Source organism: Poecile atricapillus, chromosome 18 (genome assembly GCF_030490865.1).
Source record: "Poecile atricapillus isolate bPoeAtr1 chromosome 18, bPoeAtr1.hap1, whole genome shotgun sequence".
Lineage (NCBI taxonomy): Eukaryota > Metazoa > Chordata > Aves > Passeriformes > Paridae > Poecile > Poecile atricapillus.
In genome coordinates this window covers 4,615,031-4,871,642 of record NC_081266.1, presented here as the reverse complement: position 1 = coordinate 4,871,642, position 256,612 = coordinate 4,615,031, and the positions used below count along the sequence as shown (strand labels likewise).

Genomic DNA, 256,612 nt, shown 5'->3' with positions numbered 1-256,612 from the left:
ATCCCCCTGTACCAGCCCTGTTTTGTGGAGCTGGCAGATGAACAGGCTCTCTGTGAGTACCACCTAAAGAGGACAGTGCTGTTGTGGGAATTTCTCTTGTTTCATATTCCCCAAATCCACTTTTGGCACCTCTGGAGTTGAAGGCATAAAGGCAGCTTGCTCAGGGCCTTATCCAAACCCCATGGATCTCACTGAGAGTTTGTGCCAGCAATGGTTGAGTTTAGTTATGAGCCTTTATCTTTTCTTCTCATGGATGAAACTACTGGTGAGCAGTGAGTCCAGGTGAGTCTCACTACCTGCTCCTTCTCCATGGGGTGGCTCAAAGCCCTGAGTTTCACCTTCCCCTCTCTCATAAAGCCTCATCCTTTGTTTCTCTCTACATCCATTAGCCAAAAAGACGCAATCTCAAAGTGAAAACGCTTTCCACTGTTGTAGTTTTGCTCCTTGGAATGTTATGACACATCCCTCAAATATCAGCTTTGTTAACTGTGTCCTTTCACTCCCAGCCTGAGCACTCACAGCTCCTCTTGGCTCCTGCCCTTACAGACAGCACTACCAAGGCTGCAGTCCAGGGAATGCTCCCTCTCCTGATTTTCTGTCCCAAAATTCACCTTCTCACCAGCTGAGCAGCAGGACAGCATCCCATCAGCTAGGAAAGCTTCTCTAGCTCCAGAAGAAAATGGCTGGCACTGAATTTATTCACTGTTGCCAGCAGAACTTGAGGGAAAAGCTGCTGGGCCCAACCCTGAACCAGCTTGGTTATCCCTCCCATCCAGATTTATTTTATATCCTCATTAAAGCAAATAAAAGCCTTGAACAACACCACTTGGATGGTACTTGCAGCAAAAAAGCTTATCTGGGTGCCTGACCCAGCAGAGAAACTGGTGCTAATGGGGGAAGGAAAACAAAACCCCAGCTTGTCTGTGTTTTATCTCTAACCTCTTTCACTTAGCTGGAGAAGAGAGAACTCCCTGGTGAGTTTTCTGCACCATCCCAGTAAGTTATGGTGGGACAAAGGCCTGAGCTTGTTTTGCTCGAGCAGATGAGCCACAGGAACATCTTCTGCCCCTGTCAGTGGTCCAGAGGTTCCCTTAGGAGCCCTGGTGCCATCCCAGGCAGAGCAGCTGTGCTGGGAAAGGCTGAGGGTGGCTGTGCTGCTCTGGATCTCGGGCTTTAAATCAACGTGAGAGATGCCAGGATGTGGCTCCTTGTGATCTGGGAATTATAAACCAGTCATTTCAATCCCATGATGGGAACTGAGATAAACAGGCAGGGAGTAACCAAGGCATGTCCCCCAGTGCAGTGTCAGACACACCATGTAAGGGAAATGAGAGGGAAAGAGCTTTGTTCCAGCCCAAGGCTTATCCTAAAGCTGTTCCAGCCCTCAGCTTGAGGCACTGGCAGGAGGAAGCTCAGCCTTGCAGGCTGTTTCACTCCATTCTGCCTGCAAAATAATCCTGCAGCTCCACTGCCCTACCAGAGTGTGCCAGGCCTTTGGGAGATGCCAAGGTAGCTTTGTGAAGCAGCTCCCATGTATGCCCAAGCTCAATAAATATTCCTCTTAACTGTGCACTGGATCTGTACTTTCTGCTTTGCCCTGAAGAGGGTAAACAGCTGAACCAGACTGAAAAAAACAAAACAAAAACAAAACACTCTGAATTTTCTTGCTTAGAGATCTGAATTTTAGAAGCAGATGTACCATATCTGAATTATATCTGAATTTCTGGGGGGTCTCCAAGCAATCAGACCATGACTACCACAGAGCAAGTGAAGGGGAACTGAGCATGCTTGTCAGTCAGCTCTGCTTTATTCACCCTCACTCTGATTATCCATCCTGCCTTTTCTCCTCTTTTAAAGGACAAAAGGTAAATTTAGGGTGAATTAAGGTATGGAGAAAATGCTGTTGGGTTGTGGTGTTTTTTTCTATTTTTTTTTTTTTTTTTTTTTTTTTTAATTTTAATGCCAGTCTTGCTTTTAAAGTATAGAAAATGCTTTGTGGCCTCCTGTGAAGTCAGTTTACACTAAAGTGAATATTGCAAATATTCAATTAGGAGACCAGTCAAGTATGTGGGATTAGGTTGTTTATATAAATGTTTGCAGAACCAGAGTGTGAGTTCACAGGGAGCTTTGGTTTCCCAGATGATCCATAAAAAGGGTCAAACACAGTATACTGATAAATGTAGTATACTTGCAAAAAAAAAAAAAAAGCCAGCCAGCCTCAATCCAGTCCTGACTGGAGCTTCCAGTACCAATTCCCAGTTGTTTATCATTGTTAAGCTGGAGGCTGATGAGTTTGCAGGATGTGTAATTTAAAAACAATTTCAGGCCCTTCCCTGGGCACCACTGCACATCTCCACACGTCCATGTGCAGTTGGGAGCTAAAAGCAGATTCTGCTTTAAATAAACAAAGAGCTCCCACTGATTACCCAAAAGCAGCTCTGGTGTGAGCAAGGGTGGAAGAGGCCCCCTGGAATGAGGTTTGAAGATACAGGGTAGCATCATTCCCTGGAATTTTCTGCATTTGCTCCTCTTTGTTTCTGCTTCTGGTACCAAATTCCTGAGAGAAGCTAAAGAAAAGTCCTGGTGTTCCAACCCAGGGTAGAGAGAGGAGAAAATTAACTCCTGTTTTGACAAGGAGTAAATGCTTTCTCAGCTTCAGCTTGAATTTTGGTGAGCCCTGGCAGGACTGGCTAAAACTGGGTAAAAGCCAAAAAGAGGAGATATTTCATGCAATTCTATTTCTAAAATATCAATTCCTAAAATATAAAATAAAATATAGTGGTGTCATTTTCTGCAATGAATTTTTACAGGCTCTCAGGAAATAGAGAAGGAAGGACTCCAGTGTTCCAGGAGTGCTGGGTGCCTGGTTCCCTGCTTTCTGTGCTGATCAGCACAGGGAGACATCAGCAAGAAATCAGCAATTCACCCAACCCCAGTGGGCCAGAAGCAGGAGTGACTGTATTAAAACTGTTTTATTTTCCCCTGTGATTAACTGGCATGAAGTCAGGAAATCCCCTACACCTTTGTATTTTTTTTAGGGTGGTTTCTTTTGACAGGTTTTGCTATAACTGGGTGTCTTGGGATGAAAAGTGCTGTGTCAGTGCAATATCTTGTTTTCATTTATTTTTTTTTTCCCTTAAATTTGTTTTTTAATACTGATATCTGTACTGGAGTTATTACTAGACCAAATTTATTAATTAGATATTTAGACATATAGATATATAGATATATAGAGATATAGATATATAGAGATATAGAGATATAGATATATAGATATATAGATATATAGATATATAGATATATAGATATATAGAGATATAGATATATAGATATATAGAGATATAGAGATATAGAGATATAGAGATATAGATATATAGATATATAGATATATAGATATATAGATATATAGAGATATAGATATATAGATATATAGATATATAGATACAGATATAGATATATTTATATTTATATAGATATATAGATATATTTAGATATATAGATACACTAGACTGAATTAATTAATTAACTAAACTGATTTATTAATAGACTGAACTGTCCAAATAGGGATTCTTCATCGCTTCTGCTGCAAAATACAGACTGTGTTCCTGTTGCCACAGCATATACTGCTGAGTTACATCTAGTACAGTCTGTTTTTCACTAAATGCATCAGTGAACAGTTTAAACAAAGTTAAACAAAAAAAAAAAAAGAAGTACTGGCAACAAAGAGATGACTTATCATTTGCAACTTTAAAAAGGAGCCTGCAGCTATACGGATCTGGAAATAATATAAACTTAACCCACAGGACTGTTGCATTGGTTTTAGAAGAGCTCACTTTAAAGCTGGTATGTGGGCTTACTAAGAGGCTGAGTGGTTGGCAGGGATGCTAACCATTTATGGAATGTGTCTTTGGAAAGGATTAAAGCAAAAAACATGTTGCTTCTTACCAGCCCTTAACTGGGAATATAGCTCTAAGGGGCGAGAGTTAGATTTTAAGCATCCAGTATGTAAAGCTTTTAGAGAACAAACTTTTTTTTTTTTTTTTTTTTTCCTTGCCCTGGTGCTTGGGATCAAATTCAGTCCAGACCGGATAGATTAAAAATCATTCCCATCTGACATCCAGGAAAAGGTCAGGAGTTCCAGCAGTGGTGGAGCAGCTCCCAGCTTGCGTAAGTCCTATTTGTGAGCTGCCCAAGATAACAGTCAGCATTTCAGCTCCCAGTGTTCCAAGCCTCACATAGCTCTGACTATTCATTTCGTCCCTCTAAGCTGGTTTTTGGAAACTGCTCCGTGCCAAGGAAAAGCACAATTAAAAATGAAGCCTGAGAGCCTGAGTTCAAATACAAAATCCCTGTGACTCGGCTGGGAAATCTTTCCTTTTTTACTTTCATTGGCTCTGTTATGACTCTTTCTCTGCCTTGGCTACTCGTGGTCCAGCCCCTCTCTGTGCTGCCTCCTTCCTCTGCCCCATTTTCCTCCGGCAGAGATTCCCTGTGGCTGATGGAGCAGCTCCTGCTCTCCTGTGTTTGTGCTGCTCCATCTGGGTGTGTTTACAGAAGGCACCAAGAGAGGAATTGCTGCCAAAGCCAGTTTTGTCCCCAGTGTGGAGAGGAGAAGCATGCTGCTGTTCTTAGCTCTGACATCCATCAGCAGGAGCAGAGTTCATCTGCTGCTGGAAAGGGGATGGAGAGACCTAAAAGGTGCTGGAAATCCCTTCCAGGGGGGACAGTGTCTCTTTTCCTGCAAGCATGTGTTGGAATCAATGAAATAAAATCCTCTCTGAATCCCTCAGAGAGAGAAAGGAATACAGGGGTTGAACCAGAGCCTTTAAAGAAACTAAAATAGACATCAGAGTGTAAGTTTTGGTTTTAAGTGAGTAGAAATATCTCTTAAGTGCCTTAAGAAGCTGTGTTAGCCAGTAAAAAGCCCTAAAACCTAAAGTTCAGTCGTGTTACTTTCTACAAAATTAACTCCAGACATAACAAAAACACGGTAGAACTTTACTTGCATTTCCAAGTAGAACTATTTGTGTAAACAAATAGAAATATGTAGGTAGATTTTAAGTAAGAACTAACACTACTTTTGCACATTAGAATTAAGCTCAGACTAGTGTAGGAAGACTGTTTTAGAATCGTGTTTTTAGCTGATTAGGTAATTTATAAATAAACAAATAAATAATAAGTGCTATATTATGGTACATATTATATATTAAATATTCTATATTCTATATTACTTATTATGTATTATGCATTATATACTATATCATACATATACTATATATATTACTATATATTACATATTATATATGAATATATATTGCATATTATATATTAAATATTCTGTATTCTATATTATATATGATTTTATACATCATATAACATTATAATATTATATATAATATAATATATATTAAAATTACATCTAATGTATAATATTAGATATGATATTATTATATATTATATATTATGTATGAGAGATGAGATATGAGATATGATATTATATGTTATATTATGTATAATATATAGATAATATGATAGATATTATATACATGATATATATTATATTACTATTATATTATTTATAAATAAATTGCTAAATAATAAAATCCCCCTGTATTAAGGTGAAGAGAGAGAAGAAGAGAATGAAGAAGAAAAGAAAGAAGAAGAAGAAGAAATAATGTGTAGGAGCTGCTACTCAGAACATCAGGACTCTATGATGTGTGTTTCTTTTAGCACAAACTTTAACACTCAGAACTCTTTGCCTTCAAGACTGATGTGTTCATGCAATAAACAACTTTGAGATCCTTGCTGAAGCCTTCCTCTAGAATTTGCACTGAATGCCTGGGATGTGTTTGTAGCCTCACTTTGACATCTTTGATGTCTTGCTGCAGAAACTGGCTGTGAAGGGATTTGTGATTTATCAGTCAATAGTGTGACATGCTTCATTTGACAATGAATGTGTACCTCAGTGTCATAAAATCATGATATCACATATTATGAAGCTCTCAGAAAGAAAAACATGGCTAACACGGGGAGGTGAGCACCTCTTTCTTCTTTAAAGTGAAAATCCTAAAGCTATGTCTTAATTGTTGAGAATAAGTGAATTTCCTTCCAAATGAATTGGATGCTCACCTTTATTTTACCATTGTGGACATGATTTTCTGAACCTGAGAGAGTTTCAGGCTCTCAGTAGCTGATCTTTTTCCCAAGGGAAAGTCTTTTGGGAAACTTTCCTCTCTCAAGGACTGTTGTGTAAGATTTTAGTTCTCAAAATGATGACACAGATGTTCTGAGGGTGTTTTTGTCTTGTCCCACCAATGGGATGAGAGAGGTGCTGCTCCTTGTACCAATTGGGTTAACCTGTATTGGAACACCGTATAAAAAGGGTTGAAAACCCTGAAATAAAGGCTTTTCCTCCTGAGAAATAAAACCTTGGCTGCTGTGATATGAACCCTCAGTTCATACTTTGTGTCCACTAGTGACACACCACCTTGCTTTTGCTGTTGAAGTTCCAGAAGAGGAGAGAGCAGCTGCTCAGATGTCTCTGATCACCTTCCCTGAGTCCTGCATCCCTCCCATGGGCACAGGAGCCCTGGTAAAGCTCAGTCCCAGTAAGGGACTGGTGTGGCCAGCCCTGCTCTTGGCTGTCCCTCCTGAAATGATGTTGAATGTGTGGTTTTGGTGGCTGTCCTGCACATTTCCAGCTCTCTGGCTCTTGAGAGGATCCCTGGATGGATCCTGGGCTTGCTTTGCTGCTTGCTGGGCCCTCGAGGCTGCCTGACCTGTGTCCTGCCTCCCCTGCATTGCCCTCAGTGGCAAAATTTGGGAAATTTTGTGCTCAAGTGCTTGGCAAAGTTAAGAGGAAAATCTGTAGCTTGAAATTAACTGGTAATGATAGAATCAGCAAAGCCTGATTGTATTTTTTCCCCCTCCCCTAATGATAATAATGACTATATAATAATAAAAATACAACAACAACAACAACAATAACAATAGCAACAACATCAACAACAACAACAACAACAACAACAACAACAACAACAATAATAATAATAATAATATCTATCTATTATTATTATTATTATTATTATTATTATTATTATTATTATTATTATTATTATTATTATTATTATTATTATTATTATTATGGTGTTTTGGAGATGTTTCCCATTTCCTTCTAGCATGCAGAATATCTGCACGCCTGCCTTTGTGCATCCCTCAGTTACTGGCTGAGTGAAAGACAATAATATGTCTGGTTTTAAATTGTGTGTGTGCTCTCAGCTGCCTAAAAGGTCAAGCAGCAGCAGATAACCTGTTTTGCATTCTTGCTCTTGGGATGGGTGTGGGTAACTTGCAGAAATCATCATAATTACAGGGTGTTAGGAGAAAAAAGGAAAGGTTTGGGATGAAGTTCTTCCAGAAAGATTTGCATCAGAGCAGCCTCAAGAGTTCAGTGAGATGAGTCTTAAAGTGTCTTAAAAAATACTGAAGTATTTAAAATACCTTAAAAAATACTGAATATGGGCCTGTGGCAAAGAAAGGAGCTTTAAGGCAGATGGAGCTGAGGATGGTGCAAAGCATTTGTGGTCCCTGCAGTGTTCCAGGTGCACCCTACAGCCTCTCACAGCAGTGCTCCTGGACTCCTGAGATCTCCTGGGCTTCTGCAGGAGGAATTTCACTTGCTGGATGTGCAGCCAATGCAATCCCATCTTTGTGGCCCTTTAGAACAGGGCAGTGTAGGAAGGCTGAGCTGGTTCGTGTAGAGTTATGGGCTCAAGGACCAAGCTGCTCCTACTCTTTTTCTTCTGTGGCTTTACTGCACTTCTGACCCCTAGTAAACTTTCTGGAAAAGAACCTGAAGCTAATTAAGAGGGTCATTTTTGTGGCATTGGCTAAATGGGAAATGGAATTTCTTCCCATTTGCATAAACAGAGGTCTGGCAGCAGTTGGAGCCCACTGCTGGAAAATAAAGGGGAAGAGGTCTGAAATAGGTTTCAGAAGAAACACATTTGTTTAAAATGAGGGTTTACAGATCTGTGTGCCTAGATAAGAAATATGTGCCTTCACAAATTCTGTTCTGGCCCTTAGGTCTTCAGGCATCTGATCCTGTGGGGAATTTTCAAAGCTGTGGAAGGACACTTAATATTTAATGCCCCAATACTCTGCCTCTCCTATTGCTGCACAGCTAATAATGTGAATTTAAATTGATTAGATGCCATCATTGCCCCAGGAAAGGGATACTTAGGTTGCCTTTTGTGCTATGATGTAACTATTCTGGTTTATTTTGGCAATGGTTTGGACTTGAAACAACCCTGGTTAATTTGAAATGAAAACAATTGGGTCCTTTGTGCTGTTTATAATGGGTTTTGCAGTAGTTGCATACTTATAAAGGTGATTTCATTGTCCATTGGGGGTGGTTCATAACTGCATGCTTGACATGATTAAATTTGATCATTGATGGATTTCTGGGTTCAAACCCCAAATCTAGCTCTGAGCTTAGTTCAGTTGTCCAGGCTGAGATGTAGAAAGGGTCGGTGTGACAGTGAGTTTATTCAATATTGACAACACTGAACATTCCAGTATAATGAGTCAGACTCCTCCCAAATTCTGTACTTGGTTTAAATTAATGAGACTTAGGAAAAATATCAAGTTATCCGTTTTTTCCCCTCTGCAACAGTAAGACCATCGTTTCCAATGAAGCCTGAAATTCTCCCGTGGGCTTTTGTCTCCAGGTGCTCTCAAAATATTGCCAATTATTGAAAAACTTGAAGTAAAATGTTATTAGGCCTTCTGTCTTTAAGACAGAACAATGGACCTGTTAAAATATTTATAGCTCATGTTAGGGCAGCCTGTGGGAATTGGGTTTGAGAGTTTCATTCAGACTTTTTTATTTCATACATATATTTATGTTCTTACTGAGTAAGCAGTGGTTGCTGCAGAGCTGGGAGATGGGTTAGGCCTGATACCTCTGCATTTTATTGTCTTAATTTTGAGCTGTGGCTTTGGACAGTAAAGAACATTTAAATATTTTCTTGGGATAGTGTAGACCTGATGGCTGGGAAGTGTTTCCCTGCTGGTTTCTCCAGGCAGGGTTTATGCCATGCTGCTTTCTGCCCTCCACAATTCCGCACTCCTGCTGCCCCTGTGATGAAAACATGAACATTTCCCCACTGCTTGGTGCCCTGTGAGGACAGGAGATGCTGATTTCACCTAAAGAGAGAACCCAGAAGCCTCAGAGGGCCAGGATGTGCAGTAAGGTGTTGGTTTGTTGTTTTAATGGCAGGTGTAAATTGTGACTTGCGAGGTTCATTTGCACTGGGAACACTTTCCCACCCTGAAATGCCACAGGAATTGGTGAAGTCTTCCCTCAGCTGTTTGTATTGTAGAAGAGGATGACTTTTTCCTAAGCACACACTGGATCTTCCCAAGAATTAGCAAAAATTTGGCAGGACCTAATCAGAAAATAAGTAATTCTACCTGAACCAACCAACTTTTGTGAAACCACGCTAAAAACCAGTTTCTATTCCTCCTCTACAGGAGAATGTGTCCTCACAGCAAGAAGATGCTGCTGTTTTCAGTTTATCATAGAGTGTGTTCAGATGCTGGTATTTTATTTTTTTTAAGACATGAGTTTTATTTCAGAAGACTTTGCTAATTCTTCAGTCTCTTTCTTTTCAAACTAGACAAACCCACGTAATCAATCTCAGATCCAGTGTTCTGCTTACCTGCTGTTGCCCAAACCCATGGGCTCTGTTTGCCCTCAAGCTTCTTTTGTCTTTTGGCAGCTGCTCCCATTCCAATTACAAAATATCCCTGGAAATCAAATACCTCATTTTTCTATTATTTAAATGATGGCTCACATTGTAGTCCGATGAATTTAATTAAAGCATTTCCTTACACACATGGTGTCCATGTGGCTTGGGAATAAGAACTTTTTATCTTAAAAGTGGGGCATGTGTAATAGTTACAGCACAAGAGATTTTTCCCTCTTATTCAGGTAAGATAAATGTTCATGTTGCCTGGAGGAAGACATAATCTGTATGAGCTGGATTTAAATCCTTAGGTAGCAGAGGGAATAACCTGTTTTAAATAAGCATTTTGTGAGATGTTGTTGGAGTCTGGAATCCAGAGTGTGTGCCCTTGTTTCTGATACTTAGTTATAAGATCTAGAAAAACACTGAATTTCATATAACATGAAATTCATGAGCATGTTTTCATGGTGATACATGAAAACAAATGTTAAAGTTAGATAGAAAGAGATGTAAGTGTATAAATTAGAGAGTTTTTTTAAATCACTGGGTGAAAAAGTTAGTTTAGAGAACAGGAGACAAGATGGAGGATTTAGGGTGTTGTCCCTTTTCCCTTCTTCTTTCTTCTTCATGTTCCTCTCCTAGAGGTTTTTGGGTGATAGTGAATGGTTAGAAAATGCCACAGTGCAGCACAGAGGTGATGGGTCATTGGGTCATTAAGAAAAATAATATACATGTCTATTGTTAATTGGGTAAAAATAGGTATAAAGATAAAAGAACTGCGTATTTTGGTGCCATTTTGTGCATCAGACACGAAGTGTGCCACAAGGCCTTGTTTGTACCATCAGAAGAAAGAAATGTACCAAATTGCAAAGATTAACCTTGTGTATCCAGCCTGGAGAGAGCTGTTAAGTTTTGTGATCACCTGTTAATAAACAAGAGAAACAAGATTCTAATGAGCTCGGGAGTTTTCTTCCAATCACAAGAACTGAGATAAGCAGAGCTCCCCACGAGGGAAGATCCCAAAAGAATTCAGTCCAAAGGAGGCTGAGAAATCCAAGAATAAAAAGAAAAATACAGAAGAGATGCAGCAGAAACAAAGAAACAGAAAATAGACTTTTTAAATAAAAGTTACAGATGTGACCTAGATCTTTGTGGGGCACTGGAGGGATGGACCAGGACCTGCAGATCTGGGGGTCACCCAGTGGGGTTGAGGCTGATGCTGGCCCAGCCCTGGGGCTCTCACCAGGCTGCTGGAAGGGGATTGTGACCAAAATGTGTCATCACAAGGAAGGTTTGGAGATCTGAGTGTTAATTTAGTCTTCAGAATATCCAAAGCTGGCTTGTAAGCTTTCTTTTTTTTTGTTAAATTCCCTTTCTGATGCACTGAGGAGGATGCTCAGCTGGTACCAATCCCTCTCTTTCTCCACCATCCTGCAGGCCTGTTAAAATTGGTTAAATTTGATTAAACTTCCAATCTTTGGCCAGCTTCAATAGTCTTAAAAAAAAAAAAAAAAGAAAAAGAGAACAATTCCAAGAGAAAACCAGAATTTGTGTGTAAGACAAATGCAGGCAACATTAGCAGCATGGACTTGATATGTATTTGGTTTGTCCCAGCAGCTGAATATATCATTAAAATTATATTATATTATATATAGATATATATTATACTATAATATATATAATAAATATACTATACTATACTATACTATACTATACTATAATATAATATAATATAATATAATATAATATATACAATTATATATTATACAATTATTATCATTAATATATCATAAAAATAATGATACATAATATATATGCATCATATATGTATCATGATATTGTGACTCTACAGTGGAATCTCCTTATTCTCTTGTCAAGCCTGGAGTGATTAACTTTTTTTCCTCTGCTCACCATTCCATGTGTTTTCTTAGAAAAATTACAACCAGCTACTACATATTTAAGATAACAGAAGTAAACACATGCAACAAATTAATTGGTAGTTGTATTTGGTCCACAGTCAAGTCTGCTAAAGGCAGGAAACTTGAAAATTGGGAAATATGCAATTTCCAAACCATGTCCTTTACTGTTTTTTCATGCTTTTGCAAAGCAGTTTTCTCAATCCCTATCTCAATGTCAGTGATTTTATTTCACCATCATCATGCTGCTGTGTGGAGCTGACCTAACAATTCAGCATTCTAGTGAGATGATTAATTCCAAATGCAACCAGCTGCTTGCATTAAAAACCCCTTTAATTCACCAGGTTCTTCCCTTCCCTTGTTCGTAGATCCAAGTGTGGATATGGAGACTGCTTGCCTCTTCTACTTGAAAAAACTGGCATTTGATTTGTATTAACTTGGAGAGTAGCTCAGCAGCTTCTTTTTGGGCAGGTGCTGCTAAATGAGAGAAATTATTTCCTTATATCAAGTTCTCAGTAATTGCGGCGATTCTGATACCGTGCTGGCCACACTCTTGGATGCAGGGAAGCAAAAGGCATATTCAGGATGCAAATGGTGTCATTTGTGTTCTTAAACAAGGGAAGTGCAGTAAATAAGGTTATAACACCATAAAGGCAGCACAGTCTGACTCTGTGCTATCATCTGCACTCGACAGCTTGTGATAACACTGAGTTAAACCACTGCATGAATGACAGAAAAGCAATTTTTAATGATAAACTAATTATGCACACAACTACAGCACCTCTGAACCTTGGAAATGAGTTAATTATAACATTCTTCTTTGCTGAAATATCCTAACAAGGAAGATACTTTAAGCTGAATGTAATCCATGCTTAGCTTGTAGCTGGTTGCTTGTTTTCCCAAAGTGTCAATTTTTTGTAGCTCTTCCATCCAAAATTATTTAAAAATATGTCTCAACACAGTAACTGTGTTTTCAGCTACCAAGGTGCTGTCATCTCTGAATGAGGGATGGTGCCAGAGTGCCTTTGCCATGTTTTCATTTTCCTCTTTGCCTTTCCATGATATCAGTGAGAACAAATGTGTTACCAGCTGCACTGGGCACAGATTCCAGCTTCATCTGGCAAGAATTTGGGGGAAATCTACTTTGAAGCACAAATTGGAAGAGCTTGTCCTGCTTTAACAGCAACAACCTTCCAAAACATGGGTTTCCTGAACCCCTTGGATGTGAAAAACCACCAGAAATGAGTGATTTTCAGTCAGCCTTGCAGGATATCCTAAGCAACAAAAGCATGTGCAGCGTGCTCTGTTTATAACTCACAAAGCAAAAGCAGTGCCAGTGGCTTTGGCCACTTTTATTGTGTTTGCAGAGCAGTTACTAAGATGTTCTGTTTTGGAAGAGCTAAAAAAGCTGGGCAATCTCCTCCCAAGCTCCTAAATTTCAGCAGCCAAAGGCTGAAAGGATGTGTGTGTGAAAAACAAGAGCCCTGCTCAGCTGACTCATTCCAAGGGAAAGCAGATCCTAGGAAGAGTTTCCTTCCACTCCCCATGTATGGAAGGAATGGCTTGGGAAGCTTGGAGTGGCTTCTTGATTCTTGAGGAATGTGTGGCAACCAGCTGAAGGGAAACCCAAATCCTTTCAGTTGCTTATTTGTAAATGGAATGCCAAAATTGCCTTTTTTTTTTTTTTCTCTTTACTGTTCAGGTAAACTCCATTATTGCCTTTTCCAGTCTTGTAGGAATATGGCAAGAGAGGCTGAAGTTTGCCTAAAAATTGATTTTAGGTTTTTTTATGTCTGGCAAATGGGAAGACTTGTTCTGTGCAGCTTGAGATTCTCAGTGACAAGTATGTGCACAAGGAAGGTTAGGAAAGAGGCATGAATGAAACATTTATGTAAATATAAATCACAGAGGGAGACCGTGTATGGTTTACATCACTGTGTTTTAACATCAGTCCAGTATCTCATATTTCTGATTTTAGTCAGAATGAAAGGCTTTTTTAAACCTCCAATTAAATCACTCAGTAGAGGGATTACCTCATGCTGCTTTTATTCCTAAATACCCAGACTGAGGCATGACCCAATAGATACCTCTGCACAAAAAAAAAAAAAAAAAAAAGAAAAGAGATGGCAATAACTTCTGCCCACTATTTTTCCTGTAGTTTTGCAGAAATAAATACAGAAATAGATACAGAAAGAAAATACTTTGGCAAGGATTGAATTAGTCTTGGGGAGATCTTCTGAAGGCATTTAGGATCCCACCCCAGCTCTCTGTGACAGTCTGTAATCCTTGCAATGCTGTACAGCAGCTCTGCCACTAAATCAGTCAAGGGAGCAATTTCTCCATGTGAAAATTTGTTTCCTTTCTTTGGGAAGAAGGGGTGACCCCTGGAAACTGTTTGATCTTGACACAGAGAGGTGTTCAGGTTCCATTTTGATGAGTGCTGAAGCCTTTTAAATGGCAATTCTTTCCATCTGTGGCTTGAACTTCTACAAATAGGCTGCTTTGCTGAGCTTAGGCACCAAACATTTAATTTGGAAACCACATTTTATTTATTTGTTTTTTAATTTTTTTTTTTTTTTGTGGATCTGCAGCAACAGGATTTTGCAGCACATCTTTATTAAAACTACCTTTTCTTAGGATCCCATATGTTTCTTTACTCCCTGTGTCCCTGGTTGGTTCCAGCAGGTAGCTTGGGCATTACCCATGGTTTTCTGTTTTGGAAATCAACCTATTTGTGATGCACTGCCTATTTGTAGGTATGAGATTATATATATATATATTTAGGTTCTATATCTATTGCCTTTGAATAAAAATTCCTGGTGTTCCAGATGGTTTGCTCCCAGCTTTGCAACGATTTTTATGAAAAGCAATTCAAACAACTTGAGGAAAACCAGTACAGACAGTAATCAAAGTCTGGACTGATCCCCAGGATCTGGATTTCAGCATAATTATAAAGAATGCAATCTGCATTTGATGTTAATTTTGGGGATCGTTCTAGCTTGGGAACTGTAAGCCATTGCTTTATAGCAGCTTGTACATTTTGGAGAGCAGAGCTGTACTGAGATTTCCAGCCTCAAGTTCTTTGCCACTCTTGGAGTTCAGGCTAGTTTATTAGAGAACATGCTCAGAGTTATTTAGTGTTTATTTCCACAAACTTTGCTCAGAGCTGTGGCTACATGAGGCTTGGGTTTGATGGATGGGCTGCTTAGTGAATAAAGAATTGCCTGGCTGGTCTCACTCAGAGCTGTGGTCGATGTTTGGATGAGCAAGTGGAGGGCTCAGGTTATACTAAAGAGTATAAAGATAAAGAGGGCCTGCAAGAAAGCTGGAAAGGGACTTTTCACAAGGACTTTTCACTAGGACAAGGGGGAATGGCCTTAAACTGAAAGAGGGAAGGTTTAGATTGGGTATCAGGATGAAATTCCTCAGCTGAGACATGGAAATTCATTGTGGATGCCCCATCTCTGGAAGTGCCCAAGGCCAGGCTGGATGGGGCATTGAGGAACCTGGTCTGGTGGGATATGTCCTGCCCATGGCAGGGAGGTTTGGAATAAAAGGATTTTTAAGGTTCTTTTCAACCTAAACCAATCTATGATTCTATGTATATAGATATTTTTTGGTTAGCATTGCCTGGTAACTCTGAGCATTATTAATCTGTTAAGACATTTTAAAGTTGCTGATCCTGTGGAATTTGCTTGATGTTCTTTGACTGCTGCATCCTTAGGAGATCAAACATGATTGAAGGTATTTGAGATATTATGAACCAAATGTTCCCCACTTACCCTGAAACTGCTGCACTGCACAAGCTGCCAGGACCCAAAAGGAGAATTTGACCTTTGTATGTGTTGAACCACAGTAACTGGGGAGATCCAAAGAACTCTGCTGGACCAGAACTCACCCCAGTCTCTTTAGGGGGGATCATACAATATCCTGAGTTTAAAGGGACCCACAAACATCAGTTCAGCTGGTCCCATACAGGACAGCCCAAGAATGTCACCACGTGCTTGAGAGCGTTGCCCAAATGCTTTTTTTGCACTGGCATTTTTAGTTCCAGGACCATTCCTTTGGGGAGCCTTTTCCAGTGCCTTTTCCACCCTGGGAAGAACCTTTTCCTAATATCCAACCTGAACTTCCCCTGCCACAGCTCTGTGGCATTTCCCTGAGGTCTGTCCTCTTGGAGCCCTGGGCACAGAGAATCTCAGGTTTTCTGTGCTGACCTGCAGGAGAACACTGTGTTTGACCTGAGGCCATGGAAAAGGCTTCCAAAATTGAGATTGTGGGTGTGTAGTTTGAATAGAAGTGTGTTATATCACATGGTGGAAAATTTAGAGTTTATGGTTTTGGGATATAGTAATATATATGTAGCCAGATGGAGGTTTTAGGGCTTGTCTTGCTTTTTCACCTTCTCCTTTGAGGGTTTGGGAGATATTGTGTGGTTGGGTGGAAAGGCCCACAGTGAGGGACACAAGAGTTTGGTTATTGGGTTAAATGTAAAAATAAATTAGTTGTCATTTCATAATTGGGTAGTTTACACTTAAAAATCTTTGTAGAGAGAGGGACCTGGGGCTCATTTTTAGTCTGTTAGCTTGGTGTGCTGAAGAACTCACGGTCTGTGAGGCTGTAATAGAGATAAGAAATAATAAATATCTGAGTCTGAACAAGAATACTGTCTCTTGTTCATGAATCCCAGCCCTGAGGAGAAGAAGCAGATAAACCACGAGACATTTTACACTGTCTCTGCTTGACGGAGAAGAGATCAGCACCTGCCCATCCTGGAAATTGTAAATGCAGTGGGGTCTCCCCTCAGTTTCCTCTTCTCTGGGCTGAACAGACCCAGTGAACTCAGCTGTTCCTTGCATTCTTCCCATCCAGACACTTCACCACCTTTGTTTCCCTCCTTTGGACACTTTTTAATGGCTCAGTGCCTTTTTTCCCACTGTGGAGCCCCAAATACTCAAGGTGAGGCCGCCCCAGCCCAGAGCAGAGCAGGACAATCCCTTCCCTTGGCTGATGCTGCTCCTGCTGCCCCCAGGACAGGGCTGGCCCTCCTTTAATTCATCTTTAAAGAGCACCAGACTAAACTGGAGCCCTGCAGTTCCCCTCTGGTGACTGCTTGTGATGGGAATGTGCCTGGGATGTGATGCTGGAGATTCCCAGGGAGTCTGGCATGGCTGAGCTCTCGTGGTCCCTCTCATGATTTGCTCCAAGAAATAAATCATTTCACATTTTTGGAAGGGAGTTTTGTCTCTAAAAATGGATGGTTTCTGAATACTTGCCATTCTAATGAGGTTTTAAAAGCTTACAAGGAGAAGATATTAGGTTCATTGCTAGCCAAGCATCCCTTGCTTGTGTGACAAGTAAAACTGGTTCAGCTGGCCCGAGCTGAATGAAAGATGGAATAACACTTGCAAATATCTCCTGAAGTCAATATGGAAATTTGTCCTGGTGTTCTGAGGTGTGGACCCCAAGTTCAGTGCTCCCCAAATTTCAGATTCTGGTCTCACAGGTGCACACAACTTTTTCTAAGTCAGTGGTAGCTGTATTTATATATTTATATATATATATATATATTTATATATTTATATATATGTATTTTGTTGGATCCTTCCCAGAGTGAGTAGATTGCTGGAGATGTACCTGACCCCCCTGAAGCACCAGAGTTGCATAAAATGCTCCTTGTGTAACCCATTCTGGATTTCATTTACCATAATTCTATTAAATAGGTTTTTTTTAAAAAACTTTGCACCAGAGAAATAGATATGATTTATTTGTGGACCGAGGAAAGCATGAAATCTGCTGTTAGAAGCCTGGCTCTTTCAGGAGTGGTGAGAAATAAAGAAGTAAACATTGCCACTTTCTCATTAATACAATTACCATAGCCCATCAAACATGTGCTGACAAATTTGAGAGGCTTATACTATTCATTAGGCTTATACATTCATTAGTGTAGCCATCATAAAATAACGAGGGGAGTGTCCAGCTTGGGGAAAAATTCAGAGAACAAGAGCTCACATTATGCAGACCTATGATGATAAATGTCTCCTGTGGCATAATTTTAACTCTTACCATCTGTTATGCCCTGTTGTCATAACAACCTAAAATAAATATTCAAAATAATCTGAAAGTGGGAAAAGCACAGCAGGGAATGTCTGTCCTGAAAGAAAACAAACCCTCAACGTGACCAGGAAATAGCAGGGAAAGGGACTGATGACAACTTCAGGAGATTTAGCTGGGAGAATTTTCAATATGCAGGGGTGGGTGAGAGAAGGATCCCAAACCAGGGTTTATAAGCAGTTGTAGCTGGGCTACCAAAGCACTCTCAGATGCTCAGTGCTCTACTTCCCATCTCTTTTCATCTTTGAGCTTGAGAAATAATTTTACTTTAACTGTTGGAAGGTTTGTGTATATATACACAAATATGATTTTACATTTTTGAGAGATGCTTTGTTTTTTAATTTTTTTTTTTAAGCTGAACTAGAGGACCATGAGGAGCTGGAACATCTGGAACAGCAGGAATTGTTATTCAAAGGCAATAGATACAGAACCTAAATATATATATATATATATAAAATCTCATACCTACAAAAGACAGTGCATGAGGAGCTGTTCTGATGCACTTTTTGTAAGCTGTGTGCATTACACTGGTGTTGATCAAATGATGCCATTCAAATATTATTAGAACTGAGTGTTTAGGCCAAAGGCAAGGCTTAAAAAGAGAGCTGCACTTTCATGCCAGGCCAGCACAGGAACTGTTTCCAGAGGCTTCTTTCTGGAAAATACAAGAGCAAGAAAACCTGGGAAAAGAAAGGCTGAAAGACTGCATTTAGTGTCAGGGGCATGAAGAGTTGTTTAAATAATTGCAAGTGTTGTGAAATAACAGAGCAGTTCAAGAGCCCAGGAACTTTACTCTTCCTGGCAGGAGTTAAATTATTTGGGGATGCCCTATCTAAAAAAATCCTTGGCTGAAAAATGCTTGGGAAGAGGGAATTCTTGGGAAGAGCAGCCCTGCTTAGGGGAATTGCTAACTTCTTCTGGGTGGGTCCTTGCTTTAATCCAATTCTAAAGAAGATTTGTTTGGCTTCCTTGCTGAGTGTTCCTGTCTTTTAGCATTCCCTTTCATTCCTTTGACAGTCACTTCAAGAGTCATTTCTGACAAGAGATGAGAAAACAAACTGAGATTTGATGTTAGGCAGTAGCCAGGGAATTTAGATTTATCTAAATTATTAGATATGATTTAGATGATTTAGATATTCATTGCTGTGCTGTTCTGTGAGCAGGGTGTGGACCATGGTGGGCTCAATAAGATCTCTGAGCTCACAAACCAGGACAGACTGGATCTCCAAAGCAGCCTGGGCATCCAGCTGCCATCAGTGCAAATGAAGGTTCTGTGCCTGGCCTCAAGTGCACGAGACCTGAGGGACACAAATCAGAAATTTTGTTTGGCCCTGTTGTGGCTGATGATAGGCAGATTTTTATCTGCAGCCTTGTGGTTTGCTCTGTAACAAGAACAAATGCAAATTCTTACAAGGCAGCCAAACCTAGATGCTTTGATTTGCAGGGAAGCTCTGAGCCACCAGAACTGTAACTTCCAGGGATAAAAGTCACTTGAGGGCCAGTTACAGCCACTGTATATCTGACTTTTCCTAAACACATCTTTTCTTCCCCTCTTCTGTTCTCTGCCATCTCAGAAACCTCGGTGGAACGTGAGAATTTCCTATATTTGGCCAGAGCAGTGGATCAGGGCTGCCCTCAGCCTGCTCTGTGTCTGGGAGCTGTGGACACTTCCATGGCACAGCACCAGAGCTTCTGTGCACTGAGTCAGCAGCTTTGGCAGCTTCCAGAGCTGCTGGCAGTGCTCAAAACGTGTGGATGTCATCAGCCTGAAGCACCTCCAAAGCCTCAGGTTCACCCCCAAACCAGCCTGAGGTTTCTCACAAGGCTTCGTGTTCTTCCTGATAAGTTAATGATGAGAGAAATGAGGCATCTCGTGGGGTGATGTGATCCTATGGTAAAATCTTTCCTGATCTTGCTGTGATATGGGAGAGACCTGCTCCACTTTGTTCTCACTCAGCTTTTCTCTGGCTCACTGTCCTAGAGTGAGGAAGGAGTGGGGAAACCCAGGAGGCTTCCTCTGAGAGCTGCTTGAGGTGATTAATTATTAATCAAATAATTAATCTAAAGCTCCACTCACTTCATCTGTGCTTCAAGTATTATTAATTCTGCAAAAGGGTTTCTGTGGAGCCCTTAGAAAAAAAACTTTGTGCAGTCTTCTGAACTTGACTCTTAATTCTTTCTCCTTGTGCTCCATTCCTGTCTGCTTATTTTTGTGGGGAATCCGTGCTCATACCAAAGTGCCTTCTGGAAGGAAAGGATTTCCCAGGAGTTCTGGGAACAAGGCAATTACTTGGAAGTCCTGCCAGAAACGCTGCTTGGAAAACACATAGAAAATAATAAAACTTTCCTGCATTCTGCTCAAAGCAGGCTATTATTCAGCAGTATATCTAGCTAGATATGGTGGGGATGTGTGTGTATGTGTGCTCAGTGTGCACATTATTTAACACAGACCGTGTGCTTGGCGCTCTCTTCTTACTACTGAAGATAAAATGTTTCCTGCTTTGAGGAATTTACAGCCTAGATGGACACTCCAGGAAGACTGAAAATCCAACAGCAGCAGCTCAAGATGGAATAGCTCATTTTAGGAAGTTTATCTCTATTTCATGATGGTGATGACATAATTTTTACTTGGAGGAGTAGGATTTATGCTGATGTACTTTCAGCTTTTATGCCAATCTCCTTATGTATTGCATTAGACAGTCCCTGCTGCAAAGGTTTGAAATCTCAGCTAGATTAAGATATCTGATCTCTGCTTCCCAAAAAAATTCCACTGTGTTGTCAAGTGAAAGCAGAAAGCTGATGGAAGACATAAAGTGTGCTAAAGGCCTGCCATATTTCACCAGGATTTACTCTGACATCTATATGTAGCTAGTGGATTTTTTTTCTTTTGACCCGAGCAGCAGTGTGAGCTCAGCAGCCAGCAGCGTGCATCCTCCAGTGCATCTAGAGAATTCAAATTATTGTTTTATGGGTGAGGTGATAGCCATGCAATTAGGATTTCCATCTGTGCAATCCTCTGCTTGGCTATGGTGGCAAACACATAGCACGAAATAAGCTCATTACAGCCGTGGGAGGAGAGCTGAGGTTGAGCTTCCCTGTTTACGCTTTTCCTGCAGAATTTTACTTTTTAAGGAACTTTGCAGATGTTTACAAGACTTCCAAATAGCTGCTTCCTGAAGTTATGCCTTGCCTTTAATCAAAACTGAATGCTTAGATGGCTCAGAACTCCCTGTCTGAGCAGAAACCTCGCTCCAGTGAGCTCTGAGCTTGCTCCATCCCCTTAATGAAATTGCTGTGACTTCTTGTAGTCCAGTCTTTCACAGCACAGCTTATCTATGTTTTCAAGCAAACCTGAGCCTTGTTTTCCATGGAGTATAGTTTGGATCAGGTTAAAACCTCTGTGTTGCTTTTCATTTATAAGGGATATGTGGGTTTGTATTTATTGGAGAAATACGAAGTTTAAAGCTGGATTTTTTTGACTGAATGCTATTTTGCATTTAGCAGCCATGTTATGCTGTCTGTCTTCTGAGCTGGAGATGTAGCATCAAACTGTGAATAGCTTCCAAGGTGCAGAAGGCATTTCCTTCCTTATTTCATCCCCTTAAATTTCTTTTTTTTGTGCAGGTAGCAAGAGTTTCCACGCTCGCTGTTCAAGATCCCATGGATCTGGAGAGCTCATGGTGACTATCATTTTATTCTGCTGAGTACTTTAAAAGTTGTAATGAGACTGTGTGGTAAAGTTAATAGAGCCTCCTGGTTATTCTCACAGTACTTGTATAAAATTACTTGGTGTCATGACTTCATATCCAGATGACTGTATAAAATTAGGAATACTCTTAACGCTTGTTCTCCGAGATATATATATTTTTTAATTTATTGGTGCCATGGAAATGCAATCATTTTATCAGGGAGATAACCTGGAACTTTCCCCACACTGATGAATAGCATGCCAAATCTTTTCAGTGTTCAATAATAAAGTTCAAGGCATAACACATTGGACACATGGGAAAAGTTCCCTTTTGCAGATGATTGATGTGCCAGCCCTTCATTCTGCTTCCAGCCTTCTTGTGCTTTCAGATGCAGAATTTTTTTTTTTTTACAGGTCTTTCACAATTTTTTCTTATTTATACTATTTTGAAACTTAATGTTTTAACCATTGAGTTGGATGAAAATTAAGTTTCGTGCTGTCTCCTGCAGGATAATCTTTAGGGCTTTGTGGAGTAAATGATTGTGCTCAGAAAATATCATCCAGGTCGTTACCCTGAGGTCAGGAATAATTAGATTTGTGTATAAGCAGCTTTCCTGTGGCATTGTATTTTTTATTAATCAAGTGAGAGGTGGAAATGAAATGCTAGCATGGTTTTCATCAAGAATGGTCTTTATTCTTACAGATATTTACTGCTTACAGAACTTCATGCTATTAAACAGTTTTGTCAGCCCATTTCAGGAAAGTTGTCATGACTAAAAAAATGATGGGCAAACCATTCACATTTATTTGTGAACTACAGTGCTGAAGTGTGCACCCATAAAAAATGGTCCCTTCCTTTTTTATAATCTCTCCTGCAAGGCCTCTCTAGCTCTTCCTTTGCCATCAGCCTTCTTTTATTTTTTTATTTTTTTTCCTCCTCTGAGAAACTAAAATGGGAAAAACTGCATTGAATGTGGCTTACTGTGCTGAGATGACCATGCTGCAAAAGTCAGCCTTTCCCTGCAGCTGGATTGAAAGTCCCACACTGAGGATGACACAGTCTGTCCCTCCAGAACAGCAGGATATTCCTGTGTGCCAGCAGGGGAAGGGATGGTTCTGCTGCCTGATGTCCAGGAGGTTTGGATGGAACCCCTCAGATATGGATTTTCTGGCAATGATTTATTGGGAAATGCCAGAAAAACACTTTTTCTTGTGAACTCCTCTGCCAAATGAGAAGAGTGGTTCTTTCAGATGCTGGGGCAGTGCTGGTGAGGTGTGGGGCACAGAAGCCAGGTACCACGTGTGTCTTCTTAGAGTGCCAAATGCAGGGTTTTGTGGAGATGTTCACTGGAGAGGGTCTGGGGTTGAGCAGTGTGGGGTGGGCAAGGCTCCAGGAAATGAGGGTGGACTTACTGGACCTGGTATTCTCTGATTTCCAAGTCTCTTGGTGGAATTAATAAAAAATTATTCATGTTATTCTGAGATTAGCTCAGTTGATTAGAGCATGGTGGTGATAATGAATTCCAAGACCAAGGGCTGGATCCCCACATGGGCTTGAGAGTTGAACTGGATAATCCTGGTGGGTGCCTTCCAACCTGGAATACTCTGCAATTCCTCATTAGCTAAAGCACAGGAGATGCATGCATGGCATGAAACCACAAGCAAGTTTAATTCATGCTTTGAATAATGTGCTGCTCTGCTTTAGCTCAGTCCTAAGAGGCTACTGAGGCTGATGGGGATGTTTTGCAAATTTGGGGTTCTTCCCAGGGTGGCTCTTTGGCCCTGTGGCATTATCAGAGGCCTCATGGCATGTTCTTGTTATCCTTAGAAGTGATTTCCTTGTGTTCTTTGCTCATGGAAGATCCATGGCTGTGAGCCAGAGGTCTGTGCCCGGGCAGTGTGGGCTCCTCCCAGCATCAGGAGAAGACATGAAGGGACTGAGTGTCCATCCACAGATCTACAGGATGGCATTTTGTCACAGAAATCTTTAGCCTGGACACTCAGGGGGTCGCTGATCAGTGTGAGAACAACACTTCATCCCTCCCAGAGCAGAGAGATACCAATCCCTGAAAACTCTGACTTGGTTCTGCTGCCAGCACGAGAAACCTGGGCGGGTTTTGGGATGGAAATTGCTGTTCCTTGAGGATGCTTTAACTGTTGGTGTCTCTCCATGGCTGGGTTGCCATGGAACAGTGTTGGCAGTGCCTGCCTGAGCTGTTTCAGGGGGAGATGCTGCATCCTCTGGATCCTCTGGCTCCATCCTCTGTGTAATTAACAACTGTGAATTACTTGGCACCTTGACTGCCTAGAGAAGCCAGGATGCTTGTTTGGCCTTTTCCCTCCCAAAAAAGGAATAATTTTGCAGTAAACAGGATAGGCTGGGCATTTCTGCAATTTATTAATTGTCATGTCAATAATCTCTAAAGAGAAAAAGCACCCCTAGATTTTTAGATGTTAGCCACTTGTGATCGTGTAACTGAGGCCGAGTAGTTTTGTAAAGAGTAATAAGAATAAACTTTTAAAGGCTAGTAGTCATATTTCACTATAATCTTTGGTTGATATTAATGATGCTGAAGAATTACTGAAAAAAAAAATAAATGCCTGGGGAAAAAAAAGTCCTTAAGGCAAAGAGTACAAATGGCACCTATAAATGTCTGATACTTCTTTATCTGGAAATCTAGACTGAGTACTCAATCAAATGTTCTTTTCTAGAGATGCAAAACCATGTAGCTTCTGGCTCATCAGCCTAAAATACAGGGCTGAGAGCTATTTTGCAAGGTTCATGTTTCTGCTAATTGTTAATTTGGCGAGCTGGTGATGATTATCAAAAGCATGAGAAGTGACAAGGCTCATCCTTGACCCACACAAGTGCCTAGACTCAAGAATTCTCTCAAAACACCTCCATGATTTTGTATTTAAATTCGACTCTCAGAGGTGTGTGAGAGCTGCAGAGTGTTTTGCCACTGATATGATGTGCCTGTAAGTTGTAGTCTATGCCAAATTAAGCAGCAATATTCCTGTATGGCACATACTGTAATTAAATATGGAACCCAAGCCTAATGTTTGACCTTAGGGAATTTATTTCAGTTGATTGTGGTGTTGGTGGGAAAATGAATTCCATAATTGAGGCTGAGATCTGATGTCCCCCCATGGTATTTGAGTATTCAAATACAAAGTTTTGGGAGAAGTCAATTCCTAATATCCACGCTAATTTATCATTTGAACTGACATATTTGGATTCCAGAACAATTGTAGGTTAAACAAAAGGAAAACAGGATATTAAAGGATCTGATGGGTCCCATCCAAGATTTGTGTGAGTCTCTCTCTGCTGGCTTTAATGGAATGTGGCCCACTCTGTAGAAATAGTTCTTGAATTCTTTTCACTGGAAACACTGACAAAAATTAATAAACCCCTAAAGTGAAACAGACCTGGGAAAGAAAATCAAACTCAGCTCTTGAAATTGTTCAAACCAGAGGAAGTGCAGAAGAGGAACAAATACCATGAGAATGCAAGAAAAAAAATTTATTCTTTCAGTTTTAATATTTAAAGTATGAATAACAAAGATAAGGTAAATGGTGGGCTATCTGCTAATTAGAATGGTGCTACAGATATAGTGAAAATGGAAATTTTAAATGTCCAGAGCCTTGCTGGGATTGAGAGAGTGGGTATTTGAAAGACGTGATTTTTAGGATGGTGCTGGAATGATGAAACTCTTATTGACATAACAGCCTTAAATAACCAAAAGTGTGAAAAATTAAATATGAAGCAGTTTTTTTTTTTAAATCTCAATGCACCCTCCTTTCACTGGGAGGAAAGGGTTCCTTGGTGAATGGCATTTTAATTTGTTATTTTAATTTGTATGGAATTGTTTCCACCGTGGGGTGACTTTTTTTGTAGTGATGCTTTTGGCTTTGCAGAGTCATGCAAGTGACAATTGTCAGGATATAAAAATTGGAACCTGGAAACCATCCCAAAAAGCATAAAGACAAATATTTTGTCTTTTTTTCTACGCATTAACTGCAATGAATCAGATGATGCAGGATCCCTTTAGGGTTGATTTTTTTTCCTTTTTCTGTTTTTTATTTTTGATTTTGTTTTTTTTTTTTTGAGTTGAAATTATTCTGTGTGGAGTGCTATTGTGGGAAATCCCCACTCTTCAAGCTGAGAGTAGATTTACTGTGACTTAAATGGTGCCAGTCAATTTAGATTTAAATGCAGTGGGCTTTAATCCTGCAGGAAGACAGAGAGGATGTGAAAATTCAGTTTTTCTATGGGTAAAAAAAGTACTAGTGGGCTGTGATAATATTGAAATAAATATTGGAAGAGCATATTTATCTATTTAGGGAGCAAAGAAGCTTCTAGAAGCCTGCTTGTCAGAACGCAACAAGATTTACAGATTTATATATAAATTTATAGAAATTTACAGATTTATATATATTTAATATAGAAATTTATTAATTTAAATTATTAAATATATTAAATTAAATTAATAATGACTTAAATGAATAATGTTACTTTAATGTACAATTTTTTGAATGGATGGTTTCAAGTTATTTGTTTGGAGTTTGTGGGTTTTTTTTTTTACTTGAATTTTGGCTTCTGGTTTCCAATCCTGAAGAAAGAAAATGTGTTTGCTTTGAATTCTCCTCAGTTGTGATTTGCAGCACAAGGTACAAAAAATCCAGAACTTTACACAGGTGGAAGCTTTTTGTGCCTGTTCAGCACGAAATGAGCACTCATGGTACCATTGGAACTGTGCTCTGAATACTTTCTGGACAAACACCAAAAATCCTGGGGGTTTAAGTCAAGGAAAATCCCTTTCACCTTGCAGGAGTAAATGCAAAGTGAAATCTGCATTAGATCATTTATTGCAGCAGGCTCTGGCTAGGAAAAGGAAGATGTGAGCTGCTCCTCCACTGTAAACATTCCAGAAAAATGTATTTATTGAGTTTATTTATGGGCAGTGCTCACCACTGCAATATCATTTCATTGCCCTCATGCCTTTAATGGAAAAATAAAAACGTTTTTTGTCTTCAGAGTTTTGCAAGTGAGGGCACATCGGTGCAATTAATCTCAGGCCTAAATTGTTGATAGAACTAAAATAATGGGGTTTTCTTCTGGAGAATGCTACTGTTTTTGGCAGGTTTTATTTACAGAAGTGAAGTAATGAATGTACTCTTCATGTTTGCTTATTGTGTATTAAATGTGAAATTAAATTTTAAAAAAATCTATTATGCATGTTTTTTCTGACTTGCAGCAGTTTTTATCTGGATTTTGCTTATTCTGGTAAAGGGCACGTGCCACAGGGAGTACAGCTCCTTGGGAAATATTAATATTAATATTAATATTAATATTAATATTAATATTAATATAAATATTAATATTAATATTAATATTAATATTAATATTAATATAAATATTAATCCCATCAGTGGCCTCCTTCTGTCTCAATCCCCCAAATTCTGATGAAAAATTTCACTCTTAACAAGAAAATTCCATGGAAGGTTTAATTTGGGGGAAACGAAAAAAACGTAACCATAATTTCTCTAAGTGAAATAAAAACATTGTGTCCAGTGAAGTTCTCACAATTTGGCCACTGCCCTCTGTCTCTGCAGTCCCTCACAAACCCAGGGAATAATTCAGATTTTTTGTTAGCTGGGCCACCTTGAAGAAGATCAGGAGAAGCCAAAGTCAGCTGAAAGACCAGACCTCAAAAAAGAGATGTTTAAAGGCATTAGTCCTAGAAATCTTGAGAGGCTGTGTCTTAGCACTTCTGAAAGTAAGGGTTTGGGTTTTTTTTCTAGATAAAACAAAAAGCCCATTTTATTTTTGAGATTGCTTTGGTCCTAAAATTTAGCAGTTCTCAAAGGAAAACATTGTTTTTATAGGGAGGAAAAATATCTGGCAAAATACTTGGCATTTTATATCAATTTTTCTGACTGGAATTTTTTTTTTTTGTTATCCTAAAAAGAAAATGAAGCAGCTTGAAATCTGAATCCTACTTCTGCTGCTGATGTGAAACCTAAAAATCAATTTATTTCTTCTGATTTTTGGGTATTACTACGAGGCCACTGACTGGAGGAAAAATCTTCTATAAAGATTTAACTCTGATGGACCTTTGCAGACCTCAAAGATGGAAAATTAGTTTTAATATTATCTCTGCCAGATTTGCAAAAAAAATTACAATTATTGCAAATGTATTATTTTATATATTATAAGTATATTTTTATATACTTATATATTATATATAATATGTATAACATATATTATATGTATAATATTATATATATATATATACTTTGTGATATTGCAAATTCTCTTTGCAATATCATTCAAAACGAGAACAGAAAGATAATTTAGAGAAAAATGCTGTAACCATCAAGGCTTTAATCTGCATTATTAGAGCATCCTGTGTGGTTTCCCTGACAAACAAAAGCAAGCTGAAAGCTTTGACTCCAGGAACTCCTGTGCACAGTGAGAAAATGTCTTCTGGTAGATGTTTTGTGAGGTTTTTCCCAGTCTTGAAAATGTTGAAACTTGCAAAGGAGCCTGAGGCTGGAAAGAGTGTTCTAAGTGGAGAACAAATGGAAATTCAGAGGAAGGGAAGCAACCTGATCCTGGAGAGCTTTCTGGAAATGCAGAAAATCTGAGGAGGAAGAAGTGTCTGCCTCTTCAAAGCCACACTTGTTAGAAATGAACTATTCAAAGTGAAATTCCACTGAGCAAAAGGAGCAGGAAGAGAACTGATGTGAGGGAAGAGAAAGGATTTATTTTCTTTTTTAAGGGACAGAGCTTGTGCTGGTCCTGCAGAGCCTCTTGTGGAGATCCTTTCTATGATCAAGGAAGTGAAAAAGTTGCAGGGATAGGTGGTTCTCCAAGAGCAAGGGATGGGAGGTCCTTATCAGTGTAATGTGCACACTATTGGCTCACAACAGGAACAAACTTCATTTATCCCTCTTGAAAATACACTTTTTATAGCTGGGTGACCAAATGGCAGCATCTGTCACTTATCCCAAGCTTTGGAATTTTGATGTATTGGAATACAGATGTAGTGGAAGATTATTTTCCCTTCCACATGCTTCCTGTCCTGATGCACGAGGGAGAAACCCCTTTTAAAACAGGGATTCTGTCCCAAAGGTATGAGGAGTTTTTCTTATTGTTTAGTTATAGGGGGAAAAAGGAAAAAAGCTCATTGATGATAGAAGCAGGAGCTTGAGTTAGCAGCGTTGCAAGCACAAAAGACAAATATGGTAGAGTTAGAAAGCTCTCTGTAAAATCATAATATGGGATATAAAGCTCAGACCTAAGAGCCAGCTGGTGGTGACTGGTGCTCAGACATTGGGGCTGGGTGGGTGGCTCTAAGGATTGAGTCTGGTGAACCCAAAGCCATGGAACTCGAAGTTCAGTGGAGCCAAAATTTCCTTACTGTTGTATGAGAAAATTGGCAGCCTGAGGATGGTTTCATTTCTATCCCGTGGGATGCTCCAGAACCAGGGGAAAACCTACTGACACTGTTCCTCCTGCATGGAAACAGCAGAGCAAGGGTGAAACCATAGTCCCACAGCAGATCTCCATCTGTTCATCTCCTGACCTGTGAGATACTGTGAGTCACAGTTCCCAGATCTTCAGAAACTCACCAGAAATTCCCCGTGGATGTGGGACATCACAGCTGCTGGAAGTGCTCTGGGCCAGTGGGTGCCACACTGGTTTCCAACACAGAACGTGAACACAGCGATGTTTGTTGTGTTTGTTGTGTTTGGTTTGTTGTGTTTGTTGTGTTGGTTGTGTTTGTTGTGTTTGTTGTGTTTGGTTTGTTGTGTTTGTTGTGTTTGTTGTGTTTGTTGTGTTTGTTGTGTTTGTTGTGTTTGTTGTGTTTGTTGTGTTTGGTTTGTTGTGTTTGTTGTGTTTGTTGTGTTTGTTGTGTTTGGTTTGTTTGGTTTGTTGTGTTTGTTGTGTTTGTTGTGTTTGTTGTGTTTGGTTTGTTGTGTTTGGTTTGTTGTGTTTGTTGTGTTTGTTGTGTTTGTTGTGTTTGTTGTGTTGTGTTTGTTGTGTTTGTTGTGTTTGTTGTGTTTGTTGTGTTTGTTGTGTTTGTTGTGTTTGGTTTGTTGTGTTTGTTGTGTTTGTTGTGTTTGGTTTGTTGTGTTTGTTGTGTTTGTTGTGTTTGTTGTGTTTGGTTTGTTTGGTTTGTTGTGTTTGTTGTGTTTGTTGTGTTTGTTGTGTTTGTTGTGTTTGGTTTGTTGTGTTTGTTGTGTTTGTTGTGTTTGTTGTGTTTGTTGTGTTTGGTTTGTTTGGTTTGTTGTGTTTGGTTTGTTGTGTTTGTTGTGTTTGTTGTGTTTGTTGTGTTTGTTGTGTTTGTTGTGTTTGGTTTGTTTGGTTTGTTTGGTTTGTTGTGTTTGTTGTGTTTGTTGTGTTTGCTGTGTTTGTTGTGTTTGGTTTGTGGTGTTTGTTGTGTTTGTTGTGTTTGTTGTGTTTGTTGTGTTTGGTTTGTGGTGTTTGTTGTGTTTGTTGTGTTTGTTGTGTTTGTTGTGTTTGTTGTGTTTGTTGTGTTTGTTGTGTTTGTTGTGTTTGTTGTGTTTGTTGTGTTTGTTGTGTTTGTTGTGTTTGTTGTGTTTGTTGTGTTTGCTGTATTTGTTGAAGGACAGACCAAATCAGACTTGCTGCTGGAGGAGCTGAGTTTTAACACTGAGTTTGTGACATTTTTATCTGGCACAGTGGTGTAATGACTTGATGGAGAGAACTTTACTCACTTATGTCCTACCTAGCTAAAACTGTTCATTTTCCTCCTCCCTGTGCTTGTTGGACCCCGTTGTTTGGTGCTGTCTTGCTGAACAATTCCTTCCTTTTGCTCTGAGCTGCATCTGCTTCAATGGTGACTGATCCAATTCATCTGTGTCTCCCAAAAACCTTGACTTTCCCCACAGTGAGAGGTAATGCATAATGCAAGATCTCTTTAGATGTGTTTATGTGCACTTCCAGCTCAACAAGGTAACTTCTCCATTGCAAAAATCCCACCAGTTCAGATTTGAACAGCTGGTTTTGTTCCTTGCCACCCCAAAAAAGCCCTTCATGTACCTTACACTTAGATGTCAGTGATTATTTCCTTTTGGAGTACTTTCAGAGGCCTCAAACAAGAAAATCGACTGTACTGCAGACATGTGCCTAGCAGGAGTTTTACTGAGACCACCAGCTCATTTCACATGGGCCATCAAATGGTTTTCCCAGCATGTGCTGACTTGGACTGGTTGTGAACCATTGACTTAGAGTGGAAATATTTCATATCCCTTGCTAATCCCCTGAGCCTCCTGGCCTCCCACCCCTGTGGCCATTATTTTTAAGGAGAATCAATTAAGTGCAGAAATTCAGCTTTGTGCTCTTTCACTTAGGTCTCCAGCATTCTGTGCTATGTCAGGGGACTTTTATGAAGTCTGGGGGATAAAAAAATGTCAGACCAGGAGATTGCAAAGGAGTGAAGCTTGCTTTTCTTTCTAAATGGTAACAAAACAAGTATACTTAACTATAAAAAGGTGTCAAATAACCTTGAGTGCTAACTACGAGTTTCTCAGCACAGTTTGAATCCTGGTGCTCCTCTTTGGACAAGCTGGGTTACTTGATTTCAAGGAGTTTGATGATTTTGGTTTTTCATTCTTTGCAGGGACAAGCAGATCTGATAAACAATGCACACATGCTTGGCTGGAGTCTCCCTAAATGCTATTTCTGCATTTTCTTCCCAATAAAGATTGTGAAGCTGGCACTTCTAGTCACCACAGTATTATTTCAGGGAGATGCATCCTTGAATATGAAAGTAGAGGAGGAGCTGCAAAAATGTGTAGAACAAAATTATGGGAACTTGACATACTGTCTGGAAAATATGTCTGGAAAGCTGTGGGTTTCCTTTTTACTCATAGGCCTCTAAGTGGATTTGCTTTATTGCAATGCCAATAAATAATTTAAGCCATTTATTAGACAGCTTGTGATCCTGTCCATTAGGCTAGTGTGTTTTTGTTAGGAGGGTAGAAATTTCCTTGGGTCTCTATTTTTTCCTGCTGGTTCTGTCATGGATAGCATGGAGAGATCTGCAGCTTTTTTTACTCTTAATTGCACGAGTGTCTCTTGCCTTACCAATGCTATTGTAACCTCTGCTGAGTAGAGCACTGATAAAAGTCTGTCAGAATCTGTAAAAAAAGAGATGAATAAGCCCATTGTTGTGTTACACAAGTTAGGAAAGTGACAGCTTGTTTCCAGCTCTGTGCAAGACCTCAGGAGTAATCCTCAAGGATTTGAAACTCTTTAATTGCAAAATGGATGTGGGGTCTTTACTTTCTAGAAAGTTTAGAAAACCTTTCCAGAGACAGGTTAGGAAACTCTTCCAGAATGCTTGCTCTGGAAATTCCTCATTGTGAAATAAGATACTTTTCAAAATTGTTATTGCTAGATGTAGACCTTCCCACATTTGTGTGTTTGACTGTATTTTTTGCCTTTTCTCCCCACTTGGTAACTTCTCTGGGATCAAGGGTTAACAGTATCACCCCTGGTGTCTACTTTTTTTGGTAGTTCTGTTTGGTGACAGATCAAAAACATTTCCCTGCCACCATCCTTCAGCAGTGGCTGGTGGCTCTACCAATTTCTAAATGTAGCAATAAAAACCTAAGCAAGATTTGTGGTCAGCTAATTAAAGTCAGTACAGCAGAAAGTGCTGAAAACATTCCAGGGCCAGGGGAAAGAAAGATCTCAGTACTTGCAGAGTTCCTTGGTGCTCCTTTCTCCTGGTAACTCTTAATGGCTGTAATTAGGGAATTGTTTGAACTCTGAAGGTTCCTGAAATCCAAAGGTCAGTCACAACTCAAAATAACCAGTTGCCAGTTCAACAATTAGTTCAGCAAGTTGTGAAAGGCCATTTCTCTGCTTTTCTGATGTAAAAGCTGTTTGGTGTTTGTTACTGTCTTACAGAATATTCCTTTGTCTGTTTTACCTTCCAGACAAGATACAACTACGTTTTCCCTTCCAGTACACTCCTGTTTGGAATACTTTCTCTAAGTTATGGTTTAGTTCTCTTCTTTGGCTTTTAGCTGAGCAGGGGAGTAGCAGAAGTGTGATCAGATCTCTTGGTGAATTCTGTGCATTTGGGTTTGAAGGGAGGGATATGAACACTGTTGTGATCCCACAGAGTCTGTTCCAAAGCTCAGTGAAGACAAAGACTTTGAATTTTTAAACAGCTCTGTCAAGATCAATGAGAAAAAAATTAAATCTACTTTCTCCTGTAAGAGCAAGAGCTTTTTTGACTTTATTTCTAAACTTTTCCCTGATTTTTGTGATTAAATGCACTAAGATACCCTTAAGGTGCCTACAATTTTATTTTTTTGTGGGGGAATTTGGATGGTTGCTCAAGTAATAGAAAGCCAGAGTATATCAGTATATCCAGACAACACACAACTAAAAGAGTGAGTGTTGTAGGAAGGAAAGGTTGTACATTTATATACATCAGCTTTGGTCTCCATGTTTCATTTCCATGGAAAAATCATCCTTTGCACTTTGGGTTTTTCTCACGTGCAGTCAGAGTGAGATCAAACTGTCAGAGGCAGTGGGAAAAGCTCCAGCCTGGCCTTAGGAAAGCATTTTGTGGATGTGTCAGTTGTCAGCAGCTCCCTTCCCTCTGACACTCTACCCCCTCTCTCCTGGACATCATTTTCCCAAGTGAGCGGTGGTGTCTGCTCTCAAAGCAAGTGCAAATCTCAGAAGTGCTGGAAGGGAGATGATCCTGTCTGCTGCCCTGATGAGCTGCTGGGATAAGTGGAAGGAGTTCCTCTGGAGTCACTGTGGCTTTGCTGATTTACATGCAAATAATTTGTTGACATATTTTTATAGACTTGTTTCCGCGTCGTGTCTGGAAATGAGAAGGATTAATGTGTGTCTCGTACTTCCTGCTGATAATTACTGACTTGACCTCTTCTGCCCCAGTTAAGCTGATCTTCTCCCTGCAAAACTAACTTATCATAACAACTTCTTTTCCCTCTTCACTCTTCTGAGTTTAAATGATCATTTACAATAAGGGCATTAACTTTCTGTTAGTCCTAACAAGTATTCCACCCTCTGTATTTTATCTTTCTTCCAGAAAAAATCCAGATTTGTGTTCTTACCCTGTTGCCTCTTCCCCTCCTGGTTTATGCCTGCTGAATCCCACTTTTCATCACATGGAACACTGGAAGTTGTGCCATGGAAGTTCTCAAAATCATCAGTGTTGTCCTTTTTCACGGCACATTCCACAACACCGTAACAAAAGGTGGGAATCTGTCAGCTGATGTTTCACTTCTCTCCATAGGGCCCATTGCTTGCTCTGATGCTCATCTTGCTGAACTTCTGGAGCCCAAATAAATATCTGGATTGGCTTTCCTGCTCCAGCAATTCCTCTGCAGTCAGTAATCTTTGCAGAGGGAGTTGTTATCACAGAGCAGGATTAATAATCAACAAGAGGTGTCTACCTGAAATCCAGGACAGCTCTTGGGAGAGAGGTGGCACAAAGGACATTTCTGGGATTTCACAGGGCAGGAAAATCTGGTGGCAGACACATTCCAGCCACTTCTCCTGTACTGAGGCACCAAGGTGAGGCACTTTATTGTCTTGGGAAAGGTGTTTTCCATGAGCATGAGAGGTTTATACTGCTCTGCTTGAAGCCTTGTGCATAATAAAGATAAAAATGCAGGGAGGAATCACTGATTGTAAACTCTGGAGATGTAAGTGTTGAGCACTCTCTGCTCCCTGTGACATGGAAGCACTGCTGGTGTTCCTGGGTTTGGGCAGAGTGTGAATAATAGTGGGAAATTGGGAACAAAGAGCATTTGAACTTCTGATCAGCAGTTCAGCTATGCACCAAAATGTAAACATTTGGCAAAACTGTCTGGCACACATGTTTCGTATTTCAAAAGATGAGTTAAAGATTTCTAAAAGCTTCAGGGCTTTGATGTTCTCCAGTTCCTTCAAAATGAATTCCTCTCAAATGAATCTGTGAGGAATAGATTCTCTCTTCTAAGAATTTATGAAATGTTTTGGAATTTTTACTTTTGTCTTTACTAATGGAAAGCGTGGGGATGCATGAAATGAAAAAATATAAATACAGAGACACTATGCAGGTTAAGGCTTACAAAAAGTTCCAGAATTGTTGGCTGAAGACAGCTTCCACACACCAAAAAGAAATTGAAATTTAGAGTGAGAATATTAACTCTCCAGGATCAGTGTCCTGGTTCAAGTAAAACCACATGTACAACAGTTTTGCAGAACGAGCTATGCATGCATTGAGTCCTACAGAGAAAGACCTACACAACCTTCCTGAGGAAAAACAATCACAGAAATATTTCATATTTTTGCCATTTTGGAGAAGAACTTTGACTAAAGCAGAACAACGTGTAACTAATGTCGAGGAATTAGGAAAGACTTTGTGTCCAGGAAAAGCATGGCATGTGAAAGTGCCAGCAGCACCAGGGATCCTCCCCTTTCCCACTCAAATTCTTACAGAATTTTCTTACAGCTCAGCCTGAGCTCCTTCCTCCACCTTTCCATTTGAAAATGGAAATTTCCATCCTCAGGATGACAGAACCCTGGGAAGGAAATTTTCAGTACAATCTCTTTGTGCTGATTCTTCCCTTCAATGTGCTTCCAAATGATGAGGGAAATTGGGATGTTGGATTTGGGATACTGATGTTTTCCCCAAATCCCCAAAGCTGAATAAATGCAGAGCAAAGTGGAAAATATTTTGCCACTTTTTTTTTTTTTTTTTTTTTTTTTTTGGTGTGGGTTGTGTCATGAAATTAAGGGTAAATTGATAATTTGTTAATATGTTCCAGAAACAGGCAGTAAAGATGCATAGCACCCTTATGTTTTACCACCAACCTGCAGATGGGTGTCAGACAAAAGCTCAGGGGGCTGCAGCCTGGATTTTGAGTTGGCTGAGGTTTAAAAGACTAGGCATGCTCAAAAGTTGAGCCAGAGGCACAGAGTGTGTGCCCTCATCTCTGATACCTGGCTCTGACATCCAAGAAAACACTGAATTTCATATAACACCATGAAAACAACTGTTAAATAAAGAAACTAGGAGTGTGAGTGTGTAGATTAGAAAGTTTCCTTAAATCACTGAATGAAAAAGTTGAAGTTTAAACTAGTTTAGAAAACAGAAGACAAGATGGAGGATTTAGGGTGTTGTCTCTTGTCCTTCTTCTTTCTTCATCTTCTTCTTCTTCCAGAGGTTTTTGGGTAGTAATGAGTGATTGGATAGAAAATGCCTCAGTGCAGCTCACAGGTGTTGGGTCATTGGGTCACTAAGAAAAATAATTAACTTGGCATTTGTTAATTGGGTAAATGGACATATAAAATACCTTGAAGAAGATCTTTGTTGGCCATTTTGCACCTTTCTATCTTAGTGCATGTAGCTCCTTGTGCCTTGTATATATTTTATATAGATAAAAGAAGAATTAACAATCAAACCCAAACAAGAGAAAACTGCCTCTCTCTCATCAATCTCAGTCCAAGGAGAAAAAGAACTCAACCACGAATATCTTATTGAGACACCCAATGTGCCTCTTCCTTTGGCAGAAACTTTGGCTCCTCTCCTGCCTACAGATCCTCTGCTACAGACTTTACCTGTTCTAGTGCTTTCCATCACTACTTGGACATAAATAACTGGCAAAAAAATGACTCAGCTGCCTCTGCAGCTTGGAAATGATGCTAGTTCTGAGAGCAGGGATTGAGTGAGGATTTCCTTGGAGAGGAGCCACAAAGGAGTGCGTGTTCAGAGAGTACTGCCCAGGACAGACTAAATATCCTCTCCCTTTTCTCTTGAAAATGTCAGAGATCATTTAAACCTCACAAGAACCCCAAATCTGCAAGAATTCTGTTTGGCACCACGTGGTGAGAACTGTAGCTCAGGATCAAAATGGATTTTAAAGTTTTTTTTACTGGTGCTGAAGGCTATGAAGAATCTGCCCAGAGTAAAGGAGACAGGGACCAGGATAGCCACATATTTTTAACAGGTGTTAAAAATGCTGTTTGGTATTTTTTCCTAATAGGCATGGATTTCTTATTCTGCCACAGGCTTGGCTTTATAGCTAGGGGAAATGTAAAAGAAAAGTACAGAGCTGCTCTTGTACAGGTCATTATGTCCAAAAAAAACCCACCTCCTCTAATTTAGATTGTTCTTTTGCTTGGGCATTAAGCAATTAATAATAAAAATAAAAATACAAATAAAAATAAAAATAAGAATAAGAATAAAAATAAAAATAAAAATAAAAATAAAAATAAAAATACAAATAAAAATAAAAATAAAAATAAAAATAAAAATAAAAATAAGAATAAAAATAAAAATAAAAATAAAAATAAAAATAAAAATAAAAATAAAAATAAAAATAAAAATAAAAATAAAAATAAAAATAAAATGATAATAATGATAATAATGATAATAATGATAATAATGATACTACTACTATTATTATTATTATTATTAATAATAATAATAATAATAATAGTAATATAAAAATAATAACTCACTATTTGTGATCAGAAAACTTAATATTTAGTCAGCCTCAACTCATCAGCTCAGCACCAGCATCCTCTGAGTGCAGCCCAGGCTCGTTCTGCAGGCCTGGCTGCAGAAGCAGATTCCAGAAAATTAGTTTAGCATGTCAGGCCAGCACAGAGCTCCAGGCTTTGTGAGGAGGAATGAATGGAGGCACAGTTCTTGTGCAGCCCACATGGATTGGAGGCTGCCCTCTGATTTACACACATGCTGAGCTCGGGGGAGTGCACAGGTGTGTGTGGAGGCAGAAAAAGGCACATTTGTGTTTGTTTGTTTTTTGTTTTTTTTTTAAAAATAAGCAGTGCAGACCTGTCCCAGTCTGGCACATGTTTTGTGTCCATCCAGTAGCTAACTTCATACCTGAGGCTAGATTACAGAATCTGCTGTTAGCTCAAAGTGACTTTGTACTGCTGCCAAACAAGGAACAGGCTCCTTGCTTATTCTCCAAATCAAAAAATACATTGTAAAAAGCAACAGAACACAGAATTAGGGTTGCATGGTTTAAACATTAAACAGCCAGCAGAACCAAAGGGAAAGATTTCTTTGTCTGCATTAGCCAGGTTATTTCTATTACTATTTTTCCAGCTAGACACACAGCTTATGGCCAGTGCTTGCTCTTGATGAAAGCAGTGATATTTTTGTAGTGTGGGAGGCAAATGGAGCCTCTAAATGGGCTGGTATGAAGAAATGACAATTGGATATAAACCTCCCCAAGTGCATCTGGGCTAATTTTCAGCTTGGACTGACCCAAAAGCATTTCACAGAATGAGGGATGCCTTGAGATGGTGTTTGAGATGGCTGGACACAGAGGCCATGGCCTGGCTCCCTCAGGTAGATAATTGGTTAATTGGTCTGGTTAATTGAGCCCAAAGGATGAGTGCAAGCTACAGAAACCTTTTCCCCCCTGTTCAAACAGACATAAATTGGAGATATTGAACCACAGTCAGTGTGGCTCTCTGGTTATGACATCTTCCTCCCACCCTGCTCTTTTACAGCAGAGCCTGGCAAGGAGGCTGAGTCTATCAAAACTCCAAAAATTGAGTGATCTGCTTGATCACCCAAGAAAGACCAAACCTGCAGGGTTTTTAGTGAATTGAATTGCTTTTACATGTGTTAACACAGCTTGTGACACTGACAGTTCTGAAGTATTTCAGGGTTTTATCAGCCAACCTTGCCCATGAGCTATTTGACATGCTTCTGGGCTGTAAATTGGTTTAAGAAGCTTGAGCCACAGATTGTCAGTATCTCTCCCCAGCCACTGTAAATGCCTGTTGAAGTATGCAATCTATAGATTTGCAGCCCTGTACTTGCAGCTGAAACTGTTGTGAAAGCTGGTCAAGAAAAGCTGGGGCACATGGCTGCGTTTGGCAAAGCCAAAGGTTCCACTTCACTGTTATTTTTGCAGATCTTATTCCAGGTTCAGGCTCCATGGGTTTGACAAGCTCATAGTTTAAGATTCCTGACTAATGGTCCAAGAAATAAAGCTTGTGGGTTATTTTTTTTTCTCAGTGTTCTGTTCCACACTGCCTAATTTTCATTTGGAGCAGGTATTTTTCCTCTTGGGAGGGCAGAGAAGTCCCTGGAAAAGCGATGGCTGCTGAAGCTTTTGTGGTTGCTGATGGATCTAGGGGCTGATCCTGCAGGACTGCAGTGTTGTGGGGAATGCAAATCCCTCCAGGATTTGCAGGCAGCATTAGCAAGACACAGAGGCTGTCTTCCTATCAAATCTGAAGTTTCTGTGCTCCAAAGCCTGGAAGCTCTCTGTGAAACAGCTATAAGAACATTATTTTTATGTTGTCCAATATTTAACTTCTTTAAACACCCAGAAAAAAAACCCCAAAAACCCTTAACCAGCAAACCCCCCCCCAAACTGTCATCAGGTAACGTGACACAAATGCAGAGCATGGAAACTTCTATTCAAACACTTAGCAATGAGCAAAGTTATGAGCTACTGCAAAGGGGGTGTCCTGTAATGGAAAATGTTATGCAAGATGAGCTAGAGGAGAAGCTGCCACTGGTATGTGAAAGTGCAAAGCCATGGCTGGTTTCTCTCCTGCCTTCCCACCTAATTTGTATAAGCAGCATCTGCCACCAAGGTTATTTTTGCATTAAATTTCATACTTGAAGTAGAATTTATAAGCTAGTTTATGGTTGTGTGTTAGAGATTTTTTAAAAAAAAATTATAAATGCACATGCCTTCAAGTAGGATCTTTCAAATTTAATGGTGGGGGAATAATTCACACTCAGATTCTGAAAATTAATATTTGGTTTTTTTTTTCTCTGAACCAGTGCGTAAAATGTCAGCTTAGATTCCCTGACTTTGCCAAATCAGGAATTACTCTCAAAGGATGGTCTCACCTTTTTTTTTTTTTACCTCCAGGAAGATGAAAGAGTGAGGGAGACTTTGTAGCCATTTTTTCTGGCCTAGCAGTTTCAGCCTCTTCAGCTCTTGACTGTGAATCCTGACAAACTGAACAGCCCAGGGCTTAGGGATGCCCTGATCCTTTCTGCCTCTCCTTTCACCACTGGAACATCTGCCTCTGGAGAAAGCAGTGCAGGAGCAGCTGTTGAGGGAAAAGAGGTCCTGGAGTAGAGTGGAGGGGCTGTTTTATCTGCCAGAGAACCTGATCAGACTCTCAGATGTTCTTTTTATATTCCTTTTTCTTTTCTATTTTGTTTTCCTTTTTATTTTCTTTTTTTTTTTCCTTTTTCTTTTTTGTTTTCCTTTTTATTTTCTTTTTTCCTTTTTATTTTCTTTTTTATTTTCCTTTTCTTCTTTATTATTTTCCTTTTCCTTTTCCTTTTCCTTTTATTTTCTTTTTCTTTTCTTTTTCTTTTCTATTTTCTTTTCCTTTTTATTTTCTTATTTTTTTTCCTTTTACTTTTTTCTTTTCCTTTTTATTTTCTTTTTTATTTTTCTTTTCTTTTTTTTTTCCTTTTTTCTTTTCCTTTTCCTTTTCTTTTTTCTCTTCCCTTTTCTTCTTTCTTTTCCTTTTTCTTTTCTTTTTCTTTTCCTTTTTTCCTTTTTTATTTTCCTCTCCTCTCCCTCTCTCTCTCTCCCCCCCTCTCTTTCTCTCTCTCTTCCTCTTCTCTCTCTCTCCCTTTCCTTCCCCTCTCCACCACAGAAGATGACATAATTTCTCTACAAAATGCCACACTGGCCATTTTTCCAGCCCAGCTCCTTCTGGGAATTTTTAGACCTAGCTTGAAGACTCATAAAGGTCCCATTACTCTTCTAATTAGGAAATAAAGAAGGCTCGTTATTTTGAGAGGGGCAAAGGACTTAAACCTTTTAAGCAATTATTTCCACGGTGAAATACTACCCAGAATTGTGAAATCAAAATGGAAGCCAAAGAGATTAAGACCCAACAACTGGTTTGACATGAGAAAGAAGCAGGGGAAACCCCCCAGGATTTGATTTGCAGCAATCCTTCTTGCCAGAATGCAAAAACTCCCAAACATCTGGCAGAGTTGGGTTAGCAGGAGCGAAAGGAAAGAATTCAGGCACACACAAAGGGTTACAACAACAAGCAGAAGATTATTTGTAGAAACTGGATGTGCAAAATCCCCTGTGCCTACAAGCTGGGAAGGAGAGGAGTAAGAAAACAATGACCCAATTTTGCCACGATCTTCACATTTGAGGAGTTGAGGAGAACAGATCTTGCTTAACATCCAAACTTTCCCAGTTGATTTCTACCACTGCACCAGGTAAGTCTGGCTTTCTCTTGCTGCATCTGAGCCCAGTGACTTGTGCAGAACCACAGTGACCCTTCCTTGTTTGAAGGGCGCAGGAGAATTTAGGAAGGGGTACAAAATTTGCAGGATGTCTCCAAGCCCAGCTGTCAGCTTGCTTCTTGATTTTATTGGTTTTTTTTACACAATTTCCAGTTAAAAAAGGAGCAGATTCAAAATTAGCACAACAAACTGGTATATCACTGACAATCTGTTTCAAGAACAAGTCTTCCCAGTTTCCTGTCTAATAAATATGAGTTTGGGGGTGAAAATGGTTTTTCTCTCCAGCCACTTCACAGTGGAAGCTGCACAAAACCCTTGTGTATCTCCCTAAGAGAACATGGTGTAGCTTTCCACAAGAGCTAAATGAGGTTTCAGTCCTGCTGTCTTGATTGAAGGCCATCTGAAAAGCCCTATAAATCACAGCTACTCATCAAGGTGAGTTTTAAAATACATCACCTTCAGGACCTGGATTTGCTGTTGGTTTAATAGGAGGAGGATACTGTAAGCAGAGAATTTGAATTAGTGCTCTCAGCAGTGCTTATGTTTGTGTGAATATTTCATAACATTTTATAAGGAGGGAGTTCTATCTGAAAATATTCTCAGAGGACTCCAAGCACAGAGGCAGGGGAAGATAAAAATCTAGCTTTCCATTTTCTTTGGAATATTTGACATGTTCAGAGAAGTGTCTTAAAACAACAAGGAGAGTTCAGTTCCTCAGAGTTTTAAAATCCTTCATCACTCACTACTGTCCCACTTGATTTACGCTGCCTAAGGTGGGCCAGCCACACTCGAGCACTACAATAGCCAAATACATAATAAAAAGCTAAAAAAGTCGTAAAAGTTTTACACAGGGGATGTGACCAGCATAAACAGCTCACAACATGTGTCTAATGCACAGCATAGGTGTCTGTGGAGCAAGAAAACAGTCATTGTTTAAAAAAAAGAGAAAGAAATCTTGTGTTACTCTAGACAGTCTAAATGCAAAATAACTCTGACCCTGGTGCCTCCCTCTGGTTATGTGCTGGGATCTAGGAGAACAAAAGCATTTTGCACCAAAATGTTGGAATGTTTTCATTTTGGCAAAAAATAAAACGCTGTTTGGAGGAGACAAGCAGCACTGCTAAGGTACAGGGGTGTGGGAGAGACCCATCCAAATCTTTGCTCCCTTCCTTCAGGTCCCAGTTTTCCTTCCCAAATTTCTCCTGACTAATTAGGGCAGGGACTGGTGTAGGCTCTGGGTCAGGGTTAGTGGTTTATTTCTGCTGCAGCACAGAGGAAACCCAACGACATTAAATGGAAATAAAAACGTAAGCTTCAATGAATGAAGTGATAATTCACCCGAGAATTTCCCCTTTGTGCTCATTCCCACTGAAATTTATTGTACAATCAGGTCTTCACCCCTTGCTTTCAACACCCCCTGTGGAAGATGAACTCAGTGTTTGTGTGTCTGGGCAGCACAAAAGCTTTTCTAGGGGAGTGACCCCCACTCTCCAGAGTTATCTCTTTGCTCATCTGAGCAAAGCCTGCTGGCTTGTGGGATCTGCTGCTGTTCTCTAGGAAATATTGGCTGGGTGGGCTTGGTTTTGGAGCAAAATCTTTGGTGAGGTGTGAGGTCTGGAGTGCCTGACACCTCATTAAGGACCTCAGTGATCCCAGGCATGGTGCTTTCTGTGTCTGTCTGTACACAAAATATCCTCAGCCTGGGCTGAGATTTGGCCTGCAGAGGTCTCTGTGGAGAAGGAGATAAAGTGGTTGAGTGCTGATGACAGCAGGAATAAAGTTCTGCGGTTTTTTCTACACTTTATCGAGTAAAGCTTGGCTATAAAAAAAAAAGAAGGGCTTGGAAATTGCCTGACTTGAGTGATTTATTCTCGTTGTGTATGAGGCCTTAAGGCTATGTCTGTAAACACTGCCTTGTACCCATCAGAGATGCTGCCAACACCACCCTTTACAGCTAATTAGTTCTCAGTAATTGACCTACAGTCCTACACATCCCGCTGCCACCTTGAGCTTCAGTAGCCCACGGACCTTTAAACTACTCATTTCTGGGTGATATTCCAATTTCTTGGGTCATGTGTGACCTTTCAGGAAGTTTCTGGGGTTCAGGGTGTGTCTCCAGTGCCTTTTGGGGGAGCTGTGGCTGTGACATGGAGTTTTTGTACACACTCACCTCTTTTCTTTGTGCTATCTCCAGATTTGTTCTCTGGGCTGCTGTTTTGTCCTGTTGGGCCTGTGTGATGAAATCAAAGACCATGGCAATTTTGCAAAGGCACTCTCAAACCTCATGGGCACAGCTCGTGACAGATGCACAACTACAGGAAAAAGCAAACACTGCTTTGCAAGCCTGGGCTCATTTTCCTCCTGCCACTTGACAGGCTCGAGTGCATCCACCTCCTTTCTCTTCCTTCGTTATCCTGGTTTCTGGTGGTGGTTTCTCTGTTAACAGCTCTAAGGCCTTTTCCCCTCATCTCTTCTGAGGGTTGATCATGTTCAGCCTGCTCCTCCTCCCTGGAGTTTTGCCAATGTTGAGTCGAGGGCTGCAGACCAGCAGATTCTTTGGGCTTTTTTTAAAAAAAAATTTAAAATTTTTTTTAGATTTTTTGAGCTTTTGACAACTGCTGTTGCTCTCTAAAGTCTTCAATACCTGGACCATCTTCACCTTTCCACAAAATCCTGGGGAGTGCAGGAATTCCTGTGCCCTGGAGGAATTCCTGCTCACATGGTGGAAGCAGTGTGATGGACAGGAGGACATTTAATATCAACAGCCCAGGAGATTTCTCCTGCAGACTTAGTAGGTGTTAAGGTTTTGTAAATGTCTTTTCCTACCCATGAGCTCCTGATTGTATTGTATATATATAAATTTAATACCTTTCATTGCCAGTTAAGCTATAAAAGATTAGGAGTTGTCCTTCCTTGTTGGTGGGAACCCTGAAGATCCTGTTTGGATCTGAGCTTGTGATCTGAGTGTGGTGGGAATAAATATCCAACTTTAAACAGGTGTGATCCATGGGAGCACATAAAATATAGCTAAAATGAGCAGTCCTAAAATAACAGAAACTTCAGCACTGCAGGAGAGTAAAACAAATTATACAGGAGAATTTTAAAGTGGCTTGATGGCTGAACTACCTAATACTTGGATTAGTGGAGCAAACCATTTACTTTTTGTATTTGTGCATTCCTTAAACTGATATTTATATCTCAGAGAAAAACAGGCAAAGTCTGGAGAGAGATCTTGTAAGGCTGGGTTTGTTTTGGGGGTGGGTTTTGAGAATTTCCATAGCATTAACGTCAGTTTGCTTAGGGGAAATGGAAGGAAAGCATGATTTTTATTAAAAGAATTAAAAAATATCTGACCTTTTCAAAATGGAAATGCTTCTGGGTGAGTCAAGGCCTCTGTGGTGGCATTGCCTTGCAGCTGAGGGAAGCACAGCCATCTGATTGTTGTTGTTTTGTTTGTCAAACCCATCTCTCATGTGATACTTGCTGAAAGCTGCCAAATCCTCTCAAATCTTGGGTGGCCTGGGCCTGAAACAAGAAGTGGTCCAATTTCCCATACTTCTGCAGTATGTAACCACCAATGTATTTTTATTCCTGATTAAATTTGGATGGTGTTTATAGAAAATACCCTTCCCCTTGGAGAAAATGAATCAAAATGCCTTTTACTAATCCCTTTGAGCATATGAAATTAAAGTTCATAAGACAGAATTTGTACTGTAGGAATTTCCTAATCAATCATAACTAATCTAGAAGATAAGATGAAAATGCAATAGGGAAATTGATCACTGTGTCAAAAAGCTTAAGCTAAATATTTTTCTGGATATTTCTCTGTGCTTCTTCTCACATCCTTAATGGCTGGCAAGAGATCATAATAGAAAACAATGAATGAATAATATAATTCCAGGAGCTGAAATTTATTCTGTTGGAGTCTTCATTTACAGATTTGCTGAATATCACTGGACTGCATTTCAGAAGAGTTATTTTTTGGTGGTTTTTTTTTGTTAAATGTTATTGAAGGGGTGGCTTCTGAGATCAGTTGCTGCACATTATTGGAGCATTCATTTCTATTTCTGCTACTTTATTATAAGGTTCAGTGGAGAAATAGAAAGGAAGTCACTTGACATTGGCAAGAGGAGGTGTACATGAAACTTGACTGGATTTTATTTTTTTTTTCCCCATTCCAGCTAAAAATGAACTCGAGGAGAGTTCAGAATGCTGGAATTTCCCACCAGACAGACATTTGGGACTCTGACCACCCCAGCGAACGGCTTGAATAGAATTCTGCCTGTCCACAGCATTGTGCAAACTCTGTTTGGCTCTCAGGGTGCCTCTGGCACAGGTGGGGACGGAGCTGTGGGAGGAAGAAGAGGATTTTCCTGCATGGCTTGGATTTCCCAACAGCTCCGCGTGGCTTCGGGCGGACGCCGAGCGCCGGTGGGATTCCTCTGCTGAGCACAGAGCAAACTGAGGAGTAATCCCTGCTTATGTGGGCTGAGGGGAACCAGCAAATCCTCTGACTGCGGGTTTTATGAGCTCCTGACACGCACTGGAGGCGGGATGACAATGGTTTGAAATATGGAGCTATGCATTCCCGCTATCCCACTCAGCAGCTCGGGGGTTTTATGGTGTGGCTCAGAGCCCGTCAGAAACGGGGCTGGTGTCTCCCTGAAGGATGGAGAAATTTATCCATGAGCTAATCAGAAGTGGGAAGTGTTGTCAGTCGGGCCAGGCAGGGATTTAAGCGAGCTGTTTCTCTGATATTTGATTTGCGTGCATCTGCGTATGAAAACTCGTAGTGATTTTGAGGAAGCATTCAATCGTGTTTGACTGCTCAGAAGCCAAATTAAATAAGCTGAGTGGCATTTTTTTACATCAAATATGGAACAGTTAAGGCTTGTTTTGAACACTCAAAGTTGGCAACTAAATGCAGGAGTGTGTTTCTGACCCAATATAAGCTGAAAGACTCTTTAAATGCTAAGGACACTTCTTAGAAAACCTATCAAATACGACTTTTTTTCTTCTTTGCTTTGCTATGTGGTGTCACAGCGTGCTAAACTCTACAAATAGTCAAATTCATGATATTTCTTCTAATGAATCCAAACAATAGCTATTAGCTAGGAATTCAACATGCATTCTGACACTCAGAAGCAGCTCTGACTCAAGGCATGTGTATGTTTATCCTGATGGTTATAATATCACATGTGGTAGATGCTGGCAAGGACATCCCTTCCCTTTACACCAAAACATTTAGCAGTGGTGAAAAGACTTTTGTCAAGGCAGGCAGAATTCTTTCCATATTTGTGCTTTTAAAAAAAAAAAGGTTCACTGATTATATTTTATTTATGAAAGTTGTCTCTGTGGCTGAAAAGAATAAAGATGTTAACCATGAGCCACTGGTGACTGGTTTATATCACCAGTATCTAAACTTGCAGCACTGGGAATTGCTCCTGATGACTTGTGAGACTGAGTGCTGGAAGGGAGATGAGTGTGCTAGTGGGGGCACCTTAATAAGGGGTAGCATGTGGTAATCTAGAGAGTTTCACGGGAGGAGAAGTTATTTTCTTTATAGGAAAATGTCATGAATCCTCAACCAAATGTTCTTAAAGATGTCTTTTCGATGTTTCGTGGGGGGAAAAAATGCAACCCTTCAGCAACTGCTTCTTTTATTTGAGCTTTGTATGCCGAGACTCTTATCAAGCCAACTCTGAGATCTGTTTTGTGAGGGATGCTCTGAACAGGTGTCACAGACACACGTTCATTTTTTGTGGTAACTCACAAATCAGGACCACCATGCCAGTGAACACCCATGGAAAGCTGTGACCTTGTCTAGGTTCCCCCTGGTACTGCTAAAGCAGACAAGCAGTGATTCCTCACAGGGATTATCCAAAGTATCTGGGAGCATTTCTTGTATCCATTGGCACCAATGCAAAAAGATGCAGGAGCACTGCAGCATTTCCTGCTGATAAATGAGTAAGTGGCATCTGAGGAGATTCCCTGTCTTACAAAGAATAATTCCAGACAGCCAGCTGGGAGCACTAGGATTGTATTCCCATTCCTCTAGAAACAGAACTGGAGCAAGGCTGCTAAAATCACTTAAAAAAAAGCATTTCAAATATAAATTCAAAGGACTGACTGCAAATGGGATGGAATCATTTCCCCAGCATTGTACATTGTTAATTTGTTAATTGATGTGAGTGTGCTTCATACAGCTGGCACTTGGTGCTGAATTGCTGTGAAATATTCTCGGAGGGACGAGAGAAAGTTTGATTTTGTGATATTCATCTGTCTCGAAGAACAGGAAAAAGATAGGATATTTGCACTCTGTCTGCAAATACCAGTACACTGAAGGTTATACTAAACTCCAGGGGTTAAGAGCTTGGCACAGAATGGGAACATGTGTCATTTTGGTAAGGGAAGGGACAAACAGAGATTGGAGCCATTCAGAAGATCAGATATTTCATGGGTATTTGATGAGCACTGATCACGGGAGAGCTGGAAGGTCATAAAGTATTTATTCAAGTGTGATCCCTACGTAGAGAATTTAATTCTAATACTTTCATTTTTACTGTCTGACCAAAGGGCAGGCCAAAGTAGGTTTGATGTAAAGTGCAAACCCCAAATGTGCCATAAACTATGGGTACACCTCTTGCACAGCAAAGCACAGGGATTAAATCTCTTGGAAGTGAAGTAATTCAGAAGTGCAGAGGAGCTGCAGACTGGAACTGTGAGAAACAGATGAGCTGTTACTCCTGTTTTCTGTATCCTTCTGTTACCTCATCATGTGTCATGCCAGGGATGTAGCTTATACAGAGAAACAGCAAAACTGTCTGCAGTTCACACCCCCAGCTGCCCCCTGAGAAATTCTGTCATGCTACTTCATCAATAGTAACCACTGAGATGGTCTGGGGGTATGGGCAGATTGCAGCACAGAGTGAAATGTAATGTAAAAATTTACAGCATGGAGGCTTGGTCTTATGCAGTAAAAAGTTCTTATTACTCTGAACTAAATTATACATGCTGCAGGTTCAGTATTTTAATTTTACTAAACTATGCACATTTCAAAAGGGAAAAAAAAAAAAAAAAGGAACCCGTGAGAATAAAGGGATTTGTTCATTTGATTCTTTGAAATTATTCAAGTGAGAAAGTGTTGTTTGTTTCCTTGCTTCCCCCTACCCTTGCTTCTCTCCTACAGTGCTTTGAGCTGCACTGGTGTCATCTGCGGCTCCAGATTTGCAGCCACAGGTCTGGAGACTGCAAAATTAACCTCATCATGTTTGCCTTATTCTTATGGCCTTCCCTGATTTTCTCCTCCTGGCTCCTGTCAGGAGGACACTCGCTCAGACGGCACTTGGAGATGACAAAATGGGCAAATCTTACACGACCTTCTCGATGCCACACATACTTTTATGGAGCGGACAAATCTCTCTGCAGCTGGTAATTGTTCAGATTGGAGAGCCCTAGGTTACTCAGCCATTGCCTGAAAATGAACATTTAGTCGTTCTTGTCACCAGCCATAAAAGCTTTCCAGGTTCTTCCATGTGCTCCATGTCAATGTCTATTGCATTTTTAGGCCCATCCCATTCCTGAATGCCAAGTGGTGCTGGTGTGTTCTCTAATTCCTCTTCTAACAACTCTTAGCACTAGATTTGTTTTTCCTTCCATCATTGCTTCAGCATTCATGGAGCTAGCTGTCATAATCCCAAAATATTTCTAGCAAACTACAACAATTCTCTCCTTGGATGTGAAATTAGGTGTCTTTGTCACCATTCAGTGCTTTGTGTTTATGCCCATGCAATTACCAGACACTTTATTGCCAGTCATGCTGTTTTATAAGATCTTCATGCAATGTTTCATCCTCTGCCCTGTCTTCACATTTCCAGCTAATTCAGTATCATCACCAAATTATCTTTCTTCACTGTTCCTCTCCTTCTCCAGGTAATTTATTAAAAGTATAAAACTCTTCCGGTGCAGGGCTCTGCAGAACTCAGATGACCTCTCTCTGCTGAAAGAACTGCTTGTTTCTCCCTGCACTTTGTTTGTCACTCCCCCATGAATGGCAAGGACTGTGCTTTGTTTCTACCTGAAAAGCATTATGATTCTTCAGACTGATCAGTGAAACAATCAGTGAAAAAACAATGGATCCTGTCCAAGGAGTAGGAATCAAAAAAACATGCAATTTTATTTCCATGAAAAAAAAAAAACCAAGCAAGAAATGCAGAGCAGAACATGGTACCAGTTTTCAGCTTGCCTAAATGTGTTGGGAAAGAAATGCCCCCAGGATACAGGGAAGAGACTTGCCTAGCACTCTGAGAGTTGGATTTAGTCAAGCATTTCCATGAGCAGCACTTCCTCACCTTAAATTAAAGTAATTTAAAGGTCGGCATATAATTATGCCTCTTTTTCATTCATTTTGGTGTGGTGTATCTACCCATTTCTACTAGGTGAGGGATTTTATTTCTCTGAGTTTAGACAATGAAACAGGTGCAAAGCACATATTTAAAAGATCAAAAAAGATCAAAAACTAACAAGACATCAAAAAACCCACTGGAAAAAGATATTTTACCCACAAGAAGAAAGAATTAATTGTGGACACAGTGACTTTACCTTTCTGAAGGCAAAACAAACATAGTGGCCCATATTCCAAGGAAAACAGAATACCTGCACTTTTCCACTACAAAACCAAGCCTAGCTATTAGTACACAGTGCCCCCCAAAGAACAGAGACAGCGCCTTCACTCACTGGCAGGAAAGTGAAAAGAAGTGCTCTTCCTCATTGCTTCCAAAAGTGGGAATTTCACCCACTTTTTCCGCAGGTGAACACAGGGTAAGGGAACTCTGCTCTCAGGAATCCCTTTTTTAAAGAACATGCCCACTTCCCACCCAAACTATGATCAGCAGATGTGTATCATCTTCCAAACACCTCCATTTTGCACTGCCAGTCATGAAAAATTACACCCAATGCAAGCAGCGGCGCTCAATAATTTACACACTGTGTCTATTTGCCTTATTTTGAGAAAAATCAGTGTGTTGGCCCCTAACAATTGCACAGTACACACTCCTCCTTGTAAATTTGGCTTAATTCGAGTATTTTCCAGGCAGAAAAGGAGGGGAGGGGGAAGGGGAAGGGGAGGGGAGGGAGGGGAGGGGACGGGAGGGGAGGAAGGAGAAGAAAGAAAGAAAAAAAATGAGAAAATGAGAAAATATGAAAAGGAAAGGAAAGGAAAGGAAAGGAAAGGAAAGGAAAGGAAAGGAAAGGAAAGGAAAGGAAAGGAAAGGAAAGGAAAGGAAAGGAAAGGAAAGGAAAGGAAAGGAAAGGAAAGGAAAGGAAAGGAAAGGAAAGGAAAGGAAAGGAAAGGAAAGGAAAGGAAAGGAAAGGAAAGGAAAGGAAAGGAAAGGAAAGGAAAGGAAAGGAAAGGAAAGGAAAGGAAGGGAAAGGAAAGGAAAGGAAAGGAAAGGAAAGGAAAGGAAAGGGGAAAGGAAAGGAAAGGGGAAAGGAAAGGAAAGGGGGAAAGGAAAGGAAAGGGGAAAGGAAAGGAAAGGGGAAAGGAAAGGAAAGGGGAAAGGAAAGGAAAGGGGAAAGGAAAGGAAAGGGGAAAGGAAAGGAAAGGGGAAAGGAAAGGAAAGGGAAAGGAAAGGAAAGGGGAAAGGAAAGGAAAGGGGAAAGGAAAGGAAAAAAGGGGAAAGGAAAGGAAAGGGGAAAGGAAAGGAAAGGGGAAAGGAAAGGAAAGGAGAAAGGAAAGGAGAGGAGAAAGGAAAGGAGAGGAGAAAGGAAAGGAGAGGAGAAAGGAAAGGAGAGGAGAAAGGAAAGGAGAGGAGAAAGGAAAGGAGAGGAGAAAGGAAAGGAGAGGAGAGGAGAGGAGAGGAGAGGAGAGGAGAGGAGAGGAGAGGAGAGGAGAGGAGAGGAGAGGAGAGGAGAGGAGAGGAGAGGAGAGGAGAGGAGAGGAGAGGAGAGGAGAGGAGAGGAGAGGAGAGGAGAGGAGAGGAGAGGAGAGGAGAGGAGAGGAGAGGAGAGGAGAGGAGAGGAGAGGAGAGGAGAGGAAAGGGAAGCCTTGCCTGCCGTCCTTTGGTCCCTGGACACCGCCGCTCTCCTGGGGCTGAGCCGGGCCCCGCTCGCCCTTTATATACCCCGCAGCCGGGGTGGGGCCCTGCCATGTCACAATGGGCTTTGGGCACCGCAAGCTCCCGCGTCACCGCGGGCCCCGCGCACCGTGCCTGTGTCACAAAGGCCACCCCGGCAACCCTTCTGTGACGACATGCCTCAGGGACACAAAGAGTTACACTGTCCCACCCCAAACCCCTTGTGAAGGGCGGCCCAGGGGTTCTGATTGGGTTTGGGTCCCTGGGGGTTCTCCCTTGTGTGTTTCTAATGGTCCCTCAAGGGTGGAGACCCTCAAGAGTTGTGTCCCTCAAAAACCCCTGCTCGGCCTCTGCTCGGGGCTCTCTGTTCTGGATCTGAGTTTGTTCCCATGCTGAATAAATGGTTTCATGAACCCAGAGCCCGTCTCGTTGGTGTCCCGTGCTGGTCCCCAGCATCCTGCAGCTTCCCTGGATGAGCTCCTGAAGGTGCGGACTGCAACAGCCTCCCCCAGCCCGAGGCACCGGGAGCGGCCCGGAGCAGCCCCGGCCTTGGGGGATTGCTGCCCCTTCCCCTGAGCCGCTCTTCAAATGAGCAGCAGCGGCTGGGGCCGAGTGAAGCTGCAAAGGAGACCCGATGGCAAAGCCACTTGTGGGCTTTTACTGAACTGTTCATGGCACGGACAAGGGGAGAGAGAAACAGACAGAAAAGAAAAGAAAGATGGGGATGTTCAGTTCCTACTGGCTCTGGGCTGATTCATCCTTACTGGAAGTGAAAGTGTAACAAGTGGAATTGATTCGTGCTAACTAAATTGTAACTGTTTGGAAAGTTCTTATTAGAAGCCATCAAAAGAATCGGTGTTACAAAGCAGATGCACCCCTTTACAGATGTTCCATGTCAAAATTGAGGTACAGGATGTAGTTTAGAAGATAAGTGATGTCTCAAGACTAAAACGGCCTTGAGATGGACAAAATTAGAAGGACCTTAGGCATTGGGCCTAAAAACCAGTAAATATCAGACTAATTAGTAGCCTTACATAACACAATGCTTACTACACACGTGCAAACCTGCAAGGTTGTCCAAAGGACAAGGAGGAAGAGGAGAAGCCTTCGCCAAAAGACCCTCAAAGGAAGGCTGCAGACCCCCTAACAACAAGTGAGACATGCACCATGAAGAAAAGTGACATAAAGTTAGCAAAATCGGAAAGAGGAGGAAACTTCCGAGAAACAGTAATGGATATGTATAGGCATGGAATGTCTAAGTTTAGCTCGAAGGGATTTGTTTTGTACGTGAGGCAGGGTGGGAAGCCTCCGTACCCCGGTCGGTTTTGGACGTGAGGTGGGGTGATAAGCCCTCCCCGTACCCCGGTCGGTTTTGCTTATGCTTTTAATCCTACTTCATTACTAGCAGATTGTATATATAAATTGGAATTTTTTGCTAAATTATACTCTTTTACTAAACTGTATTCTTTCACATCAAATTACTATTCAATTTACTAAATTGCATTCATTTTCAACTGAACTGCCATTAACCCAAGGGACCTAGTTGCCAAAATTCTAATTTCATTTATAACAAAAGAGAAGAAATTTCATTGTGCAGCTAATTTTAGGACATGCCCCTACACTATCCAAGCAGCACTGTGAAGAAAATATACTATTTGGAAAACCCATATCTAGATCTTCTTGATACAGCATTGCTGTTTCTGTCACATGTTTTGAAAGCTTCAGTTTGAAAAGCTTGAAAAGTTTTGAAATTTGCTTTATTTCTACTGATGTTGTTAAGGAAGAGTATAAAACCATAATTTTGTGCGGTTTTTGTGTCTAGATCACTCAACTATATCTCTCTATTGCACCAGTAACTGTGAAGACCTTAACGTGGAATATATTTCCAGTTTTGGGTGCTGCCCTCAGGAATGAGGTGAAACCAGCTTCTGAAAGTTTGGAAGGAACAAAGGAAAGGATTAGACTCCTGAAAAAGGAATTTTGGGATAAGGTGTAGGTGAGACGTAGCGAATTTCACACCTGTCAGAAGGAGGAGAAAGAAATGTTTCATGTCCCTGGTAAGACAGGGAGCAGGAAGTGTGACTTGGAGAAGAAGAGTTTCATACAGATATTAAAAAGAATAGTGAAAACCTGCAGCAGACTGATTAGGAAACATTGTTTATGTTTCAGTTCCAAAGGTCTTTAATTCCACCTTATGCTGAGCAAGAACTGAGTGTGGTGTTGCACAGAGCCAGTTGTTTGTTTGCCCTGAAGTGTTTTTTCCCTGTTGCTCCCCGCTGGGTGTGTGGTGTTGGATGCCTCCCCTCACCCCAGCCCTTCCATCTCATTGAAGTTGTGGTCCTGCTTTCCCCCTCCCTTCCTGCTCCCGGCCCCCCCCAGTTTAAAAATCCCTGTCATTTCTCCCTCTGTCTCTTTTTTCCCTGGAATTCGTTCCAAGAATAAACTGCACAGCATCCTGGAGAAAAGAGCCTCCTCTGTCTTTTATCTTGTCCTTTTTGCACCTCCTTCTCCCCCGGGGCTGGACTGGGAGCTGGCCGGGTGACCCCCGGGGCTGGGGATGGAAGTTTGCAGCAGCTGGTGCTCCGGCACAGGGGGGGCTTTCCATGAGGACAGCAGACCCCAGGCAGCAGCTGGAAACCCACACGTGGATTGTAAAAGATTTGCATTGTCAGTTACCTCGTAGCAGAGTCTCTTTTTGTGCAGACACACCTATGAGGATGGAATCAGCAGCTTTTCCTAAGCCCAGGAAAGCTGGTTCCAGAATTAAGGGCTTCCTACACAGCCCTGAGCCAGCCCAGGTCCCAGGAAGGGGTGAGTACCCCCAGTTAGTGGAGTCTTGGACACGACACGGTGCCGCGTTTTTCCGGCTCAGGAATTATCTGCTTGATAGAGTCTATTTGGATTTCCAAGAAGACTTTACACAGAGCCCCTGATGGTCTCGTTAAGGACTTTTGGGTTTGGGTTCTTTTTCCCTTTGAACTGAAGACTGACGAGAGGGAGGCAGTTTTCTCTTGTTTGGTCTCAGTTGTTTATTCTTTTCTTATCAGCATTACAAGGTACAAGGAGCTACGTGCACTATGATAGAAAAGGGGTAAAATGGCTAACAAAGATCCTCTTCAAGGTCTTTTATATGTCCATTTACCCAATTAACAGATGCCAACTAAATTATTTTTCTTAGTGACCCAATGACCCAACACCTGTGTGCTGCACTCCAGTATTTTCTATCCAATCACCTACTACTACCCAAAAACCCCGAGGAGAAGAACATGAAGAAGAAAGAAGAAGGACAAGAGGCAACACCCTAAATCCTCCATCTTGTCTCCTGTTCTCTAAACTACTTTTTCACCCAGTGATTTAAGAAACTTTCTAATCTACACACTTACAGTTTTCCTATCCAGCTTTAACATTTGTTTTCATGTATCACCATGAAAACATGCTCATGAATTTCATGTCATATGAAATTCAGTGTTTTTTTGAATCCTAGAACTAAGTATTAGAAACAAGGGCGCACACTCTGTATCTCAGACTCCAACACCTGATCAAAGACTTTAGGCAAACTAAGAAGCCTCGGTGTAAAAAAGGAGGTCCATGAATAGATGGGTTGTCATGGAGTTACTTTGCCTTTAAGAAAGTTAAATTTGCTGGGGACTGCCTGAAGTCTTTTCTCCTGACCAATTATCGGTCATTGCTGAGAAATGATAGCAGTTTTAGCCATTGAAAAGTGGAATCAACTTGTGAACCCCACCTTAAAGTGTACAACCAGAGCTCTCTTGTTCGCTTTGTTTTCTGGCTGTGAAAGGTGGCAGAGCTTCGGCCTCTCGCTCTCTGCCCAGGCCACGCAGCTGGGGCGGGGGCTGGGCTGGGCCTGCCGTTCTCCCGGCCGGGAGATGGGGCCTGCGGGGGCTTGCCCCGAGCCAAGCCGGGCCAGGCCGGTTCCTGGCTTGGCTGCAGGTTTTGCTGTGATGGAATTTACCAGAAAACTGTTGAGTGAAGAAGAAGAGCTCTAAGCCTGCTGCAAGCAGAGACGGTGACCATGCTCTCCAGAGCAGCTATGAGGAACTTTCCATCGCAGACAGCTCCAGCTCCTGTTCAGCAGAGATCACCGAACCATCTACAAAAGCTTGGGCAAGGTTTTAACTCTTTCTTATCCAGATGAGACTTGCGGATTAATCTTTTTATCCAGAGAGAGAAAAAGAGAGTGATCAACATGAAAAGAGACTTTATAAACTACTAGTGGCAAGAAAAAAAAAAGAAGCTTCAAGAAAGGTAGAGAATTAAGAAGATGCTTTAATTAAGCTGAAATATCTTTCTGTTAAAACTATGGGGATGGACAATGAAGTCCTGAAAAGAACTCCTTTAATTCATGAGGAGGAATAGAGTGTTCAAAGTGTAAATTTGAGTAAAAAGTAGAGTAATTGTGGTATAGTGAAGTGCTGGGAGATTTGAAGCCTTGAGAGGCCATGAGAAAACTGTTTTCTAGTGAAGCTCACAGAAACAGATGAAGAATACTTTTTGCCTTTGAATAACTTATCCTTAAAAATGCTATCCCAAACTAATGACCCATAACACATTTCAGAGTGATGTGGAATGGGAGGGGTGGGCTTTGATAACAGCAGCTCTGGGCAGCTGATATCAAAGAAACGGAAAACTATAACAAAAATAGTTTTCTTGTGAGAAACTCCATAAATTAACAGAAAGGAACTTCTGTTTCTCTACAGAAACTGAGGAAAAGACTATAGAAGGAATTGGGACTGTTTAAACCATCAAAATTATAAAGTTTTTGTCTCTGTTGTCATGTGAACAACAGAATGGTAGGCAGTAAGAAATGAAAAGGTTTTTTCTGGAAGTTTATTCTGGTGGTCTTATTATTGTAGTTTGTCAATAAACTTCCTTTATTCCTTTTAATTTTATGCCTGGTTTGCTCTTGTTTTAATCCATATCTCACAGCAAGAAATAAGTAATTCTTTTTCCCCCTTTTTGTTAATTACTAGTTTAAAACCACAACATGGGTAAATGCTAAAAAGGTAAGAAACAAAGTGCAGGGAGAAACAAGCAGTTCTTTCAGCAGAGAGAGGTCATCTGAGTTCTGCAGAGCCCTGCACCGGAAGAGTTTTATACTTTTAATAAATTACCTGGAGAAGGAGAGGAGCAGTGAAGAAAGATAATTTGGTGATGATACTGAATTAGCTGGAAATGTGAAGACAGGGCAGAGGATGAAACGTTGCATGAAGATCTTATAAAACAGCATGACTGGCAATAAAGTGTCTGGTAATTGCATGGGCATAAACACAAAGCACTGAATGGTGACAAAGACACCTAATTTCACATCCAAGGAGAGAATTGTTGTAGTTTGGTAGCAATATTTTGGGATTATGACAGCTAGCTCCATGAATGCTGAAGCAATGATGGAAGGAAAAACAAATCTAGTGCTAAGAGTTGTTAGAAGAGGAATTAGAGAACACACCAGCACCACTTGGCATTCAGGAATGGGATGGGCCTAAAAATGCAATAGACATTGACATGGAGCACATGGAAGAACCTGGAAAGCTTTTATGGCTGGTGACAAGAACGACTAAATGTTCATTTTCAGGCAATGGCTGAGTAACCTAGGGCTCTCCAATCTGAACAATTACCAGCTGCAGAGAGATTTGTCCGCTCCATAAAAGTCTGTGTGGCATCGAGAAGGTCGTGTAAGATTTGCCCATTTTGTCATCTCCAAGTGCCGTCTGAGCGAGTGTCCTCCTGACAGGAGCCAGGAGGAGAAAATCAGGGAAGGCCATAAGAATAAGGCAAACATGATGAGGTTAATTTTGCAGTCTCCAGACCTGTGGCTGCAAATCTGGAGCCGCAGATGACACCAGTGCAGCTCAAAGCACTGTAGGAGAGAAGCAAGGGTAGGGGGAAGCAAGGAAACAAACAACACTTTCTCACTTGTATAATTTCAAAGAATCAAATGAACAAATCCCTTTATTCTCACGGGTTCCTTTTTTTTTTTTTTTCCTTTTGAAATGTGCATAGTTTAGTAAAATTAAAATACTGAACCTGCAGCATGTATAATTTAGTTCAGAGTAATAAGAACTTTTTACTGCATAGACCAAGTCTCCATGCTGTAAATTTTTACATTACATTTCACTCTGTGCTGCAATCTGCCCATACCCCCAGACCATCTCAGTGGTTACTATTGATGAAGTAGCATGACAGAATTTCTCAGGGGGCAGCTGGGGGTGTGAACTGCAGACAGTTTTGCTGTTTCTCTGTATAAGCTACATCCCTGGCATGACACATGATGAGGTAACAGAAGGATACAGAAAACAGGAGTAACAGCTCATCTGTTTCTCACAGTTCCAGTCTCCAGCTCCTCTGCACTTCTGAATTACTTCACTTCCAAGAGATTTAATCCCTGTGCTTTGCTGTGCAAGAGGTGTACCCATAGTTTATGGCACATTTGGGGTTTGCACTTTACATCAAACCTACTTTGGCCTGCCCTTTGGTCAGACAGTAAAAATGAAAGTATTAGAATTAAATTCTCTACGTAGGGATCACACTTGAATAAATATTTTATGACCTTCCAGCTCTCCCGTGATCAGTGCTCATCAAATACCCATGAAATATCTGATCTTCTGAATGGCTCCAATCTCTGTTTGTCCCTTCCCTTACCAAAATGACACATGTTCCCATTCTGTGCCAAGCTCTTAACCCCTGGAGTTTAGTATAACCTTCAGTGTACTGGTATTTGCAGACAGAGTGCAAATATCCTATCTTTTTCCTGTTCTTCGAGACAGATGAATATCACAAAATCAAATTTTCTCTCGTCCCTCTGAGAATATTTCACAGCAATTCAGCACCAAGTGCCAGCTGTATGAAGCACACTCACATCAATTAACAAATTAACAATGTACAATGCTGGGGAAATGATTCCATCCCATTTGCAGTCAGTCCTTTGAATTTATATTTGAAATGCTTTTTTTTAAGTGATTTTAGCAGCCTTGCTCCAGTTCTGTTTTTCTAGAGGAATGGGAATGCAATCCTAGTGCTCCCAGCTGGCTGTCTGGAATTCTTCTTTGTAAGACAGGGAGTCTCCTCAGATGCCACTTACTCATTTATCAGCAGGAAATGCTGCAGTGCTCCTGCATCTTTTTGCATTGGTGCCAATGGATACAAGAAATGCTCCCAGATACTTTGGATAATCCCTGTGAGGAATCATTGCTTGTCTGCTTTAGCAGTACCAGGGGGAACCTAGACAAGGTCCCAGCTTTCCATGGGTGTTCACTGGCATGGTGGTCCTGATTTGTGAGTTACCACAAAAAATGAACGTGTGTCTGTGACACCTGTTCAGAGCATCCCTCACAAAACAGATCTCAGAGTTGGCTTGATAAGAGTCTCGGCATACAAAGCTCAAATAAAAGAAGCAGTTGCTGAAGGGTTGCATTTTTTCCCCCCACGAAACATCGAAAAGACATCTTTAAGAACATTTGGTTGAGGATTCATGACATTTTCCTATAAGAAAATAACTTCTCCTCCCGTGAAACTCTCTAGATTACCACATGCTACCCCTTCTTAAGGTGGCCCCACTAGCACACTCATCTCCCTTCCAGCACTCAGTCTCACAAGTCATCAGGAGCAATTCCCAGTGCTGCAAGTTTAGATACTGGTGATATAAACCAGTCACCAGTGGCTCATGGTTAACATCTTTATTCTTTTCAGCCACAGAGACGACTTTCATAAATAAAATATAATCAGTGAACCTTTTTTTTTTAAAAGCACAAATATGGAAAGATTCTGCCTGCCTTGACAAAAGTCTTTTTCACCACTGCTAAATGTTTTGGTGTAAAGGGAAGGGATGTCCTTGCCAGCATCTACCACATGTGATATTATAACCATCAGGATAAACATACACATGCCTTGAGTCAGAGCTGCTTCTGAGTGTCAGAATGCATGTTGAATTCCTAGCTAATAGCTATTGTTTGGATTCATTAGAAGAAATATCATGAATTTGACTATTTGTAGAGTTTAGCACGCTGTGACACCACATAGCAAAGCAAAGAAGAAAAAAAGTCGTATTTGATAGGTTTTCTAAGAAGTGTCCTTAGCATTTAAAGAGTCTTTCAGCTTATATTGGGTCAGAAACACACTCCTGCATTTAGTTGCCAACTTTGAGTGTTCAAAACAAGCCTTAACTGTTCCATATTTGATGTAAAAAAAATGCCACTCAGCTTATTTAATTTGGCTTCTGAGCAGTCAAACACGATTGAATGCTTCCTCAAAATCACTACGAGTTTTCATACGCAGATGCACGCAAATCAAATATCAGAGAAACAGCTCGCTTAAATCCCTGCCTGGCCCGACTGACAACACTTCCCACTTCTGATTAGCTCATGGATAAATTTCTCCATCCTTCAGGAGACACCAGCCCCGTTTCTGACGGGCTCTGAGCCACACCATAAAACCCCCGAGCTGCTGAGTGGGATAGCGGGAATGCATAGCTCCATATTTCAAACCATTGTCATCCCGCCTCCAGTGCGTGTCAGGAGCTCATAAAACCCGCAGTCAGAGGATTTGCTGGTTCCCCTCAGCCCACATAAGCAGGGATTACTCCTCAGTTTGCTCTGTGCTCAGCAGAGGAATCCCACCGGCGCTCGGCGTCCGCCCGATAAGATGGAGGATTTAGGGTGTTGCCTCTTGTCCTTCTTCTTTCTTCTTCATGTTCTTCTCCTAGGGGTTTTTGGGTAGGAGTAGTCATTGGATAGAAAATACTGGAGTGCAGCACACAGGTGTTGGGTCATTTGGTCACTAAGAAAAATAATTTAGTTGGCATCTGTTAATTGGGTAAATGGACATATAAAAGACCTTGAAGAGGATCTTTGTTAACCATTTTACCCCTTTTCTATCATAGTGCACATAGCTCCTTGTACCTTGTAATGCTGATAAGAAAAGAATAAACAACTGTGACCGAACAAGAGAAAACTGCCTCCCTCTCGTCAGTCTTCAGTTCAAAGGGAAAAAGAACCCAAACCCAAAAGTCCTTAACGAGACCATCAGGGGCTCTGTGTAAAGTCTTTTTGGAAATCCAAATAGACTCTATCAAGCAGATAATTCCTGAGCCGGAAAAACGCGGCACCGTGTCATGTCCAAGACTCCACTAACTGGGGGTACTCACCCCTTCCTGGGACCTGGGCTGGCTCAGGGCTGTGTAGGAAGCCCTTAATCTGGAACCAGCTTTCTGGGCTTAGGAAAAGCTGCTGATTCCATCCTCATAGGTGTGTCTGCACAAAAAGAGACTCTGCTACGAGGTAACTGACAATGCAAATCTTTTACAATCCACGTGTGGGTTTCCAGCTGCTGCCTGGGGTCTGCTGTGCTCATGGAAAGCCCCCCTGTGCCGGAGCACCAGCTGCTGCAAACTTCCATCCCAGCCCCGGGGGTCACCCGGCCCAGCTCCCAGTCCAGCCCCGGGGGAGAAGGAGGTGCAAAAAGGACAAGATAAAAGACAGAGGAGGCTCTTTTCTCCAGGATGCTGTGCAGTTTATTCTTGGAACGAATTCCAGGGAAAAAAGAGACAGAGGGAGAAATGACAGGGATTTTTAAACTGGGGGGGGTGGGAGCAGGAAGGGAGGGGGGAAAGCAGGACCACAACTTCAATGAGATGGAAGGGCTGGGGCGAGGGAGGCATCCAACACCACACACCCAGCGGGGAGCAACAGGGAAAAAACACTTCAGGGCAAACAAACAACTGGCTCTGTGCAACACCACACTCAGTTCTTGCTCAGCATAAGGTGGAATTAAAGACCTTTGGAACTGAAACATAAACAATGTTTCCTAATCAGTCTGCTGCAGGTTTTCACTATTCTTTCTAATATCTGTATGAAACTCTTCTTTCTCCAAGTCACACTTCCTGCTCCCTGTCTTACCAGGGACATGAAACATTTCTTTCTCCTCCTTCTGACAGGTGTGAAATTCGCTACGTCTCACCTACACCTTATCCCAAAATTCCTTTTTCAGGAGTCTAATCCTTTCCTTTGTTCCTTCCAAACTTTCAGAAGCTGGTTTCACCCCATTCCTGAGGGCAGCACCCAAAACTGGAAATATATTCCACGTTACGGTCTTCACAGTTACTGGTGCAATAGAGAGATATAGTTGAGTGATCTAGACACAAAAACCGCACAAAATTATGGTTTTATACTCTTCCTTAATAACATCAGTAGAAATAAAGCAAATTTCAAAACTTTTCAAGCTTTTCAAACTGAAGCTTTCAAAACATGTGACAGAAACAGCAATGCTGTATCAAGAAGATCTAGATATGGGTTTTCCAAATAGTATATTTTCTCCACAGTGCTGCTTGGATAGTGTAGGGGCATGTCCTAAAATTAGCTGCACAATGAAATTTCTTCTCTTTTGTTATAAATGAAATTAGAATTTTGGCAACTAGGTCCCTTAGGTTAATGGCAGTTCAGTTGAAAATGAATGCAATTTAGTAAATTGAATAGTAATTTGATGTGAAAGAATACAGTTTAGTAAAAGAGTATAATTTAGCAAAGAATTCCAATTTATATATACAATCTGCTAGTAATGAAGTAGGATTAAAAGCATAAGCAAAACCGACCGGGGTACGGGGAGGGCTTATCACCCCACCTCACGTCCAAAACCGACCGGGGTACGGAGGCTTCCCACCCTGCCTCACGTACAAAACAAATCCCTTCGAGCTAAACTTATACATTCCATGCCTATACATATCCATTACTGTTTCTCGGAAGTTTCCTCCTCTTTCCGATTTTGCTGACTTTATGTCACTTTTCTTCATGGTGCATGTCTCACTTGTTGTTAGGGGGTCTGCAGCCTTCCTTTGTGGTCTTTTGGTGAAGGCTTCTCCTCTTCCTCCTTGTCCTTTGGATAACCTTGCAGGTTTGCACGTGTGTAGTAAGCATTGCGTTATGTAAGGCTACTAATTAGTCTGATATTTACTGGTTTTTAGGCCCAATGCCTAAGGTCCTTCTAATTTTGTCCATCTCAAGGCCGTTTTAGTCTTGAGACATCACTTATCTTCTAAACTACATCCTGTACCTCAATTTTGACATGGAACATCTGTAAAGGGGTGCATCTGCTTTGTAACACCGATTCTTTTGATGGCTTCTAATAAGAACTTTCCAAACAGTTACAATTTAGTTAGCACGAATCAATTCCACTTGTTACACTTTCACTTCCAGTAAGGATGAGTCAGCCCAGAGCCAGTAGGAACTGAACAGCCTCATCTTTCTTTTCTTTTCTGTCTGTTTCTCTCTCCCCTTGTCCGTGCCATGAACAGTTCAGTAAAAGCCCACAAGTGGCTTTGCCATGGGGTCTCCTTTGCAGCTTCACTCGGCCCCAGCCGCTGCTGCTCATTTGAAGAGCGGCTCAGGGGAAGGGGCAGCAATCCCCCAAGGCCGGGGCCTGCTCCGGGCCGCTCCCGGTGCCTCGGGCTGGGGGAGGCTGTTGCAGTCCGCACCTTCAGGAGCTCATCCAGGGAAGCTGCAGGATGCTGGGGACCAGCACGGGACACCAACGAGACGGGCTCTGGCTTCATGAAACCATTTATTCAGCATGGGAACAAACTCAGATCCAGAACAGAGAGCCCCGAGCAGAGGCCGAGCAGGGGTTTTTGAGGGACACAACTCTTGAGGGTCTCCACCCTTGAGGGACCATTAGAAACACACAAGGGAGAACCCCCAGGGACCCAAACCCAATCAGAACCCCTGGGCCGCCCTTCACAAGGGGTTTGGGGTGGGGCAGTGTAACTCTTTGTCTCCCTGAGGCATGTCGTCACAGAAGGGTTGCCGGGGTGGCCTTTGTGACACAGGCACGGTGCGCGGGGCCCGCGGTGACGCGGGAGCTTGCGGTGCCCAAAGCCCATTGTGACATGGCAGGGCCCCACCCCGGCTGCGGGGTATATAAAGGGCGAGCGGGGCCCGGCTCAGCCCCAGGAGAGCGGCGGTGTCCAGGGACCAAAGGACGGCAGGCAAGGCTTCCCTCTCCTCTCCTCTCCTCTCCTCTCCTCTCCTCTCCTCTCCTCTCCTCTCCTCTCCTCTCCTCTCCTCTCCTCTCCTCTCCTCTCCTCTCCTCTCCTCTCCTTTCCTTTCCTTTCCTCTCCTTTCCTTTCTCTCTTCCTTTCCTTTCTCTCTTCCTTTCCTTTCTCTCTTCCTTTCCTTTCTCTCTTCCTTTCCTTCTCTCTTCCTTTCCTTTCTCTCTTCCTTTCCTTTCTCTCTTCCTTTCCTTTCTCTCTTCCTTTCCTTTCTCTCTTCCTTTCCTTTCTCTCTTCCTTTCCTTTCTCTCTTCCTTTCCTTTCTCTCTTCCTTTCCTTTCTCTCTTCCTTTCCTTTCTCTCTTCCTTTCCTTTCTCTCTTCCTTTCCTTTCTCTCTTCCTTTCCTTTCTCTCTTCCTTTCCTTTCTCTCTTCCTTTCCTTTCTCTCTTCCTTTCCTTTCTCTCTTCCTTTCCTTTCTCTCTTCCTTTCCTTTCTCTCTTCCTTTCCTTTCTCTCTTCCTTTCCTTTCTCTCTTCCTTTCCTTTCTCTCTTCCTTTCCTTTCTCTCTTCCTTTCCTTTCTCTCTTCCTTTCCTTTCTCTCTTCCTTTCCTTTCTCTCTTCCTTTCCTTTCCTTTCCTTTCCTTTCCTTTCCTTTCCTTTCCTTTCCTTTCCTTTCCTTTCCTTTCCTTTCCTTTCCTTTCCTTTCCTTTCCTTTCCTTTCCTTTCCTTTCCTTTCCTTTCCTTTCCTTTCCTTTCCTTTCCTTTCCTTTCCTTTCCTTTCCTTATTTTCTTATTTTCTCATTTTATTTTATTTTCTTTCTTTCTTCTCCCCCCTCCCCTCTCCTCCCCTCCCCTCTCCTCCCCTCCCCTCCCCTCCCCTCCCCTCCCCTCCCCTCCCCTCCCCTCCCCTCCCCTCCCCTCCCCTCCCCTCCCCTCCCCTCCCCTCCCCTCCCCTCCCCTCCCCTCCCCTCCCCTCCCCTCCCCTCCCCTCCCCTCCCCTCCCCTCCCCTCCCCTCCCCTCCCCTCCCCTCCCCTCCCCTCCCCTCCCCTCCCCTCCTTTTCTGCCTGGAAAATACTCGAATTAAAGCCAAATTTACAAGGAGGAGTGTGTACTGTGCAATTGTTAGGGGCCAACACACTGATTTTTCTCAAAATAAGGCAAATAGACACAGTGTGTAAATTACTGAGCGCCGCTGCTTGCATTGGGTGTAATTTTTCATGACTGGCAGTGCAAAATGGAGGTGTTTGGAAGATGATACACATCTGCTGATCATAGTTTGGGAGGGAAGTGGGCATGTTCTTTAAAAAAGGGATTCCTGAGAGCAGAGTTCCCTTACCCTGTGTTCACCTGCGGAAAAAGTGGGTGAAATTCCCACTTTTGGAAGCAATGAGGAAGAGCACTTCTTTTCACTTTCCTGCCAGTGAGTGAAGGCGCTGTCTCTGTTCTTTGGGGGGCACTGTGTACTAATAGCTAGGCTTGGTTTTGTAGTGGAAAAGTGCAGGTATTCTGTTTTCCTTGGAATATGGGCCACTATGTTTGTTTTGCCTTCAGAAAGGTAAAGTCACTGTGTCCACAATTAATTCTTTCTTCTTGTGGGTAAAATATCTTTTTCCAGTGGGTTTTTTGATGTCTTGTTAGTTTTTGATCTTTTTTTGATCTTTTAAATATGTGCTTTGCACGTGTTTCATTGTCTAAACTCAGAGAAATAAAATCCCTCACCTAGTAGAAATGGGTAGATACACCACACCAAAATGAATGAAAAAGAGGCATAATTATATGCCAACCTTTAAATTACTTTAATTTAAGGTGAGGAAGTGCTGCTCATGGAAATGCTTGACTAAATCCAACTCTCAGAGTGCTAGGCAAGTCTCTTCCCTGTATCCTGGGGGCATTTCTTTCCCAACACATTTAGGCAAGCTGAAAACTGGTACCATGTTCTGCTCTGCATTTCTTGCTTGGTTTTGTTTTTTTTTTTCATGGAAATAAAATTGCATGTTTTTTTGATTCCTACTCCTTGGACAGGATCCATTGTTTTTTCACTGATTGTTTCACTGATCAGTCTGAAGAATCATAATGCTTTTCAGGTAGAAACAAAGCACAGTCCTTGCCATTCATGGAGGGTTTGTGGCACTTGGAGTGAGAGGCTTAGTGCTAAAAGTCCATGATGGGAATAGCTCCTTGCAGGGCTTTTCCACTGGATATGAACGAGTCCTTGGCAGACTGAGGCTGGAATTTGTGTTAGGAAGTGCACCCTTCCCAGTACTTACATTCTAGCCCTTGTTATTGTGTCTGAGCAGCATTAAGGTTTTTTTTTGTTTTTAGCTGACTGACACTGCCCCACGTTTGAAGAGATGCTCATATTTCTCTGCTCTCTTTTGTGGTAGTTTTAACACCCTCTTTGAGCATGCTGGTGGCTTTGAAGTCCTATGGATTGTGCTGTTTCAGGCCAAAAGATATTGCCTGAAGCAGAATGTGTAAAATTTTCCTAAAAAGTTACCTCTGCCTGTCTAGCATAGAAGCAGCTTGTCTGTGCCCAGGAGGCAATTATGAGGATGATCAAATCCTCTCATGGTGTGTGGGCTTCTCCCTGCTGCCCTGAGCAGCAATCCCCCAGCCAGAGCTGGGTGGCTGGATCACAAACCTCAGCTTACTCACCTTGGTGTCACATCTGGGCTGGAGCCTCACTGTGTGACATGAGGCAGATTTTGGATGAGCTGTGGAAATGGCACAGCCATAGCATCACTCAGAAAGCATCTGCTGGGCTGAGGGATACCCACACTGTGCTCTCTTTATGCTGTGAGGAGGCAGGAGAAAATCTGCAGAGTCCAAACGTGCTCTCTGCGCTGGCCTGGAGCGAGAGAGGAGGTGGGAGCCAGGGGTGCAGGGCACATTTCCTGCCTGCTGCTCCTCAAAGGAGGAAAAAAGCAAAGTCTGCTGCAGAGCCCAAGTGTGAGCTGGTGAACCATCTCAGCTGCTCCTGGGTGTGCTCCTCATCCAACCCAGTTCCTGGGCTAATTGTGTCCCCTGGGGGCCAGAGAAGGTTTATCTTTCCTCCCTCCCCTCCCCTCCCCTCCCCTCCCCTCCCCTCTCCTCTCCCCTCCCCTCTCCTCTCCCCTCTCCTCTCTCCTCTCCTCTCCCCTCTCCTCTCCCCTCTCCTCTCTCCTCTCCTCTCCTCTCCCCTCTCCTCTCCCCTCTCCTCTCCCCTCTCCTCTCCCCTCTCCTCTCCCCTCTCCTCTCTCCCCTCCTTTCCCTCCTGCAAGTTCTGGTTAGTCTGGACACGTTACTTTTTGTCATCTCAGAAAAGTCACTCTCATCTTTGATGGTGAAGTTCCACTCAGCACTTACATCCTGGAAGGGCTGAAAGTGAAGGATGGTGGAGCTGTGCCTGTTTTTTGGGGGGTTGAATACTCCAGTGCACAGTGAGGATGAGAAGAGGAGTTTGTTTAATGTTGCAGGGAAGGGAATCCTATCTCTCCTCTCAAAACACAGCCCTCTTTTAGCTCCCTAGAGGCTCTACAGGGTAGGAGCAAGGCTCTGCCCCACCCTGTGACCCTCCAGGACCGTATTTTGTCACTGGAAATGTTCAGGCTCCTTACCATCCCTGTCGTTCTCAGAGGATGGCAGAGTTTTCACAGTAAAATGTTGCACTGCACAGGTGTGAAGGGTGCTGTGAAGGGAACCCAAACCTGTCAGGTAAGAGCGCTGCTGGCTGGGTCTGAGGGCATTTGCTGGGGTGAGAGTTCATCTCCTGCCTCTCTGTGTCACTTGAGCTTTGGTCTCCCAACCTAAACATGGAATATCTGTGCTAATTGCAGGACAGAAGCTCCTTTCTAAAGATTTCCCTCTCTCTGCTGTGAGCATTAGGACAGTTCCACCTATTGTTAGCTGTGGAGACAACAAAGAAATGACAATTTGGGGGTGAGAGGCAGGAACCAGTTTGGTACAGATGGGAAGAATGGCCTTCCCCGTGGTGAATTTGATGCTCTTGCTGTGTTGTGGGAATGTGGGAATGGTTCAGGATGTGTCTCTGTTAGCATTCAGGAACACATAATCAAAGAATGATTATATAAAAGTGCTTTATTAAAGAGCTCTGGGTGTCAGGGGTACACTGACCCAAATCTGACCCAACTTGGTTTTGAGCTGAACGTGTTTTTATACTCTATCATTATATTACTTACATATTAATTATTAAAATTCTATTGTATACATTGATTTTACCCAAGCATGGATTTCTCGTGATCTCCCCAAACCCCTAACCTAGTTTCTCATGAGTCTTTAAACATTATTGAAACATTTATTCATGATTCTTTAAACAATAATTATATCTAATCCCATCTAACAGTTATATCATTTATTATATACTGACCACACAGGTGCAGTTTCACATGATCTTAGCAAGCACAAAGCCTAACATTTCCCAGGGCCTACCTTTAACACTTTTCCCAGGGCTTTCCAAGCCTAACTTTCTTTCTAACTCCCAAATTTTCTATGATTTTAAAATCTTTTACTGTCATGTCTGGAGTGGCAGCTGAGGACACTGCAATGACAGTGGTGGGACAGTGCTGCTCGGCAGTGAGCACCTGCACCACGTCAAATAAAAAGAAAGTTAATTTTGGGAAGCTCAATAATAGAAATGGCTTCCTTTTGAAAAGCAAAATATAAAATAAATAGCCCAAAGGCTTTTTCCAGGTGGGGATCACAGCTCTGCCATCACAGCTGCTTTGGGACAAAGGCACTCTGAGGTTGGACCAGCAATAATCCAAGTGGCCACCACTGTCTGCTGAGCCCCAAGGGCTTTGTGGTGCCCAAATGCAAATGCTCAGAGTGTCTGAGCAGAGCAACCAGGGCTGCCCCCTCCCCAGGGGGATGATTTATACTGTGTTTCTAGAGCACAGACTTAGCTTTAGACTGTACATTTTGCAGGAAAAAATAATTGCTAAACCTGCCAGAGCCCCAGTCTCAACAGAGACTTCCAGGTTCGTCTAACGTGATTCTTCTGAGGGAGAGACTGCAGGCTGAGGTCTCCAAGAATGCACTAACAACCCAAAATATAAAAATGCTTTGACTCTTATCACAAGCAGTCCCACCCTTGCCCTGCGTTATCAAACTTTAGAGCTTGGCAAAGAGCACTTGCAGGGCCTTTCCTCGCTGTGATAAGATATTGGTATTAAAATTGTGCTTGATTTAGGGATTTTATTTCTGCATGTATTATTTTTTTTTTTTTTCCTGATGTCTTATATATGCAGTCATAAACCAGGATTTGGGTTATTCCAGTCCTGGAAATATTTTTAGGTCTGGCACAAAGGGTCTGTCATTGTTAAAGCAAAAGTGAGGTTGTGGCTGGAGTGGCAGTCCTGGTGGTGAGGGCAAGGACTACCATGGGAGTTCCCTAAATTGTTACAACTGTGGATTTAGGCATATTATAACTATATTTACATAAATATAACATTTACAGGCATTTACAGGTGGCTCCTGTTGAAAGATGCAGAGGGGCACCCAGCACAATTTGACTCTGCATTCTTCAAAGCTCAGGTTTCCAGCAGGAAATCCCAGGAAAACTCTGGGATCTCTGACAATTTATTGGATTCTAAGCCTCGAGTGATGGAATTCCAAAGTTCCTCTCAGTGAAACTCAGCTGAGCAAGAAGAACACAAACTTTACTTTTCACAATGTAATTTCCCCAAAGAAAAATTGGGTGGCTTTTTTGTGGAATTTTGATGGAAAGGTGACTTGGAACACAGAGTTTGGGATGCTTTGGCAAGGGAGTATCAAAGTCATGGTAAAAAAAAAAGGAAAAAAAGCTAAAATATCACAAGAACCCCCAGCTGCTTTCAGCTTTAGGTGGTTCATCCCTCCTACCTTTTTTCTTAGCCTGGATTCTTCAATGTTTTCCATCCCAAAAACCTCGGGGATGCTAAGATCCAGTGGAGATTTGTAATTCCTTCCTGAATAACGTCACTACCTCTTTTTATTTGGTCGTGGATACATAGGCTAATAATTCCTGTAGCTAATGGAATGACTGAGAACAAGAATTTTGTTCTCTCTTGTCTAATAAATCCTGCAAAACAAAGTTACATATATGCTGTAGGTATTACTTTTAATATTTAAAACTGTTGTAGCCACATCGTGGGAGCTGTCTGGCATTAGAAGAATTTTCCAAAGGGCTGTTAAAATGAAGGAAAAAAGTGCCTTCAAAAAACAAACACCACTTTTTGCTTCATATAATAAAGCAGTGAAATTTAAAATGGCACTAGAATAATTATGATGTCTTGCTGTAAATCTGCATAGATTTGGCTCTCTTTGAATATTTTTTTTTTATGCTATAAGGATTAGTTTACTGTCTGTGGACTGGATCCTTCTTGCATTACACGTGATTAAATCTGTGGGGCCCAGTGGCCAGAAAAAAGGACCCAGAAAAGCATTAAAAAAGTTCAGCCCATTCAGCTGCAAAGTCATCTTACATATTGTTTCCCCCTAACTGTTTTTGTGTATTTTATTGTCAAATGTGAATCTGCAGGACATCTCCTGGTCTGGAATCTCATTCCCTTAGAGCAGTCAGCTGTTCTGCAGCCTTTCTTAGTGGCTGGTACATGTGGAAGTTGGGATCTCTGCCCCATATCTCTATTGTAGGCAATAATTTCCATCTTTATTTTATGTGCTTTATGTGTTTCCACAATCAGTCTTTATCTGTCTGTCCATTTTTTAAGATACCTGCATAATTTGCAATTATCAGCAGTGTGAGATCACTAAAGCACGAAACAGAAAATAGTTTAATTTATTGATAATGTTCAAAGACAGTGCAGATATTGGTCATATTAAGGAGATGTGGGGCTGTTCTCATAGTAAATGACCCAGGTTTAATGTTGTGATGAGTAGTTGTAGAACAATAAACTAAACCTGTGTGTCCAACCAGTCCAGCTTGCCAAGGATCATCATCAAAGTTTTGAGTCTCTTTAAAAGTTATTTTTCAGAACATGGCTATTCTATCTGTAACTTCTATTGTACTGTTTGAAATGGAATCAGGCTGTGAAGCCTGCCAACTCATCCTTCATGTGCCTTTCCCACTGGTGTCTCTCTGCAGAACCAAGCTTGCACAGCAGAGTGTTTCTGTTGCCTTTTACATGTGGTCCTCGTTAAAAAAAAAAAAAAAAAAAAATACAATGAATTTTTGCTGCGGCACAATTATTTATCTGATTTAAAAAAAAAAAAAAAGGCGCAAAGAGTAAATATGTTTACAGTATCCCTTTCCACCCAGCGCATTTCCTTTTTTTAAGCTCCGTTTGTGCTCAACAAGACAGCCTCTTTCTCCAAGATTAACATTTCTTATGATTGTTCCTGACAGAGGATTTACTTTCAGAGGCCCCGCTAAGGATAACCAAAAAAGGGCATGTAGCAAGACACTTTTGGCAGCTCGCACGAATTTTCGGAGCTTTTTTAGCTCTTGGTTTTCTGATGAGTGGCTTCCTGAGCATGCCTGGGGAATGACAGGCATCTCTGCAGGCAGGCTGGACCCACCTTGGCTTGAGCGCATCGGAATAAAGCCAGGACAATGCATTCCTGCCAATTGTAAACATCGGGGATATGTATCCACTTAGCATTGACTTTTTGGGAGGGGCCAAGGGAAAGCTGTGCTTTTATTGAATAGGGCTGTGTGTGTGTGTGAGGCTGCTGCCGTGCCTTTCTCCTGCCCGAGCCAGCCGGGCTTTATTCATTTCCTTCCTCCGAGCTGGGAACTTCGCAGCCCGAGGTAAGGAAGGGCTTGCGGGATGTGTTTGCTCGGGAGGCAGCCCCTGGAGCAGCATGCGGGACAGAACGAGCTGTCGGAGACTTTTTGCTCTCCTCCTTTCTCTCCTTGCCCCTCTCTTCCCCTTTCCAGATGTTCCTGGTGAGCTACGGGACATCTCGGCTGGAGGGGGGGATGCAGGGCTGGTCCCACCGCTTCATCCTTGGATGGGTTTCTTAGTGAGGCAACAACCTACCTATCCTTTCTTTATTTTATTTCTTCTCCCCTCCCTTTATTTTCATTTTATTTTATTTCTTTAAGGACTCGCTCTGAGAAAATTTTTAAGGTCTGTTGAATTGCTTTTAATTTTGCAATTTAATATGTGGATTTGCAGGGCAGCCTGACTGCAAGGGCAGTGCCGGGGTGTAAGTGATACAGATACAGCCAAGCTCTGGTTAATGTAAGCGATCTGATGCTCGCTGAAGCAGATGTCCCTCGTGACAGCCTTTCACAGAAGTATTGTTGACAATAGATGGCATCAGTATTTTTATTTTTTGTGTTGTTTTCTGCCCTCCAACACACACGCTGGTGGGGTTTTTCTTGTGGAGTTGCCTTCCCTGTTAAAAGAGGGGATGAGGAAAAGCTCCTGGGTGGGACTGGAGCTCTTGGAAGCCTGTGTTTGTCAGAGCTGGCTAGCAGGCTCTCCTTCCCAGCCCTTTGACATGTTGGGACACTGGCATTGTGCTGATAGCATGATATTCTGCCCTAGCAGGGAAACTTCTCAGGGAAAGGGCTGGGAAAATGAAGGGAGGGAGGAAATTGCTGCAGATGAATTCTTGGTAGCTGCAGATGAATTCTTGGTAGCTGCAGACACTGACCAAGCTGCCAGACCTGCAGGGATAGAGTAGATTTGTCTCACATGTCAAATGTTGTTTGGAAGAATGAAAACACAACTGTTTTAAAATTACTTTTTTTTTATTATTATTATGGGCTATTTGTTTTCCAAGGAGAATTTTTTTTCAGAGTATGCAGTTTTTGTACAGTTTTGCCTGAGAAAGGCTTCCCCTGCTAAAGGGCAGACAGGAGAACAATTTGGGAAAATAACACATTCCCTCCTTGGCAGCAGCTCAAAGAAAATAAGGAGGCAGAGTGGGATTTTTTGTAAGAACCATGTATTTATTGTAATTTGTCTATTTTAGATACCATACTGTGAATGATTGTGTTTGTATGATTTGCCAATGGAGAACCCTTGGGCTCTGTCTGATTAAATGTAGCAGTACATTCTCATCTTCAGCAAGTCTCATCTTTTTCTCCTGCCATTTAGACAGGATGGGAACCCTAAAGCCACACACACCAAAATCAATGGAAAATACTCTTTTAACATTAATTGCAAATGGAGCAAAACTTTTAGTCCATTTGTTTTATTAAATTAGCCTGTAAGGTAAAGCAGGGCAGAACTTTTCTCAATGTATTTGAAGAACTGCTAGGTCTGCCTTTTTATGGGGAAGCTGCTTTGGTAGGCAATCTTAATAAAACCTGCAGATGTTAATGGAGACTCTAAATCATGATGGCAGGGAAGAAACACCAGATGAGCTGTCTGCAAACGAGGCTCAATCGAAATAATTTGTTTTTCCTGAAAACTCCTCTTTGTTGCCACTTGCAATGACAAGAGGATAAATTCCACAGCCTTCATTCACAGGATTAGTCCTGGTGAAATCAACACCATCATTAATGGATTCAGGCTCTGATGAGAGAGGAGTCCTGTGTACTCTGAGTACACTTTGACAGTGAGTGATGTAAACACGTTTTAGGAGCATGGGGGATTTTCTACAACTGCTTCTTCACACACTCACAGTGATATTCTGACATGGAGCAGCCTGAGAAAGGGGTCACTTCCCCTGTGCTTTTAATTCTTGTCCAACAACACACAATGGAATAATGGCACTGAAAGATAGGTGAAAAGCAAAGTGGGGGTCTAAGTTCCCCTGGCTGGCTTTAGGGGGAAAACTGAAGTGCATTTAGATGGGAAGGTGTTTTTATTGGTCTCATTCAGGGGGCCACGTGTGACACAGAGCATCTGTTCAATCCCACCCAGGATTAGGGTGTCCAGGTGGGGAGACCACAAAGGCAAGGCTTTTCTCTTGGCTGCCTGCTAGGACGTGGCTTCTGTCCTGTGAAGATGCCAGGGAGGCTCCATCAGGAGCCTGACTGGAAGTCCTCCTTGTTTCACACTTCCCTTTGCACAGCTGGAGCAGCCCTGCCTGTGGGGGTGATCTTTTCATTGTAGAAAAGTGAGAGCCCGCAGGACTTCCTTCCTGCAGGACAAACGGGACTTGAATGTTCTGGGACTGTGGAAAACACTCTGATTTCTCAGTAGTGTTGCTTACATGAGACCTATTCTTGCAGGCTGCCTGAGTTTTAATTTGTATTAAAGATCAGTGGAGTTCTTAACCCCTGTCTGCCAAGGGTGCAGCTGGGAACATTTGATCGCAGTGTGTGAGCAGAGAGGGACAGGAAACCATATATGCCTAGGAATGAGAGGGCCAAGAGATCATAACTGTCCATCTGCAGGGCTCCTCTGGACTCTCCTGGCTGTGGGAGAAAGCACCAAAAAAGGTAACAGGGCAGAAGGGGAAGTGCAGTCCTTGGTTGCCTTTGAGAGGAGCTTTCTAGGGAGTTTGCAGGATTGGGCTCCAGGTGTGCAAAGCCTGAGGCACGCAGTGACTGCAAAGAGTGGGAGCCTGCCTTCAAAGAGAGCTTTCATTCTTGAAAAATTGTCTCCTCTCACTAACTACCCCCTGGCAGCTTGTAATGGGAAAGGTGCTGCCTGACTGCTGTGGGAAAGGTGCATGTGCAAGGGATGGTTTGCTGGCTTTGTGGTTAAATGAGTGAGATTTGGGGATTTGGATTTGGGGAATGAGTTCCCTACTGGAATGAATTCACCTACCCCGTGTGTAGGCACCTCCTCTTGGGGTGCTGCTCTTGCTTGGAAGGTGTGGCTGCTGCTTGTCAAGGGTTTGGCTGAGGCTGAAATTTGACTCAGAGGCATTTAAAGGTCATGTTAGATCTGACCTCTCTGGATGAAACACCGAGGTCACAGGACAGTTGAACTATATAACATTTTTTTTTCCTCTTTCCTGATGCTTTTGTACATTCAACCAGCCCAGCGGGGAAGGACGCTCAGTACTCTGTAATTTGGGGTCCCTCCCACCCCCGGGGGAGCTTTCTCCTACATTTCTTGAAACAGATTTGACCCAAGGAAAAACGTTAGGAAATTTTACAGAGCTGGTATTTTAGCTGTATGGTTCCCATCCTGCATTAAGGAAATGCTCCTTCCCATGTTTCCACCACAAACTGATGTCTCTCCCTCTTCCTGCCCCTCAAGAGGGGAAAACTCTGTCCACGAAGCATTGGGGCTCCTCCTGACCAGAAAATTTTGGGTTGAAGGCAAGAAGAATTGCTTGTGGGGACTGTCCTGCTGGCTTGCAGTGAGGGCAGGACCAAACAGCTGAGGAAGCAGGTGAAAGAAAGGGAAAAAAGCAGCAATATCTTAGGCCACTGGAGTAATTTCTCCTTTGAATTTTTTCCTGTGGTCATAAATACCTGGTGAGTCACTTAATGGCCATGTGTCTGTTTCTCTATCTCCAAGTAAAGGATAATCTGTGCCTTTCTGTATTTAGCCCATGGGTCTGCTGGGGCTTAGTTCATTAGTGTTTAGAAAGAATTTACAAGACCAAAATGCCAAGTTTAGGCACTGGCTACAACCTTATTTTTGACTGATTGCCCAGATCACCTTAGACTTTTTTTTTTTTTTCTCAGTGTATTCACACAGATATATATTTGACTTGTAGATTATGGGTATAAAACCACTGGAGCCCAGGGAATGAGGTGAACCAGGCTGAGTGGTGACACTGCTGTCACGTCTAGAGGGCATTTCCTGTGTGCTCCAAGATGGAATTGTTTGTGCTGCATCTGGACCCATCTTCCTGTGAATTTGTCATGTTCCAAAAAATGCATGAAGGCAGATTTTGCTTACAGATCCACCACAGTGTCATGAGCTTGGAAGGAAAACTGCTGGGCAAGCTGCTGGACCTTATCTGCTTGCTCAGTCTCATGTTGATGAGAGCAGCTGAAATTGTAACCCCTGGGGCCAGGCCAAGCTGCAGTGGGGAAAATATTAGGGAAAGATTTCAGGCAATGGAAACATGACATGTTTCCACACCCTCTTGTGTACAGAATACAAATAAAGAGCATTTTCCCTTGGGACTTGCTGTGGAGGGTGTGAAGCAAAGTGGAACCCACCCCGTTTGCACATTTTCTGGTTTGTGTCCTTAAATGGCAAAAAAAAAAACCCAACAAAACAAAAAACTTTGGAATTTAGCTCATAGAAGGGTTATAAATAGATTTGTGGAGATAAAGTTTTGCTGTAAATGCTCTGGTCTGGGATCTATTCAGAAGGGTAAGTTTGAAGGCCAACAATTATGAAGATTTTTGCTAAATTATAATTATTGCTAAATGCAGAAAGACAGAGTGACTGTCACACCTACGTGTGACCTTCCCAATCTTTCCTCAAGCATGTGGGGACCTAAGGAGCATGGAAATCCCCTCTAAAAATTAAATTACTTGGGGTGAGGAAGAACGAGTGCTCACGATTGGTCTGAACCTGTGACAAGCTGTGCAAACAAGGGGACTGAGATTTGTTGTTCTGTGTCCTTGTCCAAAGGAGCTGACTTTGCCTAGGGAGAAGCAGAGCAGGGCTGGACAAACCCTCATCCAGGAGCAGCAGTTCCTGAGCTCCTTCAGAAGCCAAGGTTCCATCCTGCAGGCTTGTGCCCATTGGATTCCAGTCATCTTCAAAGGGAGCTCTGCCCAGATGAAGCAGTCTGTGATCAGGCCATTGTTTGTTTCTTATTTGCAAGGCTTTGATGTTCTCTCTTGTCTTTCTGACTGCCACAGGGCATGTTAGTACCCTTTTCCCACTTAATTCTTTTCTCTGACAGTCAGCTCTCTAATGGTGAAATGGCCCTCACTTGATTTTTCTTTTTTTCCCCCCCCTTGAGCCACAACGTTCTCCCTGGTAAAATCGTTCATCCCACAAGCACAGAGGCATGACCTTTTATAATTCTTCTCAATTTCAGAGGACCTAGCAGTGCTAATGTGATAGCCTAGATCATTGCTATCTAATATTGAGGACAATTTCTGCTCAGTCTGAGTAACTTCAGATGGAGGAGGAAAAGGACTTTATCTTCCTCATGACCTCGTGACAACCTCATTTCTCTCAGCAGTTCCAACATTGAGCTGGGGAGAATTTGGCTTTGCTCTGGCCTAGTTAAATCTCATTTTCTTGGAAAAGAAATTCCAAGAGCTTGGCTAGAGTGTGTGGAAATAGGAGTGGGTTGGAGAAGTGTTTGGTCAGCTCTCATTTACCTGCCCAGCCTAACCTGCAGGATGCCTCTAGTCAGCATCACTTTGGAGGGCTGCAGCCCTGGGTCTGCAGGGAGGAGAGAGGTTTTTGCTGCTTTGTTTGGCTTTGGGAACAGCATATCCCCATGTGCAGAGCCACACCCCTGCTATGAAAATGAGGAGTTTCATTCAGATGTCTGATAAGCCACAGCTGTTGCTTTACCACTTCAAACAGAACTTGGATTATAAAGACTGAAGTGCAGCATTTTAATTGCTGTAAATATGAACAAGAGGGTTTAAGCAATCCAGATGATACAGAGCCAAGCATTTCTGTGGCTAATGTATATTATACTGACAAAAGCAGGCCAGCTGAGAATTTCCCTACTGCTGTCCCAGTAATTTAAAACATCACTAATCTGTTTCCTGCTGCCCTGGTAAAAATGAGGGAGAACCTGGGCATTAGCTGGCCTGAATCTGAACTTCATTTCAGTAGCTGCTCTGGGATACATTTAACGATAGAAATGATATAGAGGGTTTTTAAAATATTCATTGGACCTAGTCTGTGTGATTTCCTTGAGGTAGAGGAATTCAGAATTCCCTGTGAGCTGCTTGCTATCAAGAAGCTGGCCCTTTTTGTTTGATTTTCTACACATCCCCTGAAGGACAATGACAGCAGGAAATTGGGTCAAAATCCCAGTAAGGAGCATTCACTGGGAAATGATATTTCGTACAAGAGAGGGCACTGCAAACCCAGAAAGCCAGGAAAATTCCATTGCTCCTCGCTCCCTGGTGATTAAAAGGCCCTGCTGTATATGGGAAAGGTCTGAGCTTCATTCACTCCAACCACAATAGTAAATGGCTTATTCACTGGACACAGTATGCAATCAGGGAGCATATTGACAATAAAAAGGAAAAGCAGAAACTTTTGTGTGTAGTCTGCTTGCAGTTTTCTCTGCTGTGTGTTATTAGAAGCTCTGTGAGCAGCTTTTTTTCTCCTTGCTCCTTTATTTAGATCCCTGTAAACTTCAGTCGGTTTTGTTTGCCACTTAACCCTCCTTCTAAAACCAGACACACCAGCCTATTTCCTCTCCTCCCCCCTATATAACCCAAACAAGAAAAGAACATTTCCTTTACCAGTGCATATATAAACGCAGTTCCTTGGTCTTCAGTGCATCTAGTGTGCGTTTATGTGACTAAAAACTGGGATTAGTGGACAAAATCTCATTCTCACCCAGCTATAAAGCACTAAATTTAAGAAAATCAATGATTAAATGCCAGTTTTTGAGGGGTTGGACCACAGGAGTGAAGCAAATACGTGTGTGTGTATAAATAGGGATGAGTTTTGGGGGGAGGAAGGGAGCAATGTGCTTTGGGAGTTGCAGAAGGGGTCCCCAGTGCAGCTCTCAGGGATTTTCTTTCCACCACATCAGTTTCTAGGTAGTGAAACCCTACCCAGACAACACCGAGATGCAAAGTCACTGGAGCACAGTCGTGTTTACATTCTTGCTTTTCAGTTTATTTTGTTTGGGGGGTTGGTGCTCTCTGCCATCAAAATCAAGGGGAAAAAGTAGTTGGTGTCGCTGGATTTTATTTCACATGGTTTAAGTGCAATAATGGAGTGGCAAGATGTTCTTTGCTTGATGGAGTTTTTGTTGTTTGTTTTGCATTGAGCATCTTAGAAATAGTCTAAAACCTCACAAACCTTAATAGTTTGTGTCATGTTGGTAAGTTTAGAGATTCCCTGATATCTCCTCTATAATTTTGCTGCAAAGCCACATCTTTGTGGCGAGGGATCAACTGGATTTCCCAGACTGCTCCTCACTCCACGTGTTTTGAGGCCACATTTAACATGAGTGTTATAGCCAGCCACAGGACAGGCTGCCTGGGTTTGAAACCAGCAAATTCTTTTCATCTCTGGCCAGCAGCACTTCTGAGGAGGTGGCATTTGACCATTATCACAAAGTCAGGCTAAGACATGCCCATTGAGGAGCTCTCATGTGGCCAAAAGAAGCACGGTCAAGTTGTGACTGTTGGGTAATGTAATAGAAACACGTGAATAATTCTGTTTTCCAGCTCTTGGAAGGATCAGGGGTAGCCAATTTGGAGACCAAAATAACCACTTATCTAATCTCATTCATATTTTTTTCATTCAGGATTTGGGTTGTGAGAAAGTCTGCATTATATCAGCTTTTTTAATGGCATCTGGAGCCTTTGGAAAGAGTCCTTGAGTAATAATCACATTGAATGCAATAAGTATTATTGCATGGTCAAAAATGTTTTTCATTTCTTCTATTTTTTACTGTCTCCATCATTCCAAAGGGAGGCAGGAGACTGCTTTATTTTTCTTTTACCTCTTAAAAGAGGAAAGTGTAAACAATACAGGTTTTGGAGTAATTTTTCCTTTGGTTTCCCCCTCCCCTAACTGGTTTGTGACCCAGCTCAGTCTCATTCTGGCTGCTTGTAGAGAAGCTTTGCAGGAGCTCATGGGTTGAACTCTGCTGCTCTACACTGTCCCCATGGTCAGTAAAGATGTTTTTTATTGCTTCACTTGTCAAACCAAACTTTGTCATTCTTGTGCCATCTGCCATAGTGACCTAATTGCTTTTCTAAAATATGCAGTTTATTTTGCTTTGTTTTGCCTTTTTTCCCCCTTCCCCTTGTGTTCTATCTGTGAATAGATGGGAGCTCCTTTCTTGGAGTATCCAAACTTAATATTAATTGGAGAGGGAATAATGGTGTGTTTGCCTTCTGTGTCAGAATATCTGATAAAGATCAGTTCATCCCCGTGAAAAATGAAAGGAATTTACTGTATGTGTAGGAAATATGTTTTGTCATAAATGAAGGGATTGAAGTGGTGACAGGCTATGAATCTGACTTATATGGCAAAATACAGTTTTACACTTCTGAAAGCCTGGAGACTGGTGTGATGAACTGGAAAAAACATTATAATCTGAGCACGTTATTTCTGTCTCTCCTGCGACCCTCCAAGGCAATGGAAAGTCAGTGATGGAAAGGCTGCTGGCATTAGCAGGCACAGAACATTGATCCTGGTTCCATGCTTACAGATCTCTGAGGCTGAAGAGAAATAGGTACACTCAGTGTTTCCCAATTTAGAATTAAATACCAGGAGCTATGGGTGTAAAAAAACCCCATAAGCAGCACCAATCAGCCCCCAAAAACCAAAAAGCTGGGAAAGCCAGCTTTTATATATATATATATATATATATATAGGTCATCTTGTCCCTGTCCTGTAGGCAGTGTAGGATAATTCCCAAAAGCACATTCACACGTGTTTTGTCCATAAACACCTCTGTTTATTAACAAAATACAATAAACTGTCATTTTTTTTTCAGTCAGGATTGGGATAGTTTGCTGCACTCTCTAGATTTTTAGCAAGGGGAAATAGCTATCATTCTAAAATGTGTTTCTTGGCCCATGGATATTGCTCATGTGAACTGTTGCAAAAAAAACCCCAACCCTAATGAATGGAAACTTGTAGAAGAGTTACCGGCAGCTGGTTTTATTACGGAGCACGGCTCTGACATGATCTCACACACGTTTAAGACAAGTGTTACCTCACTGCCTTCAGTGGAACTGCTTCTCATTTGAGAGGGAGCAAACCAAGCCAAAATCAGACAGAGACCTAGGCAGACTCTCTGGGAGAGGGTTTTAGTCTGGGAAATGTGCTTTATATACGTATAAAATATATGGGCATATCTGCACGCTGCAGTAAATGTGTCAGGCCACCTGAGAGAAAGAGGCCAAATTCTGCTTTGAGTAGCACCTGTGTAAATCCAAAGCTGACTGCAGGGAAAATGTGCCAGGGAGGACCGAAGAAGCATCTAATTTGAATGCTGGAGTGCATTTTTCTTATTGGATTTCTCAGGTTTCCTTGATTAGATGGCTAGAAAATAGAGGAAAATTAGGCTGTTCTCTGGGAGCTTCATGTTTCTGGCTCCTTATTTTCAACGAAACGAAGTTGTGTTGATTGTGAAACCAGTTCAGACAAAAGCAACACATGTAGAGTTATTCTGCCTTGAAAGTACAGAAGGAAGCAGGGAAATGAGAACTGTGCATTTCTCGAATCAACTCTTGAGAACTGTGTAATATTACATCTTCTTTCAAGCTCAGCCTTCAGCGCTCAGCTAAACCTTGCAAAATTGCAGGAAGGTGCCTGTGCTCTATTGAAAATGCAGCTGTGGCCTCAAAAAGGCAGAAGAACTTTAAAACTTCTCCAGGTCCTGTAGAGGTGATAATTGAGAGGGATATTTGGATGCTTCAGCAGCACTCTGCAGCTGTGAGATGGGCTTTGCTGCTTTTCTGGGTGTGAGGAAATGCAGTTGAAGATGTGACAGGTGTTAGTTATGAGTGAATAAAGGACACAGGAGAGAGATTTTGCTGTCTTGGTTTGTTGCTCTCCTTGTGTTTTGGTCACTTGGTTGCTCTCCTGTGCAGCAGCACCTGCGGTGCAGGGCACACCTGGAATTAGAGCCCACAGCCTCTTCAAGCTTTGAAATGTCGTGTTTTAGGTGCAGAGATTAACCTGGCTCCCTTGAATTTACCAGGATTTCCCAGCAGTGTAGACAGTGCTTTCAGATGATTTTTGCTTTACCCAGGGTTTGAAACAGTGATGTTTGCAGGTGAGTGGTGTGGAGTTTCCTTGTAATGTGGTTTGCAGCTGATGCTCTGCGCTCCCGGTGATGGAGGGAAAAATGTTTTAAGACTATGGAATTCAGTAGTGTTAACTTTCATTTTTACTTTCCTTGAGGACTTGAAGGAAAGCAGAATGATGGTAATTAAGCTTGATCTGTAGCCCAGAATTGAGGGGGGGGGAAGGCAATAAAGTGTAGGGAATGTTTTAAATGGCCCTATCTGCTTATTTAAAGCGAGCTCTTAGAGAGGGGTTACAAGCCTCTTCTCAGCCTGTTACAGGTTTCTAAGTGTTCACTGTCTGAGCCAAAGCTAATTATATTGTCCACAGAAAAAGCACAGCAGTAGCTGGTGTCCCTGTGGTTCACACAACTGCTAATTATTTCCAGTGGTGGTGCAGAAATACGTTCTCACATAATTGGTCTGAGATCACCAAGTCTTTTCACGTAGATGCTGTTCTGCCATCAGGCAGAAATGACTTCTGCCAGCCCTGCCAGGTTTGCAATGGTGGGCATGAAGTAGAGAGCCTAATGCTGAGAGCATTTGAGATGAGATTTTTTTTAGTTCTCCCTAGATCTTCTCCCTGAGAAAATTAGATGTTGCTGAGAGAGAAACTCCAGTGGGGAGAATTCATGTCTGAAATCCTTTTCTTCTGCTTGCTTCCAGCATTCTTCTGTCTTAAAAACCACTCCATATTTCTGTTTTAATATTGTCTTTAGCTGAACAGTGCTTACCAAATTCAGTCTAGCTTGTATGTGTTAACAACACTGTGCATGTTGCAGGTCCCTTTACTGAGACAAAAATGCCCAAGGTCATGTGGAAAGTCAATGAGAGAGGGAGGCAGAGGCTGGGACTTCTCCTACAGCAAGATACACAGGTCTGAAAAATGCTGTCATCCCTGGGAATAATATCCAGAGATGTCCTAGTCTTGGCCAGGACAGGATTAATTTTTGGCAGCAGGGTGCTGGTGGAGGACAGGCTGTTCATGAGCTGGCAGGGTGACCTTGCAGCCCAGAACTCCAGGTGTGTCCTGGGCAGCAGGGGAGGGAGGCAATTCTGCCACTCAGCTCTGGGGAGACCCCACCCATGAGTGCTGCAGCCAGTTCTGGGGTCCCCAACACAAAGAAAAAGGACATCAACCTGTTGGAGAGAATCCAGAGGAGGTCACCCAGTTGATCAAAGGGCTGGAGAATCTCTGCCATGGCAAAAGGCTGAGACAATTGGGTTTGTTCAGCCTGGAGAGGAGAAGGCCTGAGGGTGACTCAGTGCTGGAATGCAGTGGAGGATGGAGAGGTCAGACAGATCCATTTCTGCCCCACCCCAAAGCGATGCAGGAGTTGAAACAAGTGTGTCAGAAATGAGCAGCAGGAATTCAATGCCAGAATTTTCTGTGGCAGAAAGACAGGAGGGTTCATAGGAACAGCTGCTTCTCATACAACTTTGGTGCTGCCTGCTGCACAAAGGAGCACAAAAGTATTTCTCTGAAGTACCAGAAAGAAAATCTTGATGTACTGCATGTGACTTTCCATTTATACAGGTGCAACTGGCTTCAACTGAAGGGCCATTTTGATGAGATGGAATGTCTCATTTATATCTTAGATATAAATTACATTTTGACATTTCCACGAGTAGTAGAAAACAAACACACTCCACTTGTGTTGGTGTTCCTGTGTGCATGAAAGATGACCTGTCCTCCTTCCCCACTTGCATTTTCTGTCTGGACATAATGCCCCCATTCAGTATTCATAAAGACAGTAGTGGCTACCCAACTTGGCTGCTTGATGAGGAGAGGCATTTGCAGAATTCCACCCAGCTGAAATCACTGATTCTGCGAATGGAATTTGTTTATACATTTTTCCTTCATTAAAAAAAAAAAAAAAATTAAAAAAATGCAATTAGGGGTTTACAATGTTTATATGGATAGCACCAGCTGAATCTTGTTCCAGTCCACTGTGTGCTATTTTAAGGTGATCTGCAATAAGCATTGTGCAAAAAAATATTCTGACTGGGATGTCTAATTTTAAGTTCAAATTCCCAGTGTAAGTAAGAAGCTTTGTCAGGCTTAATTAATCTCCTTAGGTGATATCAGGCATGGTTTTATTTAGTTTTGTTTTTCCAAAGGATAGAAATAAATGAGACTGAATAGAAGTAAGCTGCTATCCTGCTTATTTATTTAATATTTATTTGAAATTTTAAGGGATTTATTTTATTATTTATTTAAATATTATTATTTAAATTTTATTTAAAATTTAAGGGATTAGATCTTGAACTGTTGCATTATATTGAAGAATTAAGTCAATTCACCACCAAATTTTTACCTTTTCAATTCAGCAATCCCTAGAAATCTCTTTTGGGGAGCCAGCTGTGCTCACATCCAATTTATCCCTATCAGGGCAAGGGGGCCAGTTCAAAACTTTGGGGTGTGCCAGCCACACTAAGAGGGCATAGTGTCAACAATGCTGTTTTGTATGAAACTGAGTCACAGGCTGCCCCAGACTGCTTCCTCTTTTACCTGATTGCTTCATTTTGTACGGCTTTTGCTTTTTTATTGATCACATACTGCCTCTGGGTTAATAGCACAGCAACAGGACAATTTATTGGACATTTATTTTAGTAGCTTTTAGGCAATTACATCGTAGCACTGTACTGCTTATTGCATGGAAACCTGAGCAGTCTATGGCTGTTTCTAAATCTATGTAGATTTACCTCAGGTGAAATTAATTTCTAAGCACTTGTCATTCTACAGAATATATCTCAAAGTGGTGCAAAAAAAAGCAATTGTTTCCCCCCCTCTCACGAAGACTGAAAAAAGCTTCTGTGTTCATTAGTGTGCTAAATAAGGGGTTTTAGAGAAAAATGTCTGCTTTGAAAATCCCCAGGCACTCTCCTGTTTAAACTCTCTGGCATGGTGTTTCCAGCAGCTTTTGAAACTAATTCCCCTTTTTGGCTGTCCCATGACACGTGCACAATATAATCTGGATTTCCCCAAAACAGTGCTTTTAGGAACTTTTAATTGTCATCATTTGGATGGGGAGTTACTCTCCTAAAAGAGCAACTCTGGCTGTTGGGGGGATTTTCTGTCAATTTTGCCTGTTCAATATTATTTTAGCATTTCTTCTCCTAGTAACAGCTGATGCTGACTGCCCAAAGAAATGTGACATTTATCCATTTGAATCCATTCAGTGGCTTCACATTTCTTAGCTTCTAGCTGTGCTAACTGAGGGGAATTTCAGGAAAACCTGAAATTTTATTTTGAATGCTGCTTTGTCTTCAAACAGCTCAGTCACTGCTCCATGGCCAGAAGGACCAGATTTTGTTAGGACCTTCAGCTATTGACATCAACCTCAGAATAACATCATTTCTTGTGCATAAATTTATGTAATTGAGAAAGGCTTCATTTGACAAAGATTTTAACGTTTAGGTAATTGCTGTCTAATTATCATAGCCATGGTAATGTGATAATGTCACAGGGAAAAAGAGAAAGGGATATAAACCACTCTGAGGCATCAGATGAGAAATATAGATCCTGTAGCACATGTTAGCTGCAGAATTTCAGTTCTTAAACTGTGTGTATGGTTAGCAGCTTTAGGCACTTGGTGCTGTCTTTGATTATAACAGTGCTGAACTTTAGCTGCAAAATTGAAAGTTCTGATTTTCTAGTACATCAGTAAGTGAAACCTAAAGCCATGTAATCTGTAAAAATAAATGTAATTACTTTAGCAAATGTGTTACAGCTGGCCAGGTTTAGCATGAAGGTACCTGTTTCTGACTAGTGTCAGGAGACAGAGGTGATGGCTTGAGCTGTGCTCTGCAGACAGAATGGAGGAGGAAAAATTATTGCTTTGCATTCTTCTGTGTGAACATTAAAGTGAATTAAACAGATCTGCCCTCTGACACTTTTTCCCACTATTTTCTTCTGTTTAAAGCATCTCAGTGAGAGTAGCTTTTGTTTTTCATTTCAAAATCCCTGGTAGAACTGTAGTTAAGTGGGCAGCTTCAAAATTGAACACTTGATAAAAAAAATGTTCAGAAAACTTAAAAAATCTTCAAAAACACCTACAAAATCTTCAAGAACACCTGAGGCATCTGAAGCTGTGAGTGATCTCTTTCAAGGTGGCTATCTGCTGGTGTTAGCGTTCAGGAACACACATAATCACAGAATTATTATATAAAAGTGCTTTATTAAAGAGCTCTGGGTGTCAGGGGTACACTGACCCAAATCTGACCCAACTTGGTTTCAAGTTGAACATGTTTTTATACTCTTATCACTATATAACTTACATATTAATTATGAAACTTACATTGTTCTATTGTATACGTTGATTTTACCCAAGCATGGATTTCTTGTGATCTCCCCAAACCCCTAACATAGCTTCTCATGATTCTTTAAACATTATTGAAACATTTATTCATGATTCTTTAAACAATAATTATATCTAATCCCATCTAACAATTGTATCATTTATCATATACTGACCACACAGGTGCAGTTTCACCTGATCTTAGCAAGCACAAGGCCTAACATTTCCCATTTTACCTTTAACACTTTTCCCAGGGCTTTCCAAGGCTAACTTTCTTGAAAAGGGAGAAAACTCCCTGAATTTTCTATGATTTTAAAACCTTTTACTATCACTGGAGCAGGTGATGGGACTCTTGCACTCCATCACTGCTGCTTTGGTCTTGCTTTAGCAGAATTTTACCCTTTTTTATTCTTGTTTACTCGTCTAGCAAACACATTTGAGGTTTCTGCAGTAGCACAGATGTCGAGGGCTGACTGCAGCAAATCCCTTCAGGTCTGGTCAGTGATTGCTGTGGTGAAAATAAGATCATGAGAAGCTGCACAAGAGCTCTGGCACAAAGCTCTGCTTGCTCTGCTGTGGCTCTGTTTAATATTCTCCTCTTGTGGATAGAACCTTATTAATAAGGTAAATAATAAACCTTATTCATCTGCTCTAAGAGCACATTTGTTTCCTGACCTTTTGGAAATCTCAACAGCTATTTTTCATGGGAATGCTGTGGCTTGAGGCTTCATTAGGGCCTACAAAGTGCTTAGAGGTCCTTTAATGAAAGGTGCCCTGGAAGTGATAAGTGCATTGTGATGTAACTGAGGTGATGCCCACCAAGAATTAGTGGTAGATGAGGCTATCATCAACTTTCTGCTCTTTGATCTCACAGGTTTCTAGTTCTTCCACCTCAGCAGTTTTGAATTCCTCCTCACAAAGAATGCCTATTGTAGTAACGTGGGCCCAACTGATTTCTGGATCATTAATTCAAGCAACTGGAGCAAATTATTAGGTTTACAGTTTCAGCCTCGATTTAGGGCATTGGGGTTTTTAGAATTGCTTTCTGGAAGGCTTAAAATTCAGGAACAACTGTCTGGAGTGGCCAGGGTACACTACAGGACAAGAGAACATGTGGGGTGTTCCTGAGAGGGGCCTCATTCTTGTTCTCACATTCTGCTCTTCCCAAGAGTCATTTTTCTCCTGTGAGATGTTCCTGGGAGTGTTTTTGTGGCATCAGTAACACCTCTGTATCTTGATTTTAACCATCCTGGGCCTCATGCAGCATCTGCAAAGAAAAGCTGCAGTGAAGGCCTAAACTCTGTGGGATTTTTTATTTATTTATTTATTTATTTATTTATTTATTTATTTTTTGCTTTGGGTTGCCCTTTTTTTTTTTTTTTTAAGAAGCAAAATTGTAGTCTCTGAATGACCTGCAGACGTTATGTGAACAAAATTCCTGCATTGAATGGTTCCCAGGATAACTCTGCCTTGTGTATGTCCCAAGCAATTTGTAGCTGGGATTTGTTTTGTTTGCTTGCAAAAGAAAATTAATATATCATGATGGGCAATGCATGGCACATAAGTCAAATTACACAAACAACTGAGGATTTTTGTGTTCTTATATCTGTCCATGGATAATATTTAGAAAACAAAGTCATTTAAAAACCTTAAAGAATTTTGGCTGCCTTTCAGAAATGGCGGAGTTAAGTCAATAAAATGCTCAGTAGAGATTGTATGTCCCCAAACATATTTTATCTTGACAGGTTATATACTATTGAGAGCTGCAGCCATGACTTGAAGCCAAGTTGGGAAAAGAACACTTCTGTTACAAGGGCTGCATTTGATGGGAATCTGAGGAGGGGAAGGGAGAGAATTTGTGTGTGCTCTGAGAATGCCAAACGCAGAAAGCTTCGCTAAGCTGAACTCCTGGGTTCCATAAATCACTGTAACATCAGTAGGTCTTTACTGATTTACATCTCTTGGGCATCTGTTTTGGTTTTTATTTTACACAAACCTAATTTCTCTGGATGCATGAAAGCAGAGGGTTTTAATAGAAGTTACACTGATGGGCAGCAGCTTGGAGTCTGTGGATTAAAGTTTGTAGTCGGTATCGCTGGCTTAAAAATAAAATAAAATAAGCAAAATGGGAAAGTGTGGTAATGTCCAGTCTCCACGACCTGGATCAAATCAATCCATGATTTCTCTGCACTGATGTGGCTCCTCTGAAGTTTGCTCATCACACATCTTGCTTCTATGCCAGGGTGTGACTGCAAAAAATAGACTTTCCGTGTAAGAGACTGGAAATTACGAGTTTGGTGACATTAGAACAGATACTTTGCTGCCCTTTGGGTTCTCCCATGTGAAAAGAATGTGAAAAATACATTTAAAGAGCAAGGAGGATAAGATTGACAGGATAAAATCTGTCTCTGTGGTGTCAGTTGAAGGAAGATCAGTGGTCACACTCTTGCAGGATTGTAACTCTGGGTTTATGGAGACAGAAAAGTGGTGCTGTGGGGTAGCAAAGTGCCTTATCCCTGTGTTTTAGGCAGGTGAATAATGTGGAATCCTGCTCTTTTATCCCAGTGAGAGCCTCCATGTAAAGGCTGAGGTCTGACCCAGGTGTTTGTTCATCCCTCTTTTTGGGAAGATAAATTCTTTCTTTTAGTACTTTCCAGGTACTAAAGGAAACTTAAATTCAGGAGGTACAGAATGGATGTGGGCTGCAACAGCTGCTCTCGAGGGCAGGGAAGAGGAACTTTGAAGTGAACTTGGATGGTGCTTTTGGCCCATTTAATTAGCAGAAGTTGGAATGGTTTGGGGTTAAAGTTGTGAAAGAATTAGAGAGGATTTAAATTTGCTTCTCGGTCATCCTGCATGAGCATTGGCAAGACCTTTAAGGAGGGGGTTTAGAAACCCTAATTTTGTGAGTCTGTTCTCCTGAAACCTTTGCTTTGGGGAATCTTTAGTATGATGTAGATACTGTAAAAAGGAACAGTGGACTACTGGTGGTTGGTGACTTCCCCTTTTTCCTGTCCCCTCAGAAACCTGACTTCTAAAAGACCCTAAACACTCTTAAATTGAGGAGGAGCTGCAACAGGAATATCTGTCAGGCTGAGTGTCTTAAAAATAAGTATCACCATAGGTCACACAGCAGTGTGCACTGCCTAGTAGGCTTATGTAGTGTGTTAAAAAGTTAAACAAATGATATTTAGACTTTTTTAATTGTTTTTCCTTCATAGAAATACCTTGAGAAGATATTTTGCTGTGTTGCTACTATTAAAATATATATTTTGGACTGTATACTTCAATAGATTGAAAAAAAACCAAGCAAAAGAACTTGGAGGAATATTTATATTTTCCCTCCTTAAATGTTCCATCCTTGAGTCAATGAACAGTGGCCTGAAGCTGATAAGGGATGCAAAATGCAGCACTGGACTGCAGTGTGGAGGCAGCTGCTGGGGATTAAAAACCTCAGAGGATCACCATGGCTGGGTGTGTTGACCTGGCAGGTTTCATCTGTCCCTGGAAGTCTTTCTTGATCCACATTGTCAGACAGTTCTGCTGGGGTGGTGCTGTTTGCACACACAGATTGAGGTTGACCACTGTGGAATTATTTCTCTGATGTGAGAGGAGAAAGCGATTCCTCTGGGGAATATATTTGAATTAAACACAAGACATTCACCCATTCATTGCCTCAGGGGTGGGAGGCATGGAAAGCTGGTGGTGAAAGGATTTACAGGGAGAATTTAACAGGATGTCAGGGGTAGCTTTCTCCAGCCTCCCTGAGCTCTGCATGGCATGGTGTGCCCTTCTCTGCCATGAGGTGAGGACCAGAAAACCTTTTCTTTCTCACTCTTTGCACAGTGAGGGTGAAACTGGAGCCATTTCACAAGGACAGGGGCAATTGTCTTGTCCTGTATTTTACTGACTTCAGCTAAAGCAGGAGCAAATCCTGATCTTTTGATCAATCTTGATCGTTTTCAAGATTGACTTAATTGAATTTTTTTTCCTTCTGATGGCTCTCAATCTTGAAAAAGATCAAGCCTCAGTAAATAAAATATATTAAAACACACCAGGAGCTTAGATACTTAATTGGATTCTCATTTAATTTCCTTTACTTGATGACTCATTTTTAGAGGGACACCTACTAAATGAGACTACATGAAGTTGTGGGCACTGGAAGGCACAGTGTGATGCAGAATGGTAAGGTCAGATCTGGCTGAAGTCAGAATTACTGGGAGCTGTTGCTGTCTGACAGCTCCATGGTGATTTAAGGCACACAAAGCAATATATTCCAGCAATGTTCAGGAAATGCTCTTCAGTTCAGCTCTGAAGACATATTTTTCCACTACACCTGTGTATAGTCATTCTAATCTTTAGTAGATCATTGCTCAGGACTTAGTGGTGTCTTTAGGGAAGCGTAATGAAATCTGTGTTGCTTAGTGTGTGCTGCAGCTTTTTTTAGGCAGAGGATTTCATACCCAGCATCTTTCACCAGCCCTGGGTTCACTCAGTTTGTCATGCTGCAGTGACCTCTCACACTCATGTTCAGTGTTTGCAACTTCTGCTGAAAGAGTGAACTCTGTGGTGCTGTGGAACAGTGACATGAACTCAAGAGGTCCCTCAGAGAGAAAAGAGAAAAGAGATTTTATTATCATGCACACACTTAGACATGACTGTGGTTGTATAGGACATGTCTGGCTTCTTTACCTTTGAAGCAAATTACTGTTTCTTGTTTTCATAGTGCCACTTGGAATAACTCCTCTGAATGCTGAACCTGCCCTGGTTGGACAAATTTTGGCTAAAAATAATCAAATATTATCTGATGCTTTCGTTCCTTCACGTGTGTCTTCTCCCTGGGTGTTGAGAAATTGCACGATGGTGGCTGGCAGGGTGAAGCAAATGTAAAGCAGAAAGGCTGCAGTGAATGATTGATGCGTGATTGGTACAGATTTTTAAATGTGAAAGTGTCACAATGAGCTAACTGGAGTTTCAATACTGTTATTCCTGAAAGTACCACCAAAAAGCATCAGCCAGTTAAAGTGAAGTGGCATTTTGGAAGTGAAGTCAGGGTTTTTCAGAGCTCACACTTCAGCAAAAGCAGACATTCTTTATTTAGCTTTCACTGGTAGAAATCCAGATGCATGCTTTAAAACTCAGTTTACTCTGGCTGTAGTCAAATAAGTAAAGACAGAATATTGGTCCAGATGGGGATGCTGAAATCACCAACCCATATCTTAATTTCTCTTCTTTTCTTTCAGTTTATCTTCCCTTTGAAATCTGGTCACCTAAGAATTTTCCTGAATGCTGTGATCTAGAATAATTCCTTAAAACTGCTGATTTATTTTAGATTGCTGATTTACTTCTGTCCTTCCTATGACTTTTTAGGTTTTCAATTCTTCCTGCAATGATTCTCTGCTACTGTCAAGCCTAGGGCAGTAATAAAAAGAAGCCTCTAGACTTGCATTCAGTTAATGGCTGTCCCATATCCTCTGATTTCTGTCATGACAAAATGTGCTAATTGTGAGCTACCCCAGTACTTGGCGTGATCTTTCACGTTGTGTTTCTCGAAAAATATAATTTATTGGAAGCTGGCTTGTCAGAAGTACTGGATGAGCACTGTTGAGATGAAATTAATTTGCTTTCTAGAAGAAATAGCCCAAACAGAAGCTTTTATCAGACTTGTCTCCTGCCCTGAAAGAGCCCAGCTGTTAGGAAGTGGGAAGGGATTTGTGCAGGCTTCAAACTCACACGGTGGTTGGCCTTTTTTATGCAGGCTGTTGGTAGGGCTGCTCATTTATAACAACTGTGGTTGTTTGTGTGATCAAGTGAAAAACTGTCAGGGTCATGTCTAAGGAAATTGTGTTCCATTGGTGCAAAGCATCATCAGGTGTCAGGAGGTAGATTAGTAAAAATAAATTTTCAATTTTTTTCCAGCCATGCAGCCCTGGACTGTTATTGTAAAATGAGTAAAGATACTCGAAATACACATTCCTTTGGGTTTTCTTTCCAAATCTGAAAAAACAAATAGTCTATCCAAAGCCTCTTTAATGGAAAATGATTCCCAGGGGGTTGGAGAGCTCCTGTTTTTTTTCCCAGTAACTAAAAAGTTCGCCCTGAAACAGGAAGTGCATATAAACATCTACTCAGCAAACACACGACACATTTATATAGTGGAGAGTTTAGAGGTTAAGAGTGTCCAGTTGGTACTGGGAATGCTCCAAGTTCTCCAGGCTTCCAGTTTCATTGCTGTGTTTGAAACCTTAGGGAAAAATAGAAGTACTTATCAAATATTTGCATTTATCCACATTCTTGCAAATTACATGCAGGAATGATATTTTAGAGATTGCTTGAACTTACTCAGTGGTTGTGGAAATTCTGTGGTCTGCCCTGTCCCATACCTAAAAATTTTGCCGTTTGTCTAGCTGGTACTTTTCAGATTTCCAAAACAATTAATTAGAAAAAAGAAGAAAAAAATGGAGAAGAAAAAAAAGGAGAGAGAGAGAGAAAAAAAAATATTTACCCACTTCCCCTAGCTAAAAAGGCTTTTAGAGAGTGGAGGTGGTGGGAGAAGCAGGGCCTGGGAGCTTTGTACATAAAATCAATGGTGGGATAATTTCCAAGGTCAACAGAATATAGCGTGGCTGTACTGCTGTAACCCGTAACTCCCATAAACTTGCCTTTCCAGGGTGAAAAGCAGCCCAGCTCCTCTGGGATTATCCCACAGGGATGGGTCAGCAGGGGAGGCCTGGCCCTCTCTCTGAGTTTGGCGATCCTCGAGCTGATGGTCCCCGTGGAATTCCGCCGTGATTTTGGGAAACGTGTACCGGGTGCGCCGCTCTCTTTGGACTGTTGTTATCACAACTCCAGAAATGGAAAATTCTGTGGGGCTGGGGGGGAAAAAAAATAATGAAGTGAGGTGCAAAAGTGAAGGAGAGTCGCTACTGGGTGATACTACAGCTGCTGCTACTTAGAATTCAGATTAAAAAGCCCAGATGATAGCAGGATCAGGAGGGTGGGGGGATAGTGAGCAGTGATGAAGATAAGGCAGCTGGAGAGTGCAATCTGTGCCATTCAATAAAGTGGCTCTGTTCAGATAAATTGTTGTAATGCAGCCAAAACCAAAATCATGTATTAAGGAGCAAGAAAAATGGAATGAGGGGCTGTATCTTGTGTGTATGAACAATATAGAGGACTCTAATAAAAATCAAATCTTGGAACCTCCTCGGGGACGGATGTTGGCTACTAAGGGGCTCTGTGATTCTAGCGGAGAAAATCCTATGGAAAAGCTGGAATCTGAAACCAGACTAGTAAATTAGACACACATTTTTCTGCTCAGGGTGATGAACCTCTGGAAGAACAATGTTTGGTTGATTCCTGGCGGTGGTGGTAAGAAAATGTGACACCTGCCTCATGTCGCAGAGCCCACAGTTATTTTTTTTACTTCCTTCTTGTAGTTCAGAAGTCCCCTTGAGTTCTAATTGATTTGGGGAATTTGTGTGCATGGGGTCACAAGTGCTGCTAGACAAAGCTGGACCCTTTCTGATCACCCTTGAAGTGCAAATGTTTTGCAGCAGAATACTGAGCTTGTTTAATTAAAACCCCAAGAGGAATAACTTTGTTACAATGGTTAATAAACTGTGCTGTGGAGCCTGTCTGGAGCTGTCACAGAAAAGTGATCTAGAGATGTCTGGAAAGACAAGAAACAAAATAAAATAAAAATTATGAAATTATAAAAATGAAATATATAAAAAATAATAATAAAATGCATGGAAAGTGAGCATATGGGCTGTTGTTGGACTATTGCAAAATGGTTTTTTAGGTCCCATGTATTAAGGAACCAGAAACTGGGGGTACCCAGCAAGGCAAACACTCTAGAGGCTTTTCTGGATGGGTTCTTTCATGGGAGACTTTCAGGCTGGGATTTATTGTGGCTTCAACTTCACCTTAATGACTCACATCCATTGGAGAAAAATGAGATTAAATAAGGGAGGTGTACTGCTCTGCTGCATCTCCAGAATGAGAGCAAGCTGATAACTAATCATGATCTCGTTGCTAAATGAGTTCTCGAGTCACTAAACGTGTCAGTAGACAGCAGGCACCTCAGTGACATAACAGAAAATGTGATTTAATGCTTGCTTTATATATATCTTATGCAGAATGGAATGGATTTACTTTGAGCTACCTGTGCCTTCCATGTTAGTTTTGTTTTTAGAGTTTTGGGAATAAAGAAATCCTGTCTTCCAATGGGCATTTATCAATAGATCAAATTAGTGACAGCTGATCAACACTTTTACAGGACCTTAGAAACCCCATTCCTTTTAGATTGTTTACATGCTTGCTTTCCTGCAGAAGCCAGGGAAGATGAGTTTTTTGGTATTTTTTTTCACAGAAATGGATGTGGGTGGGAAAGAAGACTGCTGTGGCATTTATAAACCCAAGTAACTGTGAAGGTTGCAAAGTAAAGCAGGTTTTACAAAGAAAAAGAAAATTTTGTGAGTTCTGTGGTTTAGGGTATTTTTATTATTATTATTTTTGTGTAGCTCTTTTCATTTTCAGGTTTGCATTAATAGTCCTAAGGAGGACTAAGAGAAAAGAATGATGAGAAATGACAGTAAAATTTAGCAAGAGACTTGAAACTGGGAGGAAATGCGAGGGAAAGAAATGAAGATTGAATTGGATCTGCAAGTCTGAGATGAGAGAGAGGAAGGTTTTTGAAGAACCAGTCTGAAATAATGCAGTGAAAAAGAGGGTAGGAAGGGATGAACAGAAGATTTACAGGTGATTGGAATGATACAGTCATAGAATTGAAATCAGAAATACCAGCTCTGGGCATTGTTGGAGGTTATAAACTGGATAACACAGATTTAAAATGCTGTTGTATTTCCATTTAGGTGTGATGTTATTCAGTATAATTTAGACTATTTGTTAATTGTGGCACTGCTCCATCTGGTGGAAAATATTTTTTTCCTGTTGAGCATGGACACTTCACATATCTGATGGTAAAAAGTGATTGGAAAATCCCACCCTATGTATGCACCAAAAGCAAATAACTACACTTTAAAGTCCTGAGGGGAGAAAAAGTAGTGCAAGACATATATTTTTATATTTATATTTTATTTTATATATAATTATATTTTTATATTTTAATCTATTTTTCTATTTTAATTTATTTTTAAAAATTTAATTTATATTTTAATTTATTTTAATCATATATTTTTATATAATTCTCTGCTCTCCAGAAGTTTTTGGTGGTTATCCATACTATCTTCCCACTCATCATCAGTGTTTGGGAACAAAGGTTTCTCTTGTATTTTTCTGTAAGTTGTATGTAGGCACCATTGATTTGCTGTGTTCTGTGACAGGTCTGGTTGTGGTTCCATGTTTGTTTGGATTTTTTTTTTTATTTGGTTTTTTGGGGGGGTAAGCACAGAAGAAAAAAAAATTGTTGATAACATTGTTTTTTGTGCTTTTTAAAAGAAAATATTATTTATTTGTTTTTAATTGAAAAGCACTGAAATGTGCACAGGGTAAGATGTTTAATCTGTTTCTATGAGTCTGGCCTCAGGTCGGTGTTGCAGAGTTGATGTCCTGGGTAGGACACATCATGGCAGAGGATTAAACTTCTGCTCTGCCTGGGATTAACTGGCTCAGTGTGAACCTGCTGGAAGGAAACAGAAGGTGCATCTGCCATCACATGAGCCCTTAGAAGTAAATTTTCACCTGAATTCTTGGGTCAGCTGGAGACAGACCCCAGGTTTAATGTAGAATTTGTCAGGTCTTTTGTGCAGCCAGGCCTTCTGCTTCCATTTTCTCTGCCCCTGAGTTGGATGAGCCTTGACTTCTCAGCAGGTTTCCAGGACACATTTTTAACTTGCTCTTTTGTGGCTCAAAGTTCTATTTCCACGTGAGTGCTCGCATAGGCTGCTCTGTTGCACCTTTCATCACCATTTTTAGATGTCTCCCTGTAAATGTCAGGCACTTCATCGCTTCCATGACTTCATGTACCTTCGTGCTGGGCTGGTGGCCTGGGATATTCTACAAGTGTGTTTATCTTGTCATCACCAGTTGTGCTTTGGGCTGGACCTGCTCCTGAGCAATGTAGAGAGATGGCTGAGTGATTGCAGCCCTCGTTCTGTGCTATCCCACTGCCTGAACTTGCCCTCCTTACCTGCTTTTGGATCTGACCCTGTCCCAGGATAAAGGACGAGGGGAATATTATCTCCCCATGCTGTGAGAACGTGTTTCTAGAGAAGTTCCTGGCTGCGTGAAGTGTGAGACCATCTCAGCATTTTAACAGCAGCTAAAATGTCACCCAGCTGAAACTGCAGCGTGTTCTTGTGGCTCTCTTTGGTCATCTTGCTGTAAACTGTTTATGAGGATCTTCAACCCACAGTGTGTTGCCTTCTTTGTGATTTCAGAAGGGCATTGCACAATCCTTGGCAGGGCTCCCTGATTGATGAGTCTGATAAGATCCATCTGATCAGCATGACTGGGGTTTGTGGCCACTCTTCACGGGAAGCTTTGGTGCCTGTGTGCTCTGCTGGAGTCTCAGGTAGCTGCATGGCTTTAAGCAGCTATTACCCAGCTGTGCTCTTAAATTCCCCTTGTTCTCTTCATGTATTGCCAAGCAATACATGCAATTTTATTGCCACCTTCCATTTTATGTAATATGTCTGGGTCTATGTATTATATTGCATTGTAGCATATATTATAACACACACACATATATCCATATATCCATATATATATATATGCACACACCTTTCCAGGCTTTGTAGTCTGGCCAAAACAGTATTGCAGCATGGATTGGTTGATGGTTTCTAGGCTGGAAGCAGTGAATTGAAACTGACCCTGTGAAGCAGTGCTCTTCCCTATAGGTTCAATCTGCCTTGCCAGTGCTGTCTCAAGTTGAAATAGCAGGCAAATATTTGCTGGACTTGGAGTTAAGTGACTGCCACGGTGCTATCTGTTGTTTTTAATGAGCATTTCACTGTTAGGTGTGAAATGGAGAAAGCAGGAAGTGTTAAAGATATGATTTCCCTCTGCTGCAGTGGTTTGCAGTTCGCATAACAGTAGTTGGTACTGACTGGAATTAAATCTGGATTAAAATTTGGACACTAGCTGCAGAGACCCCATGCAAGAAAGAAAATAGAGAAATAAATTCCTTCATGATAGCTGATTTTTTCAGAAATGCCTTTTGGTTGAAGTACTCCATGCATTTTCCAGAGTTCATGTACCTCTGCAGTTTATTTTTAAGAGATCTGAATTTATTTGGTGTAGATTTATTTCAATTATCTAATCAGAAGCAGACACATAACTTCTTAGGCTGTCAAAGGTATTCAGGAATGTATGACAAACTTCAAAGGAATGTATAAGATCTTGCTACACATCTTACTATGCATTTTTATAGAGAAGAGTTAATTAAATTTTCCCTTTCTGCCCAGAAATTACTTTTAGGCTAAATTAAGTATGTGGAGTTGTAAGGCTTTTCAATGTTCTCTCTTTTTAGCTTTGTGACTGATTAAAAAACCAAATGCTTATCTGGATCAGAGAAATAATAAGCAGAGGGGGCATCCTTAGGCCAGTTATCAGTTGAAAACAATTTAACTGCCAGGTATCCAAGTTCCAAGGCACAGAGGGATTAAGCAACAGGGACTGTGTACAATAATGTTTACTTGCAGAGGAGAAACTTCCAGGAGGAAAGCAGCTGTGTTTCCCAGCTCATGTTTCTCCATGGGGGGGTTGCTGGGGAATAAAAGGACTCGTGCCACCCTTGGGAGTCCTACCTGGTACAGGACAGCATCCTTCCCTGCCTCCAAACTGGGAATTTTTATTCTTGGGTTAACTCCTGTGGAGGCTTAATTTATGTTCACTTTCTGGGAGGGAAGGGGAGAAGGAGGAAGAAAAAAAAAAGCTCTGGTTATCTGAATATACACCATTCAAGTATGTTTGCAGGGACAATATTTCAAGTTATTAGTCTCAACAATTTAGATAAGAGCATGTACTTTCCTACGGAAGACAAGGCACTGTGTCTTAATATTAATACCTGCCACAGAGCAACCCTGTGTGATAAAGTGCTTAGATAGCACAACAAGGGGTGAATTAGAAATGCCTGGGAAGATATATGATGCCATTAGTAAAACATGAAGATTTATGTGTGACATTAACATCTCTAAGACAGCAGAAGCAGAATTGTACTACTAAAGCTGCCTAAATGTTTGTTTTTTGTGGTTTTTTTCCCTTTCCCCCAGATGCAATAACAAAGAGATCTGAGAGAAAGGGTTATCTAACTAGTAAAGTACTGCCTACATTTTGGCAGACCCACCATTCCCTTCAGATTTTCCTCTGTATCCTCTGGCAGATGACTGGGACTCAAATTTTCGAAATCCGTGGCTGATGGCAGTAACGATAGCGGCGTTTGGGGTGTGATAGAGCACCAGAGTTGGGTTGCCTTTTCTTGGCACTGAGGTATCTTTCTGCCTGCTGGGAATGCCTGTGTCCATCACAGGGGAGAGTTAAGGATGGCCCTGCAGGAGCAGGACTGGCCAGCAGCAACCACCAAGCATGGAGTCCACTTCTTGAGCTCTTGGACACCAGCGCCAGGAAATTTTAAAATCAGGTGGATTTTAACTCTGCTGGCCAGCTTGTGCGACATATTTCATCTTCCAGCGCTGCAGGCTCAGGGGAGTGAGGGATTGGCTTCATCCTCTCTGGCTGAGTGTGCCCTTTGCTGTTTTGCACTGCCAATTGCTGCTGTGAATGACTCGTGTTGTTCCTGTCACGCCCAGTCGGGCTCTGTTTCGTAGAGCTGGGACAGCAGCGATGCATCCTCATCCAGCCATGGGCTAATCCTGTCCCTCCTGCCAAGGGGGAGATTCCATTGTCTTGGGTTCATTATAACACAGTGAGGTGGAGCCACGATTATAATCTTTCACTGCCCTGGAATTTGAAAATGTTCTGTAGCCTGTTGGGAGTTTCTTGCTGTACAAAGTAAATTTGGTTAAGCAAGAACTCATTCTTCAGGAGAGACTTTTTTTACAGTGCAGGAAGTTCTCCCTTGTGGAGAATCAGTGTGAAAATCTGCAGCCTACATTGTCTTAAAAGCAGAGAAGAAAGAAAAACTGTCATTGTACCCTGAGGATGGAAAATTTAAGGGATAGCTCAGTCTGCAAGTAGAGAATGCAAGTTTCTGTTGAACAGACCATCACTGTGTAGCAAACTGAGGTATGATTGCCTCCTGAATATTGAATTATATTTATAATTATCTATTGAAATTGTGCTTTCCTTCTCTGAACTGTTAGCATTTATACATAAATAGAAACTGTGCTGGTTTTGAGGTAAGGCAGTTCAATATTGACATTGTTATTGGTCATGTGGGGAAAGCCCTCCGGTGCTCTGGTGGGTGCACAATGTAATGAAGAGTTTTGTTATGACTCTTGGTAAATATCCTCAGAAATCTGGGAATCAGAAGTTAAAGCTGATCCTGCTCTCTCAAGCACATGGTTAGTTTGGTGATTGGGGAAAAAACCAGGTCACTTATAACTAAGAATAATCTCGTGTTCAAATGTGGAGCCTTTTTATATTTGGGGAAGTGTCATTAATAACAGCACATCACGTGTGAAAACGCTTCATCTGAAAGGTCTCCAAGATCTTTCCAAAGGTGAATTTCGTGCCAAAGCTCATAGAAAGCACCACTTGGATCACCAAGACTGCAGCACAGTGAGCCTGAAGATTTGGTCTTAATTTACACTTGAAATGGGAGAGGGCAAATTAGAAACCTGATTCATGACTAGTGGGCTAGTTACCTGACAAGCTTTTGGGATCTTTTCCTGTCAGCTGGAAAACAACCCTAACATATCCAACTGCTGCATACAGAGAGGTTTACAAATGTCAGAGATGCTGAATTTGTTCTTTTTGATGCCTTTTTTCACTTTGATGGGAGAAGTTGACCAGAAGCAGCTCCATAGCGCATAACCTTTTATTGTTTAGGGGGTTTGTAAGTTTCATTTTGTTTTTCAAAGCATAATTTTTTTAATCTCGTCATCTAAAATGAAACAAAACCTCACTTTTATGATGTGTGAGCATATATTTTACATTTATTTTCATAACTTCCAATGGAAAGAAGTCCTCCAAGGAGCTGTAGTAAGGTTAATAAAGCTGGAGTCTGAGGCTCCACAGAGCAGGGAAGTCCCTGAGCTTCATTCTGTGACATGGATGCTCCTGGCTGCTTTTCACAAACAAAAATATCAGGGTGTGATTTAGCAGCACTTGTTTCCAGTAGTCAGACAATGAAGAGTCTTGAGTGAGTTTTGGATCAGGTCATGAAACAGTTTGCCTATGAAACACCACAGAATTTGGATTTAAGAATAGGTTTTTATTTGAGACTAGGCTCTTTATATAATTATAAAAATACTTAGAAAATATGGTTGGAATAAGTGTTTGGGGTTCCTTTAAAATGAAGAAATGAAGGCCATTCTAGTGATTTCTAAGAAAACTGGAAGTTAGCATGTAAGAAACGGATGCTGAGTTTTTGGCCCTGCTGAAGCTGATGATGAAGCTTCTGTCCAGTTGCAATCCTCAGATTTGGCAAACTGGCTGGTTTTCTGGCTCTTGACTGTTTCTAGCAATAACCTCTGGCCATAATACATTGCTGGATGTCCAGTGCCCTAGGCTAATTCTACGTCTGTGAACCCTGTGTGAATGTTTAATGGATAAATGCAGAGCATTTTCATTCCACATCTTGGTATGCCTGATGCTTTGGATTGATTCCAGTTGAGTGCTGTGTCCATCAGCATAAAGTAACTCAAATAGAGAAATATTTCAGACCTACTTATTTTGACTTGTCACTGTTGGCAGGGGGGAGAGCTCTGCACAGAAATTGGTGAGTTTTCATGTAACCACTGCATTCTTCTAGAGTAAAATGGACCAGTTGGACAAAAAAAAAAAAAACCCTCATAAAAATCACCAGAGTGAGTGTGCATGCATAATAAGAAAGCTCCCAAGCAGTCTTGTTAAATTCATGTTTTACACTGTCACACAGTCATGGAATGCATAACAATAGTCTGGCTATAGGTCAAGGGTCTGTTTGTTCTTTCATATTTCTCCTTAATTTGGCAAGTGGACGCACTTTCTGTCAAAGAGAAGATGCCAAAAGAAAGGGCAGGGGTTTTTTCCAAGTTATTTTTGAAAGGCCTTGATTCTTGGATGTCTGATTAGGGTATTTTAGACCTGGCTGTCATTACCCTGGAAATCAAATGTTGCAGCAGCTTAAAACAGGCAGCCAAAATCATTAAAAGCGTTCCAAAAAAATTCATCTGAAGATAGGGTTCTGTTCAGCTGCACAAAACAGCAAGGCACTAATTGTAAGCTTAGCAGGGGATTCATATCTTCTGCCTTACATCAGTTTTTAACCAAAACTATCTGTCTTGTTTGAAGAGATAAAGATGGGGTCTGCTGTGTTCTCCTTTCTGTTCTCATGCATGTTCACTTGTGTTTCTCTAGCAGAAGTTTGGATTTTTTTGTGTCTATAATAAGCTAAATAACGATGATCTGAGTGCTGTGCTCACCTGAAATTCACACAAAATGGGAACTGGGTTGTGTGGGAGCCTGAGCTGCAGGATCCAAGTGGGGCTGTGTGCTTTCCTTGTCTCCCAAGGGTGAGGAGCAGCTCCACTGGGTGGAAGCACCTTCTTAGTTGTGAATCTCATCAGCATTGTCAAGACCCTGATGGGAGAAGCTGCTGTGAGCTCAGGTTTTTCTGATGCCCTGGACATGGAAACCCACGAAACATCCTTGTGTTCAAAGGAGGAGCAGCTTTTCAGCAGCTCATTTGTTTATTTTGTTTTGTCCTGTCCCTCAAATGTCAGCCTGGGATTATTCATCAAATAATCTCCGGATAATTTCCTCAAATTCATTCTTCCAGACTTCTTTTAAACTTGGTTTTTCCTGCAATGTTTTGATTTCTTTATCTGTTTCTGGCATAAAAAACATGAAACTGAAGAGCTCTAATCAGAATTATTTCTTGGGAAAATATGAAAGCAACAGTTTGAGATACTTTATCAAACTCTCATTTAGTCCCAAGGCAAGTGTTGTTACCCTGGAGTTCATAAAATTTCCTGTACAAAGATTGCCTGTTTTTATGGTATTGGACTCCAACAGATCACCTCTCCCAGACTCAGGTTATCTACCTGCAGAAAATAGATGATAATTCTGAATTCCTTTCAACCCTGTGTTAGCTGCAAGGTGTCAAGTGGCTTTCTTCGTATTTATTTTCAAACAAATCTTTGAAAGGTACCTTATTTTTGTAGTGCAAAATGGCTTTATGATCAAGCTGCCAGGCACTGCTTTTTCAAAGTTCTTTACAGAGGAGTTTGGCATCATTTTCCCTTTTGTCACTCTGACAAAACGAAGCACGAAAAAGAAAAATAATTCCTGTGACAGCACCAAACTGGTGGTGATGCCAGCCAAGAGCTTTGAAGGGAATTAATCTCCCAGCCCAACTAACATCAAACATGTTACAAAAACCATCAAAATATTATTCATCACGGAGATGGATGGGATATGAAAGCAGAAAAAAACCACTTTTTACAACAGTTGACGGTATCACAGAGCTGTCAATGACAAATCTTTTGAAAAATCCAGCAAAGGGTAGAATTAGATTAACTTCTGAAGAGAGATTCAAGAAATAGCAAAACTTGTGCTCTGTCACCTGACATTTTAGCATGCACAAGTGAACCAGACAACAATGTTGTTTTAACCCATATTCAACATTCCTGCCAGTAAATCTGCTCAAAGGGCCCCATATCCATATCTTGTGTGGTACTATCATTAAATCCTTTTTTTTTGCTACTGCCTGGAATTTCATTATGAACAATCAGTGATGTAATACTAAACCTGTGGAATCTTAAACATGTCTTAAAATCTGTGGAATAAAACAGGCTCCTACCAAATCAAAAATGCAGTATTTTTTGTTGGAACTATGTTTTTTTTTTTTTTCAAGTGGCTCATTCCAACATTTTCCCAAACATATTTCAACTAAAATGTCCCAAAAGAAACTTTCTTCAGTTTTGGGGTTTGGATTAAGGTTAGAATTTTGTTAATAAAATGTAATTTGCTGTTTCTGTTTTTTTCTCTCCCATATTTCTGACACACACATTATTTTTTGCGTCGTTTGCTGCCTTATCTTGGGATTTTACCTCTAAATGTGTGGCTTTGACAGCTCTGTGATTGTGTTGTGCCTTCATATTCCCACCTTCAGTCCCATCCAGCTCTCAGCCTGTCATGAAGATGTGCTGTGCTATCAACACAGCATTTGTCAAAATTAAGTGTTTGATGCTCAGTCCATTTCCCCCTTGTTGAACTCTAATTGTCCTCCCAGTGCCTGTGAGAAAGCCTTTGTTTCAAAAACCTCTTTTTTTTTGGAAAAAAGGCTCAATTTTAGCCTTGTAGCAAAGTCTCAGTCCAGGCAAAATGTTGTTTGGCCTGTATTTTATTCCTTGCATCCACACACACATTGAAACTGAAGAGAACTAAGTTAAGAAAATGAGTGGTGAAGTAAAAATTATGTGGTTTATAGCGTATTTATTATAAATTCTAATATAATTTACATTATACATTTCTAACATAATATGTCAGTAGTTTAAAGGAAGCTCTCAGTGAGTCTGGTGGTGTGTACCAAAGTTGGAATTAATAACCTCAGGGACTGGAGTGTAGGTGAGTGTGTTCAGCATGGTGTGACTGAATCCTTCAGATCTTTAATTCTTTAAATTCTTCTTTTCCTTGGTGAGCCTGGTGACAAACCTGTCAAAAAAGCTTTGCAGTTTTAAGGAAAGAAGAAAAAAACCCAACCAAACAAAACCTCTGTCCCACAAACCCCATCTCTTCAGAGTTTTCTTTTGGGCTATAAATTCAGTGCTGAGGAAATGGCTCTCTGCCCAATACAGTTGTCCCACAAAAAATGTACAGAATTTCCCTGTTTCAGTCTCCTATAAAGAAAAACACAGAGCAAAAATGTTGGGGGAAAAAAATAAGTAAAAACAGGACATGTCCTTCTTTGGAGTAAATATGTGGAGGAATTAAAGTATCCTCAAAAAGCCATTTTTTTAAAATAAAATGCCAATGTTTACGTTGATAATTGATTAGAGGCAGGAGGATAGACAGGTGGGTGGTGGAAGTATAAACCAAAAATGTCTAAACCCAGACTTTAAAAGATTGTTCTGTCTGCAGTCACATGAATGCTGTGTTTCTGGATGCTGACAAGGAAACAGCACAACCTGCCTTACTTTTTTTTCCTTGTTACAATATCACACCTTGGGTTGTCATCAAATTGTTGTTAACTCAAATTTTCAGGAATTCAGCTTCATGTGTGAGTCATGAAAGGGACTAAAGCTGTATTTTGAGCAAGGCTTGTGCCTAACTGTGCTTTTTCTCAGCAGAAGGGAAAAGTACTTTAAAAAAACAACAATTGCTGCCCTAGTTCAAGTAGCAGTCAAAACTGCTTTAGAGGAGAAACTCAGGGACTTATTTTTATAGGTAAAATGATAGTGTAAAAGAATCTATCTCGCAAAAAACCCTGGTATTACTGGTTTTGGGTTTTTTTTTTTTCTTTTCATTTTAACTATGTCCCTTCAACCAGCCATATATAAAGCCTATGAAAAATGAAAAATGGAAAACTTTAAGGGAGATTTTCAAGAGCACATGAGAATTTTGTAAGCTGCGACCTGTGACTGCTTCCTGTCGAATTTCAGTCCTCAGCCCGGTCAGCTGGAAGAGTTGTGAATTTGAGTCTGAGGATGACCCTACAGAACATTTCAAATGTGTTTTTGGGCTGTGGGTTGCTTGCTATAAGGACACCAGAGAGGTGCTGCTGTCTGTGATGGGTGGTGGTTCTCACGTTGTCTCTACAGGTGATTGTAAATGGGAGATGATGGTTCTGGTTGCACTGAAAGAGATTTTTTTTTTTTGTTTTGCCATTTGTCTCCTTTGAAATGTCTGCAGCCCAGATCCACTTGGGTTGTAATGTCTTTTGATCCCAGGGGCTGAATAAAACCAGGCCAAGTAATCCCTGGGGACTGCTGCAACCAGAATTTTTAGGGAGCAGGGAAATTCAGCACATCTAATGCTTTCCTCTGAACCAGTGCCATACCTGGTATGGTTTTTTGGCTGCTTTTCATGCCTCCTGCTTTTAATAGTCCTGAGCCAGAGTGCCAAAGATGTTCAGAAATCCAGGTTTGATTGCTGTAGGTTTTTAAATGTTTTAAACATGGAGAGTTGTCCTCAACTTCACAGGCTTTGCCATTTCCAGGGTGTTGCAATGAAATTTGGCATTTTGTTTCTTTGTCCAGGTTATGGAGAAGAGGATCAAGCTTTTCCCACTAGATTGGAAATAGGCAGCCCTCAGTGCTGTTGTTTTTGTTTGCTAATGTAGGCTTTACCATCTCAGTGTTCCCAAAATTAACCCCATGGAACAGGGCTATGAGGGTTGCCCTCGGTGAGAAACATTCCCTGGAATGATTGTTTCCCCTTCTTACAGAGCACAGAATTTCACATTGGAGAGGAATGATGGAAAACCCAGGATTTCAGTATGCTTATAAAATGTTTAATGGTCTACTGCTCTCTTTAGAAGTAACCATCTCTAGTTATAAAGTTATGAAAGACAGTATTGACTCCTTGAAGAGAAACTTTATATTTCCACATCTGTTTGGGTTTGGTACTCACACCCCAGTTTCTCCCACCTGGTAATTAGTTAATCAGTATGTAAGTAAATATAGTGATGAGATTATCTGTTGAAGGAGATTGAAGAAATAATGAGGTGGAGAATAAGGTAAATTCATTTGTGTTGCACTTAGTGGTCCTTTCAAGAACCAAGTGCAAGATAATTGCACTCAGCTTTCCTTTGTGTGTGCCATCCAGAGATTTCTTGAGTATGAACCAAATAGATTAATTTTATTAATTATAATTCAACATATATGATGTATAATAATTTATAATAAATTATAATTAAATTTATTACTTATTTAGAAGCTTTTTAGTTATTGGTGCCCCTTGGCTTTGATATTTTGCAGGCTATATGGTATGAAACAGTATAGAAGTATATCAGCAAGTGGATTAAAAAATTAATCTGGTTCATATCAGGTCTAATTGTCAGCATTTGCTCATTCATGGTATTTCACTTGATAGACCATAGAATCATGACATTGGAAAAGGTCTGAAATACATTTGTGAGTTTTGCTTCAATAGGGAATTCTTGAAGATATTTGGCAAAATGAATTAGTTTTTAAAAAAGTTGTTTTTAGTGCTGTGCTTAGGACTAGAGAGTAAAAACAGCCCGTGAAAGAAAAACAATGTCCTTGGTCAGGAACATGTGCCTGTGTGTGTGTTTTGGCTCTGCCTCAACAAAAGTGTGCCTAACTTAAAGAAGGTGAGTAATCTTGTTTGCTTGGGGAGGAGAACACTTAAGTACCCTGAGATGAGAGCACTCACAGCTTGGTGTTAAAGCATCACAGGAGGCTAAGAATGAAAGAAAACAAGATGTTCTTCTGATTAACACTGATGTCCACCTTCAGAGCTTTATCTGCAGAACATCTCAGCAGTCAGGGAGTTACACAACTTGAAGTGTTTAACTGAATTATATTGCACCTTTGAATTTATATTTTCTTCTCTGTATGTAAATGATCTTTTCTGCCATGGCTGCAGTAAGTTAAAGCAGAGTTTCTACTTGAAAGGCCTGGATCACTTCATGTAGCTAGGTGACTCCTGAATGGCACATCAGTCCTTGGATTTTGTTAGTGATTGGAGTAGTCTGGCATTTTGTTGGTGGAAGGAGAGATCTGGATTTCCTCTGGATTAGAACACGTAACTGCAATTGACTTTAATGGGAATTTTATGAAGGCTGAGATAGTCCTGTAATCTGGATTTATGCACTGCACAAAGAGAACCTGAATTCCTTTCACCAGTTCTGCTGGGTTTGGCAAACCTTGGGAAAACCTGGATTCTTCAGTATTTGCTATGACACAGCCTTGGGAAGGTTCAGAACGGAGTTTCCTGGAGGAATTGCCATCTTAGCTGGTCACAGCCGTGATTTTCTGCCTTGGCAGCTCTCAGGGCAGCAAAGGTGTTTGTTGTTTTTGTAAAACAACAGGGTACCAGTTGTGTTTAGCCATGGTGCAGCACGTGTGGAGCAGACTTTGACTCCCTCTTCATTTCATCACCTGCTACCTTCAAAAACCCCCTTTGGCCAGGAGTATAAAATTGAAACAAACTCCTCAAACTTCTCTAAGATAAGCAAATGCTGCCCCTGACACTAAATTACTGACACTGCTTATGGACTTAGAAGAAATGGTGCAAAATTGCACTGTCACTTGCAAAAGCATGATGTATTTTTTCAGGGCTTAGTCGAATCTCTTGCTTAAGATAATGAATCTAATGAATACTCTTAAGTCCACCTGCTGATTGTGTTGATTAGGTAGGAAGGTAAACTTGTCTAATTAAAAGCTGTTTGTGAAGCCAGCTTGCTTTTGGTATCTTTCTTCACCTGGTTTAACAGATAAAGAAAATTTCTCCACACCTTGTAATTCCAGCCTTTTGTTTTCTGAATATATGACCATTTGAAAGTTTTGTCTTTTTTACTGCCTCTGTACATGGAAGTGGATGGGAGTCACCAGAGCCCCTGAGCAGCTTTTCCAGCTGGCTGAGCTTACTCCAAACTGGAGATCTGAGTTTATCCTCCCAAGAACTCCCTCCAGTTCTTCCTCTGAGGCGTGGCTCTGAGGCAGTTTTTTCTCACCACATGCTAAATTATCATTTATCCCAGCTTGAAGGTGGCTGCTCTGCCACTGTTGCAGTGAAAGCACATGAACAGGCAGACAAACAACCCCTCACTGAAACCCATGGCAATGCAATCCAGCAGCTCTGCACAAACAGCCAAAGGCTTTTGCATCTTTGACTGGAGGCAGCCAGCACTCAAGAAACTGTGCTGGTCTACAGCCAAAAGAAATAGGGAATTCCCTCAGGTTTTTTAGTTTTTTTTTTGTTTTTTTTTTTTTCCTCTGAAGTGATTAATGGGGGCATAATCAGGTTTGGTTCCATATTAATCAGTGCAGTTTGGATATTAAAATCCTGAGTTCTGTGGCTGATGCTTCCCAGGATGTTCTCAGGGTTGCATTATGCTGTGGTTGGTTGGGTTACAGCCCTGGCAGCAGGATCAGGTGAATGGAGCAGCTTTCCTTGCAAGTGGAAGCTGCTCTTTTCCCTTAGTGGGAGTTGGGATGGATGGAGTAGTTTGCCTTTTCCTGCTTGGGGGTTTCTTCCTCACACAGGAGCCACTGGAAAAAGAAAAGCAGCAGCAAATCAGCTTAGCCAATGGTGCAATTTTATCCAGCAACTGCAGCAAGCATCAAGATCTCTTTTGCTTTCTAGGTCATCTGAACTGCAAAACTTTTCTGCCTTTGGTGCCTTCTTCAATCCCTGACGTAAACACTTCTGTCTTTCCAGTGCCTGTGATAACCATTGGGATACTCAGAGAATCCCTCGGGAGCTGAAGAGGCAGCATCTTCCAGGCTCAGGGGCATCACATCTGGTGAGATACATGCATGTGTCTTTTTTCATGCTTTTCATGCCTTTTTTTGTTTTACCTGGAGCTGTATTTTGTTCAGTTGATTTCGTTCAGATTTCTATCACCAGCTGCGCTTTGGTGTTAGCTTATCTTCCTTTGAAACTCTAAGTCTGGTATGGAAAGAGGTTGTTTTGGGTTAGTGATCAGCCTGATTTAGAAGACACTTTGTGGTAGTCCTTGATCAAACTGACTGCCAGAAATTACTTGTTTATTTGGGAATTTTCCACCCCGATCCTTCCCCATTTTTTTTCCCAGTGTTTTGCACACTAAGGATTATAATAAGTATGTGCATGGTAATTTAGCTCCCTAAAACACTGAGAAATTTTTCCATATTGTGGCTGCATATTCACCTCCTGGTTCCTGGAAGTGACCTGAATGGGAAAAGGGTTTTTTTTTTCCCTTGGGAAGGTCTAACTCCTGTGTCGCTGTCATTAACCCTACACGTGGTCATCTGAGGGAATGAGGTCAGCTCAACAGCCTCTCCAGGCTTTCCTTGGGTGAAAGTTTATGAATATGGAGACCATTATGTGTCATTAAGATAATAATGTTGCTGAGTGTGCCAGTGAAGTCAATGACTCTCCATTCCCCCAGGTGTTCTGGTTTTAGTTTGATAGGGACATGTAAAAATAAAAAAAATTCTGCTTGCCAGGTGGGAGGAAATTTGCCTTTCAAAAGATTGTTGCTTCAGCACTTGATAGGAGTCTTGCTAAGCAATGATGGTAATAATAATAATAATAAATGTTCCCAGGCTGCACTTTTTTTATAATTGCTGTTTAGACCAAATTGCTGTGAGTGAGGAAACTCCAGAATTCTGGCTGCACAGGTGGAGGTTATGATGTCATGTGCAGCAAATTCTCCGATTTGAAAGGATGGAATTTATATATTTATATAAAATAGTAACACAAATGTAAAGTTTTAGTCTTGGTGAAAGCTAAGGAAAACAAAAAGGATGCAAAATGTCAAGTGAAGCAGCCAGCCTTGATGGGGAGGTGAGGAAAGGACTTGCCTTGGAGCGTTTCTCTGCTTGCTGAGCACCACTCTGGGGTGGCTGTCGCTATCAGGGGCTGTGTCTTGCATGACCTGAGCTTTTCCTGTGAGGGGAAGGTTTGTAAACATCCCAAGAATTTATGGCCACACATGTGGTACTGCTGGTGGCTCTTGCATTCACTTTTAGTGAGTTTGTGTCTCTCAGTTCTGTTTCCTCATCACCTTTTTTCTCATTTCTGGTGTTCACAGGCAGGTTCAAGTGGCCAAGCAGAGCAAAGTCCTGAGCACAGAGTTCATGTGGTCAGCTGTACCCTGCCTGCTCTTCTGCTCCCTGGTTATCGCAGGTTGTGTCAGGAGATGAGGGAAAGAAGAGGCAGGGTGAGCCAGGATGAAGCCAGGAGGATAGAAACCTAAAACTGAATTTGCTTGGCAATATTGGCTCCCAAACACTTCTTTTTTTATTTGCACATGGATCTATAAAGGCTCCAGTTTCAGTCCTAGGGAATAATTAAACCTTAAGCAGTGATAAACAGGGCAATATTCAATTAGTGAGCTGCCCTGACAAGGGCATGTCAAAGTAAATTGGTGTTTTTTGGGGCTGTTAACCGTGCTGACAGAGGGTTGGTTAATTCTTGAAGGATAATGTTTTGGGCAAATTCCCAGCCTCCAAATGCCTGCAGGGAGACTTGTCCATATTTGTGGTATATTTGAGGTCTAGTGCTGCTCCTTTGGGCCATATATTTTAAGAGGGAATTTTAATGGAAGGAAACATTGCTGCAGAGCAGCAGCTTTCTCTGAAACACTTTCCAAAAAAACTTTAAGGCCAAAGGTCTTGTTTTTTCAGGGCAAAAGATGTGAATCCTTTAATATTTACTCAGTTATAAATAGTGATGGGCAAGGCTGTGAGGGTGGATTCCTGGGAGATTGTATCAGGGATAGTTATTCCCCAAACTAAGCAAAGGCAGTGGCTGTCTTTTAATTGTTGCACCTTCTTTGGCAGAGAGAACACCATTATTAAACAGATAGCAAATAATTATAATAAATTTGAGGTTTTTACTCCTCTCTTATTTCTCTCCAGTCCCAACAGGAACCAAAATATATCTTATTTCCAGTAAGGGATGGCAGTTTAATGCTGGGGGGAATGTTCATGGTAAATGTTTTGGTTCTTCAGCCGTGGCAGGGGAAAAGTACAACCCCAAGGGGGAAGAACTTACCTGGTGCTGCTCTTGACCAGCTGGGCTTGGACAGAGAGCTGAATTTCATTTATCCACACCTCTCTTCCCCCATTTGTAAATAGGAGGGAAGATTATAACTTTTCTTAGGGAGAAGCTGCTTGAAAATGTTGTTACTTTCTGCTGAAAGCTAAATCTGCTGGTGTCATTGCTAATAAATGGGTGAGTGTTATCTAATTCCATGAACTGGTTAGTTTGCCTCCCACAGTGAAATCCAGTCTGTCACACTGTCTTGTAAAGTTCAGAGTGCAATTTATGCACCACCAAAGAGTAAACATGAAACCCAAGTGAGACCAAAGCCTTGCTGAGGAGCCTGAAGGCCAGATCCTCCCTAAGTGCTGTGACACTTGCAAACAGAAACAAAGCATCTGAGGTGTCTTTGCAGCCTCACAAGACTGCTGGACCACTGGACAGCCCTGGTGTACTCCAGGCACCTGCACCACCCACCTGCATCCCCAGGAAAATAATGCCTAGCAGCAAAATTCTGCAAAATAAGTGTACAGCATTATTTCTTGGAGAAGGAATGCAGTGTTTCATTTGCTTTCTGATTTCCTGTATCAAGAGTAAATGTACAGTAACTGAACTGGCTGGAAAATGTTTGCTGGTAAATACTAAATAATAAATGTTTGGTAGTAGCTGAGACCTCAAATAGCAAGAAAAAGTGTTTTTCAGACATTGATGTGCTTTTGTGTAGGTACCAGAGAAGAAAAAGTAAAACTGGCTGCTAATAGCTATTAGGTATCATTCCAGAATCTTGCAGTTGAACATTTATTTCTATTGATGTAAGACAGGTATTTAACTCTTTAAAAAGTTATAGCTGGACTCTGTAGGATACTCAAAACTTTTGAGAACTGAAGAGACACTGTAACCTTTTGTATGCTATCTGTACCCCAAAAAATTAAAATTAATTAAAAAAAAAAAAAAAAAAGAAAAACCAGCTGAACCAACAAAACAAATTAACACACACCAAAACAAAACCCACAGAGATTAAATGACAGAATAGCTGCTTTTTTTTTGGTGGCTGTTGGTACTATCATTTATGCTAAAGCATTCCAGCCAAGGGCATGTGGCTGCAGTGGAATTTGATGTACAATCAGTTTTAGGGAACAGCCTGTGCCTTGTTAATATAATCCATAAAAGGCTTCCAAACTTCCTGAAACCAGTCCCTTCTGTTTCCAAGTCTGCATATGATCTCATAGGAAATGATCTGGGAGAGGCCAGCTAAGCCTTTTGCATAATCAAGGTAGCATTGTTCTTTTAATGCCTGAAGTGAGTTGTTTCACTGATAGAAACTCAATAATCCCCTTTTCTTCTGTCAACAAATCTCTGTTATCAGGCTGTGCAATGATTTTGGTGGCACTGCAAAGGAGAGTTAAGTGGGAAGGCTGAAGTGTGACTTGAAGACCGACCTCAATAATGTCATTCATTTACTTTGTCGCCCGTTTCGGAAATCCTAAACCACTTGCTGCCCAGTGAAATTTGCAAGAACTGAAATGCAAATATGTAACTCAAGTGGGCAATGTTCATTTTGCAGTGGGCTCAGGGGCAGGTAAGCAGCCTGCAGCTGGCCAAGTTTCATAAATGGCAGTAGTAGCAAAACAGAGAGGAAGATACCTGCCCTTTGTATAGGTTTGATAAGAGTAAAACCTCTCAGATGTACATTAACAGTAGAAAAAGTGTTTTTTTTATTGGAGCCCTTGAAAATCTTGCTTTTTACACAAACCCAGAGTGCCTCATGCAGTGCATATTCTTTTATATCCTCGGGATACCCAGGATTTCCTCAATATATTTAGCCCAAGAAGGGAAACCCTCCAATGAGCTTCTGTCCCTGAAAGCCTTGTACGGCAGCGAGCCCCAACCTTCCCTGGCAGGGCAGGGACAACAAGAGGCTCTGCAGAGCACAATTCTGGTCCAGTTCACATCAACAGGCAGCAGCTGCACTGCTAGTGGAGTTACAGTGAGCCTGAGCAGAGGGCTCTGTGGCAGAGTTGTTAAATTTGGCACTCTGCTCTGGGCTCCAGTCATTTTCGTAACCATATTAGGATACGTGGAAATTGGCCAGCCAGCAATGGGCTGAACAAAGATGTTCTTACTGCCTGTGCTCATATTTTATAGAGTAGGCAGCACTGCTTTGCTTAAAAACTGGCAGGTTTGATAGAATAAGAACCCTTCAACAATTCTCATTGATGGACAATGGGGGGGGAAAAAAAAGAGCTTTTCTCAAGACAAAGGATGTTGTTACAGCGAAGTCTGCGGTTCCCTTGTGCTTTTCACCCCTAGATGTGGATCATCCTGGAAATCAGATCCCAGTATTGTGCTGTTATTCAGATGAAAGAGCAGAGTGAGGTGAGCCTGGCTGGCCATGCCATGAGCATTCCCATTCCCTGGCTTACCCAAGGCTGGGGAAGGCAAAACTCTGCCTTGGTGGCTCTCAAGGTTTGCTTGAGCCTGGCTTATCCAGAGCCAAACTACCTGGGAGTGGTGCAAGAGCAATGGGCCTGACCTATCTGTGCTTCCTCAGGGCTGAGAATGTCTGAAGCTTCCCCAGCAAGGGATAGAATATTCCACAGGAGAAATTCCAAAATAGAAAGTCTTCAGTATTTAGCTGACAACTTTTATGGTCTAAAGGGTTGAGAATTTGGCAAGCAGAAGTGTTGGTTAAGCATATTATCAGGTCTACTAATCTAATCTAATAGATTTTGCTATTAAAATTACCTTTTTTGACCAGTGTTTTCATAATTTTTATTTTACTACTGCTCCCTGTAGCTGTAAACTTTTGTTTCACCAAGATGATTCTCTGTCCTTTCTAATGTTCTAACACTTGCAGCCAGTTGTCACATCCCCTACTTAAAACTTCTTTGATGAATCCATAGCTTTTTTTAAACTCTTTGTAAGTCAGTCCCTCTCTGCTTAACACTTTTATGGCTCTCTTGTGGTTTTCCTCTGGGTTGTTATTGTCCTTGAGGAAATGAGTTCTCCAGAGCTGAATGAAGTTTTCCAGGTGTGATCATCACAGAGCTGGGATATCACCTTTCTGCCTCGTGTGTGTTCATTTCATGTTGTTTCATGGACCCTTTCTGCTACCACATCACACATTATTTGATGCCTACTACAAAAAAACCCCCAACAAAACGAACAAAACAGGCCAAATTTAAGCTTTTAAATTACAAATTTTGATGACCTTTCTCAAAGATGTAAAAATGGTTGAAACCACGCCTGTGGGTTGTAGCTCAAGGTGGCACCGTGCTGGAATTATCACACCAGTTCTGACCTTTCAGCTTTTTGCTGATGGTGTCTATGATTTTATACAAGTCCTTTGCCTGCTTGGCTCTCATGTCTGTGTTAGTGGATAATAACACTGAAGTAGCTGCACTTGGTGAGGCTGTGAGAGTTGATTCAAGTCTGTGCATGATCTGAAAGATATAAAGAAGTGGCAATGTAAAATATTTGGGCAAATGGCTGCAGAAAACCACATTACATGACCTGTAAGCTTTTGCTGTCCAGGCTTGTGGAGATTGAGGAGGGCCATCAATAAAAAACCCATTTCTGTCTAATGATTTGTTTTCTAAAAGAAGAGGAAACAATGAATGAAATGAATAAATGAAAATGATGAACTTTATATAGAGTGTAACCTCTGCAAAATTCACTAGAGACCCACTGAGAATATGGTTTTAACATGTCCAAGTTTCCTTTGTTGATTTGCCCTGCTGTTAGTTTTTAGTTTGAGAGACCAGCACAAGCAAGAATACATTTGTTTGACAGGCCTGGAAGAGGAAGTAAGCCTGCCTTTCATTTAGGCATGTTTATATCAGCACAAATTGAATGCAGTATCATAAAATTGCAGCAGAGCTAGGAGTGAGGCACAGAGAGAATAAAATATTATTTTTACAAATTAAGACACATCACAAATGATTCTTCTGAACCCAGGCTGGTAAATCCCCTCACTGGCACAGCATATGGATTTAGCAGGTTTAAAAAAACCTACATGAAGCAGATGCAGCTGGAGGCAGACTTCCAACTCTGCCCATCATTTTTAAGATACAAATCTGGTGAAGTTTTCAGTGCAGTAACGTTCATGATGTTAATTTGTGAGGACCAGGTCTTTATTAGTGATATACTAATATCACTGGGGGTCTGAGGATTGTAACAGCTGAAATCCAGGCTCTCTCATGGGCAGTCACTTTAACCAGGTCCAGTTCTGCTTCTGTGAGCTGAGAAATTTGCACAAAGCCATTCATGATTGACAGTTTTGGTAAGATAAGTTTGTATTTGGAAGTCAATATTCTGAGGTGGCTGAGGATAAGCAGTTGAGAAAAAAAAATCTTTCTCAGTGATAGTTGAATTTTCCACTGTGTTGTGGGATTTGGTGTTTGGAAGCACAAAACCACTCATGTGAAAATTACTGCCCAAGTGGAGGCTTCTCTGCAGACTGGAGCCATGGATGAGGACTGAAAGGTTCATGGAGTATTTCAGAATTATAAGGAGGGCATGCAAAGGTGCATGAGCTCTTGGGGTAGGAGAGAAGGGATTATGCATGACTTTTTCATGCCCACATCACACTGAAACAAAATAAATGGAAATGCAGCCTCAATACTGGATCCACTAAAGGGAAATGAAGAAGGAAACATTTCTGTTGGTTTCTGTTTTAGATCCATTACAAGAAGGAGCTCTGCTGTAGGGCTGTAGTTCAATGCAGGAAGCATTTCTATGGAATTTTGGCATTAGGTGGACTTCCCAAGAACGGCTACTGTCCAGAAGATATTCCAGCTAAAATCTTCTGAGTGCAGTTTGAATTGTTGGCACTACTTCATCTGAAGTCTGATCCAACTTGAGCTAGGAGAGGAACAGAGGAGGCTCTGATTTGGATCTAAATGGCTCCTCTCTACACTGTCCAACTTGCACATAAAATGTTCAAACAGAAGAACATCCCAGGCAAGCAACCCGCCCCGAATGACCCCTTGTAAAGAATATGAAAGAAAAAAGGCTGTACAGAACTTGTATTTGAGTAGATTAAGACATATTTGGAACCAGAGAGAGGAACAGGAGCAGGGAGAGGGGAGATTGTGGCAGGGGAATGTGGCACAGAAACAAAGGTCACCCACACTGCACTTGTGGGAAGCACAGCCTCTGTTTTGGCTGGCTTTGAGCAGCCCCAGCAGAAATTCTTTCTGCCACAGCTAATTCACTCATTACTGAATTACCTATCTGCACCTTTCCCAGATTTAATCCTAAAGCACCAGGACTGGGTTGAGCTCTGTGAGCAGATACAGGAATACTCAGCAAGATGCCTTGGGTTTTTTTGTTTGTTGGCAACAACCTGACCTGACAGAACCAGATTAGGTTCTATTATGGATTTGGTTATGCCAGAGGTGTGTTTGGGTGCCAGTGACACATACAACATGGGAATGTTTAACTAAATGTAACTCCTGCCTGAAGTGTTTCCAACTTACCCCAAAAAGAAGTAATTATTTTTTTATAAAAATGCTGCCTGTGCAGAGGGGGAGCAGAGATGAGGACTGACTTGTCCCCAGGTCTTAGATCCTCTTTAGGAGAGGGCTGGGTTTGGAGTCTGGGCTCTGGAAAAGGACTTGCTAACTCCTGCTGTGGTCTAAATATTAATGGCATTGCTACATGCAGAAGTTTTGTTTTGGGCTAAGGAGCTCTCTGACCTTGTAGGTGGTTGCTTTGAAAGCCAGGTGACTTTGGTGAAGGATTCCCCTCTATGTCTATGAATGTGACAGCAGGGAGGATGGTGTGGCTGGGCTCACAGAGAGCCCAAACTCAGAGAATCCAAGCCCAAGCACAAGTCTGGATGAGCTGGCTACAGCTTGGACTCAAACTTCAAGGCCTCCAGTGAAATTCTAAATAACCCAATACGAGACTTTTGGGTTTGATTTGTTTTCTTAGACGTGAGACAGTGGTATGAAGCTGAGATCTGGGTGTGTTCTAGACCTTGCCTCCTATTTTATGTGTATTAAAGGCAGCTATTTTGAAGCACTGCTAAATTACTGTCCACCTTTGTTGCCCTTGGGACAGAATAATGGTATTTCTTTGGATTTTTTTTTTTTTTTCTGTGTACCTCCTTCCATATGCCCGTGACATGTAGCAGAGTGAGCTCAAGAGTTATTACTACATTTACTTGTGTTTTGAGGAGAAAAGTCTCCTTATTGCTGTTTTACCTCCCCTACCTCCTACCCCCTATCCTTTCCATTTCAGAATTTTAATCACCTTGCCAAGAATTTGACTGAGTAGCTTGGAAATAAAAAAAAAAGAGATGGTTTTATGGCTCTTAATAATATCTGTAGGTAGATGTGCAGGTGAAGCTAAAAGTGCATCTCATGCTCCAGACTGATTGCTGAGGGGTACAGAAAAAGAACTTCTCCTGTTTTATCCTGCTTGTTATTGCATGATTTGATAGGTAAATTGTGGATCTGTTTCATCTCCTCACAAATATCTTATAGCCACTTTTGGAGACGGAATGCTGGTGCTGGTAGAGTGGCAGCCACAGCTGATATCAGCTCGTGTCATGCTTGTGATCCAAACAAGAGTTACAGATCAGAACTCTACAATAACAGGAAAAGGAATTTCATAAACAAATTAAATATGTGGGAAAATTCAAGTGAAAACAGTAGTGGTTAAGGGGAGAATTTCAAGGACAGGGAATAGGTACTCAACAAAAGTCAAAGCTGATATCTGTCCATTGTAGTTCTTTAAATGTTCAGATTCAGATTCTTTTACTTTAAAGAAAAGGAATTAAATTAATGGACTTTAAAACTGTGTTCTTGGCAAAAAAAAAAAATAAAAAATAAGTCTGCATCTTGAGTTCATTATACTTACACAGCCATCCCAATCTGGCTTTAGATCGGGGTTTTGCATGGTGGCTTGATTTTTATCTGTGGTTAACAATGTCCATAGTCAAAGTACCTTGGGCTCTGGTTTTGTTACATCTGTCATCGATTTTTGATACCTTCTGGCCATGAGGGTTTGCTGTCTTGCCAGTGGAATCCTTGGGAACCTTTGTGAGTGCTTCTGTGGAGGAGGTAATGACCATGCACTTCATCCTGAGGAGCTCCAGCTTCCTGCTGCTCTTGCTGAAGACACACAAGTGGAAATTAGGCTGAAACTGGCAAGTAGTATTAAAAAAATATATTAAATAATATAGAAAATAGACTGGGAAAAAAAAAAAAAAAGTTGGTGTCTAATCCAGTTCATTCTATTGGCTCAAAGCAGAGTTTACTCTTTAAAGTGAATTTTTGGGTGGTGTATTTTTTTTTTCCTGGAAGTGCCCCATGCAGAGCTTTGCAGTTTGCCTCACTTGACCTGTAACAGTGCTTAATTATCCTTCCCTTTACACAGTTTTCCCAAGGGTCTTAATTGCTAGGGAAATTGCTGGTGTCAAGGGACAAAATCAGTCTCCTGCTCCATTTTAAGCACATTACATCTCCTCCTGCCCTCAGGGGAGATGTGAAGGCTTTATCATTCTCTAAAATATGTGTGAGAATTACTGGTTTTTAGGCTTGGCAAGCCTGACCCTTCCAAATTCTCCATGGACACCAGGTTTCCTAGAGCTCTGGAAACTTTCATTGCTCTCTTCCAATAGTTCCCCCGTTTCCTGAAGCAAAATTTACTTTGGATATATTCATTTCTCCAGCCAGGAACTGACCAGTACTCAAGAGGGAAGGAGTGCTGCTTGTAGCTGCTGTGTTTCCAAACATCTGACACAAACGTGATTTGCCACCAGCCCTGGGTTACAGTTTTTTGACTCCTATATTTTTTTCCTATCTATTTTAATAGATAGAAAATAGATAGATTTTTTTTTTCTATCTAGGATTTGAATTTCTGCCTCAGTAAAAAATGTTTGTGAAAGCAATTACCCAACCACTTCCATATTTTTTTGGAGAGGTGTAACCCACAAATTGAGAGAACTCAGAGTTGAAAATGACCTGATTTTGCATGTTCTGGCTATTTGTCCCTTCACTTGAAATCCTTCCATGGTTTTTTTAAGCCACTGATAGCAAAATTTGTGTCAGTGAATATTGTCAGTGAATATTGATACACTGACAATATTCACTGACAATATTCAATATTGATACACTCAGCCACGTTCTGGCTTCATGGGATAGGTCAGGCTAAAAACCAAAATGCACTGAAATAGGGAGGAATGAGGGAAATGGAAATGCAGGCATGAAATGCTTCAGTGAGGTTCTTTCAGTTAGAGGAACACTTTGGGAGAGCAGGATGTGTCTGGAGCCAAGTTTCTTCAACACCTATGGGTGTTCTTGATATCAATTTTTAATATCTGCTTTTAGAAATCTTGAGAAAGAAGAGGTAATGCCATGACAGAAGAACAAATGTATTTTGTTGAAAGTAGAGCGAGTCCTGTGGAAGATATCACGTTATTAAAATAGAAGCCACCTCCTTCCATGTAAAATGGACAGTTTAGAGCAAGGTTGCTCCTCTAATCCTCCTTGCTAAGCCATGACTTAAAGACTTTGGAGTCTTTGAAGTAAATTTCCCATGGCAGTGGGAGATTCATCCTGATTTCCTCCAGCCTGGCTTCCCAGAGACTTCCTAAATGCTCAGATGATTGTTAATGAAGAGAACAGGTCTTGTAAATTCCCTGAAGAAGTGATGGGGAACACCTTTGTTGGTGTAGCAAGGAGATTGTCAGTTCCTAGCAGAGGATTGCCACGGTTTGAGCACGCTGGATTCACAACAGCAGGTTTAGAGGGGAGGGTTCATCCTGTCCTTTAATGCCACTGAGCTGTTCATTCAGCTCCAGCCAGCTTTTTCCACTGAGAGAGGAATGAAAAAGAGTGCCAGAAAACAGCTTTGGAAATACAAGGCCTAGGAAATAGAAAATTGGTGTCATTACTGTCATGAAGCATAATGGTAAGAATTCACAATAGATCTGTTGCTATAATGAAGCAGAGGAAAAGCTCTGATCCCCTGAAGAGTACAAGGAGTTTTTTATATTATTTGGCCAGGTGTGGGCGTGATGGATGGGACCAGATATCAGTGGTGTAAACCTTTGAGTTCAGCGTGGGCAAAGCTGAATCTGACCAAGATTCTCAGAAGAGATTTCCTAAAGGGATGAGCTTTATTTTCTTGGTGACAGCCACAGCACTCACCTTCAGAAACATCCAGGCTTACCTCTCAGGGTGATAACTGATACACTGAATTTTCACAGTGCTGGGAAAAGGAAATTCCTGCTGTTCCAAACTTTCCCATGCACTGCGTGGATAAGGACATATGTTTTTAAACTCACTGCCTTGCCTTCCTTTTGAAACTGCTGGAAGTTTTCTGTCTGAAGATAGGAATATTTTGTGCATGGTTAATGTGGTGAATTATGTAGACTTTAGCTGGCTGCTCGTTATTGTTTGTAAAATTCTGTTTGTGTATTTACAAAATGGTAATTGAAATCTGTGGAAACATGAAATAGACTTTCAAGTATGTTTTGAGCCAGGATTTGAATTACAATAAACATATTGATAAGTCACTCGTGCACAGGTAGATACTTGTTTTCCTCTTCACAGTGAAACAAAAGTGTAAACACTGAGAATTTTCTTAGTAATGTAATATTTTATTTTTGTAGATTTATGGAAAAAAAACCCCAAGTGTTTTCCTTTTCCCTCCCCACCCTTTCCTCTGGGGCATTGTTAGAGTCTGTCTGATCCATAGAGATCTGATCCAAACCTAGGGAACTGAAACATTTTTTCTGGATTAAAAAAAAAAAAAGCAACATAAAACCCTGGGTTTGGTCATTTCCCCAAGGCTCAGGAATATTAGTGATGTCACTTTTCTTTCCTCAGAGTTGCCTTTAAGAGTTCATCTCTGTTACAAAGGCCATAATGGATATTCAAGAGATATTTAAATAAAATTGTGGCAGCTGAAATCTCCATCTCATCAGTAAGTCATGGGTCAGTGACAAATTGTCCACGAGGACTCATAGTTGGTTATCCTAAAAATGGCAGGAGAACTAGTGCTCTTTCAAGAAAAGGGTGTGAATGAAGGAAATTGACTGCTCAGTGTTATCATCTTGCATGAAAGCCACTTCCATCTCTGCCCTGGGACATCTGTAAACACCCATTAAATTCTTGTGTGGCATCAATTGTGTATTTCTCATGTTTTCATTATATAACATGTACCTACTCCTGAGATCTGATTAAATGACTAAAACACCGATGCAAAAATGGAAAAAAGGAGAATATTTCTTGCATCCTTATGGGTGATAACAAGGAGACCTCAAATATTAGTGTCCCTGTTTAGCAATTTACTATCTTGAAGCTTCTAGGTGCATCTGATCAATGTTAACAGAAGTGATTCCTTTCATCCTGCTGGGAGAGGTGTCAGTGATGCTGCCAGGAAAAACAAAGTTTAGATTTAGGTAGGGCTGACACTAGGCTTGAATGCCATGGCTCCTGTAGATGTGCCAGAAGATTTTCCCTTCCCCTAAATACAAAATAAAAGCTAAAACACGTGGTCAGGCAGAAAACCTGCACAGTGGTGAACGCTTGGCCAAGAGCTGGATTGGATCTTTGAGGATTGAAGTTATCCCCTCACTGTTCCATAGCTTTCCCACCTCTCTTGGTGGGAGCCAGCAAATAGGAGAATTCCCTGGGATTTGGGGCTGTAATGTGTCTTGGTGGGAAGCAGCATGAAGCAGATTTCAGCGTGTTGTGTTGCTGAGCTCCTCATTTTAGCTGGGTTTCACAGTGATTCTTGTACATGATTCACCTGAAGTTTGTCTCAGGCAAACTTTTGGTTATTTTGCTGTATATGTCGTGGCTGATCTGGCTGGGCTCACAGATCTTTCTGCAAACTGTGGAGTTCTAGAGAGAAATTTATGGCTTTGAAGGAATAACCAGCCTCATAGGGCAAATGGCTCTGATTACTGTAGGAAGGGAAGTTTGGGTTTACCACTAGCTGCAGATAACAATTAATATTTGTGCAGGAGACAGGTATGATTTATTTATAAGTGTTTTCTGTTTCCATAATGAAATTTCCTTCGGGTTTAAGTACAGTCATTTGGAGGAAAAAGCAGAGGACTGTGGCTCATTAGTTTCTGGTGCTTGTCAGAAGTCATTAATCAATTGCCCCTTTTACCAACGTGGGTCCTAATTCAGCAAAGCATTTAGGCACATGCTTAACTATAAGCATGTGTTTCAGAGCACTTTGCTAAATCAGGGCTTTAATGTGATTCAAGCTTTGCTGCTTTTCCCCCCCCCCCAAGTCTAAGGTTACCCCAAAATGACAGGAGTCACTAATACATCAGCTAAAGTGTCATGTACCTTCCTCACCTGTCTATCTAAAAAAAGTCATATGCAGAGGGGAGGTGGAAAAATGGGTCAATTTTTCCCTCATCTTTTTCAAATCCTACCTCAAATGGAGGCTACTGTCCTGAGTATTGTGGCATGTGAAATAGCAGCAAGGGGAGTGAAATGTGGGGAAAGCAGTTTCCACTTGATTGTTTTGTCCTCTCTGATCTCTGTTTTTGTTAAAGCCAGGTGTGAGGAGGGCAGGGGAAGGCAGCAGATCTGTGTTTTGATACAGCCAGGTGAGTCCTGGTGTGCAGGATCTGATAAGCCTAGGGTAGAGTATGCATACATCTAAATCTACAGAGGAGGTCAATTCAAGTTCCCCTCACTCTGTAATTCTCCCAAGCACTTCTACTGCTCTTGTAGAAATTTCAGTGTGACTTTCAGCAGCAGCTAAAGGTCAAGACTGAGGGTTATGTTCTCAGTCCGAGTCTTGTCCCCTCTGGCACCTGGAAAAGGATGCAGTCCAACCACAGCTATCCTGCAGGGAATTCAAGTGGCATAATGCCACCATGACTGCCCCCTCCCACCATGCCCACCCTTCCCATTTTTATTCCAGGAAGAGAATCAAAGGGACCTGGGTTTTTTTCCTTTACATTTATTTGTGTATGATTCATAATTTAGTAGAGATGCTTGAGAGCTCTCAGAAATTACAGAAGTTACTTGAACAATATGATTTTTATGGTTCAGCAGGAAGTTGAATGTCTTGAGAGTGAAGGTGACCAGCCTTATAATCCCTTCAGGAATTGTTTGGTGTAGGACAGGGTGTAGCCTTTAGGCAATTTTTTGCCATTCTGTGAAAGCCAAAGTGACATCCATGTATCACACAGAGCCTTGATTAATTTCAGACCTTGCAGCAGGGATGCTGCCTGTTGAATCAGCAGAAGCACTTTTTGACAAATACAGGTTTTGTTTGGATTTCTCCTCTCAAATGTTGCCGTCATCCAGACTTGTTTTGCTTGTGAAACCTGACATCATCTCAGCCTGAGGTTGTCTGTGGGAAGGAAAATTACTTCATTGGCTCATGCTTCCATTTTCTTCTCTTCCTGCACTGGAGCACATGAGGGAATGGTGCACAGAAACCTTTGCAATGTTCATTGCACAGATGGAAATGACATCTGAAAGCTTTGGCTTTCAGGCTGAAGCAAGGCCTTTGCTGCTCCTAATTGTCCTTGACTCTGCAGCACTCACTAAATCAGTGTGGAAAGTTTTGCGTGCTTCCTTTGCCTTTCTATTGGTGTTCCTTCCATCCCAGGGAGAAGAAACCAAAACACTTTCTATTTTCTGTATTAATAGTTTTATACCACACTTAAGGGGAGCTTAAGCACTGTTTATGTTGAAAAGCATTCCAAAGCCTCAAAGACTTAAAATCTGATCAGATGAGAATCAAAGGGCAGTAGGGGAAGAAGCAGCATTGAGGTAACCCCCTGTCCCCAGTCTCACCCCAAAACCATGTGACAGAGGCAGGCAGAGAAGTTTCATCTTGAGCCCTAGGTCACAACTTTCTCTTGCTGGTAAAAGGATGTCTTTCATAGGCTTTGACTGGAAATTGTGGCAGTGGCCTTGTCCCCAGAATGCTTTATCTCTGAAAACCTGAAAAAAACCAAAAACAACCTGTCACCCTCGCCAGTTGTGGAATCTTTTTGATAAAGATTGTTTTGTCACTCTAAAATGAGTTAAAAGCATGGACTTCCCATGGTACATTTTCTTTTTTATTGTTATTTTTTAAATTTGGAGCGTGCCCCTTGGAACGATTTTGGTTCAGAAAGTTAAATCAAGACTTAAGGAAGTTTTAAGATAGCTCTCTTTTCTCTTCATGCTTTAATCATGCAGTTCCTTAGAACCCCTCATTGTCTTGTGCTTTTTTTAATGTGCAAGAAGTTCAGAGGGCTTCACATCTCTTACCTCTGTGACTTGCTGGAGTATTTGAGTGTGTTTTGAGTATTGCAGCTCCATCAGGAGCAAAAACTGTGGGCTCTGTGCAAAGCTGCCCTTACAGATGCTGAGCAAATATAGGTGGTCTTGGAGAGTGTGAGTCTTTAGCCATCCATAGAAGACACTTGACAACAGCAGAGATTGGATCTTGAATAATTAAATAAAATAAAATGCCTGTGGTTTTCTCCAGTCAATGAAGTTTAGCAAAGGAAAAGGAGGAAAAGGGAAAGGATGTTCAGGCAGCAAAGGGAGAAATGGTGGGATATGAGTGATTAATGCAGTTTTAACTTTGCTGTCTGTGATGACACCATGTAGTGATGAAGTGGATGTATTCCGTGATTTATCTTCTTCCACTTTAAAGTAGAGGAGCTCTAAAAATGACTAATGAACCTCCTTTCAAGGTTCATATCTATGACCTGGTTCATATGTGCAGGAATCTTGTCTTCCTCTTAACTGCTGCATTAAGCTGAGGGTTGCTCATCTACAGAGCATTAGAGGCCAAAGCAGAGACCCTGGACAAGTTCCAGCACTAATAGCTGCATTCCAGTGAAAACAGGAATCAGATGTACAGTGCACATGACAGTCTAATTGGCAGATGCTCGTTACCATATGTTAATTGCAAGTTGGATTGTAAGTGATGATGTTGATTAAGGCAGCAATTAGAGCAGTTCCTTGTAAGATGCTGAGTTTTTAAAGGTAATTGTTCCAGTAGATGCATTTTTATCAGTGTACCATTGAAGCTTATTCTTTAGAGCAAAAACTTATTAATGTGTATTTTTCCTAACCTCTGTAGGGCTCATTTCTCCAGAAAATCTCCTACCTGAGGAAGTATCCTGCTGTACTTTATTTAGACTATGGAAGGTAGTATGATGTGCATGTTTGCACACTGTTTTTGTGCTACATCTGTTGCAAGAGAGATCAGTGTAAATATGTGTATATAAAAGCCTATTTGATGTAACCATCTGTAGGCCTAAATAGGGATTTTTCTCTGGAGTTATTAGAAGTGAATATGTTAATACATGAAGCACCATACCCCCAGTGGGGATGCTAGTATATAAATGAAGTTCAGCTTATGTCTTGTGGACATATTAGAGTCTGGAGGCTGGAAATCAGGCTTTGGGTTGTGCAAAGCGTGTGAAAAGGCTGGTGTTGCATTGTCTGTGTGGTGTTTGGTGTTCCATAGTAGAGGAAAGAGCAGGGCAAACCTGTTGCAGGAACAAGGTGCAGAAGGTGTTATCATCAGCTGAACAGGCATAATCCTGTAGTTCCTCTCTGGTACAGAGTAATCCCAGGATTTTTGCTTCTGAAGAGACCAGCTGCACAGCTGGGAGTTTGTATTGTTAAGACTGAGCAGTTCTTCAGCTGAATCTCACTGCTGGCATTCTTGAAATGATTTCTGTGCTGGTTCTGAGCTCGCCACCTTCACATGAGACATCAAAAGGAAACTGAGCTAATTATCTGGTTGCCCTAATTAATGATCCTGGTGTGGAGGTGGGAGAAAGAGCAGAACCAGAGATCTACCATGAATCCTACAGCCTGTAGTCCTATTCTCAAAATGGTCCTGAAGCCCCACTGGCACAAGCTTGTGACTACAAGAGTGCTTTTGCTCTGTCACCACCCTTCCCTCATGCCATGGAGGGAAAATGCCATTTTCCCTCTGCATTTAAGTTGGGGAAAAGCTGATTTTCTGTCACTGTTCTGCAGTCATAGTTGTCACCCCACACCATGTCATTGTAACAGGTTTTTAAGCTGTACAAGCAGACGTGAGGGAAAAAGCTCATTTTTCTCTCCTTAAAAAAAGTTCTTCACATAATCCTAGCAAACAGTGTGCATTGCTTTGAGAGACTAGTTTATATCCATTCTCTCAAAGTGGAAGGGACTCCAAGCAGAGGAAATCACCATGTTGAAGGAGAGGCTACTCTGATTTATGTCATCTTCAAAGCGTTTGGATTTCCAGTCACACTCTAAGCTCTCAAACTGAAATAACTATGTCTACCCAGGGATTTGTCAGGGCTTAGCTGCATCTGTTCAGAATTGTACTTCCCATTGAAGTAGTGCAGCTTTTTCTTCCTAGAAGAAGCTGTTTGTGTATTAGCCAAAGGCTGCAGTTCAAAAGGCAAGATTGAACTGGTGAAATGGTACGTGTGAGGTTTTTGGTTAAGGGGTTTTTGTTTGTTTATTTTATTTTTTCCCCCCCTTTTTCTCCTCTAGCAATAAAGTTTACGTTGATGGTGTGATGCTTTATTGCTTGGCTGTGGACATGTCACCAGGGATGATGAGTGCAGGGTGCCAAAGAGAGCAGAACAACCCCCTGCTGCTGTGTACAACCAGGCAGTCTTTGTACTGAGACAGCAGGTATTTAAAAATGGAGACAAATCAGCAGAGGAATCTGCACATCTGGGAATGGAACAGCTTTTTATGAGGGTTTGTCCTAAGACTAGGAGAACTTGGTTTGCAGTTTTTTGGTTTGCTCTTGGACACCTCGTGGGAAAAGGGCAAATAGTTCAGAAAGAGTTGAGATTTTGTCAGAGTGCAGATGTAGCTACCATGCACTTCTCCTGAGTGCCCCCTGGGAATATCTCCCTCTTCAAAAGAATGAAGAAAGCAATGAACAGATCCATTCTTTACATCCTGATTTCAAGATCCTGATTTTTAAGACTATCACATAAGTAGAAATTTATTATTGACAGATTTCTCATGGGTGTCTGTCTGAAATTCTATTAGATCTGGCTTGAAGATGGAAGAATGCCACGATCTTTGGGGGGTGAGAAATCCCTGTGTCTACATTAACTCCATCATGGAGATGTTCATGTGTTCTCTTCAGAGATGTTTGGTCCAGCACAGGTGATCCTATTGCACTTCTAAAGGGACACTAAAGATATTGCTGCTGTTTTTCAGGCTTAGAACAAGACAATACTTGGGATTTAGCTGGAGCTTCCTCTGTTTTCTACATCCTCCTCCTCTTCCCTCCATTATTCTAAATTATTTAGATGTCATTTCTGGTTGTATAAAGAAGCCCTTCAATCTGTGTAAAATGTGTGCTTTGGTTCTGGCTCCTGACAGCAATGGAATTGCTCTTTCTGGAGAAGGCAGCAGTTTATCATCTTCTGCCACATTTGTCACTGCCCTCTCTCCCTTTTCAGAGCATACCACTGAAAGAATTTGACAGAAACCAGTTTTGTGTTTCTAGGAAATGAATAATTTGCTTCTTTCAGAGAAAGTGGCCTTTTTTTATTATTTTTTTATTTTTTTTTCCCTGTAAAGGAAACCAAATAATAATAATAAAAAAGCTGTTTCACTGTTTGACACTCTGGGAGGCCCCTGTGCAAGGTCTTCATTCACAGAACATATCTGTGGCTGTACAAGTTATTTTCTTTCTTTTGTAACAAAATTTCTTTTGTAAAATGAGAAGTGAAACAACTCCTTCCTTCACAGGTTTGTTGTGAGAGTGAGAACTTTGAATCACTCATCATTGCAGTGGAAATCCTATGCATACCACAGACAGAAACAAAAACTTCAATGTGGTTGAATGTTGACTAAAAGTGAGGAGAAATAAATTTGTGCTTGTGTATTGTGAGAAACCCATAGGGATTTTAGCCAGGTGAAGAGATAATAAACTATTACCTGAAGCCTTCTCTGTGTGGAGTCTCAGCTGTGTTTTCCTCATGCTGGAGTGCAGCCCCTTTTTCATTCCACACAGATATGCAGAGGGCAAAGCTGGGACTGGGACTGGGGATTTGCTACTGGAGGGATCACTAAAACTTCTCTCCAGTTCTGGCACCCTGGATGGAAAATTCAAAGTGGCCCAACATGAACTGGAAGTCACCCTGTGCCTAAGGGAGCTGCCACTGCTCTCACCAGAATTCTGCCTGATTTCTGCAGCGTGGAGCTGGCATTCCAGACATTGCTCTGCAATGCTGAGGTCTATGGGAAAAAGTCAAGGAGCACTGTCTGCAGGAATTATGTAGGCCAGCCCAAATTCCAGCAGAGGAATCCCTAGATGATAATTTTTTAGAAGGTTTCTGATCTCTAGTGGTTAGAAGTCAAAATTAGAAAAATATCTGAGATGATGAATGGCTCAGAGGAGAACAATCTAATTGTTCTGACGAAAGCTGTTTTGTAGATTAAACTCAGAGCTACAGCACCAGCCATTTAACTCCTCAAACCCTCATTCTGCTCTTTTTTTTCTCCCCCCCTTTCTTTGATTATCTATTTTTAATCTGTTTCTGGACACACAGGTAGAATGAGCTCTGTTGCACGAAGTATTTATTATCATAAAGCTTTTTGTGTGCTCCTCCCACCTGACAGTCCATCAACACAGATTCCTTCTCTGCTGGTGTGTGGGCCTCTCTGCTGGACACAAAACCATGCAGTGCACATCATCTGTCTTTTTGGGGACTGAAGAGGGGAGGAGCACCACTGAGGATACTAAATATACTAAATAGATATTCTAAATGTAAAAGAATAACGTTGTAATGGTGTGACACCACGCAGCTGCAGCAGCTGGGGGTGCTGGAAGAGCTGCTTTGGACCTCTGGACATATCCAAGTCTATTGCTAAACCTGTCTCATTCCCTTTGGGCCAATCATTCTGCCCCTCCTCTTCATCTTCTTTGATGCCTAGGTATCACTACTTCTCTTTGTTTTTAGCATCTTCTTTCCCGTTGCTCTAATTTTCCAGGTCCTCTTTCGTCCTTGTGTGTTCTGGGTGTGTTTTTGTCTGAAGCACGCTGCAGATTTGTTTCTACAGCTATTCCTCCTCCTGTCAGCTTTTTTCACTCAGCTACAGGTGGTGATGCTGTTTTAAATATTCATAAAGGAGATGTAAGCTGTGGAAATAAAATAAAATAAAATAAAATAAAATAAAATAAAATAAAACAAAATAAAATAAAATAAAATAAAATAAAATAATAAAATAAAATAAAATAAGATAAAATAAAATAAAATAAAATAAAATAAAATAAAATAAAATAAAATAAAATAAAATAAAATAAAATAAAATAAAATAAAATAAAATAAAATAAAATAAAATAAAATAAATTTAGAAGCATTGAGGGCTGTAGAGACCAGAGATCCCCTCTCTGACTTACACCAAAAGAAATGAGCCTGAACTGGTGGTAACTTCATGTCATTGTCACAGTGAGGCAATTGTGATGGAGCAGGACTCTGCCATTCCAGGTGAAACAGTTGTGCTCTCAGCTGGGAGAAGTGTTAACTTGGCACCCACCGAGGGGATGGATATGGGCAGCATTTCACATCTGAACTGCTTCATTCACAGATCCTCAGTGGGACTGGGAAAGGAATTCCCAGCGTATTCAAATAGAAATGTTCTTTGAACTGTGTTTTTGTGGAGAAAAACACAAAATGGGAGAGGAGAAATCAGTGGAGTGGGCAACTATTGTTTAGTTTTGTATATTTCTACAACTTAAAGATCAAGGAAATCCTGAGGCCTGACAAGAGGGTTCTGTTTTTAAATAAGAAATTCACAAAATGTGTCAGTCTTCTTGTATTCCACTTGGTGAATGAGTCCTGATGCCTATATGATACTTTTGCTGTTTATTAATCTAATGTGACCCTTATAGAAAGGTTGCTTTGGACAAATGGCATCAAGACGTAAAATGAATAAACTCCCCATGAGTGTTGCTAACAATGAGAGCTGGCAATAGACAACATCAACTGGTTTCCCATGAGAAACAAAGCAATATCAAAGGGCTGTAAATAGCACTGCATTTTCTGTTTGCCAGATGAAGATGGGACATGTGGATGGTCTTGAATATTTTGCCCGTTTTGGCACATTCTCGCATTTTCAGTGCCTTAGCTGCTTGGTCTGAGATGTAAAAGACAAACTTTGCTGTTATGTGGTGACAAAAGCCTCCCAGCATCTTAAAACAGCAAAATCACTGTCATTCTTGCTGCTGTGACTGTTCTTCTGAATAAAAAGACTGATGGCATTTCTCAGTTTGTTACAACTCTCTCCCTCTAGACAGGATTTTCTGTCTTCCCCTTGCACTTTTGAGGTTTATTTTGGTTCCCCTGTCCTGCTCAGAATTTGTCATTGTACCTCCTCCTGCTTTTACAGGCAGGGAACCTCCCAAACCTTTTGCTGGAGTTTGGTTTTTAGACTGAGCTGTTGAGGAAAAGCAAAAACACAGTGAGAAGGATAATGGAATCCTCCTGAGTAGTAAGAATTAGGAAGTTTAGTTAATTTGATAGTCAAATAGTCACCCTTCCTGGAAAAGAAAGTTTCACTGAGAAGCCTCTCTGACTTCTCTATGTTCATGTAACCCTTAGACTTTGGCAGCAAACGACAATCTGAAAGATAAAACCATCCCTCCAACCATGTTTAATTCAAATAAAACCATTCTTACAGGGAAATTGGTGTAAAACCCAAGGAGGCTGAAGCTTTGCATGCTTAGGGTCTGCCAGTGCCAAGTTATTCATCTCACTGCCTTTCTCTTCTTTTCTAATCCAATTTTGTGTTGCCACAAAACAGAGTTAATGTTCACAGAATGTTTCAGCATCATGCTTTGGTGCTTAGATACCCACACTTCATTCTGTTGTGTACTGCTGGTCACTAAACTGTTGAGTTATTTATATTTTGTTGTGATGAGGAATAACATTTGATTTCCAAGGACCTTTTTTTTTTTTTTTTTATTTTATTTATTTTATAGTTTAGGCAACAATGGCTTGAACTCTGACTAGTTGCAGTTACATTTATTTGTGAGCCAATGTCTTTGAGACAAAACAAACACATTGCTTTGCCTAATGTGGTTATCTTTCCTATTCCAAAAAATATGCAAAGCATAAAGAAAAATGTTTTGCAACCCAGTATCCTCTTTCTCCTGTGGTTACTGTTGCATGGCAAATAATATGCATTATGGTATTTAGTTAGCTAAGCTTTTGCTCTGTGGTCAACCACAAATTTTCTCTGGAGTCAATGGAAGATTCAAATACTGGAGGAATCTGGATGTGAGTCAGCAGATACTGACCAGAGCTGGGTGAAAAATTATTTCTGTCTTTAAATTTTCATGGATTCTTCTGGAAATTCATTGGTTTGCATAGAAGGAGCGTGTTAAACAGGGAAAAGCAGAAAGACACACACTTTCAGTCCAACCTATTGTCAGATCTTGCAAGATTGAAGGTTGAAATGCCATTCTGTGCAGGTGGGGGTGAATATTGGCTCTTTCTCTTGTGAAAATGTGGGTGCATTTGCCATCCTGTACTGTGCTGTTACTGGTCATGGCTCTCTTTGTAGTTGCTCTGCACTGAATGAATAATTAAATAATTAATAATTAAATTTTCCCCTTTAATGGAAGCTGGAATGATTCCAGATAGTCCAGGTAGCAAACAATCCCACTCCTGAACACCCTTTAGGCTGATGACATGATGGTACTTACCTGAGATGCAGGATGTACGTGAAATTATTTTTACTTAATGAAAATATTTCTTCTTAATATTTTTAATTCCTAAGAATAATCAATTCCTTAATTCTCTTAACCTTAATTCTCTTTTCTCACCACTTAGCTTACGTTAAATTATTAACATAATTTAATACCTAATTATTAGATAGATCTTTCTTTGTTTCAACTGGAACTGATATATTTTCTCTGAAGATGGATATTTCTACATATATTTATATATGTAGATATTTGAAGCTGAAGATGGATATTTCTACAGAAAACACCCATTCCATTGATCTGGTTTGGGGAGGTTCTCCTACATTTATTATCAGAACAATTGCAACTGCCTCTGGATTTGTATTTAATATGAGTAATGGCATAAAACATCTGAAATAAAGTGTGTATCTCACAAAGCAGATGGTGAGTGAGAAAACAGAAGTTGATTATGCCCAACAAGATGTTGAAATGTGATGTGGAAGCTGTGTAGAGAAGACCTCGGTAGCAGAAACCTTCTCTGAGGTTGAGCATAATAAAAGTACAATGGATGTGTAAGATGGGTGAATGAAAAGCTGTGGGTAAAGAGGCTAATGAGGTAGTCAGCCTTTAAAAATAGGTAACCTTTGAGTCCTTGGAATGTGTGAAAATCCTGAACTGAGTCTTTGGATTATTTGTCTTTTTTTCTCTGCTCAGTGCCTCCACACTCCTGTTTGAGCAGAGAAAAAATGTGAGACCTTCATTGGTCTTGGACACCAGCAAATTCCATAAAAACTGGGCAAACCCCTAAGGAGATGTGAGCAAAAGCTGCTCTGGTGTGGAAGAGAAGCAAGGCTTGGAAGGATTAGCATGGCTCTGCTGAAACCTTCATTAACAGATCTGTCCAAAGAGGCTTTTTATCCTTCACACACGTGCACTTTAGTCATGCATACTTGTGTAGCTAGCACGGACCTCAGCAGCAGAAGACAAAATAATTAATGAAATTAAAATGGTACTCTGGCTATTTTTAATCAAAGAGGCGTTGGTTGGTGTGAGAGGAAGAGAATGCCTTAAAAATAGGTCGTATAGGACTGAACTAAATTTTATGACTATGTTCTTATTTGCAAAATCTATAAATACTTTTATTTTTGGGGGAGGGAAGGAGGGGACAGATAGGGGAGGGAGGTTAGGAGGGGAAGGGGAATGAAGTAAAACAAAATTCCTTTTTTTTTCTTTTAAAATGGAATGCTAACCAATCCCTTGGCAACAAAGGCTATGTTTATTTTTAATTAAAAAATAACATAGCTGGGTTGACTTCAGTTTTCCCAGCTGCTATTCTTCCATCACAACAGCTCTCTGGCCTCTTTTCCCTTGCTGATTTCTTTCATCATTTGCACTTAGCTTGTATGTGTTACATGGATTTTATGTAATATTTCCTACCACTGAAAGCAAGACTAACAGTCTAAACAAGTAGCTGGGGCTCAGTCATCTTGATTTTCATCTAGACTACCTGATCATGCCCTTCCTTTTGGAAAAGTTATAGGTGTGACCAGGATAACTTTATTTCTTTTGTTTTTTTTCATGAGCACATTCCTTGCTGTTTCTGTGGCTGCCAAGCGAGGAGAGGTTTCAAACTGGATTTTGAAGCTACGAGTTACCAAAATAAATGGAGTGGGTTTGGCAAAGCTCAGGTATCACTGAGCACACGGGTCTGAAGGCTGACATAAGCAGCTTGTGGTGGTTTTCCTCTGGATGATGGATTGCAAACTGCCAGGTTTTGTGTTGGCACATTGAGTGAAAAGTTGGAAAACAGATGTGCTTTGCCATGATTTCTCCTGCAGCTTCGTTTCCTCCATCCATGGGGCAGGAAGAAGCCAAGGTGATGTTGCATTTTTCAGCACTTGGTGACAAAGCTGATAATTCAAGGCTGGAGCTGATGTAACAATCACTCTGCTTTCCTGAGTGGACTAAAATTTCGGTGTTTGTGCAGACTTCTAGAGGCCCTTGAGTGTTCAGGTGGATCTGCTCCTTTCTGCAGGCATTTTTGAGTTAATTAAAGTTGAGATAGCAACGCTGCAGCCTTAAAGGTTTGTGTACCAGCCATCTCTCTTAAACCCTGCCAGCAGCAGTGGGAGAACATCAAACCTCCAGCTGTTCCCAGACAGTAGCTGGAATAAAAGTCTTGGTTTGTTGGGTCACTGGAAACACACCATGGAAGAAGTGATATGTATTAATCACCAATAATGTGACTACTGGGACACTCTTTGTGATGCCTGATTTGCAAGCTTTCCATACCTAATAAAGCCACTTCAATAAAGTTCTTTGCATTGGGTGTTGTTTTTTTTCTGCATTATTCCTGATTTAGTGGCAGCACTGTGATATTTTTCCTCTGTGGAAGTTTAGCTCTGTTCACCTTGCCTCAGTCAAAAGGTAGAAAGGCAAGCCCAAATTATGAATGCTTATAATTTGAAGAAATTATATCAGTCAAGCATTTTTAAAGCACAGAAAGTGAGATATTGGAGATTTATGGGAACAACTCCCAAAACTGATAGGGTCAGAGGCAGGAGATTTCCAGACAATAACAATAAGGAGTAGGAGGAAGAGGATCTGGGCCAAGACAAGTTTGGTATGGCAAGAATATGAACAGGAGTGAGCAAATAAACTGGAGAACAGTGCAGTGAGGAGGAAGCAGGAGAAGAGCAGAGGGAAAAATGAGGCAAAACCATCAAAATGTGATGGAAATACGGTGCATGAAACTTCTGGGGTAGAATGAGTGGATCTGAACCAGGTTATCCTGTGAGGAAGGTGATAGAGAAGGGATGTAGAAAGTGAAAAGAATCAATTTTCTTTTTCTTTTTCTTTTTCTTTTTCTTTTTCTTTTTCTTTTTCTTTTTCTTTTTCTTTTTCTTTTTCTTTTTTTCTTTTTCTTTTTCCTTTTCCTTTTCCTTTTCTTTTTCTTTTTCTTTTTCTTTTTCTTTTTCTTTTTCTTTTTCTTTTTCTTTTTCTTTTTCTTTTTCTTTTTCTTTTTCTTTTTCTTTTTCTTTTTCTTTTTCTTTTTCTTTTTCTTTGTCTTTTTCTTTGTCTTTGTCTTTGTCTTTGTCTTTGTCTTTGTCTTTGTCTTTGTCTTTGTCTTTGTCTTTGTCTTTGTCTTTTCCCTTTCTTTTTCATTTTCTTTTTCTTTTTTTCTTTTTATTTTTCTTCCTTTTCTTCTTCTTTTTCTTCTTTTTCTTCTTTTTCTTCTTTTTCTTCTTTTTCTTCCTCTTCTTCCTCTTCTTCCTCTTCTTCCTCTTCTTTTCTTCCTCTTGGAAGTTTCTGGCGGATGGTTCAGCAGGCTGGTGTGTGCTTCCTGTGGGAACTGGAATGCTGTGTCCTTCCCTTGTTTTTGCAACAAAGCAAATAATTAATAATAAATAAGCATTGGCTTATTTCCAGTTTCTTGTTTTGGCATGTAATGCATTATCCCTGGTAAAAATGGTTTATTTGAGATAGTACCTAAAGATTTGACAATAATCAAATAAAACACAGTGCTTGTGATCAACTTAATCATTTGTCCCAAGACTTTATAGGTGATCAGAGAATTGAAATCCTTTGAGCTGAGTGTTACTAGGAAAACACTAGATTGTCTTGGTAGGAAGGAGGTAAGAATTTGGAAACTAAAAGTTAGTCTGAACTAAAAGCTGAAATAAATCCAAAAGAAAAGAAAGTGGAACCAAATGTTTCCCTCCACAAAATTTGGGAACACTCAGTCTTTAGGGTTTAATTTTGACTCCTTTTACAAACCTTCCCCGAGGACTAACCTAGAAAATGGAATCAAACCTCTTGCCTGGTGGGGAGGGTGTTCTCCAGGGACTTTCTGCTATCCTATCTCCACAGAAAAACCCATGTGAAGGGAAGCCACAGAAGAGGTTCACATGAACCTTCCCTGCTGAGGGAGTGCCTTCATTTGCACAAAGCTCTTTTCTGAACTGTTTTATTTTTATGGGAGCTGTGAGCTCCAGGATCCACAAATAGTAACTTTTAGTGCTGGCACTAATCCTGTCAATCAAAATTCTTCTCAGAAATGCCATTAATTAAACTTCCCTGAAAAGGATTCAGCTCACAGAATTTTCCCTGCATTCCCCTCTCCTCCACCACCCATCCCAGCACTGTGTTTCCATTCAATAGCTGAAGATGACACAGAAGAGGAGAAAATCAGAGCTTTCACAAGAGACCTTTTTGTTGTTTCAAAGTTTTTAGCTTACTTGCTCTGTTTCTTTTGAGCAGATTCTTTTATTTGAAATGTTGAATGATGCTAGCAGCTGTCAAAATATGCTTTAAAGCGGGCAGTTTCCATTTACTGTCTGTTGGAAGAGACTATTCTCTGAATTATTACGCAGTATTCTTTACGGATTATTAACAATTTGGATTGGAGCTCGAAGCTTTCTGGAACCCTTTTCTGAAAGGGACAGCGAATTTGCAAGGAATTTGGGACTTTTTATTAGCAGTAAATAGTTCCCCTCAGAAGCACGTTCTGCAGCAGACACGCCTGCATCCATTACCAGTGATGTAGGGGAGCTTGTGTTCAATTCCCAGATTAAAAACAGGGATAGAGCAAGCTTTGGCTTTTAAATGTTAAGAAGTTTGCTGTTCCAAACACACAGTTTGAGAAGGGGAGTGCTCTCCTTCAGCTGTCTTTCCCTTGCTGTGCGTGTCGCTGCTCTGTTGGCGAGCGAGGTTTACGCGAGGACAAAGGGAATGGGCTTGGCCGGTTCCTGCTGTCCTGTGAGAGCAGCAGATCCTGTGTGGACCTGAGGAGCACAGCCCTCTGTTTATTCCTGTGGTCAGCAATGCTGAGCAAAGCAGGAAGAGCCTGGTTTTCTGCTAATGGGAATGCCACTGCTGTGTGGTTTAGCAAATGGCTTCTGCTTAGCAGCACAAACGTGGCCAAAGAAGGAAGCAAGTGCTATATTTGCATGGCCAAGGATGCTGTTCCAGCCCACATCTGCTCAGATGCACACATACTTCGCTTGTTAGCCTCTACTTTCAGGAATTACCATGCACAGATCTCAGAATGAGCCATCCCTAGTCCTCCTTTGGGCGGTGTTTAACCTCAGGAAGCACTTAGCTTTCTTTCCTGCTCCACGCCGGGATGTGCAGAATGAAACCCCGTGTGCAGGGCACTCATTGTGACTGAAATGTCTTCCTTTTTGTTGAGAGAGCATCCTTGTGAATGTAAGAGGAGTGACTTTCCTCCAAAATATCAGGGCATCCTGCTACCCAAGTCAGCATTGTAGGAATCCACAAATGGAGAGACATTTCTCTGTTTGTCCTATTCTCCAAAGAAGTATTAATCCTATTTGCCACTTCCAAATATCCCTGAGTAAAACAGGATTTATAAAAAATTAAGTAGAAAGTAGTAGAATGTTTAGTATGTCACTGAAGTGAAAAATGTAGATTTTAGAGGGTTTAATACATGGAGTAAAGATGGAGGGAAAAAAAGGTGTGGTTTTTAGCTCTCCTTCTCCATGATTCTGCAGTTTTTAGGAGCACAAAGAGTGATTGATTGAAAGTTAGTCACAATTTTAGTTACAAAAGTTGATATAGAAAACTTATTTGTTAATATATAAAAACAATACACCTGTCTATTGTTAATTGGGTAAAAAATGGATATAAAGATGAAACAGCCACATGGTTTGGGGCCATTTTGTGCCATCAGAGCCCAAAGTGAGCCAGGTTGTAGTGATTTGAACTTGTGCAGAAAGTCTGCAGAGACCTGCCAAGTCTTTGATAGCATCCTAATAAACACGAGAAACAAGATCCTGATGAGCTTTGGAGTTTTCTTCCTCACCCAGAGAACTGAGATAAACAGAACTCCCCATGAGGGAGGATCCCAAAGGACCTCAGCCCAAAGGGGACTGAGAAATCCAGGAGTGAAGAAAAGTACAGAAGAAGTGCAGCAGAATCAAGAGAGAAAAAACAAATTAAAAAGTTACAAGTGTGAGGATAATTAGCATTTTATGATGGTGGAGGGGAAATTTGTCATTTTCTGAAACTTTGGAAGTCGGATGAGTTTCTCATTGAAGGATCTTAGTGTGGCAGAAGGGAAGGAGGGAGGATTGTTCTTGACAAAATCTTTCCCCCAGGAGGTGGCTGCAGCCCTCTGGGAGGTAGAGCTCAGCCAGCTGTGTTCAGCAGAGCAGCTAAATGTGTGTTTTGAAGCCAGTGGGATTAGACTATGGTTTTCAAAAATTTAAAGATTATATATATATAAGTATATATATAAGTATAAATATAAGTATAAATATAAGTATAAATATAAGTATAAATATAGATATAAATATAAATATAAATAAATATATAAATATATATAAATATAAATATAAATAACTATATAAATATATAAATATAAATAAATATATAAATATATTATAATTTAAAAGTATATTGTGTTTTTATTTCCTCTGACCTGTCATTTTGTACTGATGAACTGCATGGAAGTGTCTGGGTGAGCAGCTCACAGGTGTCCACACCCCTCCCCTTTCTGGGTCATGCTGGGAAACAAATTCCTTGGGCACCTGTTTTGGGTATCCTGGTGATGGATGAGTCTGAGGCTTCTTGTCCCCTCTCCTGCTGGCAGCCCTTGTTTGCCAAATCCTGTATTGAAAAGCCTTCTTCTTGCACGTGGCATGTCCAAGGAAAAGTTTTAAGTGGTCCCTCTGTAATATCTTCCCAAGTAAAGAAACTGCATGACAACAGTGATAACATAAAAATCAAAAGGAGAAAAGTAGTTCTGGAAGAAGTGGCTATTCAAAGAAATACTTTGCCTAGACTATTTTTTAAAAAAGGTGGTTTTCTGCTGTCATTTTCATGACTTGAGGGAAAAGAAATAATTTGCACAACAGCCAATAATGAAATCTATGGATAAAAAATTCCTGGCTGTAACTGGGATGAGATTCAAGCTTAACAGCCACTCTATGGCTGTCACACACTGTGACTCTGTCACCATGGGAGTGGGGACAGATGACAACAAAAACACCCAAACCAGAGCCTTCTTAAAGGTGCCAGTGAAAGGACAGGAGGAAAAGGACAGAAATTGAAATTTAAAAATTCCATTTAAATGTAGGGGAGGAATTTATTCCTGTGAGAGATCAACACTGGAACAGATTTCCAAGGGAGGCTGTGGTGTCTCCATCCTTGAAAGCAGTCAGACCCCAAGTGGACATGGTGCTGGGGCAGGGAATTGGGCCAGGTGATCTCCAGAGGTGTTGTCTAACCTGAACTGTCCTGTGCTTCTGTGAAATATTTGCTATTTTTACAGACCAGAGGATCAGTCCTTTGGACTGGGTTATCTCCTTTGTCACAAAGAACATTCAAATGCACTTTTCAACTATTCTTTATGTCCCCACTCTCCCCTACTGGTGTAATTTAATATGTGGATTCCACCTTTGACTCAGGCATTCTGGAAGTCACAAGCTGCTGTAGAGTATTTGTGGGAAGCATTATCATGTGCTGTTCTACTCTGAACATCTGATATTGATCACTGCTGGGATCTGGTGGATAAAATGGAATTTTGTCCAACACAGAGTTTGATAACTGGGCTCCATAAATTTCCATTCAAAGCTACCAGGTGGAATGGAATCCAATTAATTAACAGAGCAGAAGGGAGTGAAACCATGCTTTTCTTTGTGTGGGCATGCAAAAATATATATAAAAATATATATTTTTAATAACCCTCCCCAACCCATATTTGAGTGTCACAGGTCAACTGCTGAATGACCTTGGATGTGATTTGATTTCCCCAGTTTCTATAATCAAGAGAGCAGCAACTCATGAATTTCTTAAGCCACAAAGTGCCTCTGATCAAGCATTTTTAAGGGCTTCTGAGAAAAGCATTTCTCTTGCTAAAATTGTATTTAATGGCTACTGTCCTGTGTTATCTGGGAATCCAGTGCCCATGTGAGCTGGAAATGGAGTGCTGGGTGTGTGCCAATGTCTGGGATTCTGTTAATGCCATTTCACAATGACACCAGAGCATGAACCCAAGGTTTATGGTCAGGGGAATTCGAAGGACTGAAGAATCAGTAAAAATGGTGACAATTTTCCTACTGAAGCTTACAGCACAAAGTGTGTCCAAACCTGAGGGATGTTTGTTGGGTTGCAGGGTTTGGATTTGTGGAGTTTGGTTTTTGACCTGGGCCTGAGCTTCCTTCACGCTGAAGATGTATGGAAATTACCTCTCTGTTAAATTGTTTGTAACCCTTCATAGTTAGCTTACAATGGAGTTGTGGTGAGATAGAAGCTCTTTTGGGAGGCAAACATTGTGAGAGAATATTTCATTTTGTTGATATCACAAATTATGTTGAGCTTGATTCAGAAAAGCATTGGTTTAGAACAGAGCAAATACAAGGAGAACACAGGAAAAGGTCTTCATGACTATGGGAAAGAAGATGTAAATATTTATGGGGGTTGATTTAAAAAAAAATTAAAGCATTTTAAAAATATTGAAGAATATTTGAATATTTTAAAGGAGACCAAATGGTTTCAAGCCAAAAAGGACTTCTAGACCCAGGATTCTCTAAAAAAATTATGTTGAGCTTGACTCAGAAAAGTGTTGGTTTAGAACAGAGCAAACACAAGGAGAAGAGCAGAAAAGCTCTTCATGACTTTGGGAAAGAAAATTAAAATATTTTTAGGGGGTTGTTTCCATTTTAAAAATGTTGAAGAGTTTGAAAGAGACCAAGTGGTTTCAAGCCGAAAAGGACTTCTAGACCCAGGATTTTCTAAAAGCATGATCTGAATGTCTTGAAGTTATTCCTGCTGAGAGTCAAGTGGGGCACACTAAACAATAGAAATGAGCAAAGGAAGATTTTCAATTTAGTGGAAAAGCTGGAATTAATTCAGTGACCTGGAAGGGCCTTGTTATTCACGAGCTGGAACTCTGGTCTGCTCTTGCTGTAAGCAGGTGTAACCAGGGAGAGGAAGGAGATTTAAAGCTCTTGGTTGTTCTTTTCACACCCTGGTAATCAGGGATGTCTTCTCACCTTCTTCTTTTTTCTTATGTGGTATATGCACAGTAATGCTCAGCATCAAGTGGGGGTTGAGATCTCTTGAATCTAATACTCAAACTCCTAATACATTGGACTAAATTCCTGGCTTTGGCCACCCCAGTATTTGCAATAATCTGAATCAGTGACAGGTGTCTTAAAACCTAGAGATCAGACAGTAAAATTGTTGTTGAAATTACAGAGCAGTCATTTTTACTGAGCCCTCAAAAGCCTGAGTTTCCAGTGAATAACCAGAAATGAATGCAAGTACCAACCCCATGCTATTATCTGCAAATAACTGAAATTAGGTTGATTTTTAAATAATCCATTTCCTCTGCTGGCAGCAGGATGTTCAATATGAAGGTCCTTGGTTCTAAAGAGAAAGGACCACGAGAGGCTTTCTGAAGAAAGGAAAAAAAAGGAAAAAAAAAGAGAAGCAAAGTTTTTATTTTTACTCTGATGTGTCTGTATACTACCAAAGAGGTAGCTGAAAGCAGAGCCTGTCTTTGTTTTTTTTCTCCTGTACCTTTACTTTTTAATGATGATTTCATTTTGCCTCTAGAAATTCGTTACTATGAACTCTTTCCCCAATTAGTAGACTTCTAAGTTTTATTAAACTGAATAGTTTTGTATCATCTACAGACTGTCATCTTACTGTTTATCTGCTTTTGGAGTTCTCTTTTGAACTTGTTTTATAAAGCAGGGAATATCCTATATCCTTAGGGGGGATGTGCTGGAAACGTGGTTCTGCTGTGAAAATTCACTGCTGGCCAGACAGTGTGTTTCATCTTCTTCTAATAACAAGAGTCTGTATCAGCTTCACTTCTGAAAGATGTTTCAGTGAGTGACTTGGTTAAGAGATCTCGGGAAATCAAAATCTCCTTTGGCAAATTCAAATTTCTAGAGCTTTTCACAGTGGGTTTTGTTGGTATCTTAAAACTTTTAAAGTTTGATTCAATACCTTAAAAAAAAAACAACTCAACTTTCCATGAGTGTCATTAAAGAGGACTTTGCCAAAGAAGAATGAAGAATGCAGAGTAATTATGTCTTTGCTAAATAAGGTTCTTTATTTTCTGTTTTTGTATAGGTATCACCTTGTTTTTCTGGAGTCATCATTTTGATCCATCAAGCAGCTGGTTTGTTACTGAAAAGCTCAGAATATTTCTTCTGATTGCCTTCCTGTGAGTATGATCAAAGAAATTACCCCAGACTTCCTTTCCTGTGGTATTCAGGGGGGTTTATTTGAGGCTTTTTTTTTGTTTCGTTTTCTTGTGTGTTTTCTTATTTCTTTGGAGGCTGATCCAAATTCCTCTGAAAATCAGTGGAGAACCCTGCAGCAGACCCTTGGCTCTTGTCCCTCTGGTGTCACTGACACCAGTGATTATTTTGTCCAGAACTGATAGTAGATTTAAAGCATTTCATGTGGAATTTTGCCTTCAACTCAAAATCTTTGTGTTTTACAGTAAGCATTTTGTCGATGTACGATGTATTTTTAGAAGTTCTGTTTCTCCACTGGATTTTAGCAAGTTTTTTCTTGCAGTGGGGGGTCTTAAATCACAATTACTTGTGTTGTGATCATATGCTGGTGTGCTGCTATCCTGTTGTGTCTTCTTTTTAGAGCAGGCAGGCTCTGAGAAGAATGTGAGAGACCAAGTAACTGTTTACTGACTATTTACAGCATGGAACACTTAGACATTTTTTTTTTTACAAACATTGTTCTTTCACTGCCAGAACAAGTGAGGGCTCACAAACCATTTAAAGGAAGTGTTTATAATGTGTGTAAACTTTAGCCCCTCAATATACGGAAATTCCAGGCTGGAGACAAACTCTGGACTGGCTCTGAGTTTAGGCAGTGCCTGTGACAGCAGAATGATGGCTCAGAAATATTATTGCTCCAGCATTGAGTCAGCTCCCTTTGGCATCATCTTTTGGGGGAGCAAATTTAGCTTTGCCTACACTTCTTTGTGAGGAGGTTTGTGCCAGTGCTGAATGGGCTGGTGATCCTTGCAGGCTCTTCTCTTCCTCGCTTGTTGTTTCGCAGTTCTGCGTTACTTTCGAGCCTTTTGTTGGGGGGAACTATTTAAAACTGAAGCCAGATGCAATCTGGAATTTTGTAGGGAAATGCTGGTGTTTCGAAATTAGGATTTCTTTTTGATTCAGAACCAGCCTAAATGTTCTAAAATTTCCCATGGAACACTTCTTTCCCATGAGATGTCTAGCTGTAAGTTCCCACATGCTTCCATGACTAGTGTGTTTATGAGGTATTGAAATTCCTTAAAAATACGAAACCAGGCTAAGAAGGCCATGCTGTCCAAAAGCAAGTGGGATCATCAATGTAAATCCTTTTTCCCTGTGCTAAGGATTGGATATTCAGAGAGCAGTGACTGCCCTCCAGAGTGTTTCTGACACCTCAACAGCTGGAGTTGTATTTGTAGACAGGTCTGAGCACGCAGGCTGTGGTGTTGAAAGAAGGCAGAGGAAAAAGAAAAAGAAGAAGAAGAAGTTTGCAGTCCCTGAAAACTGAGCTGGGGCTGGCTCCTTATTTTGGTTCATAAATTGCATCTGAAAATCCATCCCCCAGGGACTCAGCCAGCTTCTCCAAGGGTAGGGTGCAGGGTAAGTGTCACCTCTCTCATGCTGAAGTCCCTCTGGTGCCCAGCCCTTGTCAAGGTGACAAGAGAATTCCATCACAAAGAAGTAAAAGAGAAATCTGATCATATTTTCCATACTTAAATTTCCATTTTCACATGGCAAAGCTGGCTGAACAGGGGGATGGGTTTTAGGGGATGTGAATGAAAATGCCATGTTATTAGTTGCCTTTAGAAAATCATTAAAGCAAATGTTGTGGACAAATACACTCATTTGGAACAGGAAAAAACAGCATTATCTGGAAATGAGGTGCATCTCTTTATCTGAACATAAAATGCAGTAACAGTTTAGTATTATCATGACAGTCCTGTTAAGACTTCTGTTAGTTCTTGAGTACACTCAAACCTGATTCTGGAAGGCAATCTGACGTGCTTATTATGAATTACTTTCAAAAACAAGTGCTACCCTCAAAGGTTAAGGTTCAGAGTTACTGGATAGGGATGATTGCTTTTTATTTTCCCTTGGAAATGTTTGTTTTGTTGGAAGATGTTTGCCATTAGGAAACATTGTGCAAGAATGGGTTTGGTCAGCTTTTCTCCTAAATAATCAAGCCTGAAAGCATTTCTGTAAGAGTCTCTGAAGATGTTTTCTATGGTTTTACTGTGATGAGGTAAAGTTAGATGGACATAGGGTCTTCCTTCTCTCATCCATCCTCTCTGCTACTTGGAAAAGGAGGGGCAGGACTCAATCTAGCCCAGGTTTTGCTTCTGGGACCTCAGGTGAGCTCTGTGTACAGCTGGGCACATTTTGGAAAAGCTCTTTTGTGAGAGATGAGAGCCTGGTGGGTTTTGTGTTGTGTTGGGTCGCTGAGGAGGTGTTGGAGCTGTTTGGAGTGGCTGCAAACAAAGCTAAAACATCATTTAGATATAGAAAGTTATTCTTCATTTAAGGGTGAGCCCAAAGAAGTAAACCTGTTGTGACTCATTGTTGCAGGCTGTTCTCTGCCCTGCTTGTTGTTTTGCAGTTCTGCATTACTTTCAAGCCTTTGTTGGGGGAGTTTTGGATGAAGAATGTTTTTTATTTCCCAGGAAATTACAGCACCAAGGAATTGTAAAGCAGACACACTGAGTAGCTGAAGAGAAATCTACTTCTGATAAACCATGCCCTGTCAGACAGAGGTTAAAGAACATTTAGGAGGAAGAAAAAAATACTAAAAAAAATTCTGAACAAGCGGAAAGATGACATGTAAGGGCAGAATCACTGCTGTGCTCGGAGTGAAGGGAGTGGAGTTGATTATTTGCATTTTCTCAGCAGGTAGGGAGCAGACAGAGCTCACTGGAGAGGAGGTGGCAGGAGCATCAGACACTGGCAGGGAGTCCATCAGACAGCAGAAGCTGTGTCTTTGTCCTCTGTGCAATATTGCCCTTCTTAAGGGCAATGATTTAAGTCAGGAAATGCATGTGCTGAGGGAAAGAGAGGCTGGGAGCTGGGCTTCTTCTGTCTTCATTGACAACTGCTCCTCCTCAGCTCCATCACAATAAGATCTCCTTTAAAGCACTTTAAAGCTGCATCTCTGCTGCTGCTTTGAACTTCCCAGGGCCATTTTTGGCTTGGTAACTTCACAGAGCAGACCAACCTCTCTCTGATAAACAGGGCCAATTATTTAGAGCCCTGATAATAATTTTCCTGTGTGGCATTACACAGATTTCCCTTGCCTACAGTTAAGGTGATGCTTTCAGATCATGGTAAATGCAAATATACCCAAAATTTGGCCCAAAATTTCTGTGTAATGTGGAAGTGAGAAGCAGGTGAAATTTTAAAAGAGTATCTTGTCTGCAGCTGGTGTTTTATGCTCAGGTGGGGTCACCTCCAGCACAGCAGCATTGTTAGATGTTGATTTGAACTGAACTTGAACCCCCCAGTCTCTGGAAGTTCCCCATGCCTGTTTTCCAACAAAATCCTGATTTTTTTTTGCAACTTTTTCTCACGTAAGTGCTGTGGGTTTGGAACTGTTGAGGTTTTGGCCTCTCACTTCCACTGGAGTCCCTTTAAACAGTTAAGGCATTCTGCTACACGGGTCTTAAAATGAAAGTAGATGACATTTAATAGCCTAAATGAGAAACAGGTCTCCTGAAAATATAAGTGAAATTGGTCTTCCCTAAATTGTTGAGTGCTGACCTTGAAAAAGACCCTTACAGTCTCTGCAGGCAGACTGGAATTTTTTCAGGAGAACAGATACCCCAAACTTCAAGAGATTACCTGAGGCAGGGCTTTTTTCTGCTCTTATTTAGGAGAAAATTCTTTTCTGTTACACTTGGTACCCACATGTCTGTCTTAAAACACTATTTATTTGTCACTGAACTGCTGGAATAGTATTCTCACCCTTCTTCAGGATTTTTTAAATTTGCTAGTTTTAATGATTTATATTTAACATAAATTTTGGTTATGTGAACATGTTAAAGACTCTGTTTGTATTTTGAATATTGGGAGGGCTTTTTTTTTATGTGGGAGGCAATGTTTAAATATGTTTAGAGAAGGGGGGAGGCAAGAAAAGCTGTCATCCATCAACTGGTATTAAGTCCAACTTTGAAAGTTTGATACAAACTAAATCTGACTGTTAGTGCAGACATGATACAAATTAGCTGTGACTTTATGATACCAGCTGTTTCTCTGACAGGGTAAAAGGGCACATAACTAGAATAGCATCTTTTGTTGAATGCAGTGTTTCCCTTTGTTAAATGTGGGAGCCTCAGGCAAAGAACTCCTAGCCCATAGTTATGTGACATGTGCAGTCTGCAACATGTTCACGGAGCTCGGGGGGCTTTTTACTGATGGTTTTCAAAGTCAGGGTTATCATATGTGTTCTATTTTTGCTGGTTTTATCACTGAGAGACAAATCTCTGTCGTGTTTTTCCCCTGTGTTAAAAGTCAGGATAATCTAAGTGCTATTTTCCTTACAAGTGCAAAGAAAATCCTGAAAGGCAAAACCTGAGAAAAGTCTACAAATCCCAGTGTGAAATGTAATTGAATTATTCATTTTTATTAATTGTTCTCTCCATGTTTTGTCTTTTTTTTGTTGTTTTTTTTTCCTTACCAGAATTTTTATTCCATAAAAAGTCTATGTAGTCTCTAAAAAATTAACAATAAGCACTAACTGGGATGTGAGTGTACATCTGTGTCCCTGCTGTGTATCTCTGACCTTAACACCACACTAACCCTGGCTAACTCAGGCAGCAGAAAGTTGGCTGTAGCATGTAAATAAACTGAAACAATGGGATTTATCAAGACATCAAATTAATCTTACTTCTGCCACTGGACTAAGAGCCAGTAAGTTTTCGAAATTTATTACTACAGGTGCCAGACATACTCCAGTGGAATCAGTCAGGGAAGGGGCAATATTAATGGATTAAGTTATATAATACTTAATATTTAATTAGGAGCACTATGAGGAACAACATTGAGGCTAGAACTGCCCAGAAAAGCAAAATTTCGGCTGAGTATCTTTTAAACTTTCTTAGCCACTGTGAGAGATGGTAGAGCAAACAAACCCATCTCCTTCTGAAGATGCAGAAAATAAAAAATGTGGATGTGGAATTGTAGCAGGCATGTGAGTGAAAAGGCAGATGTTGAAAAATATTCACTTCTGCTTGTAAACTTCTTGGAGTAAATTTTAAAGATAAATGCATTTCAAGAGAAAAGTTGAGGAAGTAATAGCTGTTGAGTTTTCATGCGGTGCTGGTGATAATACGAAGCATAAAATATAAAATTCCAAGCACTGCTAAACAGGACTTGGCCATTTCTATTGCAAACATCCAGTTTTACTGTCTGACATCTGTTTCTGAAATTATGTGAAGTATTTATTTAAAAAGTCTCACCATGATAGTCCAAGTGACAAGGGAACATCTTGCTTTCATGAATGTAGAGTGGTACATCAGCAAACAGAGGTCCATACATGACATTTGAAGAACAAAACCCAGCCACAGGGAGTTCCACATTCTGTACTGATTTTTTTTGTTGATGCAGAAGTCCCCTTAGCCAGATTTCTCCTTATGGCTATATCCCTGCAAACCTGGAGTGTCTCCAAGGAGAGCTTGATGTATCCCTGCCATCCCTGCAAGCAGGCTGAGTGTGGGAGCACAGGGCTGCCTGTAGATGCAGCCCAAGTGAAAATGTGTTGAGATGCTAGAGAAACGTGAAAATCACAAAGAAGGACCAACCCAGAGGAAAAATGACATGGAGAACTTAAAAAGGTAGAATTTTATGTGCTATCAAATAAATGATAGCTGCAGAAGCCATCATCCCAGTAGAGTTTTATGACCATGATGTAAGATGGGAGAAGGGATGCTAGCCCTCAAATCCCAGAATTTAAATTAATCTTTTTATTATCTGAACATGCATTCTTTTTAATGAAAACAACTTTGCCCCCTCGTTTTGAGCTCTAAGCTATCGAGCTGTAGTGTTCTGAACTTCAGTCAAGTTGCCATATTCCTCTCCAGGATAATGACACATTGAGTGGTGAAATGATATTGGCTCTTTTGGGTGTTTGGGAGAGGGCAGACAACATTTTGTGGTCAGATGTTCCAGAGGCTTCTGGAGAAGTCTCTTTATCCACATGGCAGCTAGGTTATTCCTCCAGCTGAGTCACTCTGGGATTTATTGTTGATGATAAGGAAAACCCCTTTATTTTAAGTTCCCACTGTTTTGCAGATGCTAATAAAGCAAAATGACTCAAGAGTTTGTGTTTCACTCTGTGTTTCATTCTGTTACCCCTCTGGCTGGTGCACTGCTACCCTCGTGTTCATTTGTGTCTCAACCTGATCAATTAATTAATTTCCAGAAAATCTTTATTTGATATGGTTATTTAGAATCACACTCTGATTTTTCCCTTTGGAAGACTCTACAAGCAAAAACTGTTCTGTAGGAGTAAAATGATCAAAATTTACTCACTTGGAAGTGAGTAAACATTGAAGGACTTGCTTCTGCCAGTCAGTGACGTGCTGAACATTAGGTTCATTCTTATATAAATATATTGATCTTACAGGTTCTTTTCTTTCCCCCCTTTTTCTCTTTCTTTCAGTCTCTTACTTTCAATTTACTTTCATCTTTTAACTTCTTCCACCCAGCCCAAAGCAAAGATCTATAAGCAATGGTCTTGTTCAAAGTATGGAAGCTGGCTCCAAAACCAACCTTGCCTCAGTTTTAAAACCTTGCTTGAGGGAGCCAGAATCCCTTAAATGATTTAATTTTCAAGCAGTATGAATCATGCAGCGACTGCACAAACTCTGGCTAGAATATATGGTACATATGTTTGTTCTTTAGGCAGTAAGGAGAGAATACAGAACTGGAGGTCATTTGAGTTACAACTGCTTTGGGGGATTTTTTTTTAAATTTTTTTTTTTTTTTTTTCTAAAACATTCCTTCTAACAAATGCAGTTTAAATGGGTTTGTTTATACGGCGTGGAATTGGAAAGGCCCAAACTAACCAGGCTTTACACAATGTGGCCTTCTTCCAAATTAATCTAAAATATTTTAATCCCTCTGGAGTTTCTTTATCCTCTGCATCTGTGCTATATGTGGAGACACATTTTTAACATTTCTTTGAGGAAAATTACCTTTTTTTCCCCTCCAACTGTACTCAGCAAGGTCAATGGAGCACTGTTATATGCTATTTAAACATCTGAGATTCATCATATATCTGCACAACAGAAAGAATCATCATAAAAGGTCTAATGAATCCCGACTGCTAGCCAAGTGAGGGAGTCCCCTTACAGATACAGGGGATTAGAAACAAAGAATACATGCAGAACACAGGTTTTTACACTTCAGCTTTGGCAATTAACAGCTAAACTACCCCTCAAGAAGGGAGAGGGGAATGTTTGTGACCCCCAGAACAATTCTGGCAAGTCACACACCCTGCTGGAGCCAAATTCTGAAGTCATTGCATGGGCCTAGATGTTTTTTGGGAAGCAAAGTGGTCCAATCTCCATGTTTCTTGCCCCTGGGAAAGGAGATGCTCCAAGCCATGGGCAAGTTTCAGTGAACCTCAGCCCCTGCCTTGTTTTTAAGGCCTCCTTGGTTTTCTTGTTCAGTAGCAAGTTTATGGGACTGAAGAAAGTTTTTACTTCCTGGGAACTGAAATACTGAGAGAGGCCTAAAAATTTCAGTTTTTTGTAAAATTATTTTCCAGGCATTTCAAAAGCCACCACTACTCCTTCAGTTGTCTGTGATTCCAGTCAGCCTGCAATGGCCACAGGGAGCAGATACAGCTTGGATCTTTTAGGATGTTTTATCTGCAAGACTTCAATGTTGGCATTTTTATCTGAAATAATGTTATTTAGCTTTTTTTTTTCCCTTTGGTAGATGACATCCAGGCTGGTTTAATATCTGTGTTTGTTCTAGACTCACTGATCCTCTGAACCCTGCTAGATGATGAAGTTCAGGTAACTTTAGCACTGAACATCTGAAGGAAAGATGAAATGCTGAAGGCCTCTGTTCTGTGGAACCCTAGGGTTTTACCACAGTTGTTTTTTAATTCTCATCACTGAAGTCCTGGTTTGTGCCTTTCCCAGTTAGAAAGGGTAGGGAACAGCCCTGCTCTCCTGCAGGACATGATCTGTGGGATGGCCCCACTGAAATTGTCACCCCACACTGTCCCTGCTTTCAAGTCAAGAATCATACCTTCCTCAAACACATTTTCCCTATTTTTTCACATAGTCAGGGGTATTTTGGGACCATTGCAAGCCATACAGTAATGGAATAAATTCCAAGTGCAGCAGGAGACCACATTGGAGGAAAAACTCATTATGTGCCAAGGGCATTTCTTTTACTTTTTCTACCGGTACTGGAAAATATTCCCTAAATAATACATCTGGATGTGGAGGAGAAGAGAGGGAAAAGATGAAAAACAATCCTTTAAATTCAGTAGGAGCCTATTTAATGGCTTGTTTAATCTGCCAGCTGGCACAGCATTGACTTCTTGCTGCAAATACTTTAAGAAGACCTATGTAGTTCTTGGAAGTGAGTTTATATTAAGTTGTAGAAACTTAAATATGGATAAATTGGCAAGGCTGTTTTTTTGGTGCTTAATAGGAATCAAGAAACTGCTTAGTCATCTGCAAAGATATTTCTGTCTCCTTTTTAATATATATACCAAAATAATACGGATTTAAAGAAGTAGCAAAGATAGTAAAAATTCAGATCTCTTTGAAGTATGTGCACATCCTTCAGACTTTGAAATCACACGTATTCCCTATACAGCACTCTGCTTTGGGCAGCGTTTTTATAATGTTTGTAACATTGTTTTCTTTGAAATAGCCTTCTGAGTGTGCACATTATGAGTTTGTGTCTTCTGCAGCAGTCCCTGGCTAAGAAAACTGGTGCTATCTTCAAGTGGATTTTATTCAGTGTCTTGCAAGGGATATCACCTAATAGCTCCTCTAGGCTGTAGTTTGCATTTATTTTATATGACTCTAAGTGCTGATGATTTTGGATTTTAATTTGCTTTGTGTGAAGGTAGATGGGTGCAACTGAGAGCAAACTTGATGTGCAGTGTGATGTATATAATTACATTTACACTTTCTGTTCCTGAAAAGTTAGGCTGTACCAAGGTGCATGTTTTCTGTTTTCAATTACTTTCAGCAGTGGAAAAGCAAGGGAGAAAGGATTTAACAAGAGAGCAACCTGTCTTTTATGTTTAGGGACTCCTTTAACAGGATCTGAAGTGACACTTGTCAGTATTTACAAGCTGTAAAAGTTTTATTTGGTTCAGGTAAGCATTGGAAAATCTGTCTGTTTATTTATGATTTTCATATATGGTTTTCATTTTCTTTGTTCTCATTAAGAGTACAAGCTATTTTCATGCTGTAATTTTTTTTGGTAATTTTTAATAACAGTAACAAATTTTATTTGATTGATTGTCATTAATTAATAACGATCAAATTTAATAAATTATTATTATTTTTTAAAGCTCAGGCATGGGTTGTAAGAATCCTCCAAGTTTATCATGTGGGACTTTGGTTTGATTCTTCTGTCTACACATCCAGCTGCACCCTGTGGCTGTGAAAAAGGGGCTTCAGAATTTATACTGTGACCAGTCATGTGTGTCAGTCTGAGCTGGGTGGAATTACATGGCAAGAAGAGAGGCTGGAGGAGAGCCCATAGGGGATTTGGATCCTTATGGAAGGGGATTTAGGGAATGGTGGTAGGTAACATTCAGTACAGAAATTATTTTTATTTCCCAATCTTTTTTTTTGATGGATTATTTTTTAAATTTTTTAAATTTTTTTTTATTTTTTTTATTTTTTTGCCTCTGGACCACACAGATACCTGAGGCACTGTTCCTAAATAAATGAAACAATTTAAAAATTTATTTGCTTTATGCAGTGCTCAAGAGTAACCTTCTTTTGCCACATTAATACAAAGCATTTTTGTGTGTTTGTGTGCACACAGGGCAATCTCAGGTCTCACCTGCCTTGTTTATTTGACTCTGAGCCAGGCCAAAGCCTCACCACTGTTGTGTCTTCTGGTTTGGTGACATTGTTGTGTGTTTCCTTGTTTTCAGCTAAACTCAGCCTACACTGGGGGTGCATGATGTGGACTTTGAGGGATGTACATCTATTTTGTGACACCCTGTTGAAAGCCTTTGTGTTTTTGCTGCCCTGCTTTACCCCTTTAAAGCCCTTTAAAGCTTCAGCTTTCACCCAGAATAACTTGGAATTGCTGCTCATTAGAGATAAATTGATAGAGCTAACTTGGCAGCGAACAATCTGGGTTTCATTTTTAAAGATGACCAGAAGTGTGAGCTGGAAAAGCCCAGCAGAAATTTCCGCAGCTGGATCCATTCCAGGTGGAATTCCACAGATTTCCATGAAGTTCTGCCACTGAATAACTGGCCTTTCAGCTGCAATGTGTCTATCATGTGTTGTTTTGGTGTGAGTGTAGAGATATTGCAAGGGAAGAGGAGTTAAAGTTTAAAAGCAGCTGGCAGCAGCTTGAAAATTTATCATTTGTTTCTTCCAAGGAACTGGTTGGATTCAAAATACTCGGTGTCTCTTAGGGGAAAACCAGCAACATCAGCAAACCAAAGAACTTTAGGTGTCTTGGGTTTTCTTTGCTCGTATTTCTTTTTTCTTTAAAAATGCAGGGATGATGTCTAAAACCCAGTATTGTTGCTTGGTGTTGGCTCAACAGAGCAAGACCAGAGTCCCCCTCAACTCTCATTAGAGTTTATGATGTTCAGCACTAGGCAGAGCTGGATCCTGGAGCTGAATGTTTTAGCACAGAGAGAAAAAGGGTTGAAAACACAAAACCGAAGCCACAGTAAGCTGGCTGCATTTTATCTTCATATTCTTTTCTATTACTGTTTTATGACTGACTATGTAGCTTAATGTATCATGATTTTGTAGTTTGAAACACGTTCCAGAAAACATGTGGAGTTTGAAGCCTGGCTGAGTGAATATTGCTGTTGGAACCTTACCTTAAGATTTGCTCAAACGTTTCATTATTTTTAATGGCATCGCCTTAGCCTTTTAATGCAAGATGTGAGAGATACAGAGAAAAGTGTGCAAACAGAATGCTAAAGCATTTATAAAACCTGCTTGGAAACAAGTACCTTCAGAAACTGTGTTGGTGAAGCTTTTCCACAGTTGTGCATCTGCTTCTGCCTGTGTGATTCTCTTTTCCATTCTCTGTAATAGAAATCAGTGGGAAATTGGCATTGTCATTTAACAGGGCAAGGAGTGCATTCTCCTCTTTAATATGTATTGGTTATAGTTGTTTTTTCCTATTATGAAGAACAAAGAGCTCCTGGGTGGGAGTTGTTGGCCTGGGTGCTGTTTTTGTGCTCTTGGAGCCCGTGGGAGATGAAGCTGGGGCATCACCACGGGTTTGTCACAAAGCATGCAAGGAGGACTGAGTGCACCTAATCATTCTTGTGATTAGATCAGCAAAATGATGATGAAGCTCTTTGCTGGAAGAAGGTGATGATGAAGGTGGAAGCAGACAGAAAGCAAGGGTAACTAGTGGATGATGCCCCATGAGCTTGCTTCCCAGTGTGCCATTGCAGGAAAAAGTGAACACGAGTCAGAGCTCATTTGGGGATGATGCACTTTTACAAATGGTTTTGTGGTCTACAAAATGCCTTCTGTTTCTGTGTGTTTGGCCTCATCCTCACTCCCTGGCTTATTCTCACTTATGGTTAAACATTGGTAAAGGGAGATGAAGCTTTTACTGCACTTTGTATCTACAGCAAAGGCTAAGTGTTTCCTCAGTGATAAAGGTGCATGTAAAAATAACTCATTTCCCACAAGTAAGGATTGCAAGAGTAAAGGCAATTCTGCCTTTGCATGTGTGTGCACAAAGGTACAAGAGGATGAGGCAGCCTATATTTACAAAATCTGAGATTTCACCAGTTTCTGGCCTGCAGGGTATGCCCACTGAACTTTAATTGTGTGCATTAGATGAATCTGTGAGGATGGAATCCAGTCTGACTGAAGTCTCTGGGAAGTGTGCCAAGGATTCCAACAGGACCAAGGTTTCAACTCTAGTTTGTATACGAATAACATTTCAGTATCTTCTGATCTTTGGGGACAACATACTTGAAATACTTCAGAGGACACTTGAAGGGGAGAGTCAAGGGTCGATCCTTCTGCCATGAGAACCGGTGGCTGTGCCAGCAGCTTCCAGCTATGTCTCGTTCCTTCCTTCGTCTTCTAATGGGAAATGATAGACAAATGTCACAGAGATCAGGGCTGGGACTGGTATGTGCAAATCCAGATGTCAAGAGAGAGCTCTGCCTGGCCCTGAAGTCGATGTGCAGTAGAGGAAAGGAGAGGAAGGAAGCAGGAGGAGTGGAAATGGCAGTCAGCCTGCCTAAGGGAGGAAAGATAAACGGGGACTTTCCACTGGAGCTGGCTGGCTCTGAGATGAGAGCATCACCAGTGTTTGCTGACACCTCTGGGACAGTGCAGCTCCTGCCCTAGTGCTGAACTCCATCATAGATACAAGAAATGGACCAGCCACGGATCTTTTAGTTGTAGACCATGACACCTTAGGGTTTTAGCTTTTATATTTTGATATGTTTGTTATCCTGCAGTTCTTTGGTGCATAGCTCTAAACTCCACATACAGTGCCAGCTGCTGTTTTGCCATTTTGGTCAGACACAGCAATTCCTCTCCAGGCCTGGGAATCAAGGACACCTCGCTGCCTCAGGCCTGAGAGATGGAAACAAAAGTGAGTTGGGCGCAGGGAGCAAACTTGGGGTAAATGACTTCATTACCCGAAGCTGTAATTGGAAGATTAACCCACAATATACAAATGGACCAAACTTATAAAAGTATGAAAACCCATTGCATTTTGAGTGTAGCCCCTGGGTGGGTTTCATCTGTCCTAAATGTACCTGAAGGCACTTCAATAAATATAACAGCTTTTTATTCTCTTTATTTTGTCTAGCTTCTGTTTTTAGGTAGTCCCAACAAGGCATCAACCCAAGGGGTGACCTCTGGCAGGAACAAAACCCGGTAAAAATCTCCCTGTCAACATTTTATGTGGTTCTGTAGGAGCAGGAGCTGTCACAGGGCCTGGCACCTTCCAGAACATTTGTGATGCACACTTTGGTAACCTGTGCTGGAGGCAGGGTGGGTGAAACCTGCTCAGCACCTCTGCAGCTGAGGGCCTGGACCATGGCCTGGTCCTGTGGCCATCAGCAGTTTGCAAAGCACCAGCTGGGAATGTCTGTTCTATGTAATCACTGTGTATTTTTTGCTCAGGATGCCACAGAGGTGTTCACTAATTTATTCATCAGGTTTGCAAATGTCCCGCCAATATACATGAGCTTTTTTCACTCCCATGAAGGAGGAGATGGAAAATGTACTTCATAGCAAAAGCAAAGATTTTAACAGATGGGGGGTTTGATTTCCTTATTGAAATTATCTGTAAGTCACTGCCTTCTTCTCATAAAGTCATTTGTTTGGAAATACACATGTAGCTGGAAGGGAAATGTTCAAAGAACTGAAACTGGGACCTTGAGAAAACACCAAAATTTGATTTTCTTGTGCTAAGGGTGGTTTGCCATCGATGAGTTTCCCTTGGAAGTCCTAAGAAGCATGGTCAGATGAAACAAGGAACAGCTACATTGGAATAAATCTGTGTTCATGTGACCTAGTATATTTATTTTGCCTCAAGTCCCACATGAGCTATTCTGTTTGGGAAGGAATAAAGCTGCTTGATATGGGTTTGTGTGTATGTATATGTGTATATGTACAAGAGTTTATTTTCTGCAGTCAACATGAATACTTGGCCAAGTTTACAGAAACAATTGCAGATGTGGTTTTGCATGAAAGGAATGTTGAAAATGAATTTATGGAGCCTTACTGTTGGTAATATAAAGTTCTGGTGATATCGAACATTTTGGATTAAAGAAGGGGCATGCATGAGGTGTGACACAGGAGAAATCAATCCTTTGAACTCCACCTTTTGGTTTCAATGAAGTCATGCCTGTTTCTAAAAGACCTGAGTGACACTGGCTGCTTCTAAAGCAGAATTAATAGGGGAGCAATGAAAATAATTCCCAAATGTTTTCTGACAGATTTTAATAAAAAACACACTTATTTGTTTTGACTGAAGATAGATTAAGGAACTCTAATTCTCCCAGATATTGCAGTAGAATGTTTGTCATACCTGCATTTCACGGGTGCCAGATTAAACAAGTCACATTTAGACAATGAGTGTTGCTTGTTGAGTTGCTTCTAGCTTCAAAAGGGGCAATGAAGAGGTTATGTTTTCACTTCTGAGGTGGAGGAGGTAGAAGGAAAGGGCAGTGGTAGTCCTAGGGATACAGTAGATGTCATGGAATTTGGCCAGCTAATGCAAAATACCTTTTATGCTTCTCACTGACCAGTCCTTTGCTGACATTTGAAAGCTCCACGCTTTGACACCAGGGCTTTGAGCCACCTGAGGTGGACACAAACTGGAAAACAGAACACTTGGATCAATGGGGTACAAGTCACAAAGCTGCATGCAGCCTTGGTTTAGGTCAAAATGCAATGAGAAATTTGATGGGTTTGGTGCTAGGATGGACAAAAACAAATTGCAATGAGGGCAATAAGTTGGGTCTTCTGTCACCACCTGATCCTGCAGTGAAGACAGGAGCAACATTTAGTTGTGAGCACATGGGAAACCTTTGTGTAGCTGAACTTGGAAGGATCCTGACATTTCCACTGGGATTCTCCAGTGATTCAGGATGGGCCTGTGCTGGCAGCCCACCTCATTCACCAGCCTGAGACGCTTGTTGGGCTCAGAGAGGAAGGGGACACACCTGAGGCACAGCGTGCAGAGGTCTTTAGACACGATGAGAAATTTAGCAGAAGGTTTTTTCTTGTTACAGAGAAACTTAGGCCAAATCCCCTTGCTTCCCTTCAGGTGAGTGAGGAACTTGGGAAATCTGTCCTTGTGCTAAGAGGGAAGCAGGATGGAATGTGCTCGTGTAGCACAGATCCTTGAGCAGTACACAGCCGTGCTATATCAGGGAATAAACTTTTGTTTGAAGTTTCCTGGCTCAGCCAGCTTGAAGCTGGTGTAGAAGTTCAGCCTAAACATCTGGGAGCTCACGCAGTGCAATGGAAAGGTGGCTGGGAGGTCTTGAAAGACATTTCTGCTCAAAGACCTGAGCAGTAGTTTGCATTTTGCTCGCAGCCAGACTGGCTCAAAGGTTTTTAAGACCCCCTGGATGCTGAGTTGTCTCTGAACCCAGTGCTGGGAATAGGGTGAGGACAGTTTTAAATCTGAGCCAGAGCAGGAGGTCATTTTGCTCTCCACACTGGATTATACAATTATACGGTTGTGTGTGTATTTCTACTCAGCCAATTCATTGTTTGCTTTCAAAACGCATATTCCCAATGAGCGCTATTAATATATTTTGTCACATATTTGCAATTACTGTGCGCCTTCTTCTGATTTTCTACCTGGATGAAAGTTGGAAGAAAGAAGCCAGAATTTTCCAAGTCTCTCATGGGATGAGACATAAAGGGAGTGGGATTTGCATGTGTGGGTTTTGTTCTGGGAGGGATTAAACGTGGCTGTCCTCGGAGGAAGTAATTTTTAGCAAGACAGTGAAAAACTCAACAGATTTTAGGAATAAACCACAGTCAGGTGAAGATCAAACAGATTATGTGAAGTGAAGAGAGGGAATAAGACTCAATTATTGCTTTTGAAAGGAGGGTTTTTTTGGGGGAGTGATAATATTTTCAGGGCACTTTGCTGTGATTCTGATTCAAGCAATGTAGGTAAATTCTTCTACAAGTCCCTCTTTTGAACCTGGTGGTGGAAAACCCCCCAAAGTTTGCTTCAGATTATTTCAGTGCTGTAAAAGCTGAAAAGATGCTGAGGGTCTTGGTTTGAAGTAGAAACAACAAAATGATGAGTGGTGGACCTTTTCACACTGTGAGAGTAGCCCATATTCCAGTAATTTGCACAAAGGTGTGGATGCCAGGGGAATAGAACTGGTCTAGTAATTTCAGACATCTGGGTCTATTAGGTAAATATATATACAGCAACTTATTAAAAATAAAGAAAATAAGTATACAATCAAAGAGTAGAAAAATAAAATGTCTTTTCACACCTTGGAAGGTCACACAGAGAGACATTTTCACAGGTGGCTTTGAGGGCAGGCCCTGAAGGGGAGCTGGGTGGAGCATTACATTTTTTCCCAGGATTTTTTTTACTCATGAGCAATTTTAATCTTAAAAAAAGAAACATTAAAATGTGCACACTCCAAAAAATGGCTTGTAGAAAACACTTCTAATAATTGGTACCTACGTCAATAAGTAAAGCAATTTTTGAGTCTTCTGAGAATCTTAATTTTATACTATGTATAAAAAATGTGCATTATATTATATACATATATATTAATATATATATATATATTACATATTTTTGTGGAAATAGGAAGGATTTTTAGACAGATTGATGTTATTGTCCAGTGGTTCTCAGATGGCAGCTTGTCATTTTTAGGGAGACAGTGAACAGCACTGAACAGTTGACTTCCTCAAGTGAACCTTCTGGCTGATGGCTCCTTTTCTTGCACTAGCATGGCTTTGCTAGATAAATCAAACTGATGGCCTGAACTCCATTTCCCAAGTGGCTTCCTGATTTTTGAAAGAGAGATTTTGGACTGCAGGCCTTCTGAATGTCATGCAGTGGCTGTGCCTCAGTCCTCTGAGAGGAGACACTACATCTTGAATAAATAAGAATAAACCCTTGCTCTCCTCCTGAGATGTCCATCCATCTGATCTTCACTGCACGACAGAAAAGCACCCTGAGGATGGGGAAAATTTCCTGCAGCAGGACTGCAGGGCAATCTCCCCAGTGCTCCTGGGAAGGAAAAGAGGGGAGGAAGAACAGAAATAGTTTGGGGTTGTTGTTATTATCATCCTCAGACTTCCTCTTGAGGAAGAGCTTGAGCTTTCGGAGATGAGGGGTGGTGCTGAGGACCATGTAGAAAGGGGAGGGGTGGAGGATGGGCTGAGACATTTGGAGAGGACACAGGGACAATGTTGGTGCACAGAGCCTCGAGCAGCCCAGAAGAAAAGACAGGTGGAGAGAGGGATGTGCCTGGCTGGGTGGGAACTGATAAAGGTGCGCATAAATCAAAGCATGTCTGCTCTGGGGAGGTAAAGCAGGAAAAACTTTGGGATTCTTGTTCCTAGCATGTGAGTTGTCATCCTAACAGCCAAGTCTTTGTTTAAATCCCTGGTGGTGAATGCTCCACAGACCAAATGCTGCTGCCTGGTCCAGTCCTGGCCCCTGAGGACACTGGCATTGCACAGAAACCCAGCGTGCTGCTCTGAATTTCTCCTGTCGTGTACCATGACTCCTTTTTGATCCTCGTCTCCCAGGCAGGGGCAGCCACATCAGTCCTGCAGCTCACAGGTCCTCCAGTAATGAAACTGGGGACAGGTTTAGCTGCACACATGGGCTTTCTCCTTTCTTGGGAAAAAATGGAAGATTTGCTGTTCTGGGTTCTCAAAGGACCAGAACAAGGACCAGAACAAGGAGCTGGTACTGAGAGATTGGCAAAAAAATCTTGTTACAACTTGCTTTTTAGATATATGGCCTAACTGAATTAAAATAATAATAATAATAATAAAAAGGTAAGCAGCAGCATTGTAGTGTCTCTATCAGATTTACAAAATTAACATTTCCTTTGAATCTCCACAAAACAACTCCAGACAAATGCGAGGAAAATCACATCAACAGCAACAAAAATTTAAATCCCCCAATCTGGGAACAAATCAGAAACAAAAATACCCCCAGGGAAAGTAAACTAATAAAATAACCTTCACAAAACCCCCGCCCTCAGCAGTGCTTTAATCCAAAAAAGGGGGCAGAAAAAGCCACGGATTCCCTGAAGCCAGGCAAGGCTTTGCTGGTGCCAGTGATTTTATGGGGAGGGCACTTGGATATAAAGCCGCGAGACAGATCTCGCTTCAAATAACATCCAAAGGCACCTGGGCTCCGTTTCCCCTCAGCTGCCAGCAGCTCCTGAGCCACCCTTGGAACTTTTAGGCTTTCCCTGTGGAAGGACGGGCTGGGAAAAGTGTTTTTTTTTATTTTTGGGGGGGTGGAAATCCTTGGAGTGCAGCGCCGGGGCTGGGATTGCAGAGGAAGCTGAGGCCTCCAGCCCTGCACAGGAAGCAATCTTAGAGCAGGCCTTAAATGCCAGATTCCAGGCAGAGTTTAACTAACCACTGACAGCTCTGTAAACAAAGCAGGGACAAAAAGAGAACAGCTTTCCCTTTTCTGGTAGTCATTTTTGGTTTGGGGGCTGCAGGGGAATTCTGTAATAGTCGGCTTGATGGGATATAAACCGAGGCTGGGAAGGCTTTGTATATGAAGAACTGTAAAGGGGAAAATACTTCATGGACTAAATCATAAAGAAGAAGGTAGGGCACAGGCAAAGTGCGCGGATTAATCGCCAAAAAAAAAATATATTGCTACTTTTTTGTTCTTTGAGCAGGATCTGTACATAGTTTGACTTCCCCTGAGTGGAATTTTAAAGCAGTGGACTATTTTCCTTGTTTCTCTTTTCGGTCTCTTTTTTCTCCCCCTCCCTTTTCTCTTTTCCTTTTCATTCTTTTCTCATTTTCTCTTCACTTTCCTTTTTTTTTTTTTTGAATTTCTGAAGGTGGGGGTGGGAGCAGCTGAACGAGGGGGGGACTAACTTTTGCAGAACTTTTAATTTTCTGTGCAACTAAAAAAAAAGAAGAACTCTCTCGTGCAGTGCTTTTACTGCTTGCGGTGAAAAATTGGAAGCTTAAAGTTAAAAATCCTGCTGAATTGTTGTTTTTTTGTTAGTGGAAAAGACCTGTGACGTTACAAATAGCTAGGCTGCGGCTAGCAGATGTATACAGTCCTTACTTGAAGCATGTTGATTTAATTTTAACTAGGAAACTAAACGCAGGCAGGGCTATGTTTATCCTACAAGACATTTCATTAATCTTGTTTATCTCAACAATACTGAGGAAGTCGAGGTTTTTTGATGGAAAAAGAAAATAGTTACAGCGCTGTTAAGGCAGCAAAACAAAACTAAATGGACTCAGTTGGTTAAATGCCTCCCTTGTGTTTTCACTCTCATCTAAGTGATCATCTCCCTTTTAGATTTGGATCTTTCCAGAGCTTGGAACGCTTAAACGCCCGCCATGGATGACTTTGAACGCCGCAGAGAGCTCAGGAGGCAAAAGCGTGAGGAAATGCGCCTGGAAGCAGAGAGGTGAGTTACTACATCTGGAAAATGGTGCTGGTGCCTTGCCTTTGATTAGCAGTGCCTATGAGAATTTCTGCCTCAAGTCCCAAAGAGTCCTTGTGCCAAAAAAATATAAAAAATAGCTTTAGCTAACGTTGTGGGAGAGATGAGGAGTGTGTACTGCCTAATTTCTTTAGAATGCTGTAAATGTCTGGCTTCTGGTTATTTTGCTGCATGGATAAATGTAAACAGCAACGGTGCTGGAATATGGGCACGGGAAATCATAAGAAAGGAAAGCTCATCCTCAGATGCTGTGGGAGTGCTGTGCAGATGGGATTGTGCTTGCCAGATATTTACATGTCAGATATATCTACTAAAGATAAAGTTATAAACTGAAATCTGATATACACTTGGTATATGCTGTATGGCATTTGTGTGAATTGTCTGCCTGTACTGAGCATTGCCTGTTGCTTTTTATTCATTTACAGTCACTTTATGTGGGCAACAAGAGCAGCATTTGCTGTCAGTTGTTGCAGACTTACTTTGGTGAAATGAGAGCAGAATTTGATGTGGGTATGATGATGTCAATTTATGAAAGAAATATCATGAAAATATCAGGAATGACATTTCATTAACTAAAACCATTTTACACCTCTACAGTTCTGTTCACTTTAATGAAATTTCATGATTTACACTGGTGTAAGTAGGGAAAAAGGCTTCATTCATTTTTGTAATGTCTTCAGTGATAAAAAGATTTGATTATTTTATTAACACTGCATTGATTTAAAAAAAAAAAAAAAGCTAGGTTTAAGCACATTTTGTTCTCATTTTTGTATTTAATTCTGAATAGGGACTTCATTTTTGTTTCTTCTTCTTCTTTAAACAAAGCTGTTAAAGGAAAGGCTGAGACCTGAGGGTTTGATGGGAATAGAGGCCTTGGGTGGTCTGTGGAGGATGTTAGGGGTTGTAGTTTGGGAGTTTCTGTAGAAAAATACCTCTTAACTTCTCTTTGAAGACCTCCAGGCTCTGGTTGAGCACGCAGAGGCTGTGGGGTGAGCTGGGCTGTGTGCTGTGGCTGGTTTGGGCAGGCAGGGACAGCCACAGGGCTTGGGGACAGTGAGCTCTGTCCTTGCCATCAGTGGAGCTGGAATCCAGGACCCAAATGTATCCCACCCTGCTGATGGGAACTGCTTTTTCCATATCTGGGGCGCTTTCTTGGGGTTTAGAGTGGTGCTCTCATGGAGGGGGGTAGCTTGGCCAGAGAAGAAGGGTTTGGGCCTGTGTCCCTTTTCCTCCCTGATCACTGCAGATGCGCTCCGTGCCCTTTCCCACACATCTGAAGGCTTTCAACAATAAATTACTGTACGCTAAATCTTGCTGTACTCCCTCTGCTGCTGCCAACTTCAAGCATTCAAGTACAATGAGTCAGACCCCTTAAAAGTCACAAGACTGCTTTAAAAATCTCAGGATCTTAAAAATAATTTAGTCTGGACTTTTTATTTTTGGTTTGCCTTAACAATAACAGAGCCTGATTCTCGAGTTCAGATGTGACTCCGGGAGCTGGGACCTCCCAAATCCTGTCCCAGTGAGGGCAAGGTGGGGCAGGAGATGAGCTGAGCATCTGCCCCCATTGCAGAGCTCACAGAGAGGGAAGGACAGCAGCACTGGGGCAGTTATTAACATATGAATATGTGATGTTGCATCGGTTTTGGCAAATTCAGATTTTTAGGGATTTTGGGGGATCATCTTCAGCTATAATAATTCGGCCACAACATGTCATAAGCTGCAGAAATCTGCTTTCCAGGCTTTCACAAAACACTTTCAGGTGTTTTATGAAGTGGGTTGTGCAGTCCTAAAGCTCAGCATGGAGGTTGGAAATGCTCCTCCACAAGTTCTGAGCAGAGGCCATTTCCCCAGCCCTCCCATCAGTGGGCTGCTGTGGGGAATCCAGCACTGGTTGTGAGCATTTCTGCTGGGAGATGGACAGATGGATGTCTGTGTGGGCTGGAACACGCTTGCCAGGTCTCCCATGTGCTGTTTGGGCTTTGAGTAGAGCAGCAAACCCAGCAGTGCAAGCAGCCACATCCATCAGCAGAGTTTGTAACTCCAGTGTCGTGTTTTGCCGATTCCTGGGATGAGTATACATTGAAAGCCCGTCTTTCTAGCTGGATGCCCGTGCCCAAGAAAGACTGAGGGGTGAAAATGTAGCAGGATGGACTCCTGCAGCACCTGCCCAAGAAAGAGTGACTTGATATTATCATGCCTTCACTGGAGCCAGAGCCATGTTAGGACCGGTGAGGATACAGATGCTGTCAGATTCCCGAGAATCTGTGATGCTGGAGCCGCTGATGTCCAGCTATTTAATCTTTGGGTGTTTAGTGTAAGTTCAGTTCTTGAGGTCTGGTGTGAGGCTTTGTGTTTTGGGGCTTTTTCCCATTAGGAATCTGTTGGAAATGATATTTTGTTGTGCTGTGTAGCCCTGGCATTTGGGCTTCGTGTGCTTAGAATTCGTTTTGTCTTTTGAAGACCAACATTGCATTTCACCCCTGGTATGTGCTGTGGGTAGCAGTTCAAGCTGTGGCAACTCAGATAAAAAAATTGCCACCAAGTCAGAAACAAAGTGGGTTTTTTTGCATTTTAAGATCTTATAATTTCAAGGTATTCCAGACGTTCTGGATTCCCCACACTGCGCCCACCCAGAAATTTTGTCCAGCCAGATTTATTTTTTTTTTTTTTTACTATTTATATTTGTCTGGATCTCTGGAGGCCTCTCAATGTGTTTGGAGCAGCACTGCAGACCTGTCTAGGGGGCATGTTTCCAACAGCAGACATATGGGACTTTGTCCAGCTTTCTCCCAAGGCTGTCAGATTTATTGCGTGTGCTCAGCCTGGCGGGGACCCAGCAGCTCGGGTACCTCAGGGGGGGAAGGAGACTTTTCAGCCACAGCCTGGGAAACCCTGGACAAAGTATGGCAGTGCCAACTTGTGCCCATCTGGCAGCATCTGGTTTGTACTGATCACGTGTGAGCTTCAGGGAAAAAAAACAGCCTTCTTGGGGTGATGGGATGTGCTACACCTTTAACTGCTCAGGGGCAAAGGTGAGGCTTTGTCCTGCTCCCCATGGGCAGAGGGACTCCTGTGCCTGGGACTGGTTTTATAAAGCCCTGAGGTACCAGTCTGGAGCTGGGAAGCTTTGCACTGATTTCAGCTTTGGATTAAGCCCTCCCTGAGTTATTCCAGGCAGCTGATTTACGAGGCAGTGGCAGAAGGAGCTGGATGAGCTCTTCAGGGTACATCCTGTGCTGCAGTGTCAGGGCTGTCACCCCAGCCAGCTGCACGTAACTGATGGGAAGAATCCCATGTGGAATTGGAGCACAGGGGACTGACTTCTTTCAGTAAGGGAAAAAAACAAATACCACCTGCTGCTCTGTGCCTCTTCCTAGGCAGTAAAAGATGTTCCCTTGAGCAAAACCCTTGGGTTTTGTCGTTTTGATGTTGTAACTGATGCTGGAAGAATTTAGCCTGGAGCTGGGTAGAGTCTGTGTGTGCCTGGAGGGGTGACAGAAAGCATTTCTGAGTGTCTTGCTGGTCCACTTCAGTCTGCTGCAGCTGCACTGAAAAACTGAGGTGAAATACTTCTTGAAATGACAATGGACCTACTTCCTTGACTTCAGCATAACTGAGAGCAAAAATAAGCCCCTTAAACTCTCAGAAGAATATTTCTCAGGTTAATCTATTTAGCACTTAAGTCTCAATTTTACAACTGGCTGACTTGTCATTGTACCAGCAATGAATTTTCACTTCTGCTTTGTGGCTGTTGTTATTATTGTTGTTTTGTTTGTATTTGTTTTTTAGTTTGTTTGATTTTGTTTGGTTTGTTTTGGTTTTTTTTTTAATTTTATTTATACTAGGAAGCTGATCCAGTTTGTTCCATTGTCACATCATCACTGCTGCAGACTTTTGGAAGGTCTCAGGGTCATTGTCAGGCTGGCCTCTGTTTAGGTGAAGCTTAACTTTGAATCTGAACCAGAGTTTTGCCCTGTGTCGTGCTCTTCCCTAAGTGATTGCAGATCATGTCATGGGGAAGGAGAGTTGTTGGTCATCCTGATGTGAAAATATGGCAAAGAGAAGGGGTTATCTAGATTAATTAGATATTAAATAAATCATCTTTAAAAAGGGTATTTGAGTAGGACATAGAGAAAATCACTGCCACAAAGCTGCATGGCTCCTAATAGAATTAATTTAGAAAGAGAGAAAGGGAGAAAGAAAGGGAGAAAGAAAGGGAGAAAGAAAGAGAGAAAGAAAGAGAGAAAGAAAAGAAAAGAAAAGAAAAGAAAAGAAAAGAAAAGAAAAGAAAAGAAAAGAAAAGAAAAGAAAAGAAAAGAAAAGAAAAGAAAAGAAAAGAAAAGAAAAGAAAAGAAAAGAAAAGAAAAGAAAAGAAAAGAAAAGAAAAGAGAAAAGAGAAATATATTTCTTTATATTTTAAAGAAAAGAACTTGCAGATGAGGGATGGCAGGAGCCTGCAGGAGGCTGAATGTTTCCTGGGATAGTAAATTGCTTAAATGCAATTTTTGCTAAAACAAGACACATGGTTAATCCCAACTTGGTACAACTGAAAAAGAAGTCAAGTGAATTTCAGTTTGGATCTGTGAAGGTGTGTAGAGGACCAGAGAGAACCAGAAATTCCACATTTTACTGTTCCTATGGAGGCTGCTGTAGCTCTGGCAGCATACAAAGGACAGATTCACCAAGTTAAGAAGGTCAAACCTGCAGGGTACATCTTTTTGGAGCAATGAGAAGCACGTTTCTTACCTTCTGAGAGGTGAAGACTGGACACATTTGTTTCCATGGGATCTTAATGTTTCTGGTAGGGCAAGGAAGTGCCATCCACAGAAAGTAAAAAATTTCCTTTTCCTGTCCAGGACAGTGAGGGTGAGTGTGTGTCCATGTTAGATCAACACTGAATGACCACAAATAACTTTTGAAGCTGTTTTTCATTCCTGCACTGGAGTTATCCCTGGTATGGGGTGTGCATTAGTGAGAAATGTTAAACAGAGTTGAGAGCTTGGGAATGACACAAAAATGGTTCCTTTCTGCTTTCCTTTTGCTTGAAACACTAGGAGCTGCCCATTTCTTGTTTTCAAGCATCTGGTTATGTTTTTATTAAGAGTTTTCAGACACTATGCCACAATTCAGGTTTGTGTTGAGGGAAGGAGAATATGATCCTAATGTAAGTTTTCAATGAGTGCATGTTTGAACCTAAAAGAAGCTGGCTGCATATGTGTTCCATGTCATTTCCCAATGTTCATGTTTTATTTCAGAACTCCATTTCCCCAAAAGTTAAACCTCTGTCCTCCTAAAGGTTGTGCTTCTGTCTATTCCAAGCCTCTTTTGCTACTACAAAAAAAAAAAAAACAACCTACAGCGGTTTTATCTCTCCATGAATTTCATATAATCCTGAAGTTGCAAATATTTTGGGAATTTCTATTTGTCTTTCTGTAAAATGCTCACTTTTTGCTAGAGCTGAGACATGACATCTTCTGCCCAGAAGATAAATATTGAGGCACTGAATAAATAAGATTAGAGATGCGTGAGAGTTGAGAACAAATTGAAGTGGAATGCTCCAGCTGTTAACCTGTCTTCACAGCTGCCTGGAATTCCAGCACTGACAAGACATATTTGAATTGTTGGGATGGGTTTGGCCCTTCACACTGAATCTCTCTTGTGCAATTTTTGGAGTTCATTTCTAACCCAGGCAGAAAAGCACGACCTGGTGGCTCATTAAAACCTTCTCTACTGCAGTCACTCTCAAGTGAGAGTGGATACTAAAGAAATCTTTGCTATTGGAGCATTTCAAATGCCCTGGAGGAAATAACCAAATGTATGGAAAGCTCAGTAGAATTCAGAGCTAATTTTTGTGTTTTTCAGATTACATTTTCTTTAAAGTCATTACAGAGAAATGTTTCATAAAAACAGTTTTGTTCTTCAGAGTGAGACATACAGAGTTTAGATTTCACTGAGCTGAACCCACTGCAATTCCTAAGCAGATAACAAAATCAGCTCCTTGGAATTTCATATGATAATCCAGATTATGGATTATAGCATATTAAAATCACTCTGTAATCTGTGTACTACCTGTACTATACCAGACAAGTTTTTAGAAGGATGGCTCCAATCTAGCACCCAGACAGCTGGCAAAATGCCCCATCTTTCATCTCTTGGAAACACCAAGGAATTTTGGAAATTGTTGGTGGAAAAGAGGCCCTTCCAATCCTGTAATCAGGTAATCCACATGCTGGCAATTGAAAATCTGCCCTTTGTTTCCTCCTATAAATTTATTAACTTTAACTGGACTGCTGTCCTTCATGAGCTGGATCTTATTTAAATATCTGATAAATACAGGTGTGGAGACAGATTTTTTTTTTTACTTATTATTGATAATTCTGACAAGCATGCCTGCTTAAAATGGCACCATGTGAGGAGCAATATAACATGGAACTTGATCATGAACTTTTCTGAATTAGACCAAAACTGGTACCACACAAAGAAAATTGTGAGTGAAAAAATGTAGCTGATATGGTACAAATAAGTGTCCATGGCTTTCCTGCTATGTTTATACTGAAAAATTATATTTGTTTAGTGTCTTAGATGCAAATTGGCAGTATGCAGTCTGTTAATCCAGGGCAGAGTGCAGCACTCTTGAATCTCTGTCACCTTCAAACAGTGTAAACCATATCAACCACCACAGTTTCCTCACACAAAAGGCTTCAGACACTTGAAATGCAAAAAGGCTGCATTAAGTGAACGTTGGCCTAAGGTTGTGAAGGCACAGGGCCTTCAAAAACTTCCTGTGCCATCCTCAGCAGGGCACGTGGCTTAACTTGTGTAAATCCACGTGGCAGAGACCAAAGGCACTGCTCCAGACTGACTGAGAATAAAAAAGGTTCTGTTCTTGGTCCCTTTGTCAGACTCTTAGGCAGGGAAATCCCTATATTTTTATATTTTTTCCTAGACAATAAGTATGTAACTGAGCTCTCAGCTGCTTAGTCATTTTCCATGTGCCTGATATCCACAACTAGTGCAAGTGGCAGAGTTAATTTAATTCATTGTATAAAGAATATACTGTAGGGTTTTATTTACATTTACATTTATCTCATCACACAAATGCATACACTTGCAAATCATTTGGCTGGAAAAAATCCACATTAACCCTTCTTTTGAGTAAATAAGGCCTTATATTTAATAGTGCTCAGCAATCAATTTAATTTTGTGTAAAGTAAAGCAAACGGAATACTGTGTTGTTCCCATACAAAAGAAGTTGATGGTTGAATATCCCTGTGTTTTAGGAAAAGTTTTAAAGAATACTCTTCAGGCAAATATGTTTGATAATTTACCTGCAGTAACATATTCTTTAGGCTGCATGTGTGTTCTGCAAGGATCTGGGCAGAGGAAGAACTAATGGCAGGCTTTAAAACTACAAATTTACAGACTTGGACCGGTATCTCTTAGTTATTACATTTAAATACCTTCTTGTAAGAGAACAAGAACATTGTAGAACTTATTGCTTAATTATGTTACTATTCTTCAGGGCTTTCTGGGCTCAGAGTGGTAGAAGTTATTAGACATGAGAGAAAGTGCAGTTATTGCCCAGCTGTAAGACTCTTTAGGGAGTGACATGAAAATAAATTTATCCAGAGCGTTTCTAGGAGCATCTGCTCCTCAGTGTGAGTTTGCATTTTATTAATGTCTTTATGATTTAATATCTGAAATTAAACCAGATAATCAGAAGAGGAGATTTCCCTTTGAAAAGCTGAGGCCAATTGGTTTGCAGGGATAACAGATGAAATGAAGTCAAATGCTAACAAGTTTCACACACGAATAAGCAGAGTTATGTAAACACTCTCAGATTGCTGGCAGCCCGGGCAAAGCCATCCCTTCACAGCTCAGCTCAAAGAACCACAGAGGAAAAATGTGATTTGCAAATGAAACCCCAAACCGATTTCAACTTGCAGGAGCATCTCATTTGGTCAATTAGCTTCTGCATTTTTGGCTTTGTGCCTTTAAACAAGGTTTTAATTACTGAAGATAAATGTTTATGAGCGGCTTTATTTCTCTCATCGTAACCTCCTTATTAGCTCGTGCTAAAGAAGGAAAATTCCTCTTGCCAGCAGATTGTCCTTGCGTGATCAAGGGCTTTCATAGCATGAAGGAAGTCATCAGGTGGCTGTGCTTCTTGGACAAGTTAATTCATCAGCACACAGCTCAAGAAATATCCCTGGACAGGAATAAGGTCAGTGGGCAGCTACACCTTAGGAAAGAGATTTGGTGACAGCACAGAACGCTGGCATGGAGCCTGAGCAGGGGGTGACACAAGTGACACAGATGAGAAGGAATAATTGTTGTGTTGATGCTGCAGCTGAGCCCTTCTCTGCCTGGGGAGCAGCGAGGGTGATGGGAAGTGGAAAAGTGAGCAGGATGAGTTTCTTTTTGTTTATTGGAAAGTATAAACCAGTGGGCAGTGGATGCGACAGTTAAAGGTTAGCTTCATCTCAGCTGACATTAAGGAAATATAAACAGATGCTGTTTTGCTCCTTTTTATGTCAAAACTTGATGGCTGGTCCAAGTAATCTTGCTTATTAATAGTCTTTTCTAGATAGTCTTGAATAAAAGGCCAGCAAGTTTGTCATGCTGACAGAAAATCAAGGGAAGGCTGCAACTCAACAGCAAGTTGTGACTGTCTTTTGGTTTGGGATTTTGTTTTCTGGGTTTTTTTTAACTCTGATATTTTTCTGAAAACATGCCTCAGTTTCCTTTAAGGTAGGGTGTGACCCATTTTCAATGCAGACATAATTTAAGCAAAGAGCAAGGACTGCTCTAGCAAAGTTATCTTCTGGGACTGTGTTCTTGTTCTGAGACCAGAAGAGGTGCTCTAAATTGGTACCCAAAAGCAGGGCTTCTTCAAAGGTTTGGTTAAATTACTTCTTCATACTCCTCTTCCCTCTTCCATCAGCTTGAGACAACATTTTGGTGTGTGGATTTATTGAATTGAGCAAGTAGTCCCTTCTCAGTGAGCCTTTGCATGATCTAAACCTGCTCCATGGCAAACTTTAAAGTCAATTAAATGCACAGAGTGGAAAGAAACCAAATCACCATGAGTCCATTTACTGCTTGTCAGCTGAGCCTCTCACAAGTCAGGTCTTAGTGTGAAACAGCACGGGAGGGTAAACCCAGCCACATTTGCACTGGGAGCTCTGCACAGATTCCATGCACTTGGTTTCAAACCAGGTTTGAGGTAATTTTCTGCTGTTTCTGTAGCTGTGCTGCACTTCCCAAGTCGCTGAGAACATACACAGATTTGTGTTCACAAGGCACACATCTTCCTACCACAGGACAGGTTTCTATGCCCAATATCTCAGAGAAATATGTCTTTTGGGGTTGGGAGGATGTTTTTGAGCAGAATTCCAATGAGCAGACAGTGTTAACAGGAGCAAGCTGGTTTCATTTATAACACTGTCAGCCTTCCAGTGATAGGGAGAAGATCAGATACTCAGTGTATCAATCCTGGGAATTTCTAAAAGGCAGTGTTATAATTATAGTGGTGAGAAAGATATAGGGCTGAAGTTGGCTCCAGAGCAAAATGCTTACTACATATAAAGAATAAAACTTTTCCCATCTGTGTTTTTTAGCAGAGAAAAGAAACAAGGTGGCTGTTAGTGAAATGGCTCTTTAGGGAGGGGGGAAAAACAACAAGCAACAAACCTTACAAATTTGTTTTTGATCTTCACCTGAATTCCAAAACTGTCAATCAAAGCTTAGCCATCAGATTTACACAGAAATGTTTACACCTGGGACGTGAACCACCACAAAAATGTATTCCTCCATTCCTCCCACGTTTGGTACCTGTCACCTCCTCAGAGGACCAGAGCACAGCAGAGACTGGAGAGGAAAATCCTTTCCCTAATCCATACACAGAAGGGTTTTTTGTCCTTGTGCCTCCTCCTGAGATGATGATACCATTGAACTGGCATGTCACACCATGCCATCCCTCAAGATGAAGCCCTCAACCTGCAGTCTGCTTTGTCCCTTTTTCCCACATAGAAAATGTTTGATTGGTTAGATATGAAAAAATAAAATAAAATAATAATATCATGTGTATTTCCACAGAAATAGGATGACTGTAGTTTCTTTAGAATATGTTTCTTTCACTGGCCTGTGATCACCAAGCTGAACAGTCCTCACAGCTTTTTCAAGCTCATTTTCACAAAATGAGAAGCTTGTCCTGGGCACTGCTGCTGGGATCGTTCCCGAGATTCTCCAGCAGCTGCTACTTCAGTGTCTTAATAAGGCAGTAGCAGAGCTGGGAAGGACAAGGAGATGGATTTTCTAAACACTGGCTACACATGGATTCCTTTTATGGTCCAGCTTGCACAGTGGGGTATTCCTCTGAAGGTCAGAGACACGGATAACAAAGTGCTTCCCACTGCAGCTTAATTTTCTGAGCACAGGCATCATGTGTGTGGTGCCACATATCCAGGCAGTTCTGAGAAGGAGAAAGAAATATTTGGGTAGGGAAGTGTAGAGAGAAGGGGAAAAGCAGGGCCTGAAGTTCTGTGTATTTTGCATTGATGCTGTTGCTGCACTCACTGGGGCTGCAGGATGGATTTGTGACCATCGTGTGGAGGATGTGTGTGTGTGCTGATGTTTCACAAAAAAATATCCCTCAGGATCTCTTCTGTAGGGTTTTAGGTCATCCCACAGCAATACCAAGGGTAAATTTTCATGTCTTGGCCATGAATTTGGTTCTTCCTTCTCCCAGCAAAATGAGATAGAGGGCTAATGACCTTTTCAAACCAGTGAGTTATGATAGCTGCAGGCTTTGTCTGTGCTGGAATGCCACAAGATGAATTTGTTTAAGGAAAAGGTTTAATTCCACCCCCCCCTTCCTTCCCCTTCTCTCTTGTACAAGCTAGAGAGTCTTTTCTCTCATTAGCATGTAATCATCTTAGACTGGAGGATTGAGTAAGTTCCTTCAGGGCTACACTCTCATTTCTCACCCAAATTTTTGATGGAATGGATGAGTCATTTCAATATTCTAACGAGAAGGAATATATTGGTGATTAAATTAATATGAGAAAACCTCCTACTAAGCAATGAAAATATCATCTTGTTTTTTCAGGCCTGAGTATAAGTGCAGGATATACACAAATTAAATGAAGAAAATATATCTTCAAGGCAAACCTGAAATGTTTAGGCAAATTCAATGGACTTGTAATCTAATTTTTCGTTTACTAATTATTATCAGATGGGCTAATACAGTACCTAATAAACTATGAAGATAATGAAAGACTTCAGCTGTGTCACCAGCTCTGACACTGAGGAAAGAGAAGCGCTTGAAGGTGTTGTTTTGGTGACTCATATCTTGAAAGTCTAACTCTCTTCATCTGTTCCCCTGTTGCTTTGCTGGCTCCATCCTGATTTCACCTATCGTGCTCACATCACACTTCCAATGAGATCCTGATGTACTGCCTTTGATATCATCATTGGTCTTGCATGCTTGTGGTTAATGCTGGCTTTGGAGGAAATGTGACTTCTCAGTCTGCTGGCTGCGTGGTTTTGCTGGATATAATAACTTGCTGGGAGGAGATAAAGGTATAAATGCACAGAAGTGGAACAAAGACCACAAATTTAGTTGATGAAAGCTTTTAAAATCCTGTCCTGGCTTGAAGATAACAGAAGAATTCTGAAAATCAAGCAGACATTAATGAGTATGTTTTAAAGCAGGTTAGATGGAGGAGGAAAAGGTTGGCTGCCAGTTAAACTCATTTAATTGGCCATGTCATACATCCAGAGCTGTTCCATGTTAAATTGCATTCTGTGTTTCAAGGCTTGCCCTCGTTTCACTCTGAATCCTGTTTTTGGTGGTTGTGCACGCTCAATAATGACTCTGGATTTGAGGGATTGGTGTAACAGAGCAGGAATCATCTGTCCCATCCTCATTATTCTGCTGGAAGAAATTCTGGTAAGATGTCTTGGTGACTAGGAATGACTTTTCCATCACCAGCCCATCTTCATTTATTTATTGGTTGTTCTTCCCTCAACTTGGGCTGTACCCTGTCATCAGTTTTGAAGCCAAATTCTTTATAGAAGTCAATAGGGAGTCCTGCGCAAAGGGAAATGACATAATGCTGCCCTTTAGTCCTACCTACAGAGAAGCAGACTTGGGAAACATACACATTTTCCTAATTACCAAGCTCTGAATTTACAGCATGTGTTCATTTTCTATTGACATCCGGCAGCAACCCAACACGTTGTAAATTCGACCGTTTGTATTCCAGACAATTGTTTTTAATAAAAAAGATTCTGGATGTTGTCTTTATTTGGCTTGCATATGGTAAATGTTGAGGTCTTCAGTCCTCTGAGGTAAAGAATGTGCCATTTTAATGGGCAACATGCAGTGTTCTTAGCTAAAAATGTTTCCTTGTCCCGCTGGAGTGCATGATTTTGTAGGCTGCCACCTTTTACACAATCAGTAATTCTCCAGCATTTTGCTCTAATAATAACTTGTAAAATACTTTTGATATGAAAGATACTTCTGTAAATGTAAGCTGTTGTCATGTGAACTGTCACCTTTCACAAGGAAAAGGTTTCTGTGTTCATGGCCTGCTCCTGTAGTGCCTTCAAGCTGTTGTTCTGCAGCACAGGATAAACAGAGTTGCAGAATGGGTTTAAAGTCGAGACTTTTCTAATAGGACAACCTCTTTGCTAGTTAGAATCCAGACTCTTTAAAGCTTGAATGCTTGATTAGATGAAGTAAGGATGTAAGGATACTGCTTGAAAGGTAGCCTGAAAGTGATTCCTTCTGTTGGGGACAGTAATGCCATTTTTTTTCTGCTTTTATCCTCCTTTTAGCACTGTAGTGCCTCTCATGCTGAAAGCTGCTTTGTACATCTCTGTGACCACAGCATCTGGCATTTTGTCAGTTATTTACTAAATGTATAAATGCATTATTTATGAATTTAGTAAATATATTTAATTTAATTAATAGTGCATATATTTTACCCTTTTAGCAGGGTAGTGCTGTTCCTTTGACTTTCCAAATGGGGAGTGAGGAGGGGCTCAGCCACAAACCTATCAGAGGGGATGTATTAATGGTTTTTTTTGCTTGCCTCTTTGCTTTTCAGACCTTCTCCAGGCTGCAGAATTTGGAGAATGATGTGCAGACCATCCAGGCCCACAGTTTTTAGCACCTGTACTTTGGCACAGGCCACTTTTAGAAGGAGAAGCCATGAAAAGCAGCCTTAGCCATAGACTTCAGGAATCGTTCTCCATAAGTTTTAAGGTCTTTGGAGGAGGTTGGCCCACCTCTGTTACATTTAATAAGAGCTCTGTGTGTGCTTTATTGCAGGGAAAATTGCAGGTGGAGCCACTGCTTATCTCTGGCACTCAGTGTTGGCTCCTGGATGATGACAGGGAGATGTTGCAGTGTGTCTGCTGATGATTCCTGGCCAGGGAGGGTGATAAGGTGGACAGCCTGATAATGCTGGACTCACTTCTTGGATGGAGAGATGGCATGAGGTGATCTGCATGGGCTTTAATGGAGAAGCTGTGTTCTTAATCAACCTTTTCAAAAGCTGGAGATTAACACCTCCTTGTAACCCCTCTCTGATTTATTTTGTAGGATTTCACCTCTGCAGATTTTGTTTGAGGAGGCTGAAGGGTCTTGCAAAAGCCTGTGTGAGCTTTAGAGTCACATCTTGAATGGTCAGTGGACAGGGAACTTTAATGTTGCTGAGCATGTGTGTGAGAGGAGGATGTGGGAGACATCTGGAGACTTACTCTGTCCAAAACTAACAAACATGATGCTGCATTTTTGGGAAAGCAATCAGAAAATAGGGCAGGAGCAATACCAGACTTTGACTGAAGGTACTTTTCTGCTGTTTGTGAACTGGATTGATCATCTTGGACAACAGCTATGGTGACCATATCAGATAATTTTTTTTCCCTGGTTTTGTCTTCCTCTTTTACCTTTTTTTTTCATTTTTTCTTCTATTTTTATTTTTTTTTCTCTCCTTAAACCAGAGCCATGACCCTGTTTCTTGTAAATGTGCCTTTGTCATCATGGGTTTTGGCAGACATAACACATTTTACCTCAAGCCCCATCTTTGATCCCTCAGTGGCAGACCTGGGAGTAGAAGCCACAGGACCACATTGCCTCTCCAAGGCAGAGAACAGCTGGGACCTTCCTCACAGAACAGTTTGCAAGCTGTAATTTTGGGTCTCTCATAAACTGGGGCAAATGCAACTTCACCCTGTAACAAAGAGCAGTTTCAAAAGGCACAGAGCTGCCTGCAGCCTTGCTGAGGCAGAGGAGGGGAATGTGGCAGCTGAGCCTGTGCATTTAGTGAGTGTTGGCAGCAGATAATAAATTAAGACTCTTTGGGGTGAAAAAAAAAAGGTTGCTTATGTAAACCAACTCCATTTGTTAGCCTTCCTCCTCCCTAGCCTCTTTCCCCATTATTTATCAATTAAATATGCTGAGAGTAGGGAGCTGTTGACCACGAAATTGGGGGGGTTGTGGGGTAATAGTTGTTATCCTGTTCCAAAAGCTATAAGATGGATACCAGAAAGAATGAGAGTCAGATGTAGATGATGCTGTTGAGTTGCCATTGGTAGAACAGAATGTACTGTACTATCCAGCTATGGTTGTTGCTGTGTCTAAAACCATAGAGCATGAGTGAAATGTGGATGTCAGCCTGGAGCACTTGTGTGGTTTTATAGGCTCCTCATTACGTTGCTAAACTGTGTGTGATAGATTAAACTGCCATTGGAATTCCATGTCTCCAAACAGCTTATTTTGCTGCACAGACTTTGCTTCCACTGAAAGCTGCTTGCAAGTGAAGAGAGTCTTATCTTTCAGGCACTCCAAGGTTTGCTGCTCCTACTGTCAGCAAAATTCTGATTGACTTCGTTACAAAACCTGGATGAATTTCTCCTAGACTTGTTTTTCATGAAAACCTGGATGGCTAGGAAAGAGTGCTGAAAACTGGGAATGCTTACCCCAAACCCCTTTTTCATGAAATTGAAGGGGAGGGGGACAAATTCTACATTTCCTGCAAGGTAATGTAGCTCTGGTTTTCTCCAGATGGAGAACATCCTGTGAAGGTTCCATTTAATTATTTCCATTAAGAAATAGGGGTAGAGGCCTTGCCTTCACTGAGCTGTGACCCTGGTGTCCCTAAATTGTGTTTAGTAACTCCTCTTTTACTGAAGTTCAGATCAGTGTTTTAACTTGGGCAGTAATAGCACATTTTACTGGGTGTATTTAACTTCAAATCAGTGTTTTTCAGTATTATTTGGACTCACAAATTGGAAACCAACATCAAAAACTTAAACTAAATGTGAACTTGAAACTGGTTTAAGCTGTTACTCTTTTCCTGAACGGCAGCTCAGTCCAAATAATGACTTTAAAAAGTCTTTTTAAAACTCAAATATTAACTTGAAGGAGCCAAACTGAAACCAAACCAAAGCTGAGCTGAAAAGCATAAATTAGTTGAACTTTATGAGCAGAGCTGTGCTGCAAAGTTGCTTACACATGTGCAGGGAAGGGAAAGACCTCTGCTCTGACATTCTTGCTGTCTTAATTAACACAGGGTGTGCACAGCTGATTGACAACAAAATGGCAGAAGATGCAGTCAGGCAATTACAGATAACACAAATTGTGGTCACAACTCATCAGATTGAGGCCTGTGGAGGCCTTGGCAAATGTGACCCAGACACAGGGGATGCACTGGAAGTTTTATGGGAAGACCTAGAAAAAGAACAAAGCAAAATCTCTCAGCTATTTCCACACTCCAGGATGTTGCTGTTTACCTGGGCCAAAAAAAGGAAGGACAAAGTCCCTTGGGGGAGTTAAGGTGGGGCATTTGTGACCCTCTTGGACCCATCTAGTGGGACACATGCCCTTTATCACGTACAGGTGTGGGGATCCCTTACCAAGGTGTGCCTTGTCCCAAAAAACCCTTCCAGCAGTGTCTGCAATCCACTATCCTGAGTTATCTCAATGAAGCCTCCCATGGATTTTAAAAGTATATTTACAAGCAATTTTATTTTTCCTTGTTCAAGGCTGAAGGTGACCAAAACAATAGGAATATATGCTGGCAAGTACTGGGAGAGGTCAGAGCAGTGCTAGTTAAAAGATTTAAAAGAGGAAGAACATGTTAGGAGGAGTAAATTTTTAGAGCATCTCCCATGAGTTGAGCTGATGACTCTGCCATGGGTGGTCCTCCAGAGGTGCAGGATCATATCCCATCTCCTGCATTGTCCCAGGCAAGCCTGGCTCCAGACTGAGAGAGCTCCTGGGCAGTCAAGGCTGTGCTGAGAAATTTTCACACTCTTTATTTCAGCTCAGCACCTCGCCATGCTCAGGTGTCCTATTGCCTTTATGACAACGGTGATTTGGCCTGGGATAAATGTACCAAGAGCTTCTTTCTTCCCTTCCCTGAGTGCTTAAAGCTCCATTGTCAGCATCCAGGAAAGCCATGTTTAGACTGAGCTGGAAACAGGTACCAGTATGGCTAGCTGACGCAAGAGTGGTTTATTTTCCATTTTAATAGTTCTTTAAACAGGTCCTGCATTTGTATATAGCTCCTTTGTTGGAATAAAAATCTTTGTTGGAGGCTACCAGACAGCTATAAATAGCTGTCGTGAGTATTTATGCTGGGGATAATCTCAGGAGAAGATATTTTTAACTTTGCACATTGTTTGGAGTAGGAAATTCTTTTAATGCCCACATTTTCCATTCCCAGTGCCATTAGCTTTTCCCCACCCCCTCTCATGATGCGTGCCTTGCTCTCTCTTTCTCCCTCTTATTTCCTTTAAGGTTCAAGGTTACAGCCAACCCACTCCAGAGGCAGACTTGAGTTGATTATTTTTTTTCAAGGAAAAGGCTAACTTTGGCCTTTTGTGAGTGTGTGGGAATTTGGTTCATTTCATGGGGCTATCAGAATGTAAACGAGATATCTCACCAGGCTGTCCCTGTAAATTGGGTAATGAATGGGAACTTTATTTCTCTCCTGCATGGAACTCATGTGCTTGTTACAATAACAGTGGCCAATCTATTTTACACTCCCATAGGAAATATTTGACTTTTTTGGGGTGAGTTTGTGAGGGTGGCTGCTTGTACCGATGCTTAATGCTGGACCAGGAATAAATAAATAAATGAAAAAGGTGAATAAAGGCATTATGCTGTTAAAAATACGGTCCATAGCAAAGCTTGCTATTACACAAGCCAATATATAATTCCAATCAACAAAATCTTCAAATATGTGTTAAATTGAAAGTGAGGTGCAGACTGTGGGTCAGGTTTGACAAAAAAAAGTGCAGTCTTTGAGAGAAATTCACTGTGAGGCAATCTAATCAAACCTTTTTTTTTATTTTTCACAATTCTCTTTAGCCTTACAAGAGACTGACACATGCTCAGCCTAACAATTAATGGGAATTAGGTACCTTCTAGACAGGGGAGCCTAGAGTGTCAGTATAAAGGATTATTTGACAGCAAAAAATATGTGAGGTCTGTCCTGTACATAGAGTCAGATTTTAAAAGCTATTTCAATACCTCTTGAGATTTGCCTTTGAAATCTCTTTTGATCTCATGGGGCTGCCCAAAAGACAATTTGTGTGCTCTTGAAAACCTCACCCAAGCTCCCTGCTCCTGTCAGTAGCCCTGGAGCATCTGTGTGAGGGGATGGTGGTTTTTTTTAGGAGATGAAAGATCTTTCAAGCCTCTCTTTCTCTGCACAGTTGATAAGGATTTGTGGTCTGTAACCTACCTGCCTGTGTTTGTAAAACAGTGCTGCTGACTTCATGGGAACTGTATTTGTGTTTTGGACAGCCCGTGTTGCTGTGAATTTGGCTGTTTAATTTGTGTTTGCCACATAAATATGTAGGTAGATGTGTACTACTACATACCCTGCAGTTTTGTAATGCTGCTGTGCTGGAGGCAAGGGCTGGTGGCCACACAGCTCATTTGCTACACTAATGATTAAAGAAAATTAATTGTGAGGACAGGAAAATTAAAAAAAACACAAACCCTTCACTGCAGACTGCACCTCTGTTTGTCCTGCTGAGTGAGCAATGCCATGATCACAAAGATCAGGGCTTCATTTCCCATCTGTAATGTGGTTTGCCAGAAGATCAGAGCTTATTAAACATGACTATTAAACAGAAAATTCAGCCTTCCAGGCTATGTAAATGTTAGAGAAAGGAGCTTGGTGAGCAGAGAGAGGCTGAGTGCCCAGATACCTGGGGAAACCATGGCCCCTGCCAAGCAGCAAAAGGGTTGGGACCTTCTGCACAAAGGCAGCTGATGACCTACAGGCAGTTTTATTTTAGTCTTGGAAGGTCTTTTCTGAAAACCCTCAAGAACCCACCTGGATAAGAAGTATAATATGAAATAAGCAGTGGGCTCAGCTCCTGCCCTGTGCAGGCAAAACCCAGGAGAAAAAGCAACAACCAGATGGAAGCAGGACTTGGTGCTGTGCCTTGCTGCAGGGTCAGGACTGGCCATGCTCTTCCAGAAACCCTTGGGGGTCAGCAAGGGGAAAGGTGATGGATTGCAGCCACAGTGATGTCCTGAATCCCAAGGCAGAGATGGCAGGGTGGGTTCCAAATGGAAGTTTTCTGCCTGTGCCACAGCCTTGACTCAGAGGTGGCTTTGCTGAGTTAGCTTGCAAGGGTGCCAGGTGTAATGAGTCCACTGAAACCTGGCTGCAGACCTCCAAATTTCTTTAATTCCCAGGTTATGGGATGCAGTCAAATGATTTCTTTCACTGTTACCTTGCCCTTCTTATCTGATGAAACTATGGCTTTATTCAGCCTCAGTGTTTTTCTCCTTTCTCTGTTGTCTAGAATGTGACTAGATCAAATTTCTCCCCTCTGTCATGACCATTAGTAGCTTAAAATTTTTATTTTTTTATCCTTTTTACATGAAGCTTTTTTCAACAATAAAATCTCTCCCAGACTGTAGTTATATAATATTCAAGGTCACAGTAATCATAACAGAATCTACCTCACTTATTAGGACCGCAGTCATGGAAATGAAAATGCCCCAGCAGGATTTTTATTTTTTTTTGAAGGATTTTGCTACTGCACACATAATCCATGAAAGATGATGCCATTTTTAGGCCCATTGCATTGAGCTGTTTAGTATCCTAAATTTTTTAGTTGTGAGGTAGAAGTAAAAATCCTTTGGGCTTCTTTTCCCAGAGCCTGAGGGAAAACAAAACCATTGTAACTACAGAATTTTTAGATATTGCTGTTGTATGCACACTAAGTGGCTTTGAATCCAAAAATCAGCACTTTTATAGATGTGCAGGGTTTTCTCAGAGTCCTTTTGTGTTATTATTCCTTGTGTTGCCTCTGTGTCCTCCCTGCTGTTTTCTCAGCACCACATCCTCCATCTCTAGCTCAGTCATCCTCACAGGAGCTGTTCATGTCAGAGGAAAAGTTTAATGTTCCTTTGGTGGTTTCACTGTGGGTGGAGGGATGGTGACCCAGGGGAAGCTGACCAGCTGTAAAACTCATGGAATTTTCTTCATTCATATTTGCCTATTTCTGATCTTCTTCTTCCTCTGTCCTGGGAATGGCTGGGGATATATTTGATCTTTGAAAACTGTGAGGCAGTATGTGATAGTTTTCAGAGAATGCCAAGAAATTTGGTGCAAATTTCACTGGAAGAAGAACTCGTTGCCAAAGGGATCTCCTCTTCAAGCGTCTTCTGATATGAAAATACCACTAAGCCCTCAGTATTGAAAAGTTTGTTGTAAACAAAGAGATGTGTCCACTCCCTTGGTGCTTTTGGGCTCCCCTCCATGAAGTAAACACAGGATGTGATTGCCTGGAGCCCTGTCATCAGTGAAGCTGCACTGAGACCGAGTTTGGCTTGATCTCTGTCAGGAGCTGTCTAGCACAGCTCCTTGCCAAAGCTGACTTCAGCAGACACACAGGCACTGATCAAACCTCCTGTGGAAGTCTTCCAAAGCAGTTAGACCTGGTCATGGTTGATACAACACTTAAGAATTTGGTAAGAATTTGTGCTGCAGACATTCTTCTGTGCCCAGGCTCTGTGGGGAAGAGCAAGGAGGACTCCTTTCCTCGGTTAATGTTCTCTCTTTAGGATGAGCTATAATATATCTCTGAAATCCTTTGTGCTCCCTTCAGCACAATCTAGAAATCTGCAAAAGGTTTTTCATTGCTGTTAATCCAGATTAAACCTTTAACTGCTGTAAAAATAGCAGCACTTAAGGAGCAGAAGTAGATGTGTGCCTCCTTAGACCGTGGTGTGTCACTAAATATCAATATCATTGCCACGTTCTCCCTGGCAGCGATATTCAGAATTTATGTGGTGGCTTCTAATCCATCTGTGTGGGCTACAACACTTGGACTTGTGTGCACCCATTGCTGTCAGCAGGATTTAAGGAAGTTTTGAAGAGCTTCGTTGTGTTGCAGCCTGAATGGTTTAGAAGTGCCCCCTTGCATTTCTGCAGGAAATCTGCACAGGATTAGACTCAGGTTTTAGTCAGCTCAGCATGTTTTCATCAAAACAGGCCCTCTTTGATTCCACCAATGAAAGTATGGAGGGCCTGTGATTTCTGGTGGTGCACAGGTATGCTGGAGGTCACCTGAGGTGTGGGGAGTCTTCCCAGTAATGCAGCAAGGGGACAGCGTGCTACACAGGGGATGGAAATTGCTAGAGAGCAAAAACGCTGCCAGAACAAGAAATTTTGCTAAGTGCTCTGTGTTGAAGTGATGCCTGACTCTGTCATCCTAGGGCCTCGGCAAGATGTTGCAAATTCCTTGAAATTCTGTGTTTAAATCTGAAAGTACGATAGTTTCTTTGTAGTGTTCGTGTAATTTGATGGTAATTTAAAAATTATTTTGAAAAGGTCTTTGGCATCAGCAAAAATATTCAGATCTTAACTTCAAACTAAACACAGGCTCTTGTAAATATGGACAAAGGTAAGGGCACCATAGAGTATCACAGTAAGAGACCCAAGACTGTGCCAATAGTTGTTAATTTCGAAGGAAGCATTAATTTCCTTTTCCTGTTTTTCAAGAATTTTATGTGTAGGAGAAATGCCCCTGCTGCATAAACATTTTTAAAAATAATGGCTTTAAAGGGCATGAACGAGAGCCTGAATCTGAATGTTTTTCTAGTACTTAAAGACTCTTTGTTTAACTCTTGCTTCCTTTTTCTTTCTTTTCTTTTTAACATAGCTCTAATATGGCTGGAGCCAAGATCCAATAATAAAATAACAATAATACCTGCCTGTCCATCATAACCTGCCCTCTTTGCCTGCCTAATACTTCAGCTGAAAAGGAAAAAAGAGCCTAAGCTGGAAGAGGAAAGGATCATTCTCTTTCCTCTGTAGATACAGGAGGGCGATTTGATCCCAGGTTTGGGTTCACTTCTCACCATATTTCCCTTGGGGACATTTGTCATCCTTCTTCAGGGAAAAAAAAGAAGCAGGAGGTGATGTTTGTTTCTGAGAACATCATTTGGAGGTGGCAATCAGGTGTGCTGGGTGTGTGGACTGCAGCTGGCTGCCTGGATAAATGGGGATAAATGTGCTCACATTTGGTGTAAAGAGGTTAAAGCAGCCCCACAGACCAGGGCTGGAGCACTCTTCACTGCAAGGTGAGCTGACATCAATTGGTGTGGAATACAGACCAAGCTGCAGTGACTTCACTGGGGCTCCTCACCATCAATGACACCTTCTTAAAACTGACTGACAGGAGCTGCTGCATCTGCTGGAATAAAGGGAAGGTACAGAATTAATGAAATTCTTTGTATGTGTTTTTGGGCTTGCTGGTGGGAAGGTGGGAACATCTATCACCCAAACCAGATGAACTTGACCCACCTGGGACTTCTCATTATATAATATATATAAATAATTGTGAGTAGGGGTTATCATTGTAAGCACAGAGCTTGTGTGTGTGCATGAAAAGAGCTGCTTGTATCTCTAGACAAACAATTATTTCTGATCTCTCTGAGAGCTCCACATACAAATGGCACTTGAGCTTTGTGTTCTTCCCCTCTGGATGAAAGCTACCCTTCTTTAATCAGTATTTGCAGGCTTGAAATTACCATCCTGTGCCTGTTTTGGTTGTTCTTTTTTTTGTTTTTATTTGGGCAGGAACTGAATACTTTTCATAACTTTCAGAATCTCTGCGGTAATTTTTGGTCGGGAAACCCTTTTACAAAGTTCTAGCTCCTGCTTTTGGAGAATTTCACACAAGTAATTATTCTATTATATGTTGAAGATAATAGATAGGACAGAAAGCTGAAAGGAGCTTGTTGGAAGCGGTGTAGGTAGAGCAAGCTGTAGGTCAAAATAAACCACAGCCCTCTCTTTAGGCTCCAGCTGCTGTTTACCTCTTTTTAATAATATTTGCTCTTCCTTTCTCTGTGACATTTTGGCACATCATGTTACCTCTCTCTCTCTTTGCCTCCTTTGGGCTCAATTCTCTGTGGATACAACTTTTCTCTAGTTTCCCAGCCTTCTCTGGGCTGAATTCTCCTGGGATCCTCCCTCGTGGGGAGTTCCACTTATCTCAGTTCTCATTATTCGAAGAAAGCTCTCGAGCTCGTTAGAATTTTGTTTCTCGTGTTTATTGAAGGATCTTTACAAAACTTAACAGGTCTCTCCAGGCTGGTTACAAGGTTAATCTTTGCAATCTGGTACATTTCTTTCTTCTGATGGTACAAACAAGGCCTTGTGGCACACTTCGTGTCTGGTACACAAAATGGCCCCGAACTACGCAGTTCTTTTATCTTTATACCTATTTTTATCCAATTAACAATAGACACGTATATTATTTTTCTTAATGACCCAATGACCCATCACCTCTGTGATGCACTGCAGCATTTTCTATCCAATCACTGACTATTACCCAAAAACCTCTAGGAGAGGAACATGAATAAGAAAGAAGAAGGGACAAGGGACAAAACCCTAAATCCTCCATCTTGTCTCCTGTTCTCTAAACTATTTTTTTCACCCAGTGATTTAAGAAACTTTCTAATCTACACACCTACACTTTCTTATCTAACTTTAGCATTGTTTTCATGTATCACTATGAAAACATGCTCATGAATTTCATATAACATGAAATTCAGTGTTTTCTTGAATCTTAGAACTAAAAATTAAAAACAAGGGCACACAGTCTGTTTTTCAGGCTCCAACACATCACATGGATGGGCACCACATTAATTACTCCTTAATTCAGCAGGTTTAGACTGTAAACTGTAACTTAGGAGGTGGTGGGGGTAGGAAAAATATTCCTTTGGCCCATTCTCCCACTAGGACAGGGAATGGAGAATGAGAGAAGAGATGTTGGATGTTGGGTTCATGGCTGGGATGCTGCCTGGCCTTTCCACACACACCATGCAAGACTGGGCAAGGCTCTCCACTCCCACTCCTTCAGCTGTGCTTTTAAGGAAGGATTGTGAAGCATCTGGCCCTCAGCTAGAAAGTCAGAAGGCAGGAAATGCCTTTGCTCATAGCGTTTGCCAACTGTGGTTTCTGGTATGTTGGTGGGTGGGTTCTCAACGTGTCCATCTCGATAAGAAAATGCCTAAAGCCAGACCCTGCTCATCGTTCATCAAAGGATCATTTTCTCTATCTCCAGTTTCAATTAAATGTGGAGTTTCTAAAAACAAAAAGGCACCCTGCTCCTCTCAGAACCATGTTTAACCTCTTAAGCCTTGGGATGTGCATCAGGAGGGGCTAAATTGCAGTAAGGGATCAGGGCTTATCTTCCCAGTTGAATCAATTTCTCTTGACTTTCTCCAAAGATTTTTGTATCCCCTGAAACTCTGCGTGTCATACCATAGATGAGAGGTCTTTTTCAAGAAGTATTTTAGAGGGGGAAAAAAAAAAAAGATAACAAAATGTCATAATGCTTGAAAAATTGCCCCTATTTTGTTTTTGAAAATTATAAAAATGTAAACATAAAAAATAGTCCCCTGTCTAGTGAATATTATTATTCATATTTTTCCTGCTAAGGAAGGATGGAGAAAGAAAACATCCCATAATATGATTGGGTTTTTTGAGAGGTATATAGCCTGGCTGTTGTGATTTTAAAAGTACACTTATAAAAAATGTGTTTGGGATTCAAATGGAAGGGTGTGGGCAAAGCTGGGTTTTGGAAAAAGACTGTGCTTAAGAAGAATGAATTTTAAGTAATGCTGATAGGAATAAAATAAATAAATAAAATAAACCTTGGCATTTGGAGCTGAAGGGATTTTTCTGCTTTCTTTGAAATTCTGAAATCCTTTCTTAGCCTTAAGCTCAGAATTTCACAGCAGAATTACACAGCAGTGTAAATAAATGAATGCTGAGGAAAATTGCTCTCAGGTATTAGAAGTGCTTGCAATACTGCCAAGTTTTTGAAAATGCTTCTGACTTCTTTCTTCCAGACTTTTCTGAAATGCTTATTTGAAACATGGTGTTAATGTTTTTTTGAAGAGTTCTAGTGAATGAAAATGTCTAGTGGCCATTTTAGTGAGGTATTTTTAATTATTCCCATGGAAACTGAAATGTCAGAAGCTCTCTAGAAGCAAAGATGATGCCCTAGGAGCAGGTTTGTCTTCAGTTGCCTGTGCTTTGGAATGATAGAAAATTCACTTTATGAACATAACTCTGGAAGGGTAAATTCCTGTTATAATTTTTGGCTGATTTTTGGAGGAAGTTTGTAATACTGTATATGCTTTAATCTCTCCTCTAAATCCTGTAAGGGTTCCTGCAGAATCCTGGAATCCCATGAGGTTTATTCATAAATCCCATGAGGTTTATTCATAAAATAATCTCCAGTGTGACTCTCTGAAGCCATGTCTCAGGACACAAACCATCATCAGGGCATGAAAGTGTAGCCACAGCTCTAAAACTCAGGCTGCAGCTTTTGGCAGGTCTTGAAGGGGAGGTTTGCCACTTGAAAAAGGAAATTATTATTCTTTGTAGATAGTGGTTGATATTTCTCTATGCAAACTGGACTGCTACTGACTCTCTTGATAGTTATTTTATTTAAATCTCCTTGAAGACAAGTCTGTCAGCTGCTTGGGGAAAAACTACATTTCTCTTAAGCCACTCAGTGTCAGTTTTTTCCAATTTTTTTGGTTTCTATGAGGAGCTGAGTTTAAAGGGAGGAGATTGGTTAGTGGCAGGTTGCAGAGAATGCAGACCCAGCCAGAGAGAGCTGACAAGGATTTTTTTAATGTTTGATGGTGGCAAAGGAGATTTTCCTGTTCTTTGAGGAGCAAAAGAACAGCTGAGGTTCAGACCCTTTCTTGCAGCACGACAGAAACCCCTACATGCTGGTGCAAATTTGGCAAAGGTCTGATTTCATAATCTGTATTAATAAATTATTTTAATAAATTAATTATTTCAATTATTTAATAATTAATAAATAAATTATTATTAATAAATAAATTATTTATTGATAAATCTTTAAGAACACTGTGCAGTGAGATGGGAGAACCAGGAAATCGTACAGGGATGCTGATGCTCGTGAGAGTGGTCAAGCTACTGGGTTTCAAAGGTCATGAGAAGGAAGTAATTCAGTATTTTTCAGTTTCCTTGAACACAGGTGAACACTCACAGTTGCTTTTCCCACCATCATCTGCAGATGGGAAGAAAATCATGGGCTTGAGAGCAGGCTCAGAGCTGTCCTGTCCTGATGGTGTAAGGTATGGCCATAGAGACATTTTCCAGAAGCTAGGAAGTAGATATGGAGTGCCTAAAAAGAGTTGTTCACATGGTGTTTTTACAAATTACAACAGGTTCCAGGTACTTCAGTGCAGAAATAAATACTAGCACTTGGGTACAGAGAAATAACAGATTTTATATATATATATATATATATATATATATATATATATATAGGTGGGTCTTTAATTATTGGAGTAATTTAAGCCCTCACATCGATACACCCTTGATGCACATGCTGTGATGCAATTACTGAACATTTATCACAGAATCAATAAATAACAAAAAATAATAAATTAATTTGGAAAAAGCTTCTGAGGTCGAGTCCAGCCTGTGACCACACATCCCAGGGAACCAGTGTTTGGTGCTGAGTGCCACATCCAGTCTTTCCTCACACACCTCCAGGATGGGGACTCCACCAGCTCCATGGGCAGTCCATGCTGATGTTTCTGTGAAGAAATTCCTCCCAATGTCCAACCTTAACCTCCCCTGGTGCAGCTTGAGACTATGTCCTGTGCTGTGGTGATTTAATTTTAATTTCTTGATGCCCTTTTATGTCTATTACCGTGCAGTAAATCACTTTTTTTTCCTCTTTTGGAAGCCAGCACTGGCTGTACGCGGCAGAGCCCCAGCTGCCTGCAGGGGCACAGAGGAATTCTGCCGGGCAGGGAGAACTTTGCTCCATGGGCCAGGTGCAGTGGGGTTTGTAGGTTTTTTTTTTAACTTTTCCCACTGTTTTCCTCTAAAATGTCAGGCATGAGCTGTGGCTGGAGGCAAGAACCCAGCCTTGATGGAGCAGCGTCCTGATCTGATATGACAGCCCTTGTGGAAGTGTTCAGCCTCTACCCTTTGTTGCTTTCAAGAGGGAAATCCCATTAGATTGTACAGATGAGACTGGAAGGTTTTGTGTTTTAGATTTCCCTAAGACAAGAAGAAAGTAAAGAAACTTTTTTTGAGTGTGTGTGTGGTTTTGTTTTGGGCTCCTTCAAGAAATAAGTGCTGGAAAAATAGATGTTATCCTGTTTCTTGAACAGTCCACAAAGGTGTTACACCCCTGATGTTTAATGCCCTGTTTGGTTCCTTTCTGGAAGGAGCAGGTTTTCTGCACAGGGAGAGGAAGTTTGATGTGCTGCTGGCTCATCTTGGGAACTGCAGATGGGTTGGGGTGGGAGGGTTAAGGAGATTTATCAGACAGCAGGAGCTGTGAGTCTCAGTGTAGAGACTGGAGAAACCTCTGTGGTGAGCCCTGGGAGTGAGGGGGTAGCAGGGACAGTTCTGATCCACTCTGCCATTTGAATGGAATTTGAATGGAATTGAATGTATAACTAGCCCCTAATTTCCAAAGCATTTTTTTTTAGTGTGGGTTTAGCAATCTGATTCCTGTCAAACCCAATGACTGTCATATTGACGCAAATGCCAGGCAATATTTAGAAAATTTGGGAAAGGTATTTTGCCAAGGAAGAGAAAAACCCAACCCCTCTGTTTTAACATGCATTCCTATAGGAATCAGAAATATGGAAGAAAGGGAAAAAGCATACTGAAGTGTTGACCATTCTAACAAAAATCATACTGTACTGGTCTTTTTTTGGAATGTTTTTTTAAAGTTTTCCACTGGCTGGAGGCTTTTGAAGGAAAGAAAAGAAAAGACTCATCTTCTGTCTTGAATTAACTTAGTTAATGATTAACAGAACAGTGCAGTATGTGTGGTGCCTTTTAATTAAATCAGAAGAGACATGATTTGGACAAGATTTTAGTTTCACTTTGAAAGTTATTAAATAAACTGACACTGTTTGCTCTCCAAAAATTCCTGGGAGCATCCTGTTAGCTGGTAATCCCTAGTGAAATAAGGTAAACCAGTGAAATAAAAGCTGCTTCTAAAACACCTGAGGGCCAGTGCCAGATATTAAAAATGACTGGTCCAATCAGACTGGGGCATAACTGCACATTAACCTGCATGAAACAGGGGCCTGCTCTGAGGATCCAGTTTCAGTTCAGGGATAACAAAGGTCCAAACTGAGCAATTTCTGGTCAAGTTTGCATTTTGAATACCTCTGAGCTGTTCAAGTGGCATAAGCTGTTGAAGAGTTGCTGCCTGTGGTGGAATTTGGATGGCTTTTTGCTAGCTGAGTTTATGTGAAGTGAGATCCTGACTGGGGCTTGGATGTTGCTCACCAGTAAAATTCAGAGTATCATAAGACAGGAGCTTTTGCTACAGGAACACAGCAAAATTGGCTCAGCAGGAAATGTTCCTTTCCTCCCAGGTCTGTGTCCCTGTGCTCACTTTTATATAAAAATCTCCCAGCAGTGAAGGATCAAACCCAAAGCCTGGATGCAAACCCTGGCTTCAGACTGGAACAAGTGGATGCTGGCATGTGGTGGCACCCAGGGGTGAATAGAGCCAACATTTCACACTTTTCTGTTGTTTACTGATCTGTCTGTTAAGGAGCTGTGGCTGGGGCCTCCACCCATGCCCTCTCAGCAGTAAAATCAAGGCAGAGCCTGTTTTGCCTGGAGATGCATCTATCATCTGTGTTTCTATCACACCTACCACACTGTGGCTCCTTCTAGCTTTTGTGGCCAAGCCTGAAGTGAGGAGTTATCTTTGCAGCATGCCTCCAATATTATAAAAATAACATTAATAATCTCACATAGAAACTGTTGTTGAAATTACCTATTGCCAGAAACAGTTGGGGCAAAGAGAACTTACATCTACGTTATTGGCAGCTTTCTGTTTTGTGGTATCATCCTACATGGCTGTGAGCAGAAATCCTACAAGTCTGGGCTTTGGGTGTTATCCTTCCCACTGATAAAGCTGAAATTTATTAATAGCCAGTATAATTCAGGTATAAATGAGACACAGCAAACTACCAAGTTTGAAAGCCAAAAGAATAGGTTGCTTTTTATTGCTGTGAGGGTTGCCATGTGTCCCTGAAATGCAAAAAGCACAAAAGAATGGGCGTGGAATTGAGTGGGGAAGCAGTGGCCCTTCCGTCTGCTGCTGGTGGTGGCTGAGAGAAATTCTTGCTCAGAGCAGGAGGACACCAGAGTCTGTCCCTCACCTGTGGCAGTGCCAGGGCACAGGGAGAAGAGATAAAACCTTTGTGATTGCTTCCCTCTTACACTTTCCTCCATTCCAGTTGTCCAGGACCAGACAGTTCTGTATCCTGGACACTATTGTTTGCATCTCCACGTTTATTTGAAAGCAGTGAAAACATGACATAAAGCAGAAGCTGTGCTTTGGTGGAAATGGTCTCTCACACCCAGGAAATATCCTGCTGCTTTAATTCTGGATTGTGCATTTCACCATAAGTGACTGATATTCATTCTCTGCAAACACCAACAAATACATTTTTCTAATCAAGTTTGAATTTACCGTGACAGTTCTCCTTGGAATAAGATTTTAGCACTTGTCTTGGAGTTTGTTTTGTTTACTGTTACAGCCATACATGCAGTCAGTAACTTTTCCATGTGGAAAGCAGGATAATATTACCTCAAAAACTGAGGACAGTGAGAGAAAATTAAATTCTCATCCTTGTTGAGGACCAGACTCCTGCCTGCACTATCCAAATCCATCCTGTCTCAGCAAAGCAGGCATCAGATGGGATTGAATGCTGCATGGACTCTGTATGGGTCTTATCTGCAGCTACCTATTTTGGAAGTGTTGATAATTTTGGGCTGCAGGCTCTTGCATTCTAATGTACAAGGCTCGTGTTCCCAGTCCTGCAGAACTTGTCTGTGCAAACAGTTCTGTTCTATCTTCTGATAAGGCATTTGCTACCTGATAATGTGTCAGCGTGAACACGCAAATTCTGCTTGTGTGTGGCTCCCTGATTTGCACATGCAGATGCCCAAACCTACATATTTCAGTTTCAGTGTGTATTTTAATACATAAACCCTCCTAAATTTAATGCATACATAGCTGGGTACTCCCAGGTTTCATTGAACACATTGAAATTTTTGGCATTGTTGCTCTTTATAAGCACCCAGGTAGTTATAAGTATGGGCTAGATTTTAAAAGTGAAGGGAAGGATAGATATCATAGCTGTAGGATGGATTCTTAGTTTTGAGTGTATTATATATAATATACTATTATATTCTTAGTATTATATTTCAGTATTTCAGTAATATATTTAAATATTGTATTTCAGTATTCTTAGTATTAGATTTTCAGAATTGAACTTACAAGTGGGAAATGGCAGAGTCTCTGTTACTTGAGATATTTACAGCTTGACTTGGGAAAAAAAAACAAAACATGGTAAGAGACAGCCCAGCATTATTTGATGATGAAGTGGATAGTGTTGTTTTTGTAAGTACTCAAGAGATACTCCAAGAGATTATGTATGAGCTGCCAGACTTTACCTTCAGCATGTGATTTAATACACAAAGTGTTGTTCATCTGTGAAATAAATTCCCTGCTCACATGCCAGTGTCCTAGAATGAAATCTCCAAGGGTGGGGAGTGCAGATGCTCTTTGCCCTGTGAGATGCATCCACTGAGTTCCCTGCAGTGAGCTGCATTGGGGCATTTCAGAGCAGACCTTAAAAAACCAACAGAGTTTGTCTACTCCATGAGAACATGAAAGAGACTGTGGCATCTTTCATTTTCCCAGGGAAGGAACAGTTAAAAATATTCTTCAAATAAGGAGCAGATGTTAATGTCATTAGAATGGATTTTCATAAAAAACAGAGTTCTCTTGCAAAGTGCCAGTAGCTCCGCAAACTTCTCTCCGAGTCTGCCTGCTTATTTCAGGCTTGTGGCACAGAGAAGGGGCAGTGCAGGGAGAGATTTTTACTGTCTCTGAAAGCAGTCAGGTACCTTTCTGTAAGCTGCCTCTTTTAAAATTGCCTCAACATGGACTAAAAAGCTAAAGGAACATGGAGGTATTTGAAAAGCGGGAGGAGTGAGCATCACAGAGAATTCCCTGTTGACAAATAGGTACAGAAAGGAACGAGCTAGATACAGAAAGTCATGGTCTGGACAGTGCTTATACCTCTGTCAGGTTCTGAATTCACTATCATTTAAAAAAAAAACCCAAAGATTCACAGTCTTTTTTGATCAGCTCACTGAAAACTCTGCCTTGCCTGCAGGAATGGTTAAAGTAAAAATAAACAAAACATGAAGTGGCTCTCTGGATGACCTCTGGACATTCTTATTGTTAGTATGAGTAGACATTGGAACCTCCCAGTAATAATTTCCTTTTGGAAAGCTCTCATGTCTCCTTCCTCCTCCTCATTTTACTGCTTTTAATATTCAGAAAATAGGAAAGGCCCTGTAGTTGCTTTCCTTGTTGCCATAGATGAGCTTACACTCTCCTGGAGCCACTTGCCTTGAGTTCATTGGCACAAATGACACCTCACAAGTGCTCTAGTGTAGTTAGCATTTGTTTGCTCTGGTTTTTTTCCCTCTTTCCAGTGTCTTCCCTAGGGGTTTTGGTGCCCTAGATCTCTGAAGCATCAGGGCATAGGAGGAATGCAGGTTGAGACCGGTCTCCTGCCCCATCGTTTCTTTGTGCTTTGGATGCCCACATGAATTTTTTAGATTATCTAAGAGGTGATTTGCCTCTTCCTGCTCCATATTCAAGATCTTCACCTCAGGGCCACAGTGTACCAAAAGCATCCCTCTTGGCTGAGTGGCAGTGTCACAGATAACACTGCAGACAGACACTGAAAAGGTTTGCAAGTGAGATTTGCCCACCTTATTTCTCTTCAGTTCCTCATTTGCAGGCAAAGCTGGCACATGCCTTGAGGATGAGCATGGCCAGAGATGCTCATTGCTGAATCTTCAGGCAAATGAATTCTGTTCTCAGTAGTGCTGTAGAGGTATGGGAAAGAAGATGAAATTTGTTGCTAGAAGTCTTGAAATTAAACGTGGGCTGACAGTGTGAAACATTGTGTTTCATCTGGACTGAAGTTCTCTTCCAGAAATTCGTAATTCAAAGCAATATTTGGAGAAGTGAAGCAAGAAAAACTGTGATCCTTGTGACTATCCAAAGAGGAATATTTTAATATGGTTCTGGAGTCTACAACAAGTGGAAGAGTCTTCCCCTGTTTTTAATAGCCAACAAATAGAGACATGCATGGTAGTACAGGCAGATGATCTGAAAATCTGGAACTATTCTTTGAGGATGTATAATGTAGTGTTTTAGAGGGCAGTCAATTTGCTTTTTATTTATATATCCTGAATGAAAAGAGTTTTGTTGGTGAGCACTTGAATAATCGAATTTATTCCAGGATGGATTGAAAAGAGTGTAGAGCAATCAACTGGAATAAAAAGACTCTGTAACACAGTAGTAAATAGAGAGCTGTATTAGAAATCTGTAGGGCTGCCTTGAAACCCAATTTAGGATTTCATAAACATCAACCCTTACATCTGGCATCTGATTAAAATGTGTATTTTTGAAGAACAGTGATACAATCTCTGTTTAACTCACGCTCTTCCAGAGAGAAGAGTTCTGCTTCTGTAATTCCTCAGCAATAGAAATTACTTTTCCAGGAAGATTAATTATGCCTCCCTTCTCACCAGCATTTTTCAGGACCTCATGTATTCACACTGCTTTACATGCTCACCTTCCTTTGAGGGCTGGGTAAAAAACCAACAATGGCCTGTCTGCTGCACCCTCATCTCATTTACAGATCCCTCTGCAATCACACAAGTGGAATTCATCTTTTCCTCCCTTGGCAATCAGCACAATTCCTTGCTCCAGACCAGAATTCCAGTATGTTTTATACACCAAAAGAGGGGTGTACTTTAGAACAAAGGGCTGGGTCTACACAGGGTGTGCATGAAGAAATAGCAGCTTGGTGGGGTAGTGCAGACCTGTTTCTGTGTGTGTAAAAAAAGCCTTGTACATATTTGCAAGAGAATCGTTCATCTGTCTGTGAAGCACAGGATTGTTACCTTTTCACAAAAATCCTATCTTGTCAAAAGTGTAGAGAGAGGCTTTTGGGAGGAAAAAAAAGATCCAGTTATTGCCTATGGGACTTAAGCAGAGCATAAGTTAATATTGGTGTCATAAATTAATATTGGTGTCATAAATTAATATCGGTGTCGTAAATTAATATTGGTGTCTTAAATTAATATCAGTGTCCCGAGCAAAGTGCAGCCATAGGATTCTTGAAAGCTCTGAGGAAAAAAAGAGCCAGGGTTGATGCTTCCCTGGCCTGGGTGCTCACTCCAAGGTAAGAGTGCCACCTGCTGAACCCACACATTGCTCCCCACAGACAGCAGAGATTTCCCTTTGGGGTGCAAATCCATCCACACCCACTCCTGTAATTTATGAGGGTTAACAAGATCACAGCCCGGGGTGGAATAGCTGCAGGACTGCACAGTGAGTGCAGTTTCAGTTTGCTCACATTTTTGGGCTTTAAGGGGAAGGGGGTTAGAGCCAAGCTTGTGAAACTGGTGGTGCCTCCATTGAAATCACTGCATTTCTGTTTCCTGCTCCATTCGCTGGAATTCATGGAAGAACACTGAGGACAGTCTGCTAGGCTGGATTCAGCTCCAGCCCTGGTTTTAATCCTGTTGTTAAGCCAAAGATGGTTTTACCTTGACTGCAGCTGTGCTTGTAGCAGCTCCCCACCTCCTTGGATTTGTGTTTGGCAGTCACCCTCAGTCCTGAGCTGTCCGATCCAGCCTGACCTTTCACAGGTTAGACTGGATGCAAGTGCCTGCAAAACGCTTGGGCACTGATTTACTGTCAAAGAGAGGACTGTTCCCTGGACCATTATTTTATATCTGGGTCCTCTCATCTCTCAGCAGGCTGGAATGTGCCTTTTCTAGGAGCAAATGCTTGCAAGGGCACCTCTGTGCAGTGCTGAGGCTGCTCAGTGCTCAGACGAGCTGCCCAAACAGAATTCCTTCTTGTGAAAGCTGGATGGGAAGCAAGAGTTCATCAGGCAGCTTGAGCAGCTGAGAAATCTGCAGGAATTTCTGTAACTGAGGGCCCAGCAATGACGAGGAGGATCTATTAGAGAGAATACAGTAAAAAAATAAATGGAAAATCATATGATCACAGAGCAGAGGGGAGGGGGATACCAGATAGATAATGAGCTTGAGAACAGGCAAACACAGAGTGTCATTCCAGGAGCTACAGGACCAACCAAATGGTTAACCTGTGGGGTGGAAAGAGCATCCAATGAGTCTCACATGCCTGAAAGGATAATGGCATTTTTATTATCTCATTCCACGCCCTGATCATCCGTCCATTTGCTCCCTGGAGCTGCCAGCAGTTTGCAGCGACTCAAACACTGCAGAACATGATCAGCAGATCCTACTGCAGGCAAAACCTGTCCAGCCTTTCCAAGTGAGTTGCCAGTTTATGGTATCTGTGTGGATTTATCCTTTTGGTGCTGTGTGGGAGGGAATGGCAAGGGGAACAGAGTGGTGTAACAAGCTGGGGAGCTGGCTGGGCAACAAGCAGTGGATATAGATTGGATTCTTTCTTTTTTTCTTTTACACTGTGCTCTGTTGCCTAAAATCTTTGCATTTCTCTTACCTGAACTGCAGAATTCAAATTGCTCAGTGGCAGAAGAAAGTGTTGGGAGAACTGGCTGCTAATTGGAGTTCTGCTGGTGGAAAGTTTGCAGGAATTTCACAGTTTGTGTGAAAGCTTTTGCATAACTCATATTTTTAATTCACAGAGTAAATAAAGTCCTCATGGCACATTCATCCCTGAATGTGGAAGGGAAAGCAAGAGAAGAAAATCAATTAGCCTGTGTAATATTTCCAGTAATATAATCTGCTTTATTCCTGTCCTGTATTGTTTCGTTGGTCTGCTTTATGAGCTGATGGGTAGGAAACAGGACAGTGCTGTTTCTAAATTGCTGTGATTTCTATAAGGGTTTGCTTTAAAGCTTGGGAGAGGTTTTTGAAGAGCAACTGGGATTTCTATGCGTGTTTTTTACAGCTTCCAGCATGAAATCCAGTGCTCTTGGAGGGAGAGGGAGCTCAGGGATTTCCCAAACTCAGCCCCTCCAAGAAGTCCCTTCCAGGAATCTGAAATCCTTCATTGTGACTTCAGAAATTGGGCAATAAATAATAACTGAGAGCATGTCAGATGACATTTTTTTGTGTGTGTGTTCTGTGGTGAAATACAGCCACAAGCCACGGTAGCCAGCCCTCCCGTACCTCTGCATGGGAACAGGGAGCTGCTGTGGGGGAACACGGAATTCTCTGCCCTCAGTGCAAGGGGAAAGGAAAGGAAGGGGCAAAGCAGGGGAAATTTGGACACTTGAGTGATTAAATGAGTGGTGAAACCTGTGATACCCAATGTGGGGAGCTGGCCCTGAGTGCAGGCTGGACCTCTGAGGTGACCTGGTCTAGTCTGTGCTGGACCTGGTTTAGTGAGGTGTCAGGGTCTGGCTGCTCTGTTTAAAACACTGTTAAAAAAACTGTTTAAATCCTTGCTGGGGGATACTCTCCTCCACTCCCTTTTGGGCAGGAGAGGGAACTGGCAGTGTGCTGCCTTCATGCTTGGAATATCTGATGTGTTGGGGGAGTGCTGGGAGCAAAGCTTGAAGTGATTTCAATGAAATCAATGAAATTATATCTTAGTGAAAACAATCCTTTTCTCTTGAAGTATGATTAGCTACTGTCGTGTTCTTTTCCTGTATCTTGGGTCCTGTAACAGCTTCTAACAAAAGCAGACACACCTTGAAAACCAGGCATGGGTTTCTTTTGCTACAGGAACACAGCAAAATTGTTCTTTTGTCAAGACTCACGGTAGCATGCTTGGGGAAGAAAAGCAAAGTTCTCTTTGGCAAGGACTCTGGAGAGAAATCAAATGTGTGGCCAGAGCTTGGAAACTGATTTATTCCCTTGTAACAAACATCTCCGTGACCTCAGGCCAAAAGAGGGAAGACACCTTTAGCATTACCCAGAAAAGCTTCTTCAAAGCATTGCTCAGAGAAATACATGATGAAATACTGCCCTTCCCAGGCTGAGGAATAACGTAATCATTCCAAGTGCTCGTGTCTTCTCAGGAGATTGCAGTGGAAAAGAAAAGGAGTATTAAAATCCTTATAAGTGAACTCTCTGGAGACTCTCCAGGGAAAAGGAGGAGGCTGTTATTGCATTATTTTGAATGAGGTACAATGTGATTGTTAACTTCTTGCAAATGTCCTCTAATGGCCCCTTTATATGATCATTTCATCTGTGTTATTTAAAGATATTTTCTATGCTTTCAGTGGACTTGTGGTATTTGCAGAAAATTTTGTAATTGCTAAATAGCTGAGTATAATCCTGTTAGCATTTGATACACTAGAAATTAAAAGCAGAAGCTCTCAGCAGAGCCAAGAAATCATTCCGGTTGGCCTGAAAACATGAAGTCTGTTTAATAAATGTATAGGGATTGGCTTGGCTCGCTGTGCTGGACACTAAAGTGTTTACTGTGCAAGTTCCTAGAGAAAGCAGAAGTTCTCTTTGCCAACAGGTAGAATATTTTCATCCAGCAAATGATAACTTCTGTTCAAACTTCAGTTTGGTTGTTGGGAGCTCAGATTTTTTTGCAGTGTTTTCTTTGTATTGTGGCTTATCTTTTCTGTTTCTTGGCTGGATGTTCAAGACTGATATCAGCTAGTTTTTTAGGAGAAGAGAGGGGTTTAAGAGGACTCCTCCACAGATAGCAGTCGAGTTGGTGGCATCTGGGTAATTCTGCTCCAAAAATCGATGCTGTTAATCTTCACTTGAACCTCTCTCCTTTTTCTGATCTTCTCTTTTGACCACGTATTTCATTCCTGTTCCCCAGTGGACAAAGGCCTGAATCCCTAAATTCTAAAAGCCATTTTACATTTTGCTATTACTGAGGTTATACAAGAAGGACATAATGTAACTACAAACAAGACACACGAAGATGTTTGCCCCTAGTGAGGTTATTTTTCTGTTTTGGAAGCAAAGAATCCCAGTCTCAATTTCTGAAAGTGGCTCTTCCCCAGCAATGACAAGTCTACATGAAGAACTGAAACATTTTTGAGTGGGAGTTTCTGTGGCAGAGAAAGGACAGGTCTACAGGGAAAACTCTGAGATTTTGCAGCCATTCTTTTGCAGTGAAAGATTTTGGTTTTTTTTCAGCATAAGAAAAGCATTGGCTCAGGAGCACAAATCTGGAGTGGAGTTTGGAGTATGCACCTCAATCTTAAGACTGTGAGCATCAAACATCTAAAATTTTGTCAGAGAACAAGTGACTTGGGAGAGTTTAATGAAAATTCTGAGCTAAATTCTCCACCCTGTGCAAGCCTTGGTTCAAGCCAGGAACTTGCTGTGAATCCAAATGCCTGGAATGAGCTGTTAGAACGGCTTCTGATGATAGGTAAATTTAGTAAAACCTCGAAAATGTGGGAGAGTTTTTGCCAGAACTCTTTCAGAACAGTTCAGAGCAGAGTTGGTTATGAGTTCATGTCAGGTTTCTGAAATTGGCTTTGTCTAAATGAAAATAATAGGAAATGCTTTTTTTAATGATTTTTTTTTACACTTTCTAGATAAGAAATTACTGAGTTACACATTTGCAGTTTTTGTAAATAAAAAATTCTGACTTTTTTTTTATCTTTTGATTCCAATTGACCTTTCAAAGAGAAAAGTAAAAAAGAAAGAAAAAAAAAAAACTTATATGAAGGATTTGCTCTCTTGTTCCAGGCTGAATTATAAAAAACCAAAAACAGCCCTGAACATTTTCCATATCACTTCACTCTGACAAGGGTTTTTGCTTCTGCTTCAGCAAAACTAGAAAATTCATTGTTTGTGCAGATCTAAAATCCAGATATCTCCTCCACAGCCACGCTATTGGCATAGGTGTTCAACCAGTGCTGGATGGGGGTGGTAGAGCTTTATCCTGCTTCTTCATACCCCTGCCTTCCCTTTCCTGCTCCCCATCCACCCTGTTCCCAATTCAGAGTAAAACAGGAAAGACTCAGGGAAATTCTCTGGTGATTACCTTTTGCTTTTCAGTTCATATACTTGTATATATGTCTGTAGAAAGCAGGTGAAGTCAATTATGTCCAGTAAATTAAATCCAATGCTTAAAAACGCAACCAAGAAAAACACTTCCATCAGTCATTGAAATAATTGAATCACAGGGGCTCAACTTTCTGTACCTTTTCATTCCACCCACGTTTTACTTTGTAAAAAAAAACCCCAAAACATTAAAAAACCCCTTTCTTGCACTATTTCCATGCCCTGACTATTTGATTTATATTTTGGGATGTGTAAGCTCTTAAATGTAGTGAAAAAGTCTCCTTGAGTTCAGTAAGGCAGCTTGCATGTACAAGTGGCTGCAGATCCAAGTGTATAATTATATATCTGTATAATGTTAGCCTTCATGCATTTATCCATTCCCATTTTAATTCTCCATTTCATAAAATCTATGATCAAATTTTGGAGCCCGAACTAAGCCGATGTCGTCCCTTTTAATTTAGGACTCAGCCCTTTTATTCTCCTCCTGTGCTTTACTTTTATTAGCTGCTTTCTTTTTGTGCTGATGTGCAGCACATATTGTTAAAGGCACTTATTAGAATGGGAATTTTACAGCGTGGAGATTGTCCTAATAAGGGAAAAAAAGCAGCCCTTTATTGGTGAGGTAAGAGAAATCAGGCAGTGGATAATATTTTTTTCTGCTGATTGAGAAGGATAAGGTGCGGTTTGGCAGGTACCACATTGGTTTGGCATTTGCTGACACGGCTCCTCTTTTCTTGCAGTTCAAATCCTTTGCAGAGCAGACAGTCAGGGAGGGCTTCCCCCGCTCCCCCTTTTGCCTTCCCCCTCCCCTCTTCCTTCTCTTTTTCACAGCTGGTGCTGTGAAATCTCACTCTGACACTCAAACTGGATGTGGCAATGAGGCATTTTTGCAAGTCCAACATTGCAATATTGTAATCGCCTTTTCGGGGAACAGCGAGCACATTGGAAAACAGTTTTCCATGTGGGTTTTACCTCTAAAGCATTTAAGCAGTTTGTGAAGCTGTCAGAAAAAAAAAATCACACTGTAGTCCAAGGTATTTCAATACAATTTCTCTCTTCTCCAAAACCCACTATTGAACCAAAGTACAAGGTTTTACAAAGTACAAGGTTTAGTTGATTGTTCATCTGTTTTTTCCCTTCCAATTACTTGGGTTGCTCACATTGAATTCCAGAGATGAGCAGCACATCCCAGGCTTTAGTACAGGCATCTGAAGTCAATGCAGTTCCTTGACTTTTAAGCTGAATTATGGTGAACAAAGTTTCATGTGATGGCAGAAGCTTGTATTTTGGGTTTTTTGTTCCTCAGTCTCTGTTTATCTCTTGGTTAAAGAATACTAATTATTTTATTTTATCTTTAATTGGTGCTGCTTAAAGTCACTTGAAATTCAATTTTCATCAGGAGACTGAAAGTGATGTAAAGTGGCTGCTCCCTTTCCACCTGGTGCTCTGGTGTGTTTCTTTGATTGTAGGAGGAATAATGGTTAACTTAGTCACTAATACCCAGTTTTCTCTGTCATTCTCTTGCTTATTTTCCCCTGAATACTGTACATTTGCTGGCATCACTTGTGAAGCAATTTTTTTTCCTCTGCTCCCCACCATAGTAATTCTAGAGTACATATCCTGTCATTATTGAGGTTAGCTTACTGTAGGGAAAGGATGTGAAACACAAATGGATGATAATAAAGCAGAAAAGGAAAATAAACAGCTTTGGTAGCAGGGGTTGGATGTACCAGTTCACATTAAATAAAATATATAGATGCACCATGAGGTGTGGACTACTCCCAAAAGCTTAATGAGCAACCCCTTTTGGGGGGGGATTGGTAAGGTTTGGGGTTTTTTTGCAAGATGCCTGTTTTGTATTCAGACTCTTCCTCAGTCAGCATTTCTCTTGAAGACCAGGGACTTGGCTCACTTTGTCTTCTTTTTTAATTTCCTTCCACCACTTTTCCATATACCTCCACTGAGCAGCAGTGAGAAATACTCAGCTTCTTGTGAGCAAGGCTGACCCCAGCAGAACCTGGCATACCAACTGGAGAGGATTAACTCTCTGCAAGAAGTTTCACTCTGAGCTCTGAATCTTTTTTCAGATCACTTCCAATCTGCTCTGTACTTCTCTTTAGCCAGATCTGGTCCTGCTGCGGGTCCTCGAGGCAAATGCTGCCGTCTTACGGAACAAAAAAAATCCAAGATGATTCTGGTTCCAGACTGAACATTCTTCAGAAGTATCTCCTAACTGCTCTGCAATGTACTTTAAAAAATGGAGAAAACAGCCCCTGGGGAAGCCATCCACGTGCATTTGTTTTCTTTCCCACGATTCTTCTAGAAATGTGGAGGCCTGTCCTAGAGGTGTGTCCTTGGGACCAACGCACGTGACAGTACAGGATGTAAAACTCTGCCTTCTGTTTGCTTTGCCAAAGCCAAATTGCCCTCAGGCCCTTTTTAACCATAAAAATATATTACATGTTTCTGAACAGGAGGTTTTTTGGCTTGCCAGATTCCATCTGCAATTCGTTCAGCCCTGGAGTTGCTGCAATGTAATTACAGAAGTATCTTCTAGCATCACAACTATTGCTGTCCTGGCTCGTTCCTTACTACAGGTTTTTGTTCTTTGGGGGTTTTTTTACGTTGTTTTGTTTTGGATTTGTTTTTGTTTGTTTGTTTGTTTGCACTTTTATTATACCTGATTTCGTGGAGTTTGTGACTCAGTGAGGGATGGGTGAACCTCACAAGCTCCCTGCACTGTGGGTTTCAGCATCCACAGATGATGTGTGTCACCATCATCACACACTGACCTGGCTGTGGTGGAACCTTTGCAGTCCCTTTGGTCATTTTCAGGTTGTTCCTGGCTTTCCAGCTGCCATGAGCTACAGTGACATTCTCCATTGCCATGTGTTTCCTTTCCCCCTTTTTTTTTAATTTTTCCCTTTCAGTCATCTCTTGATAGTGTTTTATTTGCTTATCTTGCAAAGCCCAAGTGAATTGTGTTCCGACCTTACTGTATTCTCTTGCACGCTGATGTCTATAAAAAAAGAATCCCATTTCAAATTAGGGTGTGTATTTTGTGCAACACTCATCTTTCCTCTGTGAAGCCTGAGGGTTTTTAGGATTCTGTTTGTCCTGCAAGAGGAAAATCACTGGCATGTGCTCTGGGTGTGTAAGATGGTGTTGTGCATCTTGGCCTTAGTCATCTCCCTCCTCCTGGAACAGGAGTGGTCAGACACATCATGTCAGCAGTTTTCTTTCTCAGGATTGCAAAGAGCTAGAAAATCTAATTAGCAGAGGCCACATCTGTTTCCAAAACCAGCTAAATTTTTACTTTGGTTAGAAAGATGAAGTTTGAGGACTCATTTTTTCCTTGTTCCTCTGTTAAATTTGCCATGAAGGCCATAGCAAAGCAGTTCTGTTGCTCTCTAAAAACCTTGCTTTTACTCAAGGTCTACCAAACTTAAAAAACTCTCTTAATGCTGCAACAGAGCTATCTTGGTGTTCCCATAGCCCTTACCTGTATGGCTGTGAAATCTTCCCACTGACTGCATGTGCACTTGTGAGAATTTGCAACCCTCAGAACAAATATTCCTTTCTTGGCATTTTGGAAAAGCCATGGGGTTAATTACTTACCTGAATTCCTGCATCCTTCTCTGTCTTTCAAAGTCTCCCAACACCCTGTGAAGTGCTGAGGCAGGAGACAGCATCTCCCACCCAGCCCTATGTTTATTTATTGCCCCTGAACAATTTTGAGTGGTGGTATTTTGGTCAAACATCCAGAAATCCTGTTTGTATATGATCACAGCTATGCACCAACACTGGCAGTCGGTCTCTTGATCATCCTGAGCTGGCAGAAACCCCCCTAAGTACATCCAAGAGCACCTCACTGGCAGAGGATTGCAAGTGTTTGTGTTTTCACACAGGAAGCTGTAGCAGAAGAGGAGCCAAATGAAGTCTTTGAAACCCCACATTTGTCAGCATGACTCTCAGCATTTTGAATTAAGAGCAGTCTTAACTTATTTTCCAATTCAGAGTATTGCTAATTTCTAGACCTTTTTGTTACCTTGTAGCTGCTAAAGATTTATCTTCTTCAGATAATTACCATGTTCTTGTTTACTCAGTAATTTCTGTGGAAATGTGGTAACAGGTTGGACCAAACTCTGTGTGAGTAGGAATTCAAATTCTCTTATGCTTGTCCTAATTCTCTGTTGTGCCAAGTATTTGTCATTATTTTTTTTGTTGCCAAATCCTTGCTTTACAAATGCTGTACTTTCTCAAAAGTATATGAAATATAAGTTTGCTATCCAGTGCTTGGATTTTGGCCCCTCCCAGTGCCTTTTGGCTGCATGAATTAAATTCAGCGAGAGATTTCGTAAAAGGATAAATGGAATTACATCTCCCTTGGGATGGACTTGGTGTGTGTCTGTGAATGGTTACTGTGGATTTCTGGCTGGGAAGAGGATGAAGAACTTGGGTGGAAGATGAGGAGGACCTTGGATGAACCATGGATGATCCATGCTTGGATCAAGTGTAAGGTCTGTTCTCTGGTGCTGCTTCTAAGAATCCATCTACTGTACAAATGCCTCCAAAATCCACCTGCTGTGCAAATGTCATAGAAATCTCAGTGACACCCCAAAACACTCTGTCTTGCAGTCCAGTTGAGAGGGGAGAAGCTTTGACTTCGAATCAAGACCAAGTTCCACAAGAGCTGGTGTTGGAGGGGTTGGCTGACATTCAGGTCAGTGCCATGGACACTGTGAGACCAGAGAGGGAGCAGTGACAGCTGTGGCACACAGAAATCTTCCTGTGTGACTTCCTACAGTTTCTCTAGGACTACAACCTCTCTGGTTTTAGTGGAGTGGAGCTCCCCAGTGGAGCTGGGCTTTTCTCACTCCATCCTGACCAAGTCTGACAGAGCTTTCTGTACCTGTTGAAGCTTGAGAAGTAGAAGGATGTGGCAGCAAGTGGCCTCCTTCTTTCCCAGTGGTGGGGTGATGACCCTGAACCCCACTTCTCATACTTTCAGGCATTTAAGTGTATCTCACTTCACAGCCCAGTGCTTCAAAAGGTTCCAGACTGTCTTGAGCCTTGCTGACCCCTGTGAAAAGTCCAAGATGCTTTTGCAGTGACATGGCCACAAGATCCCCTGGGCTAAACTTGCTTTTGGCCCTTGCTTTCCTATTTCCCAGCAGGCACACCTCTTTATAAAAAGTGTAGACTACTGACTTGGAAATACCTAGCAACAGAAGGCATTATTTAAAATGTAGAGGAGAGACAGGCCATCACTTGATCAGAGAGAGCTCAGGGGAGCGTGTCTCTTTGTTCTGAATGCCAGAAAAAGGCATTTCAGGATAATTCTGTCCGTGGCTTTCACGTGCTTTCAAGAGCAGCAATGGAAGTCAGCACAGTGCAGCTGTTGGGGATGGGACTGGGAGGAAGGAGTGCACATACCTACAACAACTCCTTGCTGGAAGAGCTCCTTCTGGATGCAACAAGTTTTTGAAGCAGGTGTGAAGTAGTGCAGCCAAAAGACAACTGTATCTGCTCTGTGGTTTACACTAAAAGTAGTACATTCATCTATATATCTCTTTTTCCATTCCATTAACTGGCATTGTAATAATAACAGCACACAGAAGTCAGAAGGGTTGCAAGGGTTGCTCAACATTTGTAAAACATGTTGAGATCTTTTGATGGAAAGAATTTAACAAGTGCCAAGAACCATTGGTCTGCATTCACTTCTGGAATGGAATGGATTATACCAGAAGCCTTGGCTTGAACATCTGTGGGTGTGTATGTTTAATGATGAATTTTTTGATTACCCTTTCTGTAAAAATGTCAGTTGAATCTGTTAGACGGCTTTGCTTCTTGGTGATGGAAACTGCTCAGGGCTTGTCTCCTCTCACCTTTGGGATCAGATCCTCTTTTGGCTGCCCTTGCAGTCTGTTTCCATTGGCTGTATTGCTTTTTTATCACAGCAGCTCTTTGCTATCCTTCCTGTCTGGATGCTTACCTTTGTAAAGTGTTTTCCAACAGCTGTTACTGACTGGCTTCCTGTGTGGAACTGCTGTTCCAGAATGAAACTGAAATTATCAGCAACAACTACAAAAAGGCTGCAGTAATAACTGTTGGGGTTTGAAAGCACACTGTATAATGCAGAAAAGCCCCTCACCCTGTCCCTGTATCTCCAAGGGGCAGTTTCTCTGTGTTAGGTGCCTCTTTACTATGTCCTTTTGGAAGTCTCCAAGTTGTGGGCTTTTTAGGGCAAGAAAATAGTTATTTTCTACTGATTCCTGTTTTTTATCTGGATACTTTCTGTGAACAGCTTGTAAGTTGTGAATAATTTATTAGTGAGTCTTTGAAATGGAAGAGGTTTCTGTTGGATGCTAGAGTTCTGTGAAAAGGGTTGTTCCCCCTCCTTTTTTTAAAGAGCAGTGGCTTTTAGATTTGTATTTGCAGTGTGATTAATCAGCTCTCATGAGCTCAGTCAGCTTTCCAGACAGTATCTCCAACACTGAGTTTGGTAATTTCTTACGAGTAACTTCTCTGGAATAAGGATTACAGTGAAGCAATATGAGAAGAACAAGCACATCTAAGGGAAAACTAATTGAAAGTTGAAAGCCAGGGTATTTTATTGTGTTTATGTGGGTGTAGTTACAATGGCTGCATTTCAAACTTCCAGCTGTTTCATTTGCACAGTGCTGTTACATGATGTCTGCAAATTGTTGTAGCATTCATGTGCTGTTCAAAGTGCTGTACGTGACCCTGCAGATCTCTACAGAGTTGTTTTATGGAAAGCTCCTTTACCACCTTCCATGAAGGTGAAAGACACATCAGGATTTGCGTTCACAGGGATGCATGGAATGTATCTGCCCCTAATCCCGTTAGCAAGTGATGGGATCTGCACTAATAATTCCTCTGCTGTCTCACCAAAAGTGTCTCCTGATCACCTGGGCTGTTGACAGCAGGCTTCTTAAACACCTCAGAAAGAGAGAGATGCTTGCCCATGTTAAAAGCAAACAGCCATGAATTTCCCTTGAAACAAAATCCACACCTGCACAGCATCCGTGAGTTGTGTGCATGGGGAATTGGTACCAGAAAATCTTGGGACATCTGATTTTCATTACATTTTTTTTTTTTTTCCCATTCACCACATGTAGTACTGGATGTATTTGTAATGCCACATTTCCCCTCAAGTGCTTTATTTCGGTTAGCATAAGGGTTCACAGTCTGCTCTGTTTTGGTGCATGTTCTGGTCTTGCATTTCATCTGCTATCCTGTTTGTGGCATTTATTTCAATATTTATTCTGAAATAAATCTGTGGTATGTTAAGGCTGTGTCCTCCTGGTGCATATTTTAGGCTGAGAAGAGCGGATAAAAAAAGATTATTCTATTATTATCTGAATAATTATCTGGTAAAATTATTTTTCCAGACTCCCTGTGTGCAAACACATGCCTTGTACTTTGGTCATCAGCACAGAGCTCGCTGTATTTCTGAAAGCTTCGGCAGACATCCTCAGGGACCAGTCTAGCTCTGAGAAATTGTCATTTATTTACAATCTCTAATCCCCTGGGAAAGACAGAGCAGTTTTGATGTTTCACAGAGGCCAGAGTAATGGTAACACCCATACCTTCAATGGAGCAAGCAATAAAAGCAGGGTTCTGACTGTTTGTAGGTGTTTCAGAGCACAGAACGCTTCAATTTCTGAGTGATGTGTAATCTGGGTAGTCACAACCTGCTGTGTTACAGTTTCCCTTCTCTGGGTCATGGAGGGTTTTTGGACAGCCCTGTGAAGCTGGCTGGGTGTTGGTGACAGCCACTTGCCCAGTCCTGCTGCTTTGTCCTTGATATAAATCCATGTGATGCTGTGAATTTTCTTCCCTTCACACTCACCTCTAGAGTCCTGACTTGTGGTTCTTCATCGTACCCTGCAAAGCCTGGTGGGCAAGAGCAGAAAATGCAGGAGTGCAAGAGGCAATTCTGCTCAGAAATTTGAAAACCCAAGCCCTGTTCCATCTCCAGTTTCACGAGTTTCTTGTTTTGTCAGGGTGGATGGTGTATAAATAGATGCTGGAAGTCGATTGTGAGTAGACTGGGCATGGTGATGGAGGAGTGGGGTGTGTGACTGAGATTGGTTTGGATATTAATGTTTCATTCCTCAAATAAGTGATTCTCTGAGTTAACTTTCATAGTCTTTCTCCTTACATGATATTCAGTGGAGAAAGAGCAGGCTGAAATTAAAGTCTCATGTGGATGAGACCTTATCCCCACAGTCCTGCACTTCCTCTTAAAACACAGCGCTCTTAAAATGCAGCAATCTTCTTAATCTTTATGAAAGAAATAAAGTCCCAGCATTGGTTTGTTAAGAGGCTCTCTATTTCCTAGAGTGCTGCATTAAAGAAGTCTTCAAAGGGTGAAAATAGATAAGCAGATGAAATTGAAGGCTGGGTTTCCAGGACAGGAATACATACATGATTTATTATAATTCAGTTTGTGCTTTTTTGAAGTCATCAATTTGTTCTTGTTTGAACAAATTCTGATTCTTGTTTGAACAGTTTCTGAGGATGTGTTGTGCTGCTTTGGGATAAAAAAAAAGTAACATCAGAAGTAAATATTTTTTTTTAAAAAAAAAAAGTGTTTAAATTATATTTTTTCAAAAAATATTGCCTGCTGCAGCTACTGGGCTAAACTGCACATTGAGTTAGATCTTAATTTTGGATGCAATCAGTAAGCTAGCAATTTGAGGTATAAAAGTGCCTTGAAAGCCACATTAAATATAGCAGCCCAAAACCACAAGAAAGAAAACTTCTTATTTGTCTTTGTAGAAATTGTGGATTGTACATTCTAGGGCAAATCCTGTAGAGCCTGACTTCTGCCTCAGCCAGGCAAGATGCCCATTGTTCTCAAGTCATGTGCCTGAAATATTACTTACTGGGTAAGGCTGTGGCATAAATTATTTCGGATTTTATATGCAATAAAGCACTAGAAGCTGGAGGTGGTGGCAGCAAGCAATTTGCTCTGGAGTCAACAAATCCCACATTAACCACAGTGGTATGCACGCTGATTGGGTTTTGCTCCCGCTTTTTCACGTTTGGAAAAGCAAACTTGTTGTGTACACTCTTCTGCCTGTTCACCGTCTGCCAGGGAAACAGAGATCTGGGTGAACTCCACCAAGCTCCAGGAAAAACAGTAAAAAATGGTCAGGTAGAAGGCACTTGGCCACTTATTGTTTTCTGCTCATTTTTTTTTTTCTTTTTTTCATGTGAAACACCTAAATTGGAAGAGATTCGATACGCTGCTCTGCTCACCGACAGGTCAATGCCATGTCTATTGTTATGCAGTAAAACTGCAGAGCATTAGGCTTCACATATTGAGAGAATTACTTTCTTCCCCCTGGTACATTTCCAGCAGGCACTTTTATCTAAATATAATATAGGTCGGAAATTTGACATTGTTTCGGTAGCAGGAGGGTTTTACCCTTCATGTTTGCAGCCGATTTATGCTGAGGTGATTTACCAGAGCTATGTGGCTGTGGTTGGAGAATCTGCTTGCACTTCATATTACGAAAACAGATCATCAGTTTTAAGCCATGAGGAAAGGAGGGGTGGGGGGTTGGAAAGAAAAAAGAATGAAAAGGAAAATAGGCGCGTGCATGAGTCATTCTGCCTTTGTGCGAGCGGTGCCGTGGTGGTGCAGGCTGGATCTGACTGCCAGGCCCAGGTTTAGGGCTGGAATCTAAAACCAAAGGAGCTGAGCTGTTATGAGCAGGAAAAAAAAAAAAAGGAAAGATGCAGGGCATTGGAAATCTTGGAATCTCCTAAAGTGAAATTTACATTTTCAACGGAAAACAGTAATTTGGGAAGCCAAGATCTTTCTGAGAGGCTTCAGTGCCATCCTCAGCAAAGAAATAAAATCTTTGGATGGTTTTGGCATTAATTACTTGGTAGTCACCAAGGATTTTTTGCTGTCAGTATGGAGTCCTTTTTTAGCCTGCATATCACTTTTTGTACTTCATTCTTCGATGTGGTTTCATTAGATTTCAGAATCACACTGTTTGAGGGATGAGTGTACCTACTCTTTCCTTACCTGTTAAAAAACCTAAATGTCTAAAATGTCAAAAAAAAAGAAACCATAAAAAAAGTTAAAAAAAGAATGTACACAAACTGAACCTCTCTTTACCATGTTTGACTGTTTTGTCATGTAAACAAAATAACAGCCTCCAGCCAAGTCCTTAACCAAAGTCAATAATCCAAAGGTTTTGCTTAGCTGAAACAACAAAAAAGGTGTTGTTAAAATGGCCAGAAGTTTTAGCCTTTAGGTGTTTTAGATCAAGGTTTAAGGCAGAAGAAATGCTTCTGAAGGTACAGCAGGAAATTAAGGATGCCAGGTCTGACAGAGACAATGTTCTTCTGAAAAAGTATTTGATAAGTGGTTATCCTCCAGAAAAAAATAGTAATCCCTGAAATCTTTGGAGCTATGAAAAAGAAGAAAGTATATTGGAAACACAGTATGAAAATGAAGTGAATGAGAACATAATACACTGAAAGGTGCATCAGTCTGTTTTGGCCCGAGAACTGTGTGCACATCTGGGTGATTTGCCTGCTCAGGAGTACAGGCTGTGTGCCTGTGGAGAATGGATGGATAAACAGAGTAAAAATATTGCTGAGACAGAGATAAGTTGTGAGCAAAATGAGAAATGTGTGCTGTTTGTAAATGGAAGGCTGTAGTGTTTAAATCCAGCAGGTGCCACCATATAATCTGGTCCAACTTCCCATACATAACTGTTAGTGGAATTTCACCATACAATGAACCCCAAAATTGGGATTATTTTGTAGTATAACTTCCAAACAGGCATTCATCTTAATGCAGAGATGCAAGAGACGGATGTACCATAATTTCTCGTGTATGTAATTATCCCCACTGTTCAAAACATGTGCTTAATTTCCAGTTTTAATTTGTTTTCATTTCCAGCCATTGGTTAATTTTATCCACTTGTCTCTCCTACATTCAATCTGAAAAAAAAAACAAACCATGGTGCATGTCAAATTGAGAAATATGTGAAAAATATGGGTGTTAATAACAGCATTCATGCACAGCATTGGACTGAGAACTGTGGTGGCATGTCTGCATGTCTCCAGCATAATCCCCTGTTTTCACTCACTACATCTTCTTGAAGCATGAGAATTTTGGACTGAAATTCTGCTCATTCCCTCATAAAAATGAGTCTTCTTGATCAGGTCTGAGCAGAATGCTGGCAGCTCTCACTGAATGATGGGGGGAATGATTAGAAAAAACAGTTTTCCCCACAACTGCCCCCCACCATTCAGCACATTTTTAGATATGACTTGAATGAAATACAGCTGAGATTGACACGCAAAGCCCTCTGTGGAATCATGTGTACTTGGTATGGTTTGCTTTTTTTTTTTGGAGGTGAAGATTGATCAGTTGTTTATATTCAGGTTTTTATGTGCCTATCATAACACAAATTAAGCAAACAATAAAAAGATTAAAGACATATGTAATCATAAACAAAATGGGACTGAATATCAACAGTGACACAAAGAACGCTCCCCACTGGGTGTTTTAACAAAGTCCATCCTCACCCCACCCATCCTTTCAGGAAGAGCCTGGGTAAACAGAAAGACTTTCTAAGAGCACAGAAGGCCGACAAATTCAACTTTTATAGACTGAGTCTGGCAGTGAAGTTTGTCATTGAGGACATTTTACTGACATCCTCCATCTGACATAAATTTGGAGACACAAACCAACAGAAATCGCTTCAGCTGCTGTGGTCTCACCTAACAAAGGGCAGAGGTCCTGGAAGTAGGTTAGGTCACAAGCTGGAGGTGCAGCAGTTTGGTACAGGATGAATGATCTCATTTCTTGGGGTGGACCACAGACAAAATCAGTCTGTAATACATGTAAAAGCTTCAGGATGACAAAGTAGTGTGGGAAAGAGCTGGATAGGTGCAATTGTGTCTAATTGGGTCCACGTTGTGAGGGCGCTGCTAAGAATGAAAGGTGTTTCTGCAGGCCTAAAAACCAGATTGACATTCAAGCAAACCATGGAGGAAAGAAGAGGCAGATATGAGCTGCCTGCTTAACTTAAAAATCTTAAAGGCTTTTTTCTCTGTTTGGAATTTTTTCATGTGTTTCTGACACTCTTGAAATGGAGTCTGAGTTCAGATCCACAGCAATTCTTTCTCCCTGCCTCTTCTAGAATGGAGTAGTGTGATCCAGTCAAATTAGGCAGGTTTTTTCCACTCCTGTGAAAAATGAAAAAATCTGGATTCATCAGGTTTATTTATGACTCACTGAGGGCAGATTGTGCTACAAATGATAAAGTTTCTCTTTAATCAGAATACACACTGTTTAGAATGGGGACCAGATCTTGCCCTATCTTCATAAATTGCCTACTGTAGCAAGCCCATGAGCTTGATCAGGAAATTTCAGCGCTGTCATAATTCAGACAATAATAATAATGTTGTAGAGCTGGGCAAGGAGTGCAAGCAATGCACTCCAAACCCAAAGTGCATTAGATAATGCTCGAGCTGATTTGTGGTTTCAAGTGGAAACCAGTTAAAGCTGGATTGTATGAAATGGTTTCAGCCCCATAATCATCCCAGCTATTACCAAGTTCCTTGCTGGGTTATAACTTTACATAAATTCAGTGTTTGGTGTAAAATACAGAGTGCTGTGTTGCTCTGAGAAAGGTCTGAAGCAAATGGCCACATGTCCTGTGTTCCCAATCCAGCAGATTTATTTTTCACTCAAAGTCTCCCCCCGCCCATTCTATCTGAGGGCAACATTTTTAGACTTAGATACTAATGAGATTTGTTGTTGAGCTCTTCAGGTCTGGGATTTCAGCCCTTGAGAGCTGGCACTCGATGATCCTTGTGGGTCCTTTCCAACTCAGAATAGTCAGATATTCCACAAGAGAGTTGTATCAGCAGGCTTGGCATACCTTTTTTTACCATCACCTCTTTTGAGATCATGCTGTGTTGTGGTCTCAGTGCCTGAGACAGCTGGAACAGCTGATTGTGGAGAGATGCTTGCCTGCAAAGCCATGTGAAAGGTGACAAATGGATGTCAGTTTGGTTTCATTTAGCTGCTGGGTGTGTGCTGGGCAGCAAGGCTGCTCTCCAAGGGTGGAGAAACAACCCAGGCCAGCGTGGATCATCAGATTTCCATCTGTCTGATAAACAGAGTTGAAATCTTGGAGAAATACTTTTTATTATTTATTTACTCCTCATCTGAGGAATGTCAAAAGATGTAGGCAATTGGAAGATAAACTCTGAAGAGCTCCCAAGTTGATTTTGCTTGTGGTGGGCTGCTGCAGAGATCTGTAACAGTGGCAGAATGAGGGTCACTCTTCACACTGAAAGCAGTGTTAACATAATTGTAAGGAAAACAAGAAACTCTTAAAAAAACTTCAACTTTTTGTTCCCATGTTTAATCCCATGTTGTTCCCATGTGTGTATTTACAGATTATTGGGCAGATTGCATGAATGTTGGTGAACAGAAATGAATACTTAAGGTGATTCTCATGGATGGAGCCCATACCTGGTGTATTTGCTGGCTGTAGGAAACTGCACTGATATGGAGGAAGGCAATGGATGAGTTTAGAATCATATTAAGAGACATTTTCAGCTTTCTTAACAGATGATCTATGTGATAAGTGTCCAAGGACAGGAAGTACATATCTGTTTAATGGATAAGATTTTGTGGGAATTTTTTGCTTAGGGTATTCTTTTCATTTCCTTTTTTAGTTTGCTGAGCAACTGGTGCTTTAAAAAAGGCATTTTAAAGAGGCTTTTAAAAGCAGTTGTTCTTCTTTCTGTGGAGGGGTGTTCTGTGTGGGTACAGAGAGTGGAATGAACTTCATCTTTATGTGGTCTGCTCTTTCTTGTGGAAATTAAAGACCCCACTGGTTTAGTATTGTATTCTTATCCTTTCTGTTGTAGACCTAAACAAAATGTTGATACCCCTTGGAGTTGCTTAAAAATGGCAGGTGATTCCCTGCATCACCTTTAGGGCTTTTAATTCAGCTCCCTCCTTTCTTCCTCATCCCTCACTGTGATCCCTCATGGCTGTGCTGCTCATGGTTTGCACTCTCTTTGAGAAGAGTTGTTTCTACAAAGGGAAAGGTTGCAAGCTCTTGAAGCAGAGCATGAAAATAGCAAATTAAATTCTTTGGTGCACTCAGGATGAAAATGCTGTTCTAGGTCTGGCAAGTGGCTCAGCCATATTTTACACTTTAAATTCTTAAAGTAAAATTGGGATAACTGATTGCTGGTCCTGTACTTTCACCCTTCTTCCAGCAAAGGAGAAAAATAATGTCAGAACGCGGTGATGGGAGAGGTTTGGCCCCAAAGAGTCTGATTGATGGCTAAATCAAAATGGTTTAGTTGCTTTTAATGTTAAAATATTTGCAATACAAACATTATCTGTACTTGGTTTTAGTCAGTGAAGAACTCTGGGGTTTTTTTCTGTTCATGGCTGCACTGCTAACTTAAATATGTGACTATGTAAAGAAGAGAGACTCCTTAACCATGATGTATCAGACCACTGCCAGAAGCAAAGTAAATGAATGTCCTGACTGGGTCTGGCACATGTTGGCTTCCAAATTCACTTTCCCTGCTCAAAAAGATAAGAGGAATGCAGGCCTCTCCCTTTATCTCACACAGTAATAACCTCAGCAAAGATTTGAATGGGACACAGGATTATTAGGATTTTAAGGTCCTTTTCAAGTAGGATGAAGCTAAATGTAATCATCTGTTGGGTTAGATGAGTACAATGGGTTCTCAGCTGTAGGCTTTCATCACAGCAGCGATCTTGTGTGATTTGGCCTGGCAGGGCTCCGGGCTCACAAAAATTTTGTGGGCGTCAGATGTTTGGCACTCAGAACCAACCACTGAGAGCTGCTGTCATACTTGTGTCTCCCTGCTTTCTAGTCTTTGAGCTGTAGAATACTGTCCCCATTTTCAGAGTGTGATATTTAGGGGAGGCTGATGAAAAGCTGCTTTGCTGAGTCCAATTCCAGCTACGTGGGCCTGAGCTGCTCAAACACAGCGGTGAGTGCTCCTACAGGAGCAGGCTAGGAGCATGTTTGCTCAGCTACAGAGCTGGGCTTTTATAGATTTGGTGTTTTCTAGGAGCTAGCTGACGGTGTGGTGTGGCTGCTGCCTTCACAGGGACTATTTTCTCAAGTTTGCTTCTGAGAAACAAAAGAAAACCGGGGTTTGAAATTATGCGCCTCAATTTGACAGCGTATTTTCACTAGAGCACATGGAGCAGGCACTGTAGCCACGCTCTAGAAAACTGCTTTTTGGGATTTTTTTCAGTGTCCAATATGCAATAACACCTTTGTTCCCCTTTCCCTGTTGCAGGCTCTCCTACCAGAGAAACGATGACGATGACGAAGAAGCCGCCAGAGAACGTCGCCGGCGGGCTCGGCAGGAGAGGCTGCGGCAAAAGGAAGAGGGAGATCTCTCAGGAGAAGTAACAGAGAAATCCGAGGTTAATGCCCAAAACAGGTAAATGTCTGATGCTGTTTCCTGTTCAAGCCAATGGTAATTTTTGTTCAGAGCAGAGAAGTATCTGGAAGAGGTTTGCTTTGGTGCTTGAATTTGAAGTACTGGGTGTCGCCCTGAAAATTAAGCCTTCTGATAATGTTTTCACAGTTTTAGTTACTTTCCCATGAAAGTCCTATAAACATAAGTTGTTTATCACATTCCTTCTAAGAAACATCTTTTTATGGACATTTCTCATGACCAGTGTGCTTGGGAAGGTGTAACTTAATTATCCAATCCCTGGTCATAGTTGAGACTATAAATACTGGAGTCAGAGAATAAAAGACAGTTTTTTGTTCTGACATTGAGAGTGTTCGTGTGAAGCATTTCATGTCTTTTGTGAAAACTGGGTTTGTCCATCCTTAAAATGAAGAAGGACTTCACACTGAGGGGATCACCCTGGCTGTGTCTCCATGGTAGGGTGGGAGCATGGCTGACTCTGGGCTTGAGGCCATGCTCATGGCTCATATCCAGGTGTCCTCAAGGCTGTCTGTGGGGTGATTCAGCTGGGGCTCCTGGTGGTTTCAGATTCTCTCAGGCCTCACAAAACACCACATCTTTGGTTCTGCTCACAGGGGTGATGCTGTTGTGTGGCCAAAGAGCTGGGTGGCAGCCAGTCCTCAAGCTGTGGCTGCAAAACGCCTGCAAGGTGCTGGGTGTGAGCTCTGGAGCCAGCACCGGGCAGGAATAAAGAGCAGAAAAGCTCATGGGAGGAGGTGACACTTGGAATCATGGAATCATCAAAGTTGGAAGAGACCTTGAAGGTCATCAAGTCAACCCAGCAGTGCCCCTGTAGCCCCTAAACCACGACACCACATCACTCATGTCACCACCCTCTTGTCACAAGATGAGTGGCCTTCCTGTCTGCCCATCACTTTAGCTTTAAAACTAAATGTGACACATTATTGGTGTCACAAATAATACACCCAGATTTCCAGTGGCCATAACACAATTGATAGAAGAAACCAGAATTGTGATGGCAAGTGCTCATAGATGCTGAGCACAAGAAGTGATCTATTTCAGGCAAGGAGAATGGATATAGATTAGCAAAACAGCAGCAGAATTTTGAATTTTTTTGTATAACCTGTTGTGTTTGTGTAGCCTGTTGTGTTTCCCAGCCCAAGAATGATGTTACAGCAGGATCTTTTCCTCGAAACAGTGAAGTGCATGTTGTTGTTAGAAAGAATTTTTTATTTTTTTTTTTTAATGCAAACCTTTTCCTTCTACATAGTGTGGCAGGAGAGGAAAGCAAGCGCTCTACAGATGATGAAGCTGCTTTGTTGGAGAGGCTGGCGAGACGGGAGGAGAGACGCCAGAAACGTCTGCAGGAAGCCCTGGAACGCCAAAAGGAATTTGACCCCACGATCACAGATGGGAGCTTGTCACTGCCCAGCAGGAGAGAAGTAAACAATGTGGAAGAAAATGAGACCACGGGGAAAGAGGAGAAGGCTGAAACGCGCCGAGGACGCTGTGAGATTGAGGAGACGGAAACAGTTACCAAATCGTACCAAAGGAACAACTGGAGGCAAGATGGGGAAGAAGAGGGAAAAAAAGAAGAAAAAGACAAGGAGGAGGTACAGGAGGAGAAACCAAAGGAGATCCCCATAGAGGAAAATCAGGTAGATGTGACAGCAGAAAAATCCACAGATAAAGAAGAGGCAGTAACTGTAAATGCAGAGGAACACAAAGCAGAGAATGATACAAATGCTGTGCCAGAAGGGACACAAAGTGTAACTGATGCTGTAGATAAAGAGAAGCTTAGGAATGAGGAAAAGGCTGAGCAAGAAAAGAAAGAAGCAGAGGAAAGGGAGAGGTTAAAAGCAGAGGAAGAGAAGAGGGCAGCTGAGGAAAAACAAAAAGCAGAGGAAGAGAAAAGGGCAGCTGAGGAAAAACAAAAAGCAGAGGAAGAAAAGAGGGCAGCTGAGGAAAAACAAAAAGCTGAGGAAGAAAAGAGGGCAGCTGAGGAGAGGGCTAAGGCAGAAGAGGAGAAGAGGGCAGCTGAGGAAAGAGAGAGGGCTAAAGCTGAAGAGGAGAGGAGGGCAGCTGAGGAAAAACAGAAAGCAGAGGAGGAGAAGAGGGCAGCTGAGGAGAGGGCAAAGGCAGAAGAGGAAAAGAGGGCAGCTGAGGAAAAGGCTAAACTAGAAGCAGAGAAATTAAAGCAAAAACAAAAGATGGAAGAACAGAAAATAGAAGATAAACAGGTAAAAGAGAAGAAAGTAGAAGACGAAAAACCTCAAGCAGCTTTCTTAAAAAAGCAGGTACAGTAAACATTTTGCACCAAAATAAGACACCTGTGGTTTGTGTGAAATGTAATGCAAGAAAAGATGGAATTGGAGTTTCCTCACAGATCTAGTCCTATACTGAAGTTACTAATACTTGTGCTGTCGCTCTCTCTTTTTAAAAATCAATCCCCTCCTGCTTGCCAGTAATTCAGTGCACCACAGGCCTGACCTCACTCCATCCAAGAAAACCTTGCACGTTCATACCTCTGCATGTGCTTTTGCTGCCTTTTTCCCCCCTCAGCTGCTATAAACTGGCCTGACTCAGTAACAGATGAGGTGGAGGCAGGCACACCTTGGCAGGAAATATTCCCAGTGCCTGTGGAGCTGTGTGAGGAATGCTGTGCACTAAAGGCGATGGTGAGGAAGGGCTCTGTGCACACCTGAGCATGGAGAAAAGCCCAGGTGGGGAGGAATGGGAGGAGTTGGAGAGGGTGGAGGGGGCACAGCAGCACATGATGGAGTTGTGGCTGCACACTGGATTGGTACGCGAGCACAGCGCGGAGGAACGAGAGGCGCAAAGAGGTGCGGTGTTCTTGTGTTAAAAATAAAAACTATTGAAAACCCAAATAAAAAAGGAGGAAGAAAAAGTGGAAGCTAAAAAGGAAAAGCTGCCAGAAGAGAAGCTCCAAGCTACCTCCATAAAAGATCAGGTAACTCATAAACCACTGATTTAGATGTGATAGGGAAACTTGAGATATGAAGGCAAATAAGGCACCTTTAAGTGAAAATTGCTTCTTCAGCAAAGTACTTAAGCTTGTGCTCCACTTCAAGAATATGGGTAATCCTGCTGAAATAAATAGGGATGAAGCTCCTTAAGTGCTTAAAAATAAGTAAATTCTTAAGTAGTTTATTCTTTTGGGGCTTTAAGACCAATTCCTGTTTGTCTTAAAACAAATATTCCAGGAAACTCAGTTCAGTCAACAACACAAGTATGGTTTTCCCTCTAGGGATGAATTTTTCAGGACAGTATCAACTAATCATCCTGGTTTCCTCTCACTTTACTGTGAACTTTTTCCCTATGAAAAAAACCCTACCATAATAATAACAATTTCATCATCATTATCATCAATTAATAATAATCATCATAATGATAATAATAATAATCTAGGCCTCTTGGCCACCTGACTGCCTTAACTAATAATTCCCCCGCAAGCTGCAATACCCCGTGATATAAAAACTGTGCATACCCAAGATTCTTCTTTTGTTTTAAAGAGAAAAATCTACCAAATGTACTGCATTGCATTTCCACTGTAAACACAGGAGCTGGTGCCATGGTGTTTTACTGTATGGTAAGTAAATAAGATTTGGGGACCATTTGCTCTTCAGGGGACAGCTGGACACAGAGCAGTGCTCAGCGATGTGCAGCAGTTTTGGCTCAATGCATCAGGTCTCAAAACAACCCCTGATCCTGGTTAGGGGAGACTGCTCAGAGACTGCTCAGAGCCTTGGAAGTTCGGACCCATTTGAGTTTGGAACATGCTGTAGATGCTTAGCTCACCCTCAGAGAGTGGTGAAGAAATAGCTGCACAAAAAAAAAAAAAAAGGGGATGGATTATATTAAGAAGACAGAACCAGTTTCCACAATTCACTTTTGCATGCAATCTTTGAATATTACAAGTAAATGTAAAGAGGAGTCTGTAGCTGACCACAAACTTTGATTTGTGGGGAACTTGAGACACAGTTGTCCTGCTTGTTTTTATGTAGAGCTTGGCCAACTCTCCCTGGAGCTCTCATCATGTTTTTAAAACCTACCCACTGGGCTAGATTATTCCAGGAAATTGGCAAGACTTATAAAAGTTACTTGTGATTTTAGTGTTTCCATCTTTGGATGCTGAAGCTGAGACAACTTAATAGAATCCCACTTCTGCTGCGATGCTGAATACCCATCCTGAGCATTCAAAATGTCTTGAAAATCTCAGTTGTTGTTTCTTTACACGTGAACAAAAATTGATGGTCAGGCAAGATCAGGCTCCAATCTCCACTTCTCCCCCCTCATTTACAGGACATACAAATTCAATGAAGTCTCTTTCTGAATGTGCCTGCAGCTAAGAGGATGCCAGTGTTTCATGAACAAGACCATGAGGGAATAGAATGTATCTAAATAATCAGGTTTTGCTTTTGCTTTTGACCACAAAGTTCAGGTTTTGATTAATTTGGCAAGGGAAAAGAAAAAAAAAAGGTCTCTTTTTCTGAACTTCTGCAGAGTTTTTGGTTCTTAAAAGTGACCTGAGAAGTTCACAAGAACAAGCTTTCTCATGATGTGAGACTCCTGGTATTTCCTGCTTCCAGTTTGGCTAGACATGCTGCAGCAGTTGCTTTTCTCATGGTATTTGGGGATGGCAGATGACTCTGCAGGGAAGCCCTAGACCCAGATGCCCACAGCTTTTAACTCAGCAAATAACAGAGCCCAAGTAAGGAATCAAATCTGCCAGATGGGCCTCCAACCTCAATAACTGATTTGCTTCAGTCTGAAGGTGTTCAAACTCAAGATTTAGAAATCTCAGCTCTCAAATAACAGCATAAAAATCTATCAGAAAACAGGCAGTATAGAAAGGGATAAAAATATCAATACATAAAGCTGGAAATTTGTTTAGCATGCCTTTGGTCATGTTCTAGATTGATATCAAGATTTTTGAGAACATGTGAACTATTTCAGTTCAGGTAATAACACTGGTCTGCTCCAAGTGGAGTCCTTTTTGAATTCAGCAGAAGCTGAATTAGTCTGTAATGTAGGGAAGCAGTGAGACAAGACAAAGAACTTCATCTGTTGCCTGCCTTTGGAATGAGATACAAAGGTTTCTGCTTCTTTCCTAATCGATCTCTGCTTTGATATTGAAATTAGGAGAAGGATTGAGCCCAAAAGATGTGAAATGCTTCTGTGATATCTTGTTTTACCATCTTTTTGAGTAAAGAGGCCAAGCTGTGTTAATGGTTTTCTCAAATGCAGACACATTATCATAAATCCTCCTGGCTTCTGAAATGCTATTTCCTAACCTATTACTTTTTAAACTATATTGTTTTAATATTAGTTTTCTCAGTGATTTCAATTAAGATGTAAGAGATACAACCCTCCCCAGTGGACCTGAATACATAAGGCAGCTGGAAGTGTTGGCTTTTTAAATAAGACTTAGGAAGGTCTTGATGAAAATCTCAGCAAAGGAAACCTAATGCTCTCAAAATCCCAGGACAGGCATCCTGGCACAAGAAACCTTGCACCAATCAGCACCTCTGCTTTCAGCATCACCCAGACCGGGGCTGAAGGGTTGGGAGATTTTTAGCAGGCAGCAGAGATTCCCGCTGTGAGCACCACCACCAGCTCACCCCCATCTGGCAAGGCCCAGAAGATGATGCTGTCTGATGGCATTCACCAGGATAAATGAACAGCCCTGCTTGTCTCAGCCCAGAAAGCAGCAGACCATTCCTTGAGGCCGCTGGCAGTCGTGGCCTGGCTTGTAGCAGTTGCAGCATCATGGCCAAGGAATGCACGGCCAGGGAAGCTGAACTCGCCTCTTGTCCGGCAGGGAGCCGCTGCCAGCTCCTGTTGGCAGGAGGGGGTGGGAAAAGCCTGCACTGCTGCTGCCTGCTCTCAGAGCAGAGAAAATGCCTCTGTTGGTTGTGTCCAGCATCCCCCAGCAGCAGCAAATCTGCTGAAATGGTTTAACCATCCTGAGCTCAGCTAAAAGGCGGCGGTGTCTGTCGCATCTCTTGGAGCAGCAGCCTGGCCTCAGGTGAAGTCAGGCACTGACTCTGGGGCTTCATCTGCACCTCATCCAGTGCCTGAGGAGGATCTGGGCCTGGAAGACCCTGAACTCATCCTTCAGTAATGATTTTGCTTCTCATCAGTACTTTTTTCCACTCCTCATCAGTAAAGGTTTTGCTTCTCCAGGAGTCATTCTTTGGTGAGGAAGAACAGGAATTTCTTTTCATTTGGGGTGTGAAGCTGTCTTCTGCTTTTTATTTCAAGGTGCATCTTAAGCCACCTTTAAGAGCACCTGTGTTGCAGACAGGGCTGTTACAGAAGTCCTTTATCTTTCTAGTTAGCTAATGAGATTGCAATAGGCTTCCAAAGCATTCTTTTTCTAAAGGTCTGCATTTCAATTCTACACAGAAGGTATTTCCAGCTAGAAGCTTCCCTCAGCACAGAGCTGGGGAAAGCAAATAAATACTTTGGAGTTAATGTTTCATCTTCTGCTGTTGAATGTTTGTTTTGGCTGGCAGTCTTAACTAACAGAGGATATTTCTACCTGAGGATACATAACTTAAATCAATTCACTTTCTCCTTTTACCAGCATCTAGCCATGACTCAGCTTGCTGGGCTCAGGCCATCTGTGGTATTGATAAATACTTCAAGCTCATAACTCTGAAGGAATACTGGAGAATGAAATTTATCCACAAAATATTCTTGATCACTATTAAGAATCATAAGACAAAACTTTTTAAGGATAAAGGGAATTTTTACTGGTATTTTCCAGAGCACTTCCATCTTCATAGGTTTAAATATTCATGTCTTATAATGCTACCCATGACCAGCCCCAGGCAGGACTGTGCTTTTTGTCAGAATAAGTTTTGCTCTGACATGAAGATGATTTTTTGTTTTGGCTATTGTTCTTGCAATAATGAAGTATCTCTCTGCTGTGAGGCTGAGAGTGAACTTTGTCAAACAAGCTTGACATTTGTTGGAGGTTTTGTGTTACTTTTATTGCACCAATGTCCTAAACCTGGTACCAAATATGTATTGGCAAGTCCCAGAGAGTTTGCAACCCAAAATCTTAAGAAGCAGCAGGTGAATGATGCTTCAGTGGGAGTGAGGAGTGGGGGTGCAGCTGCAGAGTGAAGCAGTGTGGTGGCACAGTCCCATGGCCACAGCAAACTTTTATAGAAAACTGGTAATATTATTTTCAGGGTGCTTTGACCTGGAATTCAGGTCAGGACAGCAAAGTGATAGTTGATCACAGTTCAGAGCTTTGCAGACCACTTCTGCCCTATAGCACATAAACAATTTTAAAGCAGTTGCCAAGAAATTCATGTTTCTCTGCTGTTATTTAGAGTGCCTCACACTGACTTTTTTTTTGTGTGTGTGTCTTGTGTTTTGTTGTGTGATTTGTGCTGTCTTCTGAGCAGGTAAAAGATGACAAAGGCAAAGCACCCAAAGAGGAAATGAAAAGTGTCTGGGATCGCAAGAAGGGCGTTCCTGAGCAAAAGGCGCAGAACGGAGAGCGCGAGCTCCCCGCCTCCAAACTCAAACCCACTGAGAACGCTTTTGGGTGAGTTCCAAGTGAAAACTGGGCTTGCCTGAGCCCCAGCAGGTCAGGGGCCATCTCTGGGTCTCTGCTTGTGGCAGCTGAGTGGAGGAACTGGGCTGGAAAGCTCAGCAGTGGCTCAGGTGTTCTCTGGGCTGTGGTTCTGTAGTTTCCAAGCTGTCCCCACCCTGCTGCAGCAACAAAGCCCAAAAAGCAGATGGAAATGGCCCTGCTCCCTCCGTGGAGAAATGAGGCTTGCATTTGCTTTGCTGGGGCTTTCCTTGCTTATTTCTAATATCTGCACAGAGGCCAATAATGACAAAACCCCTAGATTTTGTGTTCTCTAATTTTTTTTAGTCAGATCTCAGCTTTTACTGCAGCCACCTATTGCAATTCAATTCAACCCTTCCAATTACCCACTTACCTTTAATCAGCAGAATAAAGCACAATCCAGTTGGTAGCTCTAGAAAAAGCTGCTCTCTTGATTTCAAGGCAAACATTGAAATTAATGGCTTCTGTAGAAAAGCATTTCCTCCAGTTAGGTAAAAACCTTTCCTAGCCAAATAATCTTTTTTATTTTAATTTTTTTTTCTTCCTTTTTATAAGCTGTGTCACAGTTTGATTTTTATTTTTCTTTTTAAGGAAATATTTGGTTTGTGATTATATTGGTAAATTCAAAGAAGGTAACAATTTCCTAGTGAAAATTTTATTTAAAAGGATCCTGCTTGCTAAAAGCATGGGATACATGAAATAGAAATTACGTTCTTCCTTTTAGCAGGAAACTAGGAATGAGTAGGTTAGAAATTTAAATTTTTCTCCTTCTGCATCCCTCTTCCTCTTTTACATTGACACAGGCAGAGGAAAGGTTAAGCTCTCCAGGCACTTTGAGAAATCTGAGCGTGGCAGATGGGATTTGCTATTGTATCTCAGCATTCCCTTCATGATTCTTCCGGGAAAAACAAACTTTCTCAAAATAAAATGCAGTTCAAAAGACCCTGGAGACCCCTGACCCAAGGCCGAAAGATAGGCAGCAGTGGAGATGGAACAGCAGGAAATTGGCCTTGCTCAAAACTTGGGTCACATCATCAATAACATGAGAATTATTTTCTAAAAATGTTTTTTTGTTGTCTTTTCATTTGCTTTACTTCCTGTGGGGGACAGGCATTAGTGACAAAATGTAGATTTGAGTTTCCACTCCTTTTATTTTTTTGTTTTATTTCTGTTTATCTTCTACTGTTTTGTGGAAGTGTGAAGAAGCCTGTTCAACAAGTTTTTGTCAGCTGAGTAGAAGATTTGGTTTGGCAACATCAGCAGAGGTGCCAGTGTTTGCTGGGTTTTTAGGTACAAATTTGGGCTCTTGGCCTGTTTTTTAATGAACTGTCCAGAGTTGGGCCCTGTCTGGAACTGTCCTTTGTTCCTTTTTTATTTATTTATTTTATTTAAATGCACACATCAGATACTATTTAGAAAGGATATAACCTGGCTAACTTTCAGTGGTGAGAACTGAGAACAAAATAGGGCAGTGGAGGCTAAAGAAAAATGTTATCTCTCTTTTTGTCTACGTCAGTCACTGAAAGAAACACAGAATAAAATCCCATTTTATGGCTTCCCCTTCCCATCTCCCCTCCCACCTGCCTTCCTCCCTGTTCTCATACAGGACTGCAAAAGTTCTAAATATGATGTAACATGCTTTTTCACATTGTTCTGACATTTTTTGGCTCCCACAAACCACTTCTTTCCTTTTCCTCCTTGTCTGAAAGCTGGCAACCAGCTTCATTTCTGAATACCAAAGAGGTGCTTACAAAACTCTTCCTCCACCCAGCACCTCAGCACTGATTTCCCAATGTCGACAGCAGAGAACAGAGAAAACCCAAAATCTGTTGCAGAAGAGTTGGATGTGGAGGAAAATAAGGATAATTGTTGCCAGTGTATTGTTTGGGTTATGCACAACCAGTCAGGGAAGACCTGTGAGCAGCAGGGGAATAAAATAAGTTCAAAACTTTTAAATATCCTTCTTTGTGAGGAGGCCAAAACAATCACCCGAGGTCTGCAAAGAAGAATGTTCATTCCAGATCCTGCCACTGCCTTAATCAGCTGAAAGCTGAGTAGCTGCTAATTTTATTGAGGCTGACTGCACTGAGGGCACTGAGGTCTAACCTTTCTTCTGTGCTGATGGAGATCAGAGCTGCTCTTTCTTAGGAAAATCTTGGCAAAAGTTCTTCATTCTCTTGATTCTGAAGGCCAAATGTTTGCCCTTATCAGGGGAATAATTTTGTCTATCTGAAGTGACCTCTTCCATCTTCTTTGGGCCCAAAGCTTGCAAAAAAAACTTGTCAAAACAGACTTAGAGATCAAGAGGCAAAGGAAAAAAAAATACTGGGGTTTCTGGATTTGTTTGCTGGAGTGGCTACAACCTTGCAAAGAAACAGGAAAGCCTTAAGATAGCCAGGGATTTCTTTTGTCCTGTGCAGCATTAGGAGCATTGGATCTTTGGAAATTACACAGTGCCTTGTAGAGGGTTGTGGAATATTTTGGGTTCTCAGTACTTCTGTAAACTGAACCAGAAATATTCCAGGCTGGACACCCCCTTGAAATCACACCTCAGGTATGGCTCTTCCCTCTGTTTTTAAAAGGACAAAATGAACCTTCAAGTTAAATTTCCAGTGTATTCTCCCAATACTTGGTCAATTGTATTTTTCATTTAAAAAAGCAGGAGTTCCTTTGTGTAATTTGGCATCACTACCTGATGCAAGCCCTTATTTGTGGCCACTCAAATTAACTTGTCAAATGTTTTTATAGTGATACAATTCCTAAATCACGCATGCCGTGCTAGAACCAAATTTCATTCCAGTAGGAAACATCATGTGGGGGCAGAGAACTCTGTGTTAGTAGATTTTATGGTGATATTGAAACTACAAATAATTTAGCTCTGGTCCTACAGCCTCTTTTATATGTGTGACTCCATCTGCTCGAGGCATCTGTCTGAATGAGGAGCATCTTTGCAGGATTGGGTGTGATTGACTGGATTGCAAATTTATATGGAATCTGTTTTTAATATTGTCATCTCTACCAGTTACTGTTGGAATCTTTGATTTTTACTGTCTTGAGGTATTGCACTCTGCAACACTGGCTGCATTAATGAGGTCATTTATATCCAGGTTTTTTTAAGATACCAACAATACAGAAAGTTTTTTAAAAATTCCATAAATACGTTCATCTCCTGTCTTTTTGTCAGTAGCACACTTAGAAATCTTAGCAGTAACATCAAACACACTTAGGGAGCAGACATTTGTCTAAACACTGATGTGGTAATTATTTAACAAGGTGATCCTATCGCACTCTGTTGGAAGCGTGCACTTCACCTGTGCAAATTCTTTAGGTTTGGGGACTTTTTCTTTTTCTTTTTCTTTTTCTTTTTCTTTTTCTTTTTCTTTTTCTTTTTCTTTTTCTTTTTCTTTTTCTTTTTCTTTTTCTTTTTCTTTTTCTTTTTCTTTTTCTTTTTCCTTTTCCTTTTCCTTTTCCTTTTCCTTTTCCTTTTCCTTTTCCTTTTCCTTTTCCTTTTCCTTTTCCTTTTCCTTTTCCTTTTCCTTTTCCTTTTCCTTTTCCTTTTCCTTTTCCTTTTCCTTTTCCTTTTCCTTTTCCTTTTCCTTTTCCTTTTCCTTTTCCTTTTCCTTTTCCTTTTCCTTTTCCTTTTCCTTTTCCTTTTCCTTTTCCTTTTCCTTTTCCTTTTCCTTTTCCTTTTCTTTTCCTTCCCTTTCCCTTTCCCTTTCCCTTTCCCTTTCCCTTTCCCTTTCCCTTTCCCTTTCCCTTTCCCTTCCCCTTCCCCTTCCCCTTCCCCTTCCCCTTCCCCTTCCCTCCTGTGGAAAGTTACCATTCATAATTTCCATTTCCTTACCAAAAACTCATATTTTCCCTATGAAATGTAAGCCAAAGAGCTGATGAACCCTTCTGTTCATACATGCTGGAGGAGTTAGGGATGGGTGTTCTAGCTGGGATTGGAACCTTTTTAGGGTTTTTTTTAAAAAACACTGTTGAGACTGGAAGATTCTCTGCCCTCTCTTATTTCCTCCTGTTTTCCCGGGGTCAAGTAAATGTTTCTGTCCCCAGAGGTGCTTGTCTTTATCTAGAAGAGTTATAGAAGGTAACTCTGGAAAGCAAAGGGTCAGAGCATCCTTTGTGACACACAAGACAGGGGTGGCACACGTCCGTCCTCAGCGCTGAACGTGGCACAGGTGCTCCTTGTACCGAACAACTCCTGATGGAAATGTTTTGGGCCAGAAGGTTCTGGAAGGACCTTGGGGCGCCTGGCTGTGCTGAGCAGGAGGCAGCAGGTGGCTGTGGCCGGGAAGGGAAATCCCAAGGCACCGTTTCTCCTTTCCTTGCCTTCCCAGCCGCTCGAAGGGGAGCGCGAACGCGGAGGAGGCCAAGCCGGGAGTGGAGGCTCTGAAGAGGTTGGAGGATCAGCGGCGCCGCCGGGGCGAGAACGAGAGCGAGGAGCTGGAGAAGCTGAAGGAGAAGCAGCAGGAGGCGGCAGCAGAGCTGGACGAGCTGAAGAAAAGGCGGGAGGAGCGCCGGAAAATCCTGGAGGAAGAGGAGCAGAAGAAGAAGCAGGAGGAGGCTGAGAGAAAAATCAGAGAGGAGGTAAGTGTGAAATACGGAGTTTTGGTTTATTCCATTATTTCTATTTTATTTCCACTCTCCTCACATTAGTTGACAGCTCTTTGCAGCATTGTCTAGTGAAGACCTGAGCAGCATCCAGAGTAGGAAATAAGGTTTTAATTCTAGCCTTAGGAAGGACAGGGCTCCAATATCTGTTTCCACGAGTCAGGATTTCAGCTGTGATGGCTGCAAAGCTCTTATCTTCTTGGGGATTCAAAATCTTGGGGCAGGGCTATAGCCACAGAATTTTTTTTTGACGTTATATACAGATAGAATTACAAAGTGCACGTCAAAATTTATCTGCTGCAGATGGGCTGGAATGCTAATGTTATATATAGTTACAATGGGCTAGATCTCATTAGGGAGATATTCTTGTCTATTTAAATATTGAGTATCCAACACATCTGTTTTCTTGTACTTCCTCTGCCAAGGGGCTCTGCAAATAGGATTTCCAAGTCTCTGGTGCATCATTTAGGAATCCTAGTTGTTTGGAAAACAAATGGTAAATGAATAATACTGATAGTATCTGGCAGCTGAATGCCAATTCCTTTAACGTACTGAGCTCTTTACAGCAGAACTCAGTAGCTGGCAGGATTGCACAATACCCTGCTGGTCAGACCCACTGACCAGTGCTCACACTGGGGTTGCCTTGAGGGTTTCTGGTTTGACTTGTAGCTGGTGAAGCAAAACTCAGCTCTGGAGGGAGATCTGCAAGCATTTAATCTTGGGTTCCTTGGCCACCTACTGATTTTTCCACGTTAAATATTAATCTTGGCACAATAAGTGCCAGAGTAGAGGGACAGAAGAACAATACCAGTGTGAGACGTGAGAATACAGAGGAATTGAGCTTGAGCCTTTTTCTCTGTTTAAGTGGAGCTATATGACAGATAAATTTGGTGACTTCACTGTGAGGAGGATCTAGGGCAGATCTAATTGTGTTCCTGGCATCCTTAACACTCTGATGGATTGGCATTTGCACCTTTATACATTTCAGGCAGATCACTGAACTTTTTCAACTGGCATAAAAAGCTGTTTTTAGAAAATCTGGTAAATGTTCACAGGGCTGCACACAGCCTTGTGATGGTGATGTAGTTCTGAAAGTTCTGATATTTCTTAAGGAGGAAAAGAGGAGGATGAAGGAAGAAATCGAACGAAGAAGGGCTGAAGCTGCTGAGAAACGCCAGAAGATGCCAGAAGATGGTGTATCTGAAGACAAGAAACCCTTTAAATGTTTCAGTCCTAAAGGCTCATCTCTCAAGGTAACCTCCCCACTAGCACCTATTTAAAAACATAAAAAACATACATAAAAAACAATGGGGTTTGTAGTCCAAACCAACAATCCAACATCAAAAGCAATCAGACCTAAGAAAATGCTTTGATAGACTTAGCCTGAACCCCTTAGCTGAAAGACTTCATTGGAATGATTGAAAATTTAGAGCTCCTTCCTAAAAATAGAGACCAGACTGGCAGCTGTCACTTCCTGATGAAGAATCTCCAAAAAGGATCTTCAAGAGAAAATTATTTTTGAAACCTTGAGCTGCATTACTGTGTTGTTTTTAATTTATTATAGCAGTGCTTTGTAAGCTGGAGTAGAGTCATAGAATCATTTAGGTTGGAAAAGATCTTTTAAGACCACAAAGTCACAAATGTTCCCTCACTCCTTCCACATCCACAGTTATTTTCTTGCTGGCCAGATTACTTTGTCCTTAAGCATATTCAGCCTAATCATCATTAATTGTAACTGAGCTGTATGGGAATTCTAGCTTATGTCTAATCCCCCTAAAAATAACATCTAGAAGTACTGGGCTGGATTTCATTTTCTTACATAACAAGAAATACAAACCTCACCCTTCTGTTGCTGCAGGATTTCTAAATGGCCTTTTGTGGCCTATATTATATTAGAAGTGTGATAAATCAATTAAATGGTCTTTCAGCATGGAAGAGGAATCCTGGCCCCACTGAAATTATTGGGAGTATTGTTTTGGAATTCAGTCCAGTTCCTTTCTCAGCTCAAGCTCGAACTGCAGACCTATTAATGTTTTCAAGGACATTTTCCTTTTTTCATTTTGCTTCATTAGTCATCTAAGAATCCAAAATGTTTGTCAAAAAGGCCACTTAGTGGGAGCTAGCAGAGAAAAGAACCAGGTAGCAGCTGATTGAACCATGAACTGGATCTCTATGAGGTTAAAACTGTTAACTGTTGAGTGAAAAACTGCATTTGGACAAAATTAGTTTTCCACTCACAGAGAGCTACACTTTGGTCCAATCTGGGGATTCAGGTCTGCTTTGGGTCCAGTTCTAGCAAATTCAGAGTCTAAATGTTTTTGAATGGATTTGCCTTTTGCTTCTAAGACACATTTGAATGTGAAAAACTGGAACAGAATGCACACAGCTGTAAACAAAGATTGCAAAGCTTCAGGACTTGCCCCGATTAGTTAAACCTGGTCTTGCCATTTTGGTTGCTAAAGATGATGTCTGTAACAGACACCAGAAATGTACAGCTTCTTCCCAGCCCTCCTGGGAGGGCTTCCTTTCCTTCTGTTTATTGAGATGCCTTTTATGACATTCATTTGGAGCTTTAATTCACAGAAGGCTCAGAATGGAGGAAATTGTACTTGAAAACACAAAGTAAAAAGGATATTGATCCTAATTTTGGGGAAAGTGTGAAAAAACATCAGACTTGGCAGGAGGCTAAAAGCTTTCAGATACCTTTTGTGCTGATGCTACACTATTTTAAGTGTATTTTCAAAGGAAAGCTGAAATTTTTCAAATGTTATTAGACATCCAAGGTACAATTTTTTTTCCTTTTTTTGTGCTGTGTTTTGTGTCTTGTTAGGTAGAAGTTGTTTGCTACAAAACCTGACATATGCAGCTCTATACATTTTTTTCCTCTTTCTCTGTTTCTCTGTCTGAGAAATTGGTGATACTCTACAGATTCCAGTCCAGTGTCTGTGGGTGGCCAGTGTAGATATGCAATGCTCTAGAAGTTCACACCCTAAACTGTTTCTTGGCATTCTGTGGTCAAGAGCTGAGGGGAGAGTGATCTCAGTTTATTAACCTGATGTGAAACTTGATGTCAAAACCCAGTAATTAGAAGACAGTATATTTTGTTACCTTTAATTTGGGCTGACTTCTCAGGCTGGTCTCAGCTGCTTGGTACACAGCTTTCTCACTGTCTGCTCTGCACTGCCCAAGTTATCTTTTGATTTTTAAAGCATCTGGCACAGGTTTTCTCCCTTGATGGATGTATCATCTCGTTAGATCTGCCATGAGTCATGTGAGAATCCCAAATGCACCGTTGTGGGTGGGTGGCTGGAATTAATACTGAAAAAAGGGAGGTTCAGTATTAAAAAAAAATAAAAATGTGTGATACATGAGCACGTTCTGACTTCTCCTGGGTCACAATCTGGCAAAGCACCTTTTTACTCTTTCCCTGTCCTTCCTGATGTGATAAGCTTTTGGGAAGAAAAAGAAGTTCATAGGAGTGGCTAGTGTGAGGAAATTTGGGTGTGCTGATTGCCAAGGGAGCTGCAAGAAAAAAGGAAAGAAGGGAGCTTAACTGAGCAGCAGTGTGGGATATTGGCATCCTCTGGATGCTGCAGCTGTCCCTCAGGCAAGCCATGGACTAAGCTACAAAGATGTAGAACTCCTACATCTACAAAGATGTGCAGCTCCTCTTCATGTATGACACAGCTCATGGATGCCCAAAAGGAAATATATATATATATATATATATGTATACAAAACATGCATATGTGCTTATATTTATACAAACCTTCTGGGATTGTCTAGTCTGGCCTCTAGAAATCACAGTGGTGACAAGTCCTGTTGTTTTGACTGGTAAATACACTGGTAAATACAGTAAAAAAAATGGTAAATAAGGTTTGTTTCCCTCAAACCTGAGACACTTCTTCAGCAGAGCCACCAGAAGAGGAGTGACAGCACGAGGGTTGGTTCCTTCTGAGGGGACAGTGAAAAGAAAAGATGCCAAATAAATACAGGGCAAGTTCATCACTAGCTCAGGGACAGAAGCAGCCTGGATTTCTCAGGGCTGGGTGAACACCCTGTGGGCTGCAGTGGTACCAAACTTCTGTTCAACCTCTGTCCTGTATCTTCATTTTTTTAAAATAAGGACAAAGCTTGGAACAGCCCCTGCTGCTCTCACATCTACCTGTAGCTTGTCCTTTCCTTAATATAGTTGATTCAAAACGTGATGCACTCAAAGCATGAAATTTCCTGGAAAATCTTTGATCATTTTGATTTTTAGAGGAGTTCATTCCTCGTGTTTTCTTTGGGAAGGAAGGTTACTGAGTCCTTGTGTTAGGAGAGGACAGGATATTCCAGTGCTAATTCTCCTCTGGGGGATGAACACCACCCCTGGAGAAATGCAAAAGCAGTTGGGTGTCGAGGGGAGGGAGCAGTGGCAGGAGGCTGGGATGTCCCAGAAAACATCTCCTGGCAAACATGTGCCAGCCAGAACCCTCTGCAAGGCACTGCTGACAGCTGAGCCAGAAGATAGGACTTTTCAGAGACATTCTTTTCTTTAAAGACCTGTCTTGTCCTATCTGATCATTGCTCTCAATACCTGACAGCTGGGGCAGTGACTGGAAAGAATTTGCACACAATCTATTCTTGTGGCAGAGGGAAAACAGAACGCTAGGAGCAGGATGTGTGACGTTTGTTTTTCCCCATCTTTGATGCTGATGGCAGCACTTGAGTCTGGAAGGTAAACTGAGCTAAATTCTGAATTGGCACACTCTGCTGGGATGCTGCTGACAGCAGGAAAAAGCATAACTGTGCTTAATGAAGCAAGAGACTGTGTTAGGCACTCAGGGAGGATAAGGAGAAGCCTCTCCCAGGGACTGCTCCTCCAATGGATTCCCACTTGGTCCTTCCACATGTTGGATATGAGGTAAAATCAAAATACAGGGTTTCATTTCTCCCTGTGTTCATTTTTTATTCCCCTTCCTCCTTGACACATTTTTGAGAGGAGTTTTCTATGGATCCATTTGTGAGTTTCTGTTGTGTAATATCCAGTACCCAGTTTAAAACTCTTAAAAATGGTGTAATACCTTCCTGTGAAGAGTGTTTTACTGGGAATATCCAATAGTTTTTGTTTCCCGAGTCATGATCTCATATTGTGTGTTAACTCATTCTTTCTGGTCATAATTTAGTTAGAGGCTGGCAAGGTTGACTTTTTTGAGTGTGTGTTCTGAAAATATTCCATGGTGACAAAACACAGCCCAAGCTATTTAACAAGATCCTGTTAAGATGAATGCAGTAAAAAGATTATTTTTATTTCCTGGTCTGAAACTGAGAAAACATCTTGCATCTTTTGTTAACCACTTTGCTTTGCCTGTTTCTTTTACAGATCTATTTTGTCATACTGTTCACTGTATGTGCCAAACATTTTATGTTCTTTGCATGGAGTTTGTGTGATGTGCAGTGGGTAAATGACTTTTAGATGTTGCTGTGCAGTGTAAATGTATTTGACTTATTTGCTGAATACACCTGTGGATGGGTTTGTTTGCTCCAGGTGTATTTGATGTCTGCTTCTGCTATGTTTTGGGGAGGATATTCCACAATAAATCCTCACACAAATGTGCAGGAGATATTTTATCCCTCTGTGCAAGGCAGAAGGCCTTGCTCAGTTCTTAGGGTTTCTTCCTGACTCTTTCCAGTTTATTTTCTGGTTTTACTTTTCCACTTTTCTCTTCTGAACAACCCCTGACCTTTTCCTGATCCCACAGCTGGTGCTCTGAGAGCCTCTGTTACCAGTGGGTAAAGAATGACCCCACTTTTGTCCTTTTACTTTACAAGGATAATTTTCCTCTTCCTTCCCACCTCTTCCCCCAGTGCCCACTCAAGTCTGGTTTTCCCCTCTGTGCAGAAGCATCTCTCCTACCTGCACATGAAAGAGAGTGAAGATCCTGTGAATGAATTATTGGGCAATATCATTGAGTCCTGGTTCTTTGAGTTAGTCCATATTATTTGTCCCTGCTGCCCCCCAGGGTTTCACTGATGCAGCTGGGGTCAAACTGGGGACAAACTGGGGACAAACTGGGGACAAACTGGGGGCTCTTGCTGGAATAACCCATCATTTTGATGCATTGACCCAGAAAATCAGGGGAAAACTTCTACTATAGCACAGCAGACGTGAGGCAGCGTGTTTGGGGTGACCATCCTTGGTCTGTTTGGTCACTTTTGAACCATTTCCTTGCTCGTTTTGTGGCATTGCTGGCTGCACTCCTGTGGGTGAAAGAGCTGTTCCTGAGGGTGTGCAGGGCTCCTGCCGTTCTTTTGCTGCCACCTTGTGACATCTCTCCACTGAATTTGTTTGCTAGGATTTGTCCTAGCAAAGCCCATCTTAGCACTCAGGACTGCTTTCAGCTCATGTTTGGGCAGCTAAAAGTGCTCATGGAAGCGGCTCTGTAAATTGTGTGTGAGTTTTAGAGCTTCAGAGGTGCCTTTGAGCAGGATGGGTGGTAGCTGGAGTTCTTCCAGGGAGCTGGTTTGGCAAATTCTGCACTCAAGTGAACTGAGCTTTTGCTTGCAAGGGCTTGAGAAATAAACCCTGCATGCCCTTTGATGGGATTGCTGTGGGATTTGGTGTTCTGGGATAGCCTGGGATGCTAAAGGCACTGAAGAGAACCATTTAAAGGAAAGGCTGTCACTGCCTTGTGTTAAAGGCACGAATGCCAGAGCAGTTTTACTTCAGTTAAAGTAAATTGAACATGGACAGGCCCTGCTGGGACTGGGGAATCCCCAGGAATCCAGCCAGGATGATTATTAATCATTTCAATCCCCTGGAGCTGCTTGCACGTATTTTACTTTCAAGAGAAACTGTAGAGCCTGGGGTGATAAGTGGGACAATGCAATGTAGATAAGGCTTGAGAAAGTTTGATGAAAATATTTCTTTACCCAGAATACAAATAGATGCACATACTTCCCATTTCCCCACTGTGAAATGTTTTAAAACTTTATTCAGGGATGGAGTTTTTTGTTTGCAAAGTATTGAGAGATTTGACAGAAGTCATGTGAGACCTTCATGAGTCTTCCTCCCTGGAAATGTCACAATATTTTCCTATTTACAGAGTAGAAAATAATGATGAAATGTCAGATACCAGTTTGTATAATAACAGCTGGTAGATACTGATTCAGCAGTGACCCTGCCTGAAAGTGAGCAGGGTTTACAATGATGGGTGTTTTGGAGCTCAAATTTAAATTGTTGGTGTCCTCCAAAAACATGAGTAAGGGAGGCTTTGTGGCTGAGCTCCAAACCTGGCCTGGTCTGATGTCTCATCTCAGAAAAACTTGATTTAATTTGCTGTTTCAAGAGATACACCCTTGCTCTTGTGTGGGAGATGTGAGGATGACACAGGTTTTAGTGGATCTCAATCCCTTCCACGAGACAGACTCCTTCCCATTTCCTCTTTCTGTGTTCATTTATTCTCCTGTTACATGTGAGGCACTGAAGAAATCTGTAGGGTGCAAACATTCATGGAGAAAATATATCCATTTTTATGAATCTGCAGCATAAGAGGCTCCTATCTATAAAACCTTTGTGTGTGTGTCTGTGACATTTCTGTTGGAATGTATCTCTTTCAGATTGACTTTTTTGACATTTGAAATGACGTTTCAGGCTGGCCTTGCACAGGCTGACTCTTTATTAACTTGAAACTTAAAGCTTTTGTTCCTCTCTTTTCTAGATAGAGGAGCGAACGGAATTCTTGAACAAATCCGCTCAAAAGAGGTAAAGCAAAGAAACAGTAAGTTTATTGCAAACAGTAGTGTTTAAGTGGAGAGAAAATAATTCTTGCATTTATGTTTTTTCCCCATTTCCTATAGTGGTATGAAACCCACCCAGACAACAGCAGTTGTCTCAAAGATTGACAGTAGACTTGAGCAGTACACCAGTGCAATTGAGGTAAGTTAATTCCAGTAAATGGATCTGGTTATTAATGGCTCTGGGGCCTTTAATCAGCATTTGTTTCACTGTTCAAGAATTGCAGGGTTTTTTTTGATCACAAACTCTTCTTTAATGTGACTTCAAGAACAAAATGCTTGAGGCACATGTGTAACCAACACCTAGAGGTGTATCTAAACAAAACCTCAGGTTTGTGTCTTCCCTTTCATGCTGGAATTTGCTCTGTTCTGTAAGCTTGCAGTAGCTTTGGAGGGTTCAATCAGCATTTGGAGTGAGTCACATCCTCTGCTTGATGAGAGACAATCTCTCATCTCATGGCAGAGATGTGCTCTGTCAGCACAGAGCTGGTGGTCATCCTGAGCAAAGCTGGCCTGGCAGATTATTTAGAAGAACAAGGACCTGGCTCTGTGCTGCTGGCTGCCACCTCACAGTGAAATTCCTTGGCAAAGACATACTCTGCAGAGAAATGACAAAAGGGACGTCAAAAATCACATCAAAACACAGAATTTGACCCCAGGTGGTTTTGGCAACTGTGCCTAAGAGCCAGAACTGAGAGCTTTTTCTGTCCATGGTCCAAGGTCAAATAGGAGATTGATGTCACTATGTCCAGCTGCCATCTGACCTGAAATATTTCCTTTGCTGAGCTTCTGATACATCCACAAGTTGCCAAATCTGACTTGCTTTGCAATTAGAGAGGCAAAGCATCACTCATACAGGTTCTTACTCTCATCAAACCTATGATATGTAAAATGTGCAAGAATTTTGAAAAGAAGGAAGAGGGTGAATTTGGCCTGGTGTTTTTAATGACCATGCAAAAGACACATTTCCCCCAAAAAACACCTAAACTCCCACCCAACTCTCCACTCTGAAAGAACACCTTGTTTCAAACATAATTGCTCAAATTATGTTAAAATTATTATGTTAAAATTATATAATTATATATTATTATATATAAAATTATATTATGTTAAACAAACAAACTCATAATTGCTGAGATTCACCCCTGGAATGCTGAGGTTCAGTTTTCTGGGGAAGATGGAGCAGTGTGATGCTGAGTGACAGAGCAGCCTTTCCCCCTGCCTCTGCTGAAGGATTTCCCTAGCTCAGTCCCTAAAAGAGCCAATTTTCCAGGATCCAGGTGCTAACTATGATTTTAAAGCCTTGGAGCAGTTGTGTGCAGAGCTAAGGTTTGCCATGGGTTTTAGGAAGGCAATAAGCGCAAAAATAAGCGAGCCAAAAATAAAATGTTTAAATAAATATTTATTTAAAAAAAAAGAAAAAAATTATAAAAAAATCAGCCACTTTCACAGCTGGATGAACACCAACTGGCAATTCTTCCCCAGGGCACAAAGGCTTCAAGACCTGCTAAAGCTTCTGACCTTCACGTTCCAGCTGAGGGTGTCCGTAACATCAAGAGCATGTGGGAGAAAGGGAATGTTTTTTCATCACCTTCTGGGACAGGAACACCAAATAAGGTATGTGTTTAATTAAACCTAGCGATTCTAAAGAATTATGCTCTGGATCTGACCTTGCTGTTCGTGTTCCTCTGAGTGAGCCAGTCTGCTCCTGTTGATGTCACTGCAGAAGAATATCCCAAAGGATCCTGACGACCTCAGAAATCCACAAGATGGTGTGGCTGCAATATTAAATATAATGGAAGAATTTAGTGACCTACTGAGCTCAGTTATGAGACATTCCAGAGCCACATCGGATATCTTAGAAAAATACATCTGGGGCATTCAAGCAGAGTACAAAGAAATTCTTTGAGCAGGGCAAAATTCTTTTGGGGAGCAGAAGAGATTTGAATAGGCAGGATAAGGATGATATTTTCTAGATAATTCATAGAAGTATTTGTGAGGCCTTTATCTTTTCTATGTAAATCCTTAAGGCAACATTTTCATTCTATAACCTGATGTGAGTTGCTGAGCATTTGTCAAATGGCAAATTGATGAGCCATGGATTGAAGTGGGTTATTACAGACAGTAATTACATTTTATTAATTTGTACTTGCCTTTTAAAGATTTAATGTTTTGAATTCTAGGCCATTTCTTAAAAGAAAAACTGTGTGCTTTTTAAAAAAAATTAGTTTAACAAGAGAAAAAAAGTAGATTTGAGCTGATGTCTTCTCTTTAAGCTAAAGATTTTTGGAGTTTGGGTTTATGGTAGAAACAACACATTTATTTATTTTATTTATTAGTCTGACATTTATTACTGGGGTAGCAGTAAAGTGAAGATGGTTTTGTAGGATTTTTGAGACCTAGAGGTCAGCAGCACTGTGTAATTCATAGGGACAATGTCTCTGAGCCAGCCACAGGCTCAGTGAGGACCTCTCTGCTAAACTTGGCTTTGCTTTTAAATCCAAACCGTGGTAAACAGAGCAAAAGCCATTCTGAAGGTCTTGTGACTGGATTTTATCATTTTGCAGGAAACTGCTGGACTGAAGGTCGGTGTCTCCAGTCGTATCAACGAGTGGTTGACCAAGACCCCAGAGAGCAACAAATCCCCTGCTCCAAAACCTTCTGTAAGTGAACTTGGAACAGCCTTCTCTTCTCTCCTGGGGCAGAGGGAGCTTCCTCCACCAGCTGATGGCCTTGGGAGGAACTCTGTGTCCTCTTGGAAGCTCACAGAGACTCCTTGGCAGTCAGAAAACGGGGAGAGGAAACAGGGAAGTTCTCACCTTAAAGCTCAGAGAAGCAGAGGATGACTTTAACTCACCACCTGTGAAAGGCTTACATTTAAAATTTACATTTACAATTTAGAAATGACCAGCCACAGACCCCAGACTGCGCACTTGCACACACTTGGAGTTTGGCCCTTGCCCTGTAAAAAAATCTTCCAAGTATGTTTTAAAACACAACTGGAATAATTTAGTTCTTTCTGAGCCTAAATGTACCTCCAAATGAAGGCCCTTTAGCCTGCCCATTAATTCAGCCAGAATCAGAGCAGAAAATACTGTGGAGGTAATAAACTCATTATTTCATTATTATCACTCAGAATGTGGGAAGGAGCAGCAAGAGGTAACTGTGGGGTGGGGAAGGGTGAGGATGAGGAACCAGAATGTGGATGTCCATATTGGAGAATTGTTTGTGATGTTGATGATTCAGCTTGAGCATTTTGTTCAAGAACTGGTTTCTTCTGGTATCCTTGTGCATTGTTTTTCTGCCAGTTCACCTGCCCTTTATAAAAAGTGCAAACACTTTCTCAATTCACACTCCTGTTTGTCCTTAATAGGAGTTTGAAATTTGCAGCATTGTCCACTTTAAATCCTGCCTCCAGATTTTTCTCTCTTTCTTTTAAGTTGCATCTTTTAGACAATGTAAAACTAATCTCTTGTTTTTCCCTCAACCAACTGTTTCTATCTATGTCTTAATTTCCTTCTTTCTCAATAGATTGTTCTTTCTTCTTTCAATGTCTCTGCTTGAAGGATCACGCCCTCCTCCTATTCTTCTTCTTTGGGGGTCTGTTTGCTAAGTTGGTCAGGTAAATCTGTTTATAATTGACTATGAAGGTTTATATACATCTATAATGTGTGATTTTTATTTTTTCTTAGGATAAATCAAAGGGAAGCCCAGAATTTCTTATTTAGCAAATAACTTCTCACCCCCATCACATTCTGTCAGAGTAAAGAAACATTCAAAGTTTTTGTGACCATCAAGATTCTTGTGGGGTTTGAATATTGAATATTGAATTCAGGGCAGAGCAAATATTTCAGTTTTACCATGAACCTAAATCACAGATCACAAATCATTTCAGGACTGTGAAAATGGGTTTGTGATGGTGTCCCCTGCAAGTAGCTTTGTGATCAGGTCAAAGTTGACTGCTTTCCTCCTTCCTTTTTTAATGACCTCCCTTTTTAAAGTGCAGAATTGGCTGCAGGTTCTGATCATCAGCAGCCCTGTGTGGCTGCAAATTCTCACCAGATCTCTGCAAAATACCCCTTGCAGCAACCTCATTTCCATTCATCACTGAGCATTTTACAGGTAGAAATTCTCATGTGCAGAAAACTTCCCTCCCTACATCCCTGGATGGCCAGTAGGAAATCCTGGAAGCTGTGCAGGATTTGAATCCTTGCTGAAAAGGAGAGCACTGATGTCCAAAATTGTTTGAGACTCTTATTTGCCATGCACAGAGGTAGATATCAATCCATCTCCCCAGCAGATGTCATTTTCATTTGCAGCCCTCCTTTTCCCCCAAAAAATAATTGACATTTTTATAGAGTTTTTGGTTAAAGTCTTCATAATACACTCATTTTTAGAGAATACTACTATTCTTTAATGACTTTACCTCATCTGTTTTGGTATTTTTTTCCTGTCAGGCTAGTGATGGGCACATCCTAAAGTTGCAAAGGATGCAAGGGAAATTAAAATGGATATGAAGGACTACAGTGATAAGTGCTGAAATCTGTATTTAAGGATGTAGGATCTGCTTTTCTGTTGTATTAAAAGTCTAACTCAAATTTTTTTGAACAATTTTAAATAAATAAATATTTTTTTTTTCCAAATTAAATATTTTGATTTTGATCTAAAATAACCAAGATAAGCTACTTTTGAATTCCTCCCTAGCAGAAATACTGTCCCTGAGAAAATGTGGGGATTTTTTTCTGCAGAAATTGGATTTTTTGGTTTTTTTTGTAAAAAACTGATGGTGCAGTAACTCTTCACTGCACTCCCTAAGCTGAGCATACTGAGTAAAGGCCAGTCTGTGCCATATGAAATAGATGCAACAGAATAGTTTTTTGTCTCAAAACATGGATGTGTTTGGAGTTATTTTGTGAAATATAATTCTTTATAACTGATAAACAATGTAATATTTACCTCTAGTGGATGTTCCTCAACTTCTCTTGTGAGGAAGTTGCATTCTAACCTTTTCTGTAAGAAATGAATATAAACCTGAGCTAATGTTGGTTTCTGTTCTCTGACATTAAAAATACAGGATTTAAGACCAGGAGATGTATCTGGCAAACGCAATCTCTGGGAGAAGCAGTCAGTGGAGAAGCCAGCAGCTTCTTCTAAGGTAAAAACACTTCTGGGCAGCGTTGAGAGGAAAATATTCTGTTCCTCACCCACCTTTTTATCTAGAGAAAAAAGCACAGTGAGGTTCAGAAGGAAGTGTCTGGTTTTTATATTCCTGTTTGGCAGAGCTGTGATATGTGTGGACATCTGTCCTTTCCATGGGGTTGATTTTCTATTCCTGTTATAAATAGCAATGTTCTCCTACATGGGATTTTAATAATGGCTCTTTTTCAAACAGGTATCAGCTATGGGGAAAAAATCAGAGACTAATGGTAAGTAATGCCCATAATACATACATTGCACCTGTTTTATAGTTGAATATCATATATATTTTTATATATTTATATTGTATTTCTATATTATTATATTATATTATATTATATTATATTATATTATATTATATTATATTATATTATATTATATTATATTATATTATATTATATTATATTATATTATATTATATTATATTATATTATATTATATTATATTATATTATATTATATTATATTATATTACATTATGTTACATTATGTTACATTATATTATATTATGTTATATTATATTATATTATATTACATTATGTTACATTATGTTACATTATATTATATTATGTTACATTATATTATATTATATTATATTATATTATATTATATTATATTATATTATATTATATTATATTATATTATATTATATTATATTATATTATATTATATTATATTATATTATATTATATTATATTATATTATATTATCTACATTATACATAATATATTAATATATTAATTACATATAATTACATCAATTATATATTAATATATCTTCATATATCTTTTTATATAATATATAAATATACAAATATATAAAAATATATCTTCATATATCTTTTTATATAATATAAATATATAAAATACATATAATATATAACAATAACTTATATTATATAGAATAATAATATAATATATAAAGATATAAAGATAAATAAATATATAAATGTATTTATCTATTAATATATAAAATAATAATGTATATTATGTAATATGATATTATATAATACACAGTATAATATCTATTAATACATATTATATATGATATATAAATATTATACATATAATGTTAGCATACGTAAATAATAAAATACCATATACAATATTTGATGATATACATATAATAATAGAGTACAGATATTTTAATACCTATTATTATATAGTACCATTGCCACATTTTTGCACAGGTGTACCTGTGTTTTAAAATTCTGCAGCTGTTCATGTTGATGCCCAAAACCCCTTTTTCCCTTTGCCTTTCACAAATTCCATTACAATGTCATTGAAACACGAATGGCTCAGAAACTGCTTTTGCAGGAGCTGTGCACTGGTGTTCTTTTCAAGGCAAAAATAATTTTTTTATTGTCATTTTTAAAGCACTGGTTGGTGAAACACAACCTAATTTTACAGAAAGAAATCAGCAAAATTGACCTCTTAGCTTTTTATTTTTATTTTAACCTAAAGCACTCCAAATACAGCAAATTAAACTCATTTTATGGCTGAGAACCAGTGGGGGAGAATGGAAGTTTGCTGACCAGTTTAAACAGCTTTAAGGATGCTTTGCAACATCAATTCTTTACTGAGGGAAATGATCAAATATAGAGAAACTCTTGGTTTTCTACACTTTAACGTGGGCACACACATTTTTAGTGTTTTTATGTAAAGCCAGAGGTATGGTATACCTGTGAACTCTTCTTTTTTTGGTTTAGAGCGGTGCAAAGCAAAATTGTTTTGCTCCTCTTGTCCTTTTTTTAAAGCAAAGTGTCAGGGGAGAGGTTTTTGGGCTGGCTCAGGTTTCCATGTCCCCATGGAAAGTGTTCTCCACCCTCAGGAGCTGTCCCAGGGCTTTGGGCACTGCTGAGCCTCTCCTCAGAGGCTGAAATCTGATTTTTGTCCCTCTTGGGACCCAACCCAGTGCGTGAGCAGAGCACACCCAGCCCCTATCCTTACCTGTTAACCTTGAGAGCTGTGCCTTTTCTCTTCTGGAGATGTGGTTGGCTTCTTTCAAGCCATATTTAATCTGTCTCTTTCTCAGCAGGTTTGAGACAATTTGAGAAGGAGCCATAGGAGGCCCCTAAAGACGCTGGACCAATCCAAGTTTGGGAGAAGAAAAAAAAGAAAAAAAAAAAAGAAAAAAAAAAAAAGGAAAAAGTGCTAAATTGTTCTTTTTATATTTATGTTTATTTACCAAAATGTCTTTTTGCATTATCCCAGTTAAAACCATGTATATTAGCACTGTATTTAATAATCAGTCTAGACATTCATCAGAATAGTACTGCCTTTGCACAAGAGCCTTTATTCCTAAAGAAACCCATGCTGTGAAATATATAAACTCTCCTACTGACACTCATAAATATGTATCTGAACAGTGATTGCAGCTGGTATTTGGTCAACCCAAAAAAGCATGTAAAGTAAAGTTGCTTGGGAAAGGTGTGCAGTAAACCTATAAAAACAATGGTTGCTTTTGTAAAACAAGAAGTCTTTTTTTTCTTTCTGCACTTTAGACTAAGGCATGGAAGAAATATCTTTAGTTGACAATGTAATATTTTCTGTAAGTTGCCCATGTCATGAGAAATACTGCATCAATAACGTGTTTTAATTTTTTTTTTTGTTTTATACTTTTTTGTTTTTAAGTATCAATTTTTCCATTCTAGTTTAAGTTAATACCTAAATTTGGATGATTATGTTAGCTGACAGCGGTACTGATATTTCTTTTTGTTGTTAGTGACTAGTAATGGAATGCAATCTAGAATATATATACACACATAGCTTTACAAAGTTTAGCCTAAAGGCACTACTAATGGTAGAATGCTTTAATATGTGCTAGAGTATTATATTTAGCAATAAACATACATAATTAGCCAATATCACAGCTTAAAAAAAAAAATAAAGACAAAATCACACACTTTTTCTATAGTAAGATTTCATAATTGTCAGTAGAGGTATGGTGAGATAAGTATTAAAAAAATTTAAATGTCAGTTGCCCAGAAATGGGTAATTAAAAAGAAAGTATAGTTTTTAAAAGAGGAAAAGGTAAGGGTATAGAGGGTCAAAAATAGGTCACTTGTATAAAAACGTTGTAGTTTAATTTATATAAAACCACCATAATTAAAAAGAAAAAGATGTAAAGAGAGTTGGAGCTTGTTTCAAATGACTGTACACTAAATCTTGCCATCCATCAGTGCCGTACACCAAAATGAAGTAAACCTCTATGATGCTTCTTTTTACCTCTCTCTCCTGAATACCTTATTTACAGATGTTTTTGTTTGTACATAGTAAATACTTGGCTGTAAGACATCAGCTTGGTTTGGATTTACATGCCATAGAGTTTAACACTGACATCCTGCAGGAGATGGTGGCATAAACTGAGCAACTCAAGCAGCCCCTGAGCAAATTGTGAACAGCTTTGCATTAGAGCCCCCAGGACCTCCCTTATCACCACTTCCATCTCCTACAGCATCTGGATTCTTCCTAAAGAAGTGTAATGTTCTGTTTCAACCCAAAGCTGGGCTCCCTGCTGCAACATCTTGTTTACACATGGAGATGCACAAAGTTTTCTGTAGGGGGTGAAACTGTGCCTGGCATTGTCTGTGAGTTGTCATGGGTTTTTTTGTTTGGGGGGGTTTTGTGAGCACTCCTCCGAGTCTTTCAAAAAACATCTGATGGCTGCAATAAAAACAATTTGTTCAAAGAAATGTATTCTGAAACTGCATCTGCAATAAATGGAGTATTCCCATCAGCAGCCCCCTGTTTGTCAATGAGTAGGGATGGACCAGTTCTGTAAGTGGGGCAGGAATTGTGCTAATTCCCTGTGAAATAAGGTAAAGAACCCCTAAGGATGTCTCACCTGAATGCCACAAACCATCTTGGCTTTGGCCTAGCAAAAATCAATCTGAAAATATTTTACAGCAATTTACTGTCAGCCTGTCTCAGGGTTTGCTCTGGTGATTTTGAAGAAGGGTTTTTTTCCATGCTTTCCTCAGCCTGTGTCTGAGTGTAATATTCTGGATGCTGCCAGCAGAGTTGCAAAAAATCTAAGTTTATATTTGAGACTCCCAGTCTGATGTTGGAGGCAGCCCTTACGTTCATCTGGCTGGATTTTACTGTGAATTATCCTTGCCCATGTTGCTGTCTTCACCCTTCCCCACTAATCACACAGGAATTCAGTTTTTTAGGTATTCAGAGGAAGAGCTGTGTGGGGCAACAGTGACAACTTTATTCTTTAGGTCCCAGCTACAGCACAATCGTGTTTTGAACAATAAACCACAAAGTGATCTGTATCTCCTGTCCTTGTACAGAAACTATGGAAACTTATTTGTATCTGTATTAAAATTTAGAAGAACATGCCAAACTATATAAAACAATTTAAGGACTACACTGATCGATCTTTGTTGTTAATAAAACTTTATTCGTATAAAATTTTAAAGCATTAGAAATACACTCTATAAAAATCACAAATATATAAAAAGCAACTGTTCTTTGACAGTGTCTCATGAGCCACTGTATGACTGACCACAATGGAGGTAACATATAAAAAACTCCATGTAAGTAGCTAGTTTTTTGTTAAACACTTCTCTAATTAAGGAAGACCAGATAAAAAAGAAATGAAAAGACACTGTCTTTTTACTATTAATCAAAACCAGATTTCTGCCAAACATCTTTACAAAAATCCCACCCTTTTTGCTGCATTCTTACATCAGTTAGTGCTCTCCTCCTTAAAAAAAAAAGGAGGAAAAAGGTGCTGCTCATAATGATTATCAAGTAGAGAAGAAATGAAGGTCGAGCTGGAGAGAACATCTGATGTGGAAGGAGTTAAATGGAGGTCTTGCAGGAACCACCTGCATTTAATATTCTGCTTTGAATGGGTAGTCCTTGTGGTTGACAGCTCTGAAAAGAGAAGGATTTTGTTATTCAAGCAGCACAGAAAGTGTTCTGAGCAGCATTTCCCTGCCCCAATGCCAAGGTGCTCGAGTCCTGCAGCTGTCATTAAATAATATTAAACACAACCTCGTGAGAAAGCCCCTCCAACACCAATATGCTGGAGGGAACACTCTCCAAGTGGATCTCCCTCCTGAATTTCCAGGACATGCCTCAAAGTTTAAAATATGAGCCCTCCCTGGTCTTGGTCATGTATGTGTTCAAGACAGGGGGGGGTGAAAATACAGAGAGAAACAGGACAAATGGATAGGAGGGATAATAAGGAACGTACTGGACCACTGGAACTGCTCTCCAGTTCCTGTTAAAGCTGAGGATGACATCCATCTCCTTTTTAGACAGTTCAAAGTCAAACACCTAGCAGGGAAAGATAAAAAAGAAACAAAACAAAACTCTTTAGTTAGATTCATGAGTAGTTAGCCACTAAGTGTGCTTCATGCACTTAGGACTTGAGGTAGGAATGCATTAAGCAGAGTTGAGCAATCCTCTTATTTCTCAGGCAAATAACAACCCTTGAAGCCATCAAAACAGTTCTTTTCTTTCTGAGGTGCTGTTCATGGCAAGGTCTCACATTTCTGGGTGGCTGAATGCCAACACCACTGCACTTGGTGTTGTAATGCACACAGGGAAGTCTTTAGGTGCTCAGAGTGTGTCACAAATACTGGAGCTAAATTTTCTGCTGTAAGAGAGGACTGCTGGGTATCATCTGCAAATAACTGTTTAAAAATCTCAGTTAATCATGTAAGAGCTCTTGCTAGGGGTTCATAGGAGAAATGACTCCAAACCCTCTCACCATGGATTGAAAGCAGCACAGAGGTGTTATGTAAGATGCCACACCTGATGAGCAAACATTCAGCTAAACTGCACTGCCACAGCCTCAAAGTGAGACAAACAGCTCTGGTGCTCACAGCTTCTTCCTTTACACCCTGAGGACTTGCTGAGCTTTCCCCCAAGGGCAAACCCAGACCTGGGGGTCCCTTTCTGCAGCAGCAGCAGGGCTCAGACCACCCTGGTGTAACTCATTTCTCTCCCAGCAGGAACAAAATGCTTTTCCCCAGATGGTTTGGTAGTGCTGAGCCCCAGTCTTCAAATCTCTGTACCCCCCTCCCAGTGCCTTGGTGCTGCTTGGAAACACAGAGGGGCTGTGGGTGCATCAAAGCAGGCAGCAGCATCTCCAGAGGGAACTTCACCTTCATGTTTTCCTCAACACGGTGTGGCTTGTCAGACTTGGGAATGACAATGATGTCTCTTTGGACCAGAAAGCGGATCAGGACCTAGGAAAGAAAAGAGGAGCACACTGTCCTGAGAAATCTATTCAAACACATTTTGTGGATTTTTTTTCTTTCCTTTTAATCTACAATTTCTTTTTCTACATCCATATTCACTCTTTGGAAATTCACAGGTTTGCACACAGGAGTTTGACGTGCCAGGATTTGCCCACACATTTGCCAGCAGACTGGCAAACTGCAATTTCTTCAAGCCCACATTGTTTCTACATTGTGGCTTTTGCAGGATTTGTTTTGGTTTTGTTTAGGGTAGTAGCAAGGGGAGAAAAATTATGATGCTCTGGTTTGTAATCTGTGAGTGCTCAGACTCAGTGAGCATAGTGATGCTACAGATTATTTTGTGCTCACAGGTAAGTACCTCACCAAGGTTCAGGTTTTGAAAGCCCATAAAAGGAAAAACATATTTACAGGATTTAAAAGTTTCCCCTCCCCTCAAAAAAACCCCAGAACTATTGAATGTTTTCATCCTGCTCTGCCTGTCTTAGAATATGATTTTCTTTGATGGCATGTGAACATGTGGCTTTGTTTCAGGTGCTGCTTCTGCACACCCCAGGCACCAACTCATTTGTGTGACTAGCAAAGTAATAGAGAAAAAAGAAATCTTAAATAATCAAGCAGCTTTCAATAGTTCTTTGTGAACACGAGCAGGTTGGAGCCAATCAAATTACAGGACTGTTCTGAAGAATGACTTAGCTGGAGAAAGGAATATAAATTTAGGAAGGGGAACACCTGAGGGAAGCATTTCTGTTCAGTCCACCCCAAAACTTGGCACTCAAGACCTCCTTGAAAATAGCTGATGATTTTTTGAAGGCTGTTAAGAACTTGGGCAGAAGGAAGAGTCAAGTCCAGCCCCATTAGAATGTATCTCTAGAGAAAATAACATCTGCCAGGAGTGGCCTGTAAGACATCTGAGCAGGAGGAATAGTTTGTTCTGACAACTTACCTGGGCAGGGCTTTTCTGATGTCTGGCTGCAATGTCTTTAATCTTGGGATCATCCAGAAGGGTGGGATCCCCTGGCTTAGCCCTGTTAAAAAATAGAGATGGTGGCAGTAGAAAGGTGATAGCTGCCCTGTAGCATCATGGGACATAATCTGCATCAAAACAACAGAACCCTTGTCATTTCAAGTCTATAATTTATTATTATTATTATTAGTAGTAGTAGTAGTAGTAGTACTATTATTATCATCATCATTATCATTATGATCATTATTGTTATTATTATTGTTATTACTATTACAATTATTATCATCATTATTATCATTATCATTATTATTATTAGTAGTAGTATTACTATTATTATTATCATCATCATTATCATTATGATCATTATTGTTATTATTATTATTGTTATTACTATTACTATTATCATCATTATTATCATTATCATAATTATTATCATTATTATTATTTTATCATTATCATTATTAGCATAAGGATAATAATGATTATTATTATATAATTAAAATACAAATTATATATAATATATCATATATAAAAGTATTATTATAATGATAATAATGATAATAATGATAATAATGATAATAATGATGATGATGATGATGATGATGATGATGATAATAATAATAATAATAATAATAATAATAATAATAATAATAATAATAATAATAACGACAATAATAATAATAATAATTTTTCCCAGTTGAAGTGCAGTGTTTTGTGTGCAGAAAGGCTGCAGTGTTGTCTTACCAGGGGCGGTTAGGAGAGCCCAGGGGGCTGTATGCAGTCACAGCCAGCCCTTTGGATTTACAGTACTTGACCAACTTCTCCTGGGTCAGGTATGGATGACATTCCACCTGCAAGCACAGGAAGATGGCTGATAAAGAGGCAGACTTTGCTGAGCTGCAGAGCTTTACATTTTAAATCCTCTTGGATCACAGAAAATGTGAAGACTTCACTTCCAGTACCGTGATTCAAATCTATCTTATGAAAAAGTTATTAATGTCACAGCAGCATCTAGAGGCCTAGCAGAGAACAGAGCTTTCTCATGCTACATATTACCCACAGAAAGCAAAAAACAGACAAGAATGGAAGGGTTTTATTTGTGGAATCTTGGAAATGAGCCTCCCTGGACTACTGCAGGGCAGGATTGCACCCTCAGAGGGGCAGCTCAGAATGCCTCAAGTTCATTTTCTGCTCTCATTCACCCAACCTTTCCTTTCCTCAAAGAACCTGGACCGTGGTTATCTCACACCTGAGCTGCTGTGGAGACTTCCCTGGCCATTCCCCACCTGGAAGAGTGGGAATTACATTCAGCACCCTCAGCTGAGTGCAAAGAAGATGGAAGAGAATCAGAAGGTCCCCTAAGCTGCTGCTGTGCTGCCATCATATGTTACATAATCACATAATTTGTTATGGAATTGTACTCTTCAACCTCCTTCCTATAATGGACTGGTTTATTTTATGTTGAAAAATTAGTAAATCTAGTAATAATAATAAATCAATAATAAATTAGTAAGTCCCATGCTGGTGCAGGAACTCACAGAAGGGATTTTGCTGGATATATTTAGGATTACTCTAAATATATATTGTATAAATTATTTATATAGGACATGTATAGTGTATTTATATTTTGTATGAATGTAGGTGTCCTCTAGTTATATATATACACACATTCTCTCTAAATATATTGAATATTTCTGAATGGAAGGCTCCAGCCTCATGGAAAGGGGCTGGATCTAAATAATCCTTAAAGTACTTTCCAATCCTAATCCATTCTATGATTCTGGACTGCAAGCTTAGCTGAGGAATGGAAACAAAATGCTCACCTGGTTCATTACAGGCTTGTGCTTCAGTCCTGGCTTGTTCAAGATTCTTTCAATCTGCTCATGGTTGAAGTTGGAGACACCAATGGCTTTTACCAGGCCAGCATCCACCAGCTCTTCCATGGCCTAATGAGGAAGGACAACCAAGGGGAAGGGATGAGTTAGTGGTATTACTGTCAAACTACATTATTTTATTTCCCTCAAGCTCCTGGCAAATGAATGAACAGATCATGCTAGATTAGATGACATAAAAGTACCTCAGTTAATAAAAGAAAACAGAATCCTGACTGCACGAACACCCAGTAAATTAACAGCCACACCTAGATTAATCTAAAGGGTGGGTTCTACCTTTTCTGTGTATCCAAGTATTTCAAGGACAGCACCTACAGTGCTGACAGCTTCCTTCTCTTTAGCCTTACTAAAAGCATCCCTTTCTTGCTCCCCAAAAGAAGAGATACAAACAACTCTCTGGCTGAAATACAATTTTGTGTGGCTGTCCTTCATGCCCAAACATACCCCTCAATTTCATTTTGCAGGCTGATCTCTGCTCCACCTTTTCTGCTCTGAAGAGCAAATATTGACTCACCTCCCATGTGTCCAGAAAATCTGCATCACTGGGAATGCTGTGACCCTTGTCATCCAGAGGATGCAGCTCTTCACCAGCCTGTTAAATTAAAAATAATACACTGAATTTTGAAGTGTTGAATTTCCTATGGTGTGCTAGCATTTTGGACTGCATTTACTGGCAGCAAGTTGCTTAAACATATTGCATAACTAAAAGTGATGAATGTCCATTCGTATTCTCTTTTGGGTGAGGGCCACATGTCACAATATCAGTGCCTGCATGCAAAGGGTGTGGGATTAGTAATAATTATGTAACTTTGGCAGATCTGGAGAGAAGGGCACAGACACCCCCCAGCCCCCTTGTTCTAGCTTCTTATTTATTTTACACAGATGTAGATTGGGGGAAAAAATACATTCCTCCTGTGCTATGCTTCATTTTTTCACTGCTGCTTGCTTCAGACCAATCCAACATCCCAAAAACCTTCATGTCCATGCTGTAACCACCTGTGCTGGTTACCAGAAGACCCAGGGGTGCTCACACTTACATTTCAATCCAAAAGGCATTTGAAAATCCAAACTCCCATGCTAAAACACACCACTTTTTTAATGACCAAAATCTTGCTACCACCAGTGATAGTAAAAGGTTTTAAAATCTTAGAAAATTCAGAGACTTAGAAAGAAAGTTAGGTTTGGAAAGCCCTGGGAAAAGCAGGCCCTGGTAAATGTTAGGCCTTGTGCTTGCTAAAGATCAGGTCAAACTGCACCTGTGTGGTCAGTATATGATAAATGATAGAATTGTTAGATGGGATTAGATATAATTATTGTTTAAAGAACATGAGGAACCATGTTAGGGGGCTGGGGGGCATCATGAGAAATCCATGCTTGGGTAAAAACAATGCATACAATAGAACAATATAAGTTTAATAATTAATATGTAAGTTGTATAACGATAGAGTATAAAACATGTTCAGCTCAAAACCAAGATGGGTCAGATTTGGGTCTGTGTTCCCCTGACACCCAGAGCTCTTCAATAAAGCACCTTCATATAATCATTTGTGATTATGTGTGTTCCTGAATGCTACCACCAGGATCAGGGAAGAGCCAAAGGAACCCCAGATCCCAGCTGGGTAATGAAATGGTCACAGCAAAGATGAGAGAATGCAGCGTGTTCCTTGGGGGTGAAGGGAGGAAAGGTGTGGAGAGCAGCACTACCTTGAATCCCATGGGGAAGTGCATCAGGTAGAGGTCGAGGTAATCCAGTTGGAGTGCAGCAAGGCTCTTCTTGAACCCCACCTTAACCATGGGCTTCTCATGGAACGTGTTCCACAGCTGTGGGGAGAGACAGAGCCCGGCTGTCACCCCACAGCTCCCACAGGGAACACCAGGGGACAGAGGGACACACACCTGGGGGTCTGGGAGGAAAACTCCCTCACTGTCTTGATAGGACATTTGTGGCTGGGTTCTTTCCCCCCTTGGACTGAGTTTGATGACAGAGAGGCAGTTTTCTCTTGTTGTTTATTCTTCTCTAATCTATATTACATATATACAAGGCACAAGGAGCTACATGCACTAAGATAGAAAGGTGCAAAATGGCCAAAAAAGATCTTCTTCAAGGTTCTTTATATGTCCATTTACCCAATTAACAAATGCCAAGTTAATTATTTTTCTTAGTGACCCAATGACCCAACACCTGTGAGCTGCACTGTGGCATTCTCTATCCAATCACTCATTACTACCCAAAAACCTCTGGAAGAAGAAGATGAAGAAGGAAGAAAAGACAACACCCTAAATCCTCCATCTTGTCTTTTGTTTTCTAACTAGTTTAAACCTTTGACTTTTTCACCTGGTGACTTAAGAAAACTCTCTAACTTACACACTCACACTCCTGGTTTCTCTATTTAACAGTTGTTTCCATGGTGTTATATGAAATTCAGTGTTTTCTTGGATGTCAGAGCCAGGTATCAGAGATAAGGGCACACACTCTGTGCCTCTGACTCCAACACCTCCCTGCTTAAGTCAGCACATGCTGAAGATGAGGATGGAACATTTCACTGTTAAAGCAGGACAAACACTCCACAAATCTGGCTGTCATGAAGGTGGAGTCAGGGTTCCCACTTATGAGAAGATATTCTCAGATATAAATGTAACACTCTGTCAGGTGCATGGAACACAGCAAAGCTGTTAGCAATTGTTTTTTTCAGACTAAATTTTGACTATTGAGTAGCTCTTTCTGTCCCATTTAACTGTCCACACTGAGAACAGTTGTCAATTTTACTTCATTTTTGAAATCAAAACTGAAGTTGTTTAAATAGATGAATGAGTATTATTAAATGAAACCATGTTATTTAACAAAAGCAAGGCTTAATGTGGAAAATCTTAGTTATACTCAAAGTTTTCTGGTTTTGCTGGTAAAAACTCCAAGTGATAAATTTATTAGTTAGTAAAATCCTTTTAGGTGAGAACTTCTGGAACAAATGGGTGAGATAAAGGAATGAAGAAAACACATATAAAATGCTTTGATTTCTGTTCCCTTTCAGGATTTGTATGTGACACAGTTTTCAAATGTCTTGCTTAGCACTGATGAATCCAGACAACTGGGTGGGGGTTGTGCAGTTTTTTGGGGTTTTTTTGTGGTTTTGTTTGGTTTGTGGTGGTTTTTTTTTTTTGTGTTTTTTTTCTCCCTTATCTTCCTTGGGTGTGTCCAATTGAACACCCAGAATAATTGACTTAATCGATGTGAGGAAATTATTAGATCAGTAATAGCTGTGATATCTTTCCTAAGTTGTCAGCAGTTCCTGATAAAGCCAAGTCCAAATACAGGGTGGGACTTTTAAGACACAACAAGAAAACCACGAAGTGAATATCAGAGAAGGGAACTGTGTTACTTTACAGGTACAACAAAGGTTTCTCTGCAAGAAAAGCTAAATGCCCTAATAAGTTTGCATCCTCGTACCTTAGTGACAATGAAGAGGTCTTCCCGTTTCACAGCTCCCTCCTTGATCTTCTGCTGGACTGCATTCCCAATTTCATTCTCATTCTGGTAGAAATAGGCACAGTCGAAGTGGCGGTAGCCGGCATCAATAGCAAACTTCACCACCTCCTCCACCTTTCCCGGGGGAGCCTGAAAAGCAAACAGGAGCCAACCACGAGTTTTTCCTCGTCTCCTCACCAGGGCTCAGTGACAGCTCCACACATCCCCCCTTTGCTGGCGTTTCCTCCTCACTAAAGTGAAACCCGACGGATTTTCCAGTGGGAAGCGGGCACAGAGCAGAAAGGAGATTGTTTCTGCAAGCCATCATCTTCATGCCAGCAACACATCCCCTGCCATTTCCCCTCTCTGCTCCCTGTGCTGCCCAAGGAGTTTCGCCACTTCCCCTTCCCCAAATCTTCCCCTTCCCCGAATCCTCCCCTTCCCCGAATCTTCCCCTTCCCCAAATCTTCTCCTTCCCCGAATCTTCCCCTTCCCCAAATCCCCCCCTTCCCCAAATCTTCCCCGAATCCTCCCCTTCCCCAAATCCCCCCCTTCCCCAAATCCCCCCCTTCCCCAAATCTTCCCCAAATCCTCCCCTTCCCCAAATCCTCCCCTTCCCCAAATCCTCCCCTTCCCCGAATCCTCCCCTTCCCCAAATCCTCCCCTTCCCCAAATCCCCCCCTTTCCCAAATCTTCCCCAAATCTTCCCCTTCCCCAAATCTTCCCCTTCCCCAAATCCTCCCCTTCCCCAAATCCTCCCCTTCCCCAAATCTTCCCCTTCCCCAAATCCTCCCCTTCCCCAAATCCTCCCCTTCCCCAAATCCCCCCCTTCCCCAAATCTTCCCCAAATCCTCCCCTTCCCCGAATCCTCCCCTTCCCCGAATCCTCCCCCTGCAGACCCCGACCCCATCCCGCGGCTGCGAGCCGCTGCCGCTCGCTCTTTTTGGTGGCTTTCCTTCGCTTCCCCTCTGGTTTTTGCGCCTCCTCCCACCTCCTTCAGCCCCTAATTTATATTTTTTTTTGGCTTTTTCCCCCTCGGCTCCCCGCGGCCCCCCCGCCCGGTTGCATAAGCGGCCGCCATCGGGCGCTGCGAGCGCCAAGCAGGGCACGGACCCGGATTTTAGAGCGGCGCTTCCTTTTCTATTTTGTATCCTTTTCTATTTCTTTTATCTTGTATCCTTTTCTATTATTTTTGTATACTTTTCTATTTTTTTGTATCCTTTTCTATTATTTTTGTATCCTTTTCTATTATTTTTGTATCCTTTTCTATTATTTTTTGTATCCTTTTCCATTTTTTTTTATCTTTTCTATTTTGTATCCTTTCCTTTTTCTATCATTTTGTATCCTTTCCCTTTCCTATTATTTTGCATCCTTTCCCTTTTCTATGATTTTTTTTTATCCTTTTCCATTACTTTTTAAAATCATTTCCCTTTTCTATTTTGCCGGTGCTTTAACCCCATCCCGCATCCCGGCATCTCCCTCCCTGCCCTCGGTACCTGCCAGGTGCCCAGCCCCAGGACGGGTATCTTCATCTTGTTGCTGAGCTCCACGCAGGGGATGGCCATGGCGCTGTCTGTCTGTCTGTCTGTCTGTCTGTCTGTCTGTCAGTCTGTCCGTCTGTCCGTCTGTCGGTCCGCCCGCCCGAGGCCGCTATAAAGGAGCGGAGCTGCCCCGGCCCCGCCTCGCCCGGTCCCCGGCGGCTCGCAGGGGATGTGCCGGAAAGCCTCGGGGCTGATGTCGCTGTTGTTGTGCTTTGAAAGCGTCCCGGTGGCATCGCCAGCCCTCGAAAGGAGGTGGCACTTGGGGACAAGGGGTGGGGACAGGCTGGACTCGATGGCTTTGGAGTCTTTTGTGGTTCCGTGGTGCCGCAGCTGAGAGAGAGCCAGGAGAATTTCTGCCTCTTCGCCAGGGGTGGCGAATGGATTTCTCGCGTCTGTGAAAAGCGGCAAATGAATTTTTCATATTTTTTCCCTCGAAAGCATTAGGCTCACCTGTTGTTCACGGGGAAATTAATGAAATTATTGTGTTTCAGCTGATTTCTGAGTGCCCTGTGTTGGCAGAGGGGTGGGCTCCCTGCTGGACCCGGTCTGTGGGAAGGAATCTCTTCCCTGGCCTCCAATTTAAATTTCAGCCAGCACTGGGAGGGTGTCAGACGCTGCACAAGGGGATTTGCGATCACAGCTTTAGTCCGAATAACCCCCCTGCTCTTTGCACAGGGTGAAAAGTGATATTTAGAGGTGGCAGGAGACTCTGGAGGAGTGCAGTGCCTCCGAAATCAAGAGGCAGAGCCTGCAGGGACTGGGCTCTGCTTTGCTGCAGCTGCCTGGAAGAAAAGATGCTTCACACCATGAAGCTGATGTAAGTTCAGCACTCTACCTGAGTCACAGACACTTTGTGTTATCACAGTAGGGATGCTGTGCTGCTTGAGTCTACACTTTTCTTCTTTTCCTTATATTGCTATTTTCTTATCCTTGTATTGCTATTCCTTCTTGCTCGTTGCTGACCCCTGACCTCCAATTTAAATGCTGTGGAAGTTCCACTGGTGTCATCTTGTGACTTGTACCGTGTAAGCCAGAGTTAAATATTTTATGCTTAGACTCTTTATGTTTGCCTATCAAAATATAGAAGCAACCACAAATTATTGAGCCACTAACCGTGATGTTTGATTGTGATTTGTTAAAAGTTATGTGCATTTACATTGTTTAAACTGCCTTTATGGGACAGTATTTTCAGCTGGCTAGCAAATGCATGTTCTGGGTTTAAATATAAACAAAATCTCTTCCTGCTCTCCTTGGCCTGGTTTCTAAGCCATTGGCTTAACCAAGTTTTATTGTCATCTTTCAGTTGTCTTGGATGTCATCACACATTCTAGAATGAGGAAAAAAAACCCCAAATTGATATGAAGCAGAGACAGGGAAGCAGGGAATCAAATTTTTCAAAGTGGCTGATAACTCCAGCGTGGTCAAACTAGAACAGCAAGGGGAAGTGCCTTCTATTGAAAACAAATATGAAAAAACACATAGATCAAACAACCCCACCCAAAAAAAAGAAAAAGACAAAGTTACTGTGAGAAATGTGATGAATTTGACAGAAAAGACCTACCAAAAAAATAAAGAAAAGAGAAAAGTCTGTTGAGATTTTATAAATTTAGTAATGGTCCATTGTTTTTAAGGCCAGAAAAGACCATGCTATTCTTCTTACACTGATCTCTATTTCAAAATATTGGAAATATTTTTTACCAAGCCTATGCCATATCCAGATTACTTAATTTTTTATCAAAGGCACTTGGGTGGTATAGCAATGGGAGATTACTAAAATTATGTAGAGAATAGATTGGGAAATGCTGAGATTGAGCTATTAAACTTACCTTTATTTGCAACAAATCTTGGTCTGGAAGGTATAAACCTCACACAATTGCCTTTATTTTTTTTTTACCCATTTATTTAACAGAGCCATCAACAATTTTCCTCCCTGTAGATCTTAATTCAAAGACATTAATGACTTTGGAGTGAACTTCCTGCAGGCCAGGGAGGAGCAGGGAGAGGTTTTGGCTACTCAGCCACAGCTTGGGCTGGCAGAAGAGAACTGCTGGAAGGACTCTGTTATGTGTACAGGCTTTTCTATTCAAACATTTTTGTTCTGATTTCTTTATCTGTGTGGAGGAAGGTAACTCATCATTCAAAGCCATATAAAACCCGACTTTATGAGGGTTTAAAAAGGCTTTAATTATTTTTTTTTAACTGTTATTACTTACTGGATGCAAATAATATAATATTGAATAAATAAATTATTCATTAAATACATAAGTAAATTATTTGCTGAATGGGTTGGTGACTGGGGCTCATTCACCTCAACTTTTTAACTGAGTCATGGTGATTTCACTCCTTGCAGAGCCTGGCAACTCCCTTGGGCACCCAGAGCCTGCAGATACGGGTGGTGACATGTCCAGAACCTTGTTAATGATGCCCATGGGTCCCTAAAACCCAGCTGGAAATTTACTGGTGTGTGATTTGGAGCTGTCCCTCCTTTGGGGTGACTTTTCTAGAGAGTAATTGTGCTCCTTGTGATCATATTTTGCTGAAATGCAGAAATGCAAATCTTTTATGTGGGTGCTGCAATGCTTTGTTTTGTCTCATGGAACCATGAAGGGTGGAAAAGATCTCCAAGACCCATCAAGTCCAACCTTCAGAGATGGAATTTTTTTTGGTAGAAAGCCCCAACATGAGTCAGCCCAGCTGTTAGGGCTCTAAAATAAAATGAAATAAAATGAAATAAAATGAAATAAAATGAAATAAAATAAAATAAAATGAAATAAAATGAAATGAAATAAAATAAAATAAAATAAAATGAAATAAAATAAAATAAAATGAAATGAAATGAAATGAAATGAAATGAAATAAAATAAAATAAAATAAAATAAAATACAATACAATACAATACAATACAATACAATACAATACAATACAATACAATAAAATAATAGTAATATAATAGTGAGCCTCTGTCTCACTTTGTGCCCATTGGCTCGTCCTGGCACTGGGCACCACTGAAAAGAGCCTGGCTCTGTCCTCTTTGCACCTTCCCTTCAGGAATTTGAAAACAACTTGAAAGGATTCTTTATATACATTGACAAGACCCCCTCCTTGAAGCTTCTCTTCTCCAGCCTAAGGATCCTCATCTCTCTCAGTCTCTCTCTCAGTGCTGCTCAGCTGGCACCGTGCAGGAGGTGACCATTTCACAGGGGGTCTCCTCACAGGATGAGGACTCAGCTCACCCAGATCTTTCCCTTTTATGCTATACCCTGTCCTCAGTCTGTTTCTCAATTGTTTCGTGCTCTCAGCCCATCTCTGAAAGCAAAAGTAAAGGAGCCCCAGCAGCTTAGAGCAGGGAAGGTCTGCTCTTCCTGAGACAGAACTTCTTCTGCTGGTCTTACTTGCACAATTTCGTGTTCATGGACCTGACAATGCCAGTAGGAAGTGGTGAATCAGCAGTGAAGGAAGTTTTTATGTGAGGAAGACATTTGTAGAATGTTTTGATTGATTCCCCCCTCCTTGAGTGCAATGCACAGTACCCAAATTTATCAGCAAGCCGTGGGTTTTCAGAACTTACTGAAAGCATTTCCCTGCAGCAGCTGCCTTTGGAGTGGTTGCAAGACACCAATTTTGGTAACACTGAGGCGAAACCTTTCATCAAAACTCTGAGAGCAGGGTTAGAAATCCATTGGAGAGAATCACCAGAGCTATGTCCAGTCAATCCCAAGCTAGGTCCTGCTTCTCCAGCGTGGTGGGGAACTTGCTCCCCTCTCTTTGGGGCTGCTCTACATCCTTACAGATTCCTGTTAGGTCCTAAGTGAGGCATTTTGAGCTCTCCTGGACCACACTGGGCTGTGCCAGCACCTCCCTGTGAGTGGGACTCCCCTAAGAGCTCATGAGCCCTCAAGTTTGTGATCCTTGGAGAGCTGTTGCCAAAAGGTGATGGCAGGGTGATAACTCCACTCCTGCACCCTCTGAGAGATGCAAAGGCAGCCAGTGTGAGCATTTCACTGCACTCAAGGGGAATTTTTAACAGGTTCAGGTAGATATCTGTGTGCCTGTGTGTGAATTGATTCAAATACCCTCACAAGCACAGCAGCGATGGTGCTATCTTGAATCTGCAGTTAGATCTCTCTGGTAATTGTAATAAATCCTATCAAATCACTTTATAAATGTTAAATTAGTCAATGGTTAAGTGCTGCTAAACCCTTTAGCACCCTTACCCTTTGCATCTTTACTGTTTTGCATGCCTGGCCTCCATGTAAATCATTCTGGACTGATTCTAATTTGATTTTCCTTTGTGTGCTTCACCCATGTAATAAGTAATGGAGTGATTCTTGACACTGAACTCTGTTAAATTACATCTTTACAAATTTATGCTAAAATCTGCTCTCACTAATACCTTTTCCAGTGATTCTTTAAGCA

The 256,612-nt window shown here is 41.1% G+C and overlaps 2 protein-coding genes and 1 non-coding gene across 10 annotated transcripts; 2 read left to right on the top strand and 1 right to left on the bottom strand.

The window, feature by feature from the left end:
* The first annotated feature begins 70,435 nt into the window (after nt 1–70,435).
* On the top strand, nt 70,436–241,857 carry CALD1 (caldesmon 1). Of its 8 annotated transcripts, none has more exons than XR_009279084.1 (17): nt 70,436–70,574; nt 107,381–107,465; nt 140,456–140,549; nt 159,610–159,721; nt 212,773–212,919; nt 214,187–215,213; nt 215,813–215,887; nt 220,359–220,501; nt 224,869–225,118; nt 226,255–226,395; nt 232,846–232,889; nt 232,985–233,063; nt 234,407–234,538; nt 235,489–235,584; nt 236,453–236,543; nt 237,996–238,076; nt 238,314–238,347. XR_009279084.1 is itself a non-coding variant. In XM_058852848.1 (17 exons), the coding sequence occupies exons 4-17, from the start codon at nt 159,651–159,653 to the stop codon at nt 240,180–240,182; spliced, it is 2,349 nt and encodes a 782-aa protein (XP_058708831.1). In that variant the 5' UTR covers nt 70,436–70,574; nt 107,381–107,465; nt 140,456–140,549; nt 159,610–159,650; the 3' UTR covers nt 240,183–241,857. The 8 variants fall into 8 exon arrangements, 7 of the variants coding, with proteins under 7 accessions (XP_058708831.1, XP_058708828.1, XP_058708834.1 ...); XM_058852848.1 differs by lacking the exon at nt 236,453–236,543 and adding an exon at nt 240,154–241,857; XM_058852845.1 differs by lacking the exon at nt 236,453–236,543 and adding an exon at nt 240,151–241,857.
* LOC131586219 (small nucleolar RNA SNORA5) lies at nt 157,789–157,926 on the top strand. Its single transcript, XR_009279114.1, has one exon. It is a non-coding gene; the product is annotated as a small nucleolar RNA SNORA5 (small nucleolar RNA).
* Nucleotides 241,858–242,502: 645 nt separating the features above from the next.
* Nucleotides 242,503–252,388, bottom strand: LOC131586109 (aldo-keto reductase family 1 member B10-like). Its single transcript, XM_058852858.1, has 10 exons — nt 252,152–252,388; nt 250,638–250,805; nt 248,897–249,013; nt 247,707–247,784; nt 247,124–247,246; nt 246,045–246,151; nt 245,280–245,361; nt 244,241–244,324; nt 243,325–243,407; nt 242,503–243,002 (listed from the first exon to the last, which is right to left on the bottom strand). Exons 1-10 carry the CDS (start codon nt 252,218–252,220, stop codon nt 242,960–242,962), a joined length of 954 nt encoding a protein of 317 aa, XP_058708841.1. The 5' UTR covers nt 252,221–252,388; the 3' UTR covers nt 242,503–242,959.
* Between the last annotated feature and the right edge of the window lie 4,224 nt (nt 252,389–256,612).

What these genes read in the sequence shown, in the direction of transcription:
- CALD1 (XM_058852845.1), top strand. Translation starts at nt 159,651, where the DNA reads ATGGATGACTTTGAACGCCGCAGAGAGCTCAGGAGGCAAAAGCGTGAG. An exon ending in ATGCGCCTGGAAGCAGAGAG is followed by an intron (nt 159,722 to 212,772) that starts GTGAGTTACTAC and finishes TCCCTGTTGCAG; the next exon opens with GCTCTCCTACCAGAGAAACG. An exon ending in CTACCTCCATAAAAGATCAG is followed by an intron (nt 215,888 to 220,358) that starts GTAACTCATAAA and finishes TCTTCTGAGCAG; the next exon opens with GTAAAAGATGACAAAGGCAA.
- LOC131586109 (XM_058852858.1), bottom strand. Translation starts at nt 252,220, where the DNA reads ATGGCCATCCCCTGCGTGGAGCTCAGCAACAAGATGAAGATACCCGTC. An exon ending in ATTTTCTGGACACATGGGAG is followed by an intron (nt 247,247 to 247,706) that starts GTGAGTCAATAT and finishes CTTCCTCATTAG; the next exon opens with GCCATGGAAGAGCTGGTGGA. An exon ending in GTGTTGAGGAAAACATGAAG is followed by an intron (nt 243,408 to 244,240) that starts GTGAAGTTCCCT and finishes TTTCCCTGCTAG; the next exon opens with GTGTTTGACTTTGAACTGTC.